At 46.4% G+C, this 276,907-nt stretch overlaps 2 protein-coding genes across 3 annotated transcripts; both read right to left on the minus strand.

The window, feature by feature from the left end:
- Positions 1-20,935: 20,935 nt before the first annotated feature.
- Positions 20,936-138,562, minus strand: LOC144511809 (solute carrier family 26 member 9-like). Of its 2 annotated transcripts, none has more exons than XM_078242156.1 (21): positions 138,476-138,562; positions 92,199-92,351; positions 90,677-90,816; positions 86,387-86,497; positions 83,055-83,230; positions 81,001-81,165; positions 80,759-80,911; positions 78,440-78,522; positions 71,379-71,526; positions 70,043-70,156; positions 68,421-68,498; positions 66,346-66,441; positions 65,318-65,424; positions 57,240-57,309; positions 55,967-56,059; positions 52,126-52,236; positions 50,142-50,414; positions 47,615-47,669; positions 43,088-43,233; positions 34,691-34,768; positions 20,936-22,244 (listed from the first exon to the last, which is right to left on the minus strand). In XM_078242156.1, the coding sequence occupies exons 2-21, from the start codon at positions 92,318-92,320 to the stop codon at positions 22,191-22,193; spliced, it is 2,373 nt and encodes a 790-aa protein (XP_078098282.1). In that variant the 5' UTR covers positions 92,321-92,351; positions 138,476-138,562; the 3' UTR covers positions 20,936-22,190. The 2 variants fall into 2 exon arrangements, with proteins under 2 accessions (XP_078098282.1, XP_078098281.1); XM_078242155.1 differs by lacking the exon at positions 138,476-138,562 and adding an exon at positions 122,398-122,500.
- Positions 138,563-211,376: 72,814 nt separating this feature from the next.
- LOC144511814 (ras-related protein Rab-7b-like) lies at positions 211,377-250,672 on the minus strand. Its single transcript, XM_078242163.1, has 6 exons — positions 250,335-250,672; positions 240,689-240,750; positions 235,920-236,046; positions 232,700-232,915; positions 223,626-223,751; positions 211,377-213,915 (listed from the first exon to the last, which is right to left on the minus strand). Exons 2-6 carry the CDS (start codon positions 240,739-240,741, stop codon positions 213,832-213,834), a joined length of 606 nt encoding a protein of 201 aa, XP_078098289.1. The 5' UTR covers positions 240,742-240,750; positions 250,335-250,672; the 3' UTR covers positions 211,377-213,831.
- Between the last annotated feature and the right edge of the window lie 26,235 nt (positions 250,673-276,907).

Here is a 276,907-nt window from a genome sequence, read left to right on the forward strand (position 1 = left end):
TCGACCTGCAAAATAAAAGTCTGAAGTTGTCGCTGCAGCTTCCGAAGAGCGGGGTCAGAGCCTGCAATGGCTCTCTGACCCAGGTCATCCTCCGGTTGGGGGGGGTGGGTGGGAGGCGGAGGGGGGGTGCGGGACCCAGATCATCCTCTGGTCGGGGGGGGGGGAGGTGGGAGGAGGGGGGTGGGACCCAGATCATCCTCTGGTCGGTCGGGGGGGGGGTCCGCTGCCAGTCTGCGGCCGATTGGTGGGGAGGGTGGGGGCAGGGGGATCCGCCGCCACTCTGCGGGCGATCCCGCCTCCCCACCGGAGGAATGAATCCCTCCTGCCAGAGTGGACGTGCGGCCATGCCATCCCACAAAAACTACAGGATGAAGCGATTCCTCGCTAAGAAGATGAAGCAGAACCGGCCGATTCCACAGTGGATCCGCATGAAAACCGGCTACAAGGTCAGTACAAGTCCAAGAGGAGACACTGGAGAAGGACCAAGCTGGGCCTGTAAAGGGATACAGCATCACTGGTACACTACCAGCCACAGCCATCTCTCCCGCTCTCTTGCCCCTGCAGGTAAGAGTAATCTGTGGCTGGTAGTGTACCAGTGATGATGTATCCTTTTACAGGCCCAGCTTGGTCCTTCTCCAGTGTCTCCTCTTGGACTTGTACTGATCTTGTAGCCGGTTTTCATGCGGATCCACTGTGGAATCGGCCGGTTCTGCTTCATCTTCTTAGCGAGGAATTGCTTCATCCTGAAGGGTTTGTGGGATGGCATGGCCGCACGTCCACTCCGGCAGGAGGGATTCGTTCCTCCGGTGGGGAGGAGGGATCGCCCGCTGAGTGGTGGTGGACCCCCCTGCCCCCTCCCTCCCCACCGATCGGCCGCAGACTGGCAGCGGAACCTCCCCCCCCCCCGACCAGAGGATGATCTGGGTCCCCCCCTCCACCCTCCTCCCCCCTCCCCCACTCCACCCCCCTGACCAGAGGATGATCGTCAGAGAGCCGCTCTCTCCGCTTTCTGCTTTTTTTTCCTTTCGCACCCGGGCGCTCTATCAGATTTTTTTCGAACTGCACGTGCACAGTTCAGAGCTCCGATCGGTCCGCCAGCGCTAAGCCCCGCCCACAGCGCGGATCGGGCCGGAGCCGGAAAAACGCGTATGGGCGCGCTGGAAAGAGGATTCCAAGCGCGGATCTATTTGACGCCCAAATTCGGCACTTAGACTCAAAATGGTAAAATCAGGCCCACTGTCTTTCAGATGTGACGTGAAACAGTGGGCTTGTCTGCTCCCTATGGTGTGTGTAAAAGATCCCATGGTGCTAAATCAAGTAAGTGCACGGGGGTCATCTCAGATATCCTGGCCAATATCCATCCCTCAATCTCTATGACCAGAAAAAAAAATTATCTGGTCATTCTGACATTGCTATTTGTGGGAGCTTGCTGTGCACAAATTGGCTGTCGTATTTTCATACAGTGACTGCACTTCATTAGTTATAAAGCAATTTGGGATGAATGAATCATAGAATCCTACAGTGTAGAAGGAGGCCATTCAGCCCATTGAGTCGGCACCGACCACAATCCCACCCAGACCCTATCCCCATAACCCCATGCATTTACCCTAGCTAGTCCCCCTGACACTAAGAGGCAATTTAGCATAGCCCATCCATCTAATCTACACATCTTTGGACTGTGGGAGGAAACCGGAGCACCCGGAGGAAACCCACGCAGACATGGGCAGAACGTGCAAACTCCACACAAACGGTAACCCAAGCCAGGAATCGAACCCAGGTCCCTGGCGCTGTGAGGCAGCAGTGCTAACCACTGTGCCACCCTGAATGAGGATGTGAAAGGATCTACATCAATGCGAGCCCTTCTTAAACTGAAAGACTCTCCTTCTCGGCTATTCTAAAGTTGATCTACTTGATGGTGATGTTTGCTTGGAATTCTTCCTGGTTGTCGCTTTATTATTAGTTGTTTCATTCAATGAATGCGCAACTGAACGGAATGAGACAATGGCCGGGGCTCGAACATCTCGCCCGCCACAGAATCGGAGCGGGCAACGGTCCGACAACGGAAATCTCCGTTGACCTCGGGCAGGAATTTCCGGTCTCGCCCGAGGCGGGGCTGTAAAATCCCGCCCAACGACTCTAATCAACTCCCGTTAGCGCAGAGTGGGAGTTATGAACCTTTGTCACAAGGTGAATAAATTGGACGCACTGCTTCCAGCTGTTAATTCTCTCTTGTTGTAAGGCAGCGCTGCTTCTTGGCAGCTGGCATTGCTTTCGCTCCTGCATTTTATTTTAGCGAAATGTCACAATTCCTCTCATTCCAAGTTCTTCAGAAATGTTTGTTGACGGAGTAAGCTCAAGCCTAAGCCCGCGGCGGGGCCACGCGGGAGTGATTTCACTTTCCCATGTGATGAAGTAAACGTTCCGAGTCAACCTTTGCTTCCAGTCTGCTATAACTTGCAAAAGGAATGTGTTTGTTCCTAACTTGCAGCCCATTTCGTGGAACAGACTTCACCTTTATACTGACGTAGGATAGCTTGTGATCGTTTGGCTGATGCTTCATTGTGGGTGCATCTGGAATGCAGCATTTAATAAGACGCATGCCAAGATTGCTGTTCTTGGAAACTGTCTTTCAAATTACATTTGATTATATAGATTGTTGGAAATGACGCTGCAGCACTTGATCATTAATTTAATTCACTCTGTTCTGAGTGCTAAGTTGCTAGTGCGCAAACATGCCTTTCTCAGCATATCATAGAATCCCTGCAGTGCAGAAAGAGGTCATCTGGCCCATCGAGGCTGCACCAACACTCTGACAGAAAGCTTTACCCAGGCCCTATCTCTGTAGGATGCAAAAAGGATGGGCAGCACGGTGGCACAGTGGTTAGCACTGCTGCCTCACAGCGCCAGGGACCCGGGTTCGATTCCCGGCTTGGGTCACCGTCTGTGCGGAGTTTGCACGTTCTCCCCCGTGTCTGCGTGGGTTCCCTCCGGGTGCTGCGGTTTCCTCCCACAGCCCAAAGATGTGCAGGTCAGGTGAATTGGCCATGCTAAATTCTCCCTCAGTGTACCCGATCAGGCTCCGGAGTGTGGTGACTAGGGGATTTTCACAGTAACGTTATTGCAGTGTGAATGTAAGCCTACTTGTGACTAATAAATCAACTTTACTTTTAACCCCACGTATTTACCCAGATTCCGACACATCTTGGGACACTAAGGAGCAAATTAGCATGGGCAATCTACCTAACGTGCACACCTTTGGACTGAATGTACCCTTATACATTAACTCTATTCCAATAGCCATCCAATGCCCCCTTGACGCAGGGGATTTCTACCAAGGGAAAGGAGATAGTAGGCCGGAATTTTCCGGCCGTTCACACCAGCGGGATCTTCCAATATTGCCGATGGGGTACTCCCTGCCACGGGTTTCCCAGCAACATGGGGTGCATTCAATGGGAAACTTCATTGACAATGGCGGGACCAGAAGATCCCACTGCCAGCCAATAGGGGGCCACCTCCGCCAAGGCGAAACGTGCAGCAGAGTGAGTGGAAAATCCCGCCACTGGAGTGATGTTCGAAAGAGTATTATTTATTTATTAATGTCACAAGTGGGCTTATATTAACACTGCAATAAAATTACTGTGAAAATCCCCCAGTTGCCACACTCTGGCACCTGTTTGGGTGCACTGAGGGAGAATTTATCATGGTCAATGCACCTAATCAGCGCGTCTTTCGGACTGAGGGAGGAAACCGGAGTACCCAAAGTAAACCCACCAAGACATGGGGGAGAATGTGCAAATTCCGCACAGACAGTGACCCAAGCCGGGAATTGAACCCGGGTCCCTGGCGCTCTGAGGCCGCAGTGCTAACCACTGAGCCACAGTGTGCTGCTTTAGAACCGAAATGAGGAGGAATTTCTTCAGCCAGAGGGTGGTGAATCTATGGAATTCATTGCCACAGAAGGCTGTGGAGGCCAGGTCACTGAGTGTCTTTAAGTCAGAGATAGATAGGTTCTTGATTGGTAAAGGGACCAAAGGTTACGGGGAAAAAGTGGGAGAATGGGGTTGAGAAATCTCTCAGCCATGATTGAATGGCGGAGCAGACTCGATGGGGCGAATGGCCTAATTCTGCTCCTATATCTTATGGTCTTATGGTAAGATGAAATCATATTTCCTCTACTGGAGGAACTGAGGGGGGTGGGGGGGGGGGGGGGTCACAATTTAGAAACATGGGATCTCCCATTTATGACTGAGATGAAGAGGAATTTCCTCCCTCAGAGGGAATTCTTTACCCCAGAGAGCAGTAGAGGCTGGACCATTGAATACATTCCTGGCTGAGTTAGACAGATTTTTGATCCACAAGTGGGTAGTCAGGAAAGTGGAGTTGAGGCCACAGCGAGATCAGCCATGATCTTATTGAATGGCAGAGCAGACTCGATGGGCCAGGTGGTCTACTAACTCCTCATATTCCTTATGATCTTTCTGGTGATATTATGGGAGGACATTTATTCTTAAACTATAATCCCCTAGTTCTAGATTTTCCCAAGAGGAGAACCATCCTTTCAGCATTTATCTTGCATTTACCCCTCAGAAAACTATAGATTTCAATAAATCCCCATCATACTTGTAAATTCCAATGAGTGTATGTCCTCATAAGACAACACCTTTATCGCATGAATCAACTGCTTAACCCATGTTACTCATAGAATCCATACAATGCGGAAGGAGGCCATTTGGCCCATCAAGCCTGCACCGGCAACGATCCCACCCAGGCCCTATCCCTGTAACCCCATATATTTACCCTGCTAGTCCCCCTGACACTAATGGACAATTTAGCATGGCCAATCCACCTAACTTGCACATCTTTGGACTGCGGGAGAAAACCAGAGCAAACCCAGGCAGACACAGGGAGAACGTGCAAACTCCATGCAGACAGTGACCCGAGGCTGGAATCGAACCCGGGTCCCTGACGCTGTGAGGCAGCAGTGTTGATCACCCGAATGCAAAGGATTCTTTCCAAAATTCCATCAGCTTCATGAACAGAGATTTTCACTGAAAGATCTGGTGAAAGATGGTGAAAGATCAGTGAATACCAATGCTTCATGCAGCATACAGTGTTCACTGTCCAGGTACCTACTATATTGAGGCAATCTATCACACCTTCACACTTTGCTGTTGTGGAACAGGACTCTCGAGTTTGGGACAGCCTTGTGCAGTGATGACCTCCGGGCTTTGTTCCCTCGGATCCCCCAAGTTAGACTTACAGTGTTACCAGAATCACTCTTGATTGGACCATTGGTATCTGCAGGCTTCTGGTGCCTCAATAACCCTGTAGAGGGCTAGTCTGTGTGGAGTTTACATTCTCCCTGTGTCTGTGTGGGTTTCCTCCGGGTGCTCTGGTTTCCTCCCGCAGACCAAAGATATGCGGATTGGGTTAATTGGCCATGCTAAATTGCCACTTAGTTTTAGGGGCATCAGCAGGGCAAAAATGTGGGGTTACGGGGATAGGGCCTGGGTGGGATTGTTGTCAGGGCAGACTCGATGGGCTGAAAGGCCTCCTTCCACACTGTAGCAATTCTGTTCTTCTATTCTAGCCCTGAGGAACTCCTCAATGCCATCCAGCCAAGACCTAATTTTATGGTGACTTGCATGCGCATAAGTTCGTAAGTTCATAAGATATAAGAGCAGAATTAGGCCATTCGGCCCATCGAGTCCGCTCCGCCATTCAATCATGGCTGATATGCTCCTCATCCCCGTTTTCCTACCTTCTCCCCATAACCCCTCAACCCATTACCAATTAAAAATCTGTCTAACTCCTCCTATAAATGCTCTATAATGTTACTGCATTGAACTGTTGCAATGACCCCCTTCAGTCTCTGAGTTCCTACAGCCTCTTCTGAAGACCCAAAGCAGCTGTCTGAATTAAATCATCTTTCCATTTGAGTCCAAAATTCCAGCTCTGCTGGAATCCCAGGAAATCTTTCATACAAGTGCCCCCATGAGTTGCAGAGTCAGTTATTCTTTCATAAATCAAATTGAGTGGAGAGCGGTAACTTGCCCTTTGTTGTATATTCCATTCTTACACCCAGTCCAGTAACTCATAGCTTCACTTTCTACAGTCCCATCTGTTGTTTGTCCTCAACCTCTGGAAAAAGCTGCTCAAGTTCCTCTTTTCGGTGTTACTGTTGGGAAACGTTTGCCATCTGGATCAACTTCAGTGACAGACTTTTTTTCATTGCTTTTCTAGAATCAGCCTCTCTTAGTTTCCAAATGAGGTTATTTTTAATATTGCTGTCTTCCTGTTTTTGTTGCTGCTTTTAACACTTCACAAGTGTGTACCCAGCATTATGGCCACAATCTTCCCAAATACAATAAGTGCCGTAACGGAGAGGAAGCTGAACAACAACTGCCCCACACTTAGTAGTTTTTTGGGAGAGTGGTGAGTTACGTGCGGTTCAGGGCCTAAACACGCACGTGAGCCAGGATGCGAAGTGATCGGGTGCCATTTTGAAAGGGTGCCCCGATCTCACAGTGCACTGGGAGACCCCCTCACTCCCTCCATGGATATTGGGACACCCCCCTCCCCTCATCAGCGGCATGTTTCCTCATCCCCTCCCCAGCACTGGGGCATTGGGGCTCTCCCAATGAGTCCCACAAACTGATGCCCAACATGCCACCCTTTCATCATAGAATCCCTACAGTGCAGAAGGCCATTTGGCCCATCGAGTCTACACCAACAGCAATCCCACCCAGGCCCTATCCTCGTAATCCCACATATTTACCACGCTAATCTCTCTAACCTACACATGTCAGGACACTAAGGGGCAATTTAGCTTGGGCAATCCACCGACTGTGGGAGAAAACTGGAGCACCCGGAGGAAACCCATGCAGACACGGAGAGAACGTGCAAACTCCACACAGACAGTGACCCAAGCCGGGAATTGAACCCAGGTCCCTGGAGCTGTGAGGTAGTAGCGCTAACAACTGTGCCACCATGCTGCCCTGCTGTTGATCCGGGTGCTTATGACCCCCGACATGCCACCCTTTCATGACTCCTGACATGCCCCCCTTTGTGACCCCTGACATGACCCCCTACATGACACTCGACATGCCCCCCCTTCATGACCCTTAACATGGCTTTGTCAAAGGCAGATTGTGCCTTATGAGCCTGATGGAGTTCTTCGAAAATGTGACTAAACACATTGACGAAGGGTTTATATGGATTTTAGCAAGGCGTTCGATAAGGTCCCCCATGCAAGGCTTCTCGAAAAAGTGAGAGGGCATGGGATCCAAGGGGCTACTGCCCTGTGGATCCAGAACTGGCTTGCCCAAAGGAGGCAGAGAGTGTGTATAGATGGGTCTTTTTCTAATTGGAGGTCGGTCACCAGTGGTGTGCCCCAGGGATCTGTTCTGGGACCCTTGCTGTTTGTCATTTTCATAAATGACCTGGATGAGGAAGCGGAGGGATGGGTTGGTAAGTTTGCCGACGACACGAAGGTTGGTGGGGTTGTGGATAGTCTGGAGGGATGTCAGAAGTTACAGAGGGACATAGATAGGATGCAAGACTGGGCGGAGAAGTGGCAGATGGACTTCAACCCAGATAAATGCGTAGTGGTCCATTTTGGCAGGTCAAATGGGATGAAGGAGTACAATATAAAGGGAAAGACTCTTAGTACTGTAGAGGATCAGAAGGACCTTGGGGTCCGGGTCCGTAGGACTCTAAAATCGGCCCCGCAGGTGGAGGAGGTGGTTAAGAAGGCGTATGGTGTGCTGGCCTTTATCAATCAAGGGATTGAGTTTAGGAGTCCGGGGATAATGATGCTGCTATTTAAGACCCTCGTCAAACCCCACTTGGAGTACTGTGCTCAGTTCTGGTCGCCTCATTACAGGAAGAATGTGGAAAAGATTGAAAGGGTGCAGAGGAGATTTACAAGGATGTTGCCTGGATTGGTTGGCATGCCTTATGAGGATAGGCTGAGGGAGCTCGGTCTTTTCTTCTTGGAGAGACGTAGGATGAGAGGAGACCTAATAGAGGTGTATAAGATGTTGAGAGGCATAGATCGGGTGGACTCTCAGAGGCTTTTTCCCAGGGTGGAAATGTCTGCTACGAGAGGACACAGGTTTAAGGTGCTGGGGGGTAGGTACAGGGGAAATGTTAGGGGGAAGTTTTTCACACAGAGGGTGGTGGGTGAGTGGAATCGGCTGCCATCAATGGTGGTGGAGGCAAACTCAATAGGGTCTTTTAAGAGACTCCTGGATGAGTACATGGGACTTAAAAGGATGGAGGGTTATAGGTAGGCCTAAAAGGTAGGGATATGTTCGGCACAACTTGTGGGGCCGAAGGGCCTGTTTTGTACTGTAGTTTTCTATGTTTCTATGCCCCCCTTCATGCCTCACCTCTTCACAACACTCTTTCACAACCCCCCCACTTCATGAACCGTGACTACGGCGGCACAGTGGTTAGCACTGCTGCCTCATAGTGCCAGGGACTCGGGTTCAATTCCGTCTTGGGTCACTGTCTGTGTGGAGTTTGCACGTTCTCCCTGTGTCTGCATGGGTTTCCTCCGGATGCTCCGGTTTCCTCCCACAGTCCAAAGATGTGCGGTTTAGGTGGATTGGCCATGCTAAATTGCCCCTTAGTGTCAGGGGGATTAGCTAGGGTAAATGGGGTTATGGGGATAGGGCCCGGGTGGGATTGTGGTCGGTGCAGACTCGATGGGCCTGATGTCCTCCTTCTGCACTAAAGGATTCTATGATTCTATGAACGCCCTGTATAGCACCCTGCAGGTGGACACCTCCAGGTGAGCACTGCCAGGTTGGCACTGCCAGATGGGCAATGTCCAGCCATGTCCCCAACCATTGGTGGGGGCGTCAATGGCCTCCGAACCCCTCCAGGGTGGCCATCACACCTGGTCTCCGCGAGTGAAGACCAGCAGTGATTATCGCCAGTCTCGCGCCATGCCGGAAGGTCGGAAGCTCCCAGGATCTGGAATAATTCGGTGTTGATGTATTTGCATATTTAAATGCTACTTTAAATATGTTAATTAGCCTGGCTCCCTTTGCAGATGCAATCCAGTTTGCACAAGTTGAAAAGGACCGGGTCGAATACAAACCTTTTGGCATTGGGCACGAAACTGAATTTTCGGTCCACACGCTATTTTCCGGGATTGGTGCAATTTGCGCCAGGCACGGCGAGATTGGAAATTCGCCCGTTATATTTGTCTTCTAAATATTTCCGCAAGTTTTACTTTGTGATTTGCCAACCCTTCATTTCACAGACTCTTCTGCTTTTAATTCATGGACAATCCGCATTTCTCCATGTGCCTCCAACCAGTTTGTTTTCAAACATAGCACATGGGCGTCGCTGGCTGGCCAGCATTTATTGCCCATCCCTAGTTGCCCTTATTCAGAAGGCAATTGAGAGTCAACCACATTGCTGTGACTGTGGAGTCACATGCAGGCCAGACCAGGTAAGGACGGCAGATTTCCTTCCCTAAAGGACATTAGTGAACCAGATGGGTTTTTTCCAACAATGGTCATCAGTAGATTCTTAATTCCTGACTTTTTTTATTGAATTCAAATTCCACCATCTGCCATGGTGGGATTTGAACCCGGGTCCCCAGAACATTAGCTGAGTTTCTGGATTAATAGTCTAGTGATAATACCACTAGGCCATCGCGTCTCCCATTACATTTCCTTGAACGTTGCTCATTGGGACTTGCCTTGGGCAAGGCCACGAGTGAGATGGTAGTGGGTACGCTCTTCTGTTGAAGTTGCCATTCTCATGGCTCTCCTATCCTGATGGCTTCCTCTTTGGTAAAACAGTATGTCCTTTGCATGCACCCGCAGGAATAATCCCAAATAACATGCACTGCTGAAAATGAGCCAAATGGTTCAATAAATATTTTGGGTATCAACTGTGAAGCAAACAGGTTGGCCACGAGCTGTAACATTTGTGGAAATTGTAGATTCTTGTCCAGCAGAACAGAAACAATAAAAGTTCTGCCAAACCTAAAGGTATTTTTCTTTTAATAAGGACTCCAGAACTGAATTTTCAGTTTATTTTCCTCTTTTTCCATTTGCAAGCACTTAACCTCTGCTTGACTTTTCTGACTCAATGCAGTTAAAACCAGGTTGTAACCATTGTGGAGATTTTTTTGGCACAGGATCTCTGACCCACCACTTAGTGGAGCCACAAATTTCACATTATCTTCTTTCAAAGCAAAAAAAAAAGCAAATATTATTTCCCTAATCTTGGGATTACGGTTTTCCATAAACGTTGACTGGATTCTGCCGAACATGGAAGGACAGCTGTACCATAACTTTGTGATGCTTTGCATATTGTGCACACACTCGACCCCCACCCAAAGCCACGTGACCATTTGAGAGAGGTGTACAACCAGAAAACATTCCCCTTCGATGCTCCCTTATCAGTGACTGGAACAAGCTTGGGCAGCACAGTATGGGCAGCAGCATGGTGGCACAGAGGTTAGCACTGCTGCCTCACAGCGCCAGGGACCTGGGTTCGATTCCCGGCTTGGGTCACTGCCTGTGTGGAGTCTGCACGTTCTCCCCATGTCTGCGTGGGTTTCCTCCGGGTGCTCCGGTTTCCTCCCACAGTCCAAAGATGTGCGTGTTAGGTGTATTGACCCGAACAGGTGCTGGACTGTGGCGACTAGGGGAATTTCACAGGAACTTCACTGCAGTGTTAATGTTAACTTGTGACTAATAAATAAACTTTACTTTTACTTTAAGCTTAGATGTTCCTAAAGATTCCCTTCAGTAAGAGGAAATCATCTCCCTACGTGATACACTCAAATTACAGCGATGGAATATTTGAGATTTGTGGTTGAAAAGGAAATTGGATATAAGGTACACAACAAAACATGTGCATAAGGAATTCACTAAACCTTGAATTATTTTTCCAAAACATGTCCCAGCGCTTTCATATTTCCTTGTCTTTTGTGATGCAGTTGTCACAAATCCATTCCTTATGGTTGGAGGTTACAGAGAAAGTAAGTGGGTTTCCCCAGCAACCTGTGGATGGAAATAAAAATAGGAATTACTGGGAAAATTCAGCAGGACTGGAGGCATCTGTGGAGGGTGAAACGGAGTTTAATGCCTCTTTTTCAGGGTTGCTGGACCTATTGAATTATAGAATCCCTACAGTGCAGAAGGAGGCCATTCACCCATCGGGTCTACCACCCTGACTCTCCAGCTGAGTATCTTACCCAGGCCCTCTTCCTGTAACCCCACATATTTACCCCACTAATCCCCCTAATCTGCACATCTTGGGACACACTAAGGGGCAATTTAGCACGGCCAATCCACCTAACCCGCACATCTTTGGAGCGTGGGAGGGAGCTGGAGCACCCGGAGGAAACCCACGCAGACACGGGGAGAATGTGCAAACTCCACACAAAGGGGGCGGTTTTACCATTTTGATTCTAAGTGCTGAATCTGGGTGCAATTCAGATCCAACTTGTAAACCTCTTCTCAGGCGCCCCCATACGCACTCAGCCTCAAAAACAAATCGCGGATCTGAATCGTGCTGTGGGTGGGGCTTATCGCGCCCGAAACGCTGCAGCTCCGATTGGAGCCTTCAACCGCGCATGCACTGTAAAAAAAAATTGAAAAAGGTTCCCCTGCCACATCGCTCCCGGGCCGCAAAAAGCAGATAAAACAGCCCAGGAGCGATGGCACTTACAGACATTTCCCCACCCCCACAAGATAACTGTCCCCCTTATCCACCCAATCTCCACCCCCCCCCCCCCACCCCGGCTACCCAGACCGATCGCGACCCCCTGCCCCCTTTCCCCCCCACTGATTGCCCGCAGAGCGGCAGCGGAACCCCCCCTGCCTCCCACCAGAGAACCATCTAGCCTCCCTCCTCCCCCACCCCCCGCAACTAGAGAATGTTCTGGCCTCCCTCCCGCCCCCCCTCCACCAGAGATCTATCGGACCCGCCTCCCTCCCTCTCCCCCGCCACCAGAGAATGATTTGGCCCCCCCACCTCCCCCCACCACCGATCTGAGTCAGAGAGCCGCTGGAAGCTCTGAACTCACCTCTTCAGAAGCTGGAGCGCCCGAAACAGACTTTTCCCGAGCATGTCCGTTTCACGCCGAATCTGGGCGCGCGAACACGATGGTAAAGGGGGAAATGCCGGTAAGATTGGGCGTCCAGCTCTTTAAGTCAATTTAAATGCATGCAAATTCATTGGCATTGGCATCGCGCCCGTTTCGGGCTTGGTTCCGATCGCGATCCGATTTTCGAGCCTTGGTAAAGTGGGAATCTGTGCAGACGCGGGCGCGGATCGTGCTATTCGCCTCACGCCCGACTTTACCAACTTTCCGCACCCGGAAACGGGCGCAACGCAATGGTAAAAGCGGGCCCAAAGTGTCACTCGAGGTCGGAATCAAACCCGGGTCCCTGGCGCTGTGCGGCAGCAGGGATAACCACTGTGCCACCGTGCCTGCTGAGTCTTCCCAGCTTTTTCTGCTTTTAGTTCAGGTTTCCAGCGTTCGTAGCATTTTGCTTTGATCTGCAGCCCACCCTTATTTATACAGCCTGCAGACTGGATGGAAATAATATCAACCAGAGCCACTTCTTTGGCTTGCTATTAATAATTAGGAGTACACTGGGGAATTCAATTCCTCCCTTAATTGCTGCCTTTCTCCGATAATCAACAGACTTTTGAAACCCAAGTGGACCAGACTAAACAATATGTATTTGATTTATCTCTTATTTAATTCTGTTTTTTAAAAATCTTTGGTCGTGTCCTGCACTGTTTCATGCTCCTTCCCTCCACCCCAATATTTTAAATTATCAGAGTGTGTGCCTCATCTATCAAATATTTATTCATTCATGGGATGTGGGCGTCACTGGCTAGGCCAGCATTTATTGCCCACCCCTAATTGCCCTGAAGAAGGTGGTGATGGGCTGCCTTCTTGAACCGCTGCAATCCATGCGGTGTATGCACACCCACAGTGCTGTTTAGGGAAGGAATTCCAGGATTTTTACCCAGCGACACTGAAGGAACGGCGATATATTTCCAAGTCAGGATGTTGAGTGACTTGGAGGGGATGCGCCTGCTGCCCTTGCCCTTCTAGATGGCAGTGACCATGGTTTGGAAGTTGCTGTCTAAGGAGCCTTGGTGAGTTCCTGCAGTGCATCTTGTAGATGGTACACATACTGCTAATGAACGTCAGTTCTGGAGGAAATTAATATTTGTGGAAGGTCTAGCAATCAAACGGGCTGCTTTGTCTTGGATGTTGTCAAGATTCTTGGATGTTGTTGGAGCTGCACTCATCCAGGCAAGTGGGGAGTATTCCATTACAGTCCTGACTTGTGCCTTATAGATGGTGGACAGGCTTTGGGGAGTCAGGAGAATGAGTTACACAATGCGCGATTCCTAGCCTCTGACCTGATCTTTTAGCTACAGTATTTTAAAGGCTAATTTCTGGTCAATGGTTATCTCTAATATGTTTATAGTGGGAGATTCAATGATGGTCATGCCATTGAATGTCAAGAGTTTGCACATTCTCCTCGTGTCTGCGTGGGTTTCCTCCGGGTGCTCTGGTTTCCTCCCACCGTCCAAAGATGTGCAGGTTAGGTTGATTGGCCATGCTAAAATTGCCCCTTCGAGTCCTGAGATGTCTAGGTTAGAGGGATTAGTGGGTGGGATATGGGGATAGGGCCTGGGTGGGATTGTGGTCGGTGCAGACTCGATGGGCCGAAGGGCCTCTTTCTGCACTGTAGGGTATCTATCTATCTATCAAGGGCGCTGGTTAGTTTCTCTCTTGATGGAGTTGGTCATTGCCTGGCACTTGTGTGGCAGGAATGTTACTTGCCACTTGTCAGCCCAAGCCTGGATATTGTCCAGGTCTTGCTGCATTTGGACATGGACTGCTTCCACAAACATTCATTTCCTCCACCAAAAGTAAAAAATCTTATTTATTAGTCACAAGTAAGGCTTACATTAACACTGCAATGAAGTTACTGTGAAAATCCCCTAGTCACCACACTCCGGCACCTGTTCGGGTCAATGCACCTAACCAGCACGTCTTTCAGAATGTGGGAGGAAACCGGAGCACCCGGAGGAAACCCACACAGATACGGGGAGAACGTACAAACTCCACACAGACTGAGGCCCAAGCTGGGAATCGAATCTGGGTCCCTGGGCTGTGAGGTAGCAGTGTTAACCACTGTGCTACCGTGCCGCCCTGACGCACAGTAGCAGCAGTGTGTACCATCTACAAGATGCACTGCAGGAACTCACTAAGGCTCCTTGGACAGAAACTTCCAAACCATGACCGCTACCATCTAGAAGAGCAAGGACTGCAGGTGCATCCCCCCCAAGTCACTCACCATCCTGACTTCTTCGTATCCATACGTGTCCATATGGACTACATCAACTGCGCTACCCTCATCTACACAATTGGTCACTTCCTCAAAAAGTTCAATCAAATTTGTTTGGCATGACCTCCCTCTGATGAAGCCATGCTGACTATCCCTGATCAAACCTTGCCTTTCCAAGTGGAGATAGATTGTCTCCTTCAGAATTTTCTCCAGTAGTTTCCCTACCACTGACGTGAGATTCATTGGCCTGGAGTTTGCCAGCTTATCTCTACAAACCTTCTTAAACAGCTGAACCACATTAGCTATTCTCCAGTTCTCTGGCACCTTGTCTGTGGCCAGACAAGATGTAAAACTTTGTGTCAGGACCCCTGCAATCTCCTCCCTTGCCTCCCGTTGCAGACTGGGACACAATTCATCCGGACCTGAAGATTTGCCCACTTTTAATCCTGCCAACACCTCCAACACCTTGTCCTTCCCGATGTCAATTTTTTCAAGAACCTCGCAGTCTCTCCCTGAATTCCACACCATCATCCTCATTCTCTTGGGTGAAGATGGATGTGAAGTATTCATTCAACACTGAAGTCCTCGAGCTCCACCCACAGATTGCCCCCTTGGTCTCTAATGGGCCTTACTCTTTCCCTGGTTATCCTCTTTCTATTGACATGCTTGCAGAATATCTTGGGATTTTCCCTACTTTTACCAACCAGAGCTTTCTCATTGTTCCTCTTTGTTCTCGTAATTGCTTTCTTAAGCTCCACCCTGCAATTTCTTTACTCCATTAATGCCTCTGCTGATTTGCCTCCTTTGTATCTTATTTATCCCAATTTCCTTCTCATCCTCTCCTGAATATCTCTGGTCATCCATGGTTCACTGGGCTTGTTAAGCCTTCCTATCACCCTAGAGGGAAAATGTTGGTCCCATAACCTCCCCATTTCATTTTTGAGTGCCACCTCCCCACTGCTTTTCTGTACATTTCCCCATTAGTAGCTGTTGCCAGTCTACTTGGACAAGATTCTACCTTATTTTACTAAAATCCACTCTCCCCCAACCCAAAACTATTTCTTTCGAAAAGGAATTTTTAAAAAAAATGGGCCGAGATCTTCTGTTCTCATCTACGGCTGGGATTTTTCCAGCGCCGCTGACAATGAATAGAATTTTCATGGAGTCATAGAATCCCTACAGTGCAGAAGGAGACCATTTAGCCCATCGAGTCTGCACCGACCACAATCCCACCCAGGCCCTATTCCCGTAACTCCACATATTTACCCTGCTAATCCCCCTGACACTAAGGTCAATTTGGCACGGCCAATCCACCTAACCAGCACATTTCTGGAGTGTGGGAGGAAACCGGATCACCCGGAGGAAACCCACTCAGACACGGGGAGAATGTGCAAACTCCACACACGCAGTGACCCGAGGCCGGAATTGAACCGGGGTCCCTGGTGCTGTGAGGCAGCAGTGCTAACCACTGTGCTACCGTGCCAAAGGTCTTGGCTGGAAGGCCAAATTTTCTGTTCTTGCTCACGATGGTTCCAGCCATGGTCAAGACCGGAGAATCCCACTCTTGGTCTTTAATCAACCTGAAATGTTAACTCTGGCCAGAATATCATGGCCTCATCACACTGTGTTTCCCCCTTGTGGATGCGGAGAGCTATTTAAATCACCATTGAATTTGGCTGGGGCCGTAAAACCCTGGCCCCTGTTTCTCTATCCACAGATGCTGCCTGATCGACTGATTATTTCTAGCATTTTCCATTTCTGTTTCAGATTTTTAGCATCCACGGTATTTTGCCTAATTGGGCTTGAGGGGCGGCACGGTAGCACAGTGGTTAGCACTGCTGCCTCACAGCGTCAGGGACCTGAGTTCGATTCCCGGCTTGGGTCACTGTCTGTGTGGAGTTTGCACGTTCTCCCCGCGTCTGCGTGGGTTTCCTCCGGGTGCTCCTGTTTCCTCCCACAGTCTGAAAGATGTGCTGGTTAGGTGCATTGACCCGAACAGGCGCCGGAGTGTGGCGACTGGAGGAATTTCACAGAAACTTCATTGCAGTGTTAATGTACAGTAGGAAGTCTCACAACACCAGGTTGAAGTCCAACAGGTTTATTTGGTAGCACGAGCTTTCGGAGCACTGTCCCTTCATCAGGATTTGTTTCACAAACAGGGCATATATAGACACAAACTCAATTATAAGATAATGGTTGGAATGCGAGTCTTAACAGGTAATCAAGTTGTTACAGGTGCAGACAATGTGAATGGAGAGAGGGTTAAGCGCAGGTTAAAGAGGTATGAATTGTCTCCAGCCAGGACAGTTAGTCAGGTGACTCACCTGATGAAGGGGCAACGCTCTGAAAGCTCGTGCTACCAAATAAACTTGTTGGACTTCAACCTGGTGTTGTGAGACTTCCTACTGTACATTAACACTGCAATGAAGTTTCTGTGAAATTCCTCTAGTCACCACACTCCGGCGCCTGTTCGGGTCAATGCACCTAACCAGCACATCTTTCAGACTGTGGGAGGAAACAGGAGCACCCGGAGGAAACCCACGCAGACGCGGGGAGAACGTGCAGACTCCACACAGACAGTGACTCAAGCTGGGAATCAAACTCATGTCCCTGGCGCTGTGAGGCAGCAGTGCTAACCACTGTGCCACCCCTCAAGCCCAATTAGGCAAAATACCGTGGATGCTAAAAATCTGAAACAGAAATGGAAAATGCTAGAAATAATCAATCAATCAGGCAGCATCTGTGGATAGAGAAACAGGGGCCAGGGTTTTACGGCCCCTGCCAAATTCAATGGTGATTTAAATAGCTCTCTGCATCCACAAGGGGGAAACACAGTGTGATGAGGCCATGACATTTCAGGTTGATTAAAGACCAAGAGTGGGATTCTCCCACCCCAGTCCAACACTGGCATCTCCACATCAGTGTTAATGTAAGCCTACTTGTAACTAATAAATTAACTTAAAAATACTTTGCGTTTCTATCCAGGATAATTCTGAAAGTTTATTTTGGCCATTGTTATAGACAGATCTTTCTGGCCTTTAACTTCCTAATTATTCAATCTCTAGCTGTTGACAATCTCGACACAGGCCAAACATTGAATGTCTCCATCCCAGACTCCACATTCTGGATGCTGCTGTACTCTCAACTTTGGAGCAGTTTCATTGCGAAGAAGGTACCTGGGCTTTATGTGAATGCTGGCCCCGGATCATGAGCAGGTTCTCCCCTGTGGTTTTGCTTTACTGTCCTGAATTTCTTTTCTACATGTTCTGAAGTGAGATCAAAACAAGTTAGGGGCTGGAACAAATTAACTTGCTGCCAAACTTTTCCTATCGTTTGATCACTGATCTAGGCAGATATGTTTACATTTAAGCTTGCATGCTAACATTTGTGGGAGGTCTTGTGACACAGTGGGTAGCATTCCTATGTCTGAGCCAGAAGCTCTTGTTTTGAGTCCCAAACCCCCCAGGACTTGATGGCCAAGGAGAAGGGCGTGCATAACACAGCCAAACAGATTGAGAATCTACTTGCAAATTCTTCCAACACACGTCAAGGAAGGATGTTCTTGCTCTCGAGGGAGTACAGCGAAGGTTCACAGGCTTTTTCCAGGGATGGTGGGACTGATGTATGAGGAGAGATTGACTAGGTTAGGCTTGTTTTTGCTGGAGTTCAGATGAATGAGGGGGGATCTCATAGAGATTTATAAAATTCTAACAGGGCTGGACAGGGTAGATGCGGGGAGGATATTCCTGATGGCGGGGGAATCCAGAACTAGGGGCCACAGTCTGAGGATTCAGGGTAGACCATTTGGCCGGAGGTGAGCAGACATTTCTTCACCCAAAGAGTGGTGAGCCTGTGGAATTCATTACCACAGGAAGTAGTTGATGCCAAAACATTGAATGTATTCAAGAGGCGGCTGGATATAGCACTTGGGGTGAATGGGATCAAAGGTTATGGGGAGAAAGCAAGATTAGGCTATCGGATTGGATGATCAGCCATGATTGTACTGAATGACGGAGCAGACTTGAAGGACTAAATGGCCTCCTCTTGCTCCTACCTTCTATGTTTCTATATCTTTCTATGTTTCCCAGTAAGAATGGGATTCCTGGTCAGCTTCCATTGGCACAGTGGTTAGCACTGCTGCGTCTCAGCACCAGGGACCTGGGTTCCATTCCGGTCTTGGGTCACTGCCTATGTGGAGGTTGCACCTTCTCCCCATGTCTGCGTGGGTTTCCTCTGGGTGCTCCGGTTTCCTCCCACACTCCAAAGACTTGCAGGTCAGATGGATTTGCCATGCTAAATTCCCCCTTCGTGTTCGGGGGATTAGCACGTGGAATTACGGGGATAGGGCCTGGGTGGGATTGCTGTTGGTGCAGGCTGGATGGGCCGAATGGCCTCCTTATGCACTGAAGGGATTCAATGAAAGAACAGTGGAGTCTCTACCATCACCATCCATAGCTCCAGCCAGCCTGCAACATGCATGTAAAAGGTGCATGTTGCCACAGCAACTTGGACTCCCTCAATGAACACACCAGAACTAAGATTTATAACATACTGCGCCTCCCTCTTTGTTCAGCTGTTCCCTTCTGCTTTTCTCACTTTCAGGTTGTTAATTTTTTAAAAAATCATTCTTATGACAAGTGAATTTCGAGCACCAGGGACCCAGGTTCGATTCCTGGCTTGGGTCACTGCCTGTGCGGAGTCTGCATGTTCTCCCTGTGTCTGCGTGGGTTTCCTCCGGGTGCTCTGGTTTCCTCCCAAATGTGCAGATTGGGTGAATTGGCATTGCTTAATTACCCCTTAGTCAGGGAGATTATCAGGGTGAATACGTGGGGTTACTGGAATAAGGCCTGAGTGGGATCGTTGTTGGTACAGGCTCGATGGGCCAACTGGCCTCCTTCTGCACTGTCGGGATTCTATGAATCCCACACTTTCTTGGTGAAGAAAATTCTCCTCAATTTAATCCTAAAGAATCAATAAGTAATCTAAGAATTAATAAATTTGTGCTATACAAGGATTCGTTCACAGAGTATTGTATGCATCTCAGGCAGCACTTTGTCAGAAGAGTTTGATAGTCTTTCTGTCTAAGTATGGTATAGATCACCAAGATGGTGCCTGGGTACTCATGCAACTATTGTCATGACCTTTGCACTAGAGGTGATGCGCCACTTGCACAGGGGTTCTCACCGGTCTTGGCGACAGGTATGGCATGTAAAAGCTGCTGGAGAACTTTATGGTAAAGTGTTGAACTTGTAATCCTCATCATTGTTCCTACACAACCTCACAATGCTACACAGCCAATGATGGGAGGCTATTGTTCAGAAGATAAGTTCAAGATACCAAGGCCGAAATTCTCCAGCCGTTCACGCCGGTGGGATTCCCCTGTCCCGCCGACAATAAACCCCCATCCGCGGGTTTCCCACTGACTTGGGGTGACATTAATGGGAATTCCCATTCCCAATTGCTGCCGGCAGGTAACACACGGCTGGGAGACCAAAGAATCTCATAGAAACCATAGCAATCCTACAGTGCAGAAGGAGGCCATTCGACCCATCGAGTCTGCATCGGCACGGTAGCACAGTGGTTAGCATTGCTGCTTCACAGCTCCAGGGACCTGGGTTCGATTCCCGGCTAGGGTCACTGTCTGTGTGGAGTTTGCACATTCTCCTCGTGTCTGCGTGGGTTTCCTCCGGGTGCTCCGGTTTCCTCCCACAGTCCAAAGATGTGCGGGTTAGGTTGATTGGCCATGCTAAAAATTGCCCCTTAGTGTCCTGAAATGCATAGTTTAGAGGGATTAGCGGGTAAATATGTAGGAATATGGGGGTAGGGCCTGGGTGGGATTGTGGTCGGTGCAGACTCGATGGGCCGAATGGCCTCTTTCTGTACTGTAGGGTTTCTATGATTCTATGATTCTATGACAACAATCCCACCCCAGGCCCTATCCCCATAACTCCACATATTTACCGCACTAATCCCTCTATGCATCCTGGGACACTAAGGGGCAATTTAGCGCGGCACCTAACATGTGACAATAATAAATCAAATCAAATCAAATCAGGATTTGGTGGCGCTCTGTGCGCTTCCATATTTTAACAAATATTTAGGAACTAAAGCTACATGGGCAAAATTAGGGAATGAAAAGACAAGGCGGCATGGTGTCACAGTGGTTAGCACTGCTGTCTTCTCTACGCCAAGGACCTGGATTCGATTCAGGCCTTGGGTGACTGTGTAGAGTTTGCACGTTCTTCCCGTGTCTGCGTGGGTTCCCTCCGGGAGCTCCGGTTTCTTCCCACAGAACAAAGATACACGGGTTAGGTGGATTGACCAAGGTAAAGTTGCTGCTTAGTGTATAAAGATGTGTAGATTAGATGGATGAGCCATGGGAAATGGGTGGGGTTATGGGGATAGGAAGCGAGCTTGTAAGATTCTCTGTCAGAGAGTCAGTGCCGACCTGATGGGCCGAATGGCCTCTTCTGCACTGTAGGAATTCTATGGTACCTCCAATTATAATTTCACAATTTTTCTTAAGAATAAAGAGAACGACAGGTTGGTTACTGGTAATATATTATATTTATTAATATATCATTAGCATACACTAGTATTTATCAGTTAAATAACAATTGCATGTATTTCACAGTGAAGTGCAACAAAACATTAATTTATTACTTTAAGAATTATATACTTCATAATTATGAAGATGAAAAACCCTACCCTATTCCTGTATTGTCAAGATAACTTACATTGAGATGTCACAGCCATGCATTCAATGCACTTGTGTCACTAAAGGTTGGGGGGGAGGGGCGGAAATGGCACAGGAGTTGGGTTTTGTTTTTCTGAATGAGAGGCAGCAATTTTCTCTACAGTTAGACAGTGAATGTGGGACCTTCAAAATGACAGACACGTAAAATTAAAGGAACGAAGAATAAACCTTAGTTAAGCCATATTCCATTCTTTAAAATGCAGTTTGCTTCACTCAACCAAATAAATTAAATTACTCCCTGGACTACTAATGGTCCCATGTTCCTTCTGTGTGCCCGGTTTTAATGTAAAAGAAATCCATTCACGCTGCTTCTCTGCGGTCATTCCGAAGTGCTCTTCCAAGTTGCCAAAAGGATGAGCGCGCTCTTTGGTTGTGTCCTTGTTGCTCAGCCATACAAACCAGGAAGACCCCAGATTGAGTTCCCAGTCTGCCTCCGACTTGGCTGATTTCAGACTGGGCACTGCATCCGGATTCAGTGCCTGGACTGAAAAGAAAAAAAAATTTCAGCCAGGGTCACTGGTCCTTATTGCCATCCACTGACTGCCACTGGAAAGTGCATTTGGGTATCTGTTTTCACTTCTCTCACAGCGGCATTACATCTCAACAGAGCGATGAGCAGCACGGTGCTTTATCTGACACCCTTGCGCGCTTTGGTGGAGACTTCACGTTGAAGTGACCTTCAGGCTGGAGTTTTTCCCCCGTGTTTCTGAACGTGTCCTGAAACAAAATTAGCATCTCTTCACCCAGAGGAGAAATATTGGGGCTGGGACTTGGTTAACTAAGTACAATAGTCCGTACTTTCACATGTGCCAAATCAAGACATTCCACGCAAGTACGAGAAGACTTGTCCAATCATCGTGTTTTAGATAAGAAATAGCATACTACAACCAAGAGAAAGATGCACACTTTAACTAATAACTGGTGCCTGCACATTTACGCCCTTTTCCACATCACTTAGTGTATCAGAAGCCAGTGCAAAGCACTTTACAATACACATTTGCCAAGTTATTTGTTCTGAAAGCTCTTGTGGCTTCGAGTGCAAATCACTTGCATTTGATCTTCAGTTCTTCCGAATTTGTTCACAGAATAGTGTGGTCGCCAACGCTATTGTCAAACATTGTTCCAAACATGACCTATAGGAAGAAGAAAAAAGTGTGAAGGATTTCAGTACAAAACACGTCGATACTCTTTACTCAACTGCAGCATGATTTGTCTTACTCTCCTTTGAGTTTATTTGTTAGTGTCATAAGTACGCTTACATTAACGCTGCAATGAAGTTACTGTGAAAATCTCCTAGTCGCCAACTCCGACGCCTGTTCAGGCGGCACGGTGGCACAGTGGTTAGCACTGCTGCCTCACAGCGTCAGGGACCCGGGCTCAATTACTGGCTTGGGTCACTGTCTGTGTGGAGTTTGCACGTTCTCCCCGTGTCTGCATGGGCTTCCTCCCGGGTGCTCCAGTTTCCTCCCACACTCCAAAAGACGTGCTGGTTAAGGTGCATTGGCCATGCTAAATTCTCCCTCAGTGTACCCGAACAGGTGCCGGAGTGTGGTGACTAGAGGACTTTCACAGTAACTTCATTGCAGTGTTAGTGTAAGCCTACTTGTGACTCATGAATAAACTTCAAACTTTACACTGAGGGAGAATTTAGCATGGCCAATGCACCTAACCAGCACATCTTTCAGATTGTGGGGGGAAACCGGAGGAGATCCACGCAGACACGGTGAGAAGGTGCAGACTCTGCACAGACAATGACCCAAGCCGGGAATCGAACCCGGATCCCTGGCTCTGTGAGGCAGCAGTGGCTTTCTTTATAAAGGAGACAGAAAAATGCAGTTTAATAGCTTTGCTTCAAACCTACCATTTAATAGTGGGCCAGTATCCAATAGCAGTAGCTACTGCAGTGTGTATAAATGTACACCTACCTAAAATAGTAATATTTACTGACAGTCTGTGTAAATATTCCAACAATCTAACGCCTATGGAATCAGAAGTTATATAAACAGGAGAATGGAGTTAAAAAAGTAAAGAGTAATCCTAAATCTATACAAATCATTCGTTATGGCAGATTTAGAATATTGCCCAGAATTCTACAGCCCTTCACGTCCTGCTACCACTGCCAGCAGGAACAGAGAATTTGGCGCTCAGCCAAATCTTCATTCACTGCAGCGGCACTGGAGAATCCCAGCCGCGGGTGAGGTCGGAGAATTCCGTCCCTTGTATATATTTACATGCCTCCTGCTTTCAGAAGGAGATTGAGGCCACAGAGAGGAAGATTCACTGGGATAATAGCAGGGTAATTAATTATGACAAAATCCCTGAGAAACTGTTTTTTAATTCAGTAGAACAGAGAAGGTTAAATGGAAATCTGATAGAGATACTTAACATGATAAGGAGTTCTAAGGCAAACAGGGTAAAATATATTTCCCCTGATTAATAAGTCAGAAACTGATAAGTGGAAATTTAAAACTAGAACCAAAATAATAAAAAGAGTTAATAGAATTTTATTTTTACACAGAGTGCTTTTGGACATCAGGATCAGTGCTGGAAGCAGAATCCATATTGATTTTAAAACAATATTACTAAATATTTAAAAAGGAAGAGGTCTTTGGAAAAGGCAATGGATTGAGTAAATGAGAGTCAGTGCCAATGTGTTGGGATTGAATGATCTTCCTGCTCTGTGGTAAAATGGGTGGCACAGTGGCACAATGGTTAGCACTGCTGCCTCACAGCGCCAGGGACCTGGGTTCGATTCCTGGCTTGGGCGACTGTCTCTGTGGAGTTTGCACGTTCTTCCCATGCCTGCGGGGGTTTCCTCCCATACTCCAAAGATGTGCAGGTTAGGTGGATTAGGGCATCTTAAAATGTCCCTTAGTGAATAACATATGTGGGTTAGGTGGATTCACCATGGTAGTTGCATTGGATTATGGAGATAAGATGGAGCGAAGGGCATGGGTTGGCTGCTCTTTCAGAGTCAAGGCAGATTCTATGGTTCTAATCGAAACCTGACTTTAACACACTTGACAATGATACCAACTTGCTCTGTGCCATAGCAATAAAACTCCTAAGCTCAGCGATAAAAGAAGAATGTTAATTCCGTTTTAACTCTTTTGCAGGACACCTAAACTGTAGTACTTAGACCAGCTTCTCTTCCTTGAACAATCTGCAAGGTTTGAAGATTGATGTTTCCTCATTACATCCTGATTCACGTTGTTTCCTCTTCTGGGACTAACTTTGGGGTTCTTTAGTGTGGCTCTTGCACTTTATCTGACTTCCTGATCAATAACGAAAGATCTTTGCGCTTGCAATAAGACAATTTAATACTGAAGATACCCGATTAAGAGTAGTCTTCTGCAAATTGAAGCTCTATAACAAGTGAGGGTCAGCTCTTTGCATTGTATGTTGGTGAACTAACGCATTGGCCATGAGTTGACAGGGAATGGATTCTCATGTGGCAAATTTAGAATTGCAGCAAAGCTGCCTTGAGGCAGTTGAAAAAGAACTTGCATTTATATAGCACCTTTCCTGTTTTCATGATGCCCCAAAGGGCGTCACAGCCAATGAAATATTTTTGAAACATAAGGCAAAATTCTGCACCAGTGGGATTTTAATCTCCTGCTGAAGCTATTGGAATTTTGAGTGGCTTGCTGCATTTATGGCCCTGCCATTGTTGCCACGGGGCATAAAATTCTGCCCACAGTCACTGTCATTAAGTCACTGAATGAACACTCTTACCATAGAATCCCTACAGCAGATTGAGGCCATTTGGCCCATTGAGTCTGCATTGACTCTCACATAGAGCATCCATCAAGCCCTTCCCCTCTGCCCTATCCCCTTAACCCCACACAAATACCATGGCTAATCCATCTAACCTACACATCTTTAAACACTAAGAGGCAATTTAGCATGGCCAATCCACCTAACCTACACAGCTTTAAACACTAAGATGCAATTTAGTATGACCAATCCACCCAACCTACACATCTTTGGACTGTGGGAGGAAACCGGAGCACTCGGAGGAAACCCACGCAGATATGGGGAGAACGTGCAAACTCCACACAGACAGTCACCCAAGGCTGGAATCGAACCCAAGTCCTTGGCGCTGTGAAGCAGCAGGGCTAATCACTGTGCCACCATGCCGCCCTATAAAGCACACCTCTCCTGCCAGCACACATTTTACACAATACCTAAGCTCCCCCGTCGGGAATTGACTGTTGGTCTCCCTCGTGAGAGGCTGGGATATTAACCACTGTACTGACCAGGAAATCAATTCTCTTTAACAGTACCACAGAACCTTTTAGGTCTATCCTAAACCAAAAGGTTAAGGGTTCAAGACCCTTCAGAAGTGACACTTCAGAAGTGTGATGGGAATGCTGCATTGTCAGAGGCACTATCTTTCAGAAGATCTATTGAACCAAGACTCTGTCCCAGCAGTTGACAGGGAATAGACTCTGTCCCAGCGGATCCCATGGCATTATTGCTCTGTGCAAATTGGCTGATGTATTTTCATATGTAGCAAAAGTTTCACATTTTAAAAGTATTTCATTCACCAGATGTGAAATATTTTGGGATGTATAAAGCTTAAAGTCAACTCCTACAAATAAATAAAAGTGATGTTGAAGCAGTTTTGCTTACTACCACCACTAGATGGTCTCAAGGTTTCGGAATAACGATTAAAGAATAGTGTTATCCAACTGTAAATGCAAAGAGGTCTTCAGATAACTAACTAGTATTAAACTGATAAAAAGATCATACAGTATCGATCAGGTTTACAGCTGCCTTCATTATTGCATTGTCAGTAATACAGAGAAATAATGGAAGCTTTTATATCTTAGCTCATTTTGAAACTACTCTACATTAAACAGCAATACTTGGTGGCACAAGGCAAGCTTTTGTATTAATTCCCATTGTTGATCCTTGCAGAATCTAGCAAACAAATGAGAATTGATCTTCAAGTGAGTGTGCTCTAACTTGCATTCTATCTTCCTGTTCTCTTTCTAATGTCTACCCTCCTGATAATCAGGACTCTTGGAAAATCCATATCCATGGCAGGCTGGATAAGGAGCAGCTGTTCCCCTTAGTTGAAGGGTCAGTTATGAGAGGATACAAGTTAAAAGTGGGGGGTGGGAGGTTCAGGGGGGATTTGAGGAAAATGTTTTTTACCTAGACAGTCTGAAATGCACTGCCTGGCAGGGTAGTGGAGGCAGGATGCCTTCAAAAAGTACCTGGATGAGTACTTGGCACACCATAACATTCAAGGTTTTGTGCCATCTGCCCACAATATGGTGCCCAGATAACCTATGAGACTAGAGGGTGTTAGTATCTTTGCTTGTGGTGTGATTATAGAATCATAGAATCCCTACAGTCCATTCGGCCCATCAAGCCTGCACCAGCCAGGTCCTATCCCCGCAAGCCCACGTATTTACCCTGCTAATCCCCCTGACACTAAGGAGCAATTTAGCATGGCCAATCCACCTAACTTGCACATCTTTGGAGTGTGGGAGGAAACGGGAGCACCCAGAGGAAACCCACGCAGACATGGGAAGAACGTGCAAACTCCACACAGTCACCAGAGGCCGGAATTGAACCTGGGTCTCTGGCGCTGCGAGGCAGCAGTGCTAATCACTGTGCCACCCTTGGTGATGTTGTTCCATTTGCAAAGTATTCATAAATGGGAATCTCGGTCACCTTTCACCTCCCTGTCATGGGAAGTCGGCCAACATTTGCTGCCTATCCCTAACTGGCCTTGAGAGGTTTGGTCGGCCATTTCAGAGGGCAGTTAAGAGGCAACCACATCATTGTGGACCTGGAGACACAAGTAGGCCAGACCCTGGTAAAGATGACAGATTTCCTTCCCTGAAGGGCATTAGTCAACCAGACGGGTTTTACAACAATCTGTGATCGTTTCACTGTCACCATTATTCATGGCTAAGTTTATTAATTTAGATTTACTAATTGAATGCAAATTTCACCAGCTTTGGTGGTGGGAATGGAACCCAGTTCCCCCAAGCTTTAGCCTTTGGATTACTAGTCTAGTGACTTTGCCATGACATCACCTTCTCTCTTCCTAAGCCCAGAGATGAGGCTGACTAATACACCCACATTGCCATGTCACCTGAAACTAGCTGACTCAGCAAGGTAAACCTGGAATCTTCCCGATCTGCAATTGCTCATTGCAAACCAATTGAGCTGATTAGAAACTAAAATCAAACCCATACACATTGAGTTTATTCAGCTCATCCTGTTTGTGCTGGTGCCAGCTGTCCCTATCAAGCCATGTATCACTTCTAACTGGTGGATGGCAGGGTGGTTAGCACTGCTGCCTCACAGCACCAGGGACCCGGGTTCGATTCCCGGCTTGGGTCACAGTTTGTGTGGAGTTTGCATGTTCACCCCATGTCTGCGTGGGCTCCCTCCCGGTTCTCTGGTTTCCCCCCACACTCCAAAGATAGAATCATAGAATAGAATCATAGAATTCCTACAGTACAGAAAGAGGCCGTTCAGCCCATTGAGTCTGCACCGACAACAATCCCACCCAGGCCCTATCCCCATCACCCTACATATTTACCCTGCTAATCCCTCTAACCTACGCATCCCGGAACACTAAGAGGCAATTTAGCAAGGCCAATCAACCTAACCCACACATCTTTGGACTGTGGGAGGAAACCGGAGCACCCGGAGGAAACCCACGCAGGCACGGGGAGAATGTGCAAACTCTGCACAGACAGTGACCCGAGGCGGGAATTGAACCCGGGTCCCTGGAGCTGTGAGGCAGCAGTGCTAACCACTGTGCCACCATGCAAAGATGTGCAGGTTAGGGGGATTAGCCATGGTAAATGCACTGGGTAACAGGAATAGAGCTGGGTAAGATGTGAGTTGGTGCAGACTTGATGGGCCAAATTATCTCCTTCTGCACTGTTGGGATTCTACATTCACTTATTGGAGAAAGGGTACATGATTTATTGAAGAACTTTCGGGGAGGATGTATGAAAACAAAATGTCTTCCCTCTTGAAATGAAAAACAGTGAGGATTATCCAAAATGAACCAATGAAATGCTGTGGATAAGTGGGGTGATTGGTCTGAAAGATGTAGTTAGCCTGAAACTGTTACATGTTTATTCTCCTGCTCTTTGATTCGATTTTGATTTGATTTGATTTATTATTGTCACATGTATTAACATACAGTGAAAAGTATTGTTTCTTGCGCGCTACACAGCCACAACATACCGTATATAGAGAAGGAAACGAGAGAGTGCAGAATGTAGTGTTACAGTCATAGCTAGGGTGTGGAGAAAGATCAACTTAATGCAAGGTAAGTCCATTCAAAAGTCTGACAGCAGCAGGGAAGAGGCTGTTCTTGAGTTGGTTGGTACGTGACCTCAGACGTTTGTATCTTTTTCCCGACGGAAGAAGGTGGAAGAGAGAATGTCCGGGGTGCGTGGGGTCCTTAGTTATGCTGGCTGCTTTGCCGAGGCAGCGGGAAGTGTAGACAGAGTCAATGGATGGGATGCTGGTTTGTGTGATGGATTGGGCTACTTTCATGACTTTTTCTAGTTTCTCGCGGTCTTGGGCACTGCAGGAGCCAGACCAAGCTTTGATACAACCAGAAAGAATGCTTTCTATGGTGCATCTGTAAAAGTTGGTGAGAGTCGTAGCTGACATGCCGAATTTCCTTGGTCTTCTGAGAAAGTAGAGATGTTGGTGGGCTTTCTTAACTATAGTGTCAGCATGGAGGAACTAGGACAGGTTGTTGGTGATTTGGACACCTAAATATCTGTGACATTTAGTATTATTTAATATTATTACCATTCAAGTCTCATTTTTCTTGAACATGATTGGCTCTATCTCCAATATCATGGGTGCGATTATCCTGCCCCGTTACGCTACTCGACTAGTGTAGCAGGACGGGAAATTTCAGCGGGACCCCAAAAATCGGATTCACCCCTGGCATCTGGCAGGTCACGATCTTCCTGGGACATCTTTTGTGTCGTGACCAACCTCGCGCAGTCCCCTGGGTCCGAGGCTGATTTAAATATTCAACAGTTTATTTCAATGTATTTAGTGAGCTCCGGATGCTATTTCCTGGGTTCATTCGTCTTTCTGGCCTCGCTGGTGGAGGTCCACACCAACGGGGAATCACAGCTGGTCCCCAGTCACGAAGACCAGATGTGATGGCCTTGCCGGTGGAACCCGCAGACCACTGAGGCCCTCTCAGAAGTCGGGGGAAAGGGGGGCTGTGCCCCTTGGGCAGTGCCAGCTGGGGCGCTGCCAGCCCAGGACTCTGGCAGTGCCAGCCTGGCACCCGGTATTGCCCACCAGGCACCCTGGCACAATGGCAGTGCCACTGGGCAGTGCCAAGGGGGTGGAAGTCTGAGGGGGTGGGGCCTCATGGGGGCAGGACCAAATTGGGGGGGAGCCAGACAAGGGGGAGATAGGAGGGGAGGAAAGGGGGGAACTCTGCATTGGGGCCTAGGGGCTAGTGGTGGGGCTGGGGTCAGGCCTAGCGATCGGGATTCTGGCAATTGAGGTGGAGGGTGGTCGGTGCCGGCATGTGGGTGGCAGGGGGGGGGGTGATAAGGAGGCTGGTGATCAGGGATGGGCGCAATCAGGAGGCAGGCGATGTCCGGGAGCAGCCATTCCCGTGGGGGGGGAAGGCCATGTCTGTTGCGGGGGGAGGGATATCAACCAATCTCCTGGTACACTGGGAGATCGGGCGCCTGCAGGATGGTCCCCTGAGCACTCCTTTGCTGGCCTCTCTGGCGGGTTTAGACTCCAGCCCTCCCTATTGGCGTGAATCACCTCATGGCCTCTGCATTGAACAGAGTTCCATAAATAACCAAAACTCAGTTCACAGATAAAAATAGGCAGGAAACATAGAACATAGAACAGTACAGCACAGAACAGGCCCTTCGGCCCATGATGTTGTGCCGAGCTTTGTCTGAAACCCAGATCAAGCTATTTCCTCCCTATCATCCCGAAGTACTCCATGTGCCTATCCAATAGCTTCTTAAATGTTCCTAAAGTTTCTGACTCCACTATCCCTGCAGGCAGTCCATTCCACACCCCAACCACTCTCTGCGTAAAGAACCTACCTCGGACATCCTTCCTATATCTCCCACCATGAACCCTATAGTTATGCCCCCTAGTTACCGCTCCATTCACCCGAGGAAATAGTCTTTGAACGTTCACTCTATCTATCCCCCTCATCATCTTATAAACCTCTATCAAGTCTCCTCTCAACCTCCTCCGCTCCGAAACCCACCTGTTTTCCCAACCTTTGGGACACTTGGAGTTATTTTGGGAAAATTGCCCCACTTAGTCTTTTAGGAATAACATAACATTTTTGCTCACAGGTTTTTAAAACGTGTTGCTAGGTTTGAAGAAACCTTCATCTAAACAACTAGCAAAACAAATCACCAGGTTTTTGTGGTTTTGGGACAACGAGTTGACAGAGTGAAGACTGTTAATCTTTCCCTCCCATTGGGCGTGACTGGTAGGGAGAGGCTCGACCATGGAAACTGTTTCCCATTCACACCTCATGATGATATAAACAGGACTCATCAAGATGCTGTGGGAGGGTTACGCGAGGCAGGCTTACGCCGATTCCCTGAGGGCCAGCAGCGCTGCCTCGGCACAGGTAGCGGCTGAGGTGATGCTCTTCATCCACAGCAGCACTGCAAGGTGAACAAACATATCCCGCTCTGAATTTGGCTTAGGGTCTGACCTTTAGACTGGAACGAACAGAAAGACCTGTTTTCCTAATCGGGACCAGGCTCAGCTTTGAAATTCCTTGTCTGATAGTCATCCAATCCTGTGCACAGCTGGAAAATTACTATTGTTCCCTCATCCAAAAGAATAAGCCAAAGCCTGTTGGCCTTTGTCCACTAATGGCCACAGTCAATACTGTCTGTTAGAACTTGTGTAGTACCTCATGTATGTTGGGAGATAAGCATTCAGAAGGAAGAATTCAAACATTATTGATGAAGATTTAGCGTTAAAATTTTATGGTTAGTTACTTAGGGGAGAAATTCATCTTAGTCAGTGGCTGCACCACTGAATATCATATGCTGCAGTGACCAATTAGATACTGCCTGTTTCTTGCCCCTGTCTGGGGTTAATTTCTACCCTGTTGTATGCTTTATATCTTGGAGTGGAGATGCCGGCGTTGGACTGGGGTAAACACAGTAAGAATTTTAACAACACCAGGTTAAAGTCCATTCTCTTTATTAAATTCCCACTCACCTGAAGAAGGGGCTTAGAGCCTCGAAAGCTTGTGTGGCTTTTGCTACCAAATAAACCTGTTGGACTTTAACCTGGTGTTGTTAAACTTCTTATTATATCTTGGACCCATGCAGAGATGAGACACCAGCTTCAATGTGTAACAGATTTTATTCACAATGTTTTAAAATGTCTGCTGCATGAGGTAATATGGTGGCACAGTGGTTAGCCCTGCTGCCTCACAGTGCTAGGGACCCGGGTTCGATTCCCGGCTTGGGTCACTGTCTGTGTGGAGTTTGCACGTTCTCCCCGTGTCTGCGTGGGTTTCCTCTGGGTGCTCCGGTTTCCTCCCACAGTCGGAACGATCTGTGGGTTAGGTGGATTGGCCATGCTAAATTGCCCCTTAGTGTCAGGGGGACTAGCTAGGTTAAATGCATGGGGATGGGGCCTGGGGGGGATTGTGGCCTGTGCAGACTCGATGGGCCGAATGGCCTCCTTCTGCACGATAGAATCCTATGCTCCAGATTTCTGGGCCTGAATGTTTTGTCCGTTGGGTGCGTGCACTGGGTGGATCGGGAGGTGAATGCAGAACGCACTCCTGGCTGTGGGTGGCCCCAGAATGCAATTTCACACGAGCTGGCCAATTAACAGGCAGCCAGTGTGAAACAGGTGCTGGGAAAAGCTCAACAATGCAGGGGAGATTGGAAAGAGGGTGAGCACAGAGAGAACAAAATGTGGGATGATGCTTCTAATGCGCTCCCTCAGGGGGACAGGCATTGTGAAGGTGTAGAAAAAATAATTGTGATGGAAAAGCTATGCAAAGGGTGTCTGAGGCAGCACGTTCAAACACAAACCTCAGTCCCCTGACAACTTTGAAAATGTTATTTGAGCCCACATAGTTCATTCCGGCCTGGACCTTAGGAAAGGAAATCAGCCATCTTAACCTGGTCTGGCCTACATGGGATTCCAGAGCCACAGCAATGTGGTTGACTCTCAAATGCCCTCTGGACAAGAGCAACTAGGGATGGGCAATAAATGCTGGCCAGCCAACGACGCCCATGAATGAATAAAGGACCAGGATTGAAGCTAAAACACAAAGGCCGTCTGGACAATCAGCCCACCCACCAGCCGTAAGAGCAGACGGGCCACGTGAAACTACATTCAATTGGTCCCCGAATGGGCTACATTCCCTGCTCGATTGTCGGTGGGTCTACTTCTGACTCTCATGTGCGTCCGCCAACTGAAATATTGCATGGAGTGTTGGGATGCGCGACCAACATCTTTTCACATGTTGTCACATGCTTCATTGTTGGCTACGTGCCTGCCCGAGCAAGGTTAAACTCTGGACCAGCTTATCCCACAACACTGCTTTCTTTACTCTGAGTCCACACCTAGGCTTAACCAATTAAACACGGTGAACATCCATAGTAAACAGCCTCAAATAATCAAATGCAGAAAAATTGAACCATTGAATACTGCGCACAACACAATGTTTGTATATGACAAAACACCTCTTCTGATTCTATATGAAGCCCTAAAGCTAGCCCTAACCCTAATAGTGTTATTTATGATGGTTTATTGGCCTTGTCATGTGACAATGGCAGTGGAGTTACGGTACTTCCACAGTGAACAATGCATCCAATAGGGCACTTGAGCTCAAACTAGGGTTCTGTGAACCCCTCAGAGTCTCTAGGGGGGGAGGGGGGTCTGTGAAATCATATCAAAGTGCTAACCACCAGACTTAAGGCTGAGTGACTACTCAGGGCATCTTGGTCAAGAAATGAGTAACGGGTCTGGTGTGAACGGCTAGATGAAAGCAGAGGTCAACCTCCACACATGCAGTGCAAAGATATCATAAAAAGGGGGCTGTAGCATTGGAAGGTCACAAGTCTCTACTATGTTCCCAGAGACCAAATCACAAGAAGTTTTGAACATTGTAGTTTTCAATTGTTCAGTGCTTGGTTGTCTAAGTCTGTTGACTCTCTCTGAGCTATTAACCGAGCCTGGGTGTGGTTCCATCAAATTAAACCAGAGGCAAGAATCTGAAAGCATGAGAGAGGTGACATTTCCACGAACACTATGAATAAAGTTCCTGGTTAGGCACAGGAATCAGTGTATCATCGCTACATATCTCTGAGGCATAAAACACAACAACCATGGTTTGTCAATTAATAAAGTGAGTTGAGGAGGGGGTGGTGAAGGTGGGGCGGGGGTGGGTTGGAATTTGGAGACTAGTGAACCACAAGCTAAAGCCTGAGCATGAAATACTAATGCATTGAGGAATTGCATGTGACTAATGGTCTATTTATCCCGAAGTGTCTCTGCTGTTGCTGGTGTAGTCTTGGCGTTGGTGAAACTTCTCTGTTCATATTTCAAAGGAAAGATGACTTTTAAATGTCTGTTTCACTTGCCAATCTTTTAAAAAGTTGCCATGTTCTTTAATACTGTCACTTCTTCTTGGCGGTAGTTTAATCATGTGCGTAGATTATTAGACTCTGTGCCGAACCTTGGCGTTTGCACTGGATGTTGAAGTGGTAGGGCAGTGGAATGACTCAGTCTGGCTGGACTGCATGTCTCCAGTGACAGCAGCAGCCATTCAGTGTTTGCAGTCCATACCACAGGAGAGTTGGTGATGATTTCCTCGAATCAAAAGCCTCTAATTTCTCAGGAGGCTAAGGAAATTCGGCATGTTCACTACAACTCTCACCGATTTTTACAGACGCAGCATAGAAAGCATCCTTTCCAGATGTATCACAGCTTGGTACGGCTCCTGCTCTGACCAAGACCACAAGAAACTACAAAGGTATGAAAGTTGCCCAGTCCATCACTCAAACCAGCCTCCCATCCATTGACTCTGTCTACACTTCCCGCTGCCTCGGAAAAGCACCCAGCATAATCAAGGACCCCATGCACCCCAGACATACTCTCTTCCACCTTATTCCGTCAGGAACAAGGTACAAAAATTTGAGATTGCGTACCAACCGACTCAAAAACAGCTTCTTCCCTGCTGCCATCAGACTTTTGAATGGATCTACCTTATATTAAGCTGATCTTTCCCTACCCCCTAGCTATGACATCTGTAACACCATATTTTACTTTCATTCTCCCTTATGTACTCTATGAGTGGTATGTTTTTGTCTGTATAGCGCGCAAGAAACAATACTTTTCACTGTATGCTAATACATGTGACAATAATAAATCGAATCGAATCAAATCAAATGAGTGGATGGTCAATGTGGGCGGGCGGAAGGGGAGCAGGAATGGAAGATTCCGGAGGAGGGTAAGGCAGGATAATTTCCCACATTCCTGGGAATGGAAAGATTGAGGGTGCTTGATTGCCAGGTACTTCAACCTCTCTTACCTGTTCCAAATCCTGATCATTATCATTTTCATCGCTTGACATGTCATCATTAATATAGACTGCTGCTGCTCCAGAAGCCTACAGAATAACAAAAGGGAAGCACATTTAAAGTGTCTGCTGGAACATTATGATTAACCGCTTAATCTAAATTGATGAAAATAGATAAATTGGCAGATGGAAAGGGAGCTGAATTACATTGGATAATGCCTCCGACTTGACATGGTTCTAGATAGAAACATAGAAACTAGAATCAGGAGTAGGCCATTTGGCCCTTTGAACCTGCTCCATCATTCATTATCATGGCTGATCATCAAACTCAATATCCTGATCCCTCCTTTTCCCCCTCATATCCCTTGATCCCTTTAGCCCCAAGAGCTACATCTAATTTCTTGCATTCAAGCAACACTTTGGCCTCAACTACTTTGTGCGGTCGTGAATTCCACAGATTCACAACCCTCTGGGTCACCTCGGTCCTGTTGTACCTCCTGGTGCTATGGAATCATCTCCAATTGCCTCAAAGTGGAGATGTCGGAGTCCTGTACATAATGGAGAAACTAAAATCTATTCAAGTCATTTTGATTAAACTTCTTTCTACAATTTTGGTGGAGGTGGGGGTTGGGGCGGGGCGGGGGGGGGGGGTGGTTGCTGTAAAGTTGGGGTGGTCTGTACAAACTAACAACACAGAATTCTTTATGGTCTCTCAGGACGCTCACTGCCTCAGATGGACAGCCAGTGCTCTCTGCATTGGATGATTATATCTGCCAATGGTAGCGCAGAGAAAATAAGTCTTCTTCAGACAAGGCATATATGGGTCTCCCAAAATCCAGAGGCATAAAGCATTGCCCAATTTATCTCACAGTGTTACCGCTGGATGAAGGCTCCCTGTAACTGAAGTGCAAATCTTTCGTCCAATACTGATTTCCATTAAGCTGAGGGCCTCAAGTTCTCTGCTGTTCAGGGACACATAGAGATTATCCAACTCTTGAAGAGCAAAACTTAAATCCCTGGGCCCTCCCCTCTAAAAATCTGAAGTCTTCCCTCCTGCATCAACTCTCAAGCCACTTATTAAGCTACACTATCTTCCTATTTTTTGCCTCACTATCACGTGGCACAGGGAGTATTCCTGAGAATACAGCCCTGGAGACCCTGCATTTCAGCTGCCTTCCTAACTCCCTGAATGCATTTTCCTTTCTACCTATGTCGTTAGTTGCAACATGGACCACCACCACTGGCTGTTCGCCCTCTCACTTCAGAATGCCCCGTGTCCTCTGAGAGATGTCCTTGACCCTCCTCCAGTCCTGCAACCCTCTGTTTTTCTTTAATTCTGGCCAGTTGTCCTACCATTGAAGGTCATGTCCACTGCTCGCTGGGCCTTAAGCACTGGAATTCCCCCACTAGTCCTTTGCACACTTCCGCACTTAGGAGCATGCATGTGGTGGACAGCGTCATAGACAGAAGTTTCAGGGAGGTGACCGCAGCCAAGGTTGAGGAAGATAGATGGGTGGCAGTCACAAACAATAGGGAGTCAGTGCAGGAGTCCCCTGAGGCTGTGCCCCTCCCTCTCTCAAACAGTTACCTCATTTTAGATGCTGTTGGGGAAGACAGCATATCAGAGGATGATGACAGCAGTGTCCAGGACAGTGGCACCACTGCTGGCTCTGCTGTACAGCGGGGCGGAGGGGTGTGGGGGGGGGGGATCAAAGCACAGGCATGCAGTCGGGGATTCAATAGTAAGGGACACAGTCAGGTCCTTCTGTAAGCGCAATTGAGACTCCAGGATGGTCTGTTGGGAAGGGGCTATCTTAGACCTGGGTTCATCCAATGGTCATCCAAGACCCTTTGGTCACCTGGACTCAAAACTTTGGCTCTATTCTCCTCCCCACAGATGCTGTCAGGCCTGCTGAGATTTTCCAGCATTTACTGTTTTTGTTCCTGCTTCTAATTCTTGTGCTAATCTGCAGAGCTCCAGGGCCCCAGTTCAATGGCTCGATAACGAATGTTATCTTCATTTTATGAAAAATTCTGCTAAAGTTTTCATAGGGGATTCTGACTTACATTTACCCTTCCCTTGGACAGTTAGACATATATTTGTTAATGATTTAACTTTGACTCTATAGCATGGCAAATATCATTGATAAAAGGCTGGTACGGCTCAGAGTGGCTGTGCATAAATTATCAGAAGTTTACACAGTGTGCCACTTCAAAAATCAAACACAAGGAGCCACGTCCCAGAATCACAATGTGATATCTTACACGAAGAATTACTTTTAATCCTTTATTTATCCCGTGAAGTCAGTGGTGGGCCTGGGGCAGGTGTTGGGGTGTGGGGGGGGGGGAAGAGATTTTACATCTTCTAACCTAGTCAGAAAGTGGTGATGGGACATGACTTGTCACCATCCCCCTCCCCCACCCCACCTCCCCCCGCTCGCTCTAACTGTTTGGCAGATGCCAAGTTATCAAGGGTGATTGGAGCGCCGATGGGGCATTCGGCCCCTTTAAAAATGTAAATGAGTGTCTTTATGACACACTGGGACCCCCAGTTGTTATTTTAGGAGAGTACTGGGCAGCTCACATATTTTCAGCTGGTTCCCAGAGTAGGAACTTGCATTCATTTATATAACATGTGCTGAGCAGCTAATGAAGTATTTTGGATGTCTCGAGTCACTGTTGTAATGGAAATGTGGAGCCAATTTTCTTTTTCCTTCAAGGCCTCTTTCATCCTCGTTGATGTTGCTGGCCCTCTGAGGGGCTGCCTGCTCTCTTCAGCCAGACAGCAGCAGCCTCCAAAATGGCTGCCATCTGCCTTTGTCTCTGGCGCCAGGCAGGTTGCTCCCACCTCCTGGAGGTACTCGGCACCGCGAACAGGGTGCCAATTGCTCGCTTCCCTGGCCAATTAGTCCATTTTGAATTTGAGGTGTCGACTTGGAGTCTGAAATTCATCTGGATGTTGGGTTCCTAACCCCACTTTGAAAATCCAACCCTGCACAACTTTCTTTCAATGGAGATGCAATACAATTGCATGGGGTAAGTCAATTGGAATGTGTCATTCCATCTTTCGCCAATAGGTGGGGGTCAAGTTCTGAAACCCATGTTGGGGCTGCTCATCATTGGTTCACAAGAGGCAGGCATATTAAAGAACAAAGAACAAAGAACAATACAGCACAGGAACAGGCCCTTCGGCCCTCCAAGCCCGCGCCGCTCCCCGGTCCAGGATTGAATCCTGAATCCAGGATCCCCGCCCAATTTTCCAGCCTATCTACATACCAATATCCTATCCACCGAGCTGTCCCTCACAGCTACGATGCTTTGTTCATTACAACCTATTAACTTACCCCCACCCCCCCATTCCAGACCATGTGATCTCCAGGGAGAGGCGAAAACCCAGAGTGAAAAACCCCAGGGCCAATATGGGGAAAAAAAATCTGGGAAATTCCTCTCCGACCCCCTGAGGCGATCGAAACGAGTCCAGGAGATCACAATGGCCCTGATCGGAAAATGCTTCCCAACCCTAGTCATTTCCACTTCCACGAACACCATATGAATTCCCTGCCCCCGAGACAGGTTCCCAACTATCCGCAGTCTCACTCTGTACTGGCACCAGCAAGATGATCGTAGAATGAAGCCTTGAAACGAGAAACCAGGAACAATTAGCCCGCGCCGCTCCCTGGTCCAAACTAGACCACTCTTTTGTATCCCTCCATTCCCACTCCGTTCATATAGCTGTCTAGATAAGTCTTAAACGTTCCCAGTGTGTCCGCCTCCACCACCTTGCCCGGCAACACATTCCAGGCCCCCACGACCCTCTGTGTGAAATATGTCCTTCTGATATCTGTGTTAAACCTCCCCCCCTTCACCTTGAACCTATGACCCCTCGTGAACGTCACCACCGACCCGGGGAAAAGCTTCCCACCGTTCACCCTATCTATGCCTTTCATAATTTTATACACCTCTATTAAGTCTCCCCTCATCCTCCGTCTTTCCAAGGAGAACAACCCCAGTTTCCCCAATCTCTCCTCATAACCAAGCCCCTCCATACCAGGCAACATCCTGGTAAACCTCCTCTGTACTCTCTCCAAAGCCTCCACGTCCTTCTGGTAGTGTGGCGACCAGAACTGGACGCAGTATTCCAAATGCGGCCGAACCAACGTTCTATAAATCTGCAACATCAGACCCCAACTTTTATACTCTATGCCCCGTCCTATAAAGGCAAGCATGCCATATGCCTTCTTCACCACCTTCTCCACCTGTGACGTCACCTTCAAAGATCTGTGGACTTGCACACCCAGGTCCCTCTGCGTCTCTACACCCTTTATGGTTCTTCCATTTATCGTGTAGCTCCTCCCTACATTATTCCCACCAAAATGCATCACTTCGCATTTATCAGGATTGAACTCCATCTGCCATTTCCTTGCCCAAATTTCCAGCCTATCTATATCCTTCTGTAGCCTCTGACAATGTTCCTCACTATCTGCAAGTCCTGCCAGTTTTGTGTCGTCCGCAAACTTACTGATCACCCCAGTTACTCCTTCTTCCAGATCATTTATATAAATCACAAACAGCAGAGGTCCCAATACAGAGCCCTGCGGTACACCACTAGTCACAGGCCTCCAGCCGGAAATAGACCCTTCCACTACCACCCTCTGTTTTCTATGACCAAGCCAGTTCTCCACCCATCTAGCCACCTCCCCCTTTATCCCATGGGATCCAACCTTTTTCACTAGCCTACCATGAGGGACTTTGTCAAATGCTTTACTAAAGTCCATATAGACAACATCCACGGCCCTTCCTTCGTCAACCATTTTGGTCACTTCTTCAAAAAACACCACCAGGTTCGTGAGGCATGACCTCCCTCTCACAAAACCATGTTGACTATCGTTAATGAGTTTATTCCTTTCTAAATGCGCATACATCCTATCTTTAAGAATCTTCTCCAACAACTTCCCCACCACGGACGTCAAGCTCACCGGCCTATAATTACCCGGGTTATCCTTCCTACCCTTCTTAAATAACGGGACCACATTGGCTATCCTCCAATCCTCTGGGACCTCACCTGTGTCCAGTGACGAGACAAAGATTTGCGTCAGAGGCCCAACTATTTCACCTCTCGTCTCCCTGAGCAGCCTTGGATAGATTCCATCAGGCCCTGGGGATTTGTCAGTCTTTATATTCTCTAACAAACCTAACACTTCCTCCTTTGTAATGGAGATTTTCTCCAACGGTTCAACACTCCCCTCCGAGACACTCCCAGTCAACACATCCCTCTCCTTAGTGAATACCGACGCAAAGTATTCATTTAGGATCTCCCCTACCTCTTTGGGCTCCAAGCATAAGTCCCCACTTTTGTCCCTGAGAGGTCCGATTTTTTCCCTTACAACCCTTACAAAGAGGTTGTCTTAATTCTTATGAGCTACAATCCTAGCACACCATCAATCACAAGTTCTTGAATGAAGACTTCCATCCCTTCTATTCTTGTGGGAAGCCCAATTATTCCTTATTCATTATTCTTTGCATAAAGGAACTCTTGCTGACCATAGTCTTAAATCTGTTTACTGGCAAGTTGATTCTATGCTACCTTCTCGTACTAATGTTTTTCATTAGTGCTTTTCTGTACATTTAATATCATAATTGTCCGCTTTCAGAACTGGAAGGCTTCATTGATCCTCACATACCAATGGGCCAGGTGATGGCCTCGTGGCATTATCGCCAGACTATTAATCCAGAGCCTCAGCTAATGTTCCGGAGACCTGGGTTCAAATCCCGCCATGGTGGAATTGGAATTCAATAAAAAAATCTGGAGTTAAGAATCTACTGATGGCCATGAAATCATTGTGGATTGTCGGAAAAATCCATCTGGTTCACTAATGTCCTTTAGGGAAGGAAATCTGCCATCCTTACCTGGTCTGACCTACATGTGACTCCAGAGCCACAGCAATGTGGTTGACTCTCAACTGCCCCTCTGAAATGGCCGAGCAAGCCACTTAGTTCAAGGGTGATTAGGAATAGGCAAAAAATGTTGGCCCAGCCAGCGACGCCCATGTCCCATGAACGAATAAAAAAAAAAGCTTCAGTCTCATGATTCTTCCAATCCGGGTCTTGATTATTTCTTGGGTGGCACAGTGGTTAGCACTGCTATCTCAGAGCGCCAGGGTCCCGGGTTCGATTCCAGCTCGGGTGACTGTCTGTGTGGAGTTTGCACATTCTCCCCGTGTCTATGTGGGTTTCCTCTGGGTGCTCCAGTTTCCAAAGATGTGCAGGTTAGGCTGAGTAGCTATGCTAAATTGTCCATTAGTGTGAAGGGGATTAGCAAGGTAAATACGTGGGGTTACGGGGATAAGGCCTGGGTGGGATTGTGGTCGGTGCAGGCTCGATGGGCCGAATGGCCTCCTTCTGCACTGTAGGGATTCTATGATTCTTGCTGAGCACAACAGGACCCAATGGTGAGTGAGTCTGACCGGAACGCTGTTCAGATCCGACAGGACCTGCTCTAGCTTGCTAATTAACAGCCTTGTTACTGCTCAACTCCACCAAGACATTCAAGTCTCTCAGCGTTAAGTGTTTACGAGTCTGCTCACAGAGTATGTATGTTATCTGAGCTTTCTTACAATGCTAAGTTTCTTTTGCCCATTGTTGGTGATGGAATGGTTCTGCCCATGCACACGTTTCACCTAACTCCAATTTGTAGGACCCCAGACCCCTCCCTTGTTTGATTTGAGCTGACTTTGCCCCCACCCCACCCTGGTATGGGGTCAGTTACAAACACTTTACCACTGGCATTGAGTGCCTGAGTTCAGGTCACTGATATAATCTCAGGGCTAGATTTCCAACCACATACCAGTTGTAACTGTTTGCTCAGCACTGTCACAGTGTGTGAAACACACAGCTGTATACTATTTGCTCAGTGTCATGAGGTGAGATTGTTTCAATGACTTTGAGTAACTGTGTGCGGATTGTGTCAGATTGTTAATTTTCCATTATTTATTCCTCTCAGATCCTGGTGCTGAGACACTGCTCAGTGCTTCGGATATTAAGGGCAAACTTAATATAGTTGCTAATTTTAATTAAAAAGTGAAAAAAAACATTCAGCTTATTTATTAACTTCTGTCTTTTAAAATTAGTTTTGAAATTATTTAGAAACATAGAAGATAGGAGCAGGAGGAGGCCATTTGGCCCTTCGAGCCTGCTCCGCCATTCATCACGATCATGGCTGATCATCCAACTCAATAGCCTAATCCTGCTTTTTCTCCATAAAGATTGATCCCATTCACCCCAAGTGCTATATCCAGCCGCCTCTTGAATACATTCAATGTTTTGGCATCAACTACTTCCTGTGGTAATGAATTCCACAGGCTCACCACTCTTTGGGTGAAGAAATGTCTCCTCACCTCCGTCCTAAATGGTCTACCCCAAATCCTCAGACTGTGACCCCTGATTCTGGATTCCCCCACCATTGGGAATATCCTCCCTGCATCTACTCTGTCTAGTCCTGTTAGAATTTTATTTGGCCAATAAGATTGTGCATTTTAAGTTACATTTTATCCATTGGATTTTTGTTATTCAAACGTTCTCTCTTTGTCTCTCTTGTTCATTTGAATTTTCCATCCTTTCTAGTCCCATGCATAGCCCGCACCAACTCATGGTTAAAAGGATGGACAGGTGATCTGGTCCCAGAGCTCTGGTAGTGTCTCACTGAGTAGGAACAAGAAACCCTATCATCCCCTCGATCTGTTAACTAAGACAGGTCTTTTTTCAATGAATCCCTACAGGGCAGAAGGAGGCCATTTGGCCCATCGAATCTGCACCTGCCCTCCAAAAGAGCACTCTACCAAGGCCCATTCCCCTGCCCTATATCCCCATGACCTCACACATTGACCATGGCCAATCCAACTAATCTGCACAACTTTGGACTGTGGGAGGAAACTGGAGCACTCAGAGGAAACCCACGCAGACACGGGGAAAATGTTCGAACACCATACAGTCACCCAAGGTAGGGATCGAACCCGGGTCCCTGTGAGGCAGCGGTGCTAACCACTGTGCCACCGTCACCATCCATAGGCCTTCATAAGAAACATGCTCATTTCACCAATTTACAATTTCGGGTTGGTGCTAAATTTGGCTCCAAAACAATCCTAAAAAATACTCCATAAAATAAAATTACTGAGGGGAACAGTTGGATTTATTTGGTAGAGTAAGTGCAAATACTTGGTGAATTTAAAACATCGGTCTAATGAGATGAAGAATGTAAACTGAACCCACAGCATTATCTGACCTGCTGGATTGAATTAGTCTTGATTTTGTTGCAGGGAACCATCATATTCTGTTTATTTGAGCTCAAAGATTAAAGCATTCTTCCAAAATTTAAGTAAATAAGGATTCTTGAAAAAAACAGATGTTATTTACTTTTTCCTTGGCTGCATCCTGCCTGTTTTCGTTCGACTTTGCCAAAGTGTATAGGACAGCATCGTGCACTGACAGGAAGAGGCAACTGCGTTCTAGCCCCCCCTCATCAAACATTCCGCCAGTCTCAATGTCTTCATACACTTGATCTGTTGCATAAAAGTGAGAAAGAAATGCGATTAGAAATGGACATTTTCGAAAGCAGTAAAACAAATCCCTCTTAAGTGTTCTTGTGCCTTCAGAAAAACTATTCTTTACACTCCCATGCATTGTGTTTGCGAGAGAGTGATACTGCTATCTTTTCAGCGGCTGGCGCCCCGTTCACGATTTGTGACCAAGGTCGCTGGGCCCAGTAATGTCAAACGGCTGAGGTGATGAGAAGTTTCTCGATCAGATCCGGGCCATGGAAAGTCGGGTTGACTGATTGCGGGAACCTACAGGCCAGTGAGCTTAACATCTATCGTAGGGAAAATGTTCGAAGCTCTTATTAAAAGAAGTAGGTAGCAGGGCACTTGGATAAGCCCAAGGTAATCAGGCAGAGTCAACATGGTTTGGTGAAAGGGAAGTAATGGGGAGATGTGAGGAGGGGGGATTCGCCAGTCCCGTTGGTAGGAATCCCGATATCCCCCTGATTGGGGTGTCGCGGCTAAAACAGGATTCCCGACAGGCTTCAAACCCATCTCAATTCACCTGGCCTGCCCCGATCAGATTCCCACCTGGGCGGTAACCTGTTGATTATTCCAAGCAGTTCATTTTAATGTAATTAGCAGGCCGGAAGCCTGATTCGAAGCCACCCCGCTATTCACCCCGCCCCACCCGCCCCCCCCCCCCCCCCCAGTGGGATCTGCATCGGGTGGGCTTTGGTGCTGATCATGAGTATGGTGGACCTGGCACAGTGGATCCCGAGGGAGGGGGTCATGGAGATAAGTGACAGCCTTTGAAATCCCATTAAACAACATTTGGTTCAGTCCAGCCCTTGTAACTCACTTTTGATTGACAGCCTAATGGTTTTTAGACAACATGCAGTCAGCTTTGTTTGTTGAATTTTTCTCTTCAGGGCTGAATGCATCTCAAGCACCCTCCTCCCATCGTTCCTAACCACAGTGTCCACACAAAAGAGGAACTGAAAGCACTTAGCTGCGTTTGAAGTTTTTCAGATGGTGAATAATTATGACTATAGCTCCTAGGGTAGGATTATAGCAATGGAATGCCATGACATTTCCAGTCCAACAAGGCACATGTATTTACTACATTATATGTAAATGCATAGTAATTATTCCATAATCAATACTTATTAAATATAGTAAGGTATAAACAAGTCAATAAAACACACCCATGCTAATGTTGAGGTCAAAGGTGTTTAATCAAAGTGCAGGAGCAATTTATTGTTCAGGAGCCTCTGATAAAGAGTAGTTATTGCTATTAGATTAGAACAAGTATAGAATCGAAAGCTGCGAACATGTCATAAATTCTTTGGCATGGGAAGGTCAAACGCCATGTCGAACAATTGACATTGTGATTGGCCCACGATTAAATTGTACATGATTGGGTGTACAGCATCTGTTGTTTTTAAAAAAAAATGCTGAAATGATCACTATATCCTGTGTGTTCACTGGGTCAACTTTGTTCTCATTGATCTGATGTGCTTCAGAGCGCCAGTGCTTAATGACAAAGTACAGATTTCCCTTGCAAGGTGCGGTGAATGTCGACATTGGAACATTTTGCTATTTTCACCCTCTGCTTGTCAATGCTTATGGTTTCTTTTCATTGGTTCTCAGGATGTGGGTGATGTTGGCAAGACCAGATTTATTGCCCATCCTCGTGAGCCCTTCTCCTGAATTGTAACTGTGTTTGCATGAAAAGTTGGGCACATATTGAGGTCACATATATGGGCCCAGACTGGGAGAAGGTGGCCTGATCCCTACTTTTTTATTCGTGCACGGGATGTGGGCATCACTGGCTAGGCTAGCATTTATTATCCATCCACTTGAGAAGCAAGGGCGTGATGCCAGAGGGTATTAGCTATGAGGAGAGATTGAATAAACTGGGATTGTTCTCCCTGGAAAGACGAAGGCTGAGGACGACCTGGTAGAAGTTTATAAAATTATGAGGGGTATAGATAGGACAAACAGTTGGAAGCTTTTTCCCAGGACAGAATTGACAATTACAAGGGGGCACAAGTTCAAGATAAGGGGGAAAGGTTCATTGGAGATGTGCGGGGGAAGTTTTTTACACAGAGGGTGGTGGGGGCCTGGAATGCACTGCCAGCCAAGGTTGAGGCAGACATGTTAACGACATTTAAGACTTATCTGGATAGACACATAAATAGACTGGGAGTAGAGGGATATAAGTGGTTGGTCTAGAAAGGACCTGGTAATCTGCGCAGGCTTGGAGGGCCGAAGGGCCTGTTCCTGTGCTGTATTGTTCTTTGTTCTTATTTCCAAGTCAGGATGGTGAGGATTTGGAGGGGAACTTGCAGGTAGTGGTTTTTCCAGGTATCAGCCGCTCTTGTCCTTTTAAATGGTAATGGTCGTGCGTTTGGAAGGTGTTGCCTAAGGAGCCTTGATGAGTTCCTGCAATGCATCCCTTCACTGAATGAGATTAGCTAAGTAACTGGGGACAATCTGCCACATTTTAACCTTTTTTTTGTTTATTGGTACCAGCTAGCTCACAGATTATTTTGGGTTATATAAAATTATTTCACAAGTTCACATTTAAATTCATGACACCTGAGTTTCTGGACTATTATTATAACCAGCGTGCTTGCTAACTAAAACGTGGCCCACATAGCAAGTTCTTGGACTTCTACACTGAGTGGGGGCCAGCTCCTTCTCCACAGGGGAAGAAGAAAATCAGTAGAGGCATTCAGCTTCCTTCAGTGTCTTCTCGAGCTGAATAGTTGTGATGGAGTCTGACTTCCCAGTCTTTATCAATGCTGCTGAAGGTAACGAGCAAACTCAAGACGGTCTTCTTCCATCCTCATGAAGACATGATTGGCTTCTATTCGAAAGACCAGGACCTTGCTGTGTCGAGAATAGTGGCCCTGAATCCATATCCTATCTCTCCACCAAAGTTAATGCTTCAACGCACTGGACAACCTTGCCATTTGTTATTGCATTTATTATTAAATCGAGATACTTCCCTGTATCTTGATCCAAAACTCTCTCCAATGTTGGAAATGTTTACCTGGTCTGGCAGCACCTATGGAGAGAGATCTTCTTCATCCTGCAACGTTAACTCAGTTTCTCATTCCAGTGAGGCTGACAAACCTCCCGAGAATCTCCTGCATTTTCTGTATTTTTTTAATCTCAGATTTCCCAAGATTTGCAGTAATTCAGCACTGATGGTATCCGATTGACTCAGAGACCATAAGATATAGGAGCATAATTAGGCCACTCGGCCCATCGAGTCTGTTCTGCCATTCAATCATGGCTGATAAGTTTCTCAGCCCCATTCTCCCGCCTTTTCCCCATAATCTTTGATCCCCTTACCGATCAAGAACCGATCTCTCTCTGCCTTAAAGACACTCAATGACCTGGCCTCCACAGCCTTCTGTGGCAATGAATTCCATAGATTCATCATCCTCTGGCTGAAGAATTTCCTCCTCATCTCTGGGAGGCTAAGATGAGGCTACAGACTATTGTGGGAAGTGAAAATTGTCGCACTCATGCAGTTGAGGGTGTTGCATTGACCTCAGGTTTATTCCTATTGTTGAAGAAGAGTAGAAGAAACATCCAACCCATCGGGAACCTCAACTGGGAGCAGTTGACAATACGCTGGATACTCAGAATGGAAATGTAACATCCCCCAGCATAGACATGCTCACCTTGGTGATCCCAAACCAAATCTGATAATAGAGTCATAGAGGTTTACAGCATGGAAACAGGCCCAACTTGTCCATGCCACCTTTTTTTTTAACCCCTCAGCTAGTCCCAATTGCCCGCATTTGGCTCATATCCCTCGATATCCATCTTACCCATGTAACTGTCTAAATGCTTTTTAAAGGACAAAATTGTACCCCCCTCTACTACTACGTCTGGCAGCTTGTTCCAGACACTCACCACCCTCTGTGTGAAAAAATTGCACCTCTGTACCCTTTTGTATCTCTCCCCTCTCACTGTAAACCTATGCCCTCTAGTTTTAGACTCCCCTACCTTTGGGAAAAGATATTGACTATCTAGCTGATATATGCCCCTCATTATTTTATAGACCTCTATAAGATCACCCCTAAGCCTCCTACGCTCCAGAGAAAAAAGTCCCAGTCTATCCAGCCGCTCCTTATAACTCAAACCATCAAGTCCCGGTAGCATCCTAGTAAATCTCTTCTGAACTCTTTCTCGTTTAATAATATCCTTTCTATAATAGGGTGACCAGAACTGTACACATTATTCCAAGTGTGGCCTTATCAATGTCTTGTACAACTTCAACAAGTCCCAACTCCTGTATTCAATGTTCTGACCAAGACGCTAATCAATGCCATATCATCATTTACAAATCAAGTGATGACATTTTAGTTGTAAATAGTCTCACCTCGTATCCCAGCCAGATAAATCGTGACCCCAATTTTCTTGTAATTCGAACACATCTGTGTAAACAAAAAGTTTCAAAAAAAAAAATCAGAAGACAATATTCTGCAGAAATTTTATGAAACCAATATAGGAAACACTAGATTTGGGGCTGGATTCTCTGACCTCACTTGTAGCTGGAATTCTCCAGTCCCGCTGCAGTGATCGGAGGTTTGGCTGAGTTCCAAATTCTCCATCCTCGCTGCCGATGGCGGGACGTGAATGGTCAGAGAATTCCGGCCGAGATGACTTTTTTTGCCGCCGGACTTCATTGGGACTTTAAAAAAACCCATCAGTTTACCCTTTCACCTTGTTCTCTCCCTCTACCAACTCCAACAAAAAAAGATCAACTGGTCATTCATCGCATTGTTCTTTGTGGAGTCTTGCTGGGCGCAAAATAGTACCTGCCTAAATCACACCAAGCACTCAACAGCAAAACAATCAGTTGTGCGCAATGTGATTTTAGGTGTGATAAGGCAAAATATAAACGATCATGGTCTGAATTTTCCAATATCGCATGCCATGCCAGCAAGAACAGAGAATTTGGCGCTCAACCAAAACTCCATTCACTGCAGCGGGACTGGAGAATCCCAAACCCGGGTGATGTCGGAGAATTCCAGTCCGTGTATTTGCCTTTGACGTTACATTAAAATTTCTATTTTTTTAAAGTTTGTTGTCCAAATAAAAGTTCAATGAATAAAAATTGCAAGGCCTCACAAGATGTTTTTAATTGGCAAAGGTCACCAGAACATGATGAATATGATTCACGAAATGGGCAGTCTGAGAGAGGAAATAGTTTTCCTCCTGAGGGAATATTTGTAAGGACCCATTGCAGGAGTGATCCGTCTGTTCCAACCATGCAAGCAAGAGTTGAAGCTGGAGACTTTGGGCAGGCAAGGTTTATATTCTTAGAATCCTACACTGCAGAAGGAGGCCATTCGGCCCATCGAGTCTGCACCCACCACAATCCCAACCAGGCCCTATCCCCATAACCCCATGCATTTACTCTAGCTAGTCCCCCTGACACTAAGGGGCAATTTAGTATTGCCAATCCAGCTAACCTGCACATCTTTGGACTGTGGGAGGAAACCGGAGCACCCGGAGGAGACCCACGCTGACACAAGGAGAATGTGCAGACTCCACACAGAGAGTGACCCAAACCGGGAATCGAATCTGGCGCTGTGAGGCAGCAATGCTAACCACTGTGTCACAGTGCTGCCCACAGGGACAAGATATTCTTCTGCCAGTGGAATAGACACCAATGAATTTCAACACCCAATTATTACTCCCACTGTCACTTATAGTGCAAAGAAAATGAGTGGCTTAATTCTGTGCTACCAGAGTGGAAAACAGCATCAGATTTGATCTACGATATTATAGCCATGATTCCCTCAATGATCATAGAATTAGTCCTTATATGATTCAGTTTTCATATAATTTCTACAGTTCAGAAAGAGGCCATTTGGCCAATTGAGTCTACACCAACTCTCTGGTGGAGTATCCTACCCAGGCCCTATCCCAGTAGCCCCAAGTATTTACCCCACTAATTCTCCTAACCTACACATCTTGAAACACTAAGGGACAATTTAGCATGGCCAATCCACCTAACCTGCACATCTATGGGAGGAAACGGGAATATCTGAAAGTAACCCACACTGACACGGGGAGAATATGCAAACTCCACACAGACAGTCACCCGAGGCCGGAATTGAACCTTGGTCCCTGGCGCTGTGAGGCAGCAGTGCTATCTCCTGTGCCACTGTGCCGCCCTTGCGAAGGATTCTCGAAGAATGATTAGTATTTTTGTGCAGGCTACGATTTTTTTCTCTTTGAATTTGTTCAGTTACTTTTCCTCATCATTCTCTCTAACCCTTTCACCTTTCCGCGCTGGGTGCTCTGTTTTCCATCTTCTTTCTTTCTCAAGACACCAGATAATTTCCTAATGAAACATAGAAATACATAGGAGGAGGCCATTCGGCCCTTCGAGCCTACTCTGCCATTAATTTTGATCATGGCTGATCATCAAATTTAATATTTTGATCCTCCTTCCCCCATATCCCTTGATCCTTTTAGCCCCAAGAGCTATATCTAATTTCTTCTTGAAATCAGACAATGTTTTGGCCTCAACTACATTCTGTGGCAGTGAATTTCACACATTTTCCACTCTCTGGGTCAAGAAATTTCTCCTCACCTCAGTTCTAAAAGGTTTACCCCTTATCCTCAAACCATGACCCCTAGTTCTGGACTCTCCCATCATTGGGAACATTCTTTCTGAATCTACCCTGTCTAACCTTGTTAGAATTTTATAAGTTCCTATGAGATCCCCTCTCACTCTTCTAAACTCCAGTGAATATAATCCTAATCGACTTAGTCTCTCTTCATGTAACAGACCTGCCATCACAAAGGAAATCGCAAAGGTTGCTGTAGGCACGGGAGTGCAATAATGGAATCGGGCCATGATGGCATGTCAGCTGATTAAGGTCAATATTTACCTTTCCCAGGACTTTGATTCCCATGAGATCCACAAAACAGACTCCACTCATGTCCAAGATAAGAGTGTGGATGTCAATTATGGGGTGTGCAAGTTTGATGGGATCTTCGGCATTCTCCAGATCGATTGCAGGTTTCTGCGTTCCCTCGTGTAACCCGTTCGGGGTGTTGACTGTAATGTAGGATATTCTGGGAGCTTCATCCACTGAGTTGTTATTACAGTCCATCGATGTTTCAGCTTCCACCTCTTTCACCAGCTCCTGTAAAGATACTTGCTGCAAAAGACAAAAGAGAATGAAGAGTTTAGGGAGGAAGAAAGAAACACACAGCAAACCAGTCAGCAAGGAAGACCAGAGACTTGAATGGAATTGGAACAAAGGACAGCAATATCTGGAGCAGTGAAGACTGAGGGGCGACCTGATTGAGGTGTTCAAGATTATGAGGGGCATGGAGAGGGTGGAAAGGGAGCAGCTGTTCCCCTTAGTTGAAGGGTCAGTTACGAGGGGACACAAGTTAAAGGTGAGGGGTGGGAGGTTTAGGGGGGATTTGAGGAAAACCTTTTTTACCTAGAGAGTGGTGACGGTCTGGAATGCGCTGCCTGGGAGGGTGGTGGAGGCGGGATGCCTCACATCCTTTAAAAAGTACCTGGATGCGTACTTGGCACACCATTCAAAGCAATGGGCCAATTGTTGGCAAGTGGGATTAGATGGGCAGGTCAGGGCCTTTCATGTGTCGGTGCAGACTCGATGGGCTGAAGGGCCTATTCTGTGATTCTGTAATAGTTCAAGGCAGGAGCTCTCGATAGAATGGTTTGTAATGATCCTCATCGCTGGTACCATTCTTGTAAGTCTCTTTCACACCTTGTCACTCTGCTTAAAGCATGGGGCCCAGAATTGGTTGCAGTACTTCAGCTGAGGTCGAATCACTGATCTATAAACATTAACTTCCTTGATTTTGCATTGTATGCTTTCCTGAAATCAAAGCAGGAATTGCAAGGGGCTGAGCAAGACGGGTAGGGACCCGAGAAAGAGGTCTGATCGAGGTCTGCAGTAGTGCTTGCATGTTATTCCTGAATTTAACTCTCATCAGAGGGGTACTTGGGAGGGAGCTGGTTTTGGGGTGGTGGTGTTGGTGGAAGCAGTGTTTTTGCGACAGGGCCTGAGCCATTTTGAGCTGGGCAGCTTGCTGTGTTACCCCCCCCCCCCTCCCCACCCCCACCACCTCCCCTAGCCTCCTGCCTGGGTCCCAGTCACTGTTTGCCCAGTGGGAACGAAATGTTAAGCAGTAGGAAGCATCCATTAGCCACCAAAAGAACATTCCCCTGGTAATCGGGCCAGTGGTTTGGAGGGGTAGCAGGAGTTTTGGGGGCGGAGGGGATTTGAAGTCCAGCAGAGGAAGCTTGCAAGAGCTGCATTCTGACTAAGGATCTGTGGTAGCGTGGCCGCTTTAAGGGTAGGATCCATGAGGGTCACATGATTGGGCCGGACCCTATGGAGAGGCAGCATGGGAAGCCAAGCCAATTGGGTGCAAGAGCGCATGTCTTGAGTCGGGGAAGATCCTCAGTTGGAGTTGGGGAGCAGAATAGAGTAGACGTGTGTTCAGTTCTGTTATATATGTACAATAAAAGGAATGATTAATTGTACATATATATAAATATTGTTGGTAATAAACCCTTTATAACTTGAAGTCACAATGAGTTGCCTTCAAAGTTATTGCAGCTGCAAACATCAACAAACCATCATCCTCCTGTGGACAGGACACCAGCCACCCCTCCACTTCTCCCGTTAAAACTTCAATAACTTCAGATTACAGCTTCTTCTGTCTAGTTGTGAATGGATTTGCTGTGTATTTCCCCCCCCACTTGTAATTCTTTTTCTTTTTAATGTGGAAAGAATTGGTCACACTGCAGACATCTGGGTCTTTATGTAATTAATTGTGCAACTTTACTTGGCAGTTGTCTATTGGTGCAATCGTGTGGACTCGTACCTTAGTGCAGAGATTACTCGGTCTTCGGGTTTCCGTTTCCTGTTCCTCCTTTTTTGCAGCTTTGAGGTATTTTTTCTTGGCTAATAAAACCTTCGCTGGGTCAAATCCCGACTGGAAGAGAGAGAGAGTCATTCGTCTGAGGCTTAACAAGAAGACAACCTGTGCTTCATTCTAGAACCTATCTTGCTAATACTTCTTATTCCTTACGCACACACATGCATACACACGTGCGTACACGCACGCACACAAAGAGGAACCTTAGAAGAATTTTTTTCACCAGATGTTTATAAAATGCATTATAATAAATACCTAATTATATTATAATATCACTTATAAAGGACCCGGGTGCTCCGGTTTATTCCCACAGTCCAAAAATGTGCAGGTTAAGTGGATTGTCCATGCTAAATTGTCCTTAGTGTCCTAAGATGTGTAGGTCGGGGAGATTAGCAGGGCAAATACGTGGGGTTACAGGGATAGGCTTTGGGTAAGATAATTCAGTGCAGACTTGATGGGCTGACTGGCCTGCTTCTGCACTGTAGGGTTGCTATGTTCTATGTTTATTCTGGACAACAGTGTGCAGTAAGACACGGCAAAGGAATTAGAGAAGAGAACTCCAGTTTGAAAAGTTAGGGCAAAAGTGCAATGGGCTAAATGGTTTTATTCTGTAATATTGAATCTATGATCATTGATCCTAATAGTTCATAATGTCATCTATGCTGAAGTGGATGGCAGTCTTGCCAGAAGGTTGTGGGTTCAAGTCCCACTTCAGAGGCTGAAGTCTATAGAATTTCAGTTGACGATACTAAGGAAGCGATACAGTGTCTGAGATGCTATCGAATAAGATGTTAAACTGAGGCTCTTTTAGTTGGTTGGAAATCCACCCAATGGCACTTACTATTTGTTTGAAGAATAGGGGAGCTCTCCTCGGTGTCTTGGCCAATATTTATCCCTCAACTAAGCCAACTAAAGTAAATTATGAGGTCTTACAGTTTGCAAATTGACTGTCATGTTTTCTATGTTACAGAGGGGAGATGGTGGTGTAGCAATATTCTCACAGGACCAGAGACCCAGTGTAATGCTCTGTGGACCCGGGTTCGAATCCCATCAGGGCAGGAGGTGAAATTTAAATTCAGTAAAAATCTGGAATTAATAATCTACCGATGACTATGAAACGATTGTCGTAAAAACCTATCTGGCTCACTAATGTCCTTTAGGGAAGGAAATCTGTCATCCTTACCCGGTCTGGCTTTCATGTGACTCCAGGCCTACAGTAATGTGGTTGACTCAATGCGGTTGATACAAAAGTCTGAGGTCCGTGCACTAACCGACTCAAGAACAGCTTCTTCCCTGCTGCCAGACTTTTGAATGAACCTACCCTGCACTAAGTTGATCTTTCTCTACACCCTGAGCTATGACTGCAACACTACATTCTGCACTCTCTCCTTTCCTTCTCTATGAACGGTATGCTTTGTCTGTATAGCGCGCAAGAAACAATACTTTTCACTGTATGTTAATGCATGTGACAATAATAAATCAGATCAAAATCTTAAATGCCCTCAGGGATGGGCAATAAATGCTGGCCCAGCCAGTGACGCCCACATCCCATGGACGAATCAAAATAAGTGACTGCACTTCAGATGTGCTTCACTGGGTGTCAGATATTTTGGGGACATGCTGAAGTTGTAAAAGGTGCAATATCCGTGCAAGATATTCTTTTTCTTTGCGGTTTCTGTGTTATCCTCTTGGTGATCACTTGTTCACTGTTTCTGTGTTTACTGCTTGTGATGATGAAGGCGTTTTCTGTTCTCCATTTTCTGTTCTCCTCAACATTTTAAAATTCTTATAACATTTTATAAAATAATAGACTTATAAAATTCTAATGGGACTAGACAGGGTAGATGCAGGGAGGATGTTCCCGATGGTGGGGGAATCCAGAACCAGGGATCACAGCCTGAGGATTTGGGGTAGGACATTTAGGACGGAGGTGAGGAGACATTTCTTCACCCAAAGAGTGGTGAGCCTGTGGAATTCATTAACACAGGAAGTAGTTGATGCCAAAACATTGAATGTATTCAAGAGGTGGCTGGATGTAGCACTCAGGGTGAATGGGATCAAAGGTTATGGGGAGAAAGCAGGATTAGGCTATTGAGTTGGACGATCAGCCATGATCGTGATGAATGGCGGAACAGGCTCGAAGGACCGAATGGCCTCCTCCCGCTCCTATCTTCTATGTTTCTATGTTTAGTAGGTGTGAATTGAGGAAACGATTGTTTATGCTTGCAGAAAATTGAAGGAATTTCTAGTTTGTAATGTTAGGGTATTTATGTCACGTACTGGATAACATCAAGCCAATGACTTACAGTGAGTGAAGAAGACAAATTGCATTTTTAGTAGTTATTATTCAAGGGCTTTTCCAACTGGTTTTGGGCATCGAATTTTACAACTTTGTCAATTTATTGTGTGAAACCCAAATATACTTCCCGTTTGCTCAAGTGTGGAACTGTGGGTTCCACAGGGAAAGAATGCAAGTCAATATAAGCAACTAAAACAGTCAAACAAAAAATATAAACTCAAATATTTTTTGAATGCCTGCAAGTAATTTGAATAAATCCTGAAGAACAAATTCAAAATCCGGTGGGTTTGAAAAATTGTGTAGGATAGCCAATGATAAGAACCATAAAATCCCTACAGTGCAGAAGGAGACCATTCGGGCCCTTGAGTTTGCACCAAGTCTCCGAAACAGCATCTTATCCAGGTCCTCCCCCCCTACCCTATCCACATTTCCCATGGCTAATCCATCTAACCTATATGTCTTGGGACACTAAGGGGCAATTTAGCACGGCCCATCTACCTATGGACACCTTTGGATTGTGGGAGGAAACCGGAGCACCTGGAGGAAACCCATGCAGACGCAGGGAGGGCGTGCAAACTCCGCAGTCATCCAAAGCCGGAATGAACCCAGATCCCTGGTGCTGTGAGGCAGCAGTGTTAACCATTGTGCCACCGTATCGTAATGTGGAGACAATGGGCGAGACTTTCCATCCTTCCTGCTGGTGGGATTTTCTGGTCCTACCAAAGGCAATCGCTGCTTTCCCCCCTCCCATGGTGGGTTCCCTGGGAAGGGCGGAGCCATGAAAAACACCATAGACATCAGTGGGACTGGAAGATCCCACTGGCGGCCAATGGTGAGACTTCTCCATCGCTGGAAAACACACTGCAGGGGAACAGAAAATCCCACTCAGTACCTCAAGGCAACACTTAACAGATCTTAGAATTATTAGAGTAGGTTAAAATGCCAGGCCAAGGAAAGGGAGCGTTTAAGACTGGTTGGGATTTTGCAGTTGAGTATAGTTCACTATTGGAGGTTCTAAAGGAACTTACAACCCTCTTGAGTTCAAGTAGGTGGAGGAGAATCCATGAGAAGGCTCGAGTTCAGGATCACAAACTATTTATGTAATATTTCTGATCCCTTCTGCGCACTTAGAATGTCAATGTTTCCATGCATTTGAGTTGGGCGGCACGGCGGCACAGTGGTTAACACTGCTGCCTCACAGCGCCAGGGACCTGGGTTCAATTCCCGGCTTGGATCACTGTCTGTGCGGAGTCTGCACGTCCTCCCCGGGTGCTCCGGTTTCCTCCCACTGTCCTGGTTGGGTGTGTTGGCCATGCTAAATTCTCCTTAGTGTACCCGAACAGGCGCTGGAGTTTGGGATTTTCACAGTAACTTCATTGCAGTGTTAATGTAAGCCTACTTGTGACTAATAAATAAACCTTACTTCACAATTGTTGTAACTTGGATCTCTTTTACATTTCAAGATTAAAATGAATGTTGGCATTTTACCTTTTTAATAACTTTATTCCTGAAAAACTCCACATTTGCAAAATACAACGGCGAGCAGTAGGTAATGATTTTTATTCCACTGATTTCTTTTGCCTGGAAGAGGAAAACAATGATCACTCAATTACTAATTAGGGATCTAAAAAAAAATTGTGCAACAAACAGGTCAATGATTCATCCATAAATGTATTAATAATTTATTAATGATACATCAGAAAGAAATAATAAACTTAACAATGTAATATACTTGGGATAATAAATAACATGGTTAGACAAATAAACTCATAATAAAACAGCTATGAATACTCCCTCTGCTATTGGCCTGGATTTCATGGTTTCACACTGATATGAATTTACAACGGCATCTTCCCTGGTGCCCGTCATGGTGGGTCGGAAAACCCACCAGAGGCTGGCATGAACCTCAGTTGCGCCCCAAAAGGGGATGCAGCTTAAGCACCCACTCGCAACCCCCACCCCCTCCTCACCATCCCAGATTTTCCGCAGTGTCGGTGGGAGAACACACTGGTGAGAAACACATTTGGAATAAAAACAGAAAATGCTGGAAAATCCCAGCAGGCCTGACAGTATCTGTGGGGAGAGAATAGGGCCAACGCTTCGAGTCTAGATGACCTTTCGTCAGAGCTCTTTGGAACAAATGTGCAGATGTTGGGGTTCATCTGAACAATGAATGACCGGGGCTGCCTCCGGAGTTCGGGATGGAAGCTGCCCCCGGGCCTGGAGCCTGGAACACCACTGGCAATGGATTGGAGGAGCATCAGCAGGCCAACCTGCCAGATCAGGAATCCTGAAGGGGGTCCATCTTCCAGAATGTTCCTGTAGATCCATCTTTGTTCTCAGGAAGTTCGTCTTCCGGTCTCGGAGTGCTCCCAGACATTTATCTTCAATGTCAGGAAGTCCACCTTCTTTCTTCAACAGTGGGTCAGTGACATTGGACACCTTTTCATTATGGCACCCGGACACGACAGCAGACTGTGCACCATCCAGGCCTGTCCCCCCACTGAGTACAGCGTGAAACACCCAGCTCTATAATTAATGAGGTTGAGCCAGAAGATTCGGCGTGTTTTCCCACTGGCTGCGGCAGAAAACATCCTAAGTTCCCACCCCCACCATGGGAATTAAAGTCAAAATGAGAGAATACCGCCCATAGACCCTGCTTTTCTCTACCCAGAGGCTGCCGGACCTGCTGAGTTTTTCCAACATTTATTTTTATTACAAAGAAATAATGCTTTCCCTTTGCACTAATGAATATCCTTACCTTTTCATAGACCTTGGGATTTCTGTAAATGTCACTGGCTCCTATCTGTCCCACAAGGTGACCATTCCGACTGGGGAGACAGGCATAGAAGGAAACACATTAGGAAAGGTGTGAGTGTCTTTCTGAGTCCCAACTCTCCTGTAACAGCGACACCAACAGAAACAACACTCGTAGTCCACACTTAAAAATGACAGCAACATTTCTCCATAATCAGTTGCATGCTTTAGAGCTTGTATTAGTACAACTTCAGAACACCCCGATGTGTTTCACAGGGAATGAAGTACTTTTGGTATATAAATTCGTAGCTTTTATTGTCAGATGTTTGGCAGCTAATTTGGACTCACAGTGGTGTTGCTGGGTCACAAGGTTCTGGGTTTAAGTCCTGCTCCAGAACTTGAACTCAAGACTGATAGTTCAGCACAGTACTCAGGGTGTGCTGCATTGTTGGAGGTGCGTCTTTTGTTTGACATATTCAACCGACGTCCTATCTACCTGCTGAGGTAGATGGAAGCTATCCCATGGCACTATTTCAAAGAATTATCCTGGGTGCCCTGGACAATATTTGTCTCTCAATCAGCATCGCAAAAACAGATTATCTGGTCATTATCACATTGCTGTTCATGGCAGCTTGCTGTGCGCAAGTTGTTGCTGTGTTTCCAACATTACACCCGTGACTTCACTTCATAAAGTACCTCATATGTTGCAAAATCTCAGAGTTCAACCTAATCAAAGGATCACACATAAAAACATACATAGAAAATAGAGGCAGGAGGAGGCCATTCGGCCCTTCGAGCCTGCTCCCCCTTTCATTATGATCATGGTTGATTATCAAATTCAATACCCTCTTCCCGCCTTCCCCCCATATCCCTTGACCCCTTTAGCCCCAAGAGCTATATCTAATTTCTTCTTAGAATCACACAATGTTTTGGCCTCAACTACTTTCTGTGGGAGTGAATTCCACCCTCTGGGTGAAGAAATTTCTCCTCACCTCAGTCCTAATAGGTTTACCCCTTATCCTCAAACTATGACCCCTGGTTTTGGACTCCCCCACCATTGGGAACATTCTTTCTGAATCTACCCTGTCTAACCCTGTTAAAATTTTATAGGGCGGCACGGTGGCGCAGTGGTTAGCACTGCTGCTTCACAGCTCCAGGGTCCCGGGTTCGATTCCCGGCTCGGGTCACTGTCTGTGTGGAGTTTGCACATTCTCCCCGTGTCTACATGGGTTTCCTCCGGGTGCTCCGGTTTCCTCCCACAGTCCAAACATGTGCGGGTTCGGTTGATTGGCCAGGTTAAAAATTGCCCCTTAGAGTCCTGGGATGCGTAGGTTAGAGGGATTAGCGGGTAAATATGTGGGGGGAGGGCCTGGGTGGGATTGTGGTCGGTGCAGACTCGATGGGCCGAATGGCCTCCTTCTGCACTGTAGGGATTCTATGATTCTATTGGGCGGCACGGTAGCACAGTGGTTAGCACTGCTGCTTCACAGCTCCAGGGTCCCGGGTTCGATTCCCGGCTCGGGTCACTGTCTGTGTGGAGTTTGCACATTCTCCTCGTGTTTGCGTGGGTTTCCTCCGGGTGCTCCGGTTTCCTCCCACAGTCCAAAGATGTGCGGGTTAGGTTGATTGGCCAGGTTAAAAATTGCCCCTTAGAGTCCTGGGATGCATAGGTTAGAGGGATTAGCGGGTAAATATGTGGGGTAGGGCCTGGGTGGGATTGTGGTCGGTGCAGACTCGATGGGCCGAATGGCCTCCTTCTGCACTGTAGGGTTTCTATTCTATGAATAGGTTTCCATGAGACCCCCTCTTACTCTTCTAAACTCCAGTGAATATAATCCTAACTGAATATAATCCTAATCTCTCCTTATATGACAGACCTATCATCCCAGGAATCAGGCTGGTAAACCTTCACTGTACTCCCTCTATAGAAAGGACATCCTTCCTCAGATAAGGACAGCAAAAATGCACACAATATTCCAGGCGTGGCCTCACCAATATCCTGTACAATTGCAGCAAAACAAACCTATCCTTATATTCAAATCCTTTCGCTCTGAAGGTCAACTTTCTATTTGCCTTCTTTACTGCCTGCTGTACCTGCACACTTACTTTCAGCGACTAATGCGTGAAGACACCAAGGTCTCGCTGAGTATCCACCTCTATTAATTTACACCCATTCAGATAATAATTTGCCTTCCTATTTTTGCTATCAAAGTGGACAACCTCACATTTATCCACATTATACTGCATCTGCCATGCATATGCCCACACACTCAACCTGCCCAAATCACACAGAAGTATCTCTGCATACTCCTCACAACTTAACTAGCTGATGGTTGATTATTAATAATAGGTAGTTGCTGAAATCCCTGCTGAATTTCAATCAATTTGATACGAAATTCATTCTTGGGACGTGGACATCATAACAAAATTAGTGGTTGTAAGTCTTCTCCTTCAGCCACGGCAGTCTATGTGGAGTATGATGCAACTCAGTGGTTTACTGGGGCATATCAGAGTTAAGAGTCAACCAGGTTAGTCTGAGACTGGAGTCACATATAGACAGACTGGATAAAGATCATAGGTCTCATTTACTAAAGGACTTCTGTAAACCGGTGGGTTTCTAAAGCTTGATAGCCTCTCGATCACGCTGAATGACACCACTATATTATTTCTAAAGCTAAGCTAAAGTTTTCAGACTGTCATGGAAGGATCCAGGCTCATGATGTTTGGATTATTAGCTCAGATCTTGACTATTAGTCCAGTGATTTAACCTCTCCTGTAAACAGAGAGACGGGTCTGTGTGGGCTAGCAGGTATCTGGTTGAAGAGGAAAAACTTTCGCAGCAACAGTTCCTGTTTCCAGTGGGAAGGTGCACTGAGCCGGCTGATGGACAAAGTCAGTCAGTACTCCTGACTCATCCTCGGTCTTTTTCCCTTCCTTGGTGTGACATTCCGCTGCAGTCTGTCTCATCACAGCTGCTCTACGTGACACAGGTTTCTCAGTATTCCTCCAGTCACTGCTTTCCAGCACCTGACACAGTCACCCACCCATCCCAAACTTACATGCACAGTTAACTCCAGTATCTTTCTCTATATGGCACAGTTAACCCAGTATATTTCTCTACATGGTACAGTTAACCCCAGTATCTTTCTCTATATAGTAGACTTACTCCAGTATCATTCTTTATATGGTACAGTTAACCCAGTATCTTTCTCTATATGGTACAGTTAATCCCAGTATCTTTCTCTATATAGTACAGTTAACCTCAGTATCTTTCTCTATATAGTAGACTTACTCCAGTATAATTCTTTATATGGTACAGTTAACCCAGTATTTTCCTCTATATTGTACAGTTAACCTCAGTATCTTTCTCTATATAGTAGACTTACTCCAGTATCATTCTTTATATGGTACAGTTAATCCAGTATCTTTCTCTATATGGTACAGTTAATCCCAGTATCTTTCTCTATATGGTACAGTTATCCCAGTATTTTCCTCTATATTGTACAGTTAACCCCAGTATCTTTCTCTATATGGTATAGTTAACCTCAGTACTTTTCCTATACATTACATAGTTTTGCCCTCATGTACTTTTTTTCCTATACTTGACACATTCCTCTTAAGTCCTTCTCCAGCATTGAAAATTAGGAGTTAAAATACATCATGGCAAACAGTGAAGTTGATATTCTGTGAAATAGTAAGAAAGCTTTCAATCAATAAACCAAGTGTCAGCTGCTTTTCTCTGCCTATCATTCGTTGGAGAGCTGCATCCAGTCATTATTTCTACCTGTGGAAAGGTGAGGGAGACTAGCTTGTAGTCTGATAGCGAAGAGTAACAGGCCAGATTCCAGCCTTTCTGTAACTTTGCCATTGTCTTTCCTTTGTTGGTGTTGACCATCGCTTTACTCAAGCATTCTAAGTTGAAGTTTATTTATTAGCGTCACAAGATGACTTACATTAACACTGCAATGAAGTTACTGTGAAAATCCCCTCGTCGCCACACTCTGGCGCCTCTTCAGGTACACTGAGGGAGAATTTAACACGGCCAATGCACCTAATCAGCATGTCATTGGGACTGCAGGAGGAAACCGGAGCATTCGGAGGAAACCCATGCAGACATGAGGAGAACTTGCAGACTCCGCACAGACAGTGAGTGACCCAAGCCGGGAATTGAACCCGGGTCCCTGGTGCTGTGAGGGAGCAGTGCTAACCGCTGTGCCACCCCCTAATGACACAAACATGTTGGGATTCCACGAAAAGGCCATAAAAAGTAGTAGCCAGACCCTCATTTTGGACGCAGTGGGTGTTTCCAATTAGGCTCATTGCCCTGCTCTTTCCCTAAATCGCAGCAACATTTTCCTGTCCAGTACCCTTTTGAAAGTTACGATTAAATCTCCTTCCACCACACTTTCGGCAAGTGAATTCCAGATTGTAACGTCTCAGAAAAATAAATTGTCCTCAATTCACCTTGGGTGTCTTTTGACAACTATCTATTGTTTACTGGAAAGTTCCTTCTTATTGGCTCTCAATGAATCTCAGGATGTTAAGGAGCAGTCCAGCCAGTTGTAAGTTGTTATGAGGAGCAGCATGTTCACTGAGGTTAATTTCTGGAGCCAAGCAAAATAAAATATACGAGTCCTCGGAGCTGATGTTTACACAGCTTGTTGCCTGGTTTGCCATTACTTTGCATTTTATCTTAAAGGGCGAAAATCATTGAAGGAACCATTGAGTTTGTGTCTTGATCCTACCTTTTATCAAAAAGATTAAATAAACAAACATGGTTCTCAGTTGAGTTTGAACTGCTGAAGAGGACGAGGGCCGTGGAGGGGCAACACGGTGACACAATGGTTAGCACTGCTGCCTCACAGCACAAGGAACCCGCTTGGGTCCATGCGGAGTTTGCACATTCTCCCCATGTCTGCGTGGGTTTCTTCCGGCTGCTCCAGTTTTCTCCCATAGTCCAAAGATCTGCGGGTTAGGTGGATTGGCCATGCTAAATTGCCCCTCAGTGTCAGGGGGACTAGCTAGGGTAAATGCATGCGATTATCTGATTTGATTTATGATTGTCACATGTATTAGCATACAGTGAAAAGTATTGTTTCTTGCGTGCTATACAGACAAAGCATACCATTCATAGAGAAGGAAACAAGAGAGTGCAGAATGTAGTGTTACAGTTATGGCTAGGGTGTAGAGATGGCGATAGGGCCTGGGTGGGATTGTGGTTGGTGCAGATTTGATGGACCGAATGACCTCCTTCTGCCCTGTAGGACTCCGTGATTCTATGACCTGGATGGACTATTTGGTTGTCCTGGAATTGCCCTTTGAAATTATTTCCAAACTAAATGTGCCTGTTTTGTACTTTGTAATTTTCTTTTGGTAGCTGGGGGATTAATTTTATGCGAAAACAAATGTAAAAACTGCTGCCAAAACTGTTCTGAAAAGGTGTATTTTTGATGGGATAAAAAAATAAATAAATAAAGTCCGAGGTCGGGTTTGAGAGAGATGAAGGAAAATTCAGGGGGAACCACATCAAAAGGGAAATGATTGGGCTGTCTGTATAAACTCTGTTTGAAGTTTGCTGTTGCAAGATATTCGACCCAAGCACCCGTTTTTGTCCTTCGGCAACACAAGTTTATCAAGCTGGGACATGTTGTTGAATGTAGAAGAATAAGATGAGGGGGGTGGGAATTAAACACACAGGGATGGGGTGGCCATTCAGCCCTTCAAGCCTGTTCCACCATTCAATCAGATTGTGGCTTCTTTCTATCTTAATTCCACTTTGGCTTCACGTCCCTCGATAACCTCATTCACAAGAATCTGTCAATCTCACTTTTGAAGTTTTCCATTTACTCCGGGCCACCTCAGCATTTTGAGGGAGAGCATTCCAAATTTTCGCTGTGAGGAAGTGCTTCCCGACGGTGCCCCTCAATAGCCCAGCTTTATTTTCAGGCTGCCCCTTGGTGTCCCGGAGATGAGCTTTCAACCTGATATTAGCCCCATCACTAGGATCGCCGCTGCACACCTTCAAGACATTGCCCAACTGTGCCCCTGCCTCAGCTCACCTGCTGCTGAGACCCTCAATCCTGTTTTCATTACCTGCGGGTTTGACTATTCCAATGCACTCCGGGCTGCTCTTCCATATCCCACCCTTTGTAAACTTGAGGCAAATCATAACTGCTACCTGTTTCTGAATCTAAACCAAGGGCGGCACGGTGGTTAGCACTGCTGCCTTACAGCACCAGGGACCTGTGTTCAATTCTGAACTTGGGTGACTCTGTGGAGTTTGTACATCCTCCTTTTATGGTCTTATTAAGACAGAGATAGAGACGTTCTTGATTAATAAGGGGATCAGGGGTTATGGGGAAAAGGCAGGAGAATGGGGATGAGAAAAATATCAGCCATGATTGAATGGCGGAGCAGACTCAATGGGCCGAGTGGCCTAATTCTGCTCCTATGTCTTATAGTCTTATGGTCTCCCCATGTCTGCGGGGGTTTCCTCCGGGTGCTCCGGTTTCATCCCATAGTCCAAAGATGTGCAGGTTAGGTTGATTGGCCATGCTAATTTGCCCCTTAGTGTTCCACAATGTATAGGTTAGGGGGATTAGCGAGCTAAATATGTGGGGTTATGGGGATAGGACCTGGGTAAGATGCTCTATTGGAGAGTTGGCGCTGACTCAATGGGCCGAAAGGCCTCCTTCTGCACCGCAAGGATTTTATGATTCTAAATAAGACAAAGATAAGATGGGCTCTTTCTCAGTTTTATTGAAGCAGAAAATTACAGTGATTTTACCATCCATAGAAATCATAGAAACCCTACAGTACAGAAAGAGGCCATTCGGCCCATCGAGTCTGCACTGACCACAATCCCACCCATGCCCTACCCCCATATCCACCCACTAATCCCTCTAACCTACGCATCTCAGGACACTAAGTGCAATTTTTAGCATGGCCAATCAACCTAACCCGCACATCTTTGGACTGTGGGAGGAAACCGGAGCACCCGGAGGAAACCCACGCAGACACGAGGAGAATGTGCAAACTCCACACAGACAGTGACCCAAGCCGGGAATCGAACCCAGGTCCCTGGAGCTGTGAAGCAGCAGTGCTAACCACTGTGCTACCGTGCTGCCCTTGTTAGGGATTGGGTTAAGGGATGAACCGGTGGGCTATAGTGAGCTGCTGAATGATGCCAATGGTGGGGTTTGATCCCCCTACTAGCTGTGGCAGCTCATGGAAGTCTGCCTCATTGACTTGCCCCATACTTGGTGTGGAGTGTTCCCCTCAAGTCATATAACCGCTTGTCTCGCTCTCTCTCCCTCTGTCGCTAACGAGGGATATGCCAATGGTCCCTCGTAGTCTATGGCTATAGTCTAAGAAATAAAACGAAGGGTGGTATCTTCTGGCCGGCGGGATTCTCAGGTCCTGCTGCTGTGAATGGAGATACGCCTGAGCGCCAAATTCTCCACCCTCACTTTCAGCAGCAATGGGGCGCAAAGGGCTGGAAGATCTCCGCCTAAATTTTTCCAGCAGCCATTTTGAAAGAAAAATGGCAAACGTAGTAGGAATCACATGACTACCCAAAAAATCAGGTTCTTAAACAAAGAGATAAAAAGGAGTGAAATGCCCAATTTATACAACAGCGTTCCATGTTTACAGGAACTGCTTTTCCCTTATTTTTCCCTGTCTGTTGCGTTCACTTCAAATAATCCAAGACCTGGATTATGAGTTTAAGTTTATTTATTAGTGTCACAAGTAGGCTTACATTCACACTGCAATGAAGTTTTTGTGAAAATCCCCTAGTCGTCACACTCCGGCGCCTGTTCGGGTACACTGAGGCGAGCATTTAGCATGGCCAATGCACCTAACCAGCAGGTCTTTCGGACTGTGGGAGGAAACCGGAGCACCCGGAGGAAATCCACGCAGACACGGGGGAGAATGTGCGAACTCCGCACAGACAGTGACCCGAGCCGGGAATCGAACCCGGGTCCCTGACGCTGTGAGGCCCTGATTCTCCAGAGCTTAGTGTTTTCTCCTGACTACGTAATGTGAGCTTTAAGAGCCGTTGAGGAATGCCAAAGTACTTACAATTGGGTCTGAAACACAACAACCAGTGCTGAAAATCCGACACCGACAGCCACGCCGTAGGGCAATCCGAGCAGGAACGCCGACAGGAAACTCACTATCCATACACACTGAGGGACAGAGAGAGGATGTGTTACTTGGTACATGAATGAAGCGAATGTTCACCACAGAAACAAGAGCTTTGTGTAAAGACTCAGAGTGGGGTCTGTCAGCAGCTCTTGCTTAACAGCGACTTTCAAAACACAGAACTTGGAAACCAATGCAGTTGACCCAAGCAAGCCATCAGTAATTACTGTTGCAGAATCATGCCTCTGGCACTTTCATGTGGCTTTCCCGGTTTTGCCAACTCTCTTCCCCACTGCAATTCCTTTACCACAACTATTTGTCTCCCCTCACCGTTCTCCTGTGTCACTCTCTAATTTTGGCTTCCACTTTTCTCTCCAGAAGCTGCTGAATCATGCTTAGGACACAGTTCTGTGGGCGCCAGTTGCTTTTTGTGCACTTTTCCGATGTGCCCATTCTTCACTGGTGAGCCTGGGCAGCCAATGTTGGCAAGCTATTCAACTGTGGAAGGCGACACGGATGGGGCTGACCCAGTGTCCAAACCCACTCAATTTCCAGCAAGGGGCAATGCGTACAATCAGGAAAATGGTTGATTTTTCACTGCTGTGTATCTGTACCCTCCACCAGTCCAACAATCCTTGGGGAACTTTGTGCTCCTTCAATTATGGCACTGTGCATTAGCTGAGTTTCTGGATTAATATTCTAGTGATAATACCAGTAGGCCACCCCAGTGCATTTGGTAAGTGGAGCAACTAATTCTAATATATTTCACAAGATCTTTGAGTAACTCAATTCTTTACCGTTTTTAAAATGCAGGCAAAATATTCAATCCCTAAAAATGCATGATTACAGCAGCAGTGCTATGGGGTGCACATTTCAAACATATGCTTATACATGTGTCTTTTACCCACCGCAGTTAACCCAATATCCATGTATCTGGCACTTTATTATAAGGGAAGTCCACTCACACAGTCCAGTTTGCTTTTCTTCCAGAGGTAATAGGGGTCTGTGATCTGCATCAACGTATTTTTCAGGTTCACTGCTATCAATGCTCCCAGCACGGCCTAGGTGCAAAACAAAGCCCATTCATTGTATTCAGATGATGTCAAATGCTACTTTTTAAAACAAATGTAAGGATTATGTGGCATCAAAACATACACCAGGGTAAATCCTTATCATTTGTTCGCTGTCAGCATCTACTTAAAATATTGGCCGGAACTTTCCAAGCCTTCACCACCCGCCGCCACTGCAAGCGAGGACGGAGAATTTGGCGCTCAGCCAAGCCTTCGTTCATTGCAGCGGGATCAGAAAATCCTACCAGTGTGAACGGCTGGAAAATTCCTCCCATTGTGACGCTTTTACTCCTTAGCTTCCCGTCACATAAATAGACAAGAGAGAGGCTATTTGGCCCATCTAGTTCTAGTCTGACGGCCCCGTCACAGTGTGATACCCCAAAAAGGTGCCCAGGTTATGCAGGTTTACATTCACAGCACCATGTGCAACTTGAGGGAAAGATTGTAACTCATGCTCAAAAATGAGTCTCTTCGCAGAATACAATTTTATCGTTTTTTAAAATTCATTTATGGGATGCTGGTTGGGCCAGCATTTATTGCCCATTGCTAATTGGCCTTGAACTGAATGATTTGCTGGACCATTTCAGAGGGCATTTACGAGCCAACCACATTGCTGTGGATCGAGAGTCACATGTAGGCCAGACCAGGTAAGGGTGGCAGATTTCCCAGACATTCATCAACCAGGTGGGCTTTTACAACAATCCTCTTGTCCTCTTGTCCTACAGTCAAGTATTAACTTGAAATTGTTCTCAGGGCTACCATTCATTATTCATCCATTGGCTGTGAGCATCTCTGAAAAACCTAGCATTTGTTACCCATCCCTAATCGCCTTTAGGATGGTGGTGGTGAGCCAGCTTTTCAGCTGCGCTTCATTCACACTCTCACCTCCGAGCTCAGAGGGTTGCTGGTTGAAGTCCCACTGTAGCAGAAAGGCCCAATGGAAGTATACTGGGCCCATAGCCCAGAGGTCGATGGATCGAAACTATTCCCTGCCACTTCATTTTGGGTGGCATGGTGGCACTGCTGCCTCACAGCGCCAGGGACCTGAGTTCAATTCGGTCTTGGGACACTGTGTGGAGTTCTTCCAGTGTCTGCGTGGGTTTCCTCCGGGTGCTCCGGTTTCCTCCCACAGTCCAAAGATGTGCGGGTTAGATTAATTGGCCACACTAGATTTCCTCTTAGTGTCAGGGTACCAGCAGGGTAAATCCGTGGCATTATGAGGATAGGACCTGGGTGGGATTGTTATCTGTGCAGGCTGGATGGGCTGAATGGCCTCCTGTACTGTAGGGATTCTATGATAAAAAGCATCCACATCTTTGAAAAGTTGACTTCTCTGTTCTGTCTATAAATGCTGATCAGTTCAATGCTCTCTTTCTGCTTAAGCATATGTTCCAGGCAGGCACCAAGGGAGTGCTGCATTGTCAGAAGTGCCATCTTTTGAATGAGGCGCTAAATTGACACTGCTCCCTCGGATGGCTGCAAAGCATCCTTTGGTCCTATTTGGAGAGGACTGGCGGACCTCTCCCAGTGCGCTGGTCACATAATATTCCTCAACAAAGGCAGTAAGGAAAAATCTGGGCTGGAATTCTCCAGCCGTTCACGTTGGCAAGATTCTCCAGTCCCGCCGGCAGTGTACCCCCGTCCACAGATTTCCCGCCGGCATGGGGTGACGTCAGTTGACAACAGCAGGACCAGAGAATCTCACCATTAGCAAACAACACGCCACCTCCCGCTGGCAGGAACCACATGGGCTGGGAGGCCGGAGAATCTCGCCCCTGCTATTTGTCACATTGCTGTTTGTGGCATCTTAAGCTGTGTAAAGATTGGCTGCCATATTTCCCCCACCTACACTTCAGAAGCAATTAATCTGCTGTGAAGCACTTTGGGGTGTCCTAAGCTCATGAAACACGCTACAGAAATGCAAGTTCTTTCTTCCTACTGCATGCGCCGTTATGTGAAAAGGTTCTTACCTTCGGAAGTGGTTCCAGGTATGTTCCCAGAGCCATAAGCACCACAAATACCACAAGCACTACGCACAGACTTGCAAACTGGAAAGAAAAGATGACACATCACATCAAGAGGTGCATTTTGATGGCCTGAAGCCAAGGATAAATAGTAAAAATGACAACTGCAATAAATAGCCAATGGGTTGCTCCAGACAGCAGCAGACATCGAAAGACCCATCCAGTGCGTAAGCGACCTTAGACCTAGCAGACGGCCTGCTTTGACAAGTATTCATCAAGTTCAACATTGGTATGACTGGCTGCTCAGTTAATTCTCATGTTCTTGACCTCTAAGAATACATTCTGAGGGAACTTATGTGTTCCTGTCAGTGCACTAGATGCAAGAATAATATTTAACCTCATTTAGGTCATAGTCAATTCATTGAAAAAATGAGGCACTGTGTAACCAGTGGGCGGCGCGGTGGCACAGTGGTTAGCACTGCTGACTCACAGCGCCAGGGACCCTGGTTCAATTCCGGGCTTGGGCGACTGTCTGTGTGGAGTTTGCACATTCTCCCCGTGTCTGCGTGGGTTTCCTGTGGGTGGTCCGGTTTCCTCCCGCCCTCCAAAGCTGTGCAGGTTAGGTGAATTGACCATGCTAAATTGCCCCTTCGTGTCAAGGTGATTAGTAGGGTAAATACGTGGGGTTATGGGGATAGGGTTGTGGTCGGTGAAGAGATGATGGGCTAAATGGCCTCCTTTTGCACTGTAGGGATTATATCATTCTATGAACCAGTAAACATTTGGGTATTCATGAGAAATAGTGAGAGAGAGACATTTTAGGAGGAAGATTTCAGTCTAAATGCAAAAACAGCAAAAGTAATGGAAGGTCTGAAATTCATCAAGAAATGTCAGAGTTTGAGAGGGGGGGGTGTGAGGTGGGCTTTGCTACAGGTCACAAGAGGTCCTCAATGACCTCTGTCTCTCCTCCTGTGAAGTGGGAGATATAGGATTAAGCAGCTTTCGGTGGGTTGGCCATACATCTGTGCAGTCCCCTAGGTAAAATACTGCATTTGCATAATTTCAGTTGAATCTTTCTGAGCTGGTGGGAGGAGGGGACAGGTTCCCCACCAAATAAGGTAACAATTCCACTCCCCACACTGTGGCACCCTCAATCAAGGAGTCAGTTGTCATTTAAATTGTACCACCCTGATTCTCCCCGTGTCTGCGTGGGTTTCCTCCAGGTGTTCCAGTTTCCTCCCACAGTATGAAAGATTAGGTTGATTGACCATAGCAAATTGTTCCTTAGTAACCCAAGATGTATTGGGTTGGGGGAATTAGCAGGGTAGGTGTGTGGGGTTGTAGGGATAGGGACTGGGTGGGATGCTCTGTTGGAGGGTTGGTACAAACTGGATAAGCCGAATGTCCTCCTTCTGCACTGTAGGGTTTCTACGATTTCACCCGACCACATCATGCCCCGTCAAGTGGCAGGATGAGTGATTAAGCAACAGAATGCTAAGCAGTGTGATTTTCGTTTGTTAAGTTGAAATGGTGCCCTTGAACCTACTTAGCGGCACTCAAACCTTTGCCTTGCCAATTAGGATCCATAGCTTCCACAGTAGTTGTGGTAGGGACATTGATTAAGGTACCTGTGAGCTTCCACCACCTCCTTCCACGGCCAAAGTCACTGACAATGCGCAACAGATAACATGGATGTTGAAAAATGATCCAAAGAAGTTACCGAAGCCCAGAGCCAACATTTCCTGGAATACAGAAGAGGCAGCAATAATTAGTAAAAAAAGGAAGAACTGGGAGGATCGGAATTTTGAGAAGTTGTGCAACTAATGAGAATATATATCGGTCGAGTTACAGTCCCTGCTGTAATCAGGGAGTGTCTCCAAACTGCCGACAGCTGCTGAAACATCAGAACTGATGTTTAGGTGGGGATTGTTCATTAGCCCTTTGTGTGTGGGTTTGACTCTGAAATTGGAACTTGAGTACCTGCCTCTCATTCAGGTTCTGGTTGGTGACTAGCTTCCTTCTTCCTGCTAATGGCAGACTCAACATTGGCTGAGATTCCCTGGAGCTAAAATTTGATGTATCTGGATTCAGACTTGAATTGCAATGCCCTCTGTCACAGTTCATCACTTGGCAGTGCAGAACCTGAGTATTGCTGAAAAAAAAGACACATGCCATCGAAGCTTTTCACCCCGCACTCATCAGGTCAGCTGCAAGAATGCTAAATTTCAAAGGGAGCAAAAGTTCATGCTGCCTGTGAAAAGGGTGCTGGTGGTTGGCAAGTTGATTCTGTAATTCAGTGTTCTTGCATTCGTCCTGATGAGTGCAGGGTGAAAAGCTTTGACAACATGTCCCTTTTTTTCAGCAGTACTCTGTTACAACTGTACAAAATTCCTGTCCACTCCACTGCTTTCCTCCCAGTGGGAGACGTTTCAGTGCTTAACTTGTCTGAAAGAGATACTGTTCGGATATGTGTTATTGTAGCTTAGAGCATGAAAGACCCAAAAGAATTGGTGAGATTAAAAAATGTGACGTTTTGCAGGGCACATCTATTCCCGTGTCCTACACTTGCTCCTGGGAAGTAGGGGGGAGCAGTGGTGGGAAGCACTGGGTCAAAACCCTGGAATTCCCTCTCTAATGGCATTGTGGGTCAACCCACGGATCATGGACTGCAGCGATTCAAGAAGGCAGATCATCACCACCTTCTCAAGGACAACTAGGGATGGGCAATAAATGCTGGCCTAGCCAGCGACACCCATGTCCCAAGAATGAATTTTAAAAATCATAACAAAGTCCATCGCAACAAAGTGGTTCATTTTATGAGAGATGGATGTCAATTTTAATGGATCGATACTGGGGGAATAGTCTGAAATAAAAGAGTTTGCGGTAACAATGAGAAGAATGTCGCTAATTTTTAAAAGGACCGCAAATAGCTAATTCTTCATATAGTTTTGTAAGACTTTGTACCTGGTTTGCATTCACATCATAGCCATGCCTGGCAGAGATTGTCCTTCCCACAGCTAAGTTGATGACATATCCAACAATAGCAAGCGAGAAAGCAGGTCCAACCATTTCACTCCACAGATTGACCAGAGGAGCATCTGGAGGAGGCAACCTTTGAGACAAAAGAAAATGTCAATGTTTACTTGCTGCTTGAAGTCAATGGAAGTAATTCCACTGGAAAATAATACATCACTTGGACAAATCCCATTTAACCAAAGCTACCGAAATCTGAACTTGGTTTGAGGCTGGAAAACTGCAACGGCTTTCTCCGGCTGAGTAACAACGGCACGGTGATACGATGGTTAGCACTGCTGCCTCACAGCGCCAGGGACTTGGGTTCCATTCTAGCTTCGGGTGACTATCTCCCCGTGTCACTGTGGGTTTCCTTGGGGTGCTCCGGTTTCCTCCCACAGCCCAAAGATGTGCGGATTAGGTTGATTGGCCATGCTAAATTGTCCCGGGGGACTAGCAGGGTAAATAAGTGGTGTTACGTGGATAGGGGCTGGGGGGGGATTGTGGTTGGTGCAGACTCGATGGGCCAAATGGCTTCCATCTGCACTGTAGGGATTCTATGAATGTAGAAACCTAAACATTGGCCAGAATTTTACCATCCTGCCCATCATGGGAATCGGAGCGGGAGAGGGTGCGGACCATGGAAAGGTCTGTTGACCTCGGGCGGGATTTTACTGTTTCGGGATGAGTGAGGCCATAAAATTCCCCCCTTTGTTTGAAAACCTGTTTTCTCTAACTTTTTTTTACTTTCATGGAATGTGAACATTGCTGAAAAGGTCAGTTTTTATTGTCCATCCCTTGCCCTTGAGGAGGCAATTGTGAGCCATCTTAGAAACATAGAATCCCGACAGTGCAGAAGGAGGCCATTTGGCCCATCGGGTCTGCACCGACAGCAATCCCACCCAGGCCCTATCCCCGTCACCCCATGTATTTACCCCACTAATCCCTCTCACCTACACATCCCGGGACACTAAGAGGCAATTTAGCATGGCCAATCAACCTAACCCGCACATCTTTGGAGTGTGGGAGGAAACTGGAGCACCCGGAGGAAACCCACGCAGACACGGGGAGAAAGTGCACACAAACTGACCTAAGCCGGGAATCGAACCCTGGTCCCTGGCACTGTGAGGCAGCAGTGCTAACCGTTGTGCCATTGAACCATTGCAGTCCATGTTGTGCAGATAAACCCACAGGACTGTTTGATAGAACTGAGTGGCTTGCCAGGTATTTTGACAGGGCAGTTAAACGAAAGCCACATTGCTTTGTGTCTGACAACACATGGAGGCCAGGCAGTGTGAGGACAGCAGATTTCCTCCCTGAAGCAGTTGGGCTTTTACAACAATCAGGTAATCAGAATTGCTAGCTTTTTTTCAATAAAAAATTCAGGATTAATTAACTGCACTTACAGATCACTGGCTGCCCTGGTGGGAGTTGAACTAATGTTTAAGTTTATTTATTAGTGTCACAAGTAGGCTTACATTAACACTGCAATGAAGTTACTGTGAAAATCCCCTAGTCGCCACACGCCTGTTCGGGTACACTGAGAGAGAATTTTGCATGGCCAATGCACCTAACCAGCACGTCTTTCAGACTGCGAGAGGAAACTGGAGCACCTGAAGGAAACTCACGCAGATGTGGGGAGAACGTGCAAACTCCGCACAGAGAGTGACCCAAGCTGGGAATCGAACCGGGGTCCCTGGCAGCAGTGCTAACCACTGTGCCACCGTGCTGTGGGCATTAATCCCGGACTGAGGGGTACAACTGAGTGGTGAAGTGGTGAACTGGACACAGTGGTGAAGAAGGCATTCGGCATGCTTGGTTTCATCAGTCAGAACATTGAATGCAGGAGTTGGGACATCTTGTTGAAGTTGTACAAGACATTGGTAAGGCCACACTTGGAATACTGTGTGCAGTTCTGGTCACCCTATTATAGAAAGGATATTATGAAACTAGAAAGAGTGCAGAAAAGATTTACTAGGATGCTACCGGGACTTGATGGTTTGAATTATAACGAGAGGCTGGATAGACTGGAACCTTTTTCTCTGGAGCGCAGGAGGCTGAGGGGTGATCTTATAGAAGTCTATAAAATAATGAGGGGCACAGATCAGCCAGATAGTCAATATCTTTTCCCAAAAGTAGGGGAGTCTAAAACTAGAGGGCATAGGTTTAAGGTGAGAGGGGAGAGATACAAAAGTGTCCAGAGGGGCAATTTTTTTCACATAGAGGGTGGTGAGTGTCTGGGACAAGCTGCCAGAGGTAGTAGTAGAGGCAGGTAAAATTTTGTCTTTTAAGAAGTATTTTGATAGTTACATGGATAAGGTGGGTATAGAAGGAAATGGGTGAAATGTGGGCAATTTGGGATTAGCTTTGGGGTTTAAAATAAAAGGGCGGCATGGACTAGTTGGGCCGAAGGGCCTGTTTCCATGCTGTAAACCTCTATCTATCACTGTAACTCTTGTGATATTACCGTTACATCACTGCACCTTTAACTTGATGGTCTTAAATCCCATTTTTTACTTCTGAACAAAATTATAAATGGGACCGCGCTCTCCTCCTACAGCTGGGGGAGAGGGCAGAGCACAACAGGTTTTGCCAGGGCTGGCATTACTGCCATTCGGTAGACCCAGGCAGAAGGCAAATGGAGCACCTGCACTGCTCCGAGTACTCTCTTAATTAGAAAGGATGTGTGCCCCTCCAGCCTCAGACTTGCCGCTGTGTGTGGCAGCTTCTCTTTGAGATGGAATGCATTGCTGCTATTCCAGCCAGCAGAACTGGCGAAACCTCTTTAGCTGAAGTTCAGATTCAGGTCAGCTCTCGAAGAAAACAAGCCAGCAACCGCACACCAGGACTAATAGAGTAGCTCCTTCCAAAACATAATGTAGGGCAGTTCACCTTTCCTGGAGTTGAACTTGTCCTTTTGGTCAGATTGGCTCAGAAGCAGAAAGTGAAGGTTTATCTGTTTTAAAAGAATCCTTCAACGTTGTTTAGACTGGGAGTTCTTGATAAGATAATTCACCCACAGGGAGTATTTTGGAAATGATGGATGCACAGGTTCCACCTGTATTGATCCTGGTGTTTGAATGCTCATCGAGAATTTCAAAATGTTCTTGGACTCATTTCCTGTCCATGGATTGAAAATCACAGGGAGTTCTTACTTGACTTCCCAAAACATAGGCCCACCAGGTAAAGCTTTACGATGGAAGGACAAGTGGGATTATCTCTTGTATTGCAAGCTCTCATTTTACACTTGATAAAATCCAGTTACTGTAAAAACGTTATATTTTCAGGTGAGGATTTGTGTACATTAAGGGGAGGGATGTCAGAGAACAGGAACAAAACGGATCCCCCATTTCAGGCATGTTTTCGATCATAGATCATAGAATCCCTACAGTATAGAAGGAGGCCATTCAGCCCATCGAGCCTGCACTGACAACAATCGCACCCAGCCCCTATCCCTTTAACCCCACATATTTACCCTGCTGATCATCTTGATACTAAGGGGGCAATTTAACATGGCCAATCCACCTAACCTGCACATCTTTGGACTGTGGGAGGAAACCAGAGCACCCAGAGGAGACCCACGCAGACACGGGGAGAATGTGCAAACTTCACTCAGACGGTCACCTGAAGCCTGAAGTGAACCCGGTTCCCTGGAACTGTGAGGAAGCAGTGCTAACCACTGTGCCACTCCTAATGAGTTTTTACGATAATCAATAGTTTCATTGTCATCATTAGACTTTTTAATTCCAGATTTTTTAAATCAAAGTCAAATTTTGCCATCTGCTACAATGGGATTTGAACCCAGATCCCAGAGCCATTACCCTGGGTCTCTGGATTACTATTCCAATGACAATACCACTATGCCATCATCTCCCCTAATTAGGCTTGATTTTAACTCATGCTAAATTAGTCATCAACACAGGGTAAAAATCTAGGCGTGTTATATTGGCCCGTACAGGACAAGCGAGACACAGATACATTGTCCAGTGATTCCAAGTCTCAGGAGAATTGTGCGATAAATAATTGATCCCATTTCCTATTTAGATCACCTTTACTCTCCGTGAAAATAATTACCAATATTATATCAGTTAATGAAGAATTGTGAACACTTTGCTGCTGCTTAATATTGAAGAACTGTATTGAGACTTGCGAAACCCATCAGGCTGTGGACAGTTGATTCTATCCGGGAGTCGATCAGGTTTGTGTTTCAAAGCCAACATTTCCAAGTGGTGAACGACAGATTTATTCTTTAACAGCTTTCTGTGTTCTCCCTGTGTGATGACAATTCTTGATGGGTGGGTCTGGATTTATTACCGACTACTGGTGTTGATTAAAAATCTGATTCCCTAGCCAAGGAACATATTTTAATTCTTGTGGGTGGAAATTCTTAATCCAAACATGCCACCCAGAGACAGAAAAGCAAAATACTGAGGATTCTGGAAATCTGAACTGGGCACACAAGTTAGCACTGCTGCCTCACAGCACCAGGGATCCGGGTTTGATTCCCGGCTTGGATCACTGATTGTGTGGAGTTTACACGCGTTCGCCCCATGTCTGTGTGGGTTTCTTCCAGGTGCTCTGGTTTCCACCCACAGTTCAAAGATGTGTAGGTTCGGTGGATTGGCCATGCTAAAATCGACCCTTGGTAACAGGTGGATTAGCAAGGGTACATGCATGGGGTTATGGGGATAGGGCCTGGGTGGGATTGTGGTTTGTGCAGACCCGATGGGCCGAATGGCCTCCTTCTGCACTGTAGGGATTCTATGATTCTATGAAAAAGGGTCCGGCAGCATCTGTGAGAGAAACAGACCAGACTCTTCCAGCCATTCATGCCCTGCCGCCGCTGGCAAGCAAGGACGGAGAATTTGGCGCTCAGCCAAATCTCCATTCACTGCAGCGGGACTGGAAAATCCCGCCAGTGTGAATGGCTGGAAAATTCTCCCCCTTAGAATTATTATTTCAGGTCGATGACCTTTCTTCTGAACTCTGTTAGAAAACAGGGACGCCATTTTATTATTGATCAATACTACTAATATTCTAGTTGGGAATTTGGATTTTATGAATAAGCTGCAGCACTTTTATCAGGGATATGGACACAGAGGTTGCTGTGTTGATCCCAGTCCTTGGCCTCTTCAGTCGATATCCACTTTCCCCCAATTCCCTGAATGGAGCCAAGAATCTACTTATTAAACGCACTCCATGCCTCATGATAAATAATCAGCATGAAATCTGTTCCAAACCAATTGAGATTCTATCACCCGCCATATACATGAGGGAATCCAAAGTTCTGCTGCCCTTGCCTTTATTTGCAGCCAGTCCTCCTTCCCATCACACCCTGTGCTTGCTGACCTACACTGGCTCCCAGTCAAACAATACCTCCATTTTAAAATTCTCATCCTTATTTCCAAATCCCTCCAATTTCTGTACTCTTCTACAAGGCCTATAATGTTGCATGTTCACAGACATCCTTAGAAAGACAAAGAAAAAGGGAGCGATTCTCTTATCCCGCTGCACTACTTTTTTAATAAGAAGTCTCACAGCACCAGGTTAAAGTCCAGCAGGTTTATTTGGAATCGCGAGCTTTCGGAACGCTGCCCCTTCATCAGGTGAGTCACTTGAAACATAGAAACCCTACAGTGCAGAAGGAGGCCATTCGGCCCATCGAGTCTGCACCGACCACAATCCCACCCGGGCCCCACCCCCACATATTTTACCCGCTAATCCCTCTAACTTACGCATCCCAGGATTCTAAGGGACAATTTTTAACCTGGCCAATCAACCTAACCCGCATATCTTTGGACTGTGGGAGGAAACCGGAGCACCCGGAGGAAACCCACGCAGACACGAGGAGAATGTGCAAACTCCACACAGACAGTGACCCGAACCGGGAATTGAACCCGGGGCCCTGGAGCTGTGAAGCAGCAGTGCTAACCACTGTGCTACCGTGCCGACCCAGAAGGAGCAGCGCTCGGAAAGCTCGTGATTCCAAATAAACCTGTTGGACTTTTAACCTGATGTTGTGAGACTTCTTACTGTGCTTACCCCAGTCCAACGCCGGCATCTCCACATCAATGCTTTTTTAGCGCAGTGGGCTGGGAGACTCTGGCGGGGGCCGTTTCGTGGGCTCCCCGCTGGGCGTCCGGGCCTCTGCACGTCTCTGAGCGCCGGATTATGCAGAGGAGAATTTAAATCTGATTTAAATATAATTAGTGGGCCCGGGACTGAAATCTCGAGCCCACTAGCCTCTCTCTTCCACCAGGGCATTTCACTCCAGCGGGGAATACTATAGTTCTCCACTTGCGGGGAGTTGGCGGCCCAATCCTGCTGGAATGAAGGGGGGACAATTGAGGCCCACAGAGGGTCAGGCACTGGGGGCAGTTGCCCCTGGGCATTTCCACCTTGGCTGTGCCAGCCTGGACCCCATGGCACTGCCCAATTGTTGGAAAAGCCCATCTGGTACACTAATGTCCTTTAGGGAAGGAAATCTGCCGTCCTTACCCGGTCTGGCCTACATGTGACTCCAGAGCCACAGCAATGGACTCTCAACTGCCCTCGGGCAACTAGGAATGGACAATGAATGCTGGCCTAGCCAGTGACACCCATGTCCCGTGAATGAATAAAAAAAGACTAATAGATGAGAAATTGTGTGCAGAATTTTCATGGTATTCTACTGATGTACAAAGTTCCCCTCCACTGTCTACCCAGTCCAAAGATGTGTGGGTTAGGTGGATTGGCCATACTAAATCGACCCGAGTGTCAGGGGGATTGGCAGGGTAAATACGTGGGGCTACGGGGTTAGGGGTTGGGTGGGATTGTGGTCGGTACAGACTCGATGGGCCGAATGGCCTCTTTTGCACTGTAGGGATTCTATGATTCTATGATTTTGACCTCTCTGGTTTCCAGAATCAGAAAGCAATCATATAGATCACATCTGCATTGACTGTATCTTTGATCCAGTTATACTGCCTATCTCTAATGTTCACCATCAGTTTGTGTTCGTCATTCTCACTCACCCCAGAGGAATCACTCCCACAACATCAATGTCATATTTTTCTGGCATGTTTGCGCCCCCTGAGATTGCGGTGGTAACAATGACCTAAAGGTAAAAATAGAAGATTATTCAATATTTGTTTAAAGAAAGAAGTAATAAATTAATCCCCCTTTCCCCCTCTTTTCCTCTCTCTGCTGGAGGTGGTGTTTTTCGCAGCTCTTTGCTACGCAATCCAAAGTCACCATTGAAGTTTGGTTAGTCATTCTGGGCAGGTTATTCACCTTGCTCCTCTTTCACCAAACACAAATACTCTTTTCCCAATCAGGTTAGCGGGATCAGGGGTGGCACGGTGGCACAGTGGTTAGTACTGCTGCCTCACAGTGCCAGGGACCCGGGTTCAATTCCGGCCTTGGGTCACCGTCTGTGTGGAGTTTGCACGATCTCCCTGTGACTGCGTTTGTTTCATCCAGGTGCTCCGGTTTTCTCCCACACTCCAAAGACGTGTGGGTTAGGTGGATTGGCCATGCTAAATTGGCCCTTCCCAATATGTGTAGGTTAGGTGGATTATCAGGGTGAATACTAGGACTTATGGGGATAGGGCCTTGGAAAGATGCTGGGTCAGAGTTGGTGCAGACTCGATGGGCCAAATGGCCTCCTTCTGCACTGTAGGGATTCTATGGTTCTACGATAATGGTCAGATGCTGCCCAGTAATTTTCCCTTTCCTAACTTGGGGATACTCAACGCCATTCCATTCACTTTATGATTGCTGAAAAGAGAGACATGTTCCCGAAGCTTTTCATTTTGCACTCATCAGGACAAACACAAGAATACCAAATTTCAAATGATCACAACAATTTATGCAACAGGAGAAAGAAATGCTGATTGATTGCCAAATTCACTCTGATTAGTTGAGGCATTGGCATGGAACATAAAAGAATATGTTCAAGTCTTGCGTCTTTTTGATTTGCCTGGGAGCATGGGGAGCCTATGGTTCTCCATTGCATTCTCCATGGCAATGCCTCGACCAATTAGAATTGATTTGGTAACCAATCAGCACTCTTTCCTCCTAAGGTATAAATGATGTTCGTTTGAAATTTGGCATTCTTGCAATTGTCCTGATGAGTGTAAGATGGAAAGTTTTGGGAGGCTGTCCCCCTTTTTCAGCAATAATTAAGTTCATTGAGATTGATGGGAAAGACACTTAGCAGGCAGTAGAATTGATATTACTCCTGTCGCACTATCACTCAACTTCACAATTGTGTCCACCAAGTTCAGTTTGTTCATTCTGCTACATCAACCCACTCTGCTCAAGAGGCAAAGTTTGGACTTTCATAGAATCATTCAATCCCTACAGTGCAGAAGGAGGCCATTTGGCCCATCGTGTCTGCACTGACTCTCTGACAGAGAATCCAACACAGGCCCTTTACTGTAACTCCATATATTTACCCCACTAATCCCCCTGACCTGAACATCTTGGGACACCAAGGGGCAATTTAGCATGGCCAATCTTGAGAGGGAATAATATTAAATGGCACAGACAAAGAGCAGGAGAATAAACATGTAACAGTTTCAGGCTAACTACATCTTTTAGTCCAATCACCCCACTTATCCACAGCATTCCATTGGTTCATGTTGAGTAATCCTCAATGTTTTTCTTCTCAAGAGGAAAGACATTGGGCTTGTCAATTTTGTTCTCATACACCCTCCCTGAAAGTTCTTCAATAAATCATGTACTCTTTCTCCAATAAAATCCCTACAGTGCATGAGGAGGTCATTCGGCCCATTGAGTCTGCACCAACTCACCAAAAGAACATCTTACCCAGGCCTATCCTCAGCCCTATCCCCGTAACCCCCCTGCATTTACCATAGCTAATCCTCACATCTTTCAGACACTAAGGGGTAATTTAGCATGGTCTAACCAACACATCTTTCGATTATGGGATAAAACCAGAGCATCCAGAGGAAACCCACGTAGACATGGGGAGAACGTGCAAAGTCCACACAGTCAGTCTCCCAAGGCTGGAATCGAACCTGGATCCCTGGCGCTGTGAGGCTGCAGTGCTAACCACTGTGCCAACATGCTGCCTTTCCTGGTCCAAACACTCAATATCAAACAAATCGCGGTGATGAATTTACTCACCAAGTCATTACAAAACATGCTTCCCCCCCAAACCCCCCAGAACTTTCCCCCAACCCCCAACTCCTGACCAATAGCTTAAACAATTTAAATTTCAAATGAAAACCACTTATAATTTCAGAAGATGTCAAGTGTGATGACTGACCAAGACAGGAATCTACACAAAATCCAGGAAAAGATGGGAGATCTAAGGCTTTACTTACAAGAACAATTTCCATTGGGATGGGGAATGGAAGCTTGTGCTTAAATCTGACATTAATCTCCTTGATAATGAAGAGGAGTATGGCGGTGATCAGAGCAAAAATCAACGATGCCACGTTGGTTTTGGGAAGGTTTTTACAGATGTCTATGAACGTCTAGTCAGAAGAAAAGCAACAAGATCAGAACAATTAAGCCGAGGCTCAGGATGAAAGATGGTGTCAATAGTTGTCTGTTAGTTACTCACGTAAATTATTGCCAAAGGACCACTGTACGCATGGATGCTCAGTCCAAAGATGTACTTCAACAATGAGATTAAGATTTGTAGCCCAGCTGCTGTCATGAATCCTCTGATGAAGGATTCGGAGAGATAGATGGAGATAAAGCCAAACTGAATGAAGCCTAAGCAAAGCTGTTAATCAACAAGGAGGAGACTGGTCATTCAGCACATCCTGTTTAATGTCATACATCATGTGGAAATGAACAGAGTCACAGTACAGAACAAGGCGAGACCAGCATTTACATTCCAACCCTCATTGCCCTTGAGCTGAGTGGCTTATTCTGGCACTGCAGAGGGCTGTTAGGAATCGACCACATTGCTGTGGATCTGGAGTCGTGTGTAGGTCAGACTGGGTAAGGATGGCAGATTTATTTCCCATAAGAAGTCTCACAACACCAGGTTAAAGTCCAACAGGTTTATTTGGTAGCAAATACCATAAGCTTTCGGAGCAGAGCTCCTTCTTCATCTGACGAAGGAGCTCTGCTCCGAAAGCTTATGGTATTTGCTACCAAATAAACCTGTTGGACTTTAACCTGGTGTTGTGAGACTTCTTACTGTGCTTACCCCAGTCCAACGCCGGCATCTCCACATCAAGATTTATTTCCCTACAGGGCATTAGTAAACAGGATGGACCTTTACAACAATCGATGATGGTCGTCATGGTTACCATTATCGAGACCAACTTTCAATTCCGAATTTATTAATTTAATTCAAATTCCACCAGCTGCTTTTTGAACAGGACCTATCCACTGCCATTCCCAACCTCTTTTTCCTACATTAAGACAAGTCAGCGATGTTGGGAACGGCATTGGATTAGTAATCCAGAGGCCCAGGCTAATTCTCCAGTGACACCGGTTCAAATCCCACCACGGCAGCTGGTGGAATTTGAATTAAATTAATAAATTTGGAATTGATTTGATTTGATTTGATTTATCATTGTCACATGTGTTAACATACAGTGAAAATTATTGTTTCTTGCGCGCTATACAAAGCTTACCGTTCATAGAGAAGGAAACGAGAGAGTACAGAATGTAGTGTTATAGCCATAGCTAGGGTGTAGAGAAAGATCAACTTAATGCAAGGTAAATCCATTCAAAAGTCTGATGAGAGGCAGGGAAGAAGCTGTTCTTGAGTTGGTTGGTACGTGACCTCAGACTTTTGTATCTTTTTTCCGAAGGAAGAAGGTGGAAGAGATGTCTGGGATGCGTGGGGTCCTTACTTATGCTGGCTGCTTTGCCAAAGCAGCGGGAAGTGTAGACGGAGTCAATGGATGGGTGGCTGGTTTGCGTGATGGATTAGGCTACATTCACAACCTTTTGCAGTTTCTTGTGGTCTTGGGCAGAGCAGGAGCCATACCAAGCTGTGATACAACCAGAAAGAATGCTTTCTATGATGCATCTGTAGGGCCTCGGTAATGGTAACCATGACGACCATCATTGATTGTTGTGAAGATCCACCTGGTTTACTAATGCCCTGTAGGGAAATAAATCTGATGTGGAGATGCCGGCGTTGGACTGGGGTAAACACAGTAAGAAGTTTAACAACACCAGGTTAAAGTCCAACAGGTTTATTTGGTAGCAAAAGCCACAAGCTTTCGGAGCCTTAAGCTCCTTCTTCAGGTGAGTGGGAATTCTGTTCACAAACAGGGCATATAACGACACAAACTCAATTTACAGAATAATGGTTGGAATGCGCAGTTGTCGCATTATATACCCTACGGTACACACGACTCCAGATCCACAGCAATGTAGTCGATTCCTAACTGAGTGCCAGAATAAGCCACTCAGCTCAAGGGCAATGAGGGTTAGGTTGTAAATGCTGGTCTCATCAGTGACACCCACGTTCCATGAGTTTTCTGCTGTCTTACACTATTCCTTTTCAGATTCAGGAATGATTTTGTTCTATTTTTCCACTATTCTAAACAACAAGCTGAAAATAAAAGAGAAATTAAATCTATGAGTCCCTTGGCGTTGAACCACATTTCCAAATGGGTTTTTCAGTGATATATTTGAAGGATTTACCTGTATTATAGCTGTTAAGCAGGTGAGAGTTCCTGCAATTTTCATGCGCTCCTCATTCATGGCATCAGTATCAGTTATGGTTTCATTTAGACTTTCATTGAAGTGTTGAAATTTTTCAATTGGAGCCTGAGCTTGAACCACACTCCCGACGATAATACTCAGCACAGCGAAGGTACCTATTAGGAACATAAAGGGTGGTAAGTACAACCAGCATGAGAAACGTGCACACAAAATTCTGTTCCTTGCCATTAACCATCGCCCACAGTGTTCCAGAGGCCTAGAACCTCTGTTGTGTGCTGGGAAGCCACGAATCAACAATATCCTGCGGTAGAATATTGTACCCTCCCCCATGGTGAGTTTGTTAACTGGGGTGTATTTAATCAAATGGGAGTGTGCCGGGTGGGACCCCTTCTCCACCCACAAGTCCATAGTGTGAAGGTCAATGATCGGGCGACCTTTCTGCCAGGCTTTCAATTGAGGCCCTCATTCATGCCCACTTAGAGGCCCCATGCCACTACTGCTGGTATTCACACAGCAGTAGCTGGGCAGGAGTGGGGGGGCTTCACCATGTGGCGAGCGCAAGGAGCAAACCCATGTGGGATTGCGTATGGGCTCCATCATTTAAAGGCACTGATTTGGGTATCTGGCATCGGGAAGCGGGGTCCCACTGTGCCTTTAAGAAATGTATTTTTAAGCATGTTCTCTGCAGTAATAAGCAGCTCTGTTTTTTAACATTGAGGCCCCGGCTACCTGATTAGATGTTCTTTAATTGCTGCTTAAATGGTTTAAACGGGGTTTTGTTTATTTCTAAATCTGGGCCTAATGCACTTCCTGGGAGTTTACGACCTTTGTGGGAAGAATGATTGACAGGTCAGGTGGGGCAGGCTTTCTTTTCTTTCCCAAGAGTTCTTCCACTTTCAGTTTTGGCTGCTGGCTTGTGAGAAGCTGTGTAGAATCCAGACTGACAAGTGCGTTTCAGTGTCTGTTCCTGATATTAGAAATTCTGCTAATTTGCAACTTTTCTTGCCTTCCTGGAGTGAAATCTTTGCTGTCAGTGGTTTGCAGGTTACAAGCTAGAGGCTAGCAGTGGCTCTGGTCTCCGCCTTGAGAGGTGCTGCGAATTCCCAGAACGGAGAAGCCGTTTCAATTCTCGAACCAAAGAACTAATTCGCAGCAGGTGTTGCAGAGCTGGAAAATCCAGCATCATGTGACCATTCTTATTTTCATGCTAAACCTGGGATGGGTGTATTTTATGAGGATCGGTTGCAACAGTGCATTTATTTGTTAAGATCTATACAATATCATGGTTTTTTTCCCCCTTGTTTGTGATTGGTAAAAACAATTGTTAATTTTCTTTCTATATATTAACAGTATTCTTAAATAAACTTTAAGAAGTCTCACAACACCAGGTTAAAGTCCAACAGGTCTATCTGCATTCACGAGCTTTCGGAGCGCTGCTCCTTCATCAGGTGGACTTTGACCTGGTGTTGTGAGACTTCTTACTGTGCCCACCCCAGTCCAGCGCCGGCACCTCCACCTCTTAAATAAACTTTGTTTGATAAAAGCTCCCTAGTGGGTCATTTGAACCATCTCTGGAGTGAAACATCCTATGCTTATCCTATTCAAATTCAAAGTGCAAAACTTATGATCTGGGCTGACTTCATGAAGCACTTTGGAGTTTCTGACCTGGATTATAACAAGTGCAAGAATCTGAGCTGGTGTCCGCGGGTATCAGAGCAGTTGACAGGGACGTCCATCAGTGCTGAGCCTTTGCTCACTCTCTTACCCCTTGGGCTGCTGTTACTGGGCAGGCAGCAATCATTGGGTCCCTCAAAGCAGTAACTCGGAACATGCAAGTTAGTGCGAGGTCCATGGTCTCACTATTCCACATTTTACTTATCCTGCCAGATGGCAGCATTGGAAGGTGTGTGTGTGTGTGTGTGTGTGTGTGTGTGTGTGTGTGTGTGTGGGTGTGTGTGTGTGTGTGTGTGTGTGTGTGCATGTGTGTGTGTGGGGGGTGTGGGTGTGTGTGTGTGGGGGTGTGTGTAACCCTAATACCCGGAGGAAACCCATGCAGATACGGGGAGAACATGAAAACTCCACACAGATAGTCATCAAGGTCGGAATTGAACCCTGGCACTGTGAGGCAGCAGTGCTAGCCACAGTGCCACTGTGCTGCCCCTGAGACCTTTTCCTGGGGAGCAAATTTAACTGGCAAGAACACCCCTATTAAAAAAATTCATTCATTGGGGTGTGAACGTCAGAGACAAAGCCAGAATTAGTTGCCCATCCCTAAGTACAAAGGTAGTGGCGAGCCGCCTTCTTGAACCGTGCATGGCTGCTGACAGGGAGGGAGTTCCAGGATTTTGACCCAGTGACAGTGAAGGAACAGTGATATAGTTCCAAAACAGGGACTCGGAAGGAAATACATTCTGATTACATCAGAACTGCTGGAAATTGACAGCAGCTTAGCAAACGGCTGGAAGGGGGCATGTTTTAAATGTCAGACTCGATCAGAATCCTTCATCTTTGAAAAGTTTCGGCTGAAACATTAGTTTAACTTCCTCTTTCGGCGCTGATTAGCTCATTTGTAATTCCAAAGTCTTCTGTTTACATACCTCCCTTGTTGCTCCAAGGGTAGTGTGAACAGAGAGGGTCACTTTGTTTGCCTGCTTGACTGGTTTGTGGAGTGGAGCACAAAATAAGGTGAGAACGAAACCCATTGTCAAAGTGAAGGCAACAGAAATAAGATCACAATTTCAGGAGAAACAAGCTCAGCTTAGCTCAGCAACAGATCCTAAAATAACTCCAGGAGTCGGCTGCGAAGGATCCCTGCTTTTATTGCACAAAATGAAAATAAGCACTAGCCACAAGCCTGTGGTGAACACAATCGGTCCCAATCGGGAATAAAAGGTTAATGGACCCACTCTGGGTCTTGCTTTATACAGGGTTCGGTATACGAGCTCCACCTGGCTGGCTAATTACCATTCCTCAGGGAGCTCGTATTCAATGAGTCCAACAGACAGGTCAATTCATCATGCAGATCATGGAGGTTATCACAGATCCTAAAAGGTATTCTGAGGAATGGACGTTGACCTAAAGTGTTAACTTCCTTTCTCTCTCTACAGTCGCTTCCAGATCTGCAGAGCATTTTCAGCCATTTTCTGTTTTTTTATTTCAGATTTTCAGCATCTGCGGTATTTTGCTCTTGGCCCATAATTTGCAATAAAAGATCGGTATTCACTTTAGGGTTATATCCCCTTACGACTAAAGTGTTTAAAAATGCAAGCTACCTCATACTCAGAATAAAAATAACAGCAAGATAGACCAACCTGGTACCATGTGGTGTATACTTCCGAGGAAGAAGTATACAAGTAGAGGGTAGAATGAGGAATATAGCCCATTGACTGGTGGGAGACTGGCCAGCAGAGCAAACGCCATTCCTAGTAAACAAAGCATGTCTTAATAGAAAGCAACATTTTCCTGTCTGATGCATTAATAAACAATCACTACATAAAAACATTTCTTCTTCCTTGACATAATTCATAATTTGCCTAAATCCTAGTGATAAATGTCGCCAATGGCGCTGATCTAAAAGCCGGAAATTCCCGCCCGACCGTCAAAGGCGTTTCACATTCTCCGCAACCCGCCCGCTAAAATTCCAGTGACGGTCGGGATGGGAGAATTCCGGCCCTCCTGTTTAAAATAAAATGAGAAGATGTTGCTGCAGTGGTAATGTTACTGGATTAGTAGACCAGAGGTACAGGCTAATCATGGAATCATAGAACCCCTACAGTGCAGAAAGAGGCCATTTGGCCCATCGAGTCTGTACCGACTACCCAGACCCTAACCCCGTAACCCCACATATTTATCCTGCTAGTCCCCCCTGACACGAAGGGGCAATTTAGCTTGGCCAATCCACCCAACCTGCACGTCTTTGGACTGGGGACATGGGTTCAAATCCCACCATGGTAGTTGGCTGGATTTAACTTCAATTAATCAATCTGGGATTGAAAGCTAGTCATGGATAGCTATTACCTATCAATTGTTGTTTTCTAAAAAAATCTGGTTCACTAATACCTTTTAGGGTAATAAATCTGTCACCCTTACATGGTCTGGCCTACATGTGACTGCAGACCCCATGGTGACGTGGATGACTCTTAACTACCCTCTGAAATGGCCTACTGAGACACTCAGTTCAAGGGCAATTAGGGATGGTTAATAAATGCTGGACTTTCCAGTGACATCCACATCGCTTTAAAGAATAGAGAAAACAAAATCAAATTAGAGCATGCTCATACAATGATACATCCTCCATAATTCTCAGATGTAGAATCCCTACGGTGCAGAGAGAGGTCATCTGGCCCATCGAGTCTGCACCAACTCTCTGAAAGTGCATTCCACCCAGGCCTCCTGCCTTCCCCGTAACCCCGCACATTTACCATGGCTAATTCATCTAACCCACATATTCTTGGGTACTAAGGGGCAACTTAGCATGGGCAATCCACCTAACCTGGACATCATTGCAGTGTGGGAGGAAACCAGAGCACCCGGAGGAAACCCACACAGGTAGAAGGTGCAAACTCCACACAGACAGTGACCCAAGGCCGGAATTGAACCCGGGTCTCTGGCGCTGTGAGGCAGCAGTGCAAACCACTGTGCCACCACGCCACGTACTAAGGAACTAAATTGTCAACCCCAGATTTTATGGTAATTCCCTGATGTTAAAATTTTCCATTCCTGCGTATTCAATGCAAGATTTGTGTTGTCAGGGTAATTTGCCAAATTAAAGGTTGCGTCAGAGCATTTATGTACGCAGGTTCGTATTGTGATTGCCAGAGACCAGCCCCTTTCCTGAGTTTAAGCTGTTTTACTTAAGAATGTTTGCAAAGATTGCAATAATCGTAATGAAACTCTATATATAACTGTATGGACGAAAAAAAATTAAGATAGCTTAGAATAATACTTGCATTTAAATAACATCTTATCATCGCAACGCTTCACAAAATGTATGATTCATTGAAGTATTTAGGTGTGGAGTGTTTTGGAAGTGGTTCAACGAAATAATGTATAAACTAGTTTCACAATGAGTTCTGTCCACCGGTCAGACCACAAGAAGATATTCGGGAAGGTACGATTCTTATCAGTATACTCGAGCCAACATCAATCAGTTTCTATATTACATGGGGCTGACAAACAGAATTCATTGCAGGTTAACAAAAGGAGAATTTAAAAGAATATCCGTTACAACGTGAACTAATAACCAAGAAGAATGTTGGAACCCTGAATCTAGGCAGGGATTCGGAATTCAGTGGATGGCTCTTTCGTTTTGGGAACACAGGTTGAAATGGCTTCCATTTGCTTCACAAAAATCTATGATTGCCCCTCAGCACCGAAACCAGAAGAGGAATTAAATAAGAGGGTTGGGTCCTGAGTATTTATCCAACGGAAATTCAAAGTCCAGTCGATGGAACAAAATGACATTCAGGAGGGTAGCAGGGGGCATGATGGTTTCCACCACTGGGTTCTTAAAGGAAGCTCCCAAATTTTCCTCCATTCAGGAATTCTCCCGTGTTGGGAAAAATGTAGACGTAACTCTGTGGTTTAAATCAGGTAAGAGTGAGAAACCAGGAAATGATAGACCTGCCAGTCCAACGTCTGAGGCGGGGAAGTAATTGGAATTTGTAATTAAGGACAGTGTGACCGAGTGTTTAAGGAAATTTGAGCTGATCAGGGAGAGCCAACGTGGTTTTGTAAAAAAAAAAGTAGGTCACATCAAACTATTCTGATTAAATTTTTTGGAGCAGTGGACAGGGGAATGTCTATAGATGTCATTTATCTGTGCTTCCAGGAGGTATTAAATAAGGTTCCACATTAAAAAAAACAGCTAGCTCAAATTAAAGCACATTAAATGGAAGGCAGATTATTGAGCTGGTTAGGCAATTTGTGTTAAGCCGGCAGTTAGGGAGGAATGGCCCGCTCTGGATTTACGGGCACCTGGTGGGGTGGGAGTGGCGGGGGTGGAGGGGGAGCGGGGGGCCGGGGGGGTGGGTGGAGGGGGAGCGGGGGGGGGGGGGGGGTGGTGGAGGGGGAGCGGGGGGGGGGGTGGTGGAGGGGGAGCGGGGGTGGCGGAGGGGGAGCGGGGGGTGGGGGGGGGGTGGTGGTGGACCTCCTCGTGAATCTGTACCTGGGCCTAGCCAAATACATTAACAGGATCAGACAGTGGGTAACCGAGGGGGTCGTCTGACCCGAGTGTCTGCCACTCTACCGTGGCTATATTCACAGCTGGGTGTCCCTGGAGAGGGAGCATGGTGTCTGAGGGCACCACCGAGGCCTTCCGTGCTCGTTGGCCAACGCAGGGGCTGGGGTGTATTACTGACCCCTTTAATCACATTTTGGTTTAATGTTTTAAGTTTCCTTTTCGTTGTGTTTTTTTTTGTTTCAGGAGGTTCCCCCCCTATTTGGGGGCTGCCTTTCTTACTTTGCCCTTCAGTTTGTTTGCTTTTATTCAATTGGTTTATCAAAAGGAATGTTGGGAGCTGTGCATGTATGCCATGGAGCAGTGGCTTTAGTTTGTGCTTAATAATAAATACTCAAATTGGAAGGAAGCAAGTCGTGGCGTCCCACAAAGATACATGGCCTCAAGTATTCACTGGATGACGTTGGCTTTTCTCTCCGCAGATGTTGTCAGACCCGCTGAGATTTTCCAGAATTTTTCTGTTTTTGTTTCGGATTCCAGCATCTGCAGTATTTTGCGTTTATTTGCTCTGTTGGCGGGTCGGTGCAGACTTGATGGGCTGAATGGCCTCCTTCTGCACTGTAGGGATTCTATGGTACTATGATTTGCAGTTCTGGGCACTGCACTTTGGAAAAAGGTTAACAGTTTTGGAAGGAATGCAGCTTCACCAGAATATTACCAGTGCTCGGAGTATTAGATTATGGGGAGCGATTACAAAAACTAGACTAGTATTCTCTGGAATACAGATGGTTAAGGGATGAGCCTTTTATGGTTTTGAACAGAATTGACAGACTCAGAGAAGCATGTTCCATTGTTGGGGAGTCCAGGGTAAGGCGACATAACCATAAGAACGAGGTGAGCTGTACAGCAGAAAATCCTCTTACAGAAATGGTGGTGGAAGTGTGGAACTCTCTCCCACAAAGAGCAGAGGGTACTCACTCAACTAATAATTTACATCTGAGATCAGCAGGTTTTACCTGGCAAAGGTAAAGGAATATGGAGCTGAGGTATGTAGTGGGGTTAGGAAAGAGAACATCTATTGACTAGTGGAACAGGCTCAAGGTTGCTGAGTGACCTGCTCCTGTTCCCCATCTTTCTCTGCTGTTGCGTGGTTCTGACGTATTAAAATATAGAATTCAATGGGATCTCATCATAATTAAAACAGTGACTGCTCCCTGGCGGGAAGCCATTGTATAATAAAAAGGGGAAGATGTGCAGCTTGATGAAGAAAACCAATTGCAGGAAACAAAGGTGTTGGGTGTTGGGTGCCATGAGTTTGTTATCACAGGATTGAAGTACAGAGCTTTTATTTGCATTTTTGCTGTGTCATCTCAAAGGCACGTGAATGTTTCTGGACTTCAATTGAAAGAAGAATGTTTCTTACCTTGAGGGACTTGGATAGTCCCAGCACTGATACCAGAAATGATATCAAAAATGAGGCTCTTCTTGATGTTGTATTTCGGGAGCCATGCGATGATTGGGAAGAATTGAATGAGAAGGGTTTTGAGTCTGGCCGTAGAGCAGCTAGGAAATTGCAAAGGAAAATTCAGACCTCATGCAAAATTTCACCGCGTGAAAATTGTTTAATTGTGCTTCTAGGAGCAATTGATCCAAGTTTCTTCTTTTAAAAGTTCTGAACTTCTTAAAGGTGGCACTATATTTTCATAGAATACCTACAGTGTAGAAGGAGGCCATTTGGCCCATTGAGCCTACACCAACAACAATCCCATCTGTAACCCCATATATTTACCCTGCTAATCCCCCTGACACTAAGGGGCAATTTAGGGCCAACCCACCTAACCCGCACATCTTTGGACTGTGGAAAGAAACTGGAGCACCCGGAGGAAACCCACAGACATGGGGTGAATGCGCAAACTCCGCACAGACATTGACCCAAGTCAGGAATTGAACCCACGTCCCTGGCACTGTGAGGCAGCAGTGCTAACGACTGTGCCACCGTGCTGCCTATTCGATGCTCATATTCAAAATATTTTAAGATGAAGAGTTCTGGAGCTGTGAAATGTTTCATTTTGGAATAAAGGAATCCAATTTTTCGCCCCACCTCAAGTTGTTGACTCATGGCAAGATGTGGCCCCAAGGTTGTTAGGTTTTGTGTCCAAGTGTTCATTGTTCATGTATATATATAAAATGGGTGGCACGGTGGTACACTGGTTAGCACCAAGGACCTGGGTTAAATTCCAGCCTTGGGTAACTGTATGGAGTTTACACGTTCTCCCCGTGTCTGCGTGGGTTTCCTCCGGGTGCTCCGGTTTCCTCCCACAGTCCAAAGATGGGCAGGTTAGGTGGATTGGTCATTCTAAATTGCCCCTTAGTGTCCAAAGGCATGTAGGTTGGTGGATTCTCTACTTAATACAGTCTTTGACAATGCCATCAGGCCAGCATACCAAATAGGGAAAAGTGGCTGAACTCTATTGTAACCTCATCTCACATACTTGCCAGCTGAGTTCATCAGATGGGTGATAAGTAGCATAAACCTTGACTGATTGCTTGCCTCTCTCCCAATGCCACTAGTTGTGTCCGAGACATCACCTCATAGACCAGGGATTAGACCTGTGACCCTCCTTGTTTTTTTGGTCTTGAGAGTAACCGAAGGGAGGACATGCCAACAGAACCAATGGTTGTATCCATGCTGTAAACCTCTATGACTCTATAGAGGCCAAAGGCGGGCAATTGGGACTAGCTTAATGGTACAAACTGGGCGGCATGGACAAGTTGGGCTGAAGGGCCTGTTCCCATGCTGTAACCCTCTATGAGTCTATGACCAAGAAGGCAAACATTCAAATTGATCAAAAAACTCAAGTAACTAAAGAATGATTGGCAATAGTACCAGAGAAAAACAAAATACAAACATTTGAATTAGCTCAGTAGGATAATGGCCATTTTACCTGAATAATTTCTTTGCTTTTTGTGAATGGGGGTAACTCCTGATTTTCTTCTGATATTCTTCATCAAATTCAGGAATTGAATAAGCCGACCGGTCGACAATATAACGCGGGCGGAAATGCATCGTGCCCTAAATGCTGGATAGATAGATATATCTGGAATATAGATAACAAGAAACAAATCAACAAGGCTTCAACTCTTTGGAGGGGCTACAGAAACTATACATTAATTCGACTTATAGAGGGTGACATTTAACTTGGTTGGTAATGCACCATTTTCCAGGTTCTTTTTCCTTGCTGCCTACAACCAATTTCACCCCTCGCAATCTTATTGCAAGAATTACATGACATTCACAGTACCGGAACAGGTCACTCAAGCATCCAGGTGTCAGCCTTGGCTCAGTTGTTAGCATTCTTACCTCTGTGTGTTCACATTCCAGTTCAAAATAGTACTTCATTTTTATTCATTCATGGGATGTGTGCGTCGCTGGCTGGGACAACACTTGTTGTCTGTCCCTAGTTGCCCTTGGGAAGGTGGTGGTGAGCTGCCTTCTTGAAACGCTGCAGTTCATTTCCTTGGCTGTAAAGCCTTTCAAGATGTTTTGTAGTCACGAAAGGCACTATGGAAATGCTTTCCAACTGGTCCATATTGGCATTTATCATCCTCCTTCCACACTTCCTCATCTAACCCTCTAACCTTCTATCCCTTTCTCCCTTGTGCATTCACCTGACTTTCCCTTAAGTGCCAAAAAATGCCATTCCACTCAAACCCACTCTGTTGTAGTTCCAAAACAAGTCATATGAGCCTCAAAATGTTTACCCGGTTTCCCTCTCTACAGATGCTGCCAGGCCCACTGAGTTTATAGTCTCCATCAATGGGGACAAAGTAGAATCGGTCGAGAGCTTCAAGTTTTTAGGTGTCCAGATTACCAACAACCTGTCCTGGGCCCCCCATGCTGACACTATAATTAAGAAAGCCCACCAACGCCTCTACTTTCTCAGAAGACGAAGAAAATTTGGCAAGTCAGCTATGACTCTCACCAGCTTTTACAGATGCACCATAGAAAGCATTCTCTCTGGTTGTATCACAGCTTGGTATGGCTCCTGCTCTGCCCAAGACTGCAAGGAACTACAAAAGGGTCGTGAATGAAGCCCAGTCTATCACTCAAGCCATTGACTCTGTCTATACTTCCCGCTGCCTCGGAAAAGCAGCCAGCATAATTAAGGACCTCACACACCCCGGACAAACCCTCTTCCACCTTCTTCCGTCAGGAAAAAGATACAAAAGGGGCGTCACGGTAGCACAGTGGTTAGCACTGCTGCTTCACAGCTCCAGGGACCTGGGTTCGATTCCCGGCTTGGGTCACTCTGTGTGGAGTTTGCACATTCTCCTCGTGTCTGCGTGGGTTTCCTCCGGGTGCTCCGGTTTCCTCCCACAGTCCAAAAATGTGCGGGTTAGGTTGATTGGCCAGGTTAAAAATTGCCCCTTAGAGTCCTGAGATGCGTAGGTTAGAGGGATTAGCGGGTAAAAATATGTGGGGGCAGGGCCTGGGTGGGATTGGGGTCGGTGCAGACTCGATGGGCCAAATGGCCTCCTTCTGCACTGTAGGGTTTCTATGATTTCTATGATTTTTAAAAGCCTGAGGTCACGTACCAACCTATTCAAGAACAACTTCTTCCCTGCTGCCATCAGACTTTTGAATGGACCTACCTCACAATAAGTTGATCTTTCTCTACACCCTAGCTATGACTGTAACACTACATTCTCCACTCGCTCCTTTCCTTCTCTATGAGCGGAATGCTTTGTCTGTATAGCGTGCATGAAACAATACTTTTCACTGTGTGCTAATACATGTGACAATAATAAATCAGCTCAAATCAAATATCAGCACTGTCTGTTTTTATTTTAGACCTCAAGCATCTGTGATACTTGGCTCATTTTGCTGTTTATCACAGAATCATAGAATCCCTACAATGCAGAAGGAGGCCATTCGGCCCATTGAGTCTGCACCGACCACAATCCCACCCAGGCCCTATCCCCATGCATTTACCCTAGCTAGTCCTCCTGACACTAAGCATGACACTTAGCATGGCCAATCCACCTAACCCCGCACACCTTTGGACTGTGGGAGGAAACCGGAGCGCCCGGAGGAAACTCACGCAGACATGGGGAGAACGTGCAAACTCCACACAGACAGTGACCCAAGCCGGGAATCGAACCCGGGTCCCTGGTGCTGTGAGCCAGCAGTGCTTATAGCAAGGGGTGAAACGGTGGCACAGGGGCGGCATGGTGGCACAGTGGTTAGCACTGCTGCCTCACAGCACCAGGGACCCGGGTTCGATTCTTGGCTTGGGTCACTGTCTGTGCGGAGTCTGCACGCTCTCCCCGTGTCTGCGTGGGTTTCCTCCGGGTGCTCCGGTTTCCTCCCACAGTCTGAAAGACGTGCTGGTTAGGCGCATTCACCAAAACAGGCGCTGGAATGTGGCGACTAGGAGAATTTCACGGTAACTTCATTGCAGAGTTAAAGTAAGCCTACTTGTGACACTAATAAATAAACTTGAAATAAACTGTAAGTTCCACATTTAAACACTGTCTGGGTAAAGAAGTTTCAATTTTAATTTTATTTGTAGTGCGTAAGTGTTGGGGATGTCGGTGAATTCTGTGCCCGTCACAGCAATGGATATCAGTACTAGCATTCGGCAACATCAAACATTCTCAGATCTGGTCCAGTGTGGAACAGAGATGCATCTTCAAAGTGTTCTCATGCCTCGGAGGCTGCCACTTTTACTATCTAATGGCCTCTTAGAGTGAAATTGGCCATACCATATAATGCAGGTGTGTTCTATCCAGTTGAGCAGTTTGTATTGTTGATCTGTACCCATTAGGATGAGATTGCTCCTGTTCCACATGGTTTCACACCTTACTACTGGCAATCCTCGTACAATTCTCTAGCTGATGAATGCCTCAGCGATTTAATGCGATCCTTCACCCTTGAGTACAGTGCCAAGTAAGTAGTAATCGTATTATTTTAATTTGTAAATTTAGCACACTAATTCATGTTGTAAAAGGCACTCTACATAAAAAGTCCAACCCCGGTGCTAAGAAGTGTTCAGCAAATCTTCTCATATTTCACTGTATTACAAATCTGATGGGCCACTGATAATAATTCTCTCTCCCATAAAGGTTTGGCCAAAAATGTAAACATCAGGATACATCTGTGTCAAAGTTTAGCATTTATGTTACTCCTACAATACAGGGTTTTATACAATGCTTCCTGCTCAGAAAGCTATACATCTGAATGGACAGAAAATCATAAACCATGGTGCCATGGGGGTGTGATATGTGGAACTATATCTGGTGCAGAATTTCTTTTCAAACCAATAAGACTGATGTTAAAGGAAATTGTAACTATTATGATGGCAACGAAGGCCATGGGGGATTATCAATAGATCTCCCCACTGGATTCATGGAGTACAAGCTGGATTATTGAGGGAGTGGAGGCTCACTCAATGGGAAGCAGCCAACATGGGTTTTTAAAACCTTTACTCTACCAGAATTGTCATCGTAGGTCCCAAGGTGAAGATTACCTGACTGTAAGCCACAGGCTTTGGTGTACAATAAAGGGTGTTGGTATCGGGAATCTGGCATTGGCTGAATTACTACATTGGCAACGAGGATAATTTTTAAATCTCCATCTTTCCCTCTGGACAAGCTCCGTAAATCAAGAATCTTCTCCAATAAGAAAAAGCCATTGCAAGGTCAAAGTTCAGGGCAAAACACTAAAAAAGCACTTGGACGTCTCAGAACCAGGGAGTCCTTGCCTGAGGAGCCCCACCACTGGCCATGGAGATAGCCACTGCCAGTGCCAGCCCTCAGTTTGAACCTGTCTCCACGTTGACACCTCCAGATACTCAAAGTATGGACTCAAAGATGGAAGCTGAAGAAGTGGGTCTCTGGGCTGAAGCAGCTCCTGAAGAAGAACTTGCATCCTGTGATGTTCCCTCTGGAAAAGAAGGTCCCCTGTTGGGTTTACACCGCCTGACCCAGCCCTGCCTTCAATGGACTCCGACCTAACACCAAGCAATGGAAAGGACCTCCTTGCAGTGGAGGTGCTGGGGGAGATGCGGACCTAAAGGGGGAGGGATGTTATGATGCCCACGAAGGCCATGGGGGAATCATCAATAGATATGCTCGTGGGCTTTGTGGAGTACGAGTTGCCTTATTGAGTGAGCGAAGGGAGGCTCACCCAATGGGAAGCAGCCAACGAGGGTTTTTAAAGCTGTTACTCCACCTGGACTGTTACTGTAAGTCCTGAGGTGAAGATTACCTGACCGTAAGCTCAAGTGTGGCCCTTTGCTTTGATGCAGAATAAAGGGTGTTGGTGACAGGAAACCGACATTAGGCTGTATTACCACAGCAACCATTGAGGAAATTTTGGCTTTGAGTAAGACTATAAAATGGCTGATGGTGTTATACATAGAAACAGGAATAGGTATTTTCACCCCTTCAGCTTGTTATGCTGTCCAGTGAGATAATAACTGATCTGTGACCAACTCCACACTTCTACCTTTGCCCCGTATCCCACAATATCTTTGATCAGCAAACATTTCTCAATCTCAGTATTAAAATGATCAACTTATCTGGCATCAATTGCCATTTGTGGAAGAGAGTTCCAAACTTCATAAATTCATAAGATATAGAAGCGGAATTAGGTCATTTGGCCCATTGAGTCTGCTCCGCTATTCGACCATGGCTGATATGCTCCTCATCCCCATTTTCCTGCTCTCTCCCCATAACCTTTCAACTCATTACCAATTAAAAATCTGTCTAACTCCTCCTTAAATTTACTCACTGTCCCAGCATCCACCGCACTTTGGGGTAGCGAATTCCATAGATTCACAACCCTTTGGGAGAAGTAGTTTCTCCTGAACTCTGTTTTAAATTTGATACCCCTTATCCTAAGACTATGACCTCTTGTCCTAGAATGCCCCACAAGAGGAAGCATCCGCTTCACGTCTACTTTATCCATACTTTTTATCATCTTGAATACCTCAATTTGATTTTCCCTCATTCTTCTAAATTCCAGAGAGTATCGGCCTGAACTGTTCAATCTCTCTTCATACGACAAACCCCACATCTCTGGAATCAATCTAGTGAACCTCCTCTGAACTGCCTCCAATAACACTACATCTTTCCTCAAATACGGGGACCAAAACTCTGCACAATACTCCAAGTGCGGCCTCACCAATGTCTTGTACTTGTCCGGCACTTTGTGTGAAGAAATGTTTCTTAATTTCAATCCTGAAAGGTTTGCCTTTAATAGATTGGCCCCACGGCCTAGTGGTGATAGATTCTCTAGATCTATTCTGGCTGTTCCCATTAATATCTTAATCAAATTGCCCCAAAAACTGTGTGTAATTATTCCTTGTATTTTAGCTCCTGGAGTCTCATTCTGGGAAATGTGTGTTACATTCCCTCCAAGGCAAATACATTCTTCCTGAGGTGTGAGGCTAAGTGGCTGTAACGTGCTTAGATGTTAATTGTACATTCATTTATTTAATTGTATGCAGTTTATGGGTATTAATCAGGGTTTCACAGGAACTCATAAAAATGGCACTTATTCAACCTGTAAGGTGATTGAGTAAGGAGATGTATACTTGCAAATAAATGTAAGACTGAGTAAACATTAGCTCCAGTACTATTGTTCCCCAACAGGCTTTCCAGAGGAGGACATTACAGTTGTATAGGGGGGTTGGAGAGACCACTGTTTTGGTCTCTTTATTTAAGAAAGGACACAAGTGCTTTCGAAGCAGTTCAGAGAAGGTTCACTAAACTGAAAGCTGGGATGTGGGGAGGTTATCTTACGAGGAAAGGTTGGACAGGTTGGACTAGTATCATTGGTGTTTAGAATCATAGAATCTCTACAGTGCAGAAGGAGGCCATTTGGCCCATCGAATCTGCACTGAGCACAATCCCACCCAGGCCCTATCCCCGTAACCCCACATGTTTACCCTGCTAATCCCCCTGACACTAAGGGGCAATTTAGCATGGCCAATCAACCTAACCTGCACATCTTTGGAGTGTGGGAGGAAACCGGAGTACCCGGAGGAAACCCACGCAGACACGGGGATAACGTGCAAACTCCACACAGACAGTGACCCGAGGCCGGAATTGTACCCGGGTCCCTGGCGCTGTGAGGCAGCAGTGCTCACCACTGTGCCACCGTGCCGCCTCAAAAGACTGAGGGGGAAATTTTCCCATTCCACCCGCCACGGGAATCATAGTGAGCAGGACACGGATCATGCACCCCACTACCCCCAATTTCCCACACTGCTGGGGGAATCAGGCAGCCATCCAGCAGAGGACAGTCACAATCTCTCCTCTAATATTAATGTTTCTGAGATTCAATTTTCCCGATGACACAGGAGTAGGGTTACCAACTCCATTGGGATGTATCCTAGGAGGTTTTATCATGTGACTACGTGCTTCCATCTTTTCAATATTGTTGTAACTAGCTGCAAACAAAGGCGCTCAAAGTAAATGGAACGACAAACACTTAAAAAATTCCCCGGTGGTTTATTTTTATCCGGGTTGCTTGCAGCCACATCTGGGAGATTGACCTTCAATTCCTGAATATTCCGGAACATTCCTGGAGGACTGCTAATCCTGCGAGTCACACGCTGTCTGAATAATTAAAATTAGTCTCACACTCAAGATTAATTGATCTTAAAAAGAAAATCTTTGTTTTCCCCTGCACTTCTCCAGAATGCGGAACACAGGTGTGAAATGTGGCCCAGTCGGTAACACTCACTCCCTCATTAATTTATCCTGACTGATATTCCCCTGCAATACTGGGTTGAAGTCCCACAGCACCGACCTAGGCACCATAATCCAGGTGTAACGTTCTAGCCCAGTACTGAGGGAGCATAGCATTATTGGAGATGTTGGGGGGAATTATCCCATCCCACTCGCATCGGCAATCATAGCAGGCGGGGGTGGTGGACCATGCAAAGATCTTTGGCAGGATTTTCCGATTTTGGGGCGAGCGCGGACGGAAAATCCCGCTTCCCATCGTTTGGATCAGATGTGAAACCAAGGCCCTATCTGCTTTCTGGACGATCCCGTGACACTATTTTGATGAAGAGTCATAGAGGTTTACAGCATGGAAACTGGCCCTTCGGCCCAACTTGTCCATGCCGCCCCTTTTTTTTAACACCTAAGCTAGTCCCAATTCCCCGCGTTTGGCCCATATCCCCATATCCCTCTATACCCATCTTACCCATCTAACTGTCTAAATTCTTTTTAAAAGACAAAATTGTACCCGTCTCTGCTACTACCTCTGGCAGCTTGTTTCAGACACTCCCCACTCTCTGTGTGAAAGAATTTCCCCTCTGGACACTTTTGTATCTCTCCCCTCTCATGTTAAACCTATGCCCTCTAGTTTTAGACTCCCCTACCTTTGGGAAAAGATGTTGATTATCTAGCTGATCTGTGCCCCTCATTATTTTATAGGCCTCTCTAAGATCACCCCATACGCTCCAGAGAAAAATGTCCCAGTCTATCCAGCCTCTCCTTATAACTCAAATCATCAAGTCCCGGTAGCATCCTAGTAAATCTTTTCTGCACTCCTAGTTTAATAATATCCTTTCCATAATAGGATGACCAGAACTGTACACAGTATTCCAAGTGTGGCCTTACCAATGTCTTGCACAACTTCAACATCCCAACTCCTGTATTCAGGAGAAGGGAAGTTGTCCCCAGTATCCTGGCCAATATTTATCCAACCAAATCACTGCCTGGACATTATCAAGTTGCCTTATGTGGGAGCTTGCTACTTGCAAATTGGCTGCCACATTTCCCACACCTCAAGGATTATGTCATCGGCTGTAAACCAAGTAAGTATTTCTTTCTTTTAAATAGTGGGGAAGTAGGTTTTATTGTTCTGTGCTGCCTAATCTTTCAGTTTCTACTCTCACTGCAGAATTTTATCATTTGATTAAGTGGCCGGAATTCTCCGACCTTGCCTGGTGGCTGGGATTCTCCAGTCCCGCTGCAGTGAATGTAGGCCGGAATTCTCCGACCTTGCCCGGTGGCTGGGATTCTCCAGTCCTGCTGCAGTGAATGTCGGCCGGAATTCTCCGACCTTGCCCGGTGGCTGGGATTCTCCGGTCCCACTGCAGTGAATGGTGATTGGGTCCTTGCTGACAGCGGTGTGAACAGCTGGAGAATTCCGGCCAGTATTTCCCCCGTATAATTATTTTCCAATGGAGTCAGATCTTGTCAAAGATGAGCTGAATGAAATTTTTTCAGTCCTTTATTGTCAATATTTTGAATAGAAAGATAAGTGCAAATTCCATTTCATTCCTCAGATACAGTCGAGCCTCCCAACATGTCTACAAACTGAGTCAGTCCCTGTAGTTTATAAATGATCAACTTCCCCTTTTCTTTATTTACCAGCATGTTGTCTTGAAATTTTTACCATGTTCCAAATGGAAACTGATTGTGTTTTTTTAACCTGTTCCCTTTTAATTTAGCTGGTGTTCTGGGATCCAAATTTTCATCTTGAATCTCTTGAACATAAGCATGCCCAGATCTGGCAAATTTGGCAGTGGAACATCAGATTCGCCACATATGCCCGGGCCACTGTCAAAATTCGGACATGACAACTATCTGAAATTGAGTGTAGCTCCCATTTCAAAATTGACTGGTTTGCAAAATTGGTTCAAATGAGGCAAAGTTTGTATTAATGCAAGTTCCACTGAGGATGGAATTTTCCGGCCATTCACACTGGCGGGATCTTTGGGTCCCGCTGCACCGAATGGAGATTTGGCTGAGCGCCAAATTCCCCATCCCCGCTGGCAGCAGCCAGTGAAGGGCTGGAAAATCCTGGCCTTAGTTTTTGAAGCTCTACAGCGAGTTAATCAATAGTATTTGGAGGCCATGTTGGAAGCCTGCAGGCAAGTTATTTTAAAACTTGCCTTAATGCAGAGTCAGGGTGAGCAGGAATGACTCCACATTAAGACTGCAGCCACTCTTGGCTCAACACACCTCGTTTCCCAATTGTCCCCCACTGCACCTACAAGGTATCAGGGCTTGACTGATGAGCTAAGTGGACCCAATTGACACAGATAGTTTGCTGAAATTATGGCGATCAGACCTGCAGTTCATTGGAACTTGCAGAATAATGAAAGGCCTGGATAAAGTGGATGTGAAGAAGATGTTTCCAATAGTAGGAGAGCCTAGGATCTGAGGGCACGGCCTCAGAATAAAGGAACAACCCTTTAGAACCCGAGATGAGGAGGAATTTCTTCAGCCAGAGAGTGGTGAATTTGTGGAATTTACTGCCACAGAAGACTGTGGAGGTCAGGTCATTGAGTGCATTTAAGACAGAGATAGCTAGGTTCTTGATTGGTAAAGGTTATGGGGAAAAGCGGGAGAATGGGGTTGAGAAACATGTCAGCCATGATTGAATGGCGGAGCGGATTCGATGGGCTGAATGGCCTAACTTTGCTCCTATATCTTATGGTCTCTCCTTAGGATTGACACAGGACACGCCTCTCCATTCCGGCTATGCCTAGTTTTGGGGGCAAGTGAATTTAGGTCCCTCTCGCTGAAACTTGAGATATGCTCAAAGAAACCTGGACTTTTAAATGGTCAAATAAAACCTGACTTTAATGGTCTTTGATGTTACCCAACCCAGTTAATAACCGGAGGGAAAATTCTGTAAAATTGCTCTCAGCCCTTCCCAAAAGATAAATAAAGCAAAGCTTTGGAGTTCGTGACTAATTTTATATTCAGCACCACACACCCAAACCCAATGTCTTGATTGTGACCTAAACTGTTGACAACAATTTTTATTCTTTCCTGGTGTCCACTGCATTTATCGGTGATGCAGAGTTTCACAGAGCTTTCTACATATCCTAGGCAAGCCACTGGACTCTTTCTCAGTCTCCAAGGATGTGTAGGTTAGGTGGATTGGCCGTGAACAATTGCGCTTTGAGTCGGGGGGCTAGCAGGGTAGATATGTGGAATTACAGGGATAGGGCCTGGGTGAGGTTGTTGTCGGTGCAGGCCTAATGGGCCAAATGGCCTCTCTCTGCACTGTAGAGATTCTATTGCCGCTATTTTATGACCTCGCTTGGGCAAAGCTTGTAAAGTTCTGCCCGAGGGCAACGGAGAAATCTGTTCTGCGAGCCTCTCCCGCCTCGGAATCGGGGCAGGCGAGATGGTATAATTATAGCCTATGATTCTATTCAATGGTTCTATAAAAACCTGTAGCGATGTTTCAATCACCCAAGATATCCCAGACAAGAACACAAGGTAGAACCAACAGATCCTCAATTGGAAGAGTTTGCACAATTACCCATGGCTGGTACTCTTTTTGAGTCAGGTTTTTACCACAAGCACTGTGAAGACTCTTGCTGTTTAAAAGCAAATTACTGCAGATGCTGGAATCTGAAACCAAAAGAGAAAATGCTGGAAAATCTCAGCAGGTCTGGCAGCATCTGTAAGGAGAGAAAAGAGCTGATGTTTCGAGTCCAGATTACCCTTTCTCAAAGATAAAAGGCATAGAAAGTGGGAGATATTTATACTGCGGGGGGAGGGAATGAAAGATGAGTCATAGCGACTGAAACCAGGGGAAAAGACTGCTAATGGCAGTCCACAGAGAGAATAAAGGGTGTGAATGGACAAGCGGCAGATAAGCTGTAAACTGTGACAGATGAAGATGTTGGGGGAGGCGGGGGGGGGGGGGGGGGCGGGGGGAGATGGGGCAGAGGTAAAATGTAGAAAAGGAGAAGTGGGGAGGGGAGAAAAGGAAGGGGGGATAAAATAGGGGGGAAGAATGGGGCGGGGAAGAGAAATAAAGAAAGCCAATAAAGAAATAAAAGGTAGAGAACTGTTAAAAATTAAATAAACTGAAAATAAAGGAATTGAGGTGGGGTAGAGCTAATCATCTGAAGTTGTTGAATTCGATGTTGAGACCGGAAGGCTGTAAAGTGCCCAGCCGGAAGATGAGATGCTGTTCCTCCAGTTTGCGTTCAGCTTCACTGGAGCATTGCAGCAGGCCAAGGACAGATATGTGGGCATGGGAGCAGGATCGTGTGTTAAAATGGCAAAGCAACGGGAAGGGCTGGGTCCTGATTGCTCACAGACCGAAGGTGCTCAGCAAAGTGATCATCCAGTCTACGCTTGGTCTCTCTGATATAGAGGAGACCACATTGGGAGCAGCAAATGCAATAGACCAAACAGACTCTTGCTGTTGTTGGTTACACTGACAGCAACAACACTAATATGTTACCTTATTATTTACTCCAAGTCTGGGGTTACTAGCTCCGAGATTTTTTAAAAAGACTTACCATAGCAAAAAAAACAGTCCATTGTAGTCATATTGACATGGGAGAAGCATACATTATTTGTGGAGGTACCTACTTGTAGTTGTAGTTATTGAAGTCATGTTGAATATTCCCTCAAACTACATAATTAAATGAAATAAATAAATGGATTTTGGAAATACACAGTAGGACAAAGCAGGAATATTGTGGGAACGTCATCATCTCCAGATTGCAGACCATTCTAACTTGGACATTTGCTGTTCCTCCATTGCCACTGAATCAAAATCCTGAAATTCCGTATGTAATGCCATTGAGGAAGCATCATCACCACACGGATTATGGAACTTCTGGAAGAATCATAGAATCTCTACCGTGCAGAAGGAGCACATCTAGTCTGCACCGACTCTCCGAAAGAGCATCTTACCCAGGGCCTATCCCCATAACCTCACATATTTACCCCCCTAATCTTTCAAACCTACACATCTTAGGACACTAAGGGGCAATTTAACATGGCCAATCCACCTAACCTGCACACCTTTGGATACCCCACCATCACCTTCTCTAGGCAACTAGGAGTCAGCATGCCCCTTATCCCTCGGCCAAATAACTTTTAAAAAGGTATGAAAATAGATCTTAATATTAAAATTGTCTCATTGCCCCACATAGATCCTTGGTTAGGCTGATGAAGGAATGTGGAATAACTCTTCTGACAGACCAAAGCAAAAATTGATGGTAAATGATAAGGTCATGGATATAGGGAAGGATTTCCTGGCTGCGCTGGCCCCAAAACCGGAAAATCCCGCCCGAGGTCAACGGACCTTTGCATGTGCCGTCCCCTGCCCGCTAAGATTCTCATGGCAGGCGGGATGGGAAAGTTTGCGTCATTGAGACACAGAGATATTCAGGACTGAAAAAGGCCCTTCAGCCCAACCATCGTGTCTGCGTCAGACAAAGACAGAACACCCAACTATTCTAATCCCATTTTCCGGCACATGGTCCAAATGCCTTGGCATCGCAAGTGCAGATGCAAATGGATAATGGAACTGGAACGGTTAATGATTAAAAGAATGTCAACTGTTTTTGTCAAAAGTGAGGCAAAGAAAGAAGTTTCACTTTGAGATGAAATGTCACAACTTGGCTCTGGAGAAGCAGTAAAACAGGTGAAGCTGCTCCAAAGTAACTGGAAGCAAAGTGGATTTTAAATGAGAAAAAATGGAGAAGATGGGTGTAAAGATATACTTTCATACACCTCATTAGTGAACACAAAAGGTGTTTATTAATAAGAATTTTACAGCAGCCGCATGGGCTGTAGCCAACTCCCCAACATATCTCTGCCTAGGAGCATTTCTCACCGTGGGGTGATTCCATACTTAGTCCCGATTAGTCACCTAGGCCAGTTGACCCTTACTCTGCTGTGTTGCGCTTAAAGGGGCAACCACCACAGAGAGTAAGGTTTGACGTTGAAGCTGGACTGTGCTGGGTGATATTAGAATGAGTATATTGATGCTTCAGTATGACATTTCTCTGATATTGGGTATTAATGTGCTTGAAAAATTAGAGTCCATAGAATCCCTACAGTGCAGAAGGAGGCCATTTGGCCCATCAAGTATGCACTGACCACAATCTCACCCGGACCCTATTCCTGTAACCCCACATATTTACCCTGCTAATCCCCCAGACACTTGAGTCAATTTAGCATGGCCAATCAACCTAACCCGCACATCTTTAGTGATCATTGTTGGGGCGGCACGGTGGCACAGTGGTTAGCACTGCTGCCTCACAGCACCAAGGACTGGGGTTCAATTCCGGCCTCGGGTGACTGTCTCTGTGAGGGTTTGCATGTTCTCCTTGTGTTTGCGTGGCTTTCCTCCAGGTCCTCCGGTTTCCTCCCACAGTCCAAAGATGTGTGGGTTAGGTGGACTGGCCATGCTAAATTGCCCCTTAGTGTCAGGGGGATTTGCAGGGTAAATATGTGTGGTTACGAGGATAGGGCCTGAATGGGATTGTTTCAGGCTTGATGGGCTGAATGGCCTCTGTAGGGATTCTATGAAAATGGAAAACCAAACATAATTCAGTGTGAAAGTGTGTTTGTGCTAAGATCAGACAGTGAAATTTTAGCCTCAGTGCCACAGTTTATCCACAATCTTTTCCCGGCATGTCTTTGCCTGGCCTGTGCTCTTGGACCTGCCTCCCATAACTTGCCTTTCTTGGCCTATCTTTATTCTTTTCTGGTTGTATTTATTCCACACTTAAATCATTTGAAAGGGCATCAAATAAACAGAAGAAATATATGTCTTTAATAGTTTCTCCACTGACTTCAATTCCAACATACCAAGCAATGCTATAGATTTTATCACTCTGTTTGTTTATGCACACTTAAACACTTTCCTGAATGGAGCTCCTTGATTGCTATGGGTTTAAAAGTGACTGCTGAACAAGTAACCTGTACCTGCCTCTCATATTTCCTCCCACTCTTGCATACACCCATTTAATTATAGCCAGAAACACAAAATTGTCTTTGTTCTGAATTCATTGTATTCTTGCCCTGCATGTGTAAACTGTGGCTACACACGATTATAAAATGGTAACAGTCTATTCCTCGTCTTTATAGAGGGGCCAGTTTGCCAGCTGTTAAATGAACCTTTCCAGCTGCATCGACAGGAGTATGGAAACAGTGTTTCTTCAGAAGTAACTCTTCAAATGCAGACAATAAACATATAACAAAACTTACTCCAACTTATAAATCAAAGAAAGGGTTTAATAAAGAAACTTCATTACTCCAAACTTGGGGCTTCGCCCTGGGCCACACCAAGCTCCCCACAATTCCCAATAGGTTCTTATTTATAGTGAGTCAGCTGGTCAGCTGAGCATCACACCATTCTGTAATTGGCTCCATGGTTTACTGGGTCAGCTGACCCTCACAGCTTGTTACCATTGGTCACATTACATCCGATACAAAGTGTCACCGGTTACATTCTAACGAACAGTAGGAGGCCACTTAGGCACCTAAACCTGTCCTGACATTCAGTTAGACCATGGCTGATTTATTTTTTAACTCAATCTGCCTGCCTTGGTCACAGACCTTTTTACATCCTTACCGATCAAAACTCCTTTACACTTAGAATCAGGTGAATTCATAATGGGCAACAAAGAGATGGCAGACCAGCTGAACAAATACTTTGGATCTGTCTTCGCTGAGGAGAACACAAATAACCTTCCAGGAATACTAGGGGACAAAGAGTCTGGCATGAAGGAGGAACTAAAAGAAATCCTTATCAGTCAGGAAATTCAATTGGGGAAATTGCTAGTCTTAAAACCCGATAAGTCCCCAGGGCCTGATGTTCTGCATCCCAGAGTACTCAATGAAGTGGCACTAGAAATAGTGGACGCATTGGTGATCATTTTCCAGCATTCTATAGACTCCAGAAGAGTTCCAATGGATTGGAGGGTAGCTAACGTAACCCCGCTTTTTAAAACAGAAGGGAGAGAGAGAATGGGGACTTATAGATTCGTTAGCCTGACATCGGTGATGTGGAAAATGCTGGAGTCAATTATTAAGGATGTAATAACTGAGCATTTGGAAAGTGATGACAGGATCGGTCCAAGTCAGCATGGATTCACTAAAGGGAAATCGCGCTTGACAAAACTTCTGGAATTTTTTGAGGATGTGACCAGTAGAGTGGATAAGGGTGAACCAGTGGATGCTCTGTATCTGGACTTCCAAAAAGCTTTTGACAAGGTCCCAGGCAAGAGAATAGTGAGCAACATTAAAGCTCGTGGTATTGGGCGTAATGTATTGATGTGGATAAAGAACTGGTTGGGAGACAGGAAGTTGAGAGTGGGAATAAATGGGTCCTTTTCAGAGTGGCAGGCAGTGACAAGTGGTGTCTCGCAGGGATCAGAGCTGGGACCCCAGCTGTTCACAACATACATTAATGATTTGGATGAAGGAATTGAATGCAATATTTCCAAATTTGCAGACAGCACTAAGCTGGGTGGCAGTGTGTGCTGTGAGGAGGATGCTAAGAGGCTGCAAAGTGACTTGGACAGGCTGGCTGAGTGGGCAAATATTTGGCAAATGCAATATAATGTGGATAAATGTGGGGTTATCCACTTTAGTGGCAAAAACAGGAAGGAAAATTATTAGGCAGTTTAGGGAAAGGGGAAGTGCAATGTGGCCTGGGTGTCATGGTGGAACAGTCGCTGAAAGTTGGCATGCAGGTACAGCAGGTGGTGAGGAAAGCTAATGGAATGCTGGCCTTCATAACAAGAGGATTTGAATAGAGGAGTAAGGATGTCTTGCTGCAGTTATACAGGGCCTTGGTGAGGCCACACCTTGAGTATTGTGTGCAGTTTTGGTCTCCGAGTCTGAGGGAGGACATTCTTACTATTTAGGAAGTCCAGTGAAGATTCGCCTATCTGATTCCCAGGATGGCAGAACTGACATATGAAGAGAGATTGGATCGACTGGGCTGGTATTCATTGGAATTTAGAAGAATGAGAGGGGATCTCATAGAAACATATAAAATTTTGTTGGGACTGGACATGCTAGATACAGGAAGAATGTTCCCGATGTTAGGGAAGTCCAGAACTCGGGGTCACAGTCTAAGAATAAGGGGTAAGCCACTCAGGACTGAGATGAGGAAGAACTCCTTCACCCAGAGTTGTGAATCTGTGGAATTCTCTACCACAGAAAGCTGTTGGGGCCAGTTCATTAGATATGTTCAAGAGGGAGCTGGACATAGCCCTTGTGGCTAAAGGGATCAAGGGGTATGGAGAGAAAGCAGGAGTGGGATATTGAAAGTGCATGATCATATTGAATGGTGTTGCAGGCTCGAAGGGCCAAATGGCCTACTGCTGCACCTGTTTTCTATGTTTCCATGTTTTTAAGGATGGGACTTCCCAACATCCCCCGCAGCGGAGGTGGCCCACCATTGGCCGCTGGCATCGAAGGCATTGTGCATGTCTCACACTCTCTACCGCTAGGGGAAACGCCGCGGGGGTGGGGGGGTGGAAACAGGGAGGGGGGGGGGTGCTGCGGGGGGAGGGTGGAGGAGGGGAGGGGGTACAAAGACAGGCCCGGAAGATCCTGCCGGCAAGAGGTGTTGGAAAATTTAGCCCTAAGGTTGATATTTTCCATTTTCAATGTTCCACGGGGAGAGGGAATTTCAGATTTTTGCTACTCTTTTGTGTGAAGAAGTTTTTCTTGACATCACCTCTGAACAACTCAGTTTTAATTTAAGGCTATGCCCCTTTGTTTGTGACCCCCTCCCCTCCCCTCCCCCCCCCCCCATGCAGTCCCCAACCAGAGGTAATAGTTTGTCTACAACATCAAAGCCCTTAATCATCTTAATTACCTCAATTTGACCATCCCTTCATCTTCCAAACTCAGGGAAGCCTTGTCTTAATTAGTCTTAAGCCTTAATTATTATTTATTGTTCCAGAGAGACATGTTCAAGAAGGATATAGGTGCAGAACTGTTATTTCTTTTTCCTTTTAAGGTTGTGGCAGACATTCCTTTTGTTCCTGAAGGTGACACTTGTTCTTTATCAAACCTCGTGGAACATGACTCACTATCTACATATTGGTCTCAGTAATTTATGGTAAACAGTTCCTCAATGATATTTTCACAGTCCCGTAGTAAGAGCTCTAGTTTTACCAGAGCAACTAATTGTCAGTGACTAAAACTGATGTTGGGCATTGTCTGGCAGATTCACACACGGTGGGGTAATGTTGACCTTGTGTGACAGTAAATCGACATCCCGTTATAATCTCTCCTGCACTTTTTAGATTGAATGAACCAGATGTTGGGTTCAGTGAACAGCTGTGGCCCCTGTCTCCAGTTATACTTGCGCCTTATGAGCACATATGACCGAAAAATGGCCAATTACACCGGACCAATTAATCTCCTAGGGCGAGAGGTCATAGTCTTAGGATAAGGGGCAGCAAATTTAAAACAGAGTTGAGGAGAAGCTACTTCTCCCAAAGGGTTGTGAACCTGTGGAATTCGCTACCCCAAAGTGTGGTGGGTGCTGGGACAGTGAGTAAATTTAAGGAGGAGTTGGACAGATTTTTAATTGGGAATGGGTTGAAGGGTTATGGGGAGAAAGCAGGAAAATGGGGATGAGGAGCACATCAGCCATGATCGAATGGCAGAACGAACTCGATGGGCCGAGTGGCCTAATTCTGCTCCTATATCTTAGGATCTTATGAACTTATCTTACCCCAGATGGGAGTCAGGACGGTGAGGCAACAGGGCTGTATTGTCTTGTTCTGGAACGATTGAGTTGGGTACCTGACAGAGGCCTTAAAACAACAATATAACAGGCAATGTAAACACAGATATCTCTCACTGAAACACAAAATATGGAGGTTAGAATTCTGAAACCTTTTGGCAAGCAGGTTATTGGAAGGTGGATTGCTTTGCATTGGGTGATTGATGCTAAATTAATTACAGCATTGGTGGAAAGAAATCATAGAATTATAGAATGGTTACAGCGGGGAAGGTGGCTATGGGCCGGATTCTCCGACCTCGCTCGCAACCGGGATTCTCACTCCCACTGCAATGAACGGAGATTTGGCCAAAACCTTCATCCTCACTGGCAGCAGCGGCGGGGTGTGAGTAGCGTCTTTGCTGGTCCGCGAAGGAGCAATTTCCCCCACCCCCCCCACCCCCCCCCACCCCCCAACACCACCCCCCCCCTCACCCCCCATCCTCCCTGTCACTCCTCTGCCTTTCCTCCATTGCTCTGCGAATTTCCCTTTTCAAATAATGATTGATAAAACTTTTTCAAGATGGCGCCGGAACGTGGCGACCTCTTGTGAGCAGTGCCCAGCGTACCCACCAATTCTATCTTTTACTCTCATTAACACTACATTCTGCACCTTCTCCTTTCCTTCTCGATGAACGATACGTTTTGCCTGTATAGCGCGCAAGAAACAATACTTTGCACTGGATGCGAATACACGTGACAATAATAAATCAAATCAAAATATTGTGTGAAAGTCCTGGTAGAATCGTCCTCTCAGGCTGTGCAAATTCCAAATCCTAACCACTGACCGCGTGAAAAAGTTTCCCCTCATGTTGCCATTGCTTCTTCTGCTATTCACTTTAACTCCGAGCCCTCTTATTCTTGATCCTTCCGGATAATGGGAACAGTTTCTCCCGATCCACTCAGTCCAGACCCAGGATTTTGAATATCTCTTATCAAATCTCCTCTCCACTTTCTCTGAGGAGAACAGCGCTGACTTCTCCAATCTATCTGCATAACTGAATTTCCTCATCCTTGGAACCATTCTTATGAATCTTTTCTGCACTTTGCATTCTACCTAAAGTGTGGCGCCCAGAACCGTTTGCAATGCTGCAGCTAAGATCAAACCAGTGTTTTATATGAGCCCCTTAACCATTCATTTGATAACATCGACTGTACTTTCTTTCCTGACATATACCTGTATCCATACAATCTCTACAGTTCAGAAGAAGGCCATTTGGCCCATCAGGTCTGCACTGATGCTCAGAAAAAGCACCTAACCCAGGCCCATTGCTCCACCCTGTCCCCCTCACCCGGCACATTTACCATGGTTTAAAGATTAAAATTTATTTATTAGTGTCACAAGTAGGCTTACATTAACACTGCAGTGAAGTTACTGTGAAAATCCTCTATTCACCACACTCCGGCACCTGTTCGGGTACACGGAGGGTGAATTTAGCATGGCCAGTGCATCTAACCAGGACGCCTTTCAGACTGTGAGAGGAAACCGGAGCACCCGGAGGAAACCCACGCAGACACGGGGAGAATGTGCAAACTCCACACAGACGGTGACCCAGAGCTGGAATCGAACCTGGGACTCTGGCATTGTAAGGCGAACCAGAGTCATCAGTATATTGCACATATTTACAATTGTACCATTGGTCACTTGGTAACAACTGCACCTCCCTGTAAGAAGGTCTGGGTTTATAACTTGCTGTGGAGATGCCGGCGTTGGACTGGGGTGGGCACAGTAAGAAGTCTCACAACACCAGGTTAAAGTCCAACAGGTTTATTTGGTAGCAAATACTATAAGCTTTCGGAGCACTGCTCCTTCGTCACCAAATAAACTTACTTTATAACTTGCTCCAGAGATGTGAGCATGTAATCCAAGCTGAAATCCCACTGCACAACCGAGGGAGTACCACACGGTCAGAGCTGATAGCTTTCAGTTGAGATTTTTAAACAAAGCCCTGTCTGCCTTTTCAGGTATTTATAATGGCTCCCATGGCACTAATTTGAAGAAGGATGGCTTGGTGGCGCAGTGTTTAGCACTGCTGCCTCACAGCGCCAGGGACCTGGGTTCGATTCCCGGCTTGGATCACTGTCTGTGTGGAGTTTGCACATTCTCCCCGTGTCTGCGTGGGTTTCCTCCGGGTGCTCTGGTTTCCTCCCACACTCCAAAGATGGGTGTGGATAAGGTTGATTGGCCATGATAAATGCCCCTTAATGTTGGTGGGATTAGCAGGGTAAATAAGAGGGTTAAGTACAAGGTTTTGGCGGGGGGGGGAGGGAACAATACGGTCTAAGTAGATATTTCAGATCTTTCCTGCCCCTTGCCAACGATGTCAACGGGTCGCGGATGTAGCGGGTGTGAACCTGATTTACATGGATTTGAATGGATTTAAATATGATTACCCCATCCCCTCAACAGATGTTAACCATCCCCGTGTTATACTGACACCTTACTGATGTAATGTCATGTTGATGCAGTTTACAACAGGTTCACCGAGATGTGAACCTGTTGTGGGGGTATCCCAGTGGGGGGGGGTTTAATGTGAGTATAGCCCCGGGGAGAGGTGGACATGGCCAGGTAGTAGCCTGGTAATGCCCCGGCACTGCCAGGTTGGCACAGGTTGGCACTGCCAGATTGGCCTGGTGAGCCGAGGTTTCATAGAGTGGGGAGGATGGAATCCATTTAGATGTGGTGATGGTCAGGAGTGGACAGAGGAGCTGGGAATGTGGGCGATGGCCGTTGGGAGGTGGGGGGGGAGATGGGTGCCAACTCAGCCTTTGCAGTGGGGGTGGGTAGAAGAGGCTGATGATCATGGCGGGGGAGTGGTGGGTGGCAGTGGGGGAAGAGGTGGAGAAGTGTCGACTTGGATTGGGGGAACCTCTGTGGTGAGCTGGATGGGGGAGGTTTATACAGGTTCTAATCGGAGCCCCGATCTCAGCGCAGCCGGGCTTTGCCGATGTGTTGAGGCTCTGCAGCCCCCCCGCCCCCCCCGCCCCCCCGCCCCCCCCACCCCCCCGACCCCCCACCCTGCCCCCCCCCTCCCCGTATGATGGTGGTGAAACAGGTGGTTTTTTTTGGCAGAGTGTTATAAGATCTGAAGAGAAACACTCTGGTTTTCTCGCCAGAAGCAGCACCTCACCATTTTTTTGGTAAGTTTTAGCCCATAGTTGCGCTTACCCCACAAGTAGCCGAATGTTGCGAGGGCCTTAATTGTGCATCTTGGATGGACAAACTTCATATTCAGTAGCTCCAGATATGCCTCCTCTATTTATCTGGGATTTTTTTTCGTTCACAAGTGCTGAAACATTAAAGAATCTAGATAGGGAATGAAGAATGTGTTGTGGCACATTTTTTTGGGTGGCACACCTTGAAGAAGGATACCACAGCTTTAACTGTTTGTAAGGAGAATCGTCAGCATTTGAACCGGGAAGTGTAAGGGTAGTTCCGTGACGTAGAATGGGCAGGAAGGTGGAGATAAGGCTGAGATGAGATCAACCATGATCGTATTAAATGGCGGAGAAGGCTCGAGGGGCTGAATGGCCTACTCCTGCTCCTAGCCCTTCTGTTCTCTGATGACGTGTTGACAGTGCATTCCACAAGCGTACCTCACTGAAGTAAGCACAACCGCCAGACTTGTGATGGCACAGGTTTGGTATTCCAGCAATTTGTGCTGTTTCGGAAACTTGTGCCCAAAACCGTATGTGGACCTTTTTAAAGTTCTTCACTGTAGACAATCTACTGCGAATTAACCCTGTGGTAACTGTCAGATTTTGTTGTATTGCTTTGTGCTTTGCTTTGGGAATGCCCCGCTATTTAAAACCAGTGCTTCTTGACTCTTGCTCGAGGATTTAGCTTTGTCTAGGTGAGACCTACAGGTTATAAATTTTTATCATTTTTCTGACTTTTCATACAGCACTACCTTTGGAGTGTTGTTTTTTGCAGCTATCTTACACTGTGTTGTTACATTGTGAAACTTATTTTTCAGAAATATTTCTATCACAGCATTGTTGTTTCCTGCATAAGCATGATATTAGATCTTCCGATGGCACTCGCTGCATTTGAAGGAGGGAGGGGAGTTCACGAGAAGGGAAGAGAAAGTAGATTCAGGTGCCTGAAGCTAGACCCGGGCAAGTTCCTCGCCGATGTGGCAAGTTGATCCGTCTGTGTCTGAAATCTTCATGAGGGAGGCTCCCACCCAGCTCCCCTGCACTCCCAGTGTGCCGACGTCTCGCTTTTCAAATTCTCATCCTTGCTTTCAAATCTCACTGCAAACAGGAATGTTTCCAACAAGAGGTGGTATGGTGGCACAGTGGTTAGCACCGCAGCCTCACGGTGCCAGGGAGCCGGGTTCAATTCCGACCTTGAGTGTCTGTTTGTGTGGAGTTTGCACATTCTCCCCATGTCTGCGTGGGTTTCCTCCGGGTTCTTCTGTTTCCTCCCACAGTCCAAAAATGTGCAAATTAGGTGGATTGGCCATGCTAAATTGCCCCTTAATGTCCCAAGTGTAGGCTAGGGGGATTAGCGGGGTAAGTTACAGGGATAGGGTCTGGTTAAGATGCTCTTTTGGAGAGTCGGTGCAGACTTGATGGGCCGAATTGCCTGCTACTGCACTGTAGGGATTCTATGTTCTGTGGTTATTCTGTATGACAGTGTAGAGTAAGACATGGCAACAGACTTAGAGACGAGAACTCTAGTTTCTAAGCTGCTCTTCTCCTCATTTGCCACTCAAATTCAGCCACAGCACTATTTACATTCATGTAAAACATGCAGGTTGGTCGTAACATTTACTTAAATTAATGATCCAGGTATGATGATCTCCTCCAACCCCCTTGTACAATAATTTCTACACATGCAGCTGAGGGACTGTTTGTCAGCAGAGAACTCTCCTATGTTTTTTTTTCTCTTAATAGAAATCTTATCAACAACTGTACTTTATCTTAGCAAAACGTTCTTTAACAAAATGCCTCACGTCCCGATAAAATAGATTTGAATAATACTCGTATGGAGACAACTAGCAGGGAAGTTTTTACAAGAATAGCCCAGAGTTCCTTCTTGCTTACTTGATAGAAACCACCAACAAAGCATGGCCAATGCACCTAACTAGCACAGTCTTTCGGACTGTGGGAGGAAACCAACGCAGACATGGGGAGGACGTGCAGACTCCCACAGGCAGTGACCCAAGCTGGGAATTGAACCTGGCGCTGTGAGGCAGCAATGCTAACCACTGTGCCATCTTATCAAGGAAACAGAGGCTTGGAGATAAAGGAAGGATAGTGGAGAGGGACACAGAGGGATGGCCAGATGTTTCAGTTTGTGTGTTCCTGTGTTAGCCCTAATAGCATGTAGAAATATTGATTGGTTCCTGCAACCTACAGAAGCGCCAACAACATGGCATCACAACAATGATGTGGACAGGGTTCATCTATCATGCCTTATGTGGGTCACATAATTGTCAGAGGTCTGAGAGCGACTCCCCCAATCACCGTGGTGTCTGATGTTGCCGGGAGAATTCGTCACCTCGTTCATACGCCTCCATTTTAAAATTCCCATCCATTATTTTCAAATTTCTCCATGACTTCGCCTACACTGCGCCCCCCCTCCCCGCCCCCCTCCCCCCCCACAACCCACCCACCTCTGTAATCTCCTCCAGCCATACAACCCTCTGAGATATCTGCCTTTAACCAATCCCTCTTGAGCATTCCCAATTTTAATCACTCCATCCTTGATGGCCGTGCCTTCAAGCATCCAGGCCCTAATTTTTCGAATTCCCTCCGTGAACATCTACCTCTGTGCCTCTCTATCGCTCCTTCCTTTGAAACACTCATTAAGTCTACTTCTTTGATCAAACGTAGGATCGTCTGAACTAGTAGCTCCTTTAAGAAAGCACCGGTTTGGCACCAGCTAGGGTATTGTGCCCAATTCTACATGCAGCCCATTAAGAAGGATGTGAAGGCATTAGAGAGTGTAATAATCTCGCCAAGACTAGTCTTTCACCACCAACACCCTTTATTTACAACGGAAATAAGATCCTTATTCTGCGGCAACAGTGTACAGGTCAAGCTCCAGAGTCCTCTGACTGCCGGCCTCAGGGACGCCAGCTGGGTTTAAACCACTCCCCCTCCCCCCTCCCCCCACTGCTGCTCCCCTTTTGGGCGATCCTTGGCATGCTTAATAGGGGAGCTTATATCCTACCAGATCCATGGGGAGATCTATTGACAATCCCCTGTGGCCACCATAACATAACGTAGGACAGATTTACAAAAATGGTTACGGAAATGATGGACTTCAGTTTTGCGGACAGACTGGAGAAGCTGCGGTTGTTCTCCTCAGAGAAGGAAAGGTTGAGAGGAAATTTCATAGAGGTGTTCAAAATAATGAGGGATGTAGACACAGTTGATAAAGACACTTCCCATTGGCAGAACAGCCAAGACCAGAGGACATCAAACTAAGGTGGATGGCAAAGAACCAAAGTACCTGAGGAAACATTTCATGAAGCAACGAGTAGTTGAGGTCTTATTGCACTGCTTGAGAGGGAGGATTCAATTGTGGCTTTCACAAGGGAATTGCACAAGCACCTGGACACAAAACATTTGCAAGGCTACGAGGAAAGGCCAGGGAGTGGGTTTAACTACATTGCTCTTGCAGAGAGCCAGCATGAACTCAATGGGCCAAATAGCCTCCTTTCGTGCTGTAATCATTCTAAGATTCCTTATCTGGCTCACTGTCAATGTTTTCTTTGTAATGCTCCTGTGATGATATACAGGTTGCTGTTGTTAAAAAGGGCAAAGATATGAGGGCACTTTACAACCTTCCAGACTCAACACTGAGTTCAACAATTTTAGATCATAACCTCTGCCCACTCCCCCATCCTGTTTTGGTTTCCTTTTCTTGTTCATTTTTCTGTCTCAATTTTCTGCTTATCCCTTTCCTTTGTGTTCAGGCGGTTGTGAGGCTGCCATTCACACCTCCTCCAGACACAACTTCTGTTTCTCTACTTAGAAACATAGAAACTAGAAGCAGGAGTAGGCCATTCGGCCCTTCAAGCCTGCTCCGCCATTCATTTTGATCATGGCTGATCATCAAATTCAATATCTTGATCCCCCTTCCCCCCCATATCCCTTGACCCCTTTAGCCCCAAGAGCGATATCTAATTTCTTGTGAAATCAAACAATGTTTTGGCCTCAACTACGTTCTGTGTTAGCGAATTCCACACATTCACCACCCTCTGGGTGAAGACATTTCTCCTCACCTCAGTTCTAAAAGGTTTAGCCCTTATCCTTAAACTATGACCCCTAGTTCTGGACTCCCCCACCATTGGGAACATTCTTTCTGAATCTACTCTGTCTAACCCTGTTAGAATTTTATAAGTTTTTATGAGATCCCCTCTCACTCTTCTAAACTCCAGTGAATAAAATCCTAACTGATTTCTCCTAATCTCTCCTCATATGACAGACCTGCCATCCCAGGAGTCAGCCTGGTAAACCTTCGCTGTACTCCCTCTATAGCAAGGACATCCTTCCTCAGATAAGGACACCAAAACTGCACACAATACTCCAGCTGTGGCCTCACCAACGCTCTATACAATTGCAGCAAAACATCCCTATCCCTATACTCAAATTCTGTTACTATGAAGGCCAACATACCATTTGCCTTCTTTAATGCTGTACCTGCGTGCTTACCTTCAGTGACTGATGCACGAGGACTCCAAGGTTTCGTTGAGTATCCACCTTTCTCAACTTACACCCATTCAAATAATAATCTGTCTTCCGATTATTGCTACCAAAGTGGATAACATCACATTTATCCACATTATACTGCATCTGCCATGCAGATGCCCACACACTCAGCTTGTCCAAATCACGCTAAAGCATCTCTACATCCTCCTCACAGCTCACCCTCCCATCCAACTTTGTATCATCTGCAAATTTGGAGATAATACATTCAGTTCCCTCTTCCAAATCATTAATATAAAATGTTGGGGTCCGAGCACAGATCCCTGCAGAACCCCACTAGTCACTGACTGCCAATCAGAAAAAGACCCATTTATGCCAACTCTTTGCTTCCTATCTGTTCACCAGCTTTCTATCCATCTCAAGACATTACCTGCAATCCCATGTACTTTAACTTTACAAAATAATTTGTTATGTGAGACCTTGTCAAAAGCCTTCTGATAGTTTAAGTAAACCACATCCACTGGTTCTTCTTGGTCAACTCTACTAGTTACATCCTCTTGTCCCATTACCACTCCCTTTGGTTCAGTGCCTTTCTAGTCTTGCTTACCAGCTGGGATCTTCCCACCAAAGTCAACAGACGTTTGAATGAGTCATCGCATCCCCTGCAGCAAGGCTGGAAAATCCCTGAAGATCCTTGTGTCACTTAATCTCCCGCCCTTCACTCTATCACTGATTTCTCCTTTAATTCTTCTTTCCATGACCCCTCCCACTCCAATTTAAAAATCTTTCCAACTTTTCTCAATTCTGATAAAAGGGCACAGACCTGAAATGTTAACCCTGTATCTCTCTGCACTGATGCTGCCAGACCTAGAATTATAGAAACCCAACAGTGCAGAAAGAGGCCATTCGGCTCCGATTATAAGCCTGCATCGACTATAATCCCACCCAGGCCCTATCCCTGTAATCCCATGTATTTACCCTGCTAATCTCCCTGACACTAAGGGGCAATTTAACATGGCCAATCCACCTAACCTAATCTTTGGAGTGTGGGAGGAAACCAGAACACCCAGAGAAAACAATGCAGACACAGGGCCGGAGAGTTACCCAAGGCCGGAATCGAACCCGGGTCCCTAGCTCTGTGAGGCAGCAGTGCTAAATCATAGAATCCCTACAGTACAGAAGGAGGCCATTCGGCCCATCGAGTCTGCACCGACCACAATCCCACCCAGCTCCTATCCCCATAACCCTACCTATTAACCCTACTAACTTCCTGACACCAAGGGACAATTCAGCAATGGCCAATCCACCTAACCTGCACATCTTTGGAGTGTGGGAGGAAACCGGAGCATCCGGATGAAACCCACACAGATACGGAGAGAACGTGCAAACTCCACACAGGCAGTAACCCAAGCTGGGAATCGAACCCAGGTCCCTGGCAATGTGAGGCAGCAGTGCTAACCACTCACTGTGCCACCTTGCCACCGTAGTACGTGTTTCTGGCATTTTCTGATTTTAATTCAGATTTCCAGCAACTGCAAGAATTTGCTTCTGTGTCAGTAATGTTCTGAGTGATCTCTGTGAGAAAGTGTTGTAACAATGGTTCAGATTTCATGAAATGTCAACATCAGTACATTTTGGTATCTGATATCCAAATACATCTTTAACCCTCCCATGGGGTGGCATAGTGACGTGATGATGCGGTGCATTAGGCTGGGCCATTCTTTATGCACAACATATTAAATTTCGGCCATGCCATCGGGAATGTGATACTGAGTGTAGGTAACCGTTGGGAGACTCACCTCAGCCATTCCTTTATCACACACTTGGGAGGACAGGCAAGAACACAGAGGAAGCCTGAAGGTTCCTTCAATCAGGCCATTACGAATGGCCTAGGATGACCTAGAATCAGAGGAGGTGCAGGTTCCTTTAACTTGGCTGAACCGGAATAGTGACACGTGTGGGGAAGACCGTAACCGCCCTCTGCCATGGCTGGGGCTGTCAATGCTTTCCTGGGTATCCTCGGTGGAACGACGTTGACAAGGAGACCTGTGGCACTGGTGTTGTGGCCACTGCCCAGAGGCCCAATGCTCGGTTTGCACTATCCAGAAACTGCCCTGCGTTCCTACGCTAAAGAATGAGCAACTAATTCAACCCCATTACTGACCACCACCATTGGTGGCTGCACCTTCAGCTAGCACTGCTGCCTCATGGCGGGCAAGGGGCGGACCATGGGAGTTGACCTCGGACGGGATTTTACGGTTTCAGGATGAGCGAGGCTGTAAATCCCACCCAAAATCGGTTTAAGTGACTGGGTGTTATATTTTGGTTTATCACGCTACTGGGAAGAGTCCTAGGTGTTTTATTACGGTGAAGATGCTTTATAAATATATGTTGCTGCTGTGCCTGGCATCACAATGTTATTGAGTTGACACTGTCCACTAATGAACCATTGCCGCAATATATGATAGGACCATTCAAAGATTTGATGGCAGCAGGGAATGAAGCTGTTCTTGAGTCGGTGCCAATGAGGTGGCACTACCCGATGATAATCCAGCTCTGCCGGCCAACTGCCCAGAGCCGCATGCAGGGAAAAATCTCTTGCCTCACAGAATGAGGCCACTCGGCCAACCAGTCCTGTGCTGCCTCTCTGAAAGCGCAGTCTACTGGGTGCCTCATTTCCCCTGCTCTCTCCTCACTCAACAACTTTTCAAATGATCCACTTCTTTATTTGTGAAAACTATTGTAAAAGCACAGTGGGTTAGCACTGCTGTCTCACAGAGCCAGGGACCTGGGTTCGATTCCCGGCTTGGGTCACCGTCTGTGCGGAGTCTGCACGTTCTCCCCGTGTCTGCGTGGGTTTCCTCCGGGTGCTCCGGTTTCCTCCCACAGTCCAAAAGACGTCCTGGTTAGGTACATTGGCCATGCTAAATTCTCCCTCAGTGTACCCGAACAGGCGACTAGGGGATTTTCACAGTAACTTAATTGCAGTGTTAATGTAAGCCTACTTGTGACTAATAAATAAACTTTAAACTTTAGATTCAGTTGTCTCACACCCTAGCAAATGTCTGTATACAAGACAAACCATCTAACTTCTCTCCCTCTTCTTTTGGTGAAGATCTTATATCTTTTCATTACCGACTCAACGGCCCATTGGGTGAATGCTTCTGCAAAGCGGATCAGGTGTGAAATAAATAACATTTAAAACAAAAACTGACCAAAAACTGCCAACTTCATCCACGAAGAACGAGGCAGAATGGCAGCAAATTCCTGAACAACACAACAACCTTGAACTCCTATAGCAGAGGGACATTCAGATTAAACTGCACATTAACCTTGGCCAACAAGTGCTCTGGAAATCTAATTCAAATAGCAATATTTGCCTCTGGAAAAGCATATGAATCACGAACACACTGCCTGAGGGTGCTGGAAGCAGATTCAAAAATAACTTTCCAAGGCGAATCGGATAAGTGGCTTAAAAGGAAAATTGATCTGGGCCAGTGAGAATGAGTAGGGAAGTGGGATTAACTGAATAGCTCTTTCAAAGAGCTGGCACAGCCACGTTGGGCCAAATGGCCTCCTTCTGTGCTCTAGATTCTATCTCCAGTTACCACAGAAAGATAACTGTGTAAGCATTTAGTCAATAAGAGAACAGAAAGCAAAATGAGAGCAGGAAACAAGTTACTCTGATGTGTCCCATAGTCATAAAGAGTAAAATATTAAATTCATTTCATGTAATAAGTGACCCATTTTGCTGGACAAAACTTTGCCGAGATTATCGTAATATCTAATTAAAATTGTGCTCCAGTCAGTAACTAATAGTAAGATGGAACGTGTATTCATCATCTCATAAATAACTAATGTGAGTAGTTTAATTAGGGGAACCTTTCGTTAATCAATAAGGCAACAAGTGAATAGTTTCTCCCAGTTTTCTAACAAATATATCTGACCGTGTATGGTTGAAGTGAACAGCTGATATTCTGAAGCTTGGCGGGGGTTTGCGGGGGGGAGGGGGGTGGAATCACAGGGGGATGCGCCCTCAGTTCGGTGAATTTTAATTGTCTATACTTTGAGCTATTTTCTATTCTGGATTGATACTGTCTCCCCCCCTCCCCCGATCTCTCAGACTCTCCTGGACAAAGTGGGAATGTGGCCTTTGCTGTGTCAGAGAGACAAAATAACCAAGCCTGTTAAGCAGTGCTCCAACAAAACCCTCCACTCGATTTAATGCTTAAGCCCTATTTCCTGGATAATTTTTTTTCTAAAGTTTCTAAAGTTTATTTATTAGTGTCACAAGTATGCTTACATTAACACTGCAATGAAGTTACTGTGAAAATCCCCTAGTCGCCACGCTCCGGCGCCTGTTCGGGTTACGCTGAGGGAGAATTTAGCACGGCCAATGCGCCCTAACCAGTGTGTCTTTCAGACTGTGGGAGGAAACCCACCCAGACGCGGGGAGAACATGCAGACTCCACACAGGGAGTGACCCAAATGGGAATCGAACCCGGGGTCCCTGGCACTTTGAGGCAGCAGTGCTAATCGCTAAATTGTCAAAACGCAGCCCGCAAACCTCACAGCAGACAACGGTTCACTCAGCTTCTTCTGCCATCAGACCTTTGAATGGACCTGCCAAGTATTAAGCTGATCTTTCTCTGCACTCTGGCTATGACTACAACACTCTATTCTGCACCGTCTCCTTTCCTTCTCCCCAACGTACTCTATGAACAATGCGCTCTGTCTGTATGCCGCGCGTGAAACGATACTTTTCACTATATACTAATACATGTGACAACGATAAATCAAATCAAATCTAAGCCCTTTAGTCAGCAGAACCAAAGTTGGATCAACATTCTTCGCAACTGTGAAGAATGCGGAAAAAGAGGAGTGGACAACTGAGGAAAAGGAAAGGAAGGTGATTATCAGAAGGGACCTACCTGGTCTATATTTCAGGGTGAGGTGGTAACACTTTCATCAACTCTCACGTTCCACCAATCTCTCCTTCAATGGGCTGCTGTCTGGACTGTAAGCAGTCCCACCTCTACTGGAGCTGGGTATCTGCCTGCACTCTATTTTATAAACACAGGTATTGAGGTAGCAGCAAGCCAGGGATGACGTAACACCAGAATACCTAATTACCTGAAGCACCTTAGCAGAGGTAAATATTAGTCCGAGAGCTTTGAACCTGTTGAGATTATCTGCAGCAGAAACATTAGCACTGCGAAGAGGTGGAACTTTTAATACCAGTAGACAGTTATCAGCCTAACGCTATCTTTATAAATTCCACAATCTTTACACACATGTTGAATCGCTACCAACTTTAAAAAAAAAAACTATGATTTGGGAGCATGTCGGCTCTCAGAGACTAATTCTTCCCCAGTTCGCATTTGCACCCACAGAGAGACAGAAAACAGGTTTGGGGGCATTCTTGTTTTTATCTTTCCACATCCCTCCCATGAACAGCAAGTTGCCCAGGCAGTGCCATAGCGAGAACTGTAGCCAAGGAACTCTCATTTATCCTGTTTATGTCGGCACGGTTGAAGGAATTGCGCTGCGCAGTATCAGCATGTGGTTGCACGGACTAACAGTGTCCGCTATTGCAATAAAGCGAAGGGAAAATCCTCCGTTGAAATCTGCGGACTAATGAAGCTCTTATGGACGCGTTAATGCGTGACCTATATCACGGTGCTCAGTGAGGTTTGGCTAAGAGGCGAACTGAAAACAGAAACATATAAACTCTCCATGGCCATCTTCCGTCTTTAGTCAATCACTTTCTGTTTTAAAATCAGTGAATCATAGAATTCCTACAGTACAGAAGAACAAAGAACAAAGATAATTACAGCACAGGAACAGGCCCTTCAGCCCTCCAAGCCTGCACCGACCATTCTGCCCGACTTAACCCCCTACCCTTCCGGGGACCATATCCCTCTATTCCCATCCTATTCATGTATTTGTCAAAATGCTCCTTAAAAGCCACTACCGTATCCGCTTCCACTACCTCCCCCGGCAATGGGTTCCAGGCACCCATCACCCTCTGTGTAAAGAATCTGTCTTGTACATCTCCTTTAAACCTTGCCCCTCGCACCTTAAACCTGTGCCCCCTAGTAATTGACTCTTCCACCCTGGGAAAAAGCTTCTGACTATCCACTCTGTCCATGCCTCTCATAAGAAGGAGGCCATTCAGCCCATCAAGTCTGCACCGATGACAATCCCACCCAGCCCCTATCCAGCTAACCCTACCCATTAACCCTACTAACCTCCTGGCATTGAGGGGCAATTTAGCATGGCCAATCAACCTATCCTACACATCTTTGGAGTGTGGGAGGAAACTGGAGCACCTGGAGGAAACCCACGCAGACACGGGGAGAATGTGCAAACTCCACACAGACAGTGATCCAAGCCAGGAATCGAACTCGGGTCCCCGGCGCAGTGAGGCAGCAGTGCTAACCACTGTGCCACCGTGCCGCCCCTAAAAGCAAATTACTGTGCATGGCGGAGTCTGAAACAAAAACAAATGCGATGAAATCTCAGCAGGGCTGACAGCGTCCGTGGAGTGAGAATAGAGCCAACGGTTCGAATCTGGAAGCTCTGACGAAGGATCATCCAGACATGAAACGTTGGCTCTGATCTCTCTCCACAGATGCTGTCAGACCTGCTGAAATGATATGGCTGTTGGGGCAAGACGCAAGGAAATATAACAGTTTTAGAATGGATGCAATGGGCTGAATGGCCTCCTTCTGTTCTGTAACCAGAATATGATTCTGTACTGGGGATCCTCCCATGTCACCACCACTACTTTGGACATCAGACACCACATTTACCCGCTGTCTGAACAAGTTTATCATCGTGATTTGATTTGATTTGTTTTATTACATGTATTGGATACAGTAAAAAGTATTGTCTTTTGCACGCTGCACGATCAAAGCATACCATTCATAGAGTACGTAGGGGAGAAGGAAAGGATAGGGTGCAGAATATAATGTTGCAGTTAAGGGTAGGGTGGGGAGAAAGATCGACTTAATATATGATAGGACCATTCAAAGGTCTGATGACAGCAGGGAATGAAGCTGTTCTTGAGTCGGTTGATAGGTGACCTCAGTCTTTTGTATCATTTTTCCGACGGAAGAAGGTGGAAGAGAGAATGTCTGGTGTGCGTGCGGTCCTTCATTATGCTGGCTGCTTTGCCGAGGCAGCGGGAAGTGTCGACAGAGTCAATGGATGGTGGGGTGAGGGGGAGATTGCTGGGCTCATGGGGGGAGGGGGTGGGGACGGAGATTGCTGGGCTCAAGGGGGGAGGAGGGCAATAACAATAAGGAAACTGACCCCCCCCTCTCTGGGAATCACTTGAATTTGCCTCAATATTGAATGAAGATTGAACAATTTGCTGCCTGCGCATCTCTCCCAAATTTCAATTCTTTTGAAGTCAGTGGAAAATAACACATTGAGCAAGAAAACCCTCTATTTATCCCAGTCGACCCACTCTAAAAAGCCTGTGATTTACTTCAGATTGTTACTCTCAGCTCTCTTTGCACATGGACGCATTTGATGCCCTTATTATAATGCTTTTTCAGTGGTGTCCTGAGACAACTTCTATCACAACTTCTAACTACAAGGAGTCATGGATGAAGCCCAGTCCATCACTCAAACCAGCCTCCCGCCCATTGACACTACCTACACTTCCCGCTGCCTCAGAAAAGCAGCCAGCATAATCGAGGACCCCACACACCCGGGACATTCTCTCTTCCACCTTCTTCTGTCGGGAAAAAGATACAAAAGTCTGAGGTCACGTACCAACCGACTTAAGAACAGCTTCTTCCCTGCTGCCGTCAGAATTTTGAATGGACTAACTTCACATGAAGTTGATCTTTCTCTACACACTAGCTATGACTGTAATACTGCATTCTCCACTCTCTCCATTCCTTCTCTATGAACGGTATGCTTTGTCTGTACAGCGCGCAAGAAACAATACTTTACACTGTATACTAATACATGTGACAATAATAAATCAAATCCAAATCATAGAATCCCTACAGTACAGAAGGAGGCCATTCGACCCCTTGAGTCTGTACTGACCACAATCCAATCCAGGCCCTATTCTCCCAACCCATTTACCCCCTGACACTAAGGAGCAATTTAGCACGGCCAATCAACCTAACCCGCACATCTTTGGACTGTGGGAGGAAACCGGAGCAACTTGTGGAAACCCATGCAGACATGGGGAGAATGTGCAAACTCCACGCAGACAGTGACCTGAGGCCGGAATTGAACCTGGGACCCTGGCACTGTTAGGCAGCGGTGCTAACCACTGTGCCGCCTTGCTGCCCAGGGAGTTTTGAAAGTGTGTACAGCAAAACATCATTTAGAAAGCGCCGCTTCCCCTCCGGCCTTGTTTTCACAGCACTGCTCTGATGATATAAGCTCAAACTAGGTGCTGAAGAAAACAATCAATATTTAAAAGATTACAGGTTGCCCGATCTCTGTTTGTTGCTATCTCACTTCAAAGTGAAATGTTCAACTGATGGGCTTGGCTGGGAGACAGGACTGTGGAACCTTTTGCTATTTGTAAATACAGCAACAGGGAGATTAAGTCTTCATTAATCCTTAACGTCACCTCCCCCACCAGTGGAAGAAGTAAATCAGTCATTTGAATTATATGAGCTAACTTACAACAAGTCAGAGATAAGTGGCATCAAACATCCCCGTGACTCCAGCAGCTTAAACGTGGTAGCGTTCCAGACAATCTTTTGCACTTTTTCAGCTATGTTTCACTCTGGTCTTAACCAAGTACCCAAAAAGGTTCTTATTAAAGGTTCTAATCGATATTGGCCCAGTCGTCAGGACAGACAAACTCTAAGCATTCGCTGTTGTAAATGTGAAGCTGACAGTAACTTTTGGGGTGGAATTTTTCCATCCCGCCTGCCACGGCCATCGTGGTGGATGTGGGCGGGTGGGTGCACCATGCAAAGGTCTTTTGATTTGATTTGATTTATTATTGCCGTATGTTTTGGTATACAGTGAAAAGTATTGTTTCTTGCGCACTATACAGACAAAGCATACCGTTCATAGAGCAGGAAAGGAGAGAGTGCAGAATGTAGTGTTACAGTCATGGCTAGGGTGTAGAGAAATATCAACTTAATGTGAGGTAGGTCCACTCAAAAGTCTGATGGCAGCAGGGAAGAAGCTGTTCTTGAGTTGGTTGGTACGTGACCTCAGACTTTTGTATCCTTTTCCCGATGGAAAAAGGTGGAAGAGAATATGACCGGGGTGTGTGAGGTCTTTAATGATGCTGGCTGCTTTTCTGAGGCAGCGGGAAGTGTAGACAGTGTCAATGGATGGGAGGCTGGTTTGTGTGATGGACTGGGTTTCGTTCACGAACCTTTGTATTTTCTTGAACAGAGCAGGAGCCATACCAAGCTGTGATACAACCAGAAAGAATGCTTTCTATGGTGCATCTGTAAAAGTTGGTGAGAGGCATAGCTGACGTGCCAAATTTCCTTAGTCTTCTGAGAAAGTAGAGGCGTTGGTGGGCTTTCTTAGCTATAGGTCTTCACTTTCTTAAGTATAGGTCTGTTGACCTCTGCAGAATTTTCCAGTTTTGGAGTGGGCACGACCGGAAGTACCCGCCCCTGGTGTCTGAAAATGGAAAGTAAAATGCGGAAATCCAGCAGCCGCGGTCAGTGATTTCCCTGCTCCTCCATGGGGCGTGCTGTTGAAATCCTCAAAGACGGAATTCAATGAAAGATTACGGAAACCATGTGAACTCCCAATTTCTATCCTGTTTAAAATGATCTCTGATAAAATTAAACCTTGCTGAATGAGGTGACGCTATTATCCCAGAAGACCCCTTTGAGCGAGAGCGCTGACGGGTGGAGATTTAACCTGAGGGTCACCAGACCTCCGGCAAGAGGCAAGGTTGAAATGGCAGGGACTTCATGGATAACCTCAGCCGGTACGGGAATTGAATTGGGTGGCACAGTGGCACAATGGTTAGCTCTGCTGCTTCACAGCGCCAGGGGCCTGCGTTCAATTCTGGCCTCGGGTCACTGTCTGTGCGGAGTCTACACGCTCTCCCCGTGTCTACGTGGGTTTCCCCCGGGTGCTCCGGTTTCCTCCCACTGTCCAAAGATGTGTGGGTTAGGTTGATTGGCCATGTTAAACTGACCCTAATGTCAGGGGGTAAATGCGGTTTACGGGAATAGGACCTGGGTGAGATTGTGGTCGGTACAGACTCGATGGGCCCAAATGGCCTCCTTCTATACTGTCGGGCTTCTAATACATCAAAACATTTGAACCTGCGCTATTGGTGTCATTCTGAGTCATGAACCAGTCGTCCAGCCAACTGAGCTAAACTGACCCGCACATGGGATGAGGTGTAACTGGGTTTTCAATGATAATTATCTTACATCAATATCTCTGGCTTTGAAAATCTAATGTTATTAATTTCTCCATTCTGTGAGAATTATTTCATATAGCCTTGTAAGCATGCTACCTACCAGGCTATGCCTAGGCACTAGATTGGTTTGTAGCTCTTCGTAAACAAGGCTGAAAATGTAGGGACAACAGTTGCACCCATCCATGTGACATTCATATCTAATCAAGCAAACTGGTGAAATCGACACAAAAACAGAAAATGCTGAAAAATCTCACCAGGTCTGAGAGTATCCAGGCTTGGGTTGACAAGTGGCAAACAACGCCTGTGTCACACAAATGTCAAGCAATGACCAAGACACTCTAACCACCGCCCCTTGACATTCAATGGTGTTACCATCACTGAATCCCCCGCTGTCAACATCCTTGAGATTACCATTGACCAGAAGCTCATCAGGACTCACCACATAAACACAATGGCTACAAGAGCAGGTCAGAGGCCAGGAATACTGCAGCGAGTAACTCACCTCCTGATTCCCCAAAGCCTGTCCACCATCTGAGGAAGGAGCTGTGCTCCGAAACCTTGTGATTCCAAATAAACCTGTTGGACTTTAACCTGGTGTTGTGAGACTTCTTACTGTGTCCACCATCTACAAGGCACAGGTAGATGGTGGACTACTTTGATGGTGGACTAGATTGAATACTTCCCACTTAGCTGGATGGGTTCAGCTCCAACAACACTCAAGAGGCTTGATACCATCCAGGACAAAGTAGCCTGCTTGATTGGCACCACATCCACAAATATCCACTCCCTCCACCACCGACGCTTGGTAGCAGCAGTGTGTACCATCTACAAGATGCACTGCAGCAATTCATCAGCACCTTCCAAACCCACGACCACTTCCATCTAGAAGGACAAGGGCAGAAGATACATGGGAACACCACCGCCTGCAAGTTCCCCTGCAAGCCACTCACCATCCTGACTCGGAAATATATCACCGTTCCTTCACAGTCGCTGGGTCAAAATCCGGGAATTCCCTCCCTAACGGCATTGTGGGTCAACCCACGGCATGTGGACTGCAGCGGTTCAAGAAGGCAGCTCACCGCCACCTTCTCAAGGGCAACTAGGGATGGGCAATAAATGCTGGCCCAGCCAGCGACACCCATGTCCCACGAATGAATAGAAAAACATCTGTGCAAAGAGAATAGAGTCAAGGTTTCAACTCTGGATGACTCTTTGTCGGAGAAATTGACACTTTGCCAGTGAAATTGACACTTATGTGGGACCGTACTAGGTTGGAATTTCCTGGGTGGCACAGGCGTGAGATTAATTACTGTATTTACTGCCTTAGACTTCCCTGTTGCAAACGTACTCCGAAATTCCCTGGCATATTAATTTGAATATGCTTCATTCAGCAGAATGATGAATCAGAAATTTCAGGAGGAGTCAGAGAATTTCTCCGCCTCTTCAATGAATGCATTAATTGAGTCAATATTAACATGTCCCAAGTCATAGAGATCAGAATTTCAAATAATTTCACTCAATCACTTATTCATTTGAGCTTTGGCCACACTCAGCTGATTTATTCAGTTTTGCAGGAACATTTTAACTTACCTGCCTTCCTTCAAGTACCCTGCCTTAGAAGGGCATTGGCCACTGAAATAACTCCTCAGAGGCTGGTGTGCTTTCACCAAACTTAGATTTATTTACATAGTAAGCAAACTCAGACAGGCACTTCCTCGTACAGATTGTAAACCCGGACCGCCAGTAACCCTGCGCTCCACATTATGTCCACATGCAGGGCTACCTGACTGGACGGTACAGGGCGACACGGTGGGACAGTGGTTAGCATGGCTGCTTCACAGCTCCAGGGGCCTGGGTTCGATTCCCGGCTTGGGTCACAGTCTGTGTGGAGTTTGCACGTTCTCCTCGTGTCTGCGTGGGTTTCCTCCGGGTGCTCCGGTTTCCTGCCACAGTCCAAAGATGTGCGGGTTAGGTTGATTGGCCATGCTAAAATTGCCCCTTAGTGTCCTGAGATGCGTAGATTAGAGGGATTAGCGGGTAAAATATGTAGGGATATGGGAGTAGGGCCTGGGTGGGATTGTGGTCGGTGCAGACTCGATGGACCAAATGGCCTCTTTCTGTAGGGTTTCTATGTTTGGACAAACAACTACTGCCTTAACCTGGGAGCTTGTACTCTAAGACGTCCACATTGTGGGCATCATTAAAGTCGTTACGGCAATCATAGACTTCTATTGTTAGATTGGTCCATGATTTTTTAAAATTCATTTATGGGACATGGAGGTTGCTGGTTGGTCAACATCCCTAGTTGCCCTTGAGAAGGAAGGGGTGAGCTGCCTTCTTGCCACTGAGTGGCTTGCTCCGCCATTTTGGAGGGCAATTGAGAGTTAACCAAATTGCTGAGGGTCTGGAGTCACATGTAGGCCAGACTAGGTAAGGACGGCAGATTTATTTCCCTGAAGGACATTAGTGAACTAGATGGTTTTTTCTGGCAATCGACAATGGTTTCATGGCCATCAGTAGATTCTTAATTCCAGATTTTTTTTATTGATTCAAATCCCACCATCTGCCGTGGTGGGATTCGAACCCTGGCCTCCAGAACATTAGCTGTGTTTCTGGGTTAATATTCTGGCGATAATACAGTTAGGCCATCGTCTCCCCGTAGATGTTTGGCAAGGTACTGCAGTGGGTTGCCATTGCCTTCTGCAGTATGGCTGATCCAGAAACTTCCTTGCTCTTTTTGCCTGCTCTCAGGCATATTCAGTAAGAAGTTTAACAACACCAGGTTAAAGTCCAACAGGTTTATTTGGTAGCATATCGACACATCGACACACTCAGGTATATTGGCAGGATTTACAGACTGATACTCAATTTGTTTGGCCACATTATGAATGCACCTTCCGTGGCCCAGAGACTTCCACCCCAGACATAGGGACAGTATCAATGCGCCACAAGAACTCCTTTCTCAACTTAGACATTTTAAAAAACATACTTATTTAGAAAATGGCATTAATAATTTAAATGGTCGAGATATCTCTGGGTGTAATTTTCCACTCTGGGGCTTAGTCCTGTGGTGATGGTGGGAAGTCAGAGAGATTCCTGACACAGAGTGTAGTTCATAAGTTCATAAATTCATAAGATAAAGGGGCAGTATTCGGTCATTCGGCCCATCAAGTCTGCTCCGCCATTCGATCATGACTGATATGCTCCTCATCCCCATTTTCCTGCCTTCTCCCCATAACCTTTCAACTCATCACCAATTAAAAATCTGTCTAACTCCACCTTAAATTTACTCACCGTCCCAGCATCCACCGCACTTTGGGGTAGCGAATTCCACAGATTCACAACCCTTTGGGAGAAGTAGTTTCTCCTCAACTCTGTTTTAAATTTGCTATCCCTTATTCTAAGACTATGACCTCTCATCCTAGAATGCCCCACCAGCGGAAGCATCCACGTCTATTTTATCCATACCTTTTATCATCTTATATACCTCAAATTGATCTTCTCTCGTTCTTCTAAATTCCAGAGAGTGTCGGCCTAAACTATTCAATCTCTCTTCATACGACAAACCCCTCATCTCTGGAATGAATCTAGTGAACCTGATGGGTAAACCTATTGCATTGTGCGATGTTCAGCTCATTCATTTTGCAGCTTCTACAGGCTAATCAGGAGCTTCATGCCTGCAGATCGGTCCCTCTTAGAAATTGGTCAGTAATTGAACAAAGCAGTTCAGCCCTTCTGCAGCCTAACAAGGTTTCATAAAGAGGGGCTGAATGGCCTCCTTCTGCACTGAAGGGATTCCACACATAGGCCACTGGAGGCCACCAATGGAATCGTGGAGTCAGTGCTCCAAGAGCTCATGATTCCAAATAAATCTCTTGGACTTTAACCTGGTGTTATGAAACTTCTAAATATTTTTAAAGTTATGGATTTCAATATACTCACCTGCCCCACTATTTTTCCCTCAATATGGGAGCAACATCAGACAAAACTGGTGTCAATCGAAGAAATCCACTGGGAGCTGGGGCACAGTTTTTTGTGAGGCTGGTGTGTACAGGCAGAATGGTCCACGAGTCACAGGAAACTATGGCACGGCCTGAACAGTGGCTCAAGTGCCTCGCTACATAATTTCCTGCAGTTTCGCCCTCTCCCAGCCAAACCCAACGCCACATGACACAACTCTCCATGAAATTCTATTCCATTTTAGGAGGGACAAGTCCTTTGCTTCAGCTGATTTGAATTGGCAGTCAGAGAACTGACCCAGGTGCTCGGTGACTGCAGGCATCATGACAACATGGTGTCTGATCCATAGTACAACCTTTTGCTTGAAGGAGCTTATCAAAAAAGTACCTCGTTACTGCTTAAAGAGTTGAGGGTGGCATGTTGGCACAGTGGTTAGCACTGCTGCCTCACAGCACCGAGGACCCGGGTTCGATTCCCGGCTTGGGTCACTGTCTGTGCAGAGTCTGCACGTTCTTCCCCTATCTGCGTGGGTTTCCTCCGGGTGCTCCAGCTTCCTCCCACAGTCCGAAAGATGTGCTGTCTGGGTGCTTTGGCTAGGCTAAATTCTCCCTCAGTGTAGCCGAACAGGCGCCGGTGTGTAGCGACTAGAGGATTTTCACAGTAACTTCATTACAGTGTTAACGTAAGCCTACTTGTGACAATAATAAATAAATGGTTGTAAAAGTGTTAGATTGCACTCATGTGGTTCTGTAACATGGACGCACAAAACTGGTAGACGGAGAACCATAGAACAATAGAAACCCTACAGTGCAGAAGGAGACCATTTGGTCCATTGAGTCTGTACAAACTCTCTGAATGAGCATCTTAGTGAAGCCCACCAGCCCCCCCCCCCCCCCCCCCCCCCCCCCCCCGCCCCCGCCCTATCCCTGTAATCCTGCACATTTACCATTACCCCTTAGTCCCTCAAGATGTATAGTTTAGGGAGATTAGCAACGTAAAGATTTGGGGTTACAGGGATAGAGCTTGGGTAAGGTGCTCAGTCGGAGAGTTGGTGCAGACTCGATGGGCTGAATAGCCTCCTTCTGCACTGTGGGGATTCTAGGTTTCTACCATGGCTATTCCACCTAACCTACACATCTTGGGACACCATGGGCCAATTTAGCATGGCCAATCCACCTAACATGCACATCTCTGGACTGTGGGAGGAAACCGGAGCACCTGGAGGAAGCCTACGCAGACACGGGGAAAAATGTGCACATTCCTCACAGACAGTCACCCGAGGCTGGAATTGAACCTGGGTCCCTGGGACTGTGAGACAGCAATGCTAATTGTTAAAGACTTAAGAGATCCATTAACTTGTCCCACCCTCTTGATGCTTTGAGCATCTTGAGCAGACATTGCCTAGTCAATTATTTTGCCAGTTGTGGGACTGTGGGGGGTAATACTGCCAATGCCAAGATCTTCCTGATGGAGCTTGGTCCTTTGCTGAAGTTGGAGTATGTAATTTAAATGGAAGTGGCCTGCCAGCAGTGAGCCAATAGATTATCGACGCCTCCATTATGCCACCATGGATCCTTTGTGACGTGACAGCGAGAGAGATTCCCTTGCGGACTTTTGCCTTTCTCAACAGAACCATTTCTCCTGGTAAGACTGCTGGCTGGATTTCACCGCGGGGGCTCACATTGGGCCTCCTCCTTCACTGGTCTGACTGCCACCTCCTCCATTGGACAAGGTGCTGAAGGCAGCTTCTTAACTGACTGCTCTGGAGAGATTTGTGAGCAATGTCCCGCCATAGCCGTTCAGGGTTCCCAGCCCAGAATTGAGGCTGACATTGGGACCACAGGCCAACCGGGAAAATCCAGCTCATTAGTACAGCTTTTCAGAGGTGTGAAAGCATTGTGATACACAACAAAGATAGTCCTATTTTCACATTGAGATCAGGGTGACATTGTATTCTTTTGCCATCCTTTCTTAGAACTTTGATACTTTTCAGTGTTAACTGAAAGATTGAACAGGTTAGAAATTGATATTATAGAGTAATTCCTGCGATTCAAAAACTCCCTAATTCCTCTTGGCTTGGCTGTTTGTCCAATAGGGAGGCTCAAAAAGCTGTACCAGGAAAGCGATATGGTTCAAATTACAGGCAAAATTTCACTGGCACGTCCCACCCGAGACCAACGGAGAATGCCATTCTCCGAGCCTCGCTTGCCCCCGGAATCGGGGTGGGCGTGCCGGTAAAATTCTGGCATACTTCTGCATGCACCTCTTGTCTGTACAACTGAATTTCCTGCTGTCACATTATTGCCAGCTAAGTTTCTACGTCCATGTTCGTAATAGATGGTTTTCTGATATAACCTTGTCATTCTGATTAAAATCTGGCAACTGGGTTCACATAAATCACTTACTGTGCCTTCTCAATGTTTTCATCTTTCTTTTTTCCGCAGTAACTGAAATTTCTAATTCCCAAAATGTCAGGCAGACAGTTTCTTTTCTCTGCTAAATTTAATTTCTTACACATGACGGAGTTTGATTTTGCTCTCATCGATGAATGAATGGCGCCAACATTTGTTACATACACACTTACCCTTTTGCACTGGAATTCCTTTTCGTTAGCCATTCAATAAGCATGGCACCCTCTAGATGGTGCCTGGGATTTGTGTGAACAAATATGTGTGGCACGGTGGCACAGGGGTTAGCACTGCTGCTGCACAGCGCTAGGGACCGCGGTTCGACTCCTGGCTTGGGTCGCTCTCTGTGTGGAGTTTGCACGTTCTCCCTGTGCCTGTGTGGGTTTGCTCCCACAGTCTGAAAGACATGCTGGTTAGATGCATTGGCCATGCTAAAGTCTCCCTCAGTGCACCCAAACAGGTGCCAGAGTGTGGTGACTAGGGGATTTTCACAGGAACTTCATTGCAGTGTTAATGTCAGCCTACTTGTGACGCTGATAAATAAACTTTAAAAGGGAAAGTAACTGTATGTCCCTTTAACCAAACAGATTGAATAGTCAGGTAATGCAAAGCCTGGACCCGGAGATGTTAGCTGGAATATTTAATTCAATTATTAGGTGCATAAATCAAAAGAGAGGAGAGGGGAAGAAAGATTGCATTAAGAGAGCAAGAGATAAAAATGAGAGAAATTCATGAATTATTTAATGTTTTGTATTCTTTAAATCTCCAACAATAATTAAAATTTAAAAGATTGATTATCCAAACACATTAAAGTTAATTTTCACAACCAGAGAAGTTGTTCAGCAGTAATCAAATCTTACCATGCTGTTAAAAAGGTATTTAGACTGGAATAGATACTCCCTAACTTTTGTTTTCTGGTTAATATACATTAAGTTCAATAAGATTTTCAAACAAAGTTTATTAGTGGGAAATGATACATCAGGAAGTGTCAGTAAGAGCTAAAGATAAGGTGAATGACAGCAGAGCAATGGGATAGCGACATACTGTGACGCTACTGTGCCTTTAAGAGATGTATTTTTAATCATGCTCTCTGCAGTTTATAAGCAAGCCTCCTTTTTTGATTTGTTACTGGCACCATGACATCCAATGGGTTTTTGTTTATTTTAATCAGGGCCTAATGCAATCTCTGGGAGTTTACGATCCTTTTTGCACTGTTGTGGGAAGATTGATTGACAGGTCAGATGGGATAGGGTTTTTTTTCTCTCCCAAGAGTTCTTTTACCTTCAGTTTTGGCTGCTGGCTAGTAAGAAGGTGTTTGGACTCCAGGCTGGAGGCAGTGTTGGTTTCTCTCCCTGATATTAGAAATTCTGCTAGCTAGTTGAAATCAGTCTTTCTTACTTTCCTGGAGTGAAAACTTTGCAGTTTGCTAGCTAGAATCCAGCAGTGGCTCTATCTCTACCTTGAGGGGCTGGGAATTCCAGAATGAAGAAGACAGAGTTTCACAAGGACTAATTCACAGCAGGTGTTGCAGAGCTAGAAAATCCAGCACCACGTGAGCTTCCTTATTTTCTGTGTTAAACTTGGGATGGTGTATGTTTGTAAGAGTGTTCATTTGCTTGGAACAGTACATTGAGCTGTTAAGGTATATACAATATCAGGAATTTTTTTCTTGTTTGTAAATGGTAGAAGTTATTGCTAATTGTCTTAGTGTGTGTTAACTGTGTTCTTAAATAAATTTTGTTTGATAAATGCTCCCTAGTGGGTCATTTGAACCATACCTGGAATGAAACATCTTATGCTTACCCACACCAAAATTCAAAGTACAAAACCTATGATCTAGGCTGACCTCATATTAAACCTTGGAGTTTCTGACCTGGATTATAAGAATAGTAAGTTTGAGCAAGTACTTCAAAAGGAAAGAGGTAAAGATAACTGGAGTGATAAGAGGAGGTAGAGTATTGGGAGAGTGAAGTGATTCAAGATTCAATAGCGATGGGGTAACACTAGTCATTGGGGAAGGAACGATATCAGACCTGCAGATTTGTAATGGGGAGTCAACACTTGGGCAGCAAGCTGAAGGTCTATCTCAATAGCTCCATAGTAGGATAGGGAAACATTGGACATCCTCTGCTACTTGCTATTCAGTGAACTCTACAGGCGAGTGTAGGGATATTAGAGATGCCTGGGTTCCATTGTTATACTGCAATGAGACAAATAATCAACAAACAGTGACTCACTATTTTAGCCTCATACGTGAAGAATGGTTACTAGCGTGAGCTATCAAATGATTAACAATAGAACTATGTCAACACTTGCCATCACCTATCAAATAAATTTAAGGTTATTTATTATTGTCGCAAGTAGGCTTACATTAACAGTACAATGAAGTTCCTGTAAAAATCCCTGAGTCACCACACTCCAGTTCGGGTACATTGAGGGAGTATTTAGCATGGTCAATGCACCTAACCAGCACGTCTTTCGGAGCATGGGAGGAAACCAGAACACCCAAAAGAAACCCACACAGACACGGGGAGAATGTGCAAACTCCACGCAGTCAGTGACACAAGCCGGGAATCAAACCCGGATCCCTGGCGCCATGAGGCAGCAGTGTTAACCACTATGTCACCATGCTACCCACATTATTGGTGCTTGGGAGAACACTCATTGTAACAGGTTTGAGTGGAGGGATAGCTAGGGTTTAAGACCACTCTTTGTGCGATATTGTAAATGAGGAACTTTCAGGGTTTTGGTTCATTGTCAAATAATCTTGAATGAATAAGATAGAATTGCTCATTAAGTGTTCCAGAAATTTCTACAAAGAGGCTTTGAAGAAATCTCGCCTGGAGGCTGACTAGTGGCTATGGACGATTCATGCTGGGGAGGAGGGGGTGGTTAGTGGGGTGGGGGGGGGGGGGGGGCACACTTTTCTTTTGCAAGTCTTTTATTTCTGCTGCCTATAAGGATCCTATGAGCAAAATCATTTGGACAGTATTACATTTGTTCCTATTGGATATGGTCCCACTGGACTAATGCTACCTGTAAACTTATACATGAGTTGGCAATCTTCATCAGAGAGGCTATAAGATACTGAGAAGAGAAAAATAAAATCTGACTTTTGCAGTAGGGGGCACTCTTTTCAAATTAGGGTTAAGGCACATTCTTGGAACAGAGTAAAGAGAGGTTTGTAATGGACTTGGCCATGCTAACTTTACATGGGAGTGCTTGATACTGATATTGTGTGACAAAAGTAGAATAAATACTCTCCTGTTCTGACAACCGGAACCCCTCACCTCCGTGAGAATAAAATCCACCAAAAAAAACATTTAAGAAAGGGAGAAAGTTAGAAACCCGAAGAGTATCTTTCTTTCCACTGGAACGGTTTACAGCAGACACATCCCCACAAACAGATATTTCTTGACCTTTCTTCATGTACAAATAAAGACTGGATACAATGTCGTAAATCACGTTGGAATATATATTTGCACATTTTTGTAAATCTGAGCTCTGATTCCTTCCGGTTCAAAGCCAGAGATCAGGCTTTTCAAAAGCTCTCTCATGAACGGTATTCCCATTTGGATCCCTTTTGAACTTAAAAAAAAATAGTTTCTCTGCCACTCAAGGTCTCCCGGTTACTTGGGATATTACAAGAGCAAAACTCAGCTGGGTGACCTTGTCCAGGCAATGTTTCGGTGTTGTCTTTGCACTGGATGCTTGACAGAAACTGTTGTCAACACGGCTTGTTGACATCCTGCCTTCCTTGCCCGGCTGGAAATACCTTATTATCTCAACCTCCCCATCAAATGGCACAGCCAAGATCATGAATAATGCCATAGGTGGTGGAAATCACAGGCACAGATTTCATAGAATTGTGCTTTAATATTCTCCAGAACCTCATATCCTCCTGCCTAAACCTGGACACTTCAAATTGTTAAAAAGGAAAATACAAATTCAACATTTAAAATCTTACCTTGTTTAATGTCAACATGAATAAAGTATACAATAAAGAGAAGTCAGGGGTATCTAAATTACCTGACACACAAATGCTTCCAAAGTTAATCAAGTTTTATCACTAAAGCCTAAAGTTGATGCAACATATCGCCCATAAACTGAATCCTAGTCGACTTTGGGTTTTACTTACACATTGCCACGTTGAGAAAATTGGAGCTGTCGTTAACATAAGCACTAATAATATTTAGCAGATTAATAATAAGTTCCATTATTTAAGGAAAAAAAAAACACCAGCAATTTTCTTACCTCAGAACACTGACAAGTACAGCTGTATTATCTATTCCCTCAGGTGTTACAAACTTGCGTGCATTACCTCTCAGTATAATGTTCTGAACTGATTGGTTGCTACTGCTTAAATAGAGAAATGAGTCACCAGGTACAGTGAGAGTGTGTTGCTTATACTGTCATTTGAAAATGATTTGTTGATTTTGTTTAAATGACAGTCCGTACTGGACTCCAGCAGAGAAAATTAAATAATTCCGTGACCTGCAGATAGAAGGAAAAGGGGGAGAAAGAGAAAAAAAAAACATTTAACGACCTCTTTTGGAACCTTCATTAAAACCTTCGATAGTTGCACCCAAGAAACCTTTTAGGGAGCTCCAAACTATTTTAAGACTGTGAAGAATGTTACCTATTTTGTCTTCATTATCGACGGCAGACAATTAAACTTTCCTGATAATTTGTTGAAGAAAGTGGTTCAACATGCTAAATGTAGCAATTAGAAATTCATATGCAGATATGTGGACGCTATATTTTCAGAGGGATAAATGTACGTTCTCTGGAATGTTGCCACTGTTTTTGAATAATTCATTCTCTGGAAGTGTGTGCCACTGGCGAAGCAAAAAAGCTGTTGGTTGCTCTTAACTGAGTGGCTGGCTAGGCTACTTCAGAGGGTAACTATATGGGTCAACCAAGTTGTTTTGGGACTGAAGTCACATATAGGCTAGTCTGGGTAAAGATGGCAGTTTTCATTCTCGAAAGCGCATCACTGAACTCGCTGGGGTGTTTCTTTGAATCACTATTTGATACCTTCGTGGTCTTCAGAGAATTTATACGGTGCAGAAGGCCATTCAGCCCATCGTGCCTGCACCGGCTCTCTAAATGAGCGTTATGAGGTAGTTCCATTCTCCTGCCTTTTCCCCGGACTGCACATTGTTTCTCGTAGAATAATCATCTAACGCCCTCTCGAATGCCTCGATTGAACCTGCCTCCACCACACTTCCAGGCAGTGCATTCCAGACCCCAACCATGCGTTGTGCGAACAAGTTTTTTCTCGCATCACATTTGCTTCTTTTGCAAATCACTTTAAATCTGTACCTTTTTGTTCTTGGTCCTTTTCGGAGATTGTCCATCTTTCCACGCAGCCTTTAGAGTTGTACCCCTTATTTTGTATTATATCTCCCATGTTCTTCTGACCAAAATGAATCACCTCAAAGTTCTTCATATTGAACTTCATCTGCCACCTATCTTCCCATTCCATCAACTTGCCTTTGCTCTTTTGAAGTCCGACGCTGTCTTCTTCACAGTTTACAATATTTCCAAGTTTTGTACCATCAGGAAACTTTGAAATTGTCCCCTGCACACCAAGATCTAGATGATTAATTTATACCAGGAAAAGCAAAGGTTCCTGGGGATCTCCAGTGCAAGCCTTTTCCCAATCTGATAAATAACCATTACTCAGCTAAATCTGTATCCACATTCATGCTGTCCCTTTTAATCCATGAACTTTTCTTAGTGGTGTGGCACTCTATCGAATGCCTTTCATTCTCAATCCATGTAGATCAGCCCTCGTCAAAATTGCATTCAGCAAGTTAGTTAAACATGATTTTCCTTCAAGAAATTCATGCTGGCTCTTCATAATCATTTTTCCATGTGACTCTTCATTCTATCTCAACAAATTGTTTCTAGAAGCTTCCACTGAAGTTAAACTGACTGGTCTGATCCTTACAACCCTTTTTGAACATATCGTCACACACACACACTATTGGAGAAAGAGTGGCAGTTGGAAAACCTCCCAGGCTAGTTATCAGCCTCTGCAACGTACGCCATGAAGGTTCCTTCTGTAGCCATCAAGTCCTGGTATGGGATATAACCCAGAGCTTCTTACCCCAGAGGTAGGGACACGAACACTACGCCACGAGACTGCCCTAGCTGCATGGCAACTTTTCCCGATACCAGCATCCCTTAAAAACTGAATTCAAATTCAGACGACCTGAGCAGAATTAGTTTAAAGTTTATTTATTAGTGTCACAAGTTGGCTTACATTAACTGCAATGAAGTTACTGTGAAAATCCTCTGGTTGCTACACTCCAACACCTGTTCAGGTACACTGAGGGAGAATTTAGCATGGCCAATGCACATAAACCAGCATGTCTTTTGGACTGTGGGAGGGAACCTGAGCACCCGGAGGAAACCCACGCAGACACGGAGAGAACATGCAGACTCTGCACAGACAGTGACCCAAGCCGGGAATCGAACCTGGGTCCCTGGCACTGCGAGGCAGCAGTGCTAACCACTGTGCCACCCTGCTGCCTCATTAATCATCCAATCCGCAGAATTGTTCATCCAGTAACATATCAGCTAGGCTACCAGATCTGGCATGTGGTTCTATAATATATAACATTTTGTTATGTAAAAAATATTCTTTATTATACACAATATAACAAGAAGTCCTACCAGTTAGCGCCTATGAAAAACATTAGTAAAATTCATACTTTATTCCAATCACGATGATGGTACCAACTCTTTCTGCTCCAATATGTTGTACTCTGGAATGCGGTGAATTGGGTCGTTCCAGTTCACCACGTGCCGACTTCCTTCTCTTCACTTTGCCTTCAGATAAGGGGTAGGCAAATTCACTTTGCGGTTTCCCATGTTGGCGGGCGGAGGTGATGGAGGAGGAACCACGATATGGATCACCTGAGCATCTTCTTGACTTGGAAAGAACTGAAACACACCACAGCTGAGCTCCAACGCCAGGTTCACAGTGCAGGAAACTATCAGCGTATCAATTTGAACCGCACGTAATCTGTCTTTTCTCATGACATGCATCATAAAAATCCCGCAGCAGTCGGATGAAATTTGAACTTTGAACAAAATATAAGAAAAAAAACTCCTATCTCATATCCCTTCCAGTGATCAGGTAATGTGTACTAGATGCTATCAGCCACCTACTTTTGGCTTGTTGAATTTGATTGGCTTCAACTGAATGCATGCATGTAGCAAAGTATGTTATGAATAGATGAAGGCATCATGAATTCATAGAATCCATGGTATCCCTACAGTACAGAAGGAGGCCATTCAGCCCATCAAGTCTGCACCGACCACAATCCCACCCAGGCCCCATCCCCATAACCCCATGCATTTACCCAAGCTAGTCCCCCTGACACGAAGGGGCAATTTAGCATGGCCAATCCACCTAACCCGCACATCTTTGGAGTGTGGGAGGAAACCGGAGCACCCGGAGGAAACCCACACAGACACGGGGAGAATGTGCAAACTCCGCACAGACACTGACCCAAGCCGGGGATTGAATCCGGCTCCCTGGCGCTGTGAGGCAGCAGTGCTAACCACTGTGCCACCATGTCAGGTGCTATGAATCTGGTGGAGGGTGGGGAATTGTGAAGTTGTTGGATTGTCATAGATAGCCAACCGACTCCCTAATGTCCCAAAGTCAAAGGAATGTATCTTATTTGGCTTGGCCAAAATGCGTCCCGCACCGTTGTGGTTGACCCATAGTGGCCCTCTGAAATAGCCCAGCAAGCTGTGCAATTGTATGAAATCGCTATCACTGTGGCAGCTGAAGACGGAACATAGACTTTAACCTGGTGTGAGACTTCTTACTGTATAAATCAATGGTTAGAAAACACATTGACGAAAACATGGAAATGGTTCCTCTCCCCTAAAGTGGTATTGAGGAATATATATAATGACACATGCAACCAGATCTTACAAAAGGGGTGAGGGTGGTGTGGGAAGTGAGGTATGTCTGCCAGGCCATCTTGTTTTCCCCTTAGATAAAAGCACAAGACTGCAGATGCTGGAATCTGAAACAAAAACAGAAAGCGCTGGGAAATCTCAGCAGGTCTGACAGCATCTGTGGAGAAAGAATAGAGCCAACGTTTCGAGTCTGGATGACCCTTCATCAGAGGCCTTCCTCACCTCCTCTTCAGGATGTTATCACATCACCTTCCTTTTTAGCTTCCTGATGGTACCGGACGCGATTGAGTGACCGATTGTGCAAAGATTTGCTACACGTTACGCCTGCCATTTTAATACGTGTCTCACTTGAAGCCAGTCAGTGTGAGAAGTACAAAAGGAGATGGCTGGTCATGCCTAATCCATGATACCTGATCAATGAGCGGCTATGAGATGGGGTTGTAAACTTAGTTCAAAGCTTGAACTTCATCCAACCACAACAGGATTTTTGAGGTACAAAATGTTTTACAAATTGCTTTAGGGGCGGCACGATGGCACAGTGGTTAGCACTGCTGCCTCACAGCGCCAGGGACCTGGGGTCCATTCCAGCCTTGGGTGACCGTCTGTGTGGAGTTTGCACATCCCCTCTGCGTCTGTGTGGGTTTCCTTTGGGTGCTCCGGTTTCCTCCCACATTTCAAAGATTTGGGTGTTAGGTTGATTAATTTTGATTTGATTTGATTTGATTTATTATTGTCACGTGTATTAACATACAGTGAAAAGTATTGTTTCTTGAGCGCTATAGAGACAAAGCATACCGTTCATAAAGAAGGAAAGGAGAGAGTGCAGAATGTAGTGTTACAGTCATAGCTAGGGTGTAGAGAAAGATCAACTTAATGCGAGGTAAGTCCATTCAAAAGTCTGACAGCAGCAGGGAAGAAGCTGTTCTTGAGTCGGTTGGTACATGAGAATCTGTTCTTGAGTCGGTTGGTACGTGAGAATCTGTTCTTGAGTCGGTTGGTACGTGAGAATCTGTTCTTGAGTCGGTTGGTATGTGAGAAGCTGTTCTTGAGTTGGTTGGTATGTGAGAAGCTGTTCTTGAATTGGTTGGTACGTGAGAATCTGTTCTTGAGTCAGTTGGTACGTGAGAAGCTGTTCTTGAATCGGTTGGTACGTGAGAATCTGTTCTTGAGTCGGTTGGTATGTGAGAAGCTGTTCTTGAATTGGTTGGTACGTGAGAAGCTGTTCTTGAATTGGTTGGTACGTGGGAATCTGTTCTTGAGTCAGTTGGTACGTGAGAAGCTGTTCTTGAGTCGGTTGGTATGTGAGAAGCTGTTCTTGAGTTGGTTGGTACGTGAGAAGCTGTTCTTGAGTTGGTTGGTACGTGAGAAGCTGTTCTTGAATTGGTTGGTACGTGAGAATCTGTTCTTGAGTCGGTTGGTACGTGAGAAGCTGTTCTTGAGTTGGTTGGTACGTGAGAATCTGTTCTTGAGTCGGTTGGTACGTGAGAATCTGTTCTTGAATCGGTTGGTACGTGAGAATCTGTTCTTGAGTCGGTTGGTATGTGAGAAGCTGTTCTTGAATTGGTTGGTACGTGAGAAGCTGTTCTTGAATTGGTTGGTACGTGAGAATCTGTTCTTGAGTCAGTTGGTACGTGAGAAGCTGTTCTTGAGTCGGTTGGTATGTGAGAAGCTGTTCTTGAGTTGGTTGGTACGTGAGAAGCTGTTCTTGAGTTGGTTGGTACGTGAGAAGCTGTTCTTGAATTGGTTGGTACGTGAGAATCTGTTCTTGAGTCGGTTGGTACATGAGAAGCTGTTCTTGAGTTGGTTGGTACGTGAGAATCTGTTCTTGAGTCGGTTGGTACGTGAGACGCTTGGCCATGCTAAATTGCCACTTAGTGTCCCAAGATGTATAAATTAAGGGGATTAGCAGATTGGGGTTACAGGGATAGGGTGGGATTGTTGTCGGTGCAGGCTCGATGGGCCGAATGCCCTCCTTCTGCACGGAAGGGATTCTATATGGAACATGGTGAGGTGAGTGTGAATTTTGAAAAGTTAAATTACACATTTCCCTGGTAATAAGGTTTTTGTTATTTAAGTATTTGCAATGCTAGTGACAGAGGCTGGTGTCTTTTCAAAGAAACTGGTGGATTTCCACTTCTCTTTCTTCAGGGGCCAGCATGAGGTAAAAGTTACAAAACAAGTCTAAGAAATTCTTGCCACAAAAGTGTGATAATTTCCTCACCTAGTTGCCTTCTAGCAGGACGTTCCTGAAAATTGGGAGTGTCGTGAATTCTGAAACCTTGCCCCATTCTCATAGAATCATAGAAGCCCTACAGTGCAGAAGGAGGCCATTTGGCCCATCGAGCCTGCACTGACAACAATCCCACCCAGGCCCTATCCCAGTAACCCCACGTATTTATCTGGCTAGTCCCCCTGATACTAAGGGACAATTTAGCATGGCCAATTCACCTAACCCACACATTTTTGGAGTGTGGGAGGAAACCGGAGCACCCGGAGGAAACCCACGCAGACACGGGGAGAATGTGCAAACGCCACACAGACAGTGACCCAAGCTGGGTATTGAACCCAGGTCCCTGGCGCTGTGAGGCAACAGTGCTAACCACTGTGCCACCATGCCTCCCCTCTGCTAAGTGCTCCTTTCGAGCTTTATACTGCGAGTGTGGCCTTGCTGGCCAAAGTAGGTATTAAAGAGGAACCCTTTGACTTCCTTATGTTCCTACACTACTGTTGCGTCAGTCTGATATTGTCCATTTCAAATGGGTTTTAAAAGCCCATTAGGTTCTCACCTGCCAGGAACCGGTTCCTCAGAGCTACATTACTCTTTTGTTCTTTGCTATTATTCAACTGCAAGCTGTGGGATAGAAGCAAATTATTGCGGAAGCTGGAATCTGAAACAAAATGCTGGAAAATCTCAGCAGGTCTGACAGCACCTGTGGAGAAAGAATAGAGCCAACATCTCGGGTCTGGATGACCCTTCATCAGAGCTGCACACACTGAATAGAGTTTAAAGTTTAAAAGATTTTTTTTTATTAGTCACAAGTAAGGCTTACATTAACACTGCAATGAAGTTACTGTGAAATTCCCCTAATCGCCACAGTCCAGCGCCTGTTTGGGTCAATGCATCTAACCAGCACGTCTTTCAGACTGTGGGAGGAAACCGGAGCACCCGGAGAAAACCCACGCAGACACGGGGAGAAAATGCAAACTCCACACACAAAGAACAGATGGAAGAGAAGACAGACCAAGGCACGGGATTGGCTGTGCCGAGCTGCCATTTTGCCAAGGAGGTCTATTGATTTGATTTGATCTGATTTATTATTGTCACATGTATTGGGATACAGTATTGTTTCTTGCATGCTATGCAGACAAAACATACCTTCATAGAGTACATAGGAGAGAAGGAAAGTAGAGGGTGCAGAATATAGCATTACAGTCACAGCTAGGGTGTAGAGAAGGATCAACTTAATGCAAGATAGGTCCATTCAAAAGTCTGATGTCAACAGGGAAGAAGCTGTTTTTGAGTCAGTTGGTACATGTTTTCAGACTTTTGTATCTTTTTCCTGACAGAAGAAGGTGGATGAGAATATGTCCGGGATATGTGGAGTCCTTGATTATGCTGGCTGCTTTTCCGAAGCAGCGGGAAGTGTAGACAGAGTCAATGGATGGGAGGCTGGTTTGGGTGATGGACTGGGATACGTTCACAACCCTTGGTAGTTTCTTGAGGTTTTGGTCAGAGGAGGAGCCATACTGAGCTGTGATACATCCAGAAAGAAAAACAGAAAATGCTTGAAAATCTCAGCAGCTCTGACAGCATCTGTGGGGATAGATTAGAGCCAATGTTTCGAGTCTAGAAGATCATTTTCTCTGGTACATCTGTAAAAATTAGTGAGAGTCGTAGCCGACACGCTGAATTTCCTAAGCCTCCTGAGAAAGTAGAAATGTGGGTAGTCTTTCTTAATTGTAGCGTCAGCATGGAGGGACCAGGACAGGTTGTTGGTGATCTGGACACCTAGAAATGTGAAGCTCTTGACCATTTCCATTTCATCATCGTTGATGTAGACAGGGGCACAGATGAAGTTCTTCATCTAAGGGACATTCTGCTAAGCACCTGAGCCACCCATTTAAGAAAACCTAACTACAGTACACTGAAAAAAGGGCTTCAAACAATGTCAACATAATTGTCCTCTTACTTCCTCAATGTACATCAATGGCCTTTGCTTTGCTTAGCTGTTTTCTTCTAAACTTTCAATAACTCATTTATTCTCCCATTAATTTATTGATCTACTTGTGCCATTTTTCAGTAATGTTAATGTTTTTGCTCGCAGTGTTTTCATTAGTACTGACTTACCGCCTGTAAACTTCCAATTCCTAACCTTTCACTTCTTCCAAGTGATTTCCCATTGGGAGGAGTAACTGTGCTGGGTAGCTGATGACTCCAGTCACAGGCAATTAGGATTGACATGCCCTGTATCTCCTTGTAATGGTTTGCGAGGATGCTCTGTATTGTTTCATCCACATCTGTCTCTGTTGTGTTGGCTGGCAGTGGACATGTCTACTGTCAAGAGCACAGGAGAGCTAAAGTGGGCAAAAATTAAGTTTCTTCTCCAGCCACTCCCACCCCCCTATGTTGGACACTTCTTCATGCTAACCCATGTACGGCCTTTAATCAAATCGATGAATCCTTGTCTAATTTTAATTTTAAAAGTTAAAGTTTATTTATTAGTTACAACTAGGCTTACATCAACCCTGCAATGAAGTTACTGTGAGTTCTCAGGTTGTGATCAGTGCTGGCAATGCTTCCTCTATTGCCCACTCCTGGTTGCCCTGAGAAAGTGGTGGTTCGTCTTCTTGCTGCCGTTCAGGTCAGGAGGATGGTAACTTAAATAGGGGACTTGATGATAATTGTCACTGGTCTTATCCTTCTGGTGGGATGTGCTGCTGAAGAAAGCTTGGGGGTCACTCATTTAAAATGAAGATAAGGAGAAATTGGCCGGGGTTTTATGACGTCGCTTGGGCGAGGCTTGTAAAATCCCGCCCGAGATCAACGGAGAATTCCGTTCTGCCAGCCTCGCCTGACCCAATTCTGGGGCAGGCGCGCAGGTAAAATTCCAGCCATTGTTTCTCTCAGTGGGCCACGAGTCTTGGGAAATCCCTTCCTCAAAAGAGTCTTTGAACATTTCTAAGGCAGAGCTAGATAGATTCTTATTTTAAAGGGGGTTGAAAGGTTATTGGGGGTAGGCAGGAATGTGGGGTTGAGGTTCCAATCAGATCAACCATGATATTATTGAATGATGTAACAGGCTCGAGAGGCCGAATGGTCTACTCCCGCTCCTAATTTGTAAGTCCGTGTGCTGATATGTATGCTGTGGTAAACCGTGTAGGTATATATTGCAACCACAGTGCACTGACAGACATTAAATCCAGCAGCAGGAGTGACAATCAAATGGATTATTCTGGTGTTATAGCAATTGGGCCAATCCATCATTTCACCAACACAATTTTAACTTGTTGGATTGGGAGGCCTGCCTGAAACCTAACCCACCGGCAAAAGTTGGCCACAATCAGTATCAGGCCAGAAAATATCATAGAATCATCAAATCCCTGCAGTGCAGAAAGAGGCCATTCAGCCCAGCGAGTCTGCACCGACTCGCCAACAGAGCATCTTACCCAGGCCCTATCCGCACTAATCCCCCTAGCCTATACATCTTGGGACACGAAGGGGCAATTTAACATGGCCAATCCACCTACCCTGCACGTCCTTGGACTGTGGGAGGAAACCCATGCAGACATGGGGAAAACGTGCAAACTCTTTGGGGCGCCACGGTGGTTAGCGCTGTTACCTCACAGCTCCAGGGACCAAGGTTCGATTCCGGCCTTGGCTCATTGTCTGTGTGGAGTTTGCACATTCTCCCCGTGTCTGCGTGGGCTTCCTCCGGGTGCTCCGGTTTCCTCCCACGCTCCAAAGATGTGCGGATTAGGTTGATTGGCCATGCTAAATTGAGCCTAGCGTCCGGGGGATTAGCAGGGTAAATGTGTGGGGTTATGTGAATAGGGCCTGGTGGAATAGTGATCGGTGCGGACTCCATGGGCTGAATGGCCTCCTTCTGTATTGTAGGGCTTCTATGATTTATGATCCACACAGTCAACCAAGGCCGGAATCGAACCTGGGTCACTGGCACCGTGAGGCAGCAATGCTAACCACTGTGCCACCGTGCTGACCCTTTTTGTTTTGCATTTGCTCCTACATTTGGATCTACTCACTCTGGGCTTTTCCCACCTCCTTGGCTATGGCCACAGCCCTCGTCACTCACCCTTCTGTGGAACACTCTCATGTGTCTTCAGCGGATTTGGCCTTCCCACCCATTCTGCCTCTCAGCTTTTATGTCCTTCCCATTGGCATCAGGCAGAGGGCAGAGAAATGTAAACACACACCAGAAATCTCCGACCAAGTCCGTGGCTGGGATTCTCCAGTGCCGCTGCAATCAGTGGCGTTTTGGCTGAGCGTCAAACTCTTCATTCTTGCTGGCAGCGGGGTGGGTACAGACAAGGCCGGAGAATCCCATCCACGGGCTAGGGACAAGTTAAAGCGGTCAGGCCTTACACCAGGGAGCCTAAGAGTCCACAAATCTTCCATGTTAATTAGGCCATTATGATCTTACTGCAGGTGAGGATTCTGAAGTTAGTTTTTCCCTCTCACTCAGATAGAAGTGGAGGCTTTCTTTCATGAGGGGACACCTCATTGCTGCATCTTTGGACAACCAGCTACTCAGATAAGTGAAGCAGTTGACAATACAGAGTTCAACATTATCACTGGTGGCACGGTGGCACAGTGGTTAGCAATGCTGCCTCACAGCACCAGGGACCTGTGTTCAAATCCCACCTTGGATCACTATCTGTGCAGAGTCTGCACGTTCTCCCTGTATCTGCGTGGGTTTCCTTTGCATACTCCGGTTTCCTCCCGCAGTCCGAAAGACATGCTGGTTAGGTGCATTGGCCATGCTGAATTCCCCCTCAGTGTACCCGAACAGGTGCCGGAGTGTGGTGACTAGGGGACTTTCACTGTAATTTCATTGCAGTGTTAATGTAAGCCTACTTGTGACACTAATAAATAAACTTTAATCATAGAATCCCTACAGTACAGACGAAGGCCATTCAGCCCATCGAGTCTGCACCGACCACAATCCCACCCAGGCCTTATTCCTGTAACCCCACATATTTGCTCTGCTAATCCCCCTGACACTTTTAATAATGGTAGATTTGGTGCAGTATTTTTCTAGAAGCTCGCGGGTAAGAGTTCTGTCTTCTTCAGACTTGTGATAAGATTCAACCAGTCAGTGATGAACTGGAGACCGTTTTGCAAATAAAAGCAGTGTTGCTTCAAATTTTAGATTGAAGCATTTCCTAATTGCGCTGTCAGATATGAGGATGTCAATAGTTAGGTCTTGCCTTGCTAACCTCATGAAAGGATTGAAAGAGGCTCGGAGCATGCATGCATTTATATTTAATTTGACTATACTGATAGCAAAAAGCTATGGATAGGAATCTATGAATTCTTCTGTGAATAAAGGAACTGATCCACTTTAGACAAAAAGTAACACTGAACCAAAGCAGATAGGTGATCAAAAGCCTTGTCAAAGTGGATGGTGTTAAGCATCATAAAGGAGGTTAGAGAGGTAATAGCTCCTGCAGGTCCGGCTGCTGTCCAATGTAAATCTATCAGATGTCGATTCTGGGATGTGTGCTTTATGCACAGTTGGGTGGTTGAAGACAAGTGTTTGTGATAATTATACCCAACACATTCCATCATAACAATAAACTCATTACTTTTGACTTTCCCAAAATTTATGAGACCAACAGCATCACCTAGTTAGCGGTAACCCTGTTAATGTACGCATGATGTGGAGATGCTGGCGTTGGACTGGGGTGGGCACAGTAAGAAGTCTCACAGCATCAGGTTAAAGTCCAACTGGTTTATTTGAAATCATGAGCTTTCGGAGTGCTGCTCCTTCATTTGGTGAGTGATGAAGACTCACCCAAAGAAGGAGCGAGACTCCGAAAGTTTGTGGTTTCAAATAAACCTGTTGGACTTTAACCTGGTGTTGTGAGACTTCTTAGTGTTTGCATGGCATCATTGGTGGAGATGATTTAGAAGTTGCACAAAATGTTGCCTGTTCAGGTATTAATTTATGAGGCAAAGTATCGCAATTACATTCAGAATTAGGAATTGCTTTTCTGACTTTGCTACTTATATTTACGCAAGTGAATCAAGAGAAGCCTGTCTACTTATTGGACCCACCAGGGTGCGAGTATCTGTGCTGGTGCCAGGTCCATGTGACAGCTGTGATGCATCTTCCATGGTGGGGTTGGAGATGTCCCCTCTGAACTGCTGGAGTCTAGTGGGTCAGGGGTTGCAAGGATGATCCGGCCTGTTCCGCTTGGTCAACCTGCAAGAGAAGGGAACAGCTGCTCCTTATCCACTGTTTCCATGCCCCTCATAATCTTGTACACCTCGATCAGGTCACCCCTCAGTCTTCTCTGCTCCAACGAAAACGATCCCAGCCTACCCAAACTCTCTTCATAACTTAAATGTTCCGTCCCAGGCAGCATCCTGGTGAATCTCCTCTGCACCCCCTCCAGTGCAATCACATCCTTCTTACAATGTGACGACCAGTACGGGACACGGTACTCAATGTATTTTAGCCATGCCTCCTATTTCGGTTTTGATGATTTGGGGTTAATTGTGTCATTTGGTAAGAACATTTCAAAAGAAAGAGGGGGACAACCTCCTGTGCATCCTGCCGTTTGTAGCCTGAACAATGTTCTCAATTGATGCCATCTAAAATCGAGGCACAAACAAACTTCACTTCCCACTTGTCAATTTAAATCTCAGTCCTTTAGTATCCAAAATCTCCCAAAATAATCACTGCAATCTCTCATCGATGGTTGTGGAAAATCCTTTGCACTTGCACTGGAATCAGCCCTACTGAATTCAAATCAATTCACCAGTTATCTGAGCTGGTTAGCAAACTATTTATTTATTTTCTTTAAGGCCTCCCCTAAATCTGCTCACTCTCTTTCATTTTTGTAACCTCTCTCTTTTTTTACTCATTCATGGGACATGGGTGTCGCTGGATGGGCCAGCATTTATTGCCCATCCCTAGTTGCCTGAGGGCAGTTGAGAGTCAACCACATTGCTGTGGCTCTGGAGTCACACGTAGGCCAGATCGGGTAAGGATGGCAGATTTCCTTCCCTAAAGGACATTAGTGAACCAGATGGGTTTTTCCAACAATCAATAATGGTCATCATTAGATTCTTAATTCCAGATATTTTTTATTGAATTCAAATTCCACCATCTGCCGTGGCGGGATTCGAACCCGTGTCCCCAGAACATTAGCTGAGATTCCAGATTAATAATCCAGCGGTAATACCACTGGGCCATTACCTCCCCTTTCTTGAGCATCATCTCTTCCTTCCTTCTCCTGATCTGCTGAGTCTTCAGCTTTTAATCCCATATTTCCCTTCTTTATTTTGATTGTTCCGACCTTCAAGCCTATTTTAACTTAATTCCCTCTTCTCTATCATCATGCCTCCTCACATTGAAATTTGAATGCTTCTTTCGATATAAGGCTTGGAGCAAAGTAATGAGACACGGGACATTCTCCTGTTAAAGTGCATTAACATCATTCAACTCTGACCACGCAGCACCTTGACATCCACCCCAACCCCTGGAAACACATAAACCCCCAACCTTACAGCCCCCTCCCACTAACACACCACCTCAACAACCATCTCCCCCCACTCCCCCATCCACCTAAAATACAGCAGAAGCAGACCATCACTCAGTTTTCCTCTTCCTCCCACCCCCCCTTTTTCAACCGCCACACGAGGGTACACCATTCACCATCCCACACAAGAAAAAAACTAACAGGAGTAATAATATATAAGAAAAAGAAAAAGGCCCAGGAGACAAGAAGACAACAAGCCAAAAGGTAAGGGCAAGGCATCGCAGGGGGCAACAGGGTTGAACGTGGGCCAAACAAAAAGTGATGTGGAGATGCCGGCATTGGACTGGGGTGGGCACCTGATGAAGGAGCAGCGCTCTGTAAGCTTGTGGCTTGTGCTACCAAAATAAAAGTGGCAGACCATGAAGAAAAGGGGACAAGTCCTCTCTCTATCCGACCCCAAAAACCTACCTCAGTTCATCAACTGTTGACATGCTCATCAATTTGTTGCCTTTGGACATTATTCCAATGCACTAGCATTGGTCAAGCTCCCACCTTCTGCTCAACATAAACTTAAGCTGATCCAACATTCTGCTTTCCGCATCATAACTCACATCAACTCCCATTCACTCGCCATCCCTGTATTCACTGACCCACATTGGTTCTTAGTTCAGCAACACTTTGATTTGAAAATTCTTATCCTTTTTCTCTCATCATTCCTTGACCTCCCACTTCCCTATCTCTGTAACCTTCTCCAACCCTCAATCCTCGGAGATATCAGCACCTCCTCCAATCCTGTCTTTTGCCTGTTCCCGACCTACATTTCATAAGGTTATAAGAAATAAGAACAGGAGATGGCCATTCAGCCCCTCAAGCCTGATCCGCCATTCAATAGGATCATGGCTGACATTCCTCATGTCCACTTTGCTGCCCTTTCCCCATGACCCTTGGTTCCCTTACTGATCAGAAATCTATCTCAGCCTTAAATAAATTTAAACCAATGGCCACGATCTAACTGGCTTGCCAAGCCAGGAAGATTGTGTGGGAGGCTAAGAAACTGATTTGTGCCAGCCACAAACCGGTTTTGTATCCTCCCGGCCATGTTTTGCTGGTGAGATCAGCCTCACACCCACCATTAGTAGCCATACCTTGACCTGATGAGGGACTAAGCTCTGGAATTAAAATGAAACCTCTCTGCCTCCTTTCACCTTTAAGAGGTCCCTTAAAACTATCTCCTTGATCAAACGTTTGGTCATCTGTCCTAAAATGTATTTATTAGTCACAAGTAAGGCTTACATTAACACTGCAATGAAGTTACTGTGAAGTTACTTGACTCCCATCAAGAAGGCTGATCTGGGAAAACTAGCCTACACAGGACTTCAATGCAAATTTCACCCAGATGGGAACCATTGGACATGGTAATCAAGTATCTGGTCTCAAACCCAACCCAACTGCTGCCTGGCCTCAACCTTCCAAGGAAAGAGTGGTCCACGCTCAGTAGGTTCAGGAGTGGCTTGGCCAACCTCCACAGATAGGGCATGTGTGCCAGCTCCCAATGTGCCCATCGGAGAGAGGAAACTGTCCATCACAACATAGAAGAGTTTCCAATCCATAGACTCAGCGGAGGTCTATCCGCACTCAACTCAGCAGGATAGCAAGAAACTGCTGAGATTCGGAACGCTAAATAAATAAATTTAGAAGGTGCTATGCTGTCATTCTTTTTGTTGTTGTGTGGCAATCTACACTGCCCAATGCAGAATGGAGTGGAGTGCTGGAAATTGCACTGTCAGCATGAGCTAGAGGCATTGCAACAGTTGGCTTATCTACAAAAACACAAGCCTTTTGTTCAGGCAGTAAGGTTAATCTTTAATTATATTGTAATGGAAAAAAAACACTCCACAAATACTATTCTAGTGACAGTGCATGATTCTTCTTTAAGGCTAAATGAGCACTTGATGCCACGGAAGCAATTTATTTTAAAATATGTTGGCATCAAAGTCAGTATTTTGGCATCTTGTGCCTTTGACAGAGGTGACACATGGCATGTTCATTTTAAACAATATTTTGACCATCAACAGAACTCTACGACCCCAATATTTGTGGTGTAGACATCCCTCATTGTCCAATCCTACAACCTTGTGCACATGTTAGTTCATGAATACAAAGTGAATCTGGCAATTGGTGTCAGGATTAACTGCATACATATTTGAAATAGATGTGATTTCTCATTATATAGTGGCACTAGAAGGCATGCACTGAGCCGCATATTGTTTTGGATACTTTCTTCCATTTGGTTGATGTTGAATGTCAACTACTTAGCTAACAAATCACAACACAACCTTACCTTAATTGACATTAAGAAGGATTACACCTCTTGTTTTTACCTTGGCAAGTCTGGCTGAAATTTCCAACATATCAGAGAATTAATATCGAACCTATCAAATTCAAACCAGATGCTGCAAATAAAATTCAAAATTTCTTCCGCTTCGAATAAAGTCTTGGAATGTACAAACAAATGAATGAGGAACAGGAGTAGGCTACTTAGCCCGTCCAGCTTGCTCCATACAATCACGGCTGATCTGATTGTATCTTAACCTCCACATTCCTGCCTACCCCTGATAAGCTTCACCCCCTTTGTTAACCAAGGATCTATCTAGCTCTGTCTTAAAAACATTCAAAGACTCTGCTTCCGCTGTGTAACAATTTCAAAGGCTACTCATTGTAGCTTCAAGTTATAAAGGGCTTATTACCACGTTAAGTATATATACAAACAATGTTCCGACATACTCCCTGGAATTTAGAAGAATGATGGGAGATCAAATTGAGGTATACAAGATGATAAAAAGTATGGATAAAATAGACGTGGAGCGGATGCTTCCTCTTGTGGGGCATTCTAGGATGAGAGTTTTAGGATAAGGGGTAGCAAAATTTCAAACAGAGTTGAGGAGAAACTACTTCTCCCAAAGGGTTGTGAATCTGTAGAATTCGCTACCCCAAAGGATGCTGGGACAGTGAGTAAATTTAAGGAGGAGTTAGACAGATTTTTAATTGGTAATGGGTTGAAGGGAGAAGGCAGGAAAATGGGGATGAGGAGCATATCAGCCATGATCGAATGGTGGAGCGGACTCAATGGGCCGAACGGCCTACTTCTGCTCCTATATCTTATGAACTTATGACACTCACCCACCCCGAGACCCTCCTCTGTAGCTGCTGTCTCCTCAGCGACAGAAACCGCTGATTGTTCTGGTTCCACGTTTACAACCTGGATCTCTGTAACCATCCCTGGTGAATCTGAATCTACACAGTAAGAGTTTTAACAACACCAGGTTAAAGTCCAACAGGTTTATTTGGTAGCAAATACCATTAGCTTTCGGAGCGCTGCTCCTTCGTCAGATGGAGTGGAAGTGTGCTCTCAAACAGGGCACAGAGACACAAAATCAAGTGACAGAATACTGATTAGAATGTGAATCCCTATAGCCAACCAGATCTTAAAGATACAGACAATGTGGGTGGAGGGAGCATTAAGCACAGGTTAAAGAGATGTGTATTGTCTCCAGACAGGAGAGCCCGCAAGTCCAGAATCTGAATCTACTGCAGGGGTTGCCTGCTGATCCCCTGGATCAGGCCCAACTCTCCCCTCCCGAATGGTCTACATATGTTTTTTTACATGGCAACCTCGTATCTCTACAATGTAGGAGATCAGTCCTCCTTGCAACGTTTCTGACCAGAACTAAATAATCAATTTGGAAAATATTGGCTGGAATTTTACCGTCCCGCTCATCATGGAATTGGAGCGGACGAGGGGCGGACAATAAGAATGTCCATTGACCCCGGGCGGGACTTTCAGGGTTTTGGGATGAGTGAGGCCCTCCGTCATTTTTCCTTGAGTTGTGATTTTCTTTCCGGAAGGCATGTCTGGCTTCCACCCTCCCTGCCAACTCTGGGAATGTCATATCCAACTATGTCCTGAAACAGCATCCCATCAATAACTCAGCTGGCATGAACCCTATGGTTGCATTTGGCAACGTATTGTATGACAACAAGAAACTAACTACATGTAGAGGTAAAAAGACTGATTAAATTGTTTTTTATTGATGATTTGATTTGATTTAATTTATTATTGTCACCTGTATTAACATACAGTGAAAGGTATTGTTCCTTGCGCACTATACAGACAAAGCATACCGTTCATAGAGAAGGAAAGGAGAGAGTGCAGAATGTAGTGTTGCAGTCATAGCTAGGGGTGTAGAGAAAGATCGACTTAATGCAAGGTAGGTCCATTCAAAAGTCTGACAGCAGCAGCGAAGAAGCTGTTCTTGAGTCGGTTGGTACGTGACCTCAGACTTTTGTATCTTTTTCCCGAAGGAAGAAGGTGGAAGAGAGAATGTCCGTGGGATCCTTAATTATGCTGGCTGCTTTTCCGAAGCAGCGGGAAGTGTAGACAGAGTCAATGGATGGGAGGCTGGTTTGCGTGATGGATTGGGCTACATTCACGACCTTTTGTAGTTCCTTGCAGTTTTGGGCAGAGCAGGAGCCATACCGAGCTGTGATACAACCAGAAAGAATGCTTTCTATGGTACATCTGTAAAAGTTGGTGAGAGCCATAGCTGACATGCCAAATTTCCTTAGTCTTCTGAGAAAATAGAGGCATTGGTGGGCTTTCTTAACTATAGTGTTGGCATGGGGGGACCAGGACAGGCTGTTGGTGATCTGGACACCTAAAAACTTGAAGCTCTCGACTCTTTCTACTTTGTCCCCGTTGATGTAGACAGGGGCATGTTCTCCTTTACGCTTCCTGAAGTCAATGACAATCTTCTTCATTTTGTTGACATTGAGGGAGAGATTATTGTCGCCGCACCAGTTCACTAGATTCTTTATCTCATTCCTGTACTCCGTCTCGTCATTGTTTGAGATCTGACCCACTACGATGGTGTCGTCAGCAAACTTGAAAATTGAATTGGAGGGGAATTTGGCCGCCTAGTCATAGGTGTATAAGGAGTATAGTCGGGGGCTGAGAACACAGCCTTGTGGGGCACTGGTGTTGAGGATGATCGTGGAGGAGGTGTTGTTGCCTATCCTTACTGATTGTGGTCTGTGAGTTAGGAAGTTCAGGATCCAGTCGCAGAGGGAGGTGCCGAGGCCCAGGCCACGGAGTTTGGAGATGTGTTTCATGGGAACAATGGTGTTGAAGGCTGAGCTGTTGTCAATAAATAGGAATCTGCCATCGGTGTCCTTGTTATCTAGGTGTTCCAGGGTTGAGTGCAAGGCCAGGGAAATGGCGTCTGCTGTGGACGTGTTGCATCGGTAGGCAAACTGTAGTCTGGGAGGCTGGAATTGATTTGTGATTGAACGTTTGCACGGCACATTCCGCTAACCCAAAGGAGGCTGGGTGGTAAGGTGTTGACCTAACATGGTGAATACCATTTGATTTGACAAATTTTTGAAACTCCTCCGCTGTGAATGTTGTACCATTCTCTGACACAAAGACCTCTGGGATGCCATGGATGGCAAAAATCTGCCTCAGTTTGTAAATGGCGGTTGTGGCCATTTAGACTTCATCAATTGGACATCCAACCATTTAGAATGTGCATCAACCAAGATGAGAAACATATGGCGCATGAACGGCCCTGCAAAGTCTATATGCAGTCTTACCTGTGGCCTATCCACCACTTCCAACCATTATTCATGTAAATTGAGGTTGTGTCTTTATAAGCTCTGTTTGTGAACAGAATTCCCACTCACCTGAAGAAGGGGCTTAGAGCTTCGAAAGCTTGTGTGGCTTTTGCTACCAAATAAACCTGTTGGACTTTAACCTGGTGTTGTTAAACTTCTTACTGTGTCTATCCACCACTCCCATGGATGCATATTTGTCGATGGCACCAATGCCAGTTGGGCTTCACAACTAGGGCAGTGATTGACCATTCTTTAGATTTCTTTATCGATGCCCAGCCACCAAACATGACTTTGGGCAAGTAATTTCATCCTGTTTTGCCCTGGATGGAAGGGCAATTCCTGTAATAAGAGTTGTCTCTCCTGGGGTGGCACTGGAACACGAGCCCTCCAGAATAACACGCAGTCCTGGCATGTTATCTCCGTTCTCCGCTGCTGGTAAGATTTAAGTAGCTCTGACTTATAACATCACCTTCCTTACATCACCATTTTCTTAACTTTTGATGACACTGGGTCTCTTTCAGTCCAGGTTCTTATCTTTTTAGTTGAGACAGGCAAAGTCTCTATCAGGTACGGCCCCTGCATTATCTCTTGTGGGACCGGTGGGGAAGATACTGTCTGCGGTAAAGTGAGTGAATCTGCATTTGACATTTGTGTCTCTGAGCAATGCTGGAACAAATAACTGTGCGCTGCTAGCAATAAAGCCCATCTCTGTACCCTTGCAGAGGCAATTGGTGGCACTGGTTTATCCTCTTGGAATAAACCTAACGATGGTTTTTGATCTGATATCATTGTGAAATGTCTTCCATATATATATTGATGAAACTTCTTTACCGCATAAATTACCACCAAACTTCCATTATCCAACTGGGAATACGCTTTTCCACGGCTGATGTGTTCTCGATGCAAAGGCAATTGGCCTTTCTGCTCTATCAGGCTCGTATGGAGAAAAAAACTTCTCCCACTCTATTTGATAATGCACCACAGGTAACTACCAATGGCTCGATTGGATCAAAGCGCACCAGCAGTGCCACGACTGCAAGGTCAGCCTTACTTTGGTAAAAGCTTCTTTTTGTTCCTCTCCCCACCTCCAACAATGATGTTTCTTTAAAAGCTGAGGAAAAACTGGTAGACACATTTTTTAAGAATCTACCATAATAATTCACCATTCCCAGGAATGATTTTAATTCCAATACATTTTTTGGCTGTGGAACATCCTTAATGGCTTTAAATTTATCCTCCAAAGGATACATGGAGGAGAAATGTAACCCTTCAGTGTCCACTCTGAAACCCAAATATCTAACTTCATCTATCTGGAAAGTGAATTTTTCTCTTTTCAAATGGACACCTGCTTCTTCAAATCTTCTCAAACCTTCCTCTAAATTTTATCTGTGTTCCTCAGGTGAGGTTCCTGCATCATAGAACCCCTATAGTGCAGAAGGAGGCCATTCGGCCCATTGAGTCTGTACTGACTCTGTCTGTCAGAGTACCTTACCCAGGCCTCCCCACCCTATCCCCATAACCCCAAATATGTACCAGGGCTAATCCATGTAACTTACACATCTTACGACACTAAGGAGAAAGTTAGCACGGCCAATCCATCTAACCAGCACATCTTTGGACTGTGGGTGGAAACCGGAGCACCCGGACGAAACCCACACAGACACGGGGAGAATGTACAAACTCCACGCAGACAGAGACCCGAGGCTGGAATTGAACCCAGGTACTTGGCGCTGTGAGGTGCAGTGCTAGCCACCGTGCCATTGTGTCGCCCTGTAATTAGGACGTCATCCAGATAAACCACTACATTAAGGGTGCCCTGTAATAAACTTTCCATCATAGGCTGGAAAATGGCACAGCCAATGGGACTCCAAAAGGTAATCGTGCATCCTGGAATAACGACTTGTGGATGTTGATAGTAACAAACCTCTGGGAATCTTCATTTAACTCCAGCTACTGGTAGGCGTGGCTGAGGACTAACTTAGTGTACCTTAGGTCCCTGACTAGTTTGGCGTAGTGGTTCTCAATTCAGGAAATGGGATATCTGTCTATCTGAGCTCCTCAATTTGCAGTTAGCTTATAATCCCCACAAATTCTTACAGTACGACCTGGTTTGAGGATAGGGACAATGGGTACAGGTTTTATAACACCAAAATCTTCTAATCTCCCAAACTCAACTTCAACCTTACGATGAAGTGCACAGGGCATTGGACAGGCCTAAAAATATTTTGGCATTGCATTGGGGTTCAGGTAAGTTTTGGCTTTAGCTTTCCTTATACATCCTAGCTCCTTTTGGAAAACCTTGGAATATTTACACAGGAACGCCTGAAATTCCCCCATCCCACAGGTTTAATATTTCCAACCAATTTACTTTTATCTGCTTTAGCCAATCTCCACACATTAGGAAGGTTTCTGACCTTCAATTAGTGGGACAGGTAGTTGCACCTTTTGGTTTCTGTAGTAACTGTTGCTGACCCTAACGTCATAGAATCCCTACAGTGCAGAAGAGGGCCATTCGGCCCATCGAGTTTTCACTGATCACAATCCCACCCAGGCCCTATTCCCGTAACCCCACATATTTACCTCCTAATCTCCTTGACACCATGGTCAATTTAGCATGGCCAATCCACCTAACCCGCACATCTTGGGTTTGTGGGAGGAAACCGGAGGATTCCCACGCAGACACGGGGAGAACATGCAAACTCCACACAGACAGTGAGCCGAGGCCGGAATCGAACCCAGGTCCCTGGCGCTGTGAGGCAGCAGTGCTAACCACTGTGCCACCCAGTATTCTTCAATGTCTCTCCTGTATATGTAGAAAACAAGGCTCCTGATTTATTCAATCTCAATGGTTGGAGGCCTTTTTGAGCGTAACGAAATGTCTGTTCCCCTATGACTGTGGCCGTGGCTCCTGTGCCAACTTCCACTTTAAGAGATCTGCTGTTTACCGTCAGGACTATCTCTATACGGGGCACCTTATTATGTTAGACCTGGTTCAGGGAATACAACTCGGGTCCCTTGTCGAACCCCTCATCCAATTCTTTTAAAGGATTTAAACTAATCGCTATGGTTTTTTTTTACACGTTCTGTCCTGACTGCTTCACTTTGCACCATTGCTTATAAGTGATCCTTCCTATTACATCAATAACATTCTTAATTTCTGCATTGGCAAGCTTCTTGGGAGTGCTCTTCCCTACAACGAAAACAAGTTTTCATCCTCATTGCTGTACTCCTCTTCTCAGACTCTGCTTCTCCCGCACTCAGGCTGTTCTTCTCAATAGCTGTTTCCCGCCACAAACGGTTAACCTTGTTGGGCACGCTTTGTAACTCACTTACACCTTTCTCACCACATTCAGTCACCTGGGCCATCTTCACATCTTTTTCTGAAGAGATTTTGGTCTTAGCCAGTGACTTCCTCTATATGATTAGTCTGTTTATGCCACAGACCAACCGGTCTCTTAACATGTCTCCTAAAGCTGGGTCAAACTCGCAGTGCTCTGCTAATCCTCTCAATCTCGCCACAAAACCTGAGACTGCCTCCCCTGGCTCCTGGACTGCTGAAATTTGTACCTTAACATAATGATTGAGGGTTGGGGTTAAAATGATTTTTGACCAGTTCAACTACCTGGCCAAAAACCTTGGGCAAAATCTTACCAGAAAGTAGCAGAGTGTTGGTTCCAGTGCGAAAAACCGAATCTCATTCTCTTTGCTCTGACTAAGGGTCATCTAGACTCAAAACGTTGGCTCTATTCTCTCCCCACAGATGCTGTCAGGCCTGCTGAGATTTTCCAGCTTTTTCTGTTTTTGTCTCAGATTCCAGCATCCGCAGTATTTTGCTTTTATCTTAGGATTCAAATTTAATTTCCACTGATTCTCATTCAGCTCCTCTGGCCTGACTTGTAGGGTTTGCTTTGAAGTAATGGCCTAGATTTATTTTATCTTGTGCTATTTAATATGTTTGTACTTCAGCGAAAATCCCCCTTTAAGTCCTTTCATTGGCGTCTGTAAATGTTTTGTTCGTAACCCTTCCTCACATTTGCTCTTGCAGACTCTCTTCTTGTCCTTTCCTGTACCTTCCTCGTGCATATGCGTGGAGTGAAGGCCAAAAGGAAATGCATTACAATACCGTAAAATAAACTCTCCATTCTACTGTTATTGCTATATCAAATGGAATTCAATATTAATTTGCATCCCACATTTTTAAAATTCAGACACCAAGCTAGATTTAATGTTCCCACCCTCACTGGCATGTCTAAAGTTGGGTGGGTTTGTCTAATAAGGTGTGAGGCCTTCTCGCCCACACCCAACCGCCATCCATGCCCATTTTCTGGTGGGCATGGATGGCGGCAGACAGCCAGCCCACCCTTGTACCTATTGAAGCCTCTAAGAGGGCAACTAGTGGTCACTTAAGTGCCTAACTCTGCCTCCATTGCTTTTTTACCCATAGCAGGGCAAAGCCCACACCAAGCTTTCACTGTGTGGGTGGTGTGGGGCAAGATGGGGTAGAGGTGAGTTCAGCGAGGAGGGATGGTGGCGGTGCCGGGAAACCTCCTTTGGGTCCATTGTGCCCATCTGAGGCACCCCACCCCCACAGCACCCCCAGGATCACACCCACTCTTAGCACTCCCATTTAGGCTCAAAAACCTTGCCCTCCCATCCCCTTCAGCCAACTGCCCTCTAAGGTGGGGTTTCCCTCATATTGGGGTGGAAGTTGTAATAAGTCTTAGGAGGCCCTTCACCAAAATCCCTTTATTTACAAACTCTAACAGCAGGGCACAGAATGCTAGCAGTCAGCAGTCTACCTCCGGGGGTGTCAGAGGACCTGACACGTCTGGTTAGGTACAAGGCAAAGACCCCCTGATTGGCCCATCAATTGGATCCTTAATCAGGGAGTTCATAATCCAATAGGCCAGCCTCAATGACCTGACTGAAGTCATTACAGAAGTTAAACCCCGAAACCGATTAAAGCTGCTCCAAGTGTAAAGCGGTTGTGGGGCAGCCAGCCTTTTGGGGGTGAGGAGGGGGTTTGGGTGGGGTCACAACTGATTTTTCTGTCGGGGTGTTTGGGAATGTGCGCCCCATATAATCCAGTCCATTGTAAAGAATCTGGCAGAAGAATTAGCAGAGGGGGTTAGCTCAAAGAGGTAGATTGTAAGGAAGGTGTTTAAGGTTAGAAGAGATGAAGTAAGGCACACAGTTTCTGGAAGAAAATTCCAGAATGCAGACAGCCTAGATCACTGGTAATGTTTCTGTGAGTGGTGAAGAGATAAGGCAGAGTGAAATCTGGGGAATTTTGAAATTAATACAGTGAGGATTTTAAAAAATTCATTGGCAGGATGTGGGCGTCGCTGGATGGGCCAGCACATCTCAAAGGTGGGGAGAGGAACAAAAAGAAGCATTTAGCAAAGTAAGGTCCACCTTGCAGTCAAGGTACTGCTGGTGCACTTTGATCCAACCGTGCCATTGGTAGCTACCTGTGGTGCATCACCATATGGAGTGGGAGAAGTCTTTTCCCCATAGGAGCCTGATGGAGCAGAAAGGCCAATTGCCTGACTCAGAGATGGAGTGGCTCAATATTAATATGTCATATTTGATGAATGGTGAGGTGATTGTGGTACAGAATGAAGTCTTGGTGAGGCAGAAGTTTAGGTAGTCACCTTCAGAAGGAAAGCCAGAGCTACCGATTTTCTTGTAGTCAGGGTGACGTTCAATTAGTTCTGGGAAGACCAAAACCTCAAGGTCATTGAGGTGGTTCCTTTTGGAAACCATCTCGGAAGAACATTAAAAAAAGGAGCAGGATCTGTCGGTCATTTGACCTTTTGAGCCATTCAATAAGGCCATGGTTGATGTGATCATGGCCTCAACTCCACTTTCAGCCACCCTTGAGTCCTTGTGGGTTAAAAATCTGTCTAACTCAACCTGGAATATATTCAATGATCCAGCCTCCACTGTTTTCTGGGAACTTCAAAGATTTTTGACACCCCAGAACACCCTCCACATTGGGTCATTTTGCAGCATGAAGGGAAACGGTGCAAGAGTGTTTGAAGTCATAGAATCCTACAGAAGAAGGCCATTCAGCCCATCAAGTCTGCACTGACCACAATCCTATCCAGGACCTATCCCCATGACCCCATGCCTTTACCCCAGCCAGTCCCCCTGACACTAAGAGCCAATCCACCTAACCTGCACATCTTTGGACTGTGGGAGGAAACCGGAGCACCCGGAGGAAACCCACGCAGACACGGGGAGAACGTGCAAACTCCACACAAACAGTGACCCAAGCCAGGAATCGAACCCGGGTCCCTGGCGCTGTGAGGCAGCAGTGCTAACCACTGTGGCACCAAGCCACCCTAAGTCACAACTGCACTTTTCCACCAATAGTGAAGCCAGCCCCTATAATGCACACTTATTGCTACCAGGGTCAAGTGAAGTACTTGCAAGAAAAGGCACTTCTCTGCAACAAACTCTCCATGGACTTGCACACCCATTTCTGCAGAGTCATCACCAGGAAGTTGCACCTCTATCTGAAAATGTGCCCAGGACAGGTTTACTGGCAAAGAAATGGCAGAATCAGCCTCTGGTGCTGACTCTTGGCATCAATTTGTTCCTCCTTTTTCGTTTCTTAAATTACAAGGGGGAGGTTTTGATTTGGAATATTGTGAAATAACCAAATCCGTCCATTGCTAGGACATTTGATGCAACATATATGAAGCAATGGCTGATGTGATCATGGCCTCAACTCCACTTTCATGCCAGCTCCCCCACCACCCTTGACTCCCTTGTAGGTTAAAAATCTGTCGAACTCAACCTTGAATATATTCAATGATCCGGCCTCCACTGCTTTCTGGGAACTCCAAAGATTTTTGACACCCCAGAACACCCTCCACATTGGGTCATTTTGCAGCATGAAGGGAAACAATGCAAGAGTGTTTGAAAGTCATAGAATCCTACAATGCAGAAGGAGGCCATTTGGCCCATCAAGTCTGCACCGACCACCTCTCTCTCGTTTCCTTCTCCATGAATGGCATGCTTTGCCTGTATAGCGTGCAAGAAACAGTACTTTTCACTGTATGCTAATACATGTGACAATAATAATAAATCAAATCAAATCAATGAAATGGAAGTAGGAAATAAAATAAAATCCATATCTGTCGATAAGACAAGCCAGCAACCCAGTCTTTTCCATGGGTTACATGACATGTTATTGTAGAGATGTCTAAATTACACTTTTACATATTTTCATATCATCTTAATTTCCACGTCTGAAGACAGACAGATACTTGGAAGTGGGGGTACATTGGGTGGAATTTTCCGTCCCGCCTGCCACGGGCATCGCAGCGGGTGGGACAGGGTACGTACAAAGGTCTGTTGACCTTGAGTGGGATTTTCTGGCTTTGGGGTGAGCGAGGCTGGAAAATCCCACCCATTGTGTGAGATGTATCGGCAGATAGATATCTGTTATAACACACCAGTTCCTGTTCAATGGATGGAACCAATTGGAAAACCTAACTGCTCAGTCTAGGAAACAGCAAGGGAACGGTGACACTGATCATACAGCCAGTTACTAATAATGAAAAGATTTGTACTCATTTTAGCATTATAGGATAAGATTACAAATGGCATTAAATAAACAAGATTCATTCCTCGAAGAAACAATCAAATTAAAAGGGCAAGGATTATTCTGTACATTAAATATAACAAAATGATCCATTTATTCCTTCTAAATATGTTTTATCCAGGAGTATTTCTTTAGTCCTGAAGGCTCGGTTATCTCAGTTGGCTAGAGTGTGGTTCAGAAGAATGCCAAAAGTATGGGTTCAATCCCAGCTGTGGTGCTGAAGTCAATGGAAATCAGGGGGAAAACTCTCCACTGGCTGGAGTTAAAAAGTTTAAAGTTTATTTATGAGTCACAAGTAAGGCTTACATTAACACTGCAATGAAGTTACTGTGAAATTCCCCTAGTCGCCACACTCTGGCGCCTGTTCAGGTCAATGCACCTAACCAGCACATCTTTCAGACTGTGGGAGGAAACCGGAACACCCGGAGGAAACCCACGCAGACACGGGGAGAATGTGCAAACTCCACACAGACAGTGACCCAAGCCGGGAATCGAACCCGGGTCTCTGGCGCTGTGAGGCAGCAGTGCTAACCACTGCTATCTATATCTATTATATCTCGCTTAAAGGAGAATGTTTATGGATTTTGGAGATTAATGGTCTCAGGTCCAGGACATCACTGCAGGAGTTCCTCAGAGTGGTGTCCTTGGCCCAATCATGTTCAGCTGCTTCACCCATAACCTTCCCTCCGTCATAAGGTCAAAAGTGGGGATGTTCACTGATGACCTCACAATATTTAGCACCATTTGTGACTCCTCAGATGCCGAAGCAGTCCATGCCGATTTGCAGCTCGACCTGGACAATATTCCGGTTTGGGCTGACAAGTGGCAAGTAACAAACACATCACACAAGTGCCAGTCAATGACCATCTCCGAAAAGAGAGAATCTAACCACTGCCCCTTGACATTCAATTGCATTACCGTCTCTGAATCAACATCCTGGAGGTTACCATCAACCAGGAACTGAACTGGACCGGACTAGCCATATAAATACTGTGGCTACCAGAGCAGGTCAGAGTCCAGGCATCCTGCGGCGAGTAACTCACCTCATGATTCCCCAAAGCCTGTCCACCATCTACAAGGCACAAATCAGGAGTGTGATGAAATACTCTCCACTTGCCTGGATAGGTGCAGCTCCAACAACAATCAAAAAGCTCGACACCATCCAGGACAAAGCAGCCAGTTTGGTTGGCACCCTTTCCACCGCCTTAACCAATCATTCCCTCCACCCCCGATGCACAGTGGCAGCAGTCTGTACCATCTACATGACGCAATGCGGCAACTCACTAAGCTCCTTCCAAACCTGCAACCTCTACCACTTAGAAGGACGAGGGCAGCAGATGTGTGGGAACCACATCACCTGCAAGTTCCCGTTAAGCCTCATACCATCCTGACTTGGGTTGCCGTTCCTTCACTTTCGCTGAGTCAAATTCCTGAAACTCCCTTTCTGAAATGTAGACCACATGGGCGACACTGGTCAACAGTCGAAGAAAGCAGTTCACCACTATCTACTCAAGGGCATTAAGGAACGGGCAATGAATACTGGCCTAGCCAGTCTCGCCCACATCCCATGAACAAATGAGTAAAAGAAAGTTACTAGAGGCCTGTCTCCTTTCCTTACCCTACACGTTCAGTAACAGTGGTGCCCCTTAGGCTATATAACCATTTGTCTTTCTCGAACAGAGAGAGATGTTAATGATCTCTTATAGACCATGGCTAATTATCTCTTGACTTCTATCCATAATTCGTGATTTCCAGTTTCTCAGTGTTTTATTATGGCTCAATATAAAGGTTCATTATCCATACATTTGAGGCCAACCTAGAAAAGTCCTGATTTAAGGACCCAGGGGATGATATTATAATGTTGTACGTTTTTTCAATTTGCAATGCCCATCCGTAGAATGTTTATTTATTAGTATCATAAGTAGGTTTACATTAACACTGCAATTAAATTACTGTGAAAATCCCCTAGTCGCCACATGCCGGCACCTGTTCGGGTACACTGAGGGAGAATTTAGCACGGCCAATGCACCTAACCAGCACGTCTTTCAGACTGTGGGAGGAAACCGGAGCACCCGGAGGAAACCCACGCAGACATGGGGAGAATGTGCAGACTCCACACAGACAGTAACCCAAGCCGGGAATCGAACCCGGGTCCCTGGCACTGTGCGGCAGCAGTGCTAACCACTGTGACAGAATTGATAGTTACTTGGGCAAAACATGGATATTATGAAAGCTGGAAAATGTAGTCAGTACTGAAAGGGTTTAAAACATTTTCAAAGTGTAGATAATCTTGTCGCAAGTTAGGCAGCTCTTCCAAATGAAAAACCCCATTGTAGTGTTAACTCAGATGTATTAAAGTGTCTATCACTGAAATATAAACACGTGGCAGGTTCCACAGTGAATAAGTTGGTAGAAGAATGTTAAATTCTGAATCTGAAGTATCAGGGCGGCGCGGTTGCACAGTGGTTAGCATAGCCACCTCACAGCGCCAGGGATCCGGGTTCGATTCCCGGCTCGGGTCACTGTTTGTGTGGAGTTTGCACGTTCTTCCTGTTTCTGCGTGGGTTTCCTCCGGGAGCTCCGGTTTCCTCCCACACTCCAAAGATGTGTGGGTTAGGTGGATTGGCCATGCTAAATTGCCCATTAGTGTCAGTGGGATTAGTAGGATAAACATGTGGGGTCACGGGGATAGGGCCTGGGTGAGGTTGTTGTCGGTGCTGGCTCGATGGGCCGATGGCCTCCTTCTGCACTGTAGGCAGCCTATGATTTATGGAAGCTAAAGTTAAGTCTGAACAGAGTTGCAAGTCCTGCTCAGCCAGGTATGCATTGTTTATGACCCTGTTCCACGCCAAATGCAGGTTTGCACAATGTTAAACCCCATTTATTGATTGATTGCATTTATATCAAAACCTTTGGCACCATGCTATAAATTGCTAGAGTGTGGGCGCCTGTAATATTGTTATTTGATTAATAATTAATTTTTTGCTATTCCATTTCCATTGCCTGTTGGAGCTGGCTAATTGTGATGCCATACTCACACAGAGCCAATTGCTAATGCTTACTTGACTTAATCCTCCACATCTAACGTACGGTAAATAGGCAATTGTCAAGAGCAGGTGTATGTTGCAGAATCCAATGGGCGATATGGAGGTAGGTTTGGCACAGTTATTGCTGTATTGTTCCCTAAATCACATCTGTGTTAATTGTGGCATGTTGACCTCCAAAATATTATGAGATGAATGTTTCAGTGAAGTGTTAATGGCGAGGAAATCGTGACTGAAGAGCTAGCTCTTCCCTTGCTCAATGGGAGTGGTTAACCTTCTGTTTTCATTGTGTCCTTTACTACAGCTGTATTTATTATTACATAAACTGCATTAAAACATTCTGCTGTTGTTGTGCGTTAAAGTAAATATGTCAATATTTTTTCAGTATACTAGTCATTGGCTTTGCCACACATCACTTGAAGATTTTATGATGTTTAGTGTGATAACATTTCTCTGGCGTTCAAGCGGTGATTCAGAATTGAATTCCATTGTTTTGAACTATTCTGTGAATCAATGCCAGAAGTTGTTGTTTTCTGAAAGAACCCTATGGGACTTCACTGCAGGCTCACAGCTATATTTTACTCTTATTCACCATTCCCTCCTTCCCAATTAGTTTCTAATGCAGTTTTCTAGTCCTCTCCCCAGCCCCTATATTCTTTAATCCCCCTCCTTCTGACTTTGGCTTGTCGCACATCCATGTGCGCTGCATCCATTTTATTTTCACCATAGGGTGGCACGGTGGCACGGTCGTTAGCACTGCTGCCTCACAGCGCCAAGGAACCGGGTTCAATTCCCAGCTTGGGTCACTGTGCCGAGTTTGTACCTCCTCCCGGTGTCTGTGTGTGTTTCCTCCGGTGCACCGGCTTTCTCCCGAAAGACGTGCTGGTTAGGTTGGTTGGCCGTGCTAAATTGTCTCTTAGCGCCAGGGCAATTAGAAGGGTAAACATGTGGGGTTACGGGGATAGGGCCTGGGTGGGATTGTGGTCGGTGGTGGCTCGATGGGCTGAATGGCATTCTTTTGCACTGTAATGACCCTATGATTCTGTTCTATATCTGCAATCTCAAATGGACAAAGCCCGTCCTCAGAAAACTCCAGCTGGTTTATCAAGCACAATGTATCTTTCAGCAAACTTGATTAGCTGTTTCAAATTATTTCCTCCTTCTCCATATATTCTGTAGTTTCGTCTTTTGATTACAGATTCCAAAATGACGAGTCCCCCAGGTATTAAACTGACTGGCCTGTAATTACCTGGCTTGGTTCTGTCTCCTGTTTTGAAAGCAGATATTAACATTGATCACTCTCCGTTCTTCTGACATACGTCCAATCTGAACAGAGCCCTGAAATATAATTTGTAGAATCTGCCTCATTTCTTCTCTAGAAGTTTAATTTTAAAAGTTTATTTATTAGTCACAAGTAGGCTTACATTAACACTGCAATGATGCTACTGTGAAAATCCCCGAGTCGCCACACTCCAGCACCTGTTCGGGTACACCGAGGGTGATTATAGCATCACCAATGCACCTAACCAACACAACTTTTTGGACTTTGGGAGGAAACTGGAGCAAACCCACGCAGATACAGGGAGAACCTGCAAACTCCACACAGACAGTGACCCAGAGCCAGGAATTGAAACTGGGTCCCTGGCACTGTGAGGCAGCAGCATGACCATGTACCAATACCAGTACCACTGTACTACCATGTACTACCATGAGGTGTTTCTTGCCTCACATTTAATCAATTGATGATTTATTTCCTTCTCAATATCCTTTGTGAACACTGATGCCAGTATCCATTAAGTATCCCTGACTATCCTTTCCAGTTAAGGGTGCAACCATTTAACAATTCTATTTTTCCTGATCTATTTGTGGAATACTTTACTATCCTTTTTAATATATTTTCAGTTTTTCTCACCCTCAGTCCTTACTTTCCTTTGCCCCCTTTTAATCTCTTGCAATATTCTTTTGTATAATTGGATATAGATTCAGGGACAACAGATAGACTCAGCGATATAGATATAAGGGTGGCACAATCACAGATTGTCACTGCTGCCTCACAGTGCCAGGAACCCGGGTTCGATTCCTGGCATAGGTCACTGTCTGTGTGGAGTTTGCACATTCTCCCCACGTCGGCGTGGGTTTCCTCTGGGTGCTCTGGTTTCCTCCCACAGTCCAAAGATGTGCGGGTTAGGTGGATTGGCCATGCTAAATTGTCTCTTAGTGTCAGGGGGACTAGCAAGGTAAATATGTGGGGTTACGGGAATAGGGCCTGGGTGGGATTGTGGTCGGTACAGACTCAATGGGCTGAATGGCCTCCTTCTGCACTGTAGTGATTCTATGATTCTATAATCTATGATATCCCCTTCTTCATTTTAAGTTTATTTCTTCTCCTTTCATTCATCTATGGCAGCCTCACACTTTAAACGCTCACCATTTTTAATGTTGTATATTTATTTCTTTTAATTCTCTTGTGTCCAATTCTCTACACATCTCACCTCACCTTGTTTGGCACGATGGCACAGTGGTTAGCACGGGTGCCTCACAGCACCGGGGACACAGACTCGACCCCTCTGTTCACCTTCCGCTCATGTATCTGTCAAGAAACACCTTGAACATTGCTAATGCGCCTGCTTCCACCACCTCCACTGGCATTGCATTCCAGGCACCCACCACCTTCTGTGTGGAAAACTTTTCCCGCATGTCTCCTCTAAAGTTACTCCCTCTCACCTTGTACCTGTGCCCTCTTGTAGTTGATGTTTCCGCCCTGGGAAAAAGCCTCTGACTATCCATGTTTTCAATAATTTTGTAGACCTCTATCAGATCTCCCCTCAGCCTCCATCTTTCCAGTGAAAACAATCCGAGTTTATCCAACCTCTCCTCAAACCTAAAACCCTGCAGAGCAGGCAACATCCTGATAAACATTCTTTGCACCTTCTCAAAAGCATCGACATCCTTCTGGTAGTGTGACGACCAGAGCTGCATGCAATACTCCAAATGTGGCCTCACTAAAATGTTATACAGCTGTAACATCACTTGCCAACTTTTAAACTGAATGCCCTGGCTGATGAAGACAACCATGCCGTAAGCCTTCTTGACCACCTTATCCACCTGTGTTGCCACTTTCAGGGATCTGTGCACCAGATCCCTCTATACGTCAATGCTCCTAAAGGTTTGATCTTCCAAAATGCCTCACCTCACATTTGCCCGAATTAAACTCCATCTGCCATTTCTCTGATGAAGTCTGCAATCTATCTATATCCGGCTGTATCCTTCGACAATCCTTGCCACTATTGCAACTCTGCCAATTTTTGTGTCATCCGCAAACTCACTAATTATATCATTAGAATCCTTTGTAAACAGCAGCACTGAGACTCTTAATAATTTATACACACCAGGACATATGAATCTGTTAATATCAATATTTGGGATAAGTATCAAATCAGCCAGAAGTGACCAGACTGAGCTAGTTTTTGATTCATTCATCATTGTCTGAACGCTGTCACGTTTGGATACTTTGGGATCAGATTCAGGTGCTCATTTTAAAGTAAAAACATGCAGGCAGCCAATAGGTGGGGAAAAATAGCCTTCTGCAGAGAGAAACTCCAATTTTTGCATAGACTGAGACACAGAGAGGCATAAATAAGTCTCCATTATCAATGGCTGTAGCCACTGCAGCAAACATTACAATATGAATGAAGCTGATCGATGCTCATTTCACTGATGTAGGGGTGACTGGTGCCACAGTGATAATGTTGCAGCACTAATAATGCCTGACTATCTCTGGGGAATCAAATCCCATCACATACAGCAGCTGGGGAAATTAAATTCAATAATACAGAATAAAATGCCAGTCTCATTAATAATGATCATGAAACTATGGGATTACCATAGAAATCCATCTGGCTCATTCATGTCTTCAGGGCAAGGAATCTGCCATCCTTGCCTGGCCTGGCGTAGATGCGACTCCAAATCCCCAGCAATACAGTACGTGAAAAAGATAGAGAATCTGGAGAACTGGCATGATGACAATAATCTCTCCCTCAATGTCAACAAAATGAAGGAGTTAGTCATTGACGTCAGGAAACATAGTGGAGGGCATGCCCCTGTCTACATCAATGGGGTAAACACAGTAAGAGTTTTAACAACACCAGGTTAAAGTCCAACAGGTTTATTTGGTAGCAAATGCCACCAGCTTTTGGAGCCCTGCTCCTTCGTCAGATTTGCCATCTGACAAAGGAGCAGGGCTCCGAACGCTAATGGCATTTGCTACCAAATAAACCTGTTGGACTTTAACCTGGTGTTGTTAAAACTCTTACTGTGTTTACCCCAGTCCAACGCCGGCATCTCCTCATCATGTACATCAATGGGGACAAAGTAGAAATGACTGGGAGCTTCAAGGTGTCCAGATTACCAACAACATGTCCTAGTCCCTCCATGCGGATGCTTTAGTTAAGAAAGCCCACTTTCTCAGGAGACTAAGGAAATTTGGCATGTCCCCTACAACTCTCGCCAATTTCTACAGATGTACCACAGAAAGCATTCCTTCCTGTTGTATTACAGCTTGGTATGACTCCTGCTCTCTCCAAGACTGCAATAAACTACAAAAGGTCGCGAACGAAGTCCAGTCCTTCACTCAAACCAGCCTCCCATCCATTGACTCTGTCTACAGTTCCCACTGCCTCGGAAAAGCAGCGTGCATAATTAAGGACCCCACACAACCCGGACATACATTCTTCCACCCTCTTCAATCGGGAAAAAGATACACAAGTCTGAGGTCACGTACTAACTGACTCAAAAACAGCTTCTTCCCTGATACCATCAGACTTTTGAATGGACCTACTTCACATTAAGTTGATCTTTCTCTACACCTTAGCTATGACTGTAACACTACATTCTGCACTCTCTCATTTCCTTCCCTGTGTACGGCATGCTTTGTATAGCGCGTAAGAAACAATATTTTTCACTGTCTATCAATACATTGACAATAATAAATCAAATCAAATCAATTGGGTTGGCACAGTAACACAGCGGTTAGCATGCTGCCTCACAGCGACAGGGACCCAGATTCAATTCCAGCCTTCGGTGACTGTGTGGAGTTTGTGCATTCTCCCCATGTCTGTGTGGGTTTCCTCCGGATGCTCTGGTTTCCTCCCACACTCCAAAGATGTGCAGGTTAGGTGGATCGGCCGTGCTAAATTGCCCCTTAGTGTCCAAAAGATGTGAAGGTTACAGGGATTAGCAGAGTAAATGCATAGGGTTACGCTCTGTCAGAGAGTAGACTCGTTGGGCCAAATGGCCTCCTTCTGTATTGTGGTTGAATCTTAAATGTCCTCTGAAATGACCTAGAAAACGACTTAGCTGTAGGCTCAAGGACAATTCAGGATGGGCAAGAAGTGTTGGCTTAGCTGACATCCCGAAAGTCAATAAAATCAAACTCAGGTGGTGGAGGGCTAGTGCAGAAAAGGGCAACAAAAAATGTCTTGGGGACACATTTCTTAAGACAGTCCCTTCAGTAAGTGAATGTTGTTGGAGAATGAGACCCAGCGCACCTTTGTCATTACCCCACAATAAAATAGCCTACAGATTCCCACACATAAGGAAAAGGTGCAGCCAGTGTCTGTAAGGTCATATTCCATTACAGACCAGGAGAGTAGGGAGAAATAAAAACAGAAAATGCTGGAAAATCTCAACAGGTCTGACAGAATCTGTGAAGAGAGAATGGAGCCAATGTTTTAAATGTTAACTCTATTCTCTCTCCACAGATGCTGTCAGACCTGTTCAGATTTTCCAACATTTTCTGTGTTTATTTCAGATTCCAGCATCCGCGGTGTTTTGCTTTTATATTAATTAGCAGGGAGAAATAGTGGAAGGCAAAGAAGAAAGTATTAGTTTTTTCCAGTATTGCGTCTAGCAATCAAGTGTAGCAAGAATGTATCAATCTGCTGTGAGGACTTAGTGCGGAGGGGAATAGAGGAACGGTTAATGGTTTAATTTATGATGGTATGTGTCTATATATTCTGCATGGTCACTTTGAATAGAATCATAGAATCCCTACAGTACAGAAGGAGGCCATTTGGCCCATCGAGTCTGTACCGACCACAATCCCATCCAGGCCCTACTCCCGTTACACTCCTTTGCCCTGCTAATCCCCCTGACATTAGGGGCAATTTAGCACGGCCAATCAACCTAACCCGTACATCTTTGGAGTGTGGGAGGAAACCGGAGCACTCAGAGGAAACCCACGCAGACACGGGGAGAAAGTGCAGACTCCACACGGCCAACGACCCGAGCCGGGGATCGAACTCGGGTCCCTGGCGCTGTGAGGCGGCATTGCTAACCTCTTGAAGGGCTGAGGCTGAGTGTTCTGGATCCTGTGGCCATCTGATTGTGAAACAAAATTCCTGACTAACAAGCACCAACCCACCAAAGACAAACTGGATTTTGAGTTTCTGTTTAGCAATGAGCGCATTGCTTTTTGCAGCATTGTTTAATTTCGTGTCTGTTGTACGAGAATCGTGTTGGATCAGAAGGGTGCAACCCTTTAAGTCTGCTTATCATCTGGGATAACTCAAGTTTGAGACCCTCCTTTTAGATTTGGGTGCGGGAACAATGCAAGCTGGTAAATAAAGGCTCACTTTTGAACAAACTTGTTTTGAAAATATATTGGTAGTAATGATAACAGCAACTGCGTGAAACTAGAACAGCATCAGACCACAAAAGAAAGGTAGCAATGAGGTAGATATATTTTTTACAAAACGCGGGAGATCATATTGTCAACATTGGTGGAATATTAGGGGAAAGGGGGAAAGATTAGATGAGTGAAGAAAGATCAGACATAACTGCTTGGCCAAGGCAATGTTTCTCTGTTGAACTGGCTGCTAAAAGCGAGTGTAAGAAAACTGAGGAATGAGATAAGACCAGCTGGTTCATTGAGCCTGTTCCTTCTAAAGACCATGTACAATTGGTCTGTTGTGGACTCTGCCTTGTTTATTGAATCTCTTGAGGGAGGTGAATAACCAGAGGTACAATTTCCAAGATAAAGCTCTGTGAAAATTATCCCTGACACCCTAAGGTAAGGCAGAAAAACTCTTAAGATATTAGGCTAAAATTACAATCAGCATTATTCAAGCCTTGCCAATCGCATTCCACTGGTGACACTTTTTTGGTCACAGCAGCACAGAAGCCATTGTGCTCCAGAGAGTATTTGAATACCTGTGTCACCCTCATCACCTTCAACCCTGTTCTTAGATACTTATCCAGCAAGGTTTTTTTCAGAGAAAAATTAATCAAGATAGCATTAACAGTGTTTTGGTGAAAATCCAGTTCACGGTGGGAAGATATCAAACCTAATTTCTAGCTGTGCTTGAGACTGTTTAAATGATGTATCACTATGATCACAGGTTAAGTAACTCCATGCATCAACCCATTATCCATTCCTTCCTGCCTTTGAAAAACCAGGATCATGTAATGCCTTAATCTTCTTTTCTCTAATGGAAACAAATTTAATTCTACAAGTCTTCCTTCCAGCTTAAGAACTTTAAGCCCTGGCATCATCCTTGTCTCACTTCTCTGAACTTTCTCAATGCATCAATGTCCTTCTGTAATGTGACCAGATTTGAACCAAAGTGTGTTCCAAGTGTGATTGCACTTATGAATAAAACAGATTGAATTGAAATAACCTGTTACAGCTTTAAAACTCAAGGAAAACTCTGATAGAGTTGGAGGCCATACACTATTAACCAGAATCATCCATGTTTCTTCTCTAATCTCATGGAGGATGAATCCCATTTGATGTATCTATATATATATATTCTTTAGATAGCAAGCTTGGGATACATTGAGATCAGAGAATCATAGAATCTTACAGTGCAGAGGGAGGCCATTCAGCCCATCGAGTCGGCACCAACCATAATCCCACCCAGGCCCTATCCCCATAACCCGATGCATTTACCCTAGCTAGTCCCCCTGTCACTAAGGGGCAATTTAGCATGGCCAATCCACTTAACCCGCACATCTTTGGGCTGTGGGATGAAACTGGAGCACCCGGAGGAAACCCACGCAGACACAGGGTGGATGTGCAAACCACACAGACAGCGATCCAAGCCGAGAATCGAACCCAGGTCCCTGGTGCTGTGAGGCAGCAGTACTAACCACTGTTAGCACTGGACCACGGGATGTCTGGAAGAAGAGCAAGAGAATTCTCCCCCAATGTTTGAGCTAATATTTACCCTCAGCCAAAAAAAAGGTTTGTCTGTACATTATCTCATTGCTGTTTATGGGATCTTGCCATGAACAAATCAGCTGTCGTGTCTCCTAAATTACAGCAGTGACTTGATTTCAACAATAAATCCCAAAGAGAAAATGCTGGAAAATCTCAGCAGGTCTGGCAGTATCTGTAAGGAGAGAAAAGAGCTGATGTTTCGAGTCCAGATGATCCTTTGTCAAAGGTTTCAGATTCCAGCATCCACAGTATTCAACAATAGTTTATTGGTTGTAAGCTGTTTGCGATGTCCTGAGACCACGAAAGGCTTTGTATAAATGCAAGTCTTCTTCAATGCATTTTCATCCTTTTGTACAGTTATGTGGCATCCACTTCTCATCCAGCCATTTATTCTGGTGGGTGGCATCTGACATTTTAATATTATCAGCAAATTAAAACAACTAAATGCTAAGTTGTACTGGCTTAGTGAGTGAAATGGGAACTTCTTCCATTCTATGGGACATTCACATTGAAACATATAAACATAGAAAAACTACAGCACAAACAGGCCCTTCGGCCCCACAAGTTGTGCCGAACACATCCCTACCTTCTAGACCTACCTATAACCCTCCATCCTATTAAGCTCCATTTACTCATCCTGGAGTCTCTTAAAAGACCCTATTGAGTTCGCCTTCACCACCACTGACAGCAGCCGATTCCACTCGCCCACCACCCTCTGTGTGAAAAACTTACCCCTGACATCTCCCCTGTACCTACCCCCCAGCACCTGAAACCTGTGTCCTCTCGTAGCAGACATTTCTACCCTGGGAAAAAGCCTCTGAGAGTCCGCCCGATCTATGCCTCTCAGCATCTTATACACCTCTATTAGGTCTCCTCTCATCCTTCGTCTCTCCAAGGAGAAAAGACCGAGCTCCCTCAGCCTATCCTCATAAGGCATGCCACTCAATCCAGGCAACATCCTTGTAAATCTCCTCTGCACCCTTTCAATCTTTTCCACATCCTTCCTATAGTGAGGTGACCAGAACTGATCACAGTACTCCAAGTGCGGTCTGACGAGGGTCTTATATAGCTGCATCATTATCCCCGGACTCCTAAACTCAATCCCTCGATTGATAAAGGCCAGCACACCATACGCCTTCTTAACCACCTCCTCCACCTGCGGGGCCGATTTTAGAGTCCTATGGACCCGGACCCCAAGGTCCTTCTGATCCTCTACAGTACTAAGAGTCTTTCCCTTTATATTGTACTCCTTCATCCCATTTGACCTACCAAAATGGACCACGACGCATTTATCTGGGTTGAAGTCCATCTGCCACTTGTCCGCCCAGTCTTGCATCCTATCTATGTCCCTCTGTAACTTCTGACATCCCTCCAGACTATCCACAACCCCACCAACCTTCGTGTCGTCGGCAAACTTACCAACCCATCCCTCCGCTTCCTCATCCAGGTCATTTATGAAAATGACAAACAGCAAGGGTCCCAGAACAGATCCCTGGGGCACACCACTGGTGACCGACCTCCATTTAGAAAAAAACCCATCTATACCCACTCTCTGCCTCCTTTGGGCAAGCCAGTTCTGGATCCACCGGGCAGCAGCCCCTTCGATCTCATGCCCTCTCACTTTTTCTAGAAGGGGGTCAGTTTAGTTCAATTGGTTGGACAGCTGGTTAGTGAAGCAGAGCGACACCTGCAGCGCGGGTTCAATGTCTGTATCGGCTGAGGTTATTCATGAAGGCCCTGTCTTCCCAACCTTGCCTCACACCTGAGGTGTGGTGATCCTCAGGTTAAATCACCAGTCAGCTCTTCCCCTCAAAGGGGACAGGGGCCTCTGGTCACCTGGGACTATGGCAATTTTACCTTACATTAACGACCATAAAGGCCAAGATATGGAAGACAAGAGAAAGTAAAGTAAGGAACATGATCAACTAATGTTTATCTTCGGTCATTTAATTAATTTACATAATTGGTGAATGGTTTGATTGGGGCAGTGTTTGTGGTGTTTGGGAGTTGCACTGTGATATCTTTTTTTTGACGTATGAAGCCTTTTTTAAACTAGCTGTATTTTTCCCAATCAAAGTATTTGCCATTGCCAATGAAGTCTTTCAAATGCAGCCTTGTTAATTTTGGCAGTAAATCCTTCCTTGAAAGGGAATTTAAAGCATACTAGGCCTGAACTCTGTTTTATTTCATTAATTCCTTCCATCGCTTCAGAAAAGAAACACCATGATATAAGAACCAGCATTAAGTAATTACCGTTAAAGTCCCTGGTTAATCCCAAAATTTTAAAGAGAATGAGATTTCTTTGTTATTGGTGAAAGTCTTTCATAAAGACTTCAGCAAGTATCTTCTTTTTCTTCTCAATCACGGAATATGAACTTGCTGGCAAGTTTGACATTTATTGTCCATTCCTTGCAGTAGATGACCTTCTTGAATGTCTCCAATGGCGACTTCACCCCTTATTGGACATTGTTCATCTGATTTCTGTGCTTCAATGTCACTTCAACAATTATCAATAATAAATATGTTCGTTGCTTGAAGTTTAACTCAAGTTGATTCGTGCATATGTTTCAGTAGGCTAGAGTTCTCAAACTCACTCCAAACTTGAGCACATAATCTAGGCTGACACTTCATAGTGTAAGAAGTTTAACAACACCAGGTTAAAGCCCAACAGGTTTATTTGGTTGCAAAAGCCACACAAGCTTTCGGAGCTCCAAGCCCCTTCTTGAAGAAATGGGCTTGGAGTTTACCCCAGTTTACCCCAGTCCAACGCCGGCATCTCCACATCACTTCATAGTGTGACAGGGAATCACTGCATTGTCAAACAAGATGTTAAATCAGGACCCTGAAGACTTCCTTCAGTTGAACATTAAAGATTCCATCGCATCTTTGAGGAAAAGCTTGGAGGTGTTCTGGCCAACATTCTTCCCTCAACCAATGTCAGCAGACATTGTGTCATTCATTTATCCCACCTATCTGTGGGATCTTACAATGGCACAATGCTTGTTGTCTTCACCCGCACAATAATAAAAAATATATTTCAAAAGTAATTAGTCATACATGAAATGGCTTAGGGTCTTACTAGAGAGGTATGACAAGGTGCTCTATAAAGATTGGCCAGGACATAATGCTGCTTTTCCTTGCTACCCTTTCTTTTGAAGAGTGAATATAACATATTTACCACTTCACTATCCTCTTTAATATGCCAGTGGTAGTTTTGGGCTATTTTTGTCCTTTTGGTTCTAGATATTATTTAGTTTCTGTGTTGAAAACCACTCTTGTAACGTTGACTGATTTACCCTTCTGAGATGGTAACCAGAGCCATTTAAATATATTAACTTCCATTAACTTCAAAACCCCGCCAAACCATCACATATCTGAACACATCACACCTCATGCTTGTAGTTGAATAAAGTGAGTGAGATTTTCCCTTAGGTAATCTACTCAGAAATCAACCATCCATTTTTTAGCATCCTACTGAGTTAAACTAGGAATCTATTTTACGTGAGTGAAACTGTTCTTTTCATCCTGAGAGCGTAAAAAAGATTAAAATGGTAAATACCACCTTCTCCCGTCGGGAAAAAGATACAAAATTTTGAGGTCACGTATCAACCGACTCAAGAACAGCTTCTTCCCTGCTGCCATCAGACTTTTGAATGGACTTACCTTATATTAAGTTGATCTTTCTCTGCACCGTAGCTATGACTGTAACACTACATTATGCACTCTCTCCTTTCCTTCCCTATGTATGGTATGCTTTGTCTGTATAGAGCGCAAGAAACAATTCTTTTCACTATATACCAATCGTCGAACAGAAACTGATAGCCAAGTTCCACACGCATGAACACGGCCTCAACCAGGACCTTGGGTTCATGCCACACTACATGTAACCCCCACCATTTGGCCTGGGTTTGCAAAATCCGACTAACTGTCCTGGCTTGAGACAATTCACACCTCTTTAACCTGTGATTATCCCTCTCTGCACTTGCACCGTCTCTACTGTAAAGACCTGATTAAAGACTCGCATTTATCATTATCATAACCATTATCATGCAATTGTGTCTCTGCCTATATATGCCGTATTTGTGAACCCACCTCTCCACTCACCTGATGAAGGAGCAGCGCTCCGAAAGCTCGTGATTCCAAATAAACCTGTTGGACTTTAGCCTGGTGTTTTGAGACTTCTTACTGTATACCAATACATCTGACAATAATAAATCAAATCAAATCAAAAGTACCAAGCTAAAGCTTAGGCAAAAATGTTTAATTGAGATCCATGCAGTTACCAGAGTCATAACTGAGCCCCATGGGGTTCTCAGTCTGCACTGGCAGAAGCCATGTGGAAGTGCTGGCTGATTGTGTTCAGCTCCCAATAGAAAAAGAACAGGCCAACCTTGCTTCTACCACAGAAAGCATTCAATATTGATTTCCTCCACTAATCTGAGAGGACAATCTCACTGCTCATTCTCTCCATTGCCCTAGATAGCACTGGAAGCAATCCAGGTACCACCACCTTTGCACTCCTCCCTTTTGAACTTGTACATCATAGCTCCGCTTTCTTCCTCTGCTTCCAAACTTTTGTTCAGACATGACTAGTTGGATTGACGGATAATATTTCCATGGTCCCAATAGGACTGCGACAAGTGTTCCAGAGGATATTTGATTCTCTCTACGTCTAAACCCATGACTTTTAATCCTTAACATGATGTTCCTCCAGCTTATTTTCAAATGTTAATCAACATAGTTTTGCATTGGAGATTGTGACCCATATCCATTACTCCACAGGCAAGACTTCTAATCTTGTTTGGGGCTTGCCAATTCTGTGCTGCGTTTTCAAGCTTTGCGAGCATTGTATAAGTCAGATTGCCTGCTTCTATCTACATATTGATAAATATCAAATAAAGTCTTAAGATGGGTGGCGGACGCACTGCGATGAAGCAAGATGTGTGTTTGACTTGGATCCAATTTTTCTTCCTGGTACAGATGGGGTTTTGACAAAACAAGCAGGAACATGTAATGAAAGCAAATTACTGAAATCCTTATCTGGGACATGACCCGAAAACAAGGAAAGAGATTATGGGGAAAGGTTTAAAAGGGCACAATATTTATTTTCCATTAATCATCACGTTCCCTCTGATTCATAACAAAATTTAGCAATCCTTGAACTCAGTAGCAATAAACAGATCATGATAGAGATGATGAATGGCTATTAAGTTATTTTTTCAGTACAGTGAATTAGTTTGTACTCTGGTGACTGCGACATGTATTTATACAGCAACATCCACATCATAAAATGCACCAAGCCAACTTTGAGAGAGCGGAGTGGACAATCACGCAGGATATACGAGAGGAGTTAACGGTGAAAGCCAAAAGGGGACAGTGAAAGAGATATGTTTTCAGGATCCTTTTGAAGGTGGATAGTCAGTCAAAGGTTTGAGAAAGAAATTGCCGCTGAAGTGAGCATCCATTCATCTTGGAACAGGAATGAAACCCAAAAACGTTGCAAATACTCAGCAGGTCTGGCAGCATCTGTGGAGAGAGAAACTGACTTAACCCTTCGAAACCAGTATGAACAAAGAACAAAGAACAATACAGCACAGGAACAGGCCCTTCGGCCCTCAAAGCTCGTGCCGCTCCCTGGTCCAAACTAGACCATTCTTTTGTATCCCTCCATTCCCACTCCATTCATGTGGCTATCTAGATAAGTCTTAAATGTTCCCAGTGTGTCCGCCTCCACCACCTTGCCTGGCAGCGCATTCCAGGCCCCCACCACCCTCTGTGTAAAATATGTCCTTCTGATATCTGTGTTAAACCTCCCCCCCTTCACCTTGAACCTATGACCCCTCGTGAACGTCACCACTGACCTGGGGAAAAGCTTCCCACCGTTCACCCTATCTATGCCTTTCATAATTTTATACACCTCTATTAAGTCTGCCCTCACTCTCCGTCTTTCCAGGGAGAACAACCCCAGTTTACCCAATCTCTCCTCATAACTAAGCCCCTCCATACCAGGCAACATCCTGGCAAACCTCCTCTGTACTCTCTCCAAAGCCTCCATGTCCTTCTGGTAGTGTGGCGACCAGAACTGGACGCAGTATTCCAAATGCGGCCGAACCAACGTTCTATACATCTGCAACATCAGACCCCAACTTTTATACTCTATGCCCCGTCCTATAAAGGCAAGCATGCCATATGCCTTCTTCACCACCTTCTTCACCTGTGACGTCACCTTCAAGGATCTGTGGACTTGCACACCCAGGTCCCTCTGCGTATCTACACCCTTTATGGTTCTGCCATTTATCGTATAGCTCCTCCCTACATTATTTCTACCAAAATGCATCACTTCGCATTTATCAGGATTGAACTCCATCTGCCATTTCTTTGCCCAAATTTCCAGCCTTTCTATATCCTTCTGTAGCTTCTGACAATGCTCCTCACTATCTGCAAGTCCTGCCAATTTTGTGTAGTCCGCAAACTTACTGATCACCCCAGTTACACCTTCTTCCAGATCGTTTATATAAATCACAAACAGCAGAGGTCCCAATACAGAGCCCTGCGGAACACCACTAGTCACAGGCCTCCAGCCGGAAAAAGACCCTTCCGCTACCACCCTCTGTCTTCTGTGACCAAGCCAGTTCTCCACCCATCTAGCCACCTCCCCCTTTATCCCATGAGATCCAACCTTTTTCACTAGCCTACCATGAGGGACTTTGTCAAACGCTTTACTAAAGTCCATATAGACGACATCCACGGCCCTTCCCTCGTCAATCATTCTAGTCACTTCTTCAAAAAACTCCACCAGGTTAGTGAGGCATGACCTCCCTCTCACAAAACCATGCTGACTATCATTAATGAGTTTATTCCTTTGTAAATGCGCATACATCCTATCTCTAAGAATCTTCTCCAACAACTTCCCCACCACAGACGTCAAGCTCACCGGCCTATAATTACCCGGGTTATCCTTCCTACCCTTCTTAAATAACGGGACCACATTAGCTATCCACCAATCCACTGGGACCTCACCTGTGTCCAGTGACGAGACAAAGATTTGCGTCAGAGGCCCAGCAATTTCATCTCTCGACTCCCTGAGCAGCCTTGGATAGATTCCATCAGGCCCTGGGGATTTGTCAGTCCTTATATTCTCTAACAAACCTAACACTTCCTCCCTTGTAATGGAGATTTTCTCCAACGGTTCAACACTCCCCTCCGAGACACTCCCAGTCAACACATCCCTCTCCTTTGTGAATACCAACGCAAAGTATTCATTTAGGATCTCGCCTACTTCTTTGGGCTCTAAGCATAATTCCCCACTTTTGTCCCTGAGAGGTCTGATTTTTTCCCTGACAACCCTTTTGTTCCTAACGTATGAATAAAATGCCTTGGGATTCTCCTTAATCCTGTCTGCCAAGGACATTTCGTGACCCCTTTTTGGCCTTCTAATTCCCCGTTTGAGTTCTTTCCTACTTTCTTTGGCTCTTCTTCAGGTTGTTGACTCTTCTTCAGGTTGTTGAGGGGAGGGTGCTGCTGAGACACAAGCCTGAATAACATTGCACAGAAAAGGCAAAGTTGCGGATTTGAATATGAGGTGAGAGTTAGGAAGTTAAGAGTGACAGAAACATTGGAGCCTGTTCAGAATTTGTGTGGGACAATTGTGGGCAAATTGGAACAGAACTATAGAGATTGGCAAAGAGAGGTTGGCCAAAGAAATCCAGTTTAAGGCCTGGAAGTTGGTGTGTTCTGGTGATTCTAGTGTGATGCAGAGAAGTTGAAGAGTGATGTTCTGGTGATGGAAGGAGGCAGCTGTTGATGGACTTGATATGGGATTTGAAGCCCAATCCTGGGTTAACAGAAAAGGAAAGTTGTCGGTCTGCAGGTTCAGCCTGAATGAGTCGTCAGTGTGTACGGTGGAACCAAGACCTGAGGCACGAAATTCCAGAAAGATACTCATATGAGTGATTCCAGTCTAGCTGACATTGAGTTGGTTCTTTCTGGACTTGGGGCTGGATTCTAAAGTCGACCCATTAACAGCAGGGGAGCTCGGCAGCACAGAAAGAAGGTGGAAGTTTCAGAAAAATGTTTGACAGTGGCTTCTGAACGCAACCACTGATTAGCATCGGACATCCTGGTTCTTTGACCCACTTTTGTCTATCATGGCTCAAACATTTGAAGGGATTTGTTCAGCTGAAGGTTGAAACATTGTACTGGTGTTTAAACAGAGCCAGAGCCTGGAACTATAGATTTGCAACGTTGCAAGCTAATACCAAGCTTCCATTGATGCCTCCCTGGAGATGTGGTTGTAAGGACCCAGGGGGGAGATTCTGTTTCTTGTCAAAGGGAGGAAGAAACGTGACACAGAGAACAAGAAAGTATGGCTAGAGGTCCTCAATACAGTGCCGCAAATGGTTTAATGACTGGACAGGAAGGTGAGTGGCATGACACCTTGAAAAATATCTATCTTACCTCAACGCTTCTCACTCTGTCTTTGGGGTTTAATTGGTCTTCAGGTCTCCCATCACATTGACCAATGACCATGAGGAGGGAGTGCTGCTCAATCATCAGTCTAAACTTAGAATCGTAGAAGAAGGCCATTTGGCCCATCAGGTCTGCACCGACTCTCCAAATAAGCAGTCGACCCCCTGCCCTATCCCCGTAACCCCACATATTTACCCTACTAATCCCCCTAACCAACACATCTTGGGACACTAAGGGGAAATTCAGCATGGCCAATCCACCTAACCTCCACATCTTTGGAGTGTGGAAGGAAACCAGAGCACCCAAAGGAAACCCACGCAGAGAACGTTCAATTTTTACATAGACAGACACCCAAGGAATTGAACCCCGGTCCCTGGCGCTGTCAGGCAGCAGTGCTAACCGCTGTGCCACCATGCCTCCATACTTGATGGAGTATGTCACCTCAATGTCTTATGGACAGAACAGTCAGAAATCTGATGGATCCTTGGCTCTGACAGGATTAGATTGGTGGGAAAAGTGTCTCATATATTCACCAAGAGGAAGTATCATTGGAAAGAATGATTGTTGTTGGACAGCATCATGTGGAGGTTTATGTACAACCGGTTGTACAGCAGTTGGATTGAGAAAGTTGAAGCACTGCAGGTGGCAGGGGGGCGGATTGTTGGGGAGGTGGAGTGGCGGAGTATGGCAGAAGCATTGACAGGACTGTTCGTGCAATGGATACTCGTTCACCTTGGGAAATCATGGTTAATGACTGGCAATCCATCCTCTTCTTCAGCTTCCTCCAGCTGGCCCTCGCTGGTGCCCATGTATCTGGCCTACCTAATGATGCCTCTTTTGCTGGACTAAGTTTGCGTTGACTACCACCATCCTTGGCACCTTAGCTGGAATGCAGAGTAGGGACACCCTTAGCATCTGAATTGCTGAGTCAATATTCAAGTGACGTGGTTTATGACTACACTTGGAGAAGTCAATACCCCATTATACCTGGGAGGTTGTAAATTAATTAATCTTATTGCTTTTATTGTGCTTTGTTTTGTCAGTTGTGTTTATTTTTGTGTTTGTTGTGTGGGGAGGAGCTGTAAACCCCAACATGTGCAGCAGCTCTGCTAATTTAGGTGTGGCTATTTCTAACACAACCTTTTATTCTTCTCAATTCCGTCCATGTGGTGGAACAATTGAAAATTTCCCATTATTCTCCCCAGATTTCTTGGTATTTATTCCAGGTGCTTATTTGTCCAAGAAGTTCATGTGGTTAACTCCACCAGCAAGTAATCTGCCAAGGTGTGATTGCTAAACCTGCTAAATGTTCATGTTACAAGAACATAATAACATAATAACTAGGAGCAGGAGGAGGCAATTCAGCCCCTTGAGCCTGCTCCGCCATTTAATACAATCATGGCTGATCTCATCTCAGCCTCAACTCCACTTACCTGCCCGATCAACATAGTCCTTCAAACCCTTACTAATTAAAAATCTGTCCACATCTACCATAAATTTACTCAAAGTCCCGGCATCCACCATGCTCTGGGGTAGTGAATTCCCTTTGGGTGGCACAGTGGCATAGTGATTAACACCGCTGTCTCACAGCGCCAGGGACCCGGGTTCAATTCCCGGCTTGGGTCACTGTTTGTGTGGAGTCTGCACATTCTCCCCGTGTCTGCGTGGGTTTCCTCCGGGTGCTCTGGTTTCCTCCCACAGTCCAAACGATATGCTGGTTAGGTGCGTTGGCCGTGCTAAATTTTCCCTCCGTGTACCCGAACGGGCGCCGGAGTGTGGTGACTAGGGGATTTTCACGGTAACTTCATTGCAGTGTTAACGTAAGCCTGCTTGTGACACTGTGGTGAACCATCGTTGGTTCCCACTGGGTAGTAGTGAGCCAGGGTCTGGCCAGTACTACGAGTCTGTATATATGTTGCTGTTGGGGTTAGGGATGGGTTGTTCTACTTGTTACTGTTGGGGTTAGGGTTGGGCTGTTCTACCTGTATTATAGTTATTATGGTACATCCCAGTCGGGCTCCGCCTCCTGGGAGAGGTATAAAGGTCACTGCTTTGTCTGGGACCCCTCAGTCTGGGATGGTAGTTTCGTTGTAATAGTAAATAAAAGCCTTAATTTCCTTGAGCATCTCAAGCCTCGTGAGTAATAACGCGCATCAGACACTAATACTTAAACTTTGAGAGACGTGATCTTTCCTCATCTCCGTTTTAAATCTGCCACCCCTTTTTCTTAAACTATGACCTCTTGCCCCACAAGAGGAAACATCCCCTCCATGCCGACTTTGTCAATCCCCTTTATCATCATGTACACCTCAATTAGATCCCTTCTCAATATTCTAAACCCCAGGGTGTATAGGCCACATCCTTCTTCACTTCTTTTCCCCATTGGTCAGCACACATTCGTAAATCTGTTTGCTTCATGTATCAGTCCTGGTGTATAACCAGTTACTCTGAGATAATATTGGTGTGACCAGTCTGATTTTTCTGCTGCTCTATCTGGGAAAGATTCATTTTGCCCATATATTAAGAATAAGGAGTTCACTATATATGGAAGTACAAAGTTATGTTCTATTGCCCTGTGTTCATGATACATTGGTGCAGAACTCTATTGCTATCAGTTAGGGACACTGAGGGCAATTTTAACTCAACTTGCCTGTCTGGTTGGTTGCCACACTTGTTTTAAACTCCGTCTGATTTTACTCTCCTCTGAAGTCAGTAATTGGGCGTGTTGTAAAACGGACATTCCGCCCGAGCCTATGGATTTCCCTCCTCGTGGGAATCAGGTTAAATTAACCCCAGTGATGCATCGTGCGAAATTCATAGTTAACTGGTAAGCAAGAAAAGCATTAAGTGGCAAAGTTTGTATAACTGTCGAATTGCTCCCATTTGGAACTTTCTTGGGTTCAAGGAGAGAAACGTGGGACTATTAAATTGTTCTCCCAATTAAAAAAGAAATGTTGTCATCCACATCCAGCACTGTAAGTGTCTCTTTATTCACGCACAATCGTCTGACTTGTATTCTCCCCCCCACCTACACGCCGCACTCACATCGATTCAGCTTTCTCTTCGGGAGCAGATTAATCTTGGACACCAAGAGGATCTTGATGTCACGAAATCTGCGAGTCGATTGCTTCACTATAAGTATCTGCTTTGATAAATGTTGGGACGATAAAAGGGCGTGTTGACCGTAAATCGATTTCAGGTTCAGCATGTTTCAAGGTTGGGGTTAACTTATAATTAAATATAGCCACAAATTTTATCAATTAAGATAGGTAATCTTAACCGTTCTAGGCAATTCAACACTGCCAATTTAAACGCTGCAGTAGGAGCTTGAAAAGTCTTAGATTATTAAAGCTATTTTCCAATTGTTTGCTCTGCTGTGTAAGGCTCTCCCTCTGTATTCAATTGAAAGCAGAATGCTGGGCAGTGCTGTTCTCTTGGGTTCCGCCCATGTATCTGATTCATTGGAAGTGAATGCGTGTGGAATAAATTGGACTTGCTCATCCACTTTCTTCCTCCTTTCTTCGGGGGATCTGTTCTATATCACTTCTGGCTCTCTTGGGAGCGACTGCAATGGAAGTCGGGCACTTGTTGGTAGAGAGTGTCTGAATCTGTCACTAATCTGTTTGTCCAAAGGGCTTGAAAAAAATCTTAATTGGAAAAAAAAAACCCTCCAAGCAATTCATGATTGCTAGGAAACAGCTTATTAAAAATGATAATAATTTGGTGCTGGTTTCAAAGCTTTGAGTTGTCATTTTCTTTTATGTGACAGTCTGCTATATTGTTTCTTGTGGTCTGGCAAGAAAATGGCATCACTGATCCTAATCAAACTGACACCACAGTCGGAGAGTTAAATAATAGTAAAACTATTGATGAGAAACACAAAAATAATATAATGCAAGTCATTTTGAAATGATGTTGATAGTGATACACTAGCGCTGGAGGCTATGTTAGCTGTGGGAAAGAATCCATAGACTACTACTCAAAACAAGTTTGTCGATTTTATTACATACTCATGGCCGCCCATTTGCCAAATGTCAGTGACTGACTTTTCTTTATTATATTAATATTCCATTGGTGTCAAAATGTCTGGCACCATTCCTTATTGGCAGAGACCCAGACAGCTCCATCTTTGGCCTAAGTTTCCCACAGTTATGGATGAACCACGAATGTCACATTCCTTAAATCGTTGCTTCTTCGGTTTCTCCTCGAAGCATTTCCTCTGAGCCCAGGTAGTCCTTTCTCCTGGTAACTGGCTGCTGAATATGTTGTTTGCCAGATGTGTAGACGCAGCGTAGCCCACCCCAGCTGCATCCATATGATCATTGCTCCTGAGCATGATGATGTTTAATGATCACTTCACTGCTGGTTTCCCCCGTATTGTCACTGAGTTGTCAAGAGACGTCAGACATATTTTGGTAACACCTTCCTTGCTGCTCCACATATTAATGTTAAAGGACAGGGTTCTTGGTGTAAAAAGGAAGCACCACCACACTGCTTACTTCTAGCTTACACTGTGTTGGTTCTAAGGACAGTTAGTTGCAGGCATAGGAGGCTGAGCGGTGATCTTATAGAGGTCTATAAGATGATGAGGGGCATAGATCAGCTAGATAGTCAATATCTTTTCCCAAAAGTAGGAGAGTGTAAAACTAGAGGGCATAGGTTTAAGATGAGAGGGGAGAGATACAAAAGGGTCCAGAGAGGCAATTTTTTCACGCAGAGCGTGGTGAGTGTCTGGAACAAGCTGCCAGAGGTAGTAGTAGAGGCATTTAGACAGTTACATGGGCAAGATGGGTATAGAGGGATATGGGCAAAATGCGGACAATTGGGACTAGTTTAGGGGTTTAAAAAAAAAGGGCAGCATGGACAAGTTAGGCTGAAGGGCCTGTTTCCATGCTGTAAACCTCTATGACTCTATGACTCTGGGCTGTGTGGTCCTATTCATCTGATTGGATAGACTGCTGAATGATGTAGAACTATCCATGGCACTTCTGTATGATCATCTTGCATTCATCCTGAGGTTGGGCTGAGGCAAAAAGTTACAAATGTTTTGTCTTTGTTAACTTTGGTCAACCAGTAACACAGGGTGGACTCAGTAAATTGATTTATGAAAAGCTCCACATAACGAGCGAGTATTGTACAATCAGGAGAACGTAGCAGCCTGCTGAGATTGAAGCCTCGACCATAGGAAAGGAATTGGAATCATAGAATCCCTACAGTGCACAAGAGACCATTTGGCCCATTGAGTCTGCACTGACTCTCAGACAGAGTATCTTACCCAGGCCCACCCCACACCCTATCCCTGTAACCCCTCATATTTCCCATGGCTAACCCATCCAACCTATCCATCTGTGGGAGGAAACTGGAGCACCCGGAGGAAACCCATGCAGATATGGGGAGAATGTGCAAACTCCACACAGGCCGTCACCCACGGCCAGAATTGAACCCGGGCCCCTGGCACCATGAGGCAGCTGTGCTAACCCCTGTAGCGCCAATTGGGTGGGGTAAATACATGGGGTTATAGGTGGGATGCTCAGTTGGAGAACCAGTGCAGACTCAGTAGGCCGAAAGGCCTCCTTCTGCACTGTTTGCATTCTATGATTCTATGAGATTACAGCACAGAAACAGGCCATTGGGACCACCTTGTCTCCGCCAGTATGCATGCTCCACTCAAAGCTTCTTCCATTGCCCCTTCATCTCACCCATGTATCTCCTTCTGTTACTTTCCTCATAATATACTGATCTAGCTCCCCCTTAAATGTATTACACCATTCACCGCAGTAATCCTCGTACTGGAGAATTCCACATTCTAACGACCCTATAGGTAAAATAACACAAAATATGTAAAATATCATCATAGAAGTCATAGAAACCCGACAGTACAGAAAGAGGCCATTCGGCCCATCGAGTCTGCACCGACCACAATCCCACCCAGGCCCTAGCCCCATATCGCTACAGATTTACCCACTAATCCCTCTAACCTACACATCTCAGGACACCTAGGGCAATTTAGAATGGCCAATCAACCGAACCCGCACATCTTTGGACTGTGGGAGGAAACCGGAGCACCCGGAGGAAACCCACACAGACACGAGGAGAATGTGCAAACTCCACACAGACAGTGACCCAAGCCGGGAATCGAACCCAGGTCCCTGGAGCTGTGAAGCAGCAGTGCTAACCACTGTGCAACCGTGCCGCCCCATATAGGGCGGACTAGCTAGGGTAAATGCAAGGGGTTATGGGGATCGGGCCTGGATGAGATTGTGGTCAGCGCAGACTCGATGGCTCAAATAGCCCCCTTCTGCACTGTAGGATTCAATGATTCTATATAATGCTTCTTAAGCTCAGAGTTTTATTACTGAATTTTCTTGATTGGAAGAAATAAATGGAGAACTGGAAAATAAAGCTGAAGTATTTTGGGGAGATACAAATTTGTTCAGTGCTTTTGGGTATCATCTCTGCTCAAACGTCCCCTGATGAATCACAGAATCATCGAATCCTACAGTGCAGAAGGAGGCCATTTGGCCCATCGAACCTGCACTGACCACAATCCCACCCAGGCCCTATCCACACACATTTACCCTAGCTCGTCCACCTGACACTAAGGAGCAATTTAGCATGGCCAATCCACCTAACCCGCACATCTTTGGACCATGGGAGCAAACCAGAGCACCCGGAGGAAACCCACGCAGACACGGGGAGAATGTGCAAACTCCACACAGACAGTGACCCAAGCTGGGAATCGACCCTCGGTTCCTGGCGTTGTGAAGCAGCAGTGCTAACCACCGTGCCACCGTGCCGCCATTAACGTGATATCAATGTATAAGAGCATTTGATATTCCAGATTCTTCTTCTGCATTGATCTTGCCCATGCCATTTGCAATTGATGAATATTGCGCTATAGTTTCTAAATGAAATCATCTGCAAAGTTAGCAAATGTCACTCTATTATAATTTAGACTGAGAATTGGAAGAGATTTATCGTGGTAATTGCTTCAGTTGGACTTATTTGTTAGCTATTTATTTCTTAAAATGGTGAGGATGAGTGTGTCTTTGTAGTTACTTGGAATGGATTCATTCTCAGTTCGCCTGCAGTAGCCTTGCGACAAGCAACATTCCACTGTGTTTATCTATTTAAGGAGAGGCGATGGTCTAGTGGTATTAACGCTAGGCTATTAATCCAGAAACTCAGCTCATGCTCTGGGAACCCGGGTTCCAATCCCACCCATGGAAGATGATGGGATTTGAATTCAATAAAATACATCTGGAATTAAAAGTCTACCGATGACCATGAAACCATTGTCGATTGTCGGAAAAACCCATCTGGTTCACTAATGTCCTTTAGGGAAGGAAATCTGCCGTCCTTACCTGGTCTGGCCTACATGTGACTCTAGAGCCACAGCATTGTGGTTGACTCTCAACTGCCTTTGAGAAACTAGGGATGGGTAATAAATGCTGGCCAGGCAGCGATGCCCATGTCCCACAAATGAATATAAAAACAAAATCCAGCCCTGCAGGCGCCCGAGGGCAAATGGAAACGTTGTAGATTCTTGCTTCTTATTTATTTATCCTATGGGATTAGGAGCGGGAGTGGGCCATTTGGCCCCTCGAGCCTGCTCCGCCCGTCATTCGATAATTTGATTGTGGCCTGAACTCCACAGTGCTGTCGAGCGATCTCACTTCCTGAAGGTTCCAATCGACCCCAGGGCCAAAAGCCTTTCAGGAGCAACGTCTAGTACACTCCCCATGAGAAATATCACGACAAACATGCAAGTAAATTGCAGAGAACGAGGCTGTTCGAGAAACAGCATGGGTGAGATGAAGTTTGTAATCTTCAATGTAGGGTGATGCTGTTCTGCTTTTAGGCCTCCTCCACTCTTGCATGTTACATAGGAACATAGGAATTAGGAGCAGAAGTAGGCAATTCAGCCCATCAAACCTGCTCCGCCATTTAATCAGATCAGGGCTGATCTCTTCCTGGTCTCAAATCCACCTCCCCACCTGTCCCCCATATCCCTTTGACCCGTTTTTTAGAATCAGAAATATATCTATCTCTTTCTTGAAACCATTCTATGATTCAGACTCCACCGCGCTTTGGGGCAGCCAGTCTCACCACCCTCTGCGTGTTGTTCCTATTCTTCCCGGGTCACCTTGCTCCAGGATCGTAATCTGCCCAGCAACCGGGGCGAGAACACGGGAGATTAGCAAAGCTGGGCCCAGCAGTAGATTTCGAGTGCCCTTGTTTAAATTGGAGCCATATTCATGAGATGTGTGGAACTGGGAAAATAAGTACTCTCCAATTTACTTCAGCCATGAGGATTGTCTGGGATAAGGCAGCGAGCAGGAAATCAGAACCATTGCGAGAGAAACGGTTGTACTATTGAGAAATGAACAAAATATGTTGCCTAACCAGAGCCTGTAAATGCTCCAGAGCTGCACCCTTGATATTTACAGAACACCGTGTAAAAAGTAACTAGCACTCATTGTATTAAAGTTGTGATTGCCTTTTGTCAAATTTATGTTACTGAAATCATTAATGTAGCAGGAGGATTTTCACGAATCACTATTTGGAGCGATTTTGACTATTTTACCAGCGACAGCTTTGTTGCTGACACATGATGGTATCCTTGAACAGTACACGGATTTAGAATTTACAATCCCTACAGTACAGAAGGAGGCCATTCGGCCCATCGAGTCTGCAAGGACCACAATCCCACCCAGGCCCTATTCCCGTAACCCCGCACATTTACCCTGCCAATCACCCCTGTCCATTTAGCACGGCCAATCAACCTAACCCGCACATTTTTGGACTGCGGGAGGAAACCAGAGCACCCGGAGGAAACCCACGCAGACATGGGTAGAATGTGCACATAGACAGTGACCAAATTGAACCTGGGTTCCTGGCGCTGTGAGGCAGCAGTGCTAACCACTGTGCCACCCAGCTGGAGGTTCATGAGAGATTGATTTTTAAAATTCGTTCATAGAATGTGGGCACCACTGGCTGGGCCAGCATTTACTGCACATCCCTGAGGGCATTTAAGAGTCAACAACATTGCTGTGGCTCCGGAAGTACATGTAGGCCAGACCAGATAAGGACAATAGATTTCCTTCCCTAAAGGACATTAGTGAACCAGATGGAATTTTACGACAATTGACAATGGTTTCATGGTCATCAGTAGGTTCTTAATTCCAGATATTTTTAACTGGATTTAAATTCCACCATCTGTTGTGGTGGGATTCGAGCCCAGGTCCCCAGCGCATTAACCTGGATCTCTAGATTACTAATCCAGCGACAATACCACTATGCCACTGCCTCCTCACGATTAGTATGGTTAATCATCTAGTCCATTGTCACACTGACACGTTGTATCATGGAAGCAGTGTTGTGTCAATGTTATTGGTCTAGTAACTTACCCCAGTCCAGAGCCGGCATCTCCACATCATTGGTCTAGTAATCCAGAGACATGGGTTCAAATCCCATCACAGCAGCTGGTGGAACTTAAGTTCAATTAATTAATAAATCTGGAATAAATAATGACCATGAAATTACCAGATTGTTGTAAAAGCTCTGGGGGCGATTCTCCCAAAAAAACTCTAAGTGCCGAATTTACGCAAAAATTGAAGTAACGCTCATTGGTTTTCATAGCGGAATTTGAAAAATGGATCTCCAACACTTGGAGCACTGCAGAGTGCCCTAGTGAGATTTACTGTGAAAATCAGTGGGTGGGATCTATTCCCGCTGGAGAGGCCAGCAGCAAGCGCGGAGTGGGCCACTGCACATGCGCTGATCTGTCAATGCCGAGATCAGCACATGCTCAGTGGCCCCATACTACCACCCTCCCGATCGCTGGCCAGCCCTGTGACCCCGCAAGGTTGCCCCTCCGACCCCCCCACCCCCTGATTGCTGGCCTGCTGGACATTTCTGGGCCAGTCCCGACACCCCCCACCTCCCCCGGCAGTCCTGATCTCCCGACCCACCTCCCCCGGGCTGGCAATGCCCAAGGGGCAACCCCCACTCACCCCTGACCTCCTGGGGGGGGGCCTCCATGGCCTCCCTTCACTTCAGCAGGGCGAGCCCACCAGCAGCAGTGGGAAGCAGGAGTAAACCCTGCTGGAGTGATCCAACCTTGTCGGGGGCGAGAGAGGCCAGCAGGCCAGAGACTTCAGTCCCAGGCCCGCTAATAGGATTCAAATCAGCATTTAAATATTCAAATATTCGATTTCCGACATGGAGCTGACAACTCCAGGAAACGTGGAGTTGGAAACACGCGGAGGACATGGTGCTCAGTGGGGAGCCTACTAAATGGCTTCCACTAATGTCTCCCGGCCTGTTGCGCTGCTAGAACAGCCTAGCCGGCTGGGAGAATCACCCCCTGTATCTGTTCCTCTACAAAGCTCTTGAGGGAATGGAATCTGCTGAACTGCTTTGGCCTATATACGGGTCCAGGTTCACAGCAATGCTGTTAACTCTTAACTAGAACACTACTACGGAAAAGCTGAATAAAGAGAAAACGTAATGGTCAACCAGCATTGGCCTAGGTACTGGATACAACTGCACACACAATCGGCCCTCCAAAGCCCTCCTCATTAGTGCCTGGGCATAAATTAATTGAGCCTGATGTAGTCAGACTCACCAGGTGGGATTTTCTGGCCGTGCATTCCCCAAGACCGGAAATTCCCGCCTGAGTCCAATGGACCTATAAATGGTCCCACCAAATTTTCTGGGTGGGATTTTCTGGCCATGCTCACCCCAAAACTGGAAAATCCCGCCCAAGATCAATAGATCTTTGCATAGTCCATGCCCCCCCCCGCCCCCCCCCGCCCCCCGCCCCCCGCCCACTACGATTCCCCGGTGGGTGGGACGGGTAATTCCCTCCTCTTCCCACCTACTATGCTTTCTGCAGTGGGACATTTTCGGCCACCGAATCAAATACCGCAGCCAATGTCTGAGATTTGTCCTTCAAGGGCTCCTGGACATCCTTAATGTTAACAAACATGAAGTCTTGGGGAATCAGGTTCCCCAGAGCAGCAGATACATGGGAACACCACCACCTGCAAGTTCCCCTCCAAGCCACTCACCATCCTGACTTGGAAATATATCGCCGTTCCTTTGCAGTCGCTGGGTCAAAATCCTAGAAATCCCTCTCAAATGGTATTGTGAGTCAACCCACAGCACGCGGACTGCAGCGGTTCAAGAAGGCAGCTCACCACAACCTTCTCAAGGGCAACTAGGGATGGGCAATAAATGCTGGCCAGCCAGCGACGCCCATGTCCCATGAATGAATAAAAAAAAGCATAGGCACGGAAACCCTTTGCCGATTACCACCATCACCCTACCTTGGCTCATGAATCAGTGCTCCTCCATGTTGAACACCATTGAAACACTGAGGATAAAAAGGGTGCAGAATGTACTTTGGATGAGGGATATCCATCGAAAGAGTGGCTTGGTAGCACCACTACTGAGCAATCGAAAGGGGTTTGCCTGAGTAGGTCTGCAGCAGGTGGTAAGAGAGCCAACAAGGGAACCAACCAACCTACTTAACCTCACCAGTATTTATTGCCCATCCCTAATTACTTTTCCAAAGGGGTGGTGAGCTGCCTTCTTGAACCGCTGCATGTCCTTGACAGTGTTGGTAAGACTGACCACCTCTTGTGGCGATGAAGTCCTGTCTTCATGTTGAGGAAGCCCTCTGTCATACTGCATGCGGCACCACCACAGGGTGAAATGGGATAGATTCAGAACATACCTAGCAGCTAAAAACTAGACATTCGTGACGACCGTGAGCCATCAGAAGCAGCAGAGTTGTATTCAACCACAATTTGTAACAACATGCCCCGGCATAGCACCACCCTGCCCCGCAGCCCCTCCCACACCTCCCCCACCCCCCTCCCCCGCAGCCCCTCCCACACCTCCCCCACCCCCCCTCCCCCGCAGCCCCTTCCACACCTCCCCCACCCCCCTCCCCCGCAGCCCCTTCCACACCTCCCCCACCCCACCCTCCCCCGCAGCCCCTTCCACACCTCCCCCACCCCCCTCCCCCGCAGCCCCTTCCACACCTCCCCGCCCTGCAACCCCTTCCACACCTCCCCGCCCTGCAACCCCTTCCACACCTCCCCCACCCCCCCCCTCCCCCGCAGCCCCTTCCACACCTCCCCCACCCTGCTCCCCCGCACCCCCTTCCACACCTCCCCCACCCCCCCTCCCCCGCAGCCCCTTCCACAGCTCCCCCACCCCACCTCCCCCGCAGCCCCTTCCACACCTCCCCCGCCCCCCCTCCCCCGCACCCCCTTCCACAACTCCCCCACCCCACCCCCTCCCCCGCAGCCCCTTCCACACCTCCCCCACCCCCCTCCCCCGCAGCCCCTTCCACAGCTCCCCCACCCCCCTCCCCGCAGCCCCTTCCACAGCTCCCCCACCCCCCTCCCCCGCAGCCCCTTCCACACATACATACACACACACAAACACACACACACACACACACACAACTCCCCCCCCGATCCCCAACCTGGTTATTATCATCAAACCAGGGGATCAAGCCTAGTTCAATGTGATAGGATCGATGGGAAGAAATTTTTCCCCTTAGTAGAGGAGTCAACAACTATCCCCTTAGATTTAAGTTAAGGGGCCAGAGATTTAGAGGGGATTTAAGGAACAATATTTTCACCCAGAGGGTGGTGGGCTGGAACTCACTGCCTGAGAGGGTGGTAGAGACGGGAACCCTCACAACATTTAAGAAGCATTTAGATGAGCTCTTGAGACACCATGGCATGCAAGGCTTTGGAACAAGTGCCGTAAAATGGGATTAGAACAGATAGGTTTCAGTTGGCCGGCATCCTGACCCGAAACGTTGGCTCTATTCTCTCTCCACAGAGGTTGTCAGACCTGCTGGGATTTTCCGGTATTTTTCTGTTTTTCCTTCCGATTCCAGCATCCGCAGTATTTCGCCTTTGTCCCACCTCTTGCCAATCCAATACTGGCTGCTCAAATCTAACCAGCTTCGTCAACACTTCCTGTTTGGGGCAGGAAGCTCGTTTGTCCCTATTAAAATGAGATGCCACCCGTAAAATAGAGACAACGGATGGAATTTTACCAGCACGCCAGCCCTGATTCCGGGGGTGGGCGAGGCTCGGAGAAGGGCATTCTCCGTTGATCTCTGGCGGGATCGTACGAACCTCGGGAGGACGTGCCCAACCTCTTTGATCCTTCCACAGGTGGGTGCCTGATGCATTCTAGCCATCAGCCACTGGCAAGTTTTTAATTAACCCATCGTTCCTGTATATCTGTCGTGAGGGTTTGCTCAGTCCGACATTCCAAAACTTTTGCAGATTTCCCCAATTCATAGAGCTGGAGGAACAATCAACCTTCTTAACAATTAATGCTTAGTCAAGCTTTACGTGACTGTTATACTTGGTTGTTCTGTATCAATAGTTCTCAGCAAATATTGACGCATCTGGTAAAACAAAAAATCTTCAGATTACAGTGGAGTAAGATTAACAAGGAAAAGTTTATTTATTAGTCACAAGTTGGCTTATGTTCACACTGAAGTTACTGTGAAAATCCCCTGGTTGCCACACTTTGGCACCTGTTCAGGTACACTGAGGGAGAATTTAACACCTAACCAGTACGTCTTTCAGACTGTTCGAGGAAACCGGAGCCCCCGGAGGAAACCCACGCAGACATGGGAGAATGTGCAGACTCCACACAGACATTGACCCAAGCCGGGAGTCGAACCCGGGTCCCTGGCGCTGTGAGGCAGCAGTGCTAACTGCTGTGCCACCATGTGTATCTGTTGTGATAACTATTGCTACGGCAGTGGGAGCATTGAATCAAATTTTATTTTAGAAGCAAAAAGGTGGTCAGGAGAGAATTGCAAACGTGAGATGAAGGGAATTGTGATAATGAGCGATCAAGCTTTACGACTAAACCTGCAGGAAAAGCCAGCCGCTGAGATCTTTAATCTATCTCTGATTGTCCACGTGTTGGTCTTGGAGATCGCCAAGCTGTGAGGTTTGGACTGAGCTTCTTGATGAGCTGCTTACAGTTTAATGCTCTTCTTCGTTTCATAGGCTTTAAATTTGACCAAGTTTGGACAAAGTGCCACATTTTATGGTCATCGTGAGCGGTGGGGGGATTATCTGACCTTCCAGCGGTAGCTTCCTCGGCGTGGGAGTGGGTGCACTGTTCGCAATGGCAGGATCTTCTGGTTTCGCTGCTGTAAATGGGATTTCCCAATGTCTGCACCCCACACCGCTGGGAAACCTGTGGTGGGTGCATCGTCTTCAGGACCGGAAGACCCCAATGGCGGAACAGCCAGAATATTCTGTCCCTGGTTTTACTGCACAAAAATAAACCATTTGGCTCATTGTGTCTGCACTGGCCCTCAAGCACTTATCTTTCCTGATCTCAGCTGGCAAAACGAGAACAGGAAAGATAGGTGCTTGAGGGCCAGTGCAGACACAATGAACCAAATGGTTTATTTTTGTGCAGTAAAACCAGGGACATGTCAAGTGCTCATCTTAGGATCCTGGAACCCCTAAGGTGCAGAAGGAGGCCATTTGACCCATCGATACTGCACCGACGATAATCTCACCCAGGCCCTCTCCCTGTAACCCCACATATTTACCCTGATACCAGGGGTTAATTTAACATGGCCAATCAACCTAACCTGTGCATCTTTGGAGTATGGGAGGAAACCGGAGCACCCGAAGGAAACCCACACAGACACGGCGAGAATGTGCAAACTCCACACAGACAGTCACCTGAGACCGGAATTGAACCTGTGTCCCCAGAACATTAGCCTGTGCCTCTGGATTACTAGTCCAGTGACGTTAATGCTATGCCACCATCTCCCCCATCTAAATGCTTCTTAAATGTGAGGAGTCCTGCCTCTCCCACCCTTTCAGGCAATGAGTTCCAGATTCGCACTGGATGAAAAAGCTTTTCCTCAACTCCCCTCTAAATCTCCTGCTCCTTCCCTTAAATCTATGCCCCCTGGTTATTGATCCCTCCACTAAGGAGTAAGGTTCCTTCCTATCTACGTACCACATAAATTTGTATACCTCGATCATGTTCCCCCCACTCATCCTTCCCTGCTCTAAGGAAATCAACCCCAAACTCTCTTCATGGCTGAAACACTCCAGCCCAGGCAACATCCTGGTGAATCTCCTCTGCACCCTTTCTAGTGCAATCCCATCTAAAGTTTATTTATTTATTAGTCACAAGTAAGGCTTACATTAACACTGCAAAGACGTTACTGTGAAATTCCCCTGGTCGCCACTGTCCGGCGCCTGTTCAGGTCAATGCACCTGATGCGCGATATAACACACGAGAGGCGTGATGTACTCGGGAAATAAAGGCTTTTATTGCCAACAATAACAGAGCTACCATATACAGTACACGATCCCAGACTAAAGGGTCACCAGGCAGAGCAGTGACCTTTATACCTCTCCCAGGAGGCGGAGCCGACTGGGGTGTACCATAACAACTATATTAACAGGTAGAACAGCCCAACCCTAACCCCAACAGTAACATATATACAGACTCATAGTACTGGCCAGACCATGGCTCAGCACTACCTAGTGGGAACCAACAATGGTTCACCACAGCACCTAACCAGCACGTCTTTCAGAATGTGGGAGGAAACCGGAGCACCCGGAGGAAACCCACGCAGACACGGGGAGAATGTGCAAACTCCGCACAGACAGTGACCCGAGACTGGAATCGAACCCGGGCCCTTGGCGCTGTGAGGCAGCGGTGCTAACCACTGGGCTACCGTGCTGCCCGTCCTGTGGCGACCGGAACTGCACACAGTACTCTAGCTGTGGCCTAACGGGGGTTTTTACACAGATTCGTCATGGGTTTTATGCCACCCCAAACTCTATCTTCCTGATGTTCGATTTGCGAATATTGTTTCAATGTCTCCAAGGCTGGAATGGAGAACGTTGACCCCCCCCCCCTGGTACTGCACAACGAAAAACTACCCCTCAGCGAATGGTGGAAAAAACTTTGGAGGCTTATGTGGAGAATCCTGTGATTCCAAGAGTGTTTCATGCTCCTGTCTTTTCCTGTTCATTCACCCATCCCTGTAAAGCCTACAGGATATGGGATAGCTGAGTGGAAACTTGCCAAGGACATGGGTTTCGAAGGATTATTAATCAAGAGCAAAGGTTGGAATTTTAACCCTTCACCTTTTTGCTGACAAAACATTTCTAATTGCAGTAAACAGCGGGGTAGCTGTCTACAAAATAGCAGATGAAAAGAAATGCCAAACACAAAGGAGGAAATGAACACTGAGAATCGTGCGGGGCTGGTGAATAATTGGAATGTCTGCATAATTAGCAATGAAAAGATCAACAGCAATCGTCGCGCTTTTTGCCAATTGTTTCATGGATCGTGCTCATCTTCTCCTGGAGTGGAAAGTGACAGGTCGATGAGTTGTCTTGGGCTCTGCACATCTGCTGATGCCACGCTCCAGGGCAGAAGTATTGATTGACAAGCTTTGCATTGGAATGCTGAAATCAGTTAATAACACATTCCTGTGGGTGCTATTTTTACTCAACTCTTGAGCTGATATTTTATTTGAGCTGTGTAAAAAAAAAATGCTTTAGACAAGAGCGTAATATGACATGCTGTATATAACTTGCACGGTGGCACAGTGGTTAGCACTGCTGCCTCACAGCACCAGGGGCCTGGGTTCGATACCCGGCGTGGGTCACTGTCTGTGTGGAGTTTGCACATTCTCCTCGTGTCTGCGTGGGTTCCCTCCGGGTGCTCTGGTTTCCTCCCACAGTCTGAAAGACATGCTGGTTAGGTGCTTTGACCTGAACAGGCACCAGAGTGTGGCAAGCGAGGGGAATTACACAGTAAGTTCATTGCAGTATTAATGTAAGCCTTCCTTGTGACTAATAAGTAAGCTTTTTGTGTAACCAATTGATCTTGCATAATTAAGAGCGGATTCTGAGCACAGCTATGGAGTTTTGGCAATGCAAGACTTCCACTCCACCCTTATCTCTGTCACAACTCTGGCCTATTTTCCTGGATTGGGGTTCCTTTAATTCTGCATGATGGTGAATGATGGGCTACTAGTGAGATCATAGAATCACTACAGTGCAGGAGAGGCCATTCGGCCCATCAAGTCTGCACCGACTCTCTGACAGAGTATTTTACCCAAGTCCTCTCCCCCGCTCTATTTCTGAAATCCCACACGTTTACTGATTATAAACCTACACATCTTGGGACACTAAGGGGCAATTTACCATGGCCAATCCACCTAACCTTCGCAGCTTTGTGGGAGGAGACCTGAGCACCCAGAGGAAACCCACGCAGACACGGGGAGACCGTGCAAACCCCACACAGTCACCCAAAGCCGGAATTGAATCTGGGTCCCTGGCATTGTGAGGCAGCAGTGCTAATCACGGTGCCACCGTGCCGCCCTCTAGATCTCGAATGCCGAGAGTGAGCTTCCTATTGCCAAGGGGCAAGCTCTGGCGGTGTGGAACCAGGTACAGCACAGCTGCACCACAATATTCATGAAAGGATCCCAAAGGGTTAGAAGTGCCCTGAAGACTTGAAAGGAGAGAGGTTCATAGAAGATCATAGAAGATCACAGAAAGGAGAGAGGTTGTCAGCTGAGGCCATGGTCTTCGACGGGTAAATGCCTGGGCTCACTGAAGGGAGAGGTGGCTGCTACCAGACCCTCTCCCTCCATTTCGGGAACTCCGTGCCCTTGCTTCTACTTTTTGCGATCTATTACTGCTTTCCACATGGTGGCCTCAGGAAACTCAGAAAGGTGGAAAATAGGTCAGAGATCTTAAGCCCTGATCTTTACCATAGTCCATCCCCCAGGTCATTATTTACACACAGAGAGTGAAGACATGGACAGTGTTGGTTCTGGGAAATGGTTGGGGAGGGAATTTCTAGTAAGGCACCGAGAACGATTGTCCCAGTTTTTACCATTCCAGAATTGGTTGGTCCAACGAGCCTGTAGATATTTACCCCCAATTGATACATGTTGTCGACTATTACTGTGTATCCTGGAGATAGAAGGTGGGTAAGGAATCTATCAAATTCATCATGATTCACTGATTTACAGGTTGGGAAATTTGACAGAATCTGATCCCCAAAATACTGGTAAAACCTGTAGAATTCCGTGCACTAAAAATGTAGTCATTCAATTATGTCATTCAGAACGGATAATATTTATTACAATACCTCAGCTTCCACTCCTACTCGCCTTTCAATTAGCCCACTGGAGGTTATTTTTTTAACTCATTCGTGGGACATGGGCGTCGCTGGCTGGCCAGCATTTATTGCCCATCCCTAGTCACCCATGAACTGACTGGCTTGCTAGGCCATTTCCGTGAACAGTTAAAAGTCAACCACATTGCTGCGGCTCTGGAGTCACATGTAGGCCAGACCAGGTAAGGACGGCACATTTCCTTCCCTAAAGGGCGTTAGTGAACTGGACGGGTTTTTGTAACAATCGACAATGATTTCATGGCCATCAGTAGATTCTTAGGGGGCGATCCTCCCATCCCACTGCACAGCGGACCGGGAGATTCAAGCGGCAGCTGATTCGCATGATCTACGCTGGGTATCCGGGCCTGAGCGCATCGCCCAGCGCCGGACATCCGGCGTCGTCAGCTCCACGCCGGCAATCGGCGCGGAGCAGCATAATGTATGCGGCAACTAATTTCCATAACATCTCCATGCCATTAGTGGTCCCAGGACTGAACTCTCCGGGCCCGCTAGCATCTCCCCAGCGCCGGGAGTGTTTCACTCCAGCAGGGTTTACAGTAGCTCCCCACTTGTAGGGAGCTGGCAGCCCGACCCTGCTGGAATGAAAGGGGGGCAATTGAGGCCCCACAGAGGTCGGGTGCTGGAGGAGTGTGTCCCCTTGGCATTGGCACCTTGGCAGAGCCAGCCTGGGCCCCCTGGCGGGGCAGTAAAATTCCAGTCTATGTATCAGAATGTACCAACTGTGATCAGACTTTTGAATGGACCTAACTTATATTAAGTTGATCTTTCTCTCCACCCTAGCTATGACTGTGACAATACATTCAGCACTCTCTCCTCGCCTTCCTCATGCTTTGTCTATATAGCGTGCAAGAAACACCACTTCTCACTGTATACTAATACACGTGACAATAATAAATCAAATCAAATCTGTCAATGTTCTTACTTCCTTCGTCTTCCCTTCCCCACGAATACCTCTCCCCCTATGCCACACAATTTACAGATTTTTATACCTAGTCAAACATAGTTATCAAACTTTTTATTATATTGCCTACCTCCTCTCATTTCCATATCCTACGCTGCAGAATTTGTCTTGTTACTTTCACTGCTGAATTAAAGAAAGCAAGTGGGAGAAAAATGATGACCGTGCAGTAAATTAATCTTTGGTATTTTAAATTGCACCATGCTTTGGGATAATTTTTATGTGTGTAATAACACTGAGATTGAGGTTCCCATTCTTGCAATGCCTTTGCTCTCGTGATATCAGTATCAGGATAGATGCTGTAAATATTTAATAAGATGTAGCGTGTAATAAAAGGTTAAGATAACAATTCCCATACATCTGAAAACTCAGCAATAATGAAGGTACGTCCTAAACTTTCACCAGTTGCTGACTGCGATTCGTGTTTATATAACTTCAGAAATTGGATGACACCGTGGATTAGATTGTTGGCCCTGCCTCTCTGGGAATTGCTAAAGCAAAAAGTCTCCAAGTCTCACAGCTTCGGACATTCCCAGCTCACTTCTTAGGGGATGAGGGCTGACAGCTGAACACCGCACGACAATCACCAGGCAGGAGTGTCCTCTTCCTGTTGGGGAACACTTCAGCGGTCATGAGCATTCAGCCTCTGATCTTCGGGTCAGTGTTCTCCAAGGCGGCCTTCACGACACATGACAACGCAGAGTCGCTCAGCAGAGACTGATAGCCAAGCTCCGCACACATGAAGACGGCCTCAACTGGGATCTTGGGTTCATGTCACACTATCTGTAACCCCCATGACTTGCCTGGGCTTGCAAAATCTCACTAACTATCCCAGCTGGAGACAATACACATCTCTTTAACCTGTGCTTAACGCTCTCTCCACTCACATTGCCTGTACCTTTAAGACTTGATTACCTGTAAAGACTCGCATTCCAACCATTATTTTGTAAATTGAGTTTGTGTCTTGATATGCCTTGTTTGTGAACAGAACTTCCACTTACCTGACGAAGAAATAGCGCTCCGAAAGCTAGTGGCTTTTGCTACCAAATAAACCTGTTGGACTTTAACCTGGTGTTGTGAGACTTCTTACTGTGTTTACCCCAGTCCAACACCGGCATCTCCACATCATGACTAATAAATCAACGCAGCAGGTTGGGAGAATCGCTCCCTAAGAATCTACTGATGACCATGAAACCATTGTCAATTGTTACAAAAACCCATCTGGTTCATTAATGTCCTTTAGGGAAGGAAATCTGCCATCCTTACCTGGTCTGGCCGACATGTGACTCCAGAGCCACAGCAATGTGGTTGACTCTCAATTGCCCTCGGGCAACTAGGGATGGGCAATAAATGCTGGCCAGCCGGCGACGCCCCATGTCCCACGAATGAATGTTTAAAAATCTTAAAGTAGTGTTTTCTTTCAGCCTGAGTGTTCGCTGTTCTTATTTTAAAAATGTCAGATTTGCAGCATCGTCAGTGGTTTGGTTTTGAAGCGCCCAGTGCATTGCCACAAGAAATGTGACACTTAACTCTATCCAAAATAAAGACTCACCGATCAAAGGAGATCATTTCTGCACTTTTTATTTGTCAGCCGGATAAACGTTAAAACAATCGTTACAAAAAATTTGACGTGTTTCGGAATTTTTACTTTCGTACAAATTTTACAATTTGGAAAATTATGATCAAGTTGATATTCAGTCAGTGATTTATTGAGATCGGCAGTGCTTTCCTGGTCAGTGACATTACATTTTATCACGCTATATTTCCGTGTCCGACAGCCAAAGAAAATATTGCACATTTGGGGCATACCGCATGTACCTCGATTTTCCAAAGAACTGAATATTTGGTTGACATATTAACAACAACTACCATTTTGCGGTATTGTTTAGGCAGCAACTTGTCTTGTTTAAGTCAACTTAGGAGAAGCACCAGTCTCAGGAACTGGACTATTATTCATTTATTTGCTTAAGAAATATTTATAGTCAATAAATACAGATGAATGTCACGGTCCTTCAGCATATCAGTCACCTATCTATCAGTTGTCTGGGATTGTGCAATAGCTGGGTGTTACCTGAGCAAATCGTCCAGGTATATAGAGATTGGTATGAAGGAACTTCTACAGAAAATCAGTGTTAATCCAAATTAAAAAGCTAACAGTATCATGGAAGGGAGGATAATGTTTACATTCACAGCTTGGGTGGCACAGTGGTTAGCGCTGCTGCCTCACAGTGCCAGGGACCCGGGTTCAATTCCGGCCTTGGGTGGCTGTCTGTGTGGAATTTGCGCATTCTCCCCATTTCTGCGTGGGTTTCCTCCGGGTGCTCTGGTTTCCTCGCGCACTCCAAAGTTGTGCAGGTTAGGTTGATTGGCCATGCTAAATTGCCCCTCAGTGCCCAAAGATGTTACAGGGATAGGGCCTGGGTAAGAGACTCTGTCAGAGAATCGGTGCAGACTTGACAGGCAAAATGGCCTCCTTCTGCACTGTAGGGATTGAATGATTCTTCTATGACTGGACAGTAACTTGACCAAATGGAGAATATCCTCCGCCACTCAGTGAACATTCCTCAATTCTTCAGTGAAAAGAAAATTGGCTCCTTCTGTGCTGGTTGATTCCCTTCACCTTCTGATGACTTAGGTGGTGAAGGGGAAAACAATCTTCAACCCTAAAAGCTGCAATTCCAGCAATTGCTGCCTTTCTCATTGAAGGGAACAGCCAGATTCTAGCAAGACACCAATTATTAAATTACCATCAATAATTTATTACATCACAGAGTTAGCTTCAACTTGTTTCAGCTCATGCCAGTCACTTGTACATATACGGTAATGTAGACTGGGAAGCGTGGCACCCACCTTAGTCAATGGGAGATGATGGTCTAGTGGTATTATCGCGAGACTATTAATTTAGAAACTCAGCTAATGTTCTGGGGACCCGGGTTCGATTCCCACCACGGCAGGTGGTGGAATTTGAATTCAACAAAAAGTATCTGGAATTAAGAATCGACTGATGACCATGAAACCATTGTCGATTGTCGGAAAAACTCATCTGGTTCACTTATGTCCTTCAGAGAAGGAAATCTGCCATCCTTACCTGGCCTAGTCTACATGTGACTCCAGAGCCACAGCAATGTGAATTGACTCTCAACTGCCCTCCAAGGGCAACTAGGGATGGGCAACAAATGCTGGCCCAGCCAGCGACGCCCACTCCCATGAATGAATTTTTAAAAAAGTCCCGGAAATACTAGGTGAGCTTTTGAAAAGCAATGATAATCCTCAAGAGTCACCTTTCCTTTTTAGTTTTGTTAGCCGTATATTCCGTGTACACTTATGCAGATGAATTAGATGTGACAGGCATGCCATGTGATAATGGCCGGAATTCTCTGGCCATTCACGCCCCACCGTCGCTGCCAGAGAGGACGGAGAATTTGGCGCTCGGCCAAATTTCCGTTGACTGCAGCGGGACCGGAGAATCCCGCCCTCCGTCACGCAATGTAGTTTGCGAGGTGTGTTTTACAACAACTTATACCGTGCCTTTCGGGTAATGAAGAACCACAAGGCTCTTTGGAGGAGCATGCTAAAACAACATCACGATACATCAGGAGATATCAGATCAGGTGACCAAAAGCTTGGTTAAAGAGGTGGGTCTTAAGGAGTGTCTTAAAGGAGGAAGGTGAGATAGAGAGAGGTGTATTATTAAATCTAACATTATAAACTTAGCATTTCTACTGATCAAAGATGAAAACTACCAGCAGCTCCAAGACCAACTGTAAATATCATACCTTTGAAGAACTTCCATGGCGTGGCTGGACAATCCAATGGATATTTTTCAAAGCTTTTGCTTTGGGGAAAATCAACTTCACTTTTGTCTCATCTCAACTGGTGCAGAAACTCTCATTCTTGTTCTCATTCCAACCCACTCCTTGCTGGTCTTCCACATTCTACCCTTTGGAAACTTGAGACGCATGTCTCAACTCACACCACGTCCCATTCATCTATTACCTCTGTGTTCACTGATGTGCATTTTCGCCAGGCAACATCTTGATTTTAAAATCCTCCACTTGTCTTTATCTGTATAATCTCTTCCAGCGCCTCAACCCTCTGAGGTACCTGCACTCTTCTAATTCTGGCCTCGCTAGCATCTTTGATATTAATTACTCCTCCATTGGTGGTCGTGCCTTCAGTCACTTCCGCCCTAAGCTCTGGAATACTCTCCGATGGGCTGGAACCTCGGTGGAGCAGAAATCGCAGTCAGAGTGCCTTCCACTCCTATTTATTTGCTCTGAAGTGCGGGCACATTTTTCTCAGCCAACCTTCCAACTTAGGCAGGGTGAGAACAGTGCAGCAAGTTCCTGAGACCTTCTGTTGAGTGAAGCAGATTCAGGGCTAAGGAAACACCAGCTGCCATAAAGCAAGTAAGTTTAAAGGCCCATCCACTTTGTGGAGCCAAGCAGAAGGTAAGTGAGGGGTTGAGGAGGTAATGGGTAGAGTCAGATGGTCAGTGGTGTGGGAGTCAGGTAAGGATTGAGTGGTCAGTGGGCGGGGTCAGGTGGTCGGTAGGAAAGGGTCAGGTTGTCAGTTGGGGGGGTCATGTGATCGGGGTCAGATGGTCAGTGGGGTAAAAGCAAAGTGCTGCAGATGCTGGAATCTGAAACAAAAACAGAAAATGCTGGAAAATCTCAGCAGGTCTGACAGCATCTGTGGAGAGAAAATAGAACCAACGTTTTGAGTCTGGATGACCCTTTGTCAGAGCTAAGGGAAAAGAGAATCAGAAAAGATTTACACTTTGAGGATGGGGGAGAGCTGTAATAGGACAAAGGGAATGCAAATGAGGATGAAGAACGCTGAAAGAGGTGCTAAAAGTGTCCATTAAATGATCAGAATATGTGACTGGCAGAACAGTCCAAAGATGTGTGGGTTAGGTTGATTGGCCATGCTAAAAATTGCCCCTTAGTGTCCTGAGGTGCATAGGTTAGAGGGATTAGTGGGTAAATATGTAGGGATATGGGGGTAGGGCCTGGGTCGGATTGTGGTCGGTGCAGACTCGATGGGCCAAATGGCCTCTTTCTGCACTGTAGGGTTTCTATGATTCTAACAGAGGTACAGATGGTTAAGGCAGTTGCCCTGAAAGGGGAGGGGGTAAGAAGGGGAGCGAAAATGGAGAAGTGGACAAATGGAAGTGAAAAAGAAGGACGATAATGATGAATCAATGAGACGGAAAGAAGAAACGGAATGAAATAAAATAAATGGAAATGGGGTGAAGGTGGAGGGGAAGCAGTCAGGAGGTGGGAGATAGTGGGGAAGGTGGGTGTGCGGTGGGAGGGGAGTTGGGTAGTGTAGTCAGGGGGTGAGGGGTTAGTCAGGGTGGTGGGTAGCTGGAAGGACGGTGAGGATAGTCAGGAGATTGGGATTAGTCAGGGGGTTGGGATGAAGGGGAGGGTGTTCCCAGGTGAAGGAGGGTGTAAGTACTATAGTTACCCACGAGTCAGAAGTGGTTTTGCCTGGTTAATTATTCTTGTAAGATATTCGGCACCATTTAAAGTCCAGCGTATTTAATTGGAATTGCAGATGGTTTCTGATTCAGGGTAATTGCTGAGCGGATGTTTGAAATTCCCAGGCAATCCTTATGTGGTGCCTCCTGGTGGGGGGGATGGGGTGAGCTGCATTTCTGGGGTACGTCTGGGGTATGACATCCCAAAGATCAGAAGTTATGGCCCTGGATTATGGATTCTGAGTTGTGCTAGTAGATGTTTAGAATGCTGTGGCTTAGGGGAGGTGTGTGGGTGAGGGGAAGGGTGCGGTAAATGATGTGATACCTAATCTATCCAGAGTAAAATGGAGAGGATTGAGTCTGATGCCTACTTTACACCCTGCCAAAATTTACTATTTAATAACTTCAATCCGATAGAAACAATATATTGGACCATAACGTCCGACAAGCGGCACGGTAGCACAGTGGCTAGCACTGCTGCCTCACAATGCCCCCGGGTTCAAGTCCCGGCTTGGGTCACTGTCTGTGCGGAATCTGCATGTTCTCCCCGTGTCTGCGTGGGTTTCCTCCCACAGTCCAAAGATATGTGGGTTAAGTGGATTGGCCGTGCTAAATTGCCCCATAGAGTCGGGGGGGGGGGGCTAGCTAGGGTAAATGCATGGGGTTATGGGGAGAGGGCCTGGGTGGGATTGTGGTCGGTGCAGACTCATGGAGTCATAGAATAGAATTCCTGGAGTGCAGAGGAAGGTCATTTGGCCCATCGAACCAGCATCAACATGGGTGGCATGGCCTCATTCGGAAAATGATGGCTCTCAGGAATTAGAAGATTGTATTCACCTGCCCTTGAAAAGGGCGCTGAAACCCCCAATGGCCGGAACTGCTTGGGGCCCCTCAGGTCCCAGCGCAGTCCAGCACCGACAGATTCAAGGTCACCCCCACTTCTTTACTGCACTGGCTGCCGTAAAGCAGGAACGTTTAAAGGGCCCAGTGAAATTGACACGGCAGGGACAGGGTAAATGTCTCAGTTATGTGGACAGGATTGGGAGGGTCAGAGGGTGTCTGAGTTTGGAGGGGTTTGGGGATGGGGGAGTCAGAGTTTTGGGGGAGTCAGAGTTTTGGGGGAGTCAGAGTTTTGGGGGGTCGGAGTTTTGAGGGTTCGGAGTTTTGGGGGAGGTGGGGATGGGGGCTGGAGTTTGGGGGAGTTGGGTGAAGTCGGGTGTTGATCTTGTTGGGTGCGGGTCAGGCCCACGCGCCGTGGGACAGGGGCGTAGGGGTGTCAGTTCTGCTTGGCGAGTCGGATGGCGGGGTGGGGGGCGGTCGGGTCTGTGGATTGGGTAAATCCTTGGGGGGGGGGAAGGTCGGGATGGTGGGGAAAACCATAGGGGAGTAGTTGGGGGTGTTGTGGGAGGGGGGGATTGAGAGGATGGAATGAGTTCCGTGGAGGCATCAGTCTCCAGTACAATAGTTACCCAGAAATTGAAAGCGGTTTTATTTCCTCTAACATTTTTGGGGTAACTATTGATTTAACAGAACCATCCAAAGTTAGCAATTGAAATCACATTTCTGGGTGGTTCCCAGCGCAGTGCTACCTCCCACAGGAAGTATGTGTTTCTGGGGAATTATTATGGAAACCTTTACCCCAGCCCTTCTCAACCCCCCAAAAATCCGATGTTGGGGAGCTCGGAAGTAACAGCCAATTATATCTGCCATAACCCTGCCATATAATATCGAGAACTAGACAACAGTACATAACTCCTTGTCCCTAATTAATATTAACCCGTGTTAACATTCTCCTAATGCAGGATGCATGAATCGGGTAGAACAGCCGCAAACGACATGCTGAGTTAATTACCACTAATTAACTCAGCCTGCACAGTACAAGCTCTGTGCTTAACTCTTTGTTGACTCATTGTGGTCTATCGAATGCCAACTCAAAATAAATTGATATTTATTGATAAGTCTGTACACCAATGCATATACCCTTAACATCTTTATCTCTATGAATATTAGCAGCAACTTATGATGTGGGCAGGTGATTACAATTGATGGGGAGGTGGGGATGGGGGCTGGAGTTTGGGGGAGTTGGGTGAAGTCGGGTGTTGATCTTGTTGGGTGCAGGTCAGACCCACGCGCCGCGGGACAGGGGTGTAGGGGTGTCAGTTCTGCTCGGCGAGTCGGATGTGGGGGGGGGTGCGGTCGGGTCTGTGGATTGGGTAAATCCTTGTGGGGGGGGGGGTCGGGATGGTGGGGAAAACCACAGGGGAGTAGATGGGGGCATTACGTGATGCCAGTCCTTGTGCATTTCTTGTGAGACTGAATAAGCACCAGAGTTGTGGTTTCTTCAAAGGCAAATCACTGGGGATGCTGGAATCTGAAACCAAAAGAGAAAATGCTGGAAAATCTCAGCAGGTTTGACAGCATCTGTTTCTCTCCTCACAGATGCTGCCAGGCCTGCTGAGATTTTCCAGCATTTTCTGTCTTGTGGTTTCTTTAGACAATTGAAAAAAAAACTAACAATGGAAAGAAAATTCCCAATGTTCAAGGCTGGGATTTTCTAATTCCACCCTCTTCCGCCAAGGTGGGATTTCCCACGCCGGATACGGTGAACCATTGGCCAGCGATGGAATCTTCCGGTCCTACCCAAGGCTTATTGCGCGGCTCACCCACCCAGCTGTCTGGGGAACTGCCGCGAATGATCAGGGGTTACGGGGAGAAAGCAGGAGAATGGGGATGAGAATCGTATCAGCCATGATCGAATGGTGGAGCAGATGAGATGGGCCGAATGGCCCAATTCTGCTCCTATATCTTATAGTCTTAACTTTAGCTGGACCGGAATATCCAGCTGGCAGGACGGGCCAGAAAATCCCACCTCAAAATGTAGCCACCACGGGGCGGGATTCTCCACTCTCGTCCGTGGCTGGGACCAGTTGCGAACGAAACCGGAGAATTTGGCCCTCCAACCCAAAACTCCATTCACTGTCAGCGGCACCGGAAAATCCCAGCCGCCAACGAGTACGGAAGATTTCGGCCAATAATTCTGCAGAGCGAATGTTTTGATTTGTGGCGCTGAATTCCGAATGGTGTCCGCAAACCCTGAAATGAGTGCACGTTCGAGTGATGTTGATTTACTGCACTGAGCACAGCGCCTCACAGCGCCAGGGATCCGGGTTCAATTCCCGGCTTGGGTCACTGTCTGCGTGGAGTTTACACATTCTCCCCGTGTTTGCATGCGTTTCCCCCGGGCGCTCCGGTTTCCTCCCACAGTCCAAAGACACGCAGGTTAGGTGGATTGGCCATGCTCAATTGCCGATTAGTGTCAGAGAGACTAGCTAGGGCAAATGCATGGGGTGATGGGGATAGGGGCTGGGTGGGATTGTGGTCGGTGCAGACTCGATGGGCCGAATGGCCTCCTTCTGCACTGTGAGATTCTACGATTCTATTTTTCACCTTTGCCATCCAAGATACCTGGAATTACGTGAACAAAGGTGTGGCTAAGTTTCCATTACCAACGCCCAAAGCAGCTGTTGTCCACAAGAAATGCAAGTTTTGTGATATATCTGTGAGGTTACTTTCGAAATATCAAAACTAATTTCTTAATGGAGACTCTGTTGTAACCATGGTGAAGATTCCAGCTAAAAACAACCCCTTATCTTTGTTAAAAATTATATATAGATATATTTGACTTTGGATTATGACAGCTCCTTTCTCTGCAATCTGCTTTCTAGGTCCCTGCTCTCCAGCGTAACCTGTTGAATTGTGATAAGACAGTGTAAAGTCGTGTAAAGTATTGCCAGGAACCTGCAGGGGAGTTTAGTCCACTGCAGCCCACACAAGGAGATTCCACCTTGATATCAGTTGAATTGCAAGTTCCTGTCATGGCCCGAATCAGTTTAAAAACAAGTGTTGTCCAAGTCGAATGAGTCCTGTCATTGCTTGACTTTTCATAGCTGGAATGTTAAGGTTCTGAGTGGCTTTACTGCTCCGACAACATCTGTCAAGCCTTAAAAGCAAGGAAACAAGTCCAAATCCACAGCAATTTCTGCATTAAAACAAAAGACTATTGCCTCGTTACATTGGTTAAGAAATTGAACTGCAGACTTCACCAATCCTTAGAAAAATGAATCTTTGTACGAAACCACAGCTGCAGGCGTGGCCAATGCCCCATCACATCTCTAAAATGGCCGCCGTGCGATGAATGTCCACTTTTGATCCAGTCACAAGGGTCAGCAGCAGTTTTGTCTTGTCGATGTTTTATTGTCTGCCAAGGAGATGGAGTTTGTCAAATAACAATCTTTCCATTCTGAATCCTTAGGAGGAAGAAAGGAAGAAGAACATTTAGAGGGTCAAATGTAAAAGGTTTGCCCAGAAGCTTTGCCTTAATGGACACACCTCAAGCTGAACATGTTACAACAAGAGGGAAAAAGAAGGAAGAAATTAAATCAGGCAATAAGGAAAGACCATTCAGCCAAGAAAACCTGATTCTTTTACTAGCCCGATTAGCTCCATCATTGACTTTACTCAGCAAAGGTATGATGTGGAGATGCCGGCGTTGGACTGGGGTGGGCACAGTAAGAAGTCTCACAACGCCAAGTTAAAGTCCAACAGGTTTATTTGGTAGTGCGAGCTTTCGGAGCGCTGCCCCTTCATCACTTGAGCAGCGATCCAAAAGTTTGTGCTTTTCCAGCCTGTAGGTTCATACAAGATGAAGGAAGACATAACAATGAAAGGGCTACACTGAGGAATTCCAGAGTATTGGGGCAGCAGCTGAGTCCATGGCTAGTTATTAGGCTGTGTATTTTGGGGGTGTGAGGGCAGAGGCGGGTGGCTTACAACCCCTAGAAGGAAGCTGACGCTTGCAAGCAAGTCCTGCCCCCCCCCCCCCCCCCCCCCCCGCCCCCACCACCACCATGTCGCACTCTGCAGGCCAGCTGAGTTGCCCGACGGTGGGACGTCTGCACCTCAATGTGGAGGGCGCCCCCACCCTCGGGAGCTGCTGGCCAATCTGACCAGCCACCAGCCCCATCAGCACCAAGATCTCAGTAGTGGGCACTGCCAGGACTGTACCAGTTCCACGAGGAAGGTAAGTCCAGGGAGGACTCAGCCAGCTTATGGAGGGGGAACCAAAAGAGAAAAGGCTGGAAAATCCCTCAGCAGGTCTGGCAGCATCTGTAAGGAGAGAAAAGAGCTGACGTTTCGAGTCCAGGTGACCCTTTGGGGCAGGGAGATTGGGGAGTGGGGGTGTGTGTGGTGGGCTTTTGATTGAGATGTCAGGTAGGAAGGAGGCTGTGGGGTACTATCTTGGGGGGAGAGGGATGGGGGGGTGCCCCTGATCTGCAAAAAGCACCCACTGAAGATACCCCCTCTTCCTTCCTGCCCTTTTGAGAACTTTTTTTAAAAAATGGCCTCCCAATTCCATGTACACCGACTGTATTATGGCATGGGCAGTGTAATAACTGGATCAGTTGCCTTGTTAACAAGTTCAATTGACCCTGGATTATTTATTTTATCTTGACAGGTGGGCTGCCAACTTTGGCACCTGCCCACCTAGTGTGATCTGGGGGTAAGTCCAGGGCTGGGTCAGAACAAAGAACAAAGAACAATACAGCACAGGAACAGGCCCTTTGGCCCTCCAAGCGCGCGCCACTCCCTGGTCCAAACTAGACCATTCTTTTGTATCCCTCCATTCCCACTCCGTTCATGTGGCTATCTAGATAAGTCTTAAACGTTCCCAGTATGTCCGCCTCCACCAGAAGGTAATGGGCTGCACACACAGCCTGTTTTACATGCTCCCCCTCCCTCACTGTAACAGGCCTGGCAGGGACATGGAAAATCCAACCTATCATGTGTGGGTTTGAATGGACTGTGTTCTGCTTGGACTTCCCTTCCCTTTTAAGCGTTATTTCAAAAATTGTGTAACAATGGGAGCACTGTCAAACGAAAATGACACAATCCAGGAAAGAACTGTGAGGCAGATAGATCTGTCTTAGTTACAGTTTCTAAACATAACTGCTCCCACGCTTGGTAACGCAACCCAACCACTCATTAATTCTGTAGCTCAGAGAACATTCCAGTCGAATATTCTGCCTCACTGATATCACAGTCGACATGCAAACCAAGGTTCACCAGCGTACGGGCAGCAACCCACTTACAAGAGCGAAGGAAATTCTGCTTCCCTCTGCTACCCTCTTACTGGCAAGATGCCTTTCTCTCTCACTGAGGCTCCATGCTCAGCACTAATCAGAGGAAATGTTCTCGTCAGCTTGACTTATTAGAGACCGTTTCACCAAGTGCTTTTTTACTCCTTCGGGGGACTGGCTGGTCAGCATTTATTTCCCATCCCTAGTTGCCCAAGAGCAGTTGAGAATCAACCCCATTGCTGTGGCTCTGGAGTCACATGTAGGCCAGACCGGGTAAGGACGGCAGATTTCCTTCCCTAAAGGACAATAGTGAACCAGATGGGTTTTTCCGACAATCGTTTCATGGTCATCAGTAGATTCTTAATTCCAGATATTTTTTATTGAATTCAAATTCCACCATCTACCGTGACGGGATTCGAACCCAAATCATTGGCTGAGTTTCTGGATCACTAGTCTAGCGATAATACCACTAGGCCATCACCTCTACTAAAGTCTAATACCATGACTGCAAGACTATGAGGTTCATTAAAAAGGAAAGATGACAACTGCCCTAAATTATGCGGGGGAATCTGTTAGAATCTGTTGTGGGCGGCACAGTGGCACAATGATTAGCACTGCTGCCTCACAGCGCCAGGGACCCGGGTTCAATCCTACTCTCTGTGTAGAGTCTCCCCATGTCTGCGTGGGTTTCCTCCGGGTGCTCCGGTTTCCTCCCACAGTTCAAAGATGTGCGGGTTTGGTTGATTGGCCATGCTAAATTGACCCTAGTGTCAGGGGTATTAGCAGGGTAAATATGAGGGGTTACGGTAATAGGATCTGGGTGGGATTGTGGTCAGTGCAGACTTGATGGTCCAAATGGCCTCCTTGTGCACTGTAGGGATTCTATGAATCTTGGTTCCCCCTTCAAATAAAATTAAATAAAGGGAACTCTTCAGCAATGTCAGTCAATATTCCCTGCACTGTATTGTTTCACAAGGCATCATTCTAAATGTATAACTAGGTGTCGGTAGCTTTGCATTATTGTTAAGGACATGGTCAAGTGCAGTCCTTAGCACCAGTCCTTTATCATTAAAGATTTATCAAGCTAAGATGTGCAATTATATCTGATATAAAAACAGAAAATGCTGGAAAATCTCAGCAGGTCTGACAGCATCTGTGGAGAGAGAACAGAGCCAACGTTTCGAGCCTGGATGACTCTTCTCAAGAGCTCTGATGAAGCTCTGGAGAATTATGCTTTCCTTTCTAAACAAGGTGTGACTATCATCTATTCAATTATATCAGACAAAAGTTGACTCTATTCCTCTGTGGAAATATCAAAGTATCTTCTTAATGGTGATGATAACTTCATGCTTGAGCACTGATTATTCTTAAACGACTGATTTAAACGAATGGCTCTCAGCTTTACTATGGAGTGGGAAGTGGGTAATAGCCATCCTTGGTCACTATCGAGTGTTCACAATGTGTGGGGATTTCAGGTGAAGGAACAATCATAGTTGTGATGTTCCTCATCATCAGACAAGCCATTCACTCACACAATGTTTGAGGAGGAACAGGCAGGCTGTTACTTTATGTGGAACTGATAGGGAAGAATAATGAGGAAGAAAATGTGCTCAGAAATATAGCGGGGAATTTTAACCCCAAAAGCAGAGTGGGTTTGGGTCAGATGGGAGGTTATAGGTTAAAGATCTCAATCCCGACCCCAATCTCACCCAGATTCATGGAATTGCTGCAATGCAGAAGGAGGCCATTTGGTCCATCGTGTCTGCACCGGCTCTTCAAACAATCATTAGGACTTAGTGTCATTCCCCTTTCATTTCCCTGCACCCGTCCACATTGTTTCTATTCAAGTAATTATCTAATGCCCTCTTGAATGCCTCAATTGAAGCTGCCTCCAGCACACTTCCAGGCAGTGCATTCCAGACCTCAAACCACTTGTTGTGTGAAAAACTTCAGAAAGGGGGGCGTTGATGTGTTCATTAACATTCATTAACACAGTCCATTCTCAACTTTAACCTATAATCCGTTCACAAGCGGGGACAGTTTCTCCCTGTCTATTCTGTCCAGCCCCAGCCCCCTCATGATTTTGAACATCTCTATCAAATCTCCTCTTAATCTTCTTCTCTCCAAGGAGAACAGCCCCAACCTCTCCGATCTATCTTCATAACTGAAGTTTCTCATCACTGGAAGCATTATTGTAAATCTCTTCTGCTCTCTCCAATGTGTTTACCACCTTCCTATTGTGTGGCGCCCAGAACTGAACACAATATTCCAGCTGAGGTTTAACTAAATTCAGCATAACCTGCTTGCTTTTGCACTCTATGCCCCATTAATAAAGTCTAGAATACTGTATTCGTTCTTCACGGAGGAGGATGGAGTGTGTGGGAAGGGGTTGATCACAATTTAAGTATTATAATGAGACTTTGTGCCTCATGTTCATTACCATTTTGAATCTAATTCTGGCCAGCCAGGTTTCCCTGAGTCTCAGGAAGCTCAGCAGCTACAGGAAGGTGAGGGCCTGATGGATCTAGAATGTACTTACCTTGCAAACGCACCCGTGATTGGACATCAACCCTGACCTTTCCAATATCCTTCTGACCTTACACCACAAGGCCTCTGACTTCAACAAAGATGTCTTCCTGTGGCAGAATGATTCCATACCCTATGACACTATGACGTGCGTGCTTAAATGCGGGAAAACCCCTGGGCCCTCTACACTCCCAATGAAACTTCCTTTGCATATCATGGGCTTGAGAATCAGGCCTGTATTCTTCGAAGCCTACCTCTGACCACAGTTGGCATCAAGCAAGATGCGGCATGTTGGCACAGTGGTTAGCACTGCTGCTTCACAGCACCAGGGACCCAGGTTCGATTCCCGGCTTGGGTCACCGTCTGTGTGGAGTTTGCACATTCTCCCCGTGTCTGCATGGGTTTCCTCCGGGTGCTCTGGTTTCCTCTCACAGTGGGAACGACGTGCTAGTTAGGTGCATTGGCCATGCTAAATTCTCCCTCAGTGTGCCCGAACAGGCGCCGGAGCGTGGCGACTAGGAGATTTTCATAGTAACTTATTTATTGTTTATTTATTAGTGCCACAAATAGGCTTACCTTAACACTGCAATGAAACTACTGTGGAAATCCCCAAGTCGCCACACTCCGGCGCCTGTTCGGGTACACTGAGGGAGAATTTAGCATGGCCAATGCACCTAACCTGCATGTCTTTTAGAATGTGGGAGGAAACCGGAGCACCCGGAGGAAACGCATGCAGACACGGGGAGAACGTGCAGACTCCGCACAGACAATGACCCGAGCCAGGAATTGATCCCAGGTCCCTGGTGCTGCGGGGCAGCAGTGCTAACCACTGTGCCACCATGCTGCCTTTCTTCATTGCAGTGTTAATGTAAGCTTACTTGTGACACTAATAAATAAACTTTAAACTTTCAAACCTTGTAATAAGGCCTCTCAATATGATCACTTCACTCACACAAACACAAAGAAGGTTTAATTTATTATCTAACCTGAGTTACAGTAACATTGGAGAGGGTTGCGCTCTCACTGCCACTTTAACCTGATGTCTGATGTGATAATATTGGCAGTGAAATGCTGCAACCTGAATGATGGAGCCACCCACAATGTGATCTGCACTGTTGGGTGGTGAGAAACACTGATATTCCCTCAGTGGACGGGCCAAAACACCATGCCACTTTTTTCTGAATGGCACGGGTCACTGGTGGGAGTGTGCCAGTTAACAAATGGCAAGTGAGTTGAGTTATTCATTGATTCCGTTTATGTTAATGGGTTGAACCACCTGGTCGAGCTCTCGACGCAGAAGTGATGTTCCAACAAGTGCCTGACTCCCTCCCTTCACGGAGAAACTGGAATGGAACGCAGGCCCAAAGGTTCCGTGTCTTACCCTTGCAAAGCTACCACCAATCCCTTCTGTCTTCCTGTAGAGAGGGTGGGATCAGTGAATGGACAGGAATATCACTTTTGTGAGTGCCACAGTCAAGATGCATCTCTGTTTTGATGCATTGTGCTTTTCTTAGTTTCCATTCAGCTTGTCTGGAACCTTAACAAAACTAACATAGGAAAAGGAGGAGGCTATTCAGTCCCTCAGGCCCATTCTGCCATTCAATGACATCATAAAGTTTAAAGCTTATTCATTAGTATCACAAGTAGGCTGGCATTAACACAGCAATGGAGTTACTGTGAAAATCCCCTAGTCGCCACACTCCGGCGGCCTGTGCGGGTACACTGAGGGAGAATTTAGCATGGCCGATGCACCTAACCAGCACTTCTTTCGTACTGTGGGAGGAAACTGGAGCACCCGGAGGAAACCCATGCGGACACGAGGAGAACGTGCAGACTCTGCACAGACAGTGACCCGAATCGAACACGGGTCCCTGGCGCTGTGAGGGAATAGTGCTAACCACCGTGCCACCCCAAATCATGGCTGATTTGCAACCTATCTTGCCTTTCCTTCATATCCCTTAATTTGGTTAACAAAAATCTATCAACCTCAGATTAAAATTAACAACGGACTAACATCAATTGCCTTTTGTAGAAGACAGTTCCAAACTCTTAGCAGCATTTGTGTGTAGGTATGTTTCCTAATTTTACTCCTGATCTGCTCTAACATTCCAGACGGTGCTACGCTTTGCCCTAAATTCACCAGACCAGGGAATAAATTGAACAAATCACTGCTCCTTCAGGTGTTTCAGTAATAAACACAGAGGTAAGTATAGATGGACATGGACAAAGCCAGGTTTGCTCCCTAGCTTGCGTCGCGTTAGGTTTAGCCATGCAGGGTGCTGCAATTGGTCCCAATGGATTTTGGGCTCGGGAGTGAAGAAGTTTGGATTTCTGTTTCACATTATTATTCCTCCCACTCACCTCCCCCTCCCTGTGAGACAGTGAGCTGGGGTGGAAGTCAGGAGGAGGAGCGGGTTGAGTCTGCGCGTGACATTTTCCATGGTCAAGGGGCCTCCTGAAATTTGAAGGCTGGTTTTATGCATTGCACAGCTAGTGGTGAGCCCACACTTCACTCATACTGAATCAGTGGGGGGAGAGAGGGGCAGAGGGACGGGTACTTGCCAGCCATAAAATAACGGGGTCAATTGCCGGGTCCCATCCTGCCACGGGAATCCGGGACGGAAAGTTTTGTGGACCATATGAAGGTCGGTTGATCTCGGATGCGAATTTCCAATCTCAGGGCAGGCGGGACTGGAAAATCCCACCCAATGGGGTCTCCCTTTTAAGACAGTGATGAAAAGAAATTTTCTCTGTCCGGGGGGGTCATAGATCAGCTGAATTTCTCTTCCCACGAGAACAGTGGATAGAGGATCACTGGAATGTTTATGGCGGAGTTAGATAGAGTCTTGATTGACCAGGGAGGTATAGGAAGTAGACGGGAAGTTGAGGCCACATTCAGGTCAGTCATGATCTTATCAAATGGCGGGGCAGGCTCGAGGGCTCGAACAGTTTCGTCCTGCTCCACATTCGTACAACCGTATGACTTTCTGATAGTGAGCAGTGCGCACCCGAGTTTCTGATACGCATTTTCAGCGCCCACTCACGGAATGGCCCTCCTTGCCGGCAAGGTGAAGAGGGTGTCATTTGGGCGACCAGCACCCATGGAACCAAAAATGAATTCAAGCCAATGGCATGGGGTTAGGAGTGGAGATAAAGTGGTCGGGGGCCAGGGGGAAGTGAGGGAACTGGGAGTTGTGGATGGGGGGGGGGTGGGGGGTGGGGAGGGTCATCTTTGACACAGGATTTGAAATATTGGAAATCTGCAACAAGAAGCCAAAGGAGAGACCAATCGGGGTTACTGTTTGTGTTTAAATAAACACCTGATATACAAAAAGTACTTTCTCCCTTCAATAGGTTTTTCTCTTTTTTTATATATTACCAATGATAATTGTCATATCATGATTGTCCTAATCATTATTCGATGTTCAATAAAGATTGTTTTTCTAACACAATACTTGTCACAGTCTCTCATTCCTGTTACATCCAGAGTACAGCTTCGAACCGCGATGCAACTCTGAAAGGGACACTCACAACTCCTCACAATGGGGATGATTCTCCCAGCTCGAGCCGTGCAGTGGGTCGGGAGATATCAGCGGTGGCCAGTTCGCGGGCTTCCTGCTGGACACCACGGCCTCCACGCGATTCCCAGCCTAGAATTTTCAGCGTAATCAGTTCCACACCAGAAAATGGCATGGAGCAAATTTTGCTATGGAAATCACAATTTAAATTCCATTAGTGGGCACGGGACTGAATTCTCCGGACACCCTGCCGGGAGTGGTTCACTCCAGCGAGGCTTACTCCTGCTCCCCACGAACGGGGAACAGGTGACCGACCCCGCTGGAGGGAAGAGAGACCATTGAGGCCCCCCCCCCAGGGGGTCGGGGGTAAGGGGGGGTGCCCCTTGGGCAGTGCCAGCCTTGCAGTACCAGCCTGGTTCCCTGGCACTGCCCAAAGGTCACCTCGGCACTAATCACTGGGCATTGGGCAGTGCCAGGGGATGGGGCCAGAGGGGGAAGGGCCTATTGGGGCAGGGCCTATTGGGTGGATCCATTGCCACTCTACACAGGGATCGCAGGCAGAAGGAGGGAAGAGGTGATTGGCACTGGCCATCCAGGTGAGGGTGGGGTGGGGGGGAGGTCAGGGCTCCCGGGGGGAGGATTCGGGACTGGTCATTGGCTGGGGGTCAGGGTTGCCCGGCGGGGATCAGGGCTGTTGGGGGGGGGGGCAGGACTGCTGGAGTAAGGGGGGGGGGGGGTCGGGGAGACCAGGACTGCTGGGCCGGGTGGGGGGCAAAGGGTGACCGGGAGATCAGGGCTGGCCAGGTGGGCAGTTGGGGAGATCAGGGCTGGCCAGGGGTGCAGGGGACATTGGAATATGACTGGGGAGACCCGGGAGGCCAGCGATTGAGGGGTGCGGGGGTTGGAAGGCCAGCGATGTGGGGTTGAAGAGCTGGCCAGCGATCTGGAGGCCAGCAGTGCAGGGCCGCTGCGCTTGCACTGATCTCCACGCTGAAAGATTGGCACGTGCGCAGTGGCCTGCTCAGCACTATGCTGCTGGCCTCTCCAGCGGGAATAGGCCCTGGCCCCCGATTTTCAGAGGGAATCCCGCTAGGGCTCTCTGTGATGCACAGAGTGTCAGAGATTCGCTCTGGAAATCACGCTAAAAAACCTAATGGTATTTACTCTCATTTTCCCGCAAATTGGGGACTTCAAATTTTCCGGGGAGAATCCCGGCCAATCCCAGCCACAACTGTGAGCTGAGTTTGTTGGGCAATTAATGTGAAAGATGAGCAATTTGGTGGAATTCAGGGGTAGGTTAGAGACTATATCATAGGATCCCCACAATGCAGAAGGCCATTTGGCCCATCGAGTCTGCACCCACTCTCCGTCAGAGCATTTTACCCAAGCTCTATCCCCACGTATTTACCCTTCTTAACCCCTCTATTCAACACACTAAGAGGCAATTTAGCACGGCCAATCCATCTACCCTGCGCATCTTTTAGACTGTGGGAGGAAACCGGAGCACCCGGAGGAAACCCACGCAGACACGGGGAGAACGTGCAAATTTCGCACAGACAGTGACCCAAGCCGGGAATTGAACCCGGGTCCCTGGTGCTGTGAGGCAGCAGCACTAACCACTGTGCCACCGTGAGCTCCTATTTTCTCAAGGGTAAAAGAAAAGTGACACAACTCGCGGACAACATGTGGCAGTTGGCATTTCATGGACTAACTCTTACTCGCTGCAAATCGTTGGGTTATTTACACAGGAATAATGGCGTGTGCATTAAACTCACTATTATTTCGAGCACATTCGGAGACTTTTATCTATTTTTAAATAAATGATGTGATCTCTACCTGCAATAGTGCGTTTTGGGCGATGTTCTCAAAGGCGTGATCCACATTGATATCCTCCTTTGCACTCACTTCAAAGTAAGGAATATTGTGAGCTGCGCACCAAGCTTTTGCCTCATCACTTGTAACCTACAGGAGTGAAAGAAAGAGGAGGAATGAACGTAACTTCAGCACGATTGCAGACGGAGTGGGATTTTCCAGCCGTTTCCGCCGGTGAGATCTTCCTGTCCCACTGACGATGGCCTTCTGCCACCAAACCCCATCGACAGCGGCAGGACTGGAAGATCCCACTCCCAGCTAATGGCAGGCTGCCTCGACAGCTGCAGAACATGTAGCTGGGGAGGAAGGGTTGGGAATGGGGAATCCCACCATAATCTACAAGGTTAACTGCCCATCTCTGAAAAACTTTTGCAACTTATCCAATTTATTTGAAAACCCAAAGTTGACGTTAGTTCTTCGCCTTGCCTGGTTTGTGCTTCATTCTGGAGTTTTTGATAAATACCCCTTCCTAATTGGTTGGAAAAGAGCCATTGTTCGGCCAATCAAGCAAGTAGACATTAGGCTTTGACCTGGTCATGCGAAAGAACAAAGAACAAAGAAAATTACAGCACAGGAACAGGCCCTTTGGCCCTCCAAGCCTGTGCTGACCATGCTGCCCGACTGAACTAAAAGCCCCTACCCTTCCGAGGACCATATCCCTCTATTCCCATCCTATTCATGTATTTGTCAAGATGCCCCTTAAAAGTCACTGTCGTATCTGGTTCCACTGCCTCTCCGGCAACGAGGTCCAGACACCCACCACCCTCATACCTTTCCTCATACATCTCCTTTAAACCTTGTCCACAGTGCTGTTCGATTTGATTTGATTTGATTTATTATTGTCGCATGCATTGGGCTACAGTGAAAAGTATTGTTTCTTACGTGCTATACAGACAAAGCATACCGTTCATAGAATACATTGGGGAGAAGGAAAGGAGAGGGTGCAGAATGTAGTGTTACAGTGATCGCTAAGCTGTAGAGAAACATCGACTTAACGCGAGGTAGGTCCATTCAAAAGTTTGATGGCAGCAGGGAAGAAGCTGTTCTTGCATCGGTTGGTACATGACCTCAGACTTTTGTATCTTTTCCCCCACGGAAGAAGGTGGAAGAGAGTATGGGAAGGGAGTTCCAGGATTTCGCCCAGCGACAGTGAAACTGGCTAGGAATTGACGCTGACCTTGTTAGAACATAGAACATTACAGCGCAGTACAGGCCCTTCGGCCCTCGATGTTGCGCCGACCAGTGGTATCAATCTAAAGCCCCTCTAATCTACACTATTCCAATGTCACCCATATGTTTATCCAATAACCACTTGAACGCTCTCAACGGTGACGAGTCCACCACTGCTGCAGGCAGGGCATTCCACGCCCTTACTACTCTCTGAGTAAAGAACCTACCTCTAACATCAGTCCTATATAGGGGTTGAATGACATCACACTTCAATTTGGATGGACCAACCTCTTGGCTAAGCAATAGTGGAGCAGAGATAGAGAGTGAGACGAACACTCTAATTTTCTTTCTGGGTGTAGATTAGCAGCCCAACACATTGAACAGGAATAGTGGAGAAGACCCAGTTAAGACAGGAGAAGGAGCAAAAATGGTTCCAAAGAGAAAATAACCAAAGTATCCCCTGCCTAACACAAAGAAACGGGAATTAACAGTGTACTTTCCTTTAGCCTGTAATTTACACAACCACAACAAATTGTATTTCTCTAATATAGAGTCATAGAGGTTTACAGCATGGAAACAGGCCTTTCGGCCCAACTTGTCCATGCCGCCCAGTTTTTACCATTAAGCTAGTCCCAATTGCCCACATTTGGCCCATATCCCTCTATACCCATCTTACCCATCTAACTGTCTAAATGCTTTTTAAAAGACAAAATTGTACCCGCCTCTACTACTGCCTCTGGCAGCTCGTTCCAGACACTCACCACCCTCTGAGTGAAAAACATTGCCCCTCTGGACCCTTTTGTATCTCTACCCTCTCACCTTAAACCTTTAGAACTGAGGTGAGGAGGTAATGCAGTACAAAATCTTAGGCAGCTTCATGGGTGTGTAATCATTTAAGACTTGATGCCGAGTCAAAAACATTAGGGACAGCTTGTCAAAGAGGTCAGTTTTAAGTAGCGTAAAGGAAGAGGGGTGGAGAGGCAAAAGGGAGGGAATTCCAGACCTTAGGACATGGACGGATGAAGGTCTGGCTGCCAATGGTGGCGTGAAGGGAGTGGGGAATGCAGAAGAGGCCAGAGCTGAGGGACTGTCGAGTTCTCATGGGTTAAAGGATGGAGGAGCTAACGGAGATAGGGCAGAGATGAGGCATGGAGGGATTGGAACCTGAGTTACCCAACTGTGGCATATTCTGGACTGGAGCTCATGCGAATAACCTGGTGTGTTTAAGTAGCGAATATTCGAGTCTCAAAGATCCAGAAGGTTGCTGGGCTCACCCGTGGTTTGGTTTGCATTAGCTGGCCTCAGTTCATGTGGTGTTAGGAACGCTGCAGCTGGCCTCCATGGAAAATCGACCAGGATTCCCTCATCTGATCGCCATCCATGGGTAATTGGGAATACTGGGCTCATCGATCATGGTTGACATTCAGGAAACCATGACAACACTCAGTGCCAAGATCGCATGTGACTTTTGTTTCTTGCATGAGCTGTGGGTATCACGGGCTGGACCAGCCCTAATTTATGAGTGGCTTAATGGACCATTTCAGAGGGCATTTAGAATCATAGAATCCCTACAGTGCAGAAGGAAGACACTCAGCCCATTGAGTCTGCACCAACTCTCTGACTATCTTACCCAAGCCCTCTACTCCACCCTATCCCAGTAACCACACATATTTACCATGGCTAATCCATCTAACCTACACATCTTGAGACATTAAGGGACAATTTAGCTTGGCCAATCCACCTAACCTGCATATCTTTAGACTGTGGGAGGAAACCGGAGCGCCCGGAGGGAAACCCACGCAGACACGGGGAGAATGTGTAAACTCCACACAGACAGTGACCCAAGATCGGAAATGAACCCGGGTCTCTGGCGCTGCGGGCCAGCAGTGCTAAATATCGTGCTACCACGCCACCCAAGACTCAACCATGTTGCTGTGGGTCTGGAGTCACATGTAGGTCAGACCAGGTGAGGATGGCAGATTTCCTGCCCTAAAGGGGATGGGTTTTTACAACAATCGACAGTGGTTTTGTGGTCATGACTAAACTTTTAATTCCAGCTTTTTGTTGAATTCAAATCTCACCATCTGCCCTGGTGGGATTCGAACCCAGGTCACTGGAGCACTACAATGGGTCTCTGGGTTACTACTCCAGCGATAATACCACTGACCTTAAAGGGCTGAGGTACAAGATTCCACAAAACCTGACACCGGCAAAGAATCAACATCAAAAAACAAGTGGATAAAGCCAGCAATGGAGTGAAAAAAATTCAATTCACCAAAACTTTAACAGAAATTAATTCAACCATTGCAATTCATAGAATCCTACAGTCTAGAAGGAGGCCATTTGGCCCATCGAGTCTGCACCAACCACAATCCCACTCAGATTCAGGAGAATGATTTTTTTCATCCAAATGATAAGAATATGAAACTTGCGTCAAGGCAAATAGCATTGATGCTTTTAAAAGGATACTAGGCAGAAGCGGGCTGCACGGTGGCACAGTGGTTAGCACTGCTGCCTCACAGCGCCAGGAACCCAAGTTCGATCCCCGGCTTGGGTGACTGTGCAGAGTTAGCACGTCCCCCCCTGTGTCTGCGTGGGTTTCCTCCGGGTGTTCCAGTTTCCTCCCACAGTCTGAAAGGCGCGCTGGTTAGGCGCATTGGCCGTGCTAAATCCTCCCTCAAACGTCGGAGTGTGGGGAACTGGGGGATTTTCACAGTAGCTTCATTAATATGAGCCTACTTGTGACACTAATAAATAAACTTGAAACTTTAAAACAGAAGGATGGAACATTGATGGGGTTAAATGATGAAGAGTGGGAGGAGTCTCATGTGGAGCTCAGGTGCCAGCTTTGCCAGCTGGGGTGAATGTCTGGTTTCAATGTTGGAGATTTGCTGGGAGTTTATCTAAGTCAGAAATGGTTAAAAGGCCATCGCTTTCTATAGTTTCTCACTCTAGTGGCACCTTCCTCTCTTGTTCTCTCACGCTGTCAGGGAATGTGGGAGATGCTGGAGGCTAAACCTCTTCTTCAGTTCTCTGCACAGAAACTCCTGCTATCTTTGAGCATGTCTAATGGAGACAGTGTGCCCTCGAATCGAGGAGGGAGGGCATACGTTGGAAGGTGGGTCAAACAGTGCGGTCTTTCTGCACCACCTACTGGCTGCTTTAAGAACAGCAAGAAGTCTCACAACACCAGGTTAATGGGAGGAGACTTGTGCTCCCAGTGGCTTGTGCGACCAAATAAACCCATTGGACTTTAATCTGGTGTTGTGAGACTTCTTATTGTGTTTACCCCAGTCCAACGCCGGCATCTCCACTTCATGCTTTAAGAACAGCCGAGCTTTGATTTTTCTCACGAGACGCCTGGACTGGGATTCTTTGATCTCATTCATTCCGCTATCGCTGCCAGTGAGAACGGAGAATTTGCGCTCAGCCAAAATTCCGTTCACTGCAGCAGAACCGGAGAATCCCAGCCACAGATAAGGAGAATTCTGGCCCTGGTCACTTCCAATGGAAGTCTGCATGCTGTTTCTTCCTTGCTTTCCTCTACTGTCTCTCTCTCTCTCTTTCTCACGTTCCCTCTGTCTCTCTCTGTCAGTGTCTCTCTTTGTCTCTGTCTCGGTCTCTCACTCTGTCTCTGTCTTGCTTTCTCTCTCTCTGTTGCTCTGTCTTTCTCTCTCTGTCTCTCTCTTTTTGACTCTCTCTCTCTCTCTGTCTTTCTCTGTCTCTCTGTCTTTGTCTCTGTCTGTCTCTCTCTATTTATATTTCTCTCACTCTCTCTATCTCTCTGTCTCTGTCTCTCTCTCATACTGTTTCTCTCTCTCTATCTCTCCCTGTGTCTCTCTCTATCTCTCTCTTTGTCCTCTCTCAGAAGTGGGGCTTGTGAGGGAGGAAAGTCGTACCTGCAAGGGGTGGGGAGAGAGTGACCTGTGAGGGGGAGGAGTGGGGTCGGCAAGGGGGGGGAGAATGGGGCCTGCGAGGGGGGCAAGATTGGGGCTTGCGAGGGGGAGGAGCGGGCCTTGGGCGATGAGCCAGGCCTCAGAGAGAGGTGAGTGTGCAGGAGGGATGAGAGTGAGTGTGTGTGTGAGAGAGAGAAAGATGAGAGTGAGTGTGAGTGCCCAGTATGAGAATCCAGCATTCCAATGACACACCTCCCATTAAAAAGACAAAAAGGTAAGACCTAAGTATGTTTTTATTAAGAGAACGTTTTAATTATAGTGAACATATACATCATTGGAATAGAAAAGACTTCTATAAGCTAGGTTTTGGTATGTGTGTCCCTATTATGTGAAAACAATCTCTGTAATTTGGCCCTTCAATGAAATAAGAATGTTTCTCGGGGGTTCCTTCAGAACTCCTGGGAGGTCAGAGGGTTCCATGGCTGGAAGGGTTTGGGAAACCCTGTTCTATTGGGGTGGAGAGTGTGATTTTATAAGCAGAATGAAACAATTCAACATGTAACTTTCCATCTTCACCAAGTACCTTGACAGCAGCACTTACTACCACTATGCTCTGTCTGGCCTACACTAGAAAACTCTCAAAGCCCACCCTCACTCACCTCTCTCTCACACACCCTCACTCATCTCTCTCACACACGCTCATTCATCTCTCTCACACAAACTCACCCACCTCTCTCACTCACACACTCACCTTTCACTCACATACACTCACCACTCTCACACACACTCGCCTTTCTCTCACACACACACACTCACCACTCTCACACACACTCATTCACCTCTCGCACACACTCACCTTTCTCTCACAAACCCTCACTCACCTCTCTCTCTGTCACACACACCCTCACTCATCTCTCTCACATGCACTGACTCGCCTCTCTCTCTCACGCTCACACGCACTCACCTCTCACCCAAACACTCACACACTCACCTCTCTCCCGCACACACACACGTGCTTACCTCCTCTCACTCACACTCACCTCTCTCGCATGCATACACACTCACCACTCCCTCGCACACACACGCACATACTCTCACCTCTCTCTTTCACACACACTCACAGACACACACACTCACACACACTCACCTCTCTCTCTTACATGCACACACACTGACCACTTTCTCACACACGCACACGCACCTCTCTCTCCTCACTCTTGAACACACGCACACACACTCACCTCTCTCTCTCACGCACACACTCTCACCTCTCTCCCTCACACACACACTCTCACCTCTCTCTCTCACACACAGAGCACACCTCCAATTACCATCACAACCACGCAGGAGTAAATATGTGAGGGAATTATGGAGTAAAGATGCCTTTCCACAAATAAAAGACAGAATGAATAGACTACAAGACAGCCCAATCCCCTACTTTAGAAAACTCATAAATAGTATGTAAATGATTGGGAATTTAAGGAACTCAGCCTGATAAAATATCTACTCTGCGTAATACACAATGCAGAGTGCAGATGAATTTACATTTCTATTCTGTAAATTAAGGAGGCTGTATTAGGCAGGATTTTCCGGCCATTCCCATCAGTGGGATCTTCCAGTCCTGCTGATCTTCCTGACCTCTCCCACTCCTGGTTCCCCAGTGGTGGGTGAGTCACGCAAATCAGAAGAGACATCGCTGGAAGATCCCATCGATGGCCAATGATAAGTCATCTTCACCACCAGAAAACACACAGGGGGGAAAATCCCACCCTTTCTAACTACTTGTACATTGAATAGTTCCTAACTGTGTAATTATTTTATTTTACAGTTCCATTTTACTGACTGTGTCTAGCTGTTCTGGATGATGATCACTTGTTTTATTTGTGCCAGCATCACAACTCAGTATCTTCTGCCACAAGGATTTTTCAATAAAACAATTATCCCTCTTATCTATTTCAGAAGCTCCTGTTTATGTTGCATGTGAAAGTTTATTGACTGACTGTAAGAACCAGGACTTGAGGAGATTTCCCAGTGTGGCTGCAGTACTGAGGAACTTCAATTTTGTTTGAAGTTTATTTATTAGTGTCACAAGTAGTCTTACATGAACACTGCAGCGAAGTTACTGTGAAAGTCCCCAAGTCACCACACTTTGGCGCCTGTTCGGGTGAACTGAGGGACAATTTAGCATGGCCAATGTACCTAACCAGCACGACTGTGGGAGGAAACTGGAGCCCCCAGAGGAAACCCATGCAGACACGGGGAGCACATGCAGGTTCCGCACAGACAATGACCCAATGCTGGAATTGAACCCGGGTCCCTGCCGCTGTGAGGCAGCAGTGCTAACCACTGTGCCACCATGCCGGCAAGCTTAGAGAAACTGGGATTATTCTTTTTGGAGCAGCAGAGGCTAAGGGGGAAATTACTAGAAGCATTTAAAGTGATCATGGGCTTTAAGGACAGGAGGAGGCCACCTAGTCCCTTGGGCCCATTCTGCTATCCAATCTGATCATGGCTGATCTGTGCTTAATTCCATGGACTGAATTATCAGGGGCGCCATGGCCTTGTGGCTAAAAGGTTAGGAAAAAGCCAGCCCTGGGGATAAATGGCTTCCCTACAGCCACTTAATGGCCAACTGACTGTTAATAGGTTGGAGGTGGGATGTCTTCCCTCAGTGACACTGAAGTCCCACCTCAGATAGCTGTCGGCCAATCAAGATGCACCAGTAGCGCCAGTGGGAATGGTGGCCAATGCCGGTACTGCACTCAAGCGGTGAGGAGGCAAGCTCGGATAGGTTGGAACTTGGCGAGTTTTTGTTGGCCGCCCATTGTGTGGGGAGGGATCAGGGTTTGAGAGGCCATGTAGGGGAGGGCAATCTCTGGGGTCGTTACAACTTAGGGATGGAGGGGGGCTGTGATGGGCCCAGGGGACCAGCTAAGGAGGGAGCCTCCCCCCTCACCCCCTCCGCCCACCACCAGCTGGCATGGGCAAACCTGCCAGGCTGGCTGCTTGGTATGGCCTCTCCTGCCACCAGTTAAATGCTGGTGGCAGTAGGATGAGGCCCTTAAGTGGACATTAGTTGGCCACTTACAGGCCTCAATTAGTCAACTGGCAGTGGGGTGTTCAGCAGGGGCAGGAGTGAGAGGCAATGTACTGGGCAGGCCAAACACTCAACATGGGCCTTCTAAGTCAACCGCAGAACATTAAGTCGCACCTCATATGCCTGTTTTTTTACCCCATGTCCTTTAATAACTTTGGCCAACAAAGATCTCCAAGCTCAAGATTTAAAATTAACAATTGAGAATTCAGAAGTTGACAAAGTAGATATGGAGAAAACTGCTTCAAATGGCAGGAGGGTGGATAACCAGATGTAAACTAAATGTCAAAAAAAGCCAGGTGATGATGGGGAGTTTTTATTTTAATGTAGGGATCTATTGTGATCAAGAATCCACCTCCTGAAATATCAGTGCAAGTAACTTGCAAAGGAATATGGGCTGTGCTTGAAAATGGCATAAAGGGAGTGTAGGGCCATGAAATATGTGTGTGGGACTGATTGGAAAAGTAAAATGTAGGCTTATGGGGAATGCACATGGGACTGATTGGAAACTCTGTTCATGAACTATAAGAGAGGTGTTGGGCTGAAAGGCCTCCTTTTGTACTGTAAAGTTTATTGATTAGTGTCAAAAGTAGGCTTACATTAACACTGTGATGAAGTTACTGTGAAAGTCCCCTGGTTGCCACACTCTGGCACCTGTTCGGGTACACTGAGGGAGAATTTAGCATGGCCAATGCACCTAACCAGCACGTCTTTCAGACTATGGGAGGAAACCCACGCAGACACGGGGAGAATGTGCAGATTCTGCCCAGACAGTCACCCAAGCCGGGAATCGGACCGGGGTCCCTGCCGCTGTGAGGCAGCAGTGCTAACCACTGTGTCATCACGCCACAAGTCTGTAAGGCATCACAACGACTTACCTGTCTATTGGATATATCAATCTTGTTGCCTAAAACAACAAAAGGGTAATCCTTGTGGTCCAAAGGAGTTTGCAGCAATACCTCTTCTCTCCAGCCTCTGAGACCATAGAAAGAGTCTTGATCAGTCACATCAAATACAAGCACACAGCCATCTGATCCTTTCGAGAAGGAGGGCACAAGTGACTTAAACCGTTCCTGACCTCCTGTGTCCCAGATCTGAATTGTTGAACAAAAGACAAGTCAGTCAATAATGGATGAAATGACTGCCCTGTTGGAGCTCTGTAGTCATTCAATAAACTTTATTTTAATCCCCCCAGCATTTGTTGGCCATACCTGTTTGCCCTTGAGAGCAGTCAAACATCAATCACATTGCTGTAGATCTGGAATCACATAGGGTCAGACCAGGTAAGAATGGCTGATTTCCTTCCCCAGGGTACGCTAGTGAACCAGATGACCGGTGACAGCTTTTGTGGTCACCGTTATTGAGGCTAACTTTTTAAAAAATCACCTGAATTTAAATTTCACTAGGGGCCAGGGTGGGATTTGAACCCATGTCCCCAGAGCCTGGGGCTCTGAAACAGCAATCAGCCAGTGACAATACCACAACACCACCGTGTCACTTCAAAACAGCCCCTCATTAGTCAACCCTGCAAAGTAAGAGGATGGTTCAAGACTTTGTTGGCTTTATCTTGGGGGTCACCAGCATTTTTAACATTTATCTTTCATGGGTTGTGTGTGCTGCCGATAAGAGCAGCAGGCACGGTGGCACAGTGGTTAGCACTGCTGCCTCACAGCATCAGGGACCTGGGTTCGATTCCCAGCTTGGGTCACTGTCTGTGCGGAGTCTGCACGTTCTCCCCATGTCTGTGTGGGTTTCCTCCGGGTCCTCCGGTTTCCACCCACAGTCTACCAAATATTGACCATATTAAAGGCGTGCTGGTTAGGTGCGTTGGCCATGCTAAATTCTCCCTCAGCATACCCGAACAGGCGCCGGATTGTGGCAACTAAGGGGTTTTCACAGTAACTTCATTGCAGTGTTAATGTAAGCCTACTTGTGACACTAATAAATAAACTTAATTTGATGCCCATCCCTCATTGCTGGGCTACTTAAGAGTTGACCACATTGTTGTGGGTCTGGAGTCACCAGACCAGGTAAGGACAGCAGATTTCCTTCCCTGAAGGGCATGTTGTTAGATGGGGTCATCACTACCAAGACCATAGAATCCCCACAGTGGAGAAAGACGCCATCCAGCACGGGGTGGCACGGTGATAATATGGTTAGCACTGCTACCTCACAGCGCCAGGGACCCAGGTTGAATTGTGGCCTCGGGTCACTGTCTGTGTGGAGTTTGCATGTTCTCCCCGTGTCCGTGTGGGTTTCCTCCGGGTGCTCCGGTTTCCTCCCACAGTCCAAAGATGTGCGGGTTAGGTTGATTGGCCATGCTAAATTGACCCTAGTGTGTGGGGATGCGGGAATGGGGCCTGGGTGGGATTGTGGTCGGTGCAGACTCGATGGGCCAAATGGCCTCCTTCTGCACTGTAGGGATTCTATGAAATAAGCAGCAAATTCAATCTGCACTGAATCTCCGAAAGTGCATCCCACGCAACTTGTTTATTTACAGGTAAAGGCTATACAGAGACTTGCAGCCTCATGGCTGCACCCAGCTCCCGAGAAGGTTCTAGAACAGAAACCCAAGCTCACTATGGTGATCCCCAACCCTGTGCCCTGATTGGTTCTCCAGCTCATGTGATCCTTACCCTGCAGATTGATCCTTAAAGGGACAAACTTTATTTGAGAGGCAGAACCCCCAGCAGTGTAACAATCCCTCAGTACTGCACTGGCGTGCTTGTCATTCTGGGTTATGTGCGCAGGCGTCTGGATTGGAATTTGAACCCACTACCAGCTGGTTCAGAGGTAGCACACTGGACAGCTCAGCGCAAGGGTAGTGAAAAACCGTGAGAGATGCAAAGAATTGGATTTTCTGGCCCTTCCTGCCAGCGGGCCCTGCAAATGGTGACCCCCCACTCCTCCTGCGGCAGGCTCCCTGTCAGCATGGCGGGTGAACCAATGCAAAGCATCGTTGGCATCGGCGAGAGCGGAAGATCCGGCCACTGGCCATTGGTGAGAGGCCTCTACTGCTGGAAAACATTCTGCCGGGGTGGAGTGAGGGGATGTCAGAAAACCCCCGCTAAGGAGGAATTAATAGCATTACTCAGTGAAGGCAACCTTCCTCAACAGAAGACCGTAATGTCCTAACTATGTTGTGGGTTTAAAACAAAAAGAAAAGATAGTTTTTTTTATTCATTTGTGGGACATGGGTGTCGCTGGCTCGGCCAGCATTTATTGCCCATCCCTAGTTGCCCTTGAGAAGGTGGTGATGAGCTGCCTTCTTGAATCGCTGCAGTCCATAGAAATCATAGAAACCCTACAGTGCAGAAGGAGGCCGTTCGGCCCATCGAGTCTACACCGACCACAATCCCACCCAGGCCCGACCCCCATATCCTTACACATTTACCCGCTAATCCCTCTAACCTACACATCTCAGGACACTAAGGGACAATTTTTTAGCATGGCCAATCAACCTGACCCGCACATCTTTTGACTGTGGGAGGAAACCGGAGCACCCGGAGGAAACCCATGCAAACACGAGGAGAATGTGCAAACTCCACACAGACAGTGACCCAAGCCGGGAATCGAACCCAGGTCCCTGGAGCTGTGAAGCAGCAGTGCTAACCACTGTGCTACCGTGCCGTCCATGTTCCGTGGGTTGACCCACAATGCCATTAGGGAGGGAATTCCAGGATTTTGACCCAGCCACTATGAAGGAACGGCGATATATTTCCAAGTCAGGATGGTGAGTGGCTTGAAGGGGAACTTTCAGGTGGTGGTGTCCCCATGTATCTGCTGCCCTTGTCCTTCTAGATGGAAGTGGTCATGGGTTTGGAAGGTGCCACATTGATTCAAACTAACAACAATAGATTTATTCTAGGACGTCATACCATACTTTGGCACTCAAGCAACAGTCTGTGCAACGCCCTAATGACATCACGATCAAATCATATGATCAGCTGTTAAAGCAATCATGCAACCATTTAAATATAAAACAAAGACCTTTACAGGAATTGTATATCCATACAACAGCTGGACCAGAGCAGTCAGGTTTGTCTGTTTTTCTCAGGTGTACAGTGCACATGATGAAGCAGAACGAGGATTCCTCACCTGTAGCTTGATGAACATATTGTCCACTTCTATCTCTTTCGTCAGGATACTTGCTCCCAGTGTGGTGCGATACTCCTGAGTGAATCTGTTGTTGACATACCGGTTCAGAAGCGAGGTTTTCCCAACCCTACAGCAAAAGATTCAGGAAAATACAGTCACCCTTAACCTCATATTTAAAATGTAACCTCAACCTGTTCCAGGGGAAGAGAGGCAGTGGCATGGTGGTATTGTTGCTGGGTTAGTAATCCAGAATCCCAGGGTAATGCTCTGGGGACCTGGGTTCAAATCCCTCCACGGCAGGTAGCAAAATTTGAATTCAATAAAAATCTGGAATTTAATGTGTAATGTCATGAAACCGTTGTCAGTTATCCTTTAAGGAAGGAAATCTGCCATAATTTGATTTATTATTGTCACATGTATTAGTATAAAGTATTGTTTCTTGCACGTTATACAGAAAAAGCATACCGTTCATAGAGAAGGAAAGGAGAGAGTGCAGAATGTAGTGTGACAGCCATAGCTAGGGTGTAGAGAAAGATCAACTTAATGCAAGGTAGGTCCATTTAAAAGTCTGGTGGCAGCAGGGAAGAAGCTGTTCTTGAGTCGGTTGGTACGTGACCTCAGACTTTTGTATCTTTTTCCCGACGGAAGAAGATGGAAGAGAGAATGTCCGGGTGTGTGGGGTCCTTGATTATGCTGGCTGCTTTTCCGAGGCAGCAGGAAGTGTCGACAGAGTCAACGGATGGGAGGCTGGAATGAGTGATGATCTGATCTGCATGTGACTCCAGAGCCACAGCAATGTGATTGATTCAGAATAGGCCTGGCAACCACTCAGTTCAAGGGCAATTGGGGATGGGCAATAAATGCTGGCCCAGCCAGCGACGCCCACATCCCATGAACGAACAGAAAATAAAACTGAAATTCATATATTCATGAGAAGGAGTCATGTGACTATGTAGGCCCCTGGACTTTCTTTCCCAATTCATTTGCAGTGCTTAGCAATTCTCAGGCGACACAACACAAGTTTCATCTTCAGCCTTTACTAGTGCATGCACTCAGCCACATAGCAGGCACTCCCTCACATGCTCGGTTAGCACTGCTGCCTCACAGCGCCAGGGACCCGAGTTCAATTCTCGGCTTGGGTCACTGTCTGTGCAGAGTCTGCATGTTCTCCCCGTGTCTGCGTGGGTTTCCTCCGGGTGCTCCAGTTTCCCCCCACAGTCCGAAAGGCGTGCTGGTTAGGTGCATTGGCCATGCTAAATTCTCCCTCAGTGTACCCGAACAGGCGCCGGAGTGTGGCGACTAGGGGATCTTCACAGTAATTTAATTGCAGTGATAATGTAAGCCTCCTTGTGACACTAACAAATAAACTTTAAAAGAACGTTTAATTAGTTTCACCAGCCAGACCTGCCTGAGGTTGTGCCACTTGATGCCCCTGTTCTTTGGTGCTGTTGATAAGCCAGTCATTTCGATATTCAAACAGAATGACACTGAACAGACCGCACAGAAATGAAATATTTCACCCAATTGCCCTGAGCTGATATTTCACACAAGCCTCCTCCCTCCCCGCTTCCTCTCACCCTATCAGTACATCTTTCTGTTGCTTCCTCTCTCATGTATGTATCAAACTGTCCCTTAAATGCATCAACGCTACATATGTGGTAACGAGTTCCACATTCCCAGAACTCTCTGGATGAAGAGATCTCCAATGAATTCTTTGCTGGATTTTGTTAGTGACTGTCACACGTTTATGACCCTTAGTTTTGGAGTCCGTTGATCACAAGTGGGAGAATTTCCTCTCTCTCTGCACTATCAAGCCCCTTTTTAATTATAAAGACCTCAGGCCATCTCTTTTCCAGGGCAAAGAGCCTCAGTTCAGTTGGGAAGTCACACTTCCTTGGGTAGAGAGGGATACGGGCCAAATGTGGGCAATTGGGATTAGCTTAGGTGTTTTTAAAAAAAAAGGGCGGCATGGACAAGTTGGGCCGAAGGACCTGTTTCCGTGACTATGACTCTATGACTTCTCAGTTGCAGTATCTTCCTTGCAAATCTTTTTGCACCTTCTCTTTTGCCTCTGTATCCTCTATGTAATATGGAGACCACGATGACACATTCTCCAAGGGCAGACGGTGGCACAGTGGTTAGCACTGCTGCTGCACAACGCCAGGGACCCGGGTTCGATCCCTGGCTTGGGTCATTGCCTGTGCGGAGTCTGCACATTCTCCCCCGTGCCTGTGTGGGTTTGCTCCGGGTGCTCCGGTTTCCTCCCACAGTCTGAAAGACGTGCTGGTTAAGTGCATTGGCCATGCTAAATTCTCCCTCAGCGTACCCGAACAGGAGTGTGGTAACTAGGGGATTTTCACAGTAGCTTCATTGCAGTGTTAATGTAAGCCTACTTGTGACACGAATAAATAAACTTTTAACTTCAGTTCATCAAGATCCTAGATAAATGCAATATAAATTCCCGGTAAATTCCATTTACTAAGTGTGGCCAGCAGGTGGTGCATTTGCCTGGTGAAGGCCATTGGTCAGTCTGTACGCTGAGGTAAATTGATTGATGTGAGGGCTCAGAAATGCTGTGTCTCCCTCACACCTCCCTCAGAAAGACAGTCAATGGTCCAGGCAGATGGAAGCCGCCATCAAGAGTGCAGCACTGCATCAATGGTGTCAGGCATGGTGCTCAGGGACAGCCTCACTCAAGTGTCTCAAGCACAAAGGTTAGGTTGGCACGTCTCACACAGGTTGGCATGTTGTGCCCCCCCCATGTGACGATGGACTTGCCTGCCACTAACTGACCCTGAGTAGGCTTTTGTTTGATTCATTTACAGGATTTGGAGGCTTTGGAGAGAGTACAGAAAAGGTTCACCAGGATGTTGCCTGGTATGGAGGGTATTAGCTCTGAGGAGAGATTGAGTAAACTGGAATTGTTCTCCCTGGAAAGATGAAGGCTGAGGGGCGACCTGATAGAAGTTTATAAAATCATGAAGGGTATAGATAAGGTGAACAGTTGGAAGCTTTTTCCCAGGGCAGAGATGACAATTACAAGGGGGCACAAGTTCAGGATAAGGGGGGAGAGGTTCAGTGGAGATGTGCGGGGGAAGTTTTTCACACAGAGGGTGGTGGGAGCCTGGAATGCAGTGCCAAGTGAGGTGGAGGCAGAAGCATTAGCGACATTTAAGATTTATCTAAATAGACACATGAACAGTGGGGAATAGAGGGATACAGGTGGTTGGGCTAGATAGGACATGATTGGTGCAGGCTTGGTAGGATGTAGGGCCTGTTCCTGTGCTATTCTTTGTGGCCGTCACTGGCTGGGCCAACAGTTATTGCCCATCCCTCGGTGCCCTCCCATTTCAGGGGGTTTTTAAGAATCAACCACATTGCTGTGGGTCTGGAGTCACATGTAGGCCAGACCAGGTAAGTACGGCAGATTTCCTTCCCTTAAGATCATTAGTGAACCGGGTGGATTTTTCCGACAATCGACAATGGTTTCATGGTCATCGGTAGATTCTTAATTCCAGATTTTTTCGTTGAATTCAAATTTCACCATTAAATCCATGGGATTTGAACCCAGGTCCCCAGATCTTGCCCTTGGTTACTAGTCCGGTGACAATACCACTATGCCACTGCATTTCCTGGTAGTCATGGGCTGCTTTCTTGAACTTCCGTTTGGTACCTGTAGTGGTTCTGCAACTGAGTGGCTTGCGAGGAAGTGGTTAAGTTTCAGCTGTGGCTCTGGAGTCACATGTAGGCCAGACCAGGTAAGGATGGCAGATTTCCTTCCCTAAAGGACATTAGTGAACCAGGTGGGTTTTTATAACAATTGCTGGTAGTCTAATGGTCACCATTACTAGTAGTTTTCAATTCCAGATTTATTAACCAATTTTAATTTTTAATCCTCATTAACTGCCGTGGTGGGATTTGAACCCAAAACATTAGCAGGGGAGGGGCCTCTGAACCACGATACCACCTTTGCTGGGGAAGCAAGAGTTCCTGATTAACGTTCTCTCTAAGCTGCACAGATGCACAGCAATACAGAACTTATCAAGCATCCATCTTAAAGAGAACAGTGCAAAGAAGAGAAACTATAGATAAATCGTCCTGAGGTACAGAAGTATTATCAGTCAACTACTTGCGGTACTTTGCTTTAGAATCATAGAATCCTATTAGTGCAGGAGGCCATTCAGCCCATTAAGTCTGCACCTGCAATAATCCCACCCAGGCCCTATCCCCGTAACCCCATGTATTTACCCTGCTAATCCCCCTGACACTCAGGGCAGGAATTTCTGTCCGCGCTCACCCCGAAATCAGAAAATCCCGTCCGAGGTCAACGGATCTTTCCATGGTCCGCCCCTCGTCCACTCCGATTCCCATGGCGGGTGCAACGGGAAAATTCGCCCCTAAAGGGTAATTTAACATGGCCAAGTCAACCTAACCTGCACGTCTTTATGGACTGTGGGAGGAAACTGGAGCACCCGGAGGAAACCCACGCAGTCATGGGGAGAATGTGCAAGCTCCACACAGACAGTGACCCGAGGCTGGAATTGAACCCGGGTCCCTGGTGCTGTGAGGCAGCGGTGCTAACCACTGTACCACCGTGTCACCCAGTGATGATTTAGGTGATGATATTTACAAATATTATTGTTTCCTTATATTATATTTCCTTACATTCCTTATATTCCTGATATTCTTTCCTCCAATTTCTCCTGAATGTCTCTGAATGATATTAAACATTGGTAATAGGTAATTTTAAAAGATTTATTACTGCTTACCCAAGGGAACCAAGGATAACTATTTTCAAATCCACTCTTCTGTTGGTGTTCATCTACGGTACCTGGGAATAACCAGAAGGAGTTACTTGTCATCAATGAACTGACAGAATATTGACTTGTCTGCCACAGTTGGGGATTGATGCGCTGGAATAGTGCAACTCCCGAAAGGCTATGGTTGGGATATTCCAGGCCTATTGGGGGGCGATGCAGCTGACCAGCCAACAGCCCATTGACATTCGGTGGGTTCAGGAGGCCCCAGTGGTGGGTGGGAATGGAACATCCCGGTTTACGACTCAAATGTGGCCCTGTCAGGAAGCTCACCATTCCTCATCAGGGTCAATATCCGAGAACTCCCTCCCTAACAGCACTGTGGGTGTACCTACACCACATGGACTGCAGCGGTTCAAGGAGGCAGCTCCCCACCATCTTCTGGCGGGCCAGCAGCTGATTCAACCGCCCACCTTCAGCTGACGGGTTCTCAAATATGTGTTGCCATATTTAAACACCCGTCCAGCACACTGGTATCGCTCTCTCCAGCTCACCTATCTTCACCACATCGTGCAGGATGCCAGTGACCCAGAGGGAAAAGGCGAGCAGCCTCAAGATAAAGTCTGTTCCTGGATTTAACCACCCTCCACCCGAACCCATCACCTGCCAGGCACCCATGTCCCACTTGGACCCTTACCCACCACACCTGCATTCTTCATGCACCCCCTCCCAGTAAACAACGTGTTATCCCTTTTTGGTTTGATTTGATTTATTATTGTCACATGTATTAACGTACAGTGAAAAGTATTGTTTCTTGCGCACTATACAGACAGAGCACACCATTCATAGAAAAGGGAAGGAGAGAGTGCAGAATGTAGTGTCATAGCCAGGGTGTAGAGAAAGATCAACTTAATGCGAGGTAAGTCCATTCAAAAGTCTGACGACAGCAGGGAAGAAGTTGTTCTTGAGTCGGTTGGTGCGTGACCTCAGACTTTTGTGTCTTTTTCCCGACAGAAGAAGGTGGAAGAGAAGAATGTCTGGGGTGCGTGGGGTCCTTAATTATGCTGGCTGCTTTGCCAAGGCAGCGGGAAGTGTAGACAGAGTCAATGGATGGGAGGCTGGTTTGCGTGATGGATTGGGCTACATTCATAACCTTTTGTAGTTTCTTGCAGTCTTGCACAGAGCAGGAGCCATGCCAAGCTGTGATACAGCCAGGAAGAATGCTTTCTATGGTGCATCTGTAAAAGTTGGTGGGAGTCGTAGCTGACATGCCAAATTTCCTTCGTCTTCTGAGAAAGTAGAGGTGTTGGTGAGCTTTCTTAACTATAGTGTCAGCATGGGGGGACCAGGCCCAGGACGTGTCCCTTTCTTTGTAAGTTTTTCATGCAGCTTTGTCAGTGTCTCACTTCCCTCCCTCGGTCTTCCTTTTGCCTTCCATTGTTCTCTCTTCCTCATCCACCTCCTACCATCACGAACCTTTGCTCTCTCCCACGGTGGCATAGTGGTTAGCATTGCTGTCTCATGGTGCCAGGGATCTGGGTTCGATTCCCGGCTTGGGTCGCTGTCTGTGTGGAATTTGCACGTTCTTCCTGTGTCTGCATGGGTTTCCTCCAGATGCTCCAGTTTCCTCCCAAAGTCCAAAGACGTGCACATTAGAAGTATTGGCCACACTAAATTCCCCCTCAGTGTACCCGAACAGGCACCAGATTGTGTCGAGTAGGGGATTTTCACAGTAATTGCATCGCAGTGTGAATGTTGGCCTACTTATGACTAATAAATAAACTTTACTTTTTTACTTTTACCTGGCACAGCCCTCCTTCCACATTGCCCCCTTGCGTTTGTCAGCCCACACTTCCCCCCCTACACCTCCCCCCACCCCCCCTCCCCTCCCAACTCCCCCACCTCGTGCTCCATCCCCAGGTTGAACTTCAGACCTTTGTTGGCATGGGTCCCACAGCACAGTGCTGTCCAGACATTGGTGTGTGGCACCCAGGGGAAAAGGAGACCCCTGTACTCCCCACCCCCAGGGCACTGTGCTGATCCGACTCAGTGACGCAGGAGGGTCAGTGGGTCCAGTAGCACGGTGCTGTCCATGCAGACCAGTTTGGTATGGAGATGGAGGCAGGAACCGATCTACCCCAGCAGAGTGGTGTACAGTGCTTCAGGAGCAGCGCAACACTGGGACAGTGTGGCACTCACCCCAAAGTCTCTTGCCAACCAAGGACTGGCTTGTCTACAGCATTTATCCCCAATTGGGTTGACGCCAATGTGATTTCCCAATTGGTAACGCAAGATTGGAAGCTGTTTTAATGAGCATTCATGAGATGCAAATGAATTCAAATGGCGTTAATGCCACCTACCAGTGGGAGGCCAAACCACCATCAACCCGATGTTTGGAGAACTGCAACGTCCTTTTCACCCCTGCTAGATCCTCTGCTCCTGCCTGCCGCCAAACCTGCTGCAGGCAGGATGGGAGAATTCCGGAATCCAGCCCATTGAGGCATTTGAGAAGGTACAAAAATGATGTACAAGGATGATGTCGGAACTGAGAGATTATGGCTCGTAACTTCCTGGCTTCCCCCAGCGTCAGATTTGGTGGTGAGGGGGTTGAGGGAGGAGGGTAGTGGGGTGGGTATCCCAAAGCTGCCCTAGGAAATATCACTCAGACATTCACAGGTAAGAGTTTACCAGCAATTGTCCAGAAGCACTAATTTCCCCGGGCAATTGCGCTGGGAACCATCCAACAAAGTGGTTTAAATCGCGAACATCAGGTGGTTCTGCGAATGGTTACTCTGAAAGAATTAGAAGAAATAAAAACACTTCTAATTTCAGAGTAACTATTTTAAAACACCCAGACAATGGGACACTACCCGTACCCTCAACCCTGAGGGGAACCACAACTCACCAGGATATTCCCAAAGCCCCTGCACTCCCCCATGAGAATTGCACCCAGCCCCTGACACCCAGCCACACAAACATCCCTCACCCACTCCCCTCCCAAAGCCTAGGCCAGACACTAAGTCATCCTCCTGACCCCGACCCACACCTGAATGACCTGGCCAGTGACGTACTGGTTCTATCCCTGCTGCCATTGAGCCTCTGCTATCATTCCCTGGCACTGTGGTCTTATCCATACTGGCTGGCATGATGGGAGGTGAGCAGTGGTGGATTAGTAAGTTCCTTGTGTAGCGACAAGCTTGTGTTGATGTAAACCTTCTCCAGGAGCTTTCTTGTTGTAATCTCCTTCCTTATGTGAGAGGGTGGGATGTTGCTCAGGACCGGGAGCCAGGGGAGTTGAGTTGATTGGAGAGTGCCTGAGATGATACGTGTTGTGTTGAGCTGGGTAACTACAAGGCTGGTGTGGCATGAGTTCTACCACACTGGTGCACAGTACTCTGCAGTCAAGTAAACGATGGCAAGAGTTGAGATACTTAGGATTTGAGCATCTGCACCCCATAAAGAGCAGGAAGTTTGCTGAGGAGATTGTTTCACATTTTGATCTTTGCTGCTATCTTGCTCAGGTGGTTTTTGTATGTCAGTGTTCAGGTCAAGGGTAACACCAGGATAAACAGGATGTTGTTTGTGACTCAGTTTCTGGCCACTCACAGAGATGTTGAGTTCCCTCTTGGTGCTGGCATTGTGGGGGTGGAACATACTTTTTTAAATTTATTAGTGTCACAAGTAGGCTTACATTAACACTGCAATGAAGTTACTGTGAAAATCCTCTAGTCGCTACACTCTGGTGCCTGAGACTGTTTTTTGGTGCTGGGTTGAAGGTGCCTTGTCTTACAGTAGTGGCCAACTTTGCAACATCATTGTTTAGTGTTACCTCTAGTTTAGAAAATGTCCGAGTCTGAGAGGTACAGCAGATACTGTCAACATAGATAAACCTCCGAGACAGGATGAGGGTGTAGATTGTTGATCTAGAGATTGAAAAGGGTTGGTGCTGGAACAGATCCCGGGGAAGCCCATTGGTCTGTTTCCTCCACGCACTTGTCTCATCACCCGTGCGTACCCATCCATCTCGGAGTAATTGTTCGATGGCGTCAGTAACCCATGGAGGGAGGACTCTTGAGATTTTGACAAGCACACCATTGTATCAGAATGCTGCAGTGAGATTAAGAAAGTCAGCGCCTGCTTTGAGGTTATTTTCAAAGCCATTTACAATGAAGGTGGTTAGGGCAAGGACTCGTTCTAACTAGGCAAACTCCTCTTATACAGACTCCCCACGCTAGGTGTTGATTGGTTGTTTGGACACATGATTCTTACTCGGTAAAGTTACAATCACCACAACAATTCAATCAAAATATCAGATAAAAATATAGAGGCCAAAATTTTCCGGTCGTTCACACCAGCAAGATTTTCCGGTCCCGCCAATGCAGCCCCCACAACCCGTGGCGGGGGTGCGCTGTTGGCAGGACTGGAAAATCTCACTGCTTGTCAATGGTGGGCCGCCTCTGTTTCACAGCGGGTTGCGCAGACAATCCCACCCAGAGACTTTGAAACTACCACTTCGCTGCCTGCACCTGGAATCTCATACCCTCCAACTCAATTTCATCAGAGGATTGCACCTTGGTTTTGCAAAATCTTCTCAAGCCATTTTGAGCTTTTTTGTTATTCATTCGTGGGACATGGGCATCGTTGGCTGGCCATCATTTATTGTAAGAGTTTTAACAACACCAGGCTAAAGTCCAACAGGTTTATTTGGTAGCAAATACCATTAGCTTTCGGAGTGCTGCTCCTTCGTCAGACGAAGGACTGATGAAGGAGCAGCGCTCCGAAAGCTAATGGCATTTGCTACCAAATAAACCTGTTGGACTTTAACCTGGTGTTGTTAAAACTCTTACTGTGTTCACCCCAGTCCAACGCCGGCATCTCCACATCATCATTTATTGCCCATCCCAAGTTGTCCTTGAACTGAGTGGCTTGCTAGGCCATTTCCGTGGGCAGTTGAGAGTCAACCACATTGCTGTGGGTTGGAGTCACATGTTGGCCAGACCAGGTAAGGACGGCAGATTTCCTTCCCTAAAGGGCATTAGTGAACCAGATGGGTTTTTCGAACAATGGTCATCGGTAGATTCCTAATTCCAGATATTTTTTTATTAAATTCAAATTCCACCATCTGCCATGGCGGGATTCGAACCCGGGTCCCCAGGACATTAGCTGAGTTTCTGGATTAATAGTCCAGCAATAATACCACTCAGCCATCACCTCCCCTTCTTCCTGCATTTCCATCAATGACTTTTCCCTCAGGCCACATTAAGCAAGAGATCTATTTTGCTGCACTCACTCATGTTCAATGCACCAGCTGACACTTAAACCCACAACCTAACCGTGCCCAATGTGCAATACTTACTGTCATTTACTCGAACGTTGCTTCATTTATAATAACGTTTCCTCAATCCACCTTTGGCTCAGCAAAATTTCCTTATCAGTTTTCTCAATTTTAAAATTCTCATCCTTGTTTTCAAGCCCCACCCTGGCCCCCGAATACCCTAACTCTAAGTTCTCTAACTTTGAGTAACCCTAACTTCCAGCCAACTTCCGCACTCCTCCAATTCCGGCCTCCTCTGGGTCCCTGATTCCAATTGCTCCATCATGGACAGCTGTGCCTAAAGCTCCGGAATATTCTCCCTGCATCTCTCCACATCTCGAGCTCTCTCGCCCTTGTGAAAGTGTTCCCTGAAACCCACCTCTTTGGTTGAATTTTTTGGTCACCTGTCCTAGTATCTCCTTATGTCAAATTTTGTTTCACGATGCTTCTGTGCGCCACCTCAGGATGCTTACTTATGCTGAAGACACAGGTTAAAAGCAAATTGTCGCTGTCCATTCATCTTCCAGGGAATTTCAGATTATGAGCCATTTTTTATCATCACTGTGGCTTTTAGATGTCCATAGGAACATAGGACGCAGGAGCAGACCATTTGGCCCTTCAGACTTACTCTGCCACTCAATAATATCATGGCTGAACAGGCGCCAGAGTGTGGCGACTCGGGGATTTTCACAGTAACTTCAATGTGGTGTTAATGTAAGCCTACTTGTGACACTAATAAATCAACAACTCAACTTCAACCTGCTGAACCATTCCTCAAAAGGTAAACGCCTTGAGCTAGGAGTCAATGAACCTTCTCTGTACTACTTCTAACACAATTATATCTCTTTTTCAAATAAGGAGACCAAAAAATGTACCCAGAATTTCACATGTGGTCTCACCAAGGCCCTCCACAGTGCAGTAAGATTTTCCGACGTTCCCCTTGCAATAAAGGGCAACATTCCTAATGACTTGCTCTACTTGCATTTTAACCTTTTGCAATTCATATACCAGGACACCCAAGTAGCACCAAGTATCTTTTCTTTTTGCAAAAATATACTTACACAATGTCTGAAAGATCATTACAGACATTTCAAAATAGTCATCACAGGAAGCGCAATAATATTCAAGTTTTCTGCTTGGATCATGTTGCACTCTGCAGGGTGGCACGGTGGCACAATGGTTAGCACTGCTGCCTCGTAGCGCCAGGGACCCGGGTTTGATTCTCAGCTTGGGTCACTGTCTGTGCGGAACCTGCACATTCTCCCCGCGACTGCGTGGGTTTCTTCCGGTTTCCTCCCACAGTCCAAAATTTGGCTACGTGCATTGGCCATGCTAAATTCTGCCTCAGTGTACCCAAACAGGCGCCGGGGTGTGACAACTAGGGGATTTTCACAGTAACTTCATTGCAGTGTTAATGTAAGCCTACTTGTGACACTAATAAATGAACTTTAAAACCTTCAATACAATTGTGGTATGTGTAATATTCACTGCATACATTCAATGTGAGTCATACGGCCTGTGGGGGGTCTACACAATTCCTCTCCCCCCCCACCCCCGGTTCACTGTGGCTGAAAGGTCTCAGACAGTGACCTTACCCCCGGGCTGCCCCAAGCTTTAGCCACTGTTCGGTGTCTGCAAGAATTCGTTCCAGTGCCTTATGTTTGTTTTATGTCCGTTGATCATAATGTCCGCATTCCATATGTTCCCCTTTGAGCCTGAAATTTCTCCCAAGGAGGGCACTTCATGAGATTTGACAAAGGGTCATCTGGACTCGAAACGTCAGCTCTTTTCTCCCCATACAGATGCTGCCAGACCTGCTGAGATTTTCCAGCGTTTTCTCTTTTGACTTCATTATCTTCCACATCTTCAATTCCTTGACTTCTTTATTTTTTGTCCTTTAATTTTTGTGTGTTTGCTGCGGCACACTGATTTAAAACGTCTTCTCCTCTTGCAGGAATGACACTCCGCATTATTGGCGACCCTTCTTCATCCCTGTGGATCTTTTAACACCACAACGAGAGCACTGAATAATGATGGCTACGGCACCCTCTTCACTCTTTCCTTGCTTTGGATTAAATGAACTGCTACTTCTGCGTCATTTTACTCCTGGAGATTTCATCATAGCTTCGAATAAAAATCTGATTTTGCTTCCTTACTTGTGCCTGCCTTGTCAAATCTTCGATGGGGGTCAAATCTTCCCTCGACAGCAGAAAATCTGATGAAGTCCCCTTTAAGACTCCGACTGATCTATCATCAAATCATTCCCAAGGTGTGTTTGACGTAAACTACCAGAAACAAGGCCTCCAGAAACTCAAAGAAGAAACCCACGGAATTCCTACAGGACAGAAGGAGGCCATTCGGCCCATCGAGTCTGCACCAACCCTCCGAAAGAGCATCCCACCCAGCCCTCCATCCTATCCCCATAACCCTGTGCATTTACCATGGCTTATCCACCTAACCCACACATCTTGGGACACTAAGGGGCAATTTAACATGGACAATCCATCTAACTTGCACATCTTTGGACTGTGGGAGGAAACCAAAGGACTCAAAGGAAACCCACGCAGACACAGGGCGAAAGTACACACACGTACACAGTACACTGGATGAACTGTCACTCTCCCCTACCCGCCCATATGGACATTGGACCCGTAGCTGATCGCTCATTGTGCAGTTCCTCCCCCCCCCCCACACCCCATGGGCATCACATCCAACCCCCCCCCATTCGCCACCCCCGCACCCCTCGGATTGCCGCCCCGGCCGATTGCACTCCCCCTCCCCCAATCACAGCCTCGGCTGACCCTGTCCCCCCTTTGCAGAGTTCCCCCATTCCCTCCCACCCTTACAGAGCTCCCCCCGCCTCCCACTGGCATAGCCCCGCCCCTTCAATCCACTCCCCCCCTAGGCCCTACCCCCACAGGCCCTGCCCCTTCAGGCCCCAGCCCTTGACACTGCCCAGTGGCTGGCACTGCCCGGCCCTGCCCTCGACCACCCAGAGGGCTTCAATCGGTATCACCGGCGAGGTCATCATGTCTGTGATTCTCACCGGTGAAGACCTCAACTTGTGAGGGGGGTAAGGGTGAGTGAGCTGGGACAATAGTGTCTCGGACTCACTAATTGTCTGCAAATTAACTAATGCAGATAGAAATTGGCTTCACAACCATAAACGGCAAGTGCCGATTTCACTGGCAAATCAGTGCCGGCAACATCGAGAGAGGTGAAAAACCGGGTGCGAAACTGATTTTTCACCTCTCTCTCAATCTTGCTGGCTCACCTCACCGATCGACCAGTGAGATGAGCTGGTAAGATTGCCCCCAATAATCTACTCCTTGATCTTTCCTGCTCAATTGCAAACAGGAAGAACTGTGTTCTCTCCCAAAAGACAGGGCCTCTGACCTTGCAGCACGCCCTCAGCGCGTTCCTGCAGGGTCAGCCTAGATTTCTGTGCCCGAGGCTCTGCAGTGGGTCTTGAACTTGTAGCTACCTGACACAGAGGCAAGAATGAGACCCACTGCGGTTTGAAAGACCTTCTCAACCCAGCACTAACTCTCGCAATTTCAGCCTGAATACATGGCCAGCCCCGTGGGAGTGGCCTGAATGGGGAGAATTGAATCTTGGGCCAGGTTAATAGATCCCGGAAAACACAAAGATAATTGCTTTTATGTCTAACTCACTTAACATTCTCCCTTGTCCTTTAGTGCTGATTTGCACGACTCCACCCAAATTGCACTGATATTATTGAAGGAAACTTTACTCCCAAAGCTGTAACAAAGTTTTAAAGTTTATATATTAGTGTCACAAGTAGGCTTACATTAACACTGTAATGAAGTTACTGTGAAAATCCCCTCGTTGCCACACTCTGGCACCTGTTCGGGTACACTGAGGAAGAATTTAGCATGGCCAATGCACCCTAACCAGCACGTCTTTCGGTCTGTGGGAGGAAACCGGAGCACCCGGAGGAAACCCACGCAGACACGGGGAGAACGTGCAGACTCTGCACAGTGACCCAAGCCAGGAATCGAACCCGGGTCCCTGGCTCTGTGAGGCCGCAGTGCTAACCCACTGTGCCACCTGGTTAATATTGAGGGAGATTATCTGGAAATATGTGGGTGGAGTGAATGACAGAGGCAGCCCAGTGACACAGACACCGACAGGAAGAGTTTCAGTAAATAATGCCAAACTCGATATGATTGTCGGGCAGAAGGTGAATCTCTTTTATGACTGACAACATTGTCTAAAAAAAAAAGAAATGGGAACAATTGAACCTCAGCTGTGCCTATTGACAACTGCAGCCCTTAATGGTGAAAGCAGCAATTTCTTATAAGTTAGTCTCCAGTTACTCACGGTTTGACACATTCACAAAGCAGCTCTTGGCAGGACGTGAGAAGGCTGAGCTCAGCACAGATATCTACAGCAGCACTTTGTAATCCGACACCTCCAAGTCCATTTTACTTTCAGTTCATCCCGCTGGGTGTAAGTTGTAATAAACACTCGCCAGCTAGCACCCAGATATCAGACTAGCCCTCCGCCACAGCCACTTCCCCCCAGTAACTGCAGAGCCGGCTTGCTCAGCTTCAGATGACCCCGTTCAACGTTGCAGCAGGGGTGTTTCCTAGCAGACAGCTGCTGGAGGAGTACGGCAGGGTGGAACAACACAGTCACTGCCTTACACTCGCTCCAATAAAGAAAATGCCTTTGAGGTTAGATTAATATCCTGATTGCGCAACCTCTGACAGAACACACACTGTAGAAACAGTGAGTGACAGCATTATACCTTCTTTGCAAGTAGGTTAGAATCAAATCAAGCACTTTATTTGTATGTCAGTCGATGGAGCTGTGTGCAGGTGTCCGATCATTGTAAACCACTGAACAAGGTAGCACAGTGGTTAACACTGCTGCCTCACAGTGCCAAGGACCCGGGTTCAATTCCGGCCTCGGGTAACAGGGTTGAGTTTGCACATTCTCCCCGTGTCTACATGGGTTTCCTCCGGATTCTCCGGTTTCCTCCCACAGTCCAAAGATGTGTGGGTTAGGTCGATTGGCCATGCTAAATTGACCCACAGTGTCAGGGGGGCTAGCAGGGTAAACATATGGGGTTGGGGGATAGGGCCTGGCTGGATTGTGGCCAGTGCAGACTTGATGGGCTGAATGGCCTCCTTCTGCACTGTAGGGATTGTATGAACACACCTTCTTTCATGCCATAGACAACTGTGGAGGGCAGATACTCTGAGGCCCAAGCAGGTGTCGATGGTAGTCATGACGTGGAGATGCCGGCGTTAGACTGGGATAAACACAGTAAGAAGTTTAACAACACCAGGTTAAAGTCCAACAGGTTTATTTGGTAGCTGTGGTGAACCATCGTTGGTTCCCACTGGATAGTACTGAGCCAGGGGCTGGCCAGTACTACAAGGATGTACATATGTTACTGTTGGGTTGTGCTATTGTTGCTGTTGGTGTTAGGGTGGGGTTGTTACACCTTTGTACTGTAGTGTTGTGGCACATCCCAGTCGGGCTCCGCCTCCTGGGAGAGGTATAAGAGTCCCTGCTCTGGCCGGGACCCCTTCAGTCTGGGATAGTGTATATAAGTTCTGGCAGCTTCGTTACAGTAAATAAAAGCCTTTCATTTACCGAGCTTCAGGCCTCGTGTTTGAGTAGCGCATCAATTTTATTTACTGTCGTTAAACTCTCGTCGAAAAAAAAAGAGAGAGAGTATGGAGCAAATTCTGAAGCCGGAACGCCTTACGCTAGATCCACGTGCGGTGGGCGCTTCTAACACCTCCGACCACTGGCTGAAGTGTTTCGAAGACTACCTGGCAGCCTCCGCAGCGGTCACCACAGATGATGACAGACTCCGGGTCCTCCATGCGAGGGTAAGCGACACTGTCTACCTCGCGATCCGTGCGGCCACCGATTATACTAAGGCCCTCGAGCATCTGAAGAAGCGCTATATCAAACCACCCAATGAGATACACGCTCGTTACCTCCTAGCCACTCGACGACGGCAGTCTGGCGAAACGATGGAGGAATATGCGAACGAGCTCCTACAGCTAGCCAGGGGCTGTGACTGCAAAGCTGTGTCGGCTGAGCAGAGCATGTACGACCTCGCCCGAGATGCGTTTGTGGCCGGGGTCGGATCGTCGTACATTCGACTTAAACTGTTGGAGAAGGGTAACCTTAATCTTACCCAGGCCATCGAGTTAGCAGAGATGCTCGAGACGGCCTCCAAAAGCTTAGTATTATATCCGGAGGACCATGTGGAGACAACGTGGCAGCAGCAGTCGCTAATCCCTCCTCGTCCCTCGGGTTCGAGATGCTGCGTAATGGCGTGCTCACACTCGGGCCAGACGATGGCAGCAGCCCCGGGCGGCCCGCGGTGCTATTTCTGTGGAGGAGCGAAGCATACTCGGCAAAAGTGTCCCGCTAAAGCTGTGTTATGCACCGCATGCGGTAAAAAAGGGCACTATTCAAAAGTGTGCCGATCTAAACCCAGGAACGGCAGTGCGGCCTGCGATTCTTCAGAGCTCGGGTCTTCATCGTCGAAGTCATCGCGGGGTTCGTCCACGTGCGAGACCAGGACGACGCCATTATGGTCGACGGAGTCGGAGGAGTATGACCACCAGGGGTCGCTGAGTTTGGCGCCCTCACCCACGTGCGACCATGTTGGTCGACACTGACCACGAACGACCAGCAGGGGTCCTCCTCATCGATTTCAGCTGCCTGCAGTGGCGCTCATGAACCAACGGTGGCGTCGATCATCCTGGACCAGGCCAAGCCTCATAGACTTGACAAATCTATGATGAATATCCAGGTAAATGACCACGTGATTTATTGTCTGTTTGACAGCGGGAGCACTGAGAGCTTTATCCACCCAGACGCTGTGAAGCGGTGTGGACTCCAGATTCAACCTGCCAAACAGACAATCTCTATGGCATCAAGGTCCTGGTCTGTTGCCGTGCTAGGGAGTTGCGTGGTAATCTTGAAGGTGCAAGGCACAGTTTACGAGCGTTTCAAGCTCCTTGTGTTGCTGTATCTTTGCACGCCAATACTTCTCGGACTAAACTTCATGGTCCACTTGAGGAGTGTAATCCTACAGTACGGTGGGCCACTCCCTTCACTGGCAGTGGGAAAACAGCAGCAGCCTCCAAATTGCCCAACGCGCCCCGCCTGCAGCCTCTCGACGCTGAAGATCACCACACCCTCCTTGTTCCAGAATCTTGTGCCAGGCTGCAAGCCCATCGCGACTAAAAGTAGGCGTTACAGCGCTGAGGATCGGATCTTCATTAGAGCTGAGGTTCAGCGGCTCCTCAAAGAAAGGATCATACAACCCAGTGCTAGTCCGTGGAGAGCGCAGGTTGTGGTGGTCAAGAGCGGGAACAAACCCCGGATGGTCATTGACTACAGTCAGACCATTAACCGATATACGCAGCTGGATGCGTATCCCCTCCCCGCATATCTGATATGGTCACAATCAGATTGCGCAGTACCGGGTGTTCTCCACCATAGACCTCAAGTCTGCCTACCACCAACTCCCCATTCGCCCAGAGGACCGACAATACATGGCTTTTGAGGCGGATGGTCGCTTGTATCACTTTCTCAGGGTTCCCTTTGGTGTTACCAATGGGGTCTCGGTCTTCCAGCGTGCCATGGACCGAATGGTGGACCAGAACGGGCTGCAGGCTACCTTCCCGTACCTGGATAATGTCACCATCTGCGGCCATGACCAGCAGGACCACGACACGAATCTCCTGAACTTCCTATGCACTGCATCTCACCTGAACTTGACCTACAACAGGGAGAAGTGTGTGTTTCGTACGCGCCGTTTAGCCATCCTAGGATACGTGGTGGAAAACGGGGTCATTGGCCCTGATCCAGACCATATGCGCCCCCTTTCTGAACTTCCCTTACCTGCTAGTGCAAAAGCACTGAGAAGATGCTTAGGCTTCTTCTCTTATTATGCGCAGTGGGTTCCCAACTACGCGGACAAAGCCCGTCCGCTCATTAAGTCCACGACTTTTCCCTTAACGCCAGAGGCCCGATTGGCCTTCGATAAATTGAAAGCCGACATCGCGAAAGCTATGATGCACGCTGTAGACGAGTCCATCCCCTTTCAGGTGGAGAGCGATGCATCTGATTTCGCACTGGCCGCCACACTTAACCAGGCGGGCAGGCCCGTCGCATTTTTTTCCCGCACCCTCCAAGGCCCCGAAATTCGGCATTCAGCGGTGGAAAAGGAGGCCCAGGCCATTGTGGAGGCCGTCAGGCACTGGCGCCATTACTTGGCGGGAAAACGGCTCACCCTGATCACGGACCAGCGGTCCGTGGCGTTCATGTTTAACAACACGCAGAGGGCAAGATCAAGAATGACAAGATCTTGCGGTGGAGAATTGAACTCTCCACCTATAACTACGACATCATGTACCGTCCAGGGAAACTCAATGAACCCTCGGATGCCCTCTCGCGTGGAACATGCGCTAGTATACAGGAGGACCGTTTGCACGCCCTCCATAATGACCTGTGCCATCCTGGGGTCACTCGGCTCTACCACTTTATAAAAGCCCGCAACCTGCCTTACTCGGTGGAGGACGTCAGGTCGGTAACAAGGAGCTGTCGGGTTTGCGCGGAATGCAAACCGCACTTTTACCGACCTGACCGGGAACATTTAGTCAAGGCCACTCGTCCCTTCGAGAGACTGAGTGTCGATTTTAAGGGCCCCCTTCCCTCAACAGATCGGAATGTGTACTTCCTCAATATCATTGATGAGTACTCTCGGTTCCCTTTTGTTGTTCCCTGCTCTGATACATCCGCTGCCACGGTTATCAAGGCATTCCGTGATCTCTTTACCCTGTTCGGGTACCCCGGCTACATCCATAGCGACAGGGGCTCGTCGTTCATGAGCGATGACTTGAGGCAATTCCTGCTCTCCTACGGGATTGCCTCTAGTAGGACCACGAGCTACAGCCCTAGGGGTAATGGACAGGTGGAACGCGAGAATGCTACAGTCTGGAAGGCTGTCTTACTGGCGTTGAAGTCAAAAGGTCTTTCAGTCTCCCGTTGGCAAGAGATGCTCCCTGATGCGCTCCATTCTATTCGCTCCCTCCTGTGTACGGCAACCAATGCTACTCCCCACGAGAGGATGTTCTCATTCCCTCGGAAGTCTTCCTCGGGGACCTCATTACCGCCTTGGTTGACGTACTCAGGACCCGTCCTCCTGCGGCGACATGTAAGGGCCCGCAAGTCCGACCCGTTGGTCGAACAGGTCCATCTCCTCCTCGCCAACCCTCAGTACGCCTATGTGGCATACCCTGACGGGCGAGAGGACACGGTCTCGATCCGAGACCTGGCGCCAGCAGGGGACGTAGCAACCCCTCTCGCTCCCATACCCCCTGTAACAAACCCTTTATCTCTTGTTTCTTCCCCAGACACGGCGCGGGCAGCATCGGGACCATTGCTTAAACATTTTACTCCCATGTACAGCTTGCCTGAGCCCAGAAGATGGTCGCCACCGCAGGGCGTGTCAGGATCCCATGGACTACCGTCACCTCAGGGTCAACCGGCCTGTGAGTCCGTGGAAGAACAGCTGGACGCCGCCTTGGGGAGAACGCCACCGCAAGTGCCTACTCCGGTGTCACCGCCGGTATTGAGGAGGTCACAACGACGGTGCGGTCCCCCTGACCGTCTGAACTTATAGACTGCTGACACTTTATTCTGTTTTTTGTACCCCGCCGGCCTTTGTTCTCAAAGGAGGGGTGAATGTGGTGAACCATCGTTGGTTCCCACTGGATAGTACTGAGCCAGGGGCTGGCCAGTACTACAAGGATGTACATATGTTACTGTTGGGTTGTGCTGTTGTTGCTGTTGGGGTTAGGGTGGGGTTGTTACACCTTTGTACTGTAGTGTTGTGGCACATCCCAGTCGGGCTCTGCCTCCTGGGAGAGGTATAAGAGTCCCTGCTCTGGCCGGGACCCCTTCAGTCTGGGATAGTGTATATAAGTTCTGGCAGCTTCGTTACAGTAAATAAAAGCCTTTCATTTACTGAGCTTCAGGCCTCGTGTTTGAGTAGCGCATCAGTAGCAAAAGCCACACAAGCTTTCGGAGCTCCAAGCCCCTTCTTCAGGTGAAGGGGCTTGGAGCTCCGAAAGCTTGTGTGGCTTTTGCTACCAAATAAACCTGTTGGACTTTAACCTGGTGTTGTTAAACTTCTTACTGTGTTTGCCCAAGCAGGGGCCAGAGATGCCAATCCTACAGGATTGGTTTGGAGCCTCCAAGGTTCAAAGTTTATTTATTAGTGTGACAAGTAGGCTCACATTAGCACGGCAATGAAGTTACTGTGAAAATCCCCCAGTCGCCGACTGTTCGGGTACACTAAGGGAGAATTTAGCATAGCCAATGCGTCTAACCAGTGCGTCTTTTGGACTGTGGGAGGAAGCCGGAGCACCGGAAGAAACCCACGCAGACACGGGGAGAAAGTGCAGACTCCGCACAGACAGCGACCCAAACCGGGAATTGAACCAGGGTCGCTGGCGCTGTGAGGCAGCAGTGCCAACCACTGTGCCACCACGCTGCCCCGAAGGGAAGATACACTGAGGTCCAAGCAGGGACCAGAGTTACCAACCCTCCAGGATTGGCCCGGAGTCTCCAAAACTTGAAGATCAATCTCCAGGACACTGAAAAGTTTTTAAAGTTTATTTGTTAATATCACAAGCAGGTTTACATTAACACTGCAATGACGTCACTGTGAAAATCCCCTAAAGTGTGAAACCCTGGAGAAAAATCATCGGGACATTAAAAAAGATTGTCTTTTGTCATTTTCTGTGAATATTTCTCTTTACCAGATATAAAAATATTCAAAATGGAAGAAACAAAGACTGTTTAGTTGACAACCAACCAAGCATTGTCCAATTGGGCACAGTGAGAAGTCTCACAACGCCAGGTTAAAGTCCAACAGGTTTATTTGGTAGCATGAGCTGTTGAAGCGCTGCCCCTTCATCAGGTGAGTAGGGTGCTCCGAAAGCTTGTGTTACCAAATAAACCTGTTGGACTGTAACCTGGTGTTGTGAGACTTCTTACTGTGCCCCACCCCAGTCCAACGCCGACATCTCCACATCTTGTCCAATTGGGTAACGAATCTTTTTGCTTATTGGAGCACAATGCCGCAGTGAGGTCAGAGAATTTGGCACCCAGCCAAATCTCCGTTCACTGCAGAGAGATGGGAAAATCCCGCTGGCATGAGCGGCCGTAACATCCTGGCCTTACAGCGCGGAAGGAGGCCATTCAGCCCATCATGCCTACATTGACCCTTTGAAAGAAGTGCAAGTGACAATTTTTGACCTTCCCGACATTGAGCACTTTACGTTCCAGCTTCCTCTCAGCAAAATGTCCCATGTGTGGAAAATCTACATTCTTATTTTGTGTAAAGTGATGTAAAAATCAAATCATTTACTTTATAAAGAAACTCATTTTCTTTCTGACTTGGCTGCACTCCGTTAAACTGGATGTGCAGGTTAGGTGGAGTGGCCAAGCTAAATTGCCCCTTAGTGTCCCAAGATGCATAGGTTCGGGGGATTAGCTACAGTAAATGTGTGGGGTCACAGGGATAGAACGGAGGAGAGGGCCTGGGTAAGATACTCTGTCAGAGAGTCGGTGCAGACTTGATGGACTGAATGGCCTCCTTCTGCACTGTAGGGATTTTATGATGCCTCTGAGGATGATAGAGTTAGGTTCAAAACTCAGTGTGGGAGTTGAGTACCTGACCCCTTGGCTGAAACTCCTGAGACAACTGCACTTTTCAACTTTTAGTCAGCTGGGAGGTTCCCCGCTGGCCTCTTCAGGTGGATGCCAAGTGGCACTATTTTGTGCCCTGGGGCAATAATTATCCCTTAAATGGTTATGCCAGCTGGGTAATTAGCACACTGACCTCCCGGTATAAGAGTGAATGCTCCAGGATTTCCTGGGGGTGTGAATTGTGCAGCATAGATAGAAGTTGTTCTGCTTTCCTTAAGTGAACTTCTGCAAACCTTATTCATTTTGAATTTACTGAAACTTTGATTCTTTTGACGTCTGGGGAGATTCCATGGGGCAGTTGAATGAGATTTTCTTCATCCGACTGCAAACAAAATGTGTCAAAACTTGTTCTCAAATCTACTGCTAAGGATGACACTATTTGTACAACATCTTGGTCTGTTTCGAGGTATAAAGTACAGAAAAAGGCCCTTCAGCCCATCTTGTCTGCACCGGTCAAAGACAAATCACCCAACTATTCCAATCCCATTTTCCAGCACTTGGTCCATAGCCTTCTATGCCTTGGCATTGCAAGTGCACATCTATTTACTTCTTAAATGTTGATAGGGTCTCTGCCTCCATCACCCTTTCAGGCAGAGAGTTCCAGACTCTCACCACCCTTTGGGTGAAAAAACCTTTCCTCACATCCCCTCTAAACTTCCTGTCCCTTATCTTAAATCTATGCTCCCTCATCATTGATCTCTCCACCAAGGGGAAAGATTCCTTCTTGTCTACTCTATCTATGTCCCTCAATATTCTATACATCTCAATCATGTCCCCCCTCAGTCTCCTCAGCTCCAAGGAAAACAACCCCAGTCTATCCAATCTCTCTTCATAACTAAAACTCTCCAGCCCAAGCAACGTCCCAGTAGATCTCCTCCGCACCCTTTCCAGTGCTATCCCATCCCTCCTATAATGTGGATTCCAGAACTGCGCACAATTGTGAAATGAGAAGTTTGCGGTAGATTAGTTTTATTCCTTTTGCATTCTCTGCATGTCTAAGAAGATGTCAGAATTCCTTTAAGAATTAGTCCACGTCACAAAATACTGCCATTGCTTGGTCAGCTGAGTCATTATTAAAAATTCTAAATTGGATTCAAATATTATAAATCCTAATAACTTTATTGTTCTCCCTCTTATTTCTTCTATCATCACTTAGGAAAACATAAAAGATTTTTTTGTGAATGCATGCAGCATACATAACAAAATGGATGGGTTGATAGCACAAATAGAATTAAATTGATAGCCATTTAAAGGACATGGTTGCAAGGTGACAAAGGCTGGGACATAAATATTTAAGGATATTTGACATTTCAGAAGGACAGGAAGTTAGAAAAAGGTGGTGGAAAAGGTAGTTCTGATAATGAAGGATTATATTGGTACAGGCATGAGACACAATCATAGTTCAGAAGATCAAGATATAGAATCAGTACGGGCAAAGATACAAAATAGCAAAGGTGAAAAAGGCTGTGGGAATAGTTTATAGGTCGTCTAACTGTGGCTACACTGCAGTACATTCTAGTGCCAATTATTGAGCAGGCTATTTTAGTCCTGGTAGTGCACAATGAGACAGGGTTAATTCATGACCTATTGTATGCCCCCTCTAGGCGACATGATAGAATTTTACATTCAGTTTGAGGATGAGAAATGTGGGTATAAGACTAGCATTTTAAACCTAGAGGTTTAAAGGTAATTGTAAGAGTATGAAGACAGAGTTGGCTAAAATGAACTTGGAAAATAGGCTAAAAGGGAAGACAGGAGGGAAGCAGCGGTGGGACGTTTGAGGACATGTTTCATAACTCTCAGCAAAGATATATTCCATTGAGAAAGAAGGACTCTGTGAGTAGGATGTGCCATATTTTGCTAAGAATTGTGTCTAATTCCAGGTCACCCTGTCCTTCATAAAGAAAAGAGATTTCTCCCAAGGCCACCTGTGTACTAATCCTTTGTGATTCATATACCAGGAAACTCAAATCCCCCTCTCTCTATTTAAATAATACACTCTATTTTTATTCTTCCTGCTGAAGTGTACAAGTTGACATTTTCGTACATTATATACCATCTGCCAAATTTTTGCCCACCCATTAAACCTATCAAAATCCCTTAGTAGAGTCTTTGTGTTTGATTTTTGCAGAGCCGGGCAGACTTTGGACATTTAAAAATGGCAGGTAGGACCCCATTTTAGATCCCAGCCCTATTCTCAGTACCTCCACGCTTTGTCAGTTTGTGCAGGTCATGAGCCCCAAGAGAAGGAACTGCCAACCAAGCAATATTTTCCCTTGCGTGCAGCTGTTTCAACAAACTAATGGATGTCTGGGCTCTAAACCAAGAGCACATAATGGGCATAATGAATATGCCCAAAGGAAAGCATTGCTTGACTGGCAGCTCTTTCTCTTGTATCCATTTTGTCAATTGTACAATGTGCTTGTAATTTCTGTGACCAATACTTTAAATGTTTGGATTGCTGATGCTGAGTGCTGTGGTAAAAGCAATTTTGTTAAGAAAATTATGAATGAATGGCTTTTTTTGAAGTTTTTTCACACACCCCATTGTTACTATAGTGTTTATTAGTTCTATAAGTATACTGGGTAAATGAAAATGCCATAGATTGGTATGGAGGGTATGAGGGGCCATTGGGGGTGAGTAGAGGGGCATAAGTTGGGATAAGGATTGGGCAGAAAAGTGGTTGAGGCCAAGAATCAACCGTTACCTTATTAAGTAGCATAGCAGGCTCAAACTGCCATATGGCCCATGCCTGTTTGATTCCTTATCTTTCTTATGCTCTTACCCTGTTTCCCTATGAGAATCTTGTCACAAATTCCAGACTGACCTGGATCAACAATGTCACTCGTTTGATTAGGAGCTCTGGTCACTTATATCTTACAAGTAGGCTCCCACTGGCCTAACAAGTGGACAACTGGGACATAGGGACAATGAAACTCCTGTGTATTCTGGGCCAGATTTCTTTGCCTGACACATGATGGGCACAATCTTACCAGCTCGCCACGCCAGTCGGTCGGTGTGATGAGCCAGTCAGATAGGGCAAGAGGTGGAAAATCGGGTTCACACCTAGTTTCTTGTCTCTCCCGATCTTACCAACACTATTTAGTCGGTGAAATCAACTTCACACCTGGAAAGGACGTGATGCTGATTTCAATATTAATATTATTAATGAGTCCCAGAGGCTAACGTCCGGGTCCACTTGCCCTAACCTGCTTGCTGGTCCAGGTCCTTACAGATGGTCCTCACCAGCGGGGACCAGATGTGACAGTCTTGCCAGCGGGACCGGAGACCACTGAAGCCCTCGAGTGGCCCAAGGGCAATGCCAAGGGGGCGGGGCCTGAGACCATGTGGCCTGAAGGGGAGGGACCTGAGAAAGGGTGGAGCCATGTCAGGGGGAGGTGTGGGGGAGCTCCGCAAGAAGGGAACAATGATGCGTGGGGGGTGTTGATCAGTGGGGGTGGTGATCTGGGGGAGTGGAAGAATTTCCGCATGGGCAGCAATGGGGGGGTTTGAAAGGTTCTCTGCAGAGGTGGTGATCGGCAGGAGTGGATGGGCAGGGGGCGGGGGGCAGTGGTGGTGTCCACGGGGTTGGAAATGGGGGAGACCAGCACAGGGAGTGAATGGCAGCGGGTCCCGATATCCGCTGGGGAGGAGTGGAGGGGTGACAGGAGATCCCCCAGTGCACTTGGACATCAGGGTGCATGTGCAATGGTGCCCTAAGAGCTCAGCAGCCGGCTTCACTGGCGAGATTAGTCTCCACCGCCCCCCTGCCCCCTACCGCCCCCCATTACTAGTAAGAATCACATGATGGCTCCTCTTGCACAGAGTGCCGAAAATTTGCGTTCCTTACCTTGCAGAGAAAACTAGTGAGAAAACCTACTGTTCTCCTGCTCATTCGACACTGAGAATTTTTGGGGTAAAATTCTGCCCAATTTCTTTAATGGTCTCTGAAAAGCGACACTGTTAACACTAAGATGAGGCTGTAATTGGTTTGATTCAGGGGAGGTGATGGCCTAGTGGTATTATTACTAGACTATTAATCCAGAAACTCTGCTAATGCTCTGGGAATCCGGGTTCGAATCCCACCATGGTGGAATTTGAATTCAATTTTAAAAAATCTGGAATCAAGAATCTACTGATGACCATGAAACTATTGCTGATGAACAGAAAAACCCATCTGGTTCACTAATGTCCTTTGAGGAAGGAAATCTGCCATCCTTACCTGGTCTGGCCTACATGCGACTCCAGAGCCACAGCAATGTGATTAACTCTCAATTGCCCTCTGAAATGGCCCAAAGAGCCACTCAGTTCAAGGGCGACTAGGGATGGGCAATAAATGCTGGCCAGCCAGCGACGCCCATGTGCCACGAATTAATAAAAAAAAATTACATGCTGTTTATGATGGGAGACATAAGGTGACATCTGTATAACTCCTGTTCAGCTGCTTTAACAAAAGCTATATAACCAATTCTCTCTCTCCCTCTGTTTAATGGAGAGAGACAACTATGTTCCCTCTTGGCCTGTGGTTAATTCCCTTACCTTACCTGTCTTTGCTCTCACAGAGTTTGTCAACACCAAAATGCTAGATAGATTCGTGGATGGTAATACATTGCTAATGAATCTCTGATTGTATTCGTGTGGTGTCTGAATGTAATGACTTCCCTTACTATTTATTCATCTATGGAATCATAACACAAGATGGTGCTGCTCCAGAAATCTAATAAGGTAAATTTTGCCCCGACCTATTCACTAAGAGAAAAGCAGAGCCCCAAAGGAGCCCGAGGATCAATTTCACCGTTCTCGGTAGTCAATAGTTATCCTAGCAATGAGCAATGACATTAGCAACCCTCATTCTGAGTGGGTTACATGAAGGGACAAGTCCCAGGGAGTCTGTGATCTCTCCTGTCCCTGCTAGATCCACCGGATAGGTATTTATAAATACTTTTGAACTTATATATGGAGTTGACCATCCTAGGGGGCTACTTAAGAAGACTAAGTGGAGTAGGCCCAAAGCCTTTCCTGCTGTTGCCCATGATTTTTGAGAAAGGGGTCCTTTAACCGGTATTAGATCTCTAATTTACGTACTTAAAAAATCCTACTGCCAGTTTTGCCCATCTGTCTCACAAAAGCACCACACAAATTTACCCTAAAATTTACCCAAATGTCCCTAGCCCTAACTCAAATTTAGTAACTCAAATCAATACTCGGGCAAACTGGGCACAAGCTGCCCACTGCTAGATTTCGGCTTTGTACCTGTTGTATGGCCAAAGGTAAACATTACCAATTACTGACTCTGTTATCTTTTCAGCAGCTTATGTGCAGAACACACTTTAGAATAGCTGATCGCTAAATATTTTTCAATGAGGAAGCATTTATAACCATGACCTCTCTATGTCTGCCAAACAAATGGTGGCTGTGTCTGTCTGTGCCCTCAGAAATCTCGGGCAGCTCACTGTTCTCACTTTCCCCGGTTGAAGTAGAATCAGTCGTATTTTAATTACTGTTTGATATCTTCTCATCAACTAGAATGTAACTCATGTGGAACTATATTCAGTGTTTTCCAATTTCCATTTGCTTTCAAGTGTCGTTTGAGTTATGACACATTCAGCACATGAACATATTTCTTTCTTTAGTCATTCATTGCGTAATCTTATGAATTCGGAGAGACTTCTCCTTTCTAGTGCCAGTTTAAAGGTGCACTGTTTTAGCATTATTTTTTGACTTCCGTGACTAAAATTCATAAACCCTGTTGTATAATTTTCACGTGACTCAGTTGTGTCATGCACGGTCCACTTAGGCTTTGACACTTCTCCTTTCCTGCACTTGGAAAACATTGTGATGACTTTGATCAGGTGCTTGAGGTTAGCCTACTTGAGTATGAACTCCCTGAATGAGAGCGAGGGATGACACGGTGGCACAATGGTTAGTACTGCTGCCCCACAGTGCCAGGGTCCCAGGTTCGATTCCCGGCTCAGGTCACTGTCTGTGCGGAGTTTGCACGTTCTCCCCGTGTCTGCGTGGGTTTCCTCTGGGTGCTCCGGTTTCCTCCCACAGTCCAAAAACATGCTGGTTAGGTACATTGGCCATGCTAGATTCTCCTTCAGTGTACCCGAACAGACACCAGAGTGTGGCGACTAGGGGATTTTCACTGGGCTCATTGCAATGTGAATGTAAGACTACTGACAAAAAGAGTTGCCTGATTGAGAGCTAATTGATGGCCCAATCAGGGAGCCCCATGTCCTGTATTTAAATAGGAGTGTCAGTCCCTCTGTACTCCTGATGCAGATAGCATATGGTGAGCTCGCTGTATGGTATGGTGGGATCTTGTAAATAAAGGAACTTTGGTGACGGGACTTTTGCCTCTGAGGACTTATTGCAACCATTTCACCAAAACATTCTTATAAAGACAGTGACCTTTTGATGCGCGATTAATTCACTCGGGAGGCTAGGTCGTACCCGGGAATAAAGGCTTTTATTCGCAACAAGAATAGAGCACACTACTTAACGATACTATCCCAGACTAAGGGCCACTAGGAAGTAGCAGTGACCTTTATACTCCTGTAAGAAGGCGGTGCCAAACGGAGTGTACCACAGAACAATGCTAACAGGTGGAACACCCCAACCCTAACCCCAACAGTAACAAGAGTAACATATGTACAAGTACCCATAGTGATAACCATCTATGGTTCAGTACCCATAGTGATAACCATCTATGGTTCAGTACCCATAGTGGTAACCATCTATGGTTCAGTACCCATAGTGGTAACCATCTATGGTTCACCACACCTTTTAATGGTACTACCTGACCTTGGGAAGATTTAATACACAATTCTATCAGTATATTTTTTGACAGTACTATATAGTGTTGTTCCCTCTACTGTGTGTACATAGACAATGATTAGGTACCCCATGATTGATGGTCTTTCTTAGCTTTATAAATGGGATCATTTGGAATGCAGTCAGATGTGTTTTTCTGATTGAGCATAAGAACATAAGAAATAGGAGCAGGAGTAGGCCATCTAGCCCCTCGAGCCTGTCCCGCCATTCAATAAGATCATGGCTGATCTGAAGTGGATCAGTTCCACTTACCCGCCTGATCCCTATAACCCCTAATTCCCTTACCGATCAGGAATCCATCTATCCGTGATTTAAACATATTCAATGAGGTAGCCTCCACCATTTCAGTGGGCAGAGAATTCCAGAGCTTCACCACCCTCTGAGAGAAGAAGTTCCTCCTCAACTCTGTCCTAAACTGACCCCCCTTTATTTTGAGGCTGTGCCCTCTAGTTCTTGCTTCCTTTCTAAGTGGAAAGAATCTCTCCACCTCTACCCTATCCAGCCCCTTCATTATCTTTTAGGTCTCTATAAGATTCCCCCCTCAGCCTTCTAAATTCCAACGAGTACAAACCCAATCTGCTCAGTCTCTCCTCATAATCAACACCCCTCATCTCCAGTATCAACCTGGTGAACCTTCTCTGCACTCCCTCCCTTGGTTAGACACTGAAGTACCACGCTTAAGTTCTGGCTCTCAATCCTAATGCAGGTGTACTAATAACTACATAAATAAACTAGTCAGACTTCATAGTTGCAGCTTTTTATCTGCACAGTTTTTTGTTGTGTAACTTCTGTGTGGATCAGATTAAATTTAGATTAATCTACAGCATCTAGTTTCTTGTCACTTGGCTTTCAGGCCAGCTACATGGTAACTTTGTAAACTGAAGTTTTATAGAGGGGGCAGACTCTCTTTTGCAGAATCACGGAATCACCCAGCACAGAAGGAGGCCATTTGGCCAATTCTTCCTGTGCTGGCCCTTTGAAGGATCGATGCAATTGGTCCTACCCCCCCGCTCTTTCCCAGTAGTCCTGCCTTCTTTCCTTTTCAAGTACATGGGTGGGAATTTCCGGCTGCGCTCATCCCAAGACCGGAAAATCCCACCCGAGGGCAACAGACCTTTGCATGGTCTTCCCCTGCCCGTTTCCTGAGATGGGAAAATTCCCCCCTTTGTCTAATTCTTCTGAATCATTTTGAAAGAAACTATTCAATCTGTGTAATCAACCTCGCTGGATTAGCAGTTGCTTTAGCTTGCATTTTCAATGATGCAGAGGACTGAGCTTCTCCATATTGACTGCTAAAATTGAAATGATATTCTAGTGCTAGAAACACAAATGCTCAGGGCACCAATTTCTCTGATGGTGGGACTGACGCATGGGGAGAGATTGAGTCGGTTAGGATTGTATTCGCTGGAGTACAGAAGAATGAGGGGTAATCTCACAGAAAAGAAACCTAAAAATTCCCAGCAGGACTAGGCAGGGTAGATGCAAGAAGGATGTTCCTGTGGTGGGGTTGGACACTAAGGGGCAATTTAGCATGGCCAAACCACCTAACCTGCACACCTTTGGACTGTGGAGGAAACCTGCGCAGACACGGGGTGAACATGCAAACTCCACACAGACAGTAACCCAAGGTTGGAATCGAATCCGGGTCCTTAGTAAGGCGGCAGTACTAACCACTATGCTGCCATGCCAACCAAATATTTTGCTGTAGCTTCAAACTATCACTTCTTGGTTGGCATCAGAGTCTTTCTGGTGCCGACCTAACCTGTGCCACCCCCAAATCTGCTTAATGGATTGCCCAATGTTCGTCACATATATCACCAGTTCTGACTGTTCTGACAAGGTCAGTTACCAGTTGAGTTTCTAACAAGGCAACGTCACATGTTTAAGATTTTTGAAGACATCATGAATACAATCAAAATGGCCTGCAGAATGTTCTGGACGAAGAGAGAAATAGCAGGGTGCGCAGTCTTGGCTGCTATGACCTCTGCTTGAAATTAGGCTAATATTGAAATGGTGTGATGATAGGATTAAATTGGGCCCGAACAGATTGACATTCCAGATTTATACTCGACAGTTAGTTGGGTAAAAAACGAAAGTATGGAGCCAGCCAAGCATAACATAAGAACATAAGAGCATAAGAACTAGGAGAAGGAGTAGGGCATCTGGCCCCTCGAGCCTGCTCCGCCATTCAATAAGATCATGGCTGATCTTTTCGTGGACTCAGCTCCACTTACCCGCCCGCTCACCATAACCCTTAATTCCTTCACTGTTCAAGAATTTATCTATCCTTGCCTTAAAAACAGTCAATGAGGTAGCCTCAACTGCTTCACTGGGCAGGGAATTCCACAGATTCATAACCCTTTGTGTGAAGAAGTTCCTCCTCAACTCAGTCCTAAATCTGCTTCCCCTTATTTTGAGGCTATGCCCCCTAGTTCTAGTTTCAACCGCCAGTGGAAACAACTTCCCTGCTTCTATCTTATCTATTCCCTTCATAATCGTATATGTTTCTATAAGATCTCGCCTCATTCTTCTGAATTCCAATGAGTATAGCCCCAGTCTACTCAGTCTCTCCTCATAAGCCAACCCTTTCAACTCCGGAATCAACCTAGTGAATCTCCTCTGCACCCCCTCCAGTGCCAGTATATCCTTTCTCAAGTAAGGAGACCAAAACTGTACACAGTACTCCAGGTGTGGCCTCACCAGCACCTTATACAGCTGCAACATAACCTCACTGTTTTTTTAATTCCTTCCCTCTAGCAATGAAGGACAAAATTCCATTTGTCTTCTTAATTACCTGCTGCAACTGCAAACCAACTCCTTGTGATTCCTGCACAAGGTCACCCAGGTCCCTCTGCACAGCAGCATGCTGCAACTTTTTACCATTTAAATAATGGTCCATTTTGCTGTTATTCCTACCAAAATGGATGACCTCACATTTACCAACATTGTACTCCATCTGCTAGATCCCCGCCCACTCACTTAGAACAGCAACCTGATCTCCTACTCCCAGACACAAAACTCAAACCCCATCACCAAGATCTGACCTCCCCAAGTATCCAATCAGCTCTCTGGGCAGACCATCTCCACCTTGAGATCCAATTCATCACACCCCCCCTCCCACCCTCACCGAGACCTGATGTTCTCCCCGAAACTCAATTTTCACCCTAAGACCTGATACCCTGAGCAGCAAACCCGCTACCCCAATAAGTCCCGATCACCCCTCACAGCCCCCACCCCCCCGCAATACCTGAGATCCTATCTCCACCTTGAGATGCAATCTTCACCCCGAGATCTGATTCCACCCCTCTGAGCCCAATCTCCCCCCAGAACTAAAACCCCTCACCTGATTGGTGGCAAACACAGCACAGTGGCACAATGGTTAGCACTGCTGCCTCATAGTGCCAGGGACCTGGGTTCGATTCCTGGCTTGGGTCACTATCTTTGTGGAGTCTACATGTTCTCCTTAGGCTTCCTCCAGGTGTTCCGGTTCCTCCCACAGTCCAAAGATGTGCAGGTTAGGTGCATTGGCCATGCTAAATTCTCCCTCAGCGCACCCGAACAGGCGCCAGAGTGTGGCGACTAAGGGATTTACACAGTAACTTCATTGCAGTGTTAATGTAAGCCTACTTGTGACTAATAAATAAACTTTACTGATCTCCCTTTAACATTGGATCTTCCCCAATATCCAATCTCCCATTCCTGAAACAGGATCGGCCCCACCATCCCCACCCCTAGATTTGATCTACCCTCCACCTGAGACTTGCCCACCCCTCTCCCAAAACTGGATCTCCCTCCAAGACCCAACCAAACCTCCCCCACATCCCCCCAAACCCTCCCACTCCCACCGAAACCTGATGTTCTCCCCAAAACCAAACTTTCACTCAAAGACCTGATTTCCACCCTGACACCCAATCTCTCCCTCCGCCGAGACCTGACTTGTCCCCGCCCTGAGGCTTGAACTCGCTCCTCTCTGAGACCCTCTCCCCCCAAACCTCCTGGTTCTGCATTATCTCCCTGATCCTCACACCAACTTGAGTCCCAAGGTCCAATCTGAGGACTCCTCAGCGCTTAACATTCAGGCTCTGAGGTTGAATGTTATGCCTCCTCCACTCGACTCCGAGTGCCCGGAAGTGAGCATGTCTAAATTCCAAGATCTTGACATTCTGATATCCTGAAATATTTGCACTTTTCTTCCTGTGATTCACCAAACTACAGATACATCAGCAAAAAAAAAGGCGAACAGGATTGACTTGGTTGCTAACCACACAGTTATTTGTTGTCTAAGCAAGTCCACGTCATGGCAACACATCCTGTAAATTTTAATCCCTTGGGGCTGACTATGAGTCAGCTGTAAAGGAACGGTGTTTTATTGCATAAAAATAAAGTAAAGCAAAACCACAAGCACGTGGTGAATACAAACAGATCCCAACCGGGACAATGCATCAATGGACCCGCTCAGGGGTCTGCTTTATAAAGGACTCGGTATACAAGCTCCACCTGGTAAGGTAATTACCAATCACCAGGGAGCTTGTATTCGACGGGTCCTACAGGGAGGTCAATCAGTGATTCCCCATGGAGGTGATAACACTGACTGAAGAAAATAAACAACTTGCATTTATATAGCGTCTTTCGCAACCTCAGGACACTCCAAATCACCTCTCAGCCAGCGAAGTTTTACAAAGCTGCCCGCATAATTAAGGACCCCATGCACCCCAGACATACTCTCTTCCACCTCCTACCCGTGGGGAGGAAGATACAAAAAACCGACTCAAGAATAGCTTCTTCCCAGCTGCCATTCGGCTTTTGAACGGACCTATCTCGCATTAAGTTGATCTTTCTCTACTCCCCACCTATGACTGTAACACTACCCTCTCCTTTCCTTCTCTATGAACAGTATGCTTTATCTATCTAGCGTGCAAGAAACAATACTTTTCACTGTATACTAATATATGTTTCATTAATGAATCAAATCAAATCAAATCAAAAATATGATGCGTTGCCATCGTAATTAATTGTTGAAGATTGATGTTGGACTATTTAACAGAAGTGGAGGGGAATCTAACTTGGAAATCTGAAGGTATTGGACTGTAACATGACTGGGTGGCACGGTGGCACAGTGGTTAGCACTGCCGCCTCACAGCGCCGGGGACCTGGGTTTGATTCCCGGCTTGGGTCACTGTCATTGTGGGGTTTGCACGTTCTCCCTGTGTCTGCGTGGGTTTCCTCCGGTTTCGTCCTGGAAGACATGCTGGTTTGGTGCATTGACCCAAACAGGCGCCGGACTGTGGCGACTCGGGGAATTTCACAGTAACTTCATTGTGGTGTTAATGTCAGCCTTACTTGTGACTAATAAATAAACTTTACTTTTAACAAATGGATACAGCAGCTGACTGCTTCAGTGAAGGATTGGAGTGGGGGGAAAAAAAATCAACTGTGACCATTGACTGGAAGTAATGAATAAGACAGCTGTGTGGGCCGTTTGTGCAAAGGAGACTCTGTCAAACTCACTAAATAACAGCACAGATGAATTAGACGGCAACAGTCGGCAGTCTATCTGACTGAGCTTATACCTTAAATAGAATGTCACTAATAATAAAGATAAAGCCATGGGTTCAATCCCCGAGCTGGCCAGCTGCCCTGCCTGGACAATATTGTGTTTTCAGGTATTTGGCAGAAGTACCAGTGAGGAGATGAAATAACAAAGAATGTTATTCTGCTCTGGAATGTACTATCTGAAAGGGTGTTGGAAGCAGATTCACTGAGAATTTTCAAACAGGCAACTGGACAAATATTTTGACAAAGAAACAAAGATTGCAGGTCTGTGAGTGGGGGAGGGGAGGTGAGGGGGAAGAGTAAGGGATTCAAATTGATTGGATAACTCTTTCAAAGAATTAGCAAAGAAACGATTGGCTTCCTTCTGTGCTTTATCATTCGAAGCATCAGTAGCCCTTGGGGCGAATGGGCTCAAAGATTATGGGGAGAAAGCAGGATTAGGCTATTGAGTTGGACCATCAGCCATGATTGTGATGAATGGCAGAGCAGGCTCGAAGTGCCGAATGGCCTCCTCCTGCTCCTATCTTCGATGTTTCTCTGCTTCCATAGTTGATGTACACTCAGGGAAAATGCAGTGTTTCAGTCTGGAGACTGGATATGATTTAACTTGGTGAATGCAAATAGTTTATTCCCATGAATAAAGAGTGAATCGAGAGATGTGCGAACAGGTTATTGAATTGGATGATCATAATGAATGGTGGGGCAGGCTTGAAGGGCTGAATAGCCTACTCCTGCTCCTCATAGAATCTCTACAGTGCAGAAGGAGGCCATTCGGCCCATAGAGTCTGCACTGATTTAGAATCTCACCCAGGCCCACCCCAGCCCTATTCCCTTAACTCCATGGGCTGGATTTTCCGGCTGTGCTCTTCCCAAGGCCAGAAATTCCCACCCAAGGTCAACAGACCTTTGCATGGTCCGTTGCTGCCAGCTATGATTCCCATGGAGGGCAGGAGGGGGAAATTCCATCCCCTGTATTTCCCCCTAACTTACGCATCTTGGGACTCTAAGGGGCAATTTAGCATGGCCAATCCGGGAGGAAACCGGAGCACCCAGAGGAAACCCACGCAGACAGGGGGAAAATATGCAGATTCCGCACAGACAGTGACCCGAGGCCAGGAATCAAACCCACATCCCTGGTGCAGTGAGGCAGCAGTGCTAACCACTGTGCCACCGTGCCACCCATATTTTCTATGTTTCTAAAAGGAACATCAGGAATAGAAGTTGGAGTCGGCCATCTGACCTCTCAAGCTTGCTCTGCTGTTTAATAAGATCATGGCTCATCTGTTCCCTTAACTCCACTTTCCTGTCCCATTAACCGTATATCTGATCCCCTAAGTGCACAAAATTCCATTGATCCCCATGTTCAATAACGGAACAATATTGTGTAAAACCAAGGTGTGTCATTGGACAATGGGTGGAATTTTCCGGTCCCACCCGACACTGGGACTGCCCAGTCCCGCTGAAAGTCAACTGACCTTTGACCTTTGACATCGGAGTTCAGCATTGGGTCCCAGCACGAGGGGCCTGTGTGTGAGGTAAACCGTGGGAAGAATGGAAACTGTGGATTGTGGTTATTAGAATTGACAACTTCAGTCATCATTTAGTTGGTGTCACTGGTGGAAACAGGGAACCTGTGTCAGCAAGCTATCGGTGGGCAGGTTCAAACACACAGACTGCAGAATCTAAATTCTACTTCTGTTTTTTTTAAAATGCAGCTAAATGAAAATTCAGAGGCACATCGACTCAACTTCCTCCATCCCCCCACTCTCCCTCCATTTCTAGGCTACCAACCGGCTAGATTAAAAGACTGGCTGGCTGTTGGGTTGGAAAGCCTGCGGTGGAAGGCCCCAGCAAGGGAACAGCAAGGTCGGAGTGAGGGAAGGTGAGAGGGAGAGAGAGAGAGAGATCCCTGGGGAGGGTTCAAGAGATCAGTGATCGGGGTGAGGGCAGGTGGAAGAGATCACGTGTTGGGAGGAGGTCATGGGAGGATGTTGCGGAGATTCGGTGTTGGGAGGAAGATTGGCAGTCAGGAGGGAGATAGTGTAGGGAGGGTTAAAGAGCTCAAGGGTTTGCAGGGAATGTTGACAAGGTGTTTATGGAGTGCTGAAGGGATTACGGATCCGGCGATTGGCAGTCGGAAAGGAAATCATGGGGAGAATTGATCAGAGGTTGAGGGGGTGGTTGATTGTTGTGGGGGAAAATCACAGGGAGGGTTGGAAACAGGGATTGGGGAAAATTGATGATTGGGAGAGAAATCATGGAGGGGAAAATAAAGGGGTTATAGGTTGGGGGAGATCAAGAGAATGTAGGTCGGAGTTTGGGGTATATGGGGAGAACATTGAAGGCAATGAGGGAGAGGGATTCAGGGGGTTTTGGATTGCAGGGAGGGAGAGAATCCCGGGGAGGGAAGGAGGTTAACTTGAGGTGTTGGGGAAAGCGATTCTGGAAAGGCTAGTGGATCCAAACTTTTTTATCTTCTTTTAGTTGTTGGATTTCCTCGTGGACATATCGTGGGCAGGGGCGGCACAATGGCACAGTGGCTAGCACTGCTCCTCAAAGCGCCAGGGACCCAGTTTTGATTCCAGGCTTGGGTCAATGTCTGTGTGGAATTTGCACGTGCTCCCCATGTCCGCGTGGGTTTCCTCCGGGTGCTCCGGTTTCCTCCCACAGCCTGAAAGATGTGTTGGTTAGGTGCATTGGCCATGCTAAATTCTCCATCAGTGCATCCGAACAGGCACCAGAGGGGACTTTCACAATAACTTCATTGCTGTTAATGTAAGCCTTACTCGTGACAATAATAAATAAACTTTAACTTTATTATACCTTGTACAACCTCAGCACGGCCCCAAGTCTGTCACCGCCAGTGAAGTTCTTTTGAAATGAATGTGGGAAAATGTAACAGCTAATTCTGTGCAAAGCAAGGTCCCATTTCACCAGCTTATCTCTGTCCCCTTCAACTCTTAAATTTTAGGTCAATTGCAGAATTTCCCCCCGCTTCTGACCCTCCCCCAATCTCCCCCATTTCCGACCTCCAATCTCCCCATTTCCAATCACCCTGATCTCCTCCATCACCTTCCCCCTGCAATTTCCAACACTCTCCCATTCCCTCTGATCCCCCCCACACCCGACTCCCCAATCCCTGACACCCCCCCCCCCCCCTACAAGTCTCCCCCAATTTAATTCCCACCCCATTCTCCCCCACTCCCAGCCCCTGGATCTCCAATAATCAGACCCACACACCTCCCCCTGCCACCATGTCTCAGACCTCCAATCCCCAAATTCATGGCCCACGTTCACTGGCCCAGAGATCGCCCCAGTTCTGGACCTCAGGCCCTTATCAAAAGCACAAAAGCACAAGTTACAACAAGCCGGAGATGTCTCTTTCCAGTTAGAAAGAATGTTTCTTTCTCGTTATTAATAATATCTTTGTATGATTTAACATGCATAAGCACAAATAAGCAGGATAGATCTTTGTGGTCAATGTATCAATGTATTATTCAACAGCATTATCTCCTGTCAGCGAGGAATGGCCCTGACTACGCATCAGATGTTCAAACACATGACACATACAGCTGTGACAAGATAACACTGGTGTTAGTATATGGCTCTGAAACAGATAACTCGCCAATAAGCCTGGCAGCGTTCCATGCAAACAGTAAAAGAAGATACTTTAATTGAAGGATGACACGATAAATGTAATAAAACAATTATAAAGACACTCCGAAGCATCGTTCACACTGTGAAGCTTTTAATTTAACCTTTGACCAAGCAAGAGCTCCTGTTTTTCGGGCTTCTGTTCTTCGTGACGATCGCAGAGTACGGTCCAAACCGTCACCACGTTATTCAAGAGACCTGGCATGAAAGTAGTGGGTGCGGAAGGGGTCAACTTATCACGTGCAGCATCAGCGCACATCTTCCCTTCGAACAGAAGCATTTAAAGAAATGACAGATAGAGAAATGTGAACAAATGTTTTGGCATTGCTTCCACTTCTCACGATTCCGTTAGCGTAGGAGACACTCATGGAATTTAAAGGTTTTGGTGTGTTCAGTCCATATCGTGGTCTGGGAATTCCTAGGTCTGGGAGAGTGGAACAGGAGAACAAGCTGGTTGGAGGAATTGGGTGGAAACTATTCCCACCATTTCTTCATCCCCTCAACCAGAAATGAATGGTAGGAGATTCAACTAAATTACCACGTTGGTGGTAGTCTCTGGTTAGACCCTCTCATTTTACGGTCCAATCACATTATAATGCAATTATAACACTACTTATTACATATCAGTCAGTATTTATATAAAATAGTAATTAAGCTGTTGGTGTGCAGAACCCTCTGCAATTACCTTTGAAATAGTAGAAAGGTACTGGGAGCAGGGAAAAGGCTATAATTAAATCCTATAATTAGAGGAAAAAGGGGCGGCATGGACAGGTTGAGCTGAAGGGCCTGTTTCCATGATGTAAACCTCTATGACGCTATGGCCCTGATTTTACCGGCATGGCTGCCTGGAATCGGGACGGGCAGAGCCACAGAAAGACATTCCCCGTTGGCCTTGGACGTGGCCTTACAAGCATCGGGCGGCCGCACCAGTAAAATCAGGGCCTATGACTCTAAAAGCCCATAATTATCACCGTTATCACAGGTGTAAAAGTCTCCTTTATCTTCCCCTTTGTACTGCAATATCATTATAAATTTTGCTTCCCTTTTCTAGATTTCTCTCCCTATCAACAACCTCCTGCCCAGTCGCCCTAAGCTGACCTTCTGCCAACTTCTGCTGCTGCCAATTTCTCAAATCTTTCCTCCTCCATAATCCCTGCCCTCAAGCGTGTCTTTGTCACGCACTGTTCCCATAATCAGCCTCCTGTATGCGAATCAGTTCTCGTCCTCAGGGTCCCAGCACAAGGCGTTGCGGCCCCTCTTGCAGACCTGAAAAACCGCAAGTTGAACAAGAACCAAGGACTTAGTTGATGTGCCCTAAAGTGCACTTTTTATTCTAACAAAAGTAATTTCTTGCCATTATCTACACCTTCCCCATCGGCGGGGGGTGGGGGGGAGCGGTCGGTGGGGGGGGGGGGTGGTGGGGGGGGGTTGGGGGGGGATGGGGCAGCACGACATGATGGTACAGTGATTAGCACTGCTGCCTCACAATGCCAGGGACCCGAGTTCAATTCCGGCCTTGGGTCACTGTCTGCGTGGAATCTGCACATTCTCCCCGTATCTGCGTGGGTTTCCTCCGGGTGCACCGGTTTCCTCCCATAGTCCAAAGATGTGCGGGTTAGGTTGATTAGCCATGATAAATTGACCCTTAGGGTCAGGGAGATTAGTAGGGTAAACATGTGGGGTTACGGGGAGAGGGCCTGGGTGGGATAGTGGTCGGTGCAGACTCAATGGGCCGAATGGCCTCCTTTTGCACTGTCGGGATTCTATGAATGTTTCTATGACTATGGCACCCGTCAGGTGTACTTGTGATAGTTTGATTATGATGTTGAACCAAATCTCTGAAAGGCTAGTCGGCAAGTGATGAGACAGTGAATGAAAGTAGTCATGGAAACAGCTCCACATTATGTTGATCTGTGATTTTAGTCACACGCACATGTTTGAACAATGGTTCAATAAACAACAGCAACAAGCCTCACATGAATGGGTTTCTATAAAACAGGAACTCATTTTATAGAAGCGTTGGGAAAACCATTCTCTGTGCTCGGAGCACCGCAAAACATTTCTGATCAAGCTGAAATGCTCCCATAGCGATGCAAGGCCTTGCCACGTGTGAAATTCTTCCAACAAAGACAATCCCCATTTATTCTGGCAAATCTCCTCTTTCACTGACAAGCTCGATTCTTTAAAGGGAAATTTCATCCAGATTTGTGGATAGGAGAGTATTAGAGTGAAGTTCTCAACTTAGTGAATTAAAATCAACCTGAGGTAACGGCACGGTGGCACAGTGGTTAGCACTGTTGCCTCACAGCACCAGGGACCCGGGTTCAATTCCGGCCTCGGGTCACTGCCTGTGTGGAGTTTGCACATTCTCCCCATGTCTGCGTGGGTTTCCTCCGGTTTCCTCCCACAGTCCAAAGATTTGCGGGTTAGGTTGATTGGTCATGATAAATTGACCCTTAGTGTCAGGGGGATTAGCTGGGGTAAATGCATGGGGTTATGGGAATAGGGATTGGGTGGGATTGTGGTCGGTGCAGACTCGATGGGCCAAATGGCCTCCTTCTGTACTGTAGGGATTCTATGATTCTCTATGAACCGAGATTTCTGATCCACGATTTAGAATTTCTGAACGTGACGAGGGGATTAATAGCAAAAGAATGTTGCTGTTTTAAAAGAGGAAATGTCATTTAAAGATGCACTGTCACAAGATTACTAGATTTTCTGCCACGTCAATAAGCATAATTGTGAGCAATAATGATTGTCCGTGCAATGAAATATATTTTGAACAACTTCCTTTAAAACATAACCCAGAAAGAAATCAAAAGCTGTCGCGAGATTTATACGTTGTGTTACAGACTTATAGAAAGATACCAAGATGGTGCTGGAGCGTGGCAACTTCTTGTGAGGTGTTCGCAGCTCTAAATCTATCTTTTACTCTTGTTCTATGCTTTTAAAACGTTACTCTAACTCTTAGAAACTCTCTCACAATGCATGTTAAGTTGACCTTTCCCTACTCCCTTTCTATGGCTGTAACACTACATTCTGCACCCTCTCCTTTCCTTCTCTATGAATGGTATGCTTTGTCTGTGTAGCCT

Source organism: Mustelus asterias, chromosome 25 (assembly GCF_964213995.1).
Source record: "Mustelus asterias chromosome 25, sMusAst1.hap1.1, whole genome shotgun sequence".
In the NCBI taxonomy this organism is placed as follows: Eukaryota; Metazoa; Chordata; class Chondrichthyes; order Carcharhiniformes; family Triakidae; genus Mustelus; species Mustelus asterias.

Coding starts and splice junctions, on each gene's coding strand:
- LOC144511809 (XM_078242156.1), bottom strand. CDS start 92,320: ATGCATTTCCGCCCGCGTTATATTGTCGACCGGTCGGCTTATTCAATT. Junction 86,498..90,676: donor GACTATCCAAGTCCCTCAAG/GTAAGAAACATT, acceptor TTTGTTTACTAG/GAATGGCGTTTGCTCTGCTG. Junction 65,425..66,345: donor AGAAAAGCAAACTGGACTGT/GTGAGTGGACTT, acceptor TCTGTCCCTCAG/TGTGTATGGATAGTGAGTTT.
- LOC144511814 (XM_078242163.1), bottom strand. CDS start 240,741: ATGAACACCAACAGAAGAGTGGATTTGAAAATAGTTATCCTTGGTTCC. Junction 236,047..240,688: donor GTTATCCTTGGTTCCCTTGG/GTAAGCAGTAAT, acceptor CTTTTGCTGTAG/GGTTGGGAAAACCTCGCTTC. Junction 213,916..223,625: donor CCCAAAACGCACTATTGCAG/GTAGAGATCACA, acceptor CTTCCTCCTAAG/GATTCAGAATGGAAAGATTG.